Source organism: Phycodurus eques, chromosome 4, assembly GCF_024500275.1.
Source record: "Phycodurus eques isolate BA_2022a chromosome 4, UOR_Pequ_1.1, whole genome shotgun sequence".
Taxonomy (NCBI): domain Eukaryota; kingdom Metazoa; phylum Chordata; class Actinopteri; order Syngnathiformes; family Syngnathidae; genus Phycodurus; species Phycodurus eques.
The window spans coordinates 25,000,112-25,288,469 of NC_084528.1; the positions used below are offsets into that span (position 1 = coordinate 25,000,112).

At 40.4% G+C, this 288,358-nt stretch overlaps 11 protein-coding genes and 1 long non-coding RNA gene across 37 annotated transcripts in view; 6 read left to right on the forward strand and 6 right to left on the reverse strand.

Annotated features, from left to right (window-relative positions):
* Positions 1-2,412: 2,412 nt before the first annotated feature.
* nr1d2a (nuclear receptor subfamily 1, group D, member 2a) lies at positions 2,413-13,983 on the forward strand. The gene is made up of 8 exons (XM_061674774.1): positions 2,413-2,816; positions 6,627-6,875; positions 6,958-7,046; positions 8,070-8,214; positions 8,799-9,409; positions 11,672-11,857; positions 11,941-12,151; positions 12,997-13,983. Exons 1-8 carry the CDS (start codon positions 2,786-2,788, stop codon positions 13,194-13,196), a joined length of 1,722 nt encoding a protein of 573 aa, XP_061530758.1. The 5' UTR covers positions 2,413-2,785; the 3' UTR covers positions 13,197-13,983.
* Positions 13,984-17,768: 3,785 nt separating this feature from the next.
* On the forward strand, positions 17,769-28,773 carry LOC133401597 (retinoic acid receptor beta-like). Of its 3 annotated transcripts, XM_061674775.1 has the most exons (8): positions 17,769-18,151; positions 19,261-19,415; positions 20,844-20,985; positions 22,559-22,731; positions 23,154-23,330; positions 24,291-24,495; positions 25,667-25,825; positions 26,012-28,773. In XM_061674775.1, the coding sequence occupies exons 1-8, from the start codon at positions 17,995-17,997 to the stop codon at positions 26,149-26,151; spliced, it is 1,308 nt and encodes a 435-aa protein (XP_061530759.1). In that variant the 5' UTR covers positions 17,769-17,994; the 3' UTR covers positions 26,152-28,773. The 3 variants fall into 3 exon arrangements, with proteins under 3 accessions (XP_061530759.1, XP_061530760.1, XP_061530761.1); XM_061674776.1 differs by lacking the exon at positions 19,261-19,415 and having other exon boundaries at positions 20,844-20,918; XM_061674777.1 differs by lacking the exon at positions 19,261-19,415 and having other exon boundaries at positions 17,933-18,151.
* Positions 28,774-29,188: 415 nt separating this feature from the next.
* nek10 (NIMA-related kinase 10) lies at positions 29,189-35,717 on the reverse strand. The gene is given in 15 exon segments (XM_061675478.1): positions 29,189-29,260; positions 29,355-29,487; positions 29,587-29,659; positions 29,741-29,843; positions 30,084-30,205; positions 30,271-30,316; positions 31,116-31,372; positions 31,375-31,441; positions 31,517-31,588; positions 31,655-31,716; positions 32,541-32,680; positions 33,098-33,322; positions 33,381-33,467; positions 34,402-34,443; positions 35,623-35,717. Coding segments are annotated over 15 exon segments (1,596 nt in total).
* Positions 35,718-38,854: 3,137 nt separating this feature from the next.
* On the forward strand, positions 38,855-63,050 carry septin7b (septin 7b). 2 transcript variants are annotated; one of them, XM_061674778.1, is made up of 14 exons: positions 38,855-38,943; positions 45,255-45,357; positions 48,715-48,821; positions 50,850-50,950; positions 51,095-51,229; positions 54,595-54,712; positions 54,824-54,916; positions 55,629-55,725; positions 56,672-56,723; positions 56,821-56,949; positions 57,893-57,913; positions 59,713-59,848; positions 60,713-60,855; positions 61,863-63,050. In XM_061674778.1, exons 1-14 carry the CDS (start codon positions 38,911-38,913, stop codon positions 61,900-61,902), a joined length of 1,308 nt encoding a protein of 435 aa, XP_061530762.1. In that variant the 5' UTR covers positions 38,855-38,910; the 3' UTR covers positions 61,903-63,050. The 2 variants fall into 2 exon arrangements, with proteins under 2 accessions (XP_061530762.1, XP_061530763.1); XM_061674779.1 differs by lacking the exon at positions 57,893-57,913.
* Positions 63,051-66,748: 3,698 nt separating this feature from the next.
* si:dkey-256h2.1 (uncharacterized protein LOC337520 homolog) lies at positions 66,749-77,281 on the forward strand. 4 transcript variants are annotated; one of them, XM_061674781.1, is made up of 12 exons: positions 66,749-67,348; positions 68,290-68,429; positions 69,283-69,458; positions 70,963-71,123; positions 72,623-72,763; positions 73,271-73,392; positions 74,087-74,255; positions 75,389-75,534; positions 75,620-75,735; positions 75,791-75,917; positions 76,741-76,874; positions 77,046-77,281. In XM_061674781.1, exons 1-12 carry the CDS (start codon positions 66,891-66,893, stop codon positions 77,169-77,171), a joined length of 2,016 nt encoding a protein of 671 aa, XP_061530765.1. In that variant the 5' UTR covers positions 66,749-66,890; the 3' UTR covers positions 77,172-77,281. The 4 variants fall into 4 exon arrangements, with proteins under 4 accessions (XP_061530765.1, XP_061530766.1, XP_061530767.1 ...); XM_061674782.1 differs by lacking the exon at positions 69,283-69,458 and having other exon boundaries at positions 66,749-67,151; positions 67,282-67,348; XM_061674783.1 differs by lacking the exons at positions 76,741-76,874; positions 77,046-77,281 and having other exon boundaries at positions 75,598-75,735; positions 75,791-75,912.
* A 632-nt stretch (positions 77,282-77,913) lies between these two features.
* On the reverse strand, positions 77,914-97,008 carry col28a1b (collagen, type XXVIII, alpha 1b). 3 transcript variants are annotated; one of them, XM_061674787.1, is made up of 35 exons: positions 96,924-97,008; positions 96,528-96,661; positions 94,286-94,851; positions 93,754-93,774; positions 93,598-93,657; positions 92,926-92,979; positions 92,802-92,846; positions 92,705-92,731; positions 92,543-92,587; positions 92,422-92,466; positions 90,819-90,872; positions 89,654-89,722; positions 89,426-89,494; positions 88,053-88,121; positions 85,659-85,727; positions 85,201-85,269; positions 85,069-85,137; positions 84,260-84,328; positions 84,086-84,157; positions 83,927-83,995; positions 82,955-83,026; positions 82,806-82,874; positions 82,605-82,673; positions 82,467-82,535; positions 82,327-82,395; positions 82,197-82,265; positions 81,091-81,159; positions 80,948-81,016; positions 80,775-80,855; positions 80,466-80,501; positions 80,363-80,399; positions 79,735-80,289; positions 79,360-79,550; positions 78,628-78,847; positions 77,914-78,321 (listed from the first exon to the last, which is right to left on the reverse strand). In XM_061674787.1, the coding sequence occupies exons 2-35, from the start codon at positions 96,655-96,657 to the stop codon at positions 78,152-78,154; spliced, it is 3,516 nt and encodes a 1,171-aa protein (XP_061530771.1). In that variant the 5' UTR covers positions 96,658-96,661; positions 96,924-97,008; the 3' UTR covers positions 77,914-78,151. The 3 variants fall into 3 exon arrangements, with proteins under 3 accessions (XP_061530771.1, XP_061530769.1, XP_061530772.1); XM_061674785.1 differs by having other exon boundaries at positions 94,286-94,854; XM_061674788.1 differs by lacking the exons at positions 96,528-96,661; positions 96,924-97,008 and adding an exon at positions 95,967-96,118 and having other exon boundaries at positions 94,286-94,854.
* Positions 97,009-98,705: 1,697 nt separating this feature from the next.
* On the forward strand, positions 98,706-119,208 carry mios (missing oocyte, meiosis regulator, homolog (Drosophila)). Of its 7 annotated transcripts, none has more exons than XR_009768438.1 (13): positions 98,706-98,730; positions 100,193-101,937; positions 102,564-103,053; positions 104,130-104,228; positions 105,063-105,317; positions 108,837-109,006; positions 109,721-109,786; positions 109,887-110,045; positions 111,443-111,595; positions 113,579-113,783; positions 113,874-114,003; positions 114,120-114,379; positions 118,459-119,208. XR_009768438.1 is itself a non-coding variant. In XM_061674791.1 (13 exons), the coding sequence occupies exons 3-13, from the start codon at positions 101,119-101,121 to the stop codon at positions 114,208-114,210; spliced, it is 2,637 nt and encodes an 878-aa protein (XP_061530775.1). In that variant the 5' UTR covers positions 98,706-98,730; positions 100,193-100,918; positions 101,074-101,118; the 3' UTR covers positions 114,211-119,208. The 7 variants fall into 7 exon arrangements, 6 of the variants coding, with proteins under 6 accessions (XP_061530775.1, XP_061530777.1, XP_061530776.1 ...); XM_061674791.1 differs by having other exon boundaries at positions 100,193-100,918; positions 101,074-101,937; positions 114,120-119,208; XM_061674793.1 differs by having other exon boundaries at positions 100,193-100,318; positions 101,074-101,937; positions 114,120-119,208.
* Positions 119,209-119,982: 774 nt separating this feature from the next.
* On the forward strand, positions 119,983-149,583 carry LOC133401605 (glucocorticoid-induced transcript 1 protein). 3 transcript variants are annotated; one of them, XM_061674797.1, is made up of 9 exons: positions 119,983-120,156; positions 120,283-120,661; positions 128,207-128,355; positions 137,967-138,056; positions 139,242-139,358; positions 139,719-139,844; positions 140,615-140,816; positions 141,355-141,475; positions 141,792-149,583. In XM_061674797.1, the coding sequence occupies exons 2-9, from the start codon at positions 120,355-120,357 to the stop codon at positions 142,036-142,038; spliced, it is 1,359 nt and encodes a 452-aa protein (XP_061530781.1). In that variant the 5' UTR covers positions 119,983-120,156; positions 120,283-120,354; the 3' UTR covers positions 142,039-149,583. The 3 variants fall into 3 exon arrangements, with proteins under 3 accessions (XP_061530781.1, XP_061530780.1, XP_061530782.1); XM_061674796.1 differs by having other exon boundaries at positions 119,984-120,156; positions 120,280-120,661; XM_061674798.1 differs by having other exon boundaries at positions 119,984-120,156; positions 120,280-120,661; positions 128,210-128,355.
* Positions 147,478-157,633, reverse strand: ica1 (islet cell autoantigen 1). The gene is made up of 12 exons (XM_061674795.1): positions 156,036-157,633; positions 155,776-155,953; positions 155,117-155,189; positions 153,505-153,628; positions 153,232-153,430; positions 150,671-150,796; positions 150,526-150,609; positions 150,375-150,451; positions 150,251-150,297; positions 149,190-149,441; positions 149,059-149,130; positions 147,478-147,880 (listed from the first exon to the last, which is right to left on the reverse strand). Exons 1-12 carry the CDS (start codon positions 156,050-156,052, stop codon positions 147,756-147,758), a joined length of 1,374 nt encoding a protein of 457 aa, XP_061530779.1. The 5' UTR covers positions 156,053-157,633; the 3' UTR covers positions 147,478-147,755.
* Positions 157,634-160,781: 3,148 nt separating this feature from the next.
* LOC133401606 (uncharacterized) lies at positions 160,782-164,584 on the reverse strand. The gene is made up of 3 exons (XR_009768439.1): positions 164,365-164,584; positions 164,030-164,168; positions 160,782-161,791 (listed from the first exon to the last, which is right to left on the reverse strand). It is a non-coding gene; the product is annotated as an uncharacterized LOC133401606 (long non-coding RNA).
* Positions 164,585-179,894: 15,310 nt separating this feature from the next.
* Positions 179,895-196,324, reverse strand: LOC133401947 (neurexophilin-1). Its single transcript, XM_061675479.1, has 3 exons — positions 196,274-196,324; positions 181,604-181,982; positions 179,895-180,494 (listed from the first exon to the last, which is right to left on the reverse strand). Exons 1-3 carry the CDS (start codon positions 196,322-196,324, stop codon positions 180,073-180,075), a joined length of 852 nt encoding a protein of 283 aa, XP_061531463.1. The 3' UTR covers positions 179,895-180,072.
* Positions 196,325-202,070: 5,746 nt separating this feature from the next.
* Positions 202,071-288,358, reverse strand: part of thsd7ab (thrombospondin, type I, domain containing 7Ab) — a 114,438-nt gene continuing 28,150 nt past the window's right edge. The window contains exons 2-31 of one of the 10 annotated variants that reach the window (XR_009768441.1): positions 267,158-267,977; positions 263,184-263,432; positions 262,739-262,923; positions 260,910-260,978; positions 258,339-258,494; positions 256,709-256,912; positions 250,597-250,791; positions 249,621-249,659; positions 249,396-249,431; positions 247,785-248,025; positions 244,572-244,687; positions 242,524-242,659; positions 241,025-241,128; positions 236,616-236,810; positions 236,025-236,291; positions 229,604-229,783; positions 227,021-227,159; positions 226,241-226,394; positions 224,798-224,939; positions 222,513-222,628; positions 219,987-220,104; positions 218,511-218,656; positions 214,388-214,565; positions 209,291-209,464; positions 208,039-208,137; positions 206,729-206,811; positions 206,403-206,616; positions 205,590-205,677; positions 205,212-205,480; positions 202,792-202,879 (exon numbers count right to left, since the gene is read on the reverse strand). Coding sequence is in view for 4 of the 10 variants with exons in the window: in XM_061674800.1 (XP_061530784.1) it covers positions 202,786-202,879; positions 205,590-205,677; positions 206,403-206,616; positions 206,729-206,811; positions 208,039-208,137; positions 209,291-209,464; positions 214,388-214,565; positions 218,511-218,656; positions 219,987-220,104; positions 222,513-222,628; positions 224,798-224,939; positions 226,241-226,394; positions 227,021-227,159; positions 229,604-229,783; positions 236,025-236,291; positions 236,616-236,810; positions 241,025-241,128; positions 242,524-242,659; positions 244,572-244,687; positions 247,785-248,025; positions 249,396-249,431; positions 249,621-249,659; positions 250,597-250,791; positions 256,709-256,912; positions 258,339-258,494; positions 260,910-260,978; positions 262,739-262,923; positions 263,184-263,432; positions 267,158-267,977 (4,937 nt within the window). In the remaining 6 variants the exon portion in view is untranslated. Of the gene's footprint in view, positions 202,880-205,211; positions 205,486-205,589; positions 205,678-206,402; positions 206,617-206,728; positions 206,812-208,038; positions 208,138-209,290; positions 209,465-214,387; positions 214,600-218,510; positions 218,657-219,986; positions 220,105-222,512; positions 222,629-224,797; positions 224,940-226,240; positions 226,395-227,020; positions 227,160-229,603; positions 229,784-236,024; positions 236,292-236,615; positions 236,811-241,024; positions 241,129-242,523; positions 242,660-244,571; positions 244,688-247,784; positions 248,026-249,395; positions 249,432-249,620; positions 249,660-250,596; positions 250,792-256,708; positions 256,913-258,338; positions 258,495-260,909; positions 260,979-262,738; positions 262,924-263,183; positions 263,433-267,157; positions 267,978-288,358 lie in introns of those variants that run through there. The other 9 variants (XR_009768440.1, XM_061674800.1, XR_009768442.1 and 6 more) reach the window with 9 other exon arrangements.

Sequence of the window (288,358 nt, forward strand, 5' to 3'; positions counted from 1 at the left end):
ATTGGTGTGGAAGCTCCGCGATAAACCGGGGTTCACTGTACTGATTGCGTTTTGATGTTGACTGAATGTGCCCTAGTGTCAGTGTACAGTATTCCATGCAGTCACGTGCGCACGCTGTGTGTCTCAGCTGTTGTGTGTACACAATGTTCTTAAACGCTTGCAGGAAACACTCACTGGAAATCTCCGTGGGGGGGGGGGGGGATTCCTCACTAACCACTTTTGTGTTTAAATATAGTTTGTGTGTGTGCCAGCAGTTTTTTTTTTTTTTTTTTAAATGTGCAAAACATTAAGCAAGGACACATACCAGGCCTGGAACATTTTGGCGTCTTCCTGTTAAAAAATTGGAGATGGATGGTTTTAAAAATGTTAATTTTTAAAAATGTATTTTCTAGATTTAGATTGTTTTAAAATACATTTTGGCGATAGAGGATTTTAACTGTTGAAATATTTTGTCTTTTTTAAATGAATGGGGGAAAAATATTTTTGGGGAAAAAAATAAGAATGGGTGTTGTTTCTAAAAATATACAGTATATAATTTGTTTTATTATTAGTATTAATTTGGAGATACATGCTTTTGAAATTCCCCCACCCCACAATAAATTGTTGAAAAAAGGGGTGTTGTTTATGAATTCACTTTTACAAATTTCTATTATTTTTTATATTTAGAGATGTTCATTTTTTCATCTGATAAACAACAAAATACTTTGAATAAAATGATAGTGTCCATTTTGTTTTTCTTTTGTTGGAAATTCTAATTATTTTCGTCTTGTGTGATTTAGGTACAATATCAGATCATCACAAAGTCAATCTCGCTACGATCACACATGATTTCCAGCAGACAACATTATATTACAAGTTTTTTACAGTTTTGCGTGCGATTTCATGTTTTACAAATACAATATTTTTTTTAATATTGAGAGAAAAATAGTTGACTATAAATCTATATTTGGAAAAATAGTAGGTGCTTTTCAAATGTAATCATTTTCCTTTTTTAAAAAACAAATTCTTACATTTTCTACAATGCTTCCTTTTTTAAAATGTCAAAAAATATACAATATTTGCCACAAATTAAAGTCTCTCTGATTAATCCCAAATCAATTTCAGCTGTTCTCGTCGGCTTTTCCTGACATTTTTGTGGGTGATCACGTCTTCCAGCACAAGCCACGGTCCGCAGAGAGTTTCCACAGCATCACAGGGATCTGATTGTATCAGTCAGGAGAAGGGTACAAACAATTTCCCAAGACATTAAGGAACACAGTGAAGACAGTCATCATCAAGTGGAGAAAATACTGTATTAAATTGATGAAAAGATGAGAAGAAAACTAGTCAGGGAGGCTGCCAAGGGGTCTACAGCAACATTGGAGGAGCTGCAGGAATTTTTGGCAAGTCCTGGCTGTTTTCTATGTGTCCCAGCAATCTTCTTCATTTGTCGAGGCTAGGGTGGCAAGATGGAAGCCTTTTTTCTTACAAACAAAAAGATCCAAGCCTGGCTACAATTTCTTAAAACAGACTTGAAATCTGCATGTGAAGGGAATTATGAACAGTTCCAAATAGCGTTCAGTGTTCACACAAAACCTTGTCAGGAAAAGTCTACCGTAACAACGTAACTTAATTTGGGGATAATGAGGGGCACTTTAAATGACAGCGCTGACTACCATTTAACATGAGTTTGAATGTGATTGACTCATTCATTCACGTCCCCGGTTTGTAACTAAGTAACTGTAACTAAGTACCGACCGACCGGTAACTGTAATCAAGCGGCTGTCACTATGTATATGTAACTGTAATGAAGTAACTGTCACTGAGTAACTATAACTAAGTGACTGTAGCTAAGTAACTAAAGCAAAGTAAAGTAAGTAAGAAAGTCAGGAAAAGCTTACTAGAGCATCTGAACTTTATTTGGGGATTGTTAGAGGCGCTTTAAATGGTGCACGCTGACATCCATTTCACATAAATTTGAATGTGACTGGTTCATTCTGAACACATCCCCAGTTATAAGACGGTGTACACACTTGTGCAACCACTATCATTTGTTTTTTGTTTTCAATTACTTATAAATACCAGTCGAGGATGTGTTTTTAGGTTGGGCTTAAATAAACGTCTTCAAATTAGATAAAGCCCTTCTATTACGTTATTTTTGTTTCGTTTTAATGTGTCATGTCATGTTTAGAAAAGTAAAAATATGAGCATCAAAAATAAAGCGGTTGGGTGAGGCTGCTGCTGCTACTCCGAAAGCGAGCGTGTGCGCATGCGCGCCTTCCGGGTCGCGTCACGCAGCACGTTGTGTCTGCAACGTGACCGCCGCGTACGCCGCCTCGATTACGTCACTTACCTCACCAAGCTCCGCCCACGCCCGCTGCCCTGAAAGTATGTCACTGGGTTAAAGTGGCTGCAGCGGGGCCGGCCGGAGAGGCGTGGCCGGAGAGGCGTGGCCGGGGGGGGGGAGCGCTCGAGCTCGGTCACATGGCCACGACGGCCAGCCCATGAGCGGACGGACGTCAGCGGAGGAACATTCAGTACTTGTCGCAACTAAAGCCGGAGAAGAAGAAAGAGGAGGAGGAGGGGGGAGGTTCCTGTCTTTATGGTCCCTCCTCTCGTTCTGTATTTTTTTCCGATCCTCCCTCAAGCTCTCCTTACCTCTCATACACAAACCGTGAGTCACCGGAGCGGACCTGGGAAACGACCCGCTGAAACGCACCCGTGTCCCGGTCGTCTCTTCCCTCTGCTTCGGTCTCCAATTTAGCTTCAACTTGTTGTTTTTGTCGCACTTTTCCTCGCTGTCGACATGCCCGAGGACGTCGGATCAGCCAAACCTGGTAAGTAGACGAAAAACTAAAATAAAATGTCATGTAATTTTTTATATTATGTGTAAAAATGTCCGGCAGGTGCCTTGTTAAGTCCTGCGTTTATCAACTTCACCTTAAAACAAGCTTTTATTGTGTTTTATTCGAGAATTATTGAGGCTGTCAGCACAGCTCGAATAAATGTCGTGCTAGAAATGTGTTTTTAAAGCCGAGACGTTGAAAACAAAGCTTGAAATGGTTTCCAAATGTGTTCCTCTAGGGGTTGCACGATGTTAAAAGTCGAGTTTATTCACGTTTTGCGTGTTAAAAATTGGCCTTCGGACTTGACACAAGCTTGTTCCACTTCCTCGACCTAAAAACATTTTTTTTAAAGTCTTGACGTTTGCAAGAGGGCTTTAAATGGATATTATGTTATCCACCAGGGTGTTAAAAGTCGCTGAAATAAGCGTTTTGGGTGTTTAAATGTAGGTTAGGAGTGCCTGTGCGCTGTCGCTTCATTCAATTGCACTTGACAACAACAATCCACTTCCCTCGACCAAAAATAAATTTTTAAAGCCTCGCCCTTTAACAGGGGGCTTTAAAATGCTTCGTATGTGTGCCGGCAGGGCTTTCACGGTGATAAACATCGAGTCTACCCGCGTTTTCGGTGCCTAAAAGTGAGTTAGGAGCCCGTCGCTTCCTTCACTTTCCACTTGACACAACAACCGTGTTCCACTTCTCGGCCGGGCTCACATGGACACGGCAGCCTCGCCATGTGCCTCTGTGTACACGCGTTTGTGTAGCTGTACCCTGATTGGTCGGCGGTCGGACGGAGGGCGTGGCGTAGTTTCCACTCGTCTCGGCCGTCCTGCGCTCCCATTGGCTGGCGGCGGACCCGTGACGTGGCGCCCTGCATAATCTGGAATGTGGACACGAGTGCGAGGTACACGTGAGTCCGGATGACCCACATTCTCGGCGGCTCGGCGGACACCCGCAGCCGGGACGCGCGACACGTGTGCGTGGGACCAGAAACACGGCAGTCACGGTGCACGTTAGGTAATCACTTAGGCGGACTCCAACAAGAATGAAATACGCTCATTAGCACTTCATTTGAATCACTCACCGTCTCCAAGTGTGCAACCGCCTGGCATTTAAAAGGCTAATGGGCATTAAATGCATATTCTAAAATGACTGCTGGCCTTTTTAGTTTTTTGTTTTAATTTTTATTTCTTTATTCACAAAATTCTCCACCAAAATCATCAAAACGAATACTTAAACCATGTCATAAAGGTCCATTCAAATGTTGAGAAGATGCTTGAATCATGTCATAACAGAAAATTAAAAAATTCTATAAAAATAATAATTTAGCAATGTCTTAAGTGGTCGCTAAAAATGTTGACTCCATTGTTTCCATTAATAATTTTTTAAAAATTCTTAAATCATGCGAAAAAAGTCAGAAGTTGAAGTCAAAATTCACTACCAAATATAAAAATTAGGAATTGGCGAGTATCAATATCAGGCCGATACTGGCCTTATTTCAAGGTATCGGGTACTTCTGAAGGCTGCCGATAATAGCAACCGATGCTTTAGGCAAAACCACCTGACATCAAATAAGTTCAGCACGCTTTACAGAGCGCTACACTGGGGAGAGAAGGTCTCTGTTCACAATTATTTGTCAATATGTTCATTTTATTTTATGTATCAAAATTACTAGTGGTATCGGTACTCAGTCTCAGTGAGTACTCAATAGTGAATACTCACTCGTACGAGTATCAGTCTGAAAAATGTGGTATCGAACATCCCTAATAATAATGTAAATGTCATTAAAACTGTTGATGCAGTAATTTACAATTAAAGAAATGTTCTTTCGTCAAAGTAAGAATTTGATGTCAGAAAAATAATCATTTAATCATGTCATAAAAGGTCTTTAAAAATTCCTGCCATAATTTACACTTTAAAAAAAAAAGAGACTTTAATCACGTCATAACTCAGAATTTCATGTCAAAATTCACCACCAAATCTGGGTAAGGTATCCTTCAACACTGTCTCAAAAAGATTTTTTTGTTTATGCTACAATTTACAATCAAGAAAACCTTGAATCATGTCATATAAGCCATAAACTGTCGCACCAAAATTCACCACCACTTCCCGAAAAAGAATCCTTTAACCATGTCATTAAAAGTCATTCAAAATTCATCCCATAATTTAAATGGACTGCATTTATATAGCGCTTTAGCTGCACCATCACAGTGCCAAAAGCACTTTACAAAGCTTCACATACCAATGGGTGACTGCTGCCATGCAAGGCGCTGCCAGGCCTACTGGGAGCAAATTGGTTCATTGTCTTGCTCAAGGAGACGCGATTCGCACCAATGGTCACTGGACGACCCGCTCTACCTACTGAGCCACAGCTGCCAATTTACACCAAAATCCGCCAAAATAATATTTGAAAAAATTCACAAAAAAGTATGCCAGCATTCACAACAACAAACACATCTTAAATCATGCCATAAAAAGTCCTTTAAAAATGTCCCAAATTCCCCACCAAATCCACAGAAACAATTCTTGAGCCCTGTCATGGAAAAATAATCCAACAAAAATAACCACCCTCCATTTCTGTCTTCATCTTTGTTTGAATCATGCTCTAAAAATCATTTTTGGCTTTCCTGGTTGTTGCCAAACTCGTCCTTTGTGTGGGTGGGTGTGGGTGGGTGTTTATGCGGTGCGTGTGTCTGTGTGCTTTTTGACATCTTTAGCGATTGTGTTGCTTCACTGCTTTAGTGACCTGGTCTGAACATACTGCCAGCTTCCGTGCAATGCATTCATTCACATGGATACATGCACATGGCTTCTTATGTAACACTTGTTATCCAACCAGCAGGCTTGATGTGATAAAGCAGGTCACACACATACGCACACACACTTCCTATGAGACCCAAGCGCTTATCAAGACCTTTAAAAATAAAAGGTACCAGCAGGAAAAGCTAATGTATGAATTTGAATGGATGCTAAAAAGTCAAACAATTAAATTTGCAGCTTTTGCTGGCTTTGCACCAGGCTGTAGTAGATTCCAGTCGAAACAAAAATAATCTTTGATCTATGTTATAAAAAGTTACAAATATGTGATGTCAAAATTTAGGAACAACTCCGCTTGTTACCCAAACATCATCCTTCTAACATGCCATACAATTTTGATTCCAAAATTCACAATCAAATTGAAAGAGTCATTCGACCACTTACAAAGTCATAAAAAATATGCCAACATTTACAACAACATCCAAAATCCTCCCTCTACTGTGTCAACAATGCTATAATTCACAACCAAATCCTAAAAGCATACTGTACGAATGTCTTCATAGCTTGTGCAAAAACGTACAAACAAATAAAAAAACTTGGAAACAAGTCATGGAATGTCATCAAAATTTGATACAAAAAAAATTCACCACCCAAAAAAAATCCTGCTTCAAATATGCACAAAATCACAATTTAATCATTATTGAATAAGTCATTATAGTTTCTGATACCGACATTAATTACATTTTAAAAGGTCACCCTCCAACATGCCCAAAATATTGATGGCCAAAATTCACACCCAAACCTCCCCCCAAAATCACCTCATAAATTTGATCCTGAAATTTAAAGTCAAATCTAAAGGGAAATCTTGCCATTCAAGGTTTAATGCTGAAATTTACCAAAGGAATCTCCATTAAATCATGTCATAAAATGCTTGATGCCAAAATTCACCACCAAAGATCCCCCTGTAACCAGTCAAAAACATGCACCAGCCATATGATCCATATGTTTTCCACCTTTCAGTAACACCTCCCTATCTCCTCCCCTCAGGCGGAGTGATCGCCTACATCTCGTCGGGCGCCGCCTCCAGCCCCGAATCATGTATGAACACCAGTCCCAGCGGCAGAGTGGGGGGCAGCTTCCTTTCCACGTCGCCCACCCCTCCTCGCCCCTCGCTGCCCAGCCGGGCGGTGGGCATGGTGGTGGATATAGCGCCGCCTACCAAGAGCGGGCCCAGAGGGGGCAACGGCGTGGAGAAGGCCGGACGCTCGTCCACCTCCGCCAAGAGCAGCATTACCAGTAAGTCGAGTCTGGCCGAATGCCTTCGTAATATCTCGTATATTAATGTATCCTGTAACATTTACTTTATTTGTGTGCTTAGAAATCAATGGAATGGTGCTTCTGTGTAAAGTGTGCGGAGACGTCGCCTCAGGCTTCCATTACGGCGTTCACGCATGCGAAGGCTGCAAGGTGAGAAATTGAACCGACATTCACCTGGAACCATGTTAAAATCATGCCAAAATTCACAACAACTCTATTAAAAATCTTTTAAGCTTGTCGTAAAACAGCCTTCAATATTCTTGTGCCAAAATTAACAACAAGTCCCAAAAAATTATCTTGAGATGTCATGATTTTAGGGGGGGGGGTGACAAAATTCACAGTCAAGTAAAAAAAAAACAATTATTTTAAATCATGTCATAAAAAGTCATGAAAAAATATGTGCCAAAATTTGCAACTAAATTCAAAATAACATCATTCAACCATGTCATAGAAATGAACAACCAAATAAATAAATTAAAAAAACATCCTTCAACCATGCCATTAAAAAATAATGGCAATATTCAAAACCAATTAAAAAACATTCAATCGTGTCGTAATAAAAAAATCAAAACAAAATAAATAATTCTTCAATCATGTCATAAAAATTAAGCACAAATTCCCCCCCCCCCCAAAAAAAAATTTCACCTGCCGTATTTCACAAAAAATTACAACCATCCCTCCAAAAAAAATCATCCTTCAACATTCTCATCCAATTTTAAAAACATCCTCTATCTAGTTTTGATATAGAAAAGTTAAAGCCAAAACGTACAACTTATTCCCAAAAATTGTCCTTCTATTATGTGATGAAAAATCACAAGCATATGAAAAAAATCATTCTTGAATGATGCTATAAAAATAATGCAAACATTCATAACCTGTTAAAAAAGAACATTCAATTTAAATGAAAGTCAAAATTCACAACTTAACACCCCCCCCAAAAATCAGAATTCAATAATGACATTAAAATTATGCCAAAATTAAATGTAAAAATAATCGTTCTTCAACCTATCAAAATATTTTGATGCCAAAATTCTGAACCAAATTTATATTTAAAAAAAAAGAGAGAGAAATTACCCTTGAATCACACCTTACATTTTTGATCCCCAAAGAAAGAAAGTGAAGAAGTGATGTCACAAAAATGTTGACTTTGGTGTGGTGTTGTGCTTTGCGCAGGGCTTCTTCCGCAGGAGCATCCAGCAGAACATTCAGTACAAGAAGTGCCTCAAGATGGAGAACTGCACCATCATGAGGATCAACAGGAACCGATGCCAGCAGTGTCGCTTCAAGAAGTGCTTGGCCGTCGGGATGTCCAGAGATGGTCAGTAGCCCGCCCACACAGCTCCCACATCTTTTATATGCAAAATACACTCCATGGGTGAGTTAGGCAGCAGCAGGATTAAAACAAATAATAATAGCTGGGATAGGCTCCAGCACTCCCGCGACCCTTGTGAGGATAAGCGGCTCAGAAAATGGATGGTTGGATGGATGATGAGGTGGAAGACACTGTAGTAATGTAGCTTGGCCACTAGACAAAACCACAGTCGAACTTGAAAAATCTTCCTGGGGGGGAAAAAACATGATAAATAATGCACAATATGTACATTTAAAAAAGATAAAAACATGTAAAATAACTAAATTATTTTATACTGTTTTTGATATATGCATGTATAACATTTATTTATTTATTTTTAAGATGCATATTCATAATAAAGGGGAAAAGCGAAATTCTAATGCGTCATATAAGATTGTAGAACAGGAATGCGAAAAAGAATTCTAAATGTGTATGTTGTAAAAAATGATAGAAATGGATTATCATTTTATACATATAATATTTACATTTTAAGATGCATAATCAAACTAAAGAGAGAAAACTCTAACGATGTCATCATTGTACATCCTCAGCCGTGCGATTCGGCCGCATCCCCAAGCGTGAGAAGCAGCGGATGCTCCTTGAGATGCAGAACGCCATGAACAACATGATGAGCAACAACAGCCAGCTGCACAGTATGCTGCACGGCCACCAGAGCCCGCCACTGCCCAACGACACCAGCCCCTCGCCTTCGTCGTCCAACTCTTCCTCCTCTTCTTCGTCGTCTTCCTCCTCGGAGTCACCATCCTGCTCCAACCCCTCGTCCCCGCAGTGCCCCCTGCGGGACGCCGAGTCCGTGGTCTCCATGGACACCAACTCCAGCTCATCCTCGTCCTGCGGGTCCGACAGCGGCGAGGACGACGTGGCCGTCGTCAGGCAGGCGGAGACGGCGATGTCACAGTCGTCCGCCGCGTCGGCGGAAAGCGGCTCGGACGTCCGCGTGGAGGCGGCGCAGCGGAGCTGGAACCGCTGGAACGACAACGGCAGCGACGACAATGACGTGGCCGTTTCAGGATACCGGGACGCACCGCACACGTACGCGCACTTTAACCAGCACACGCAACAGCAGCAGCTCGGCGGCGCCACCGCTTGTCCGATGGACACGCAGCAGCCACGGGTCTACCCCAACAACAGAGCGCACCTGGTGAGTCCACCAACGTCAGACCACTTACAAATGATATATTTTTAGGAGTATTACGACAGCTATTTTTCACTCTCTCCTCCTTCCACATTTTTCCATCAATTTAAACCATTTCAACTTGAAACTCTTCAGCTCATTCAGAACATTTTTGGAACTATTGATCACGTTCCCTAAATTCCAACATTTTCACCATGAAATTCCCAAATTATGAGAGACTTTCCATTCTGACCTCCTCCTTCCACATTTCTCCACAAATAATATTCACCTAATTAAGAACGTCTTGGGAACCGTTTTCCTCATTCACAAAATTCTTACTTTTCCCCCCAATTCCACATTTTTCCATGTAAATGATTCCCATTGAAATGAATTGTGACGTGTTCCAAATTACCTCCTTCCGCATTTCTCAATCGATTCCAACCTTCATTGAAATTGTTCAACCCATTCAGGATATTTTTCAAACTACCGTATTTTCACGACCATAAAGCGCACTGAAAAGTCTTAAATTTTCTCCAAAATGGACGGCGCTCCTTATAATGTGGCACGCCTTATGTGTGCACCGAGTTCCAAAATCTGTAAATGTTGTTGTGACTTTGAGCGCTCCACTTGACTGACTGGGAGCATTTCCTGCCGTCACGCTGCTTATATAGAGGAAAGGCGGACGTGACTGAGGATAGCATGCGGACGTTAAAGGGGGAGGGTGCACGTGACAGAGGACGCAAAAGGCACGCCCCCAGTAGGTATATAGCGCCGGTATGTGCATTGTGCAAAACAACATCGGTTTGGCTAAGAACCCCCGAAAATGGCACCTACGTAGAGACACTCTTACGAAGCACAGTTTAAACTGCAAGCTATCAGTTACGTGGAGGAACATGGGAATCGAGCAGCCGCGAGAGAATTCAAGATCAACGAATCCATGGTTCGCAAGTGGAGGAAGCAGGAAAACGAGCTTCGCCAAGTCAAGAAGACGAAGCTGAGTTTCCGCAGAAACAAGGCGAGGTGGCCCGAGTTGGAAGACTGACTCGAGCAACGGATTAATGATCAAAGAACAGCCGGGAGAAGCGTCTCTACAGTCACCATTCGACTGAGTGCAATAACGCTTGCAGAAGAAATAAAAATCTAACATTTTGCTTTCGTTTTATGAAACGGCGCCATCTATCCATCTATCGCCGGGCGAGTTACGTCACCTTATGTGAATGGATTGTGGATGCCTGGGCTAAGGTATCTGCTTTGACTCTTGTCCGAGCTTTCGCGAAAGCCGGCATCATTGCTGAACAGCCCCCCGGCAACTAGACTGACTCCGACAATCACGAGAGGGAACCCGGCGTGCTTGATGGAGAACTTGCCCAGCTGTTCATTTCGGATACAGAAGATGAGGACTTTGATGGATTTGTGAATGAGGATTGATAAAAAAAATAACGAGAGTACATTGTTAAATACTTCAATAAAGTACAACCGAACTTGGTTTTGCTTGCGTATGTTTTAGCGTGCATGCATGCTACTGTATGTTTTAAGCTAGCGTATGTTTTACCATGCCTGCGCCCAATAATACGGTGCGCCTTATGTATGTGTTAAATACAGAAATAGACCCCGTAACTGAGACTTTTAATACGGTGCGCCTTATGGTCGTGAAAATACGGTACTTTTCATATTCCCCAAATGCCCACATTTTTCATTATTCCAAAATTTCTTTAGCAAAATTCACAAATCATAGCTGACATTTGACATATTGTCGTCGTCCTTCCACATTTGTCAACCACATTAATTCCCATTGAAATGGAGAGGTATTGCAAATGTTATCTCCTTCCACATACATTCATTCCAATTTGAAACTCTTCAGCTCATTGAGGAAATTTTGGGCCTGCAATTTTTCACGTTCCCCAAATCCCCACATTTTGCAATATTCAAAATGTTCACTAACCAAGATAATCAAATCAATGCAACGATTTTACATATTCACGTCCTACTCCTACATTTCTCAACCAATTAAAGCCATTCAAACCTTAAACAGTTTAGCTAATAATACAAAACTATCACATTCCCCAATTAAGTACCTTTTCCCTATAATATTCCCAAGCTAAGAGCTATGTTACATGTTGAGCTCCTCCTTCCACATTTCTCCGCCAATCCAAACCATTTCAACGTCCTGTCTGACATTCTGCATTTCAACAATTCAATTCATTGCACAGCATTTGAGCTCAGAGTCAGCATTCCTACCCAAATTGCACTGCGTAGTTGTTCAAGAAAATGTTGCTTCGTCCTGGCCAGGTGTGTCCCATGAACACGTCACCCTACGTGGACCCCAGCAAGCCCAGCCAGGAAATCTGGGAGGAATTCTCCATGAGCTTCACGCCCGCCGTGCGCGAGGTGGTGGAGTTCGCCAAGAGGATCCCGGGCTTCAAAGACCTCCCCGAGCACGACCAAGTGGGGCTGCTCAAGGCCGGGACGTTCGAGGTATGTGAACGTAATGACGTCAACGTCGTTGTGAAAAATGTCTGCGCGCCAGCCGTACTCACCGTGTGCGTTTGTGGCGTTAGGTGTTGATGGTGCGCTTCGCGTCGCTGTTCAACATGGCGGAGCGCACGGTGACCTTCCTGAGCGGCAAGCACTACAGCCTGGACACGCTGCGAGCGCTCGGGGCCGGAGAACTGCTGGCGTCCATGTGCGACTTCAGCGAGAAGCTCACCGCGCTCAGGCTCGACCGCGATGAGATGAGCCTCTTCACCGCTGTCGTCCTCGTCTCCGCCGGTAACGACAACGAAAATTATGCAAACACATCAACGCATTGCTACAACACTCGAAATTTCACCCCCCCAAATATGACCAAAAAAACAAAAACTTTGAGAGACAGAAAAATCACTAAATGCACTCAAACTGTAAACAAAATACAATCAGATGAGTCATGAATTTTTTTTATAATAGTCACATTTTAAAAATGGGGGAAAAAAGTAGTAACCTGATCAGAAAAGTCTCACTTTAGGGGGGGAAAAGCCATAGTATAAAAACTATGCGAAGAACAATGTCTTTTTTTTTTTTTTTTTTAATCCCCCAAAAATGTAATATGACAATCATATTTTTCTAGAAAAAAATGTAATCTAACAAGAATTGTCAGTCTATTATTGAGAAAAAAACCCTACGAAGATTAAGTTTAAAAAAAAAATAATATAAGAATATATATATTCTATATCTATCTAACTATAGCTTTTTTTTTTTTTTTTTTTTAACCAAAAAGTCATAGTTTTACAAGAATAGACACATTTTTCAAATAAAGAAAGTGTTAAAAAAAAAAAAAAAAAGTCATGTTCTAACAATAGTAATATATATTTAGAAAAGTTGTAATATTACAAGAATGTCATTTTTGGATATTTTTTTCCTCATTCTTTAGGAAAAAAAATCTAATTTTACAAAAATAAAGCCATATTTTTTGCAACTTTTTAGTAACATTATGTCTGTCAAATGACAACTTTTTGGGTGAAAACCTAGTCACATTTTGCTGTAAAATAGGGCCTTTTTAAGAGAAGGAAGTCAAATTGTTTTTTTTCCCCCATGAAAAGTAAGGAGTTGATTGATACCCCCCCCGGTTCTGTGTCTAGACCGTTCAGGCCTGCAGGACTTGCCGGCGGTGGAGGCGCTGCAGGATCAGCTGATCCGGGCGCTGCGCCAGCTGCTCATGCAGAAACACGGCGACGAGGCGGCCACCACCTTCACCAAACTGCTGCTCAAGCTGCCCGAGCTGCGATCGCTCAACAACATGCACTCGGAGGAGCTGCTCTCATTCAAGGTGCACCCCTGATCGTCATCGTCATGATGATGATGACGACGATAGACACGCACCCAGACAGACCAATCCTTATGTACTCAAAGACGAGAAGAAGTTGTACTGTATTTGTGGAGAGGATTGTTGCGAACCAACACGGAGGCACTTGAAAACTTGACCGGCTTTATGCAAATGATGCGATTTTTGTATTTGTTTCCTTTCGGAAGCCATTTTGATGCATGTTGATAGCGACAAAAAGCTAATGTGACCAATGTGCTGCTAATGCTAATGCATGGCTAAACGTGCTCGTGGCCACTTCCTCCTCCTCTCTGCAGACTGTATGTGTGTGTGTGTGTGTGTGTGTGTGTTTAGTATAAGTGTTCTTGTTCTTGTTGTGCTATTTTTATTTTATTTTTTAAGCCGCCTCCTCCCTTAAGCGCACCGCCTGAAGATTTCCGGAACATTCGCACACATTAGCCTGAATCTACCTGAACCTGCGCACGGTGCTGTGTGGTGCCAGCTGGAGGCCCAAATGTCATCATGTTTTTTTTTTTTTTTTTTTTTTTTTTTTTTTTTCTAACGTTCCACTTTTTTCTTTGTATGATTTTTTTTTTTTGTTTGTTTGTTTTTCAATCAAACGTGTTTCATGCACGGCACTGAACATGGAAAAAAAAAAAAAGTGTCGTCCATCTTTTTGTTTCTTGTACTTGGCAACACTGTCAATTGTAAATAACTATACATATAAATATATATAAATATATAAATATCTCTTGAACATAGACAAATATGTATAGTATAAATGAATAAATATGGGAGAAGAAAATGAGCTGTGTGTGTTGTTCATGAGACACATGAGGAGTCCACAAGATGGTGCCCATTGACCACATTTTAATTTAGTTCTCATGTTACAACTTTGTTTCCTCGGGGGACAAGATACATTCTTTATTTTAGAAAAAAAAAAAAAATTTCTTCATGAAAATAGGCATTTATTCTAGAATTTAAAAGAATCTAGAGGAAATACTTTTGTTCAAAAAGAAGAAAAAAAGGTTTTGTCCAAATCAATACTTTGGGGAGAACAACACAAATGTGCCTTTTTCTCATAGAGAAAAAATAAATAAAAATTTTTAAGTTTTTTTTTTTTTTAAGACTAATCTTGTAATATTTTATTTGGGGAAAACTACAATCTTTTTTCATCATAAACATATGCCTTTATCCTTATGAGAATATTTCCCTCCCTGAACAATACACAAAAACGTGATTTTGTTCTTGAAGAAATAAAAAAAAAAAAAACTTTATTGTGGCAATAAACTTTAGTAAAACAATACTTACAAATCTGACTTTACCCTTGGAAACAAGTTTAAAAAAAAAACAGATTACAGTATACTGTAATCCTTCTTTCCAGGGTGCCCCTAATACATGAAGGCATAAAATATATCTACTGTGTAATTAATATAATTGACCTTTAAGATGGGAAAGGAAATGTTTCCAGCAAGCCAAATCTAATTTAACTCATCTTCTCTGTCATGATGAAAAACCAGCATAAACGTCATAAAATCCACATTCAAAATAACGATTGAGATTGACACGGTCACAAATTAGTCATTTAATAATAATATTAAAGTGTTTATTACTATTCTGCTTCCAATATTTTGTCACGACAGAGGGAAAACAAGCATAAAAGTCAAGGTGGACTTTGGAGGAATGTTTGGGATGCAACTTTGGTCCTTTGGGGCCTGGAATGTTCTGGAATGGAAGAAGAGATGCAGGAATGTTTCACACGTTTGTCCTCTGGATGACCTAACACACACACTCAGACACACACACACACACACGCACAATGGGGTTGGACACACAGGGAGTACTTAGCCTCCTTAAAGTGGGAGTTTCACCAGCAGCATTGAGGAGGATCAACACCATTTTTGAAAATTCAGCCCCCGAAGCTGGGTTCTCCTTGGAAACGTGAAATCTCGTAGGCATGCCTGTCATGGGTAGACCCACAAAAAGTCTCCCAAAGGCAAGACCCAAAATCAACATGAAGTGGCCATTTTAGTGTCAATTTGGCCATTTCCAGGGGTCCTTCAAATTATTTGAAAATCCAGCTCCCAAAACCAGTTTTACTTAGCAGCATGAAATTTAGTCCGCATGTCTATTTTTAGTACACTCACAAAAAAGTCTCAAGATGCCATGCCTGAAAAGACACATGAAGGCTGCCATTTTGCTTAGGGTCACTTTGGCCATTTTCAGGGGTCCTTCAAATTGTTTGAAAATTCAGTCCATGAAGTCCCCCATTTTGGCTTGAAGCGACCATGTTAGTACCACTTTGTTCATTTCCAAGCGTAGAACACATTTAAAAAGATGAGCCACTTTAATTAAGTTGCATCAGATTTAAATTTGTCTCTGTCTCTGCTACCCTTGGGTCAAATTCTTCATAACTTTAATTTTGACTATCATAGCTATGCAGATGATACACAGTTATATCCAGCAGTGTCTCCAGGTGACTACAGTTCAACTGAGGTGTCTAAAACAGATAAATAACTGAGGTGTCTAAAACAGATAAATAACTGGATGAGCCCAAAAAAAAATTCAATTAAACCACAACAAAACTGAGATAATTGTGTTTGGCAATAAAGAAAAGAGGATTGCTGTTAGTAAATACCTGGAGTCACTCTCTTTAAAAACCAAAGACCAAGTCCGAAACCTTGGTGTTCTGATAGATTCCGACCTGACTTTCAACAGTCATATCATATCAATTACTAAAACTGCCTTCTACCATCTGAAGAACATATCCAGAGTGAAGGCTTGCATGTGTCAAGCAGACCAGGAGAAGATCATCAATGCTTGTATCTCAAGTAGACTTGACTATTGTAATGGTCTTCTGACTGGACTCCCCAAAAAGAGCATTCAACAGCTGCAGCTCATTTAGAATGCTGCAGCTCAGGGTCTGACTAGAACAAAGAGGTCGAAGCATATTACTCCAATTCTAAAGTCTTTACACTGGCTTCCAGTCAGCTTTAGAATATATTTTAAAGTTCTGCTACTGGTCTGGAAATCACGAAACGATTTAGGTCCTGAATACATGAAAGAAATGCTAATGGAATATAAAACCAGTAGGGCTCTGAGATCGACAGACTCGGGTCAAATAGTGGAGCACAAGAGTCCAAAGCAAACATGGTGAAGCAGCATTTAGCTATTATGCTGCACACAAATGGAATAAGTTGCCAACAGAAGTGACGTCAGCACCAAGTGTGCATGTTTTTAAGTGCAGGTTAAAAACTTTTCTTTTTCCCCATGCTTTTTAGAGCATTTCCACTTTTAAACGATATTTCTTGGTCTGTACGCTGTTTTAATTGTATTGTCATTTTTTTTTCTGTTTTAAATGGTTTTTCTTTGTTTTTAAATGCTTTTCATCATGTAAAGCACATTGAGTTACCTTTTTTTTATGAAATGCACAATATAAATACATTTGCTTTGCTTTGCTCATCACGAGTGCAAATATTTCTCAGTTAAAGTCAAAGCATGAGGAAAAAGGAGACATCGTGGATGAAGACCAACGAGGCGTGCTATTGGTCGTGTAAAAAGGCCACATGCTTTCCATCCTCCACTGGCCTTTGTGTGACAAAGATGTCCTCATTTTATTTTATTTCACATAATGATGATGGATTGAGGAATGATTCTTCACCGCATGTGGAAAGTTGTGATGTTTCATAAGCTCCAATCCAAAGGTGACCCCAGGTGCTCTTCCTGACTAACAACAAAATCATGACCTCAAATTTTGTTTTAAATCAGAGAAAAAAAGCATAACCTTATGAGAAGTAAGTCATATTTTTTTAAGAAAAAACAAATCTAAATTTATGAGACTAAAGTAATATTTTTTTGAGAATTATTTTTGTTGAATTTTACAACTAAAACTCATAACATTACAAGATTACACTTTGATGAAGAGGCTTTTTCATCGTAAGAATGGCATGAAATAAGTCTTTGTTTTATGAAAAAAGTCAACATTTTTACATAGTCACATAATTAGACTAAAACATTTAGTTAGAGAGTAGTCAAAATCTTCATAAAAATATGACTAAAAACTTTGGAAAAAACGAAAAAAATATTTGTTGCGAACAAAGTCTTATTTTTAGAAAATCGTTTTTTCATATCTTCATAGAGAAAAGGGCAATCTTGCGAGAATGGAGTCATTTTATGTTTCAAGAACAAGTCGTAATATAATGAAATAAAGTCCACGTTTATTTCATGAAACAAATCGTAAGACAACAGGCTAAAGTCATATTTTTCTGGGAAAAAGTATTTTTCCTTGAAAACTATTTTGTTAAAAAGTTTCCCCCCCCCCCAATAACCTCGCGCCTTTTTTCCTTATTTTAGTTTTAAATGTGTCCTCGTTTGTCGTAGTTGCTAAAGGTAACGTAACGTGATGTAAGGAAGAGTTTTAAAAAAAACAATTTGAAAAAAAACGAAAAAAGTAAAAAGAAAAGCTGCTGCTGTCTGTGACGTCACAGTGGGTCATTTGAAGGTCAGAACAGTGAGGCGGTTCAAGCAGAGTTCAGGATGACACTGAGTCCCTTTTCTCCTCCTCCTCCTCCTCCTCCTCCTCCTTCTTCTTTTTCTTCTTCTTCTTCTTCTTCTTCTTCTTCTTTCTTCTTCTTCTTCTTCTTCTTCTTCTTCGTCTTCTTCTTATTATTCTTATTCTTCTTCTTGTCCTCCTCAAGTGGACCCGCCCGTCCAAGTTTTTGATTCGGTCCAAAACAGGCTGTGCCGCTTGAGCTCCATGGCGAGCTGACACCAACAAGCAAACAACAACAACAATAAGAAGAGAAGAAGACGAAAAATGTTCGACTACGTGGACGTGCAGTTGTTCGGCACCGCGCAGCCGTCGAGCCCGGACTGCACGCAGCGCCGCCGGCAGAACCACTCGGAGCTCCGCCGGGGCCAGGGGCGGCGGAGCGCGGCTGACCTCCCGGAGCTCTTCCTCGGACACTGGCAGTGTGAGTGCACCGTGGAGGTTGACGTGCGTGGGTGTGGAACCGGATTGGTGTTCATTTATGGTGGAGCATAATAATAGTAATATATTACGTAATAATGTGAACCATGAAAATGCGCAAGTGCGCTGTTAGGTTGTATTTAAAAAATCAGTTTGTCACTTCAGATGCACTGAGATGTTTGAAACCTAAACATTGGCTTGAAACCCAAACACTGACTTGAAACCCTAACCCTGACTAGAAAGTTTCACTTTAAACCCTAATTTGAATCCCTAATTCAGATTTGAAACCTTAATTTGAAACCCAACCCTGATTTGAAAGCCTAATCCAGATTTGAAACCCTAACCCTGGATTGAAACCTAAATCAAAACCTTACACCTGGATTGAAACACTAATTTGAAACCCTAACAGCCTTGAAAGCCCAACCCTGACTTGAAACCCTAACACTGACTTGAAACCCTAATTTGAAACCCTAACACTGACTTGAAACCCTAATATGAAACCCTAACACTGGCTTGAAACTCTAATTTGAAACCCCAATCCTGACTTGAAACCATAATTTTAAACCCTAACACTGACTTGAAACCCTAATTTGAAACCCTAACACTGTCTTGAAACCCTAATATGAAACCCTAACCCTGACTTGAAACCCTAACTTGAAACACTAACCCAGATTTGATACCTGAATTTGAAACCCTAACCCTGATTTGAAACCCTAATTTGAAATCCTAATTTAACACTGGCTTGAAACCATAATTTGAAACCCTAACTCAGGTGTGCAACCTGAATTTGAAAACTTAACACTGGCTTGAAACCTAAATCGAAACCTTAAACCAGGATTGAAGCCCTAATTTTGTCTGCAAACCCTGTTTTAGGGTTAGGGTTACAGTTAGATTCTCAAATTTAAAACCCTAATTTGCAACACTAATCCTTGCTTGAAACTGTACCCCAGGTTTGAAACCATCACGTTTGCTTCTAACTTGAATTTGAAACCTTGTTTGAAAGCCGAAGCTCACATAATATGATGTCTCGCTTGTTCTTTGACTTTACTTCCCATTTTGGGCCGAATTGTTCCACTTTAATTGAAGGCAAACTAGGTTGTTGTTTTTGTCCAGCGGCGGTAAGCCACACCGGTTCATCCGGTTCCGATCACGCGTCCGGCCGCCGCCCCTGCTCGCCTCCGCCGCCGCGCCCCTACAAACCTTGCGTCATCTGCCAGGATAAATCTTCGGGTTACCATTACGGCGTCAGCGCCTGTGAGGGATGCAAGGTAACGCAACGCCACTCGCCTAGGAAGTCGAAGGCATTCTTGAGTAAAAGTATCTTCACAGAGCTTTGGTAAAAGTAAAAAAAATATTTAAGTACAATTATCACTTGAGTAAAACAATTAAAGTACCTTATCTATGCTTTACATAAGTATCAAAAGTCTTTTCCCAATATTAAATGGAGCTACCACATTAGAGGTTCTGAAAAATTTCTTCGGATTTTATTTTGTTTGTAGTAACGAGTAATGACGGTGATTAAGTCAAATGTATCAGAGTAAAGTTAAATTTTATTTTATTTTTTTAGGAAATGTGGAGGAAAACTGAAAGTTGGTAGAAATATAAATAACAAAGTAAAGTCCAGATATGTGAAAATTCTAATAAAGCACAGTAACTGAGTATTTGTACTCGGTTACGTTACAAGACTGCATAACACTATAAAGTGCTACCTTGGCACCTTACGAGTGTGCCAATTTGCCAGTTTTTCCAGTTACAAGTCGTTGTTTTGTCCATTTATTTTTTATTTTTTTGCGGGCTAAAACTTTAGTTACGAGTGAGCTTTACATACGCCGCCGCTTGAGTTAAGTGAAAAAAAACAAAGGAGCAATTAAGGTACTGTAATGCTGTAATGCCCTGTCCTGTGGGCAAGGAGAGCCACTGTCGCCCATGCATTTTCAGCCATTTCTTGAAAGGGGCAAACGGTCAAACACATAAATACAAAATGAGAACACTCACAAGGAGCTGATGTAGGTCCCCACTCCCGCCTATACGCTCACACGCAGACTAATTGGCCAACCAGACTGACTTCAGTTCCTTGCATCACTCACTGGGCCACACCCCTTAAAGGTACAAAGTAGTGCTTTGATGCCACTTTGTGGCACCTTGGTGCCAAGGATCTATGTTGGAGTGAGTTGAGCTTAATTTTGATAAAAGTAGTGTTTTGCCACAATCCGAGAACCTTCGTTGAAGTGAAGTGTGGAGCTTCATTTTGACAAAGTAGTGCTTCACTGCCATTTTGTGGCATTTTGGTGCCAAGGAACTATGTTGGGGTTAGTTGAGGAGCTTCATTTAGACAAAGTAGTGCTGCACTGCCATTTTGTGGCATCTTGGTGCCAAGGAACTATGTTGAGGTTAGTTAAGGAGCTTCATATAGCCAAAAGTATCTATATTAGTATCTAAAAGAAATTATAAACCTTTTAGGTATCAATTACTCACAGATTTTCACGAGTAGCAAATAGCTGTACTTTATATTGTCCTAGATTATATGTTGTTGCAGTTTTTCTTTATTAAAAATATGTAACAAAAATACAACCCAATACAGAACATGTATTTATTTGATTCTGTTATGAATAAATACAAGGTAGCGGTGTAGGTGCTGTGTTTGCGTTAGCAACGGGCTCGCCGTTTTCTAGCTAATGTTTTCCTCCCCTGGTCAGGGTTTCTTCCGCCGCAGCGTCCAGAAGAAAATGGCGTACACGTGCCGGCGAGACAGGAAGTGTGTCATCACCAAGGTGAGCAGGAACGTGTGTCAGGCCTGCAGACTACACAAGTGCTTGGCTGTGGGCATGTCCGCGCAATGTAAGTGCAAACATGAACACACTCTTCTATGCGTAGCATGAGCAACACTACCATAGACTCGGAAGACAAAGGGCTTCAAACTCTAATTTGAAAACCAATATTGAAACCCTAACTCAGACTTGAAACCCTAATATGACACCCTTTCCGGGCTTTGTAATACCAATTTTACACCGATAACCCAAGTTTGAAAAACAAATTGGAAAACCCTAAGCCTGACTTCAAACCTGAATTTGAAACGCTAACAATAGTTTGAACCCCTATTTTGAAACCATAACCCATGTTGCAAAGTGAAACCTTGGCTTCAAACCCTAATTTGAAAGTCTAACTATTGTTTTGAACCCTAACCCAAGCATGAAACCCTTGTTTGAATCCCTAACATTGGCTTGATACCCAAATTTAAAACCTCAACAGTTAGTTCAAACTGGAACCTCATCTTCAAACTATAATTTGAAACTAACCCAAGCTTGACACTCCAATTGAATTCATATATTTTCTCCAGCTCTCTTGTATGCGACCTCCTTAAATGTACAGTGCTCAAAAAAGTACTGTCGTGTCTGCTGAGTATATAATATTTCAAGTACTTTTCATTCATATCTGAAAGCGAGCCTCAGACCTTGTCAACATGAACTCGTCAGCCTCTCCCTGGGAGCTTTCCTCGAAATAAATGTGTAAGTGACCCACATAGCCCAGTGTGCGCATGTGTGTGTGTGTGTGTGTGTGTGTGAGAGTGTGTGTGAGAGCGCCATGTGACGCTGCTCTTATGTAATGTACCACAGCCTGGCCGCCTCCACGACATGTGGCCACAGCCTGGCCAATGGCAGAGCCCAGCTGCTACATAACACACACACACACACACACACACACAGACACGCACATGCAGGAAGACGGAATAAGGACGTAACACGAGCTCCTTACATTGGACTCTTTACGGACTCTGAGAGAAGAGGAACACGTAGAAGAAGTAGGGCAGCGTGGCCTGTTGCGTAATAGCATCCACACACATGTGCCCCAGTCAGTGGGACAACGTGGAGAAATGGGTTGGAGTTACAAACGTCATTGTGTTCTGTGTTTGAATTGCGAACGAGGGTCCAAAAAAAACATGTTGAAGTTACAAATGTGTTTGAGTTACAAACATGTTTTCGGGTTAAAAATATATTCGAGTTACAAACATGTTTGAGTTACGAATGTGTTTAGGTTACAAATATGTTTCAGTTACAAACATGCTCGAGATACAAGCGTGTTTGACTTAAAATTGTGTTTCAGTTTCATGCTTGAGGATTAAAACGTGTTTGAGTTACACATTGTTTGAGGGTTATAAATGTGTTTAAGAGGAATCAACCTATAAACCTTAATTCAGCATTCAAATTACAATTCAAATTTTACATTAAAATGTATCACCAAATTTACGATTAAAATTGTACATTAAAATTCATCATTAACATTGTGAATAAAAATAAGCATTCAATTGAAATTTACATATACCTTTTGCGTTAAAATTATACAAATGTAGGACTAAAATCACATGAGAATTTTCCTTAATATTTAGCATCATTTCTTTTCTTTTTTCTTTCAGCGGTGAGGAACGACAGAAAGAGTCACAAGGCCAAGGAGGGGGAAGAAGCTCCACAGATGACCATCGGCGACACGTACGAAATGTCGGCTGAGCTGGACGCCATCGTGGAGAAGATCTGCAGGGCGCACAGGGACACGTTCCCCTCCCTACACCAGCTCGGACAATACACCACAGTGAGTGTTGAGTAGTTGTGGGTTGACAATGAAAGTCTTGCTTTGGCGCCATTTTATCGCCAAGGAACTATGTTGAAGTGCATTGAGCAGCTTCATTTAGTCAAAAGTAGCGCTTTGCCACTATCCCGTGGCATCTTTAGAAAATATTTTTTTTTGAGGAGGAGCGTCAATTACTCGTGGATTTTTGTTATGTGGAGCAGGGCTCCGTCCCTATCCCCCTCAATTTCAGATTTCAGCTTCTATCTGTGTGTTGCCATGTCAGTCTAATCTGCCCAGTGCCCATGGAACATGAAACTATATTAGCAGTGGGACTGTTTCTTTCACCAATCACATTACAAATGTGTCCTCAATGATGTCAGCAATTTTCCGTCCTCTGATTGGTTGCTTACTTTGGCCACCTTTATGCCTTCCTCCCCATGCAGATGTCCAGCTCTGAGCAGAGGGTCCAGCTGGACTTGGGTCTGTGGGACAAGTTCAGCGACCTGGCCACCAGGTGTATCATCAAGGTGGTAGAGTTTGCCAAGAGAGTGCCCGGATTCACCGGCCTCAACATTGCCGACCAGATCACTCTGCTCAGGGCCGCCTGCTTAGACATGCTGGTGAGAAATCGCTTCCCACTTTTACCAAACGTCATAGAGAGTTGGAGGCAATTTGCTGTCTCAATCTGAATCTTGTTCCTTTTTGTCATGCTAAGACAAGTTGAAAAGTTGGATTCTGATGAAATTTGCTGTGTCAATATAAATCCTTCTGATTTTTTCAAATCAAGGGGATTCTTTCTATTAGTTATCCGATACAGAAATGACTTAATTTTTTATCATCAACCAGATCCAAATCCAAAGGGGATTGTTTTTGCACTACAGTCATCCCCCACCTATTTGCAATTTGATAGTCGCAAATTTACCGATTCACATTTTTTTTTAACCGATCGTCCATTGTCCACGATTATTTTTTTTGGTCTTTCTGAAAAACACCAAAAGATGGTGATAAAGACGTGTCTAATAGGAATTAAGTGCTTTGACGCCATCTTGTGGCATTTGGTGTCAAGGAACGTGTTTGGAGGGCTGTCAATTTCTCATGGATTTTCACTACTCACAGGGGGATTACATTGTGGGGACAAAGCACTGCAGCCAATAACGAACATCCATTAATAATGGATGCCCCTCCCCCTAGAAAGGTTTATAATTGGCTATAGATGTCACAAGATGGTAGCAAAGCACAACTTTTCTTTAGGACAGGGCTATGACCTGACCAAATGAAGCGCCTCATCTCACTTCAACATAGTTCCTGGTTACCAAGATGCCACAAGATGGTCCCAAATTACTACTTTTATACTACACAGGGCTATGACCTGACTAAATGAAGCTCCTCCCCTCACACAAAGAAAGTTCCTTGGCCAGCAAATACGTAAAGTTGTTAATAGCGACTGAGCGGGAGAACACTGTACTGTATGGTCAAGTCTAAAAATGTCAAATTGGCAAAAATGAAGGGTTTCAGTTTCACCTTTATTTTTTTGTGTTGTGTTGTATTGTATTTGCACTAATTGTTTCCTGGCTGTTGAGATTCTGAGGATCTGCGCTCGCTACACGCCGGACAAGGACACCATGACCTTCTCGGACGGTCTGACGCTGACTCGCACTCAGATCCACAACGCCGGATTTGGGCCGCTCACAGATCAAGTTTTCACCTTCGCTGGACAGATGCTGCCACTGCAGATGGACGACACGGAGAGCGGACTCCTCAGCGCCATCTGCCTCGTCTCCGGGGGTAACGCGTGCTCTTGTCAATACTGTCAACTTTCACCAATAGCAAAAAATTGCGAATAATGGACATCACCTTCCCTTCAAAATGTTTATAATTACTTATGAATAGTTGAAACCAATGTATACCAACTGAGGTTATTTATAGTTATCGGAATTAACAAAATAACGAGAATGAGAATTGAAAAAACATTTGCATGAACCGAAATAAGATTAAAAGGAGTAACTAACTGAAACTGCATTGAATTCACAAAACTAATTAAACTGAACTATAATTAAAGCAAAAACATCCTACCTTTTCGTCTTTGTCAATTTATTTCATACACCCGCTTTTGGGGTTTTATTTATCTTGGCTATGCCAGTTATTATATTTGTTTTGTGGATGTTTGTTAAACTGTTCAAACTGAATTTTCTTTTTTAAATGGTCTATATTATTTTTTTATGACACAGTACTTATTGTTACCTTCTTTAATCTTTCACCTGATAAATATACTGTAATATCCTTTAAATAGAAAAAAAAACCTAATGAAAATGTACTAAACTGAAGCATTTTTAAAAAAATTAAACAAATACAAACTAGCAAACCCACTGTAAAAATTCATGAAAACTAACATACTTTGAAAAAGTCAAAAACCAAAATAGAAAAACAAAACAAATAAGGCTATTAAACTAAAATAACATTGATCCCAACCTTTATTTAACCACGACACAGAGAGAGAGAAACCTCATGGCACACAACCAAACAAAAATGTCACATGTATGTAATGTACTGAAATAATCACGATCTTGTTTCAATTTGCTCACAAACTGAAATTATAGTAAAAATAAAAAATTCAAAGTAAAATATTACAGTGAACTTCCATTTATCATGGGATACGTTTCAAAACTGACCCATAAAACCAATGAAAATGTTACATTTAAACACCAAAATGTTCAACCAAAGCATATAATTTCATCTAACAAAAGTCCACTATCTTAATGATACATATAATCTCAAACACCGGAGACAGGCAAAGGGAAATTAGCATTGGTGTGACAGTAATTCTAAACTTTCAAACAACTGCTACTTGAACACATATGGAGCAGCAACACATACAAACAGAGCATACAACAATATTCACTGGCACAAATAAGATCCTTACTCACCCTTGTTGTCTTTTTTGGGGGCGGCGGGGCAGATCGGCAGGACCTGAAGGAGCCGTCCAAGGTGGAGTCGCTGCAGGAGCCTCTGCTGGAGGCTCTGAAGATCTACTCGCGCAAACGTCGGCCCAGCGTACCCCTTCTGTTCCCCAAGGCGCTCATGAAGATCACAGACCTGCGTAGCATCAGCGCTAAAGGTGCCAACAAAAAAAAAAAGCTTTTGGCTAAAACAGACTTCTCTAACTTTTTGGATCCAGGGACCCTTTACAAGGGGATACATTTTTCGCCAATTAAACATAACCACCATGTATAACCTTAAATGCCGCAGAACCCCAGTTTGAGAACCACTGCCGTAAAGAAAGTTTGTTATGTCCCCCAATCAGGAGCCGAGCGAGTGGTCACCCTGAAGATGGAAATCCCGGGCTCCCTGCCGCCCCTGATCCAGGAGATGCTGGATGAAGTTCTGGAAAAGAAAGACCAGAGCCAACTCTCGGAGAGTCGAGGGACGCGGTACTCAAGTTGACCATCTTGAGGAACAAAAACAAGATACTAACTTTTCTAAGATGTTCTGGACTGTATTTATATAGCTAAGTTATCTCATGGATCTGTTTGACCTCATGGAATATGGCAGGGGGACACACTAGGAATTAGTTACTCAACTAGCGGGGAACACTTTGTACCTTTTTCAGGTATAAAAAGGTCACCAAACCGTTGTCACGAATAGCAAAAAAAAAATATATATATATATATACATATATTTGAAGCCTTTTACATTTGCCTATGTTAATAGTTTAAACCGTAAATTCAGTGGTGCCTTGACTTGCGACTTTATTAAATTCATAGAAATGCCATGAATCTGTTCCAGCCTCCCCCCTAAAAATAAATGTTGCCAAAAACTAAAACCACTCTATACTATGGTGCTTTTTGAAAACATACAGTAATAACATAATCAAATAGCATGGAAAGAAATTAAACCATGTTTGCACATGTTTTTGCTTTAATTCATGGACATTGTGCTGCTCCTTCTGGTGTGTGCACCTTGGCCACTTGGGGGCAGTATAATACAGACAAGGATATACATGGAGACATCTCAGCTCCTAAGCAAGCACCAATAATATTAGTTGTCCTTGACAGAGGATAAACCATATGTTCGTGAGTATTGTTATATTAGCTGTCCAAGTGTTGCTCCACCGTTTACAGTGGACCACCCACATCCAGTCCAGTCCTCCGGTCCTTATCCCTCACGAATAGCAGGGGTCCACTGTATGTTGAAATATCCGTCGCTTAAAGGGTTACAACGCCGTTGTTAATCATTAGCCCGTCTGTGCTGTTTTGCATCGTATATTACCATTAAGCTACTTTTGTCAGGCGAAGCTATGTGGTTGATTTTAAACGCAAAATGTGTAATAATTGTATGTTTGTAGGTAAAAAGCAACTGGGAGTGGCAATAAACAGCTCGAAGCCTCTTTAAAAAAAATTGCTGTGAAGTGAGTTGAGTTCGCTGCCAACACACAGCGCTCGTATCTTACATTTTTGCTCGCAAGTCAACGCAAAACAAATCGAAGGAATGACGGCTCGTATCTTGAAAAACTATTGAGTCTGGTCACTCGTATGTCAAAGCAGTGGGCCCCACGATAGTTTAAACTGCTAATATACCACAGACTATGATCTTAAAACAGTTTAACATGATTTCCCATAACATGCATCCATCCATTTCCTGTACCACTTATCCTCACTAGGGTCGTGGGTGTGCTGGAGCCCAGCTGACTTTGGGCCAGAGGCGGGGTACACCCTGAACTGGTCGCCAACATTACCCTTGAAAAGAAATTGCTTATAGATGATTGGATTTCACTTTTTAATAGCCACTCAAGCGGCGAAGACTCGACATACTTTCCGCTTACAACCCAGCCTAAGCTTAGCTTCTCCATGACATACAGAAATGTTAGTATGTCAATCCTGATGTACAGCATCACTTCAACATACTTTCTTGACACAAATGGCTACTTTCCGATTAGCCTAGACTTTGCTGTCATCATCTTGTGGCGTTACAGAAAGAACTTCTTTTGCATACCTAAACGGGTACCAAAATAACTACCACTTTTTGGAACCCTTACATCGTGGTGGGAGGGTACCGTTACACAAGTTTCATATTCCCACTGACTAGTATTTTTGGAGACAATTTGTTTTGATTCCTCAACAGGAGCCAGAATAACTGTACCACTTTCTGGCACCCTCAAATTGAGGCGGTAGGGTACCTAGAGGGATGGGTCTAGATACTATGCTGTGTGTGAATTGGTGGACAAAGCCCAACAGTTCTATCCTAGTGGGTACTCAAGTCTAGTTTCCAGAGTAGTAAGTAGTTTAGGTAGATATTTTGTTTCACCAAAGTATCTGATATTTAACACTTTTTGGCACCCTCAAAAAGGGGCGGAGCTAGATACAGTGCTGTGTATTGATTGGTGGACTGAGAATGGTCACTTTCAAAAGGGCAAGAGAAAAAAAGAACAATGTTTACAATTGAATTTAATTCAAACCTACAAGTTACAAGAATGTACTTTATTGGGGGAAACGTTTACATTCCATTTTGAATGCTGTTCACTGGTTTTGTATGCCGTGCTATAGGAAAAACTGAATGGAGAGAGTGCAATTGGATTTTTCCCTCCCAAAAAAAGGGGGGGAAAATTCCGAGGTGAGTTCAAAATTGCCTTGCCACGTGGACCCGTGAGTACGCATGTGAGCGGAAACACGTGGAAACCACATGCTGTAACAATATGGAACGTGAACACTCAGCTATTTAGAGGTTCTCAAACCTTTTGGGTCCAGGTGAGAATCCACCCCGCCCACCCCCAAGAAAACTCTCATAGTCATAACGCCAATTAAACAAAACTACCATGATGTGTAACTGGTGCTCGTAAGTTTCTATTGAATTATGTTAGCGTTGTAATGTTACCCACGCAAGGTTTCTCCGGTTGTTTCATTCTGTCGAAACCAGCGTTGCCATGACAACTTCTAAAGGATAAAGCCTCATCTCATTGGTCTAACAATGATGTGTACCTTTTTGTTATTAAAATATTAAAGAGCCACTGACTCCTGCTGACTATATTAATTTAAAAAAATACTTATTAATATTGTACCTAAAGTAATATCCAACACAATCCTTTAAAAAAAATGTTTTTTATATTTTAATAATAATGCTCAGATTCACTTTAAAGGCATCGTAAAATAGTATTTCGTGCAAAAGTTACATTTTCCGTGTTGTTTAAAAGTGCAAACCTCAAGAAACAAAACAGTAATTCTTTACAATAGTCTATATAATTACAATGTATAGTATAGTTTTGCCTTTGGGAGGTGAACAAAACAAAGAGCAAAGCTTCCTTACCTTAATAACACGCCACAGTCACATGCTATTTGTGCAAATAAACTCAAGCTTATTAAATGAGTTCAAATGGTCGATGTGCGCTTGTCACTCAAGAGGATGAATACGGACGGCGCTCGCTTCTTTTCTTTGTGTCCCTAAAGTCAACACAAAACACACAAAATAATGATTGAACCAAGTTCATTCAAGAATGATGTGCATACAGCCTTTTAGAGTAAATTCCGTCTTCCAGTGGTTCATAAACGGCCTCAACAATCTACAAAAACACAACAATAAAACACAATAATGTGCATTCTCTCACACAAACAGGTGTGTGTGTGTGTGTGTGTGTGCGTGTGTGTTGAGACCACCTCGCTGGCCAAGGACAGCATGTTGTTACTGTAAAATGGAGGCTCCAAGGCGGCCATCTGATAGAGGACGCAGCCCAGAGCCCAAATGTCTGCCTTCTCACCGTACGGTTTGTTCTTCACCACCTCGGGACAGACACACAAACACACACACAGCAGACGCAGTTTTCTTTTTGAAAATCCCTGTTGTGATGATTTTTAAAAAAGTATAATGTGAGTTGTCTGTCCTCACCATGAGTACAATATGGTGCCCACCACTGAGGTTAGCTTGCTGTTCTCCTGCTTCTGCTTGGCCAGCCCAAAGTCGACTGCGGGCGAGAGGAAAGACCCCACGTTACACTTTGAGATGAAACAAGCGCGACGTTACTGATGAAAAAGATGAAAGTTACTGATGGTGACTTTCTCCTTTTCGCCCAGCGTGATGTTGTTGGGCGTCAGGTCGCGATGGACGATGCGTTTGTCCTGGTGGAGGTACCTCAGGGCCTGGCACATCTATGGAGGACATGATAATGACCATTGCGCACTTCATTCACACTATGTCATACACTCGGTCGGCGATACGGGAGCTGACCGCCAAAATGTCCGTACGCCATCCAATATTATATATTTCTTATGGTTAAACATAGAGCGGCGTTGACCTTCACCTTGACCTCTGCCTATTTTGTGTTCCATATGAACCAAGATATAAAGCAAATATAAACAGACATAATGTGTCTTCACAAAGCTAGTTACCTGGATGAAGATGTTCCAGATTCGCTCCTCAATGAAGCTCTGTTGCTTCTCCTTCAGGGAGTTGCAACGCTCCAGCAGAGGAACGCCCTCGATCAGCTCCATCACGATGTACAGCTTGTCATCTAGGGGGGAGCCAATCAACTCGTTCGCCATCTTCTTGTACGTGATAATCAGAAGAGAGCCTCACCTTGCAGGAAGGTCTTGTAGTACTTAACGATATTTGGGTGGGCCGTCTGAAGAATACAGTGATTTCCCGTTCATCGTGGGAGTTACAATCCAGACCAACCAGTGATAGGCTAACATAAAAGTAGTGCTTTGACAGCATTTTGTAGCATCTTTGTGCCAAGGAGGTATGTTGAAGTGAGGGTATAAGCTTCTATTAGACGTGCAGAATCCCTGGTTAATGTAAAAGTTGTGTTTTGGCGCCACCTTGTGGCAGCTTAGTGCTAAGGAACTATATTGTAGTTAGGGGAGGAGCTTCTGTTGGACTGGCCAAAGCCCTTGCTACTAGAATAGTACCTATTCGTGGCCACCTCTTGAGAGTGGACAGCATTATACCTCCAAACGGTAACTCTGAGAGGCAGTTCTTGCACAATAATTTGGACACTGAGTAAATTTGCATGAAAAAAAATTTATTTTGACAAAAATCCTGAATATGCAGGAGTTAAAATAATTATTGCTGATAAAAAATGTTTTACTTAATGTCAGGCTATTTAGGAAAATGAACAACAACAAAAAACATGCTTAAAATTTTGGAACAAAGTGTAAGGGGATTAAGTCACTGATGGTGTAGCGGTACACTCGCCTGACTTTGGTGCAGGCAGCGTGGGTCCAGTTCCCACTCAGTGACGGTGTGAATGTGAGTGTGAATGGTTGTCCGTGTCTGTATGTGCCCTGTGACTGACTGGCGACCAGTTCAGGGTGTAGTCCGCTTTTTGCCCAAAGTCAGCTGGGATAGGCTCCCGCGACCCTAACCAGGATAAGCGGTGTTGAAAATGGATGGATGTAAGGGGATTTTCCCCAAAAAAAGGCATGGTTTGGCGAATAATTTGGAACACAGAGTAAAAAGGCAACTGTGGAACGACACTGCTGACCAGGTTGTACCTCGAAGACGCTACCAAAGGCACCAGTGCCGAGGTGTTCCAGTACAGTGTAGCCGTTGATCAGTTTGAGCGTGGGCCGGTTCTGGTCCACAGCCATGATTCGCTCCTCATAAAGGTGGGAAAGAGCCTGCAAAGAGAAACAAACAAGCTACTTAACACCTCAAGTTAACTGGCATGATGTCATCAGTACCTCTTAAAGTGATGTCTGTTCCTCTCCACGCTGAAGAGGAAGCGCAGTGCCCGGAATGCGTAACACTGCCAACACATTGGCTCATGTTACTAAACAATGTATCTGTCATAGCTCATATCGCAATATACAAAAAGTTATACCTGTAAAGATGACACATTCGGTCCAGACTCTTGGGGTAAAATCAGTTTGGCGAAAATATACATCCCGTTTTCCTGAGAAAGAAACTCAACTTGGTTCAAATTGTTATGTTTTAGACTACTTCTTTGTTATAAGCTGACCTGCACGATGTGATGAGCACACGCGTCCTCCAGGCTGAGCTCAGTCAGAGCTGCGCAGCAAGCTGCACCAAAAAGAGAATCACGACAGGCATAATTATTTTATACCGACCGTGTAATATACTTGGTAGTAAGCCTTGCTAACACTATCGTCAGCGAGCGCTTGTTGAACCCGGGCAGACACCTGCTAGCTGGGACCTGCTAACTAGCTATCGCTCGTGAATATTCTCATTCATTTCATTCTCTGGGCACTGAAGCTACCACAACTGGACTGTTCTGGTTGTCTTAGAAGACGTTTTGCCTTTAATCCCAACAAGCTTCATCAGCTTGCTAGCCATTGCTAGCTTCAGTGTAACCACTTAACCTGAACACAATCCTAACCGACCGCTAACCCCAATCGCTAAACCTAACCCCAACCCTAACCTCCAACTGCAAATCCAACCTTAACCCCATTAACTTTTACCCAAACATAAAAATCCAACATTTTGGAACTGTGGATCATTTTGTTTAGAAAAGTCATACTGTACCTTACCCGCACTAACACGCCACACATTTTGTTCTTTGACTTTGAATTGGTTGAGCGACAGAGCAGCTAAAAAGTGCAGTTGAAAAAAGTGGATGAATGCTGATAAGATGTTTATTTTGAAACACATTTATCAAAAATAAATAAATATATAAAAATTAAAAAAAAAAAAAAAGCTCGTAGCGGCAGAAAGTCACGCCCTTTCAGGAAATTACGTGTTTACATTCTCAGCGTCTGATAAGACATCTCTGGGGAGCTTGGGGGTTGGCAGGCAACAAATCACTTAACTTGAACCACTGCAGGCTGACCTCTAACCTTAACAAAATGTTCTCTTGTCTGCGTTGTTGCTGTTGTGTGTTGCCTGACCCGACTGCAGGGCCACGATGTTGTCGGCGCCCGCGCGAGGTCCTCGCTCCTCCCTCGTACGACCTCGGCGGACTCGGCCGGCGGCCCTGGCGCTTGTCAGCTCCTCGATGGACAAGCGGTCGCAGACAAACTTTCTGTCGCTGTTAACGAATTGAGATTAAAAGATGAGAAGTAAACCTCCTGCCTCCTGTTCTATAAGGAAGATTATTTGTTGTTATGATTGATGATGATTTGTATAATCTCATGACGTTGGTATAGTCTTTAATTTTCATTTAAAATATGTAGAATATTTTATTTTTATGAATTTAATTATTAAAACACTATGAACAAATGGAGTCTATTAAGAAAAAACTTTACAAAAAAAAATAAAAAAAAAATGTGTGGCCTAAAAGTACTGGATGTTAAGAAAACTCTAAATATTGCCCCTTGACAAATTCTGCCCCCTAATGGCTTGGAGTACAAATTTAGCATTAGCTCCAAATTTACACATACTTTTCCGTATAGGCTCCACCCACTGGTCACAAGATTAGGTACCCCTATCTATTGCCAACGCTCACCTGCCGAGCAGCCTTAGAAGCGTGTGCACGCCCCCCCCCCCCCAGCTGAGCACTTCCGACCTGGTGTGGGCGTCCTGGCAGAGCTGCACCAGGACCCAGGCCACGCTCCACAGCAGCTTGAGGTGGGGCGCGTGCATCAGGCTGAGCAGCACCGGCACAGCATTCCTCAGTTCATCTCTGACGCGTGGCACCGGAGAGAGAAGCCTCAGCAGTTCGGCGGCCATGCTGGAGCAACACCGCATTCAATGATGTATAAATACTGCTACGATCAAGTTTGCCCAACCTCTTAGACACCAGGTCGTAGTCCTGTAGGATGAGGACAAGGTTCTCTACAACGGGAAGCTCTCCGATCTCGCCTCTACACTGTGAACTGCGGGAAATTAAACACTTTTACGACATAACAATAACGTTTAAATCTTTAGTCTATTCTGTCCATTTGGTAGCATTTCTCTTGGCTGCATTGCTTCTAATACTAGTAAGTGGATGTTAAGTTTTTTGTTTTTGTTTGTTTGTTTGTCTAATCGGATTTCAGCCTGTATTTATTGCCAAGTCAATCTAACCTGCCCAGAGCCTTCACAGTCAGTCGTGCTGGTCAATTAACTTCAACTATATTAACAATGGGACTGTTTCTTTGAAACAGATTTCAGATTAGTCCAACCAAGGCCAGCGAACTGGCCCTCCAGGACAAATTTGGATTCTGATTGGTTAAAGAAAAGGTCCCATTAGAAATAGTTTAAGAAGTAGATTAATAATTTAATAGAAGTTACTGTACATGGGCCAGCATTACTGATTGTGAAGGCCCTGGTCTCATTAGATTGACATGGTTACACAAAAAGGTTTAAATCTGAAGGCTGTGATAGCACACTATTTTTCTAAATTCATATTTAACATGTAACAAAAGTTGAATGTTACAAGATATACTTTTTATTTCTTTTTTTAATTAAAACAAGTTTAAATGAAAATTGGCCTCACAATTTTATTAAAATTAAAATTAGACACAGCCCACTTAAAAAGGTTACGAGAAAATGTTAAATTGTTTAAATTAGATAGCACACAATTTTTTTGATATTTAAAAATTCAAATAATTTTAAGAATTAAAATTAATCATTAGAATTAATCATTCAGATGTTGCACTTTTTATTTTACATTTTTTTATGTAAAAGATACAGTTAAATTACGTTTTTAATAAAAAAAAAATGTAACTTGAATAATACCAGATAGTTTTTTGAACATTTTCAAAAATGTGGAAAGAGTTTGGACATCTCTGGTTTAAGTCAATGGGATTTTTAAAACACATTTTTTACCTTGGCGAGTGAATGGACGCCTCTGAGATGATGAAAATTCTCCTGAAAAAGAAGACATTTAGCTGAACAGATACTGTATGTGGAGGTATTGATGACGTCCGCCAAGGAGTCAGTGTTTTCACCTGATGCTGAGGATCTCTGATGAGCAACTGGAGCAACTTTTGAGAGGGCAATAACTGAGGGTAATGCGGCTGCGCAAGCGTGCACAACCTCTTGTAACTGGATTGTGGCTGTGTTCAGATTAAACTAATTAACTCAAACTCATGTTAAATGCAGCAAATTCAGCACACACGTGCCATCATTTAAAGTGCATCTAATTATCCCCGCATAAAATGTCATTGTTTTAGTAGGCTATTCCTCACATTCATTTTTACTTTCTCGCAAAAGCCTGAAGGGTTTGCACGAACACTGACTGCTATTGGGAACTGTTCATAATTCCAACCGAAGAAAAATAATTTCGAGTTCGTCTGATTACCCCCAAATAAAGTTCAGTTGTTCTAGTAGACTTTTTCTGACATGTATTTTGCTTTCTAGCAAAGACCCTTGAGCTAACACTGACTTCTACTTCAAACTGTTCATAATTCCAGTTGGAAAAAAAACAGCCTCAAAGTATGATGTTGGCACGACCATGCTTAATTGCTACAATTTAGTTCATTGCTACTTAGTCTACTTCGTCTACTTGTCAGTGTCAGATGGAACTTGGGCCTTAGTCAAGGGGGAGGGAATTCTGAACAGTTCAAAAGTCAGTGTTATCACAAAAGTGTCACGCTTCAGCTAGAAAGCAAAATAAAAAATTTCACGAAAAGCCAACTAGAGCATCTGAACAGTCTACTTAGTCTACTTACTCTACTGCTTAGTCTACTTGTCAGTGTCAGTTGAAACTTGGTCCTTAGTCAAGGGAATTATGAACAGTTCTAAATAGCAGTCAGTGTTATCACAAAACAGCAGTTTGAATGCAATTGGTTAATTCTAAACACAGCAACATCCCAGTTTTAAGAGGGTTTGCACACTTGTGTAACCATATTATTTCAGTTGTTTGTTTTTGCTTCCCCTCACCTTTTTTTTTTAAAGTGAGTTGTACAGGTTATAAGTCACGTTAATGGTGGAAAAAGTTTCAAAACATTTATCTTGGTCTCATTTTTTAACATCACAAAAACCTGGCATTTGAAGGGGGTGGATAGAGTTTTCCTATTCACTGATGCAACACATATTGTGATTTACCTGCAGAGGCGGTTGTTGACCAGCAAGGTGAGAATGTCTGCAAAGAGCTTTTGTAACGGGTAGCTGCTAAAACATCTCAGCTCTCCGTACGTCATGCTGAAACAGGGACATTGGGTCTTTTTAATGAACACTCCTCCTTTAGCACTCTACCAAAAAAAGATTTAAAAAAAATATTTGAACACAAAGAAAAAAACAAATTGCAAGCAAAAAATGTATAGAAAATACCATATGTATTGTAGCGTCGACGACGTACATACATCTGCTTTTAAGAGGTGGGGCGTGGTGCCATGTGATGTCGGTGGGTCTGCATATGTGCCTGGACGTGAGCTGTGGCCGACAGCAGCACCTGTGTGAGCGTGCTCGTTGCTTTTATGAGTTTTACTGTTCTCCCAGCGTTCAAAAAATACTGTACCTGTATACAACGGTATTACACATCGGTGACTGAGGCTCTCCTTACCCACCTGGGGGCGCTATAGTACCTTAATTGCTCAATTTTATTCAGTTCACTTTTTGTTGGTAAAAAAAAATATTTTTGGTGGGTAAATAATGTATTTTTATTGGTTGTGGGGGAACTATTATTTTCTATTTGTAGTAGTTCAAAGTGCACTAACAACTTAAAGTACGTTTGGGATGAGTTTTAGGGATTACAGTGAATCACGGCATATTCGTGGTTCGGCATTCACAAATTTGCTAATTTGGGGATTTTTTGGGGTGAACCCATTCTCCAATTTCCGCTGAAAAACTCACCTACTCACTGCGTTTGTTCTCATGCGCCATCTAGTGGCAACTTGGTGCTCAATTACTCTCGGATTTCCGCTAATCGCAGCAGGCCACGGAAGTGTAACAAAAATCATTTTTTGATATTTAAAAACATTTTTTGTCAAGATTTTTAAACTGGATCCCAGCATAACAAGAGACTTCCATGGGCCCATGAATAGAATGTGAATTCCTTAACGTGCGGGAGGTTCATTGGCCATTTTGTGGAAATTTGAACCTGAATTTCTCTAGCTCGGTTGCTTCCCCGCAGCTGTCTTTGGGAGGGTGCGGGCTGTGGAATCCGCTGCTGCCTGCATTGTTGTGACTCAACACCTGCAACACACACATGGGCCAAACCACTTATTGTTGTTACACACACACACACACACACACACCTGAGGAAACATGAGCCTCTTTGTATCTTCATCAAAACGGCCTGCTTTGTTTTCTTCACCTCTTGCTTGGGGTTGCGTTTGGCAAGCAGGGCCTGAAGCCTTCTCAGATCACATGATGTCCTGGAAAAATATGTTTTTATTTTTTTTTAGTCAAAGCCACAGATTACCTTTCCTCCCTTGTGACAGAATAGGCACTGTTCATTCAACAACAAAAATTACATTAAAAATATGCCTCATTGTTAATACTCTGACCAAACAAGACGGCCTGGCCTTAGTGATAAAACGATACTTGTAGTGACAGACTTGGTTGCCATGGATACAATAACAGTACTAACGTAGACCCAATTTAGGGCCAAGATGGAATCAACATACATGTAAATATGACACTAAAAGTAAGGACATTTGCGTTTGGTAGATTATTTCTTTGTTTTAACAATGCTTCTTGGCAAATAAACTTACACCATTGGAAAGCCTGTTGATTTCCTTTTTAACACATTCACTGCCATTGACGGCTTTAGAAGTCAAATATCCATGTTAACTGGGAAGTGAATGAGATAAATGGTGCCACGTTTGTGAGGAACATGCATGTGTGGGATGAGCAGCAGAGCTGAGTACGTGGGTTGTGCCCACTAGAAATGTACCAAATCTTCTCTGCTAATGCCAAACATCGTACAGTAGCAAGAGGAGGAGGTGCCAGGCTGTTGAAGCTGTATATGGTTCTTCCACACGCTACTGAATTTATTATCTGCTGATACCTTACAAATGCGACCCCAGTGAGGAAAAGCGGTTTGGAAAATGGTAATAATAATAATAATTAAAAAGGTAATAAACATGCTTTCCAGTGGTGTAAAATGTATTGCCAAAAAGACATACAACATAGAAATAATCTACCAAACACAAAAAGTTCTTACTTTTTGTGTTATGCTTATTACACAGCACCAACAGAGAATCAAACAAGGGACCAACATAAGACCAGCACAGTACCAAACAGAGAGCCAACAGAGAAACAACATTAGGCAGCACAAAACATAGAACGAACACAGCAGCAAAAGGAAACCAACACAGAATGAACACAACACCAATAGAAAATAAATATAGGACCAACAAAGAAGAACATAATCATCATGTCCTGCTTTTTTTTTTTTTTTTTTTACATGATGTTATGCATATTAATTCTAAATGATGTCACAGACTCGATTAGACCACAGACAAGAGGAACCTCGGCTTACTTGCTGTTGATTCCCGTGGATGTCAGAGGTTGTTTGTCTCCTTTTTTGACTTGCTTGGACATTTTTTTAACTTGTTTGAGTTATCTGTGGAGGTAAACAAACAATACAGCTAGTTAGCTGCTAGCCTATGTTATGTTGGCTTTAATTTATATTAGCTACAAGCCAACTACGGTAGCCAGAAGTAATTTATTTATTGATTTATTTTATATTTTAGAAGTGAAATTAGTCAACCTCAAAGTCATGGCTTACCCTTCCTCCATTATGACAAAGAGGAACACAAAAAAATGTTTGGATTGAAAATGTGTCTTGGTGTTAACAGTCCGAGCAAAGAGAAAGACCTAAAATTAGTAATAAAACGACACTCGAGACTGGAGTAGCAGTGACAGTCTTGGTTGCCATGGATACAAGCGACGCCTCATATTTCCTGACGGAATGTGCTACCAACGGAAAATGGAGACCTAAAAGATGGACAATTGTGACAGTATATTAATTAGTATTATTCATAGCATTAAATACGTGCAACAATTGTCTTTTATAACTCGTTTTTGTTTTTGCTTTTGTTTTCAGATTTTAAAAATAATAGTCGTATACTTCTAAAAAAATTTGCTTCCTGGGGTGAAATGTCGCGAGACTACGCTGGGTCTGAAAAGAATTTAGCGTTGTCGCGACATTTCCCCGCTTGGACATTCTCGTAGACGTTGCGTCGAGTTTTCAGCGCAGCTACGACGAACACAGGTGGCGCTGCGTAATTTATAGTGCGTAACTCGCGCAAATGTGCTCAGACTGGGGGAATGTCGGCTCGTGAATGATCGGCGACTGAGGCGGCAGGGAGCGTCAACGCAATGGGTGAGAGTGCTCGCGTCTTCGGCTACCGTCTCAAAGATTGCTCGCCCACGCCGGTTGTAAAAATGCGACGGTTGTGTTCCGCGTTCGCGCGAGGTGTGATACATTTGACCGAGGTGGCTTTTTTTATTTTATTTTATAAAGCTTGTACAGTCGTCTGAGCAACCAACGCCCAGTCGTCCGCCTCCACTTGGATACGCTAGCTTAGCTATAGCCTCATTTTTTTGGCTAGCAGCTAGCGGGAGTGTCATTTCCTGTCGCTTGCTCTTTAGTCAACTAAAAAAATTCAAAGTTAACTGCAACACTATACTCGTTTTATAATCATGGTGACCCTTAAAACTTTTATATTAAGCTTTCGCTGCTAATAGTAACACACCAGGGTGATTTATTGGCTGTTCCGTAGTCGTTTTTATGCATTAAACAGCATTCGATAAACTTCCTGGTTTGTGGAAAAAAATATAAAAATCACGTATGTGATCTATTGTTGTATTTGTCATCAATTTAACGGGTTAAAAGGCACGACACACGCTATGCGGCCACTTAAACTGGCAGTTGTGCCCCACGAAGAAGAGCTCGGAGCCCCAAACGAGTGCGTGCCACATTACTCCCGCACGTGTGTGTTTTTAACAATCCTAATAATTATTCTAATAAACGTGAAAATATTCCCAGCATAAAACAAAACAAGGCAGCCTGCAGGATGTAACGTCAAGGTTTAAGCAAGGAGAAGAAGCCAGGTTGCTGCTCCTGCTTTCTAATCTGGATTAAAGTAGATCTTGTCTGTCACAGGGCATGTTTTGACTTCTAAAATCACTGGTCTCAGGCTATTGCAGTCTGAAGAGCGTATTAAGTGTCCTGCTGGTGATGTGATTCATTATAGATGGTCAGTTTATTGGCTTTTCATGAGAAAATGTTTATAACCTTGGCTCAGTGGTGTTCTCATAGTACTGGTTGTCACTGTGAAATCAAATGTATTATTAAATTGACTTTTTTTCTTTGACTTTTCCACTGAAATTTGAGATATGATTTCTGGTGGCATCGAACGCAACTCTCTTCACAACAAGCAGCAGTTAGGCATATAGTGACCAATTCTTCAAAAAGGGACTTGACGCTGTTTCCCTTTGATGTTTACTGTTAAAATGAAGTGAATTACACTTTGCACATTGAACCAAATCACATAATTTATGAACGTCTACTATCGTCACAGAAACCAGCGTCGATGTGGTATTAATTATAAACCTTTAATTTATATTTGAACACAAATGGTAGCAACACATGTTGACAAACAATGTAACAATCCTCACGTGAAAATATTCTTTATCCACTGTGAAAAACATCTAATATTTACTGAGTCACAGTATTTGTGAGACTCTTCTTCGTTTGTCTGTATTTCTGTATTATCCTGCCCCCCTGTGGCCAAAGCGCGCACACCAAAAGGAGGACAATGTGGGGATGGAATGAAATAATGACATTTCCATTCATTTCAATGGGGAATGATGATTTGAGATAGAAGTGTTTTGCGTTAAGAACGTGGTCATGGTAATCTTTGCCACAAATAGTGAACAAACCTGATTAATTGGCGCCCGGCTAAATTTTTTTAGAATTCAATCGTGTAAACAGTAAATATACCACAAACTTTGATCCTAAAACATTGTATTATAATTTCCAAGTCATTTTACATTACCCTTAAAAATAAATGGCTTACAGATTATTTGATCTTGAAAAAAATGCACCACAAAGCGTGCTTAGTTTTGGACGTGCCTACTCACTATGCCACTAGGGATCTATCGTTTAGATACTAAGGTTGTAGCGGTATGTGAAAATCACAGTTGGGTACATTCTGTAACTTGGTTTTTAATGTCACAGTTTGGTTCCTGTTCAGATCAAATTACAAAACTGCAGCTTTTGTTTAGTGGAAATAGGAATGGATTGAATGACATTTAAAAGGAAACAAAAAACAAAAACTGCTGACAAAAATGTGGATTCATTATAGTGTTGTACAGTATATGTTTATGATTGTTGGTCTGTTGTTGCCCTCAGAAGACCATTTGTCATTGTGAAGCCAATTGTAATGTGTAATCTCCTTGTCATGTTATTAAATTATTTTTTTACCACAATATAATGTGAGGACAAGGAAAAATAGTGAAACACAGAAAATAAGAAACGCGTAAAATATATAGACTGTAATATAGAGTTACAAGGGAAGAAAACCTGGCCAAATGAAGGAAGAAATGCTTGTCAATGAGCGAGGTGAAGTGTGGCGAAATCACAAACAAATTGACTGCAAAAATGCCGCGGTTTAGGATGCGGCATCTTTATCAATCAATCAGTTGAATTTTATTTATATAGCACTTTTCGTGCTTAAAAAAATGCAACCCCAATGTGCTTTACAGAGATAAAAAGGGGCAATTAAACTAGAAGAAAATATACAAAAACCTGCCGCTACCATCCCCACATAGCAATGCAAACGCACCTATATGAACACACACACCCGCACGTACACACAAAAACACCACACTATTACTTAATAGAGACATGGGAAGGCACTAAGGATCCTGGGTAAGGAACGACAACCTGTTGGAGCCATCTATACTAAGATGTGCTACAGGCCGCAATCACAGAGGATGCCACCACAGAGACCGTCGCGAATGGAGATTTAGAACCGGATTTAGATACTAGGAGGGTGGCGGTACGACAGAAATTGCTGTTTGGATTATACCTTGTTTTTTTTAACGTCACAGTTCAGTTCAAAATACAAAACATAAAACTGCTTTTCCTCTGTGTAAATGGGAACTGATTTAATTACATTTGTAATGTAACAAAAAATACTCGCAGTAAATTCAATTCATTATAGTTAGTCATTATATTGCATTTTCATGGCAATATGTTTATGATTGTGGGTCTGTGGTAGGCTCTCGTGTAATCTCGTTATTGTAATTTTTTTACAGAACAATGTAATCAGAAGGTATGGAAAAATAGTAAAACACACAAGCTTGCATGAGTCGGTGGTAACGTGGGGGTGCACCGTCTTGTTGAAAGAATAATCCATCATACCACACTATGCTCTCAGGATATTTGAATAAATGTGGTATCAAAATATTAATGCAAGTTTTTCTTTTCCTAATGTGTGTATATACATTTTTTTGGCTGACTGTGTATATACAGTGTTACTTTGACTTAGGAGTTTAATTCTTTCACTGACATGCTCGAGTCGTAACTCAAGTCACTCAAATCTTAAATCATCTTTCACCATTCAGATGAAATGTCAGTGCATTCCAGATCCTCTAAAAAATGTAACAGATATTTTAATAAGAAAAATAGAACTATACATATTGTTCTGTATGAAAACATGCAATAACAACATAATTAAATGGAACACTTTCAGCTCATACTTTTCATGCTTTAATTCAGTAGACACTGTGTTACTCTGTCTAGTGTGCTTGCCAAGGTCACCAGGTTGCAGTATAATACATGTGATACTTGTACATTTGATGGTGAAAGATTTAGAACATTAAGCTGCAGTAATATGGGTCTTTTTTTCACAAGATAAAGAATATATATATATATATGCCTGTGAGTATTGTTATATTGTCTGTCTGCATGTGTTGCTACCGTTTGTGTTCAAATCTAAGTTGTTTAAAGGTTTATAACTTCCGCAACATCGATGCTATCTCCGTTAGTCCATCTGCACGTTTTGCATTGTGTGCTAGCTTGAAGCGAGCAGACTTTCGTCAGGCAAAGTTATGTTGTGTTAAAGCCTTTATAAATCAAGGTACCACTGTATATAACAATCAATTAACAGGGACAATTGTGGTTTGGTAATAATGAGGTGACGTTACAATTACATAGTTTTCACAGTCATAACAGGTCCTCTGAGAGAAACCACAACTATCATGTGGCCCATGACAAAAATGAGTTTGACACATTTGTTGTACTGTAACCTACAACCTCAGTAATACACACATTAATTAGTATCACCCCTGAAAGCGTCAATCAAAATGGTGTGTACTGTTACAATGCTGCATCCCTTGGATCCTCCTTCCTCTAGCAGATGTGTCCAACCCAGTTAGTTTTGGGGGAAATAATGTGTGTGTGATGGGGGGGGGGGGGGGGGGGAGGGGGGGGGGGGGAGCGTTTATTAACGATCATTCCGCCGAGCGCACATGGCTGGCTGAGGGGACAGAGGAGATGCTCTCCTTCCCGCCTCGAATCCTGAGGCAAACACAGAAATAAATAGCCTTTTTTTCTCTTCATCGCATCAAGGGGTTGCATGTTGTGAAATACACAGCATGGGGGTCAAAGCTCTCCTGCTGCTGCAAGATTTACAGCATAGGACAGCAGTTGTGAGAGCGCGAGGTATGTTTGTTATGTGGTCTGATACTCATTTTGTTTTTTTGCTCTCTTTCCCTCTTTGCTTGCTGGTGCCGGGACGTTTCTCCCCACGCTGATCTGCATAAAACAGCTGTAAGTATTAAAAGCATCCTTATGTGGCTCATGAATTCGTGACAATGAATTACAATTGCAGAGCGGAGTAATATGGATGCCCTCAAGCACTCACTTTTCATTTAAAATCCTCCATCCATCCATTTTTTGCGCCGCTTATCCTCACTAGGGTTTTGGGTATCCTGGAGCCCATCCCAGCTAACTGCGGGTGAGAAGCGGGGTACACCCTGAACTAGTTGCCAGCCAATCAATCGCAGGGCACAAATAAACAAAGAATAATTCACACCTACGGGCAATTTAGAGTCTTCAATTATCCTACCACGCATGTTTTTGGGATGTGGGAGGAAACCGGTGTACCCGTAGAAAAACCACAGAGGCACGGGGAGAATATGTAAACTCCAAACTGGCGAGGCCGGATTTGAAACCGGGTCCTCAGAACTGTGAGGCGGATGTGCTAACCAGTCCTGCACCGTGCCGCCCACTTAAAATCAGTAAATACATTTTATTTTATTTTATTTTTTTTCTCAACAAAGGATACATTTATAATTTTAACAGATTCCCCCCTCCTCTGGCTCAAATTACAATATTATTCTTCAAAACGTCTAAGTACTTCAAAGAGGTGGCTATGAGTCAGCAGCCTGTTACAACAGCTGTTAATTTTCTCCTTTATTTGTTCTTTTCCACCCTTTATCATTTAGTGTTCCTTTTTGCCTCATACTAACCGTTTATGGACTATTTTCAGCGTTTTCGGCGTAACATTCTTTGGCAGAGAGAAGCAAAAGTAAACCATTAAACTCTTAAAACCTATTAAAAGACACTTTTTAAAGTATTCCCTTGTAACTGTTCTCACTCTAGCTGTCAAGAAATGTGAAACTATTGATATCGTATAACATCACTTTGCGGAGTTGGAAAGAAGACTCTCGCTTGCACAGTTCTCCAATTAGGGCCTTGTACACACAAAAGATAATCAGGCTGTTTCTGTCCCGATTTTGCCCCTTCCTGACCAAGGATGACAAATGTAAGATTTTATATTTTGTGAGGTTGTCCTATAAGAAGATCCTTTGGTCTGAGATGTGTTAAGATTTAATTTGTCCCGATAATAAGGTCGGAAACAGGTTGAGGCCGACAATCTTTGATCCTAAACGTGTTCAATATTTACAAACGATAATCTTAGTGTGGGGAAAGCCGACAACTTCTCATGACTCTGTAAACTGTGATGTGAAACGGAACGTAGCCAATCAAGAAGCGACGTGACTGAGGAACAAGGAAGCGGGCATACAAAAAAAAAATGTCTCTCTTTAATATTAAAACTAAAATATTTGTGTACTAGTTAAAGATTACAGTAAAACTGATACAAAACAAAAGAGAACTAAACATTCAAACCATATCATATTAAAAGTCCGCTAGTTTAATGCTAAAGTATAATTAAAAACCCCCTGGATGGGCTAATGGAAATTAGCGTAAATATTATGGCAATTATAAATCTTTAAACAGCTTCTACTTTAACAGACACGGAGCAGCAACACATATACACAGAGCATACAACAATACTCGCAGGCAGATATTCTCTCTGCTCTGTGGGAACGACAACTATTACTTGAGCTTAGTTGGGGACCATCTCTATTCGCTACCTCTTGTGCTTGCTGGTAATTGTGCTACGTCTCTTCCAGTAGACCTCAGTGCTGCCTGGTATGTTGTAGCACAACGTCGTACTACACTGAAGGGCCGCTACTAGAAATATGGACTCGTCTGTCTACTATAAAATTGCATGAAGCAATTGCTTATAAATCCTTGATGTTACAGGAGTGCAAATGATGAACCGTGAAATAGCCGAGGTTCACTATACTTCACTTCCAGTGTTAATATAGTAGCTTGAAGGAGGCCAATAAATGCTGATTTTGTACTTTCATGTCAAATATCTCGATTGATCGATGCCTGTGATTTCTCTTAACATTTGTTTGTCTTGCAGCAGCAAAAGAACCTGGAAGGATATGTCGGCTTCGCAAGCCTCCCCAACCAAGTGTACAGGAAGTCGGTCAAGAGGGGCTTTGAGTTCACCCTGATGGTTGTCGGTAAGAGCACAAGCTCCCTCCCTCGTTGTTGTTCTGTCAATTGTCTCATTGTGTTCCCAAAGGCGCTTGGAATTTCGATGTCTTGGTGGTTTGTTTTGTTGAGACAAGATTGTGCCTCTTTTTGTGTGCGTGTGTTTGTGTGTTTAGCTGTATTTATTCACTGCGGACCAGCCCCCTGCTTTGTCTATGCCAAGTGAAAAAGCTGCGGAGGCGGCGTGGAATAATCTGCGACATCATCTTGCAGAAACACTGCTGGAAAAAAATTCTGAGATTCTTCTCCGGCTCATCAATTTGGAGGGAAAGTGTTTGCTCGGGTCAGAAGCATTTCCTGTGCCGGGATCGAAAATTCGTAGACACACGTCTCTAAGAATAGCTTGTGCTCCTCACTCTGCACTTTTGCTCACCGCGCAGTTGGACACGGTCCAAATGTGTTAGCGAGAGCATCATTGACAAGAGATGAGACCTTTATTTTCTTTTTATAGCATTTTAGTAAAGGAGACATACATGCATTTCCCCCTCCCATTATTTATAAGAGGGCAGCACAGTGAACTAGTGGTTAGAAAATGTCCCTCATAGTTCTGGGAGTTCGGGGTTTGAATTTCCGCTCAGTCCTTCCAGTGTGGAGTTTGTATGTTTTGGAGAAAACCCGTTCTCGTGTGGGTTTTTGCCAGGTACTCCAGGTTCCTCCCACATTCCAAGACTAGCATACTGCAATGCTTTGTAAATGAGCCTAGCCTAGCATTGAGTGGTTGTTTTGGTGATTGATGCTGTTTAATTTACAATCTGTGGTTCTCAAACTCCACTCGAACATCATACACAATTTGAATATGAACACTTTGCTAGTCAAATACCAGGAAATAAAACGATGCTGTACTTATATAATGATTCACTTTGAATTTATTGCACATAAACTTGAAATAAACAATGCACCTAAATAAATGTTTAAAAAAACAGTTCTTAACTCATTCACTGCTGTGCACATTTATAGTTGAAACCACACTCTATTGAAGCCTCCATGCATGTTTTTTGGAATGTGGGAGGAATCCAGAAAAAAACCCACACAAGCACTGAGATAATATGCAAACTCCACACAGGAAGGCCGTAGCCGAGATTCAAACCCAGAACTTGAACTAACCACTAGGCGACCGACCTTGTTGCTGCTAAAAGTCAAATTTGCCATTATATAAAATATCCCCCAGTGTTTGGAACTAATTATCTCATTTTGGGCACGAATATGCAGAATATGAGCCGACGTGGAAAGGGTTTTTGAGGCTCAGTTTTAGCAAACAGCTTGTTTTCTTTGTGTTTCCACACACACACACAGACACACACACACACACACACGAGAGTGTTAAGCTTGTCTTGGCTGTGGTTTGCATAGAGCCCACATGGCCCCGCAGTGCAATACAGGACGTCACCAAGGGAGGAGCGGGTGTGTGCGAGGAAAGGACTGGTGCCAGCGTCCATCACAGCTTCCTATTCTCGCCCTGTAGTGAAGCGTTTTTGCTAAAAAACAAATTCCTCCACCCCCCACCCCCTTTCCGTTGAATGTCAGCCTGGCAGGACCAGTGTTCACGTGAGCTCATGATCCTTTGGACCGTGTCCACGTTGGAGCGCGACAAGGCTCCAGCGCAGCACAATGACATGCTCTGTTGGTTGTCCAATAACCATTAACATACAGGGATGCTTGTGTACTGCTTTGCTGCATTTGTTTGTATACACTCCGGAACCTCTGAAGTCCTAGTACATGATCCGTTCTAGGATGCTGGTCCTACAGGAAATACAGAGATACTGTGACTTAGGAGTGCTCCGTTTTTTGAGTGATGAGCCGCCATCTGGTCAATTTAGTTTTTCTTGTGTTCTGAGCCCAAATTTTAGTTACAAGCGAACTTCAGATACTTTATGTGGGGGGTGGGGGGTGGAATTGAGCAATTAAGGTGCTGTAATGTTCTCTCATGTAGGCAAGGAGAGCCACATGCACTTTTAGCTGTTTATTGACTGAAACGATCAAACACACAAATTCAAAATGACTACAGTCGCAACAGACTCTGACACTGTGTAATCGGCCAACTACAGCTCCTAACATCTTTCGAGAGTCTATGCCACTTAAAAGCACTCATCCAACACACGAATACTTAACTACGTACAGTAGTCACACTTTATAAACTAGTTTATTTTACACTCTTTATTTTTAGTACTTTTTTGTACAAGACTGCTATTTTCCCTTATTATAACGCAATATTTTTTGTGGGGGCTGGAACAGATTAATGACATTTCAGTGGGGAAAAGCTTTAAATTAAATTATTAGCTATACAAGTAAGTTGAGTTAGTCACTGACTGATAAATCAAGGTACCACTACAATTGCAAACCACTTTTAGTAACATTTTAGCATTCTCAATTGTTACAAAATAAGTTAATAAAATGTGTACTCGCCCGTAATTAGATTACAACAAGCCATACGGTACCTAGGAGCCGAGACTGAGACTTCTATCTCATATCTAAGTGCCGTTTCTGAATCCATGGTCGTCATCAGAGTTCCGGATCTATTGCGATGTTTATTTTATGTGCCATCACCAATACCCTCACCCTTGCGTGTCATCCCATTTCCGAAATCTATGTTCGCCGTTACCTTTCTGTGGTCACATCACAGAGAAGTCGGAGAAAAGCATTCTTTAAATGTCTCTGAGCTTAATTCTCACGAGATCTACTGAAATCTCGTGAGACAGCAGTCTTGTCCGATGACGGTTCGAAATGCGGGCTGTTTTGCAGCTTTACAGGTGCGTTTCTTCCTAAAGATTTGGTTAACTTCTAATTATTATACAATGTTCCCCCACAATATTGTGGTTTATCGTTCGCAGCCCAGGCGCTATATTGCTTTATTTATTTTATTTATTTATATTTTAGATCTAATACCCTCGCATGTGGGAAGGGAGAGCCACAGTTGCTGATTCACTTGTTCGTCATTTATCGAACGTTGGTAGAACAGTAAAACCCATAAACACAAAGAACATATTTGTCCAGAAACTGCTGTCGGCTACAGCTCATGCCCAGACACTCATGCATACTTGCTGATCATACTACAATATATACATTTTTCCATGCATTTTATGCTTGTATTTTTTTCGGTGTTTACACTGTTTTCAAAAAGTGTGTTTCAATAAGATTGAATATGTTAAACGTGTGCATTATTATTATTATTATTTTTTTTTTTTTAAATATGGGCCCTCGATATTGCAGATATTTTGCCTGTTTTGAGTGGTTTTGGAACCTCTCTCGTGAAAAATGGGGGTTCACTGTTTTGTCCTGTATTTCCTTTTTTATTTTTAAATTCTTTACCTGTGCTGCTCTTCCTCCAGGTGAGTCGGGGTTGGGCAAATCCACGTTGATCAACTCCCTCTTCCTCACCGACCTGTACTCATCAGAGTATCCCGGACCTTCGCATAGAATCAAGAAAACTGTCCAGGTACATTCTAGTCAAGACATAAACTGTACTGCTTGTTGCAAATGGCTTATGTCGACCAAATGTCATGGAGGATTTGTTATGTTTTTAGCATTTGAAGAATGTGTTTGCCAGATATTTTTCACTTTAGCCTTGACTGGCATTGAAGATAGCAACTATATCTCTATTTATTCCCGCTTGTGTTCGGTGTCAGCTAAATTTGACGTTAGTAATTACACAAATGCAACACTTTGTCTCACCAGTGACGACACCGATGTTTGTATGTTATACCACTACGTAAACATAGTTGGCTAATAGCACAGCGGGAGGGTGGCCTTTTCCGACACGCCGTCTGCCCTCGTACGTGTGTGTGTGCGCGCACGTGTGTGATGATAGCCGGCAGCGCTAATGAGTTTATAGAGGAACTTCCAAAGCCCAAACAATTGACCATTGAGATCAATTTGGAATCAATTGTTCTGTAGTCCAAAACGCTTAAGTAACTTTAGTAAGACAATGCTAAACATGGTAACACAACACTAACCTTCATAAAAGTATCAACAGAGGATAACCATTCTAATATCAATACTTTAATAGGATAAAAAGTTGCCTCGTCTTCTTTGATCATAACTGATCCATCACATTTAAAACCAACCATAATGGGGAACTAAACAGAAGTAGGTAACTTACCAAAATAAAACCAGAACCAACACTTCGCAGTAACATCTGTTGAACTGATTTAATTGAGCGACTAGCCCAATAAGTGAACGTAACAGTCTACATCTTCACAGAATATATCCACATCAAAGGCCTTTGTTCTTAAAACGCTTCTCAATTCCAGCTGCAGCTGACTAACGAGCCAATGGGAAACAAACAGGAAGTCGAACACTTGGCAGAATAAAACCATTGAGGTTCTACGTTACATCCATCTGGTTCCATATGGTTTTAGTGCCCTATCGTCTGCTGTGCTGAAATGACTCTTTTGGTTGAGCGGGTAGCACAAAGAGCTAATGTAGAAGTCTACGTCTTCACTCTTTCGTACAGAAAAGCTTTTCAATTCCGGCTGTGGCTAAGATTCGAGTCAATCAGAAACAAGAAGTTGACAACTTCAGCACTTCATGTAGGACTGCAGCTATCAAATATTTTTTTTTAAATTGATTGTTCTAACAATTATCCCATCGATTAATTGTGTAATCGGATAAAAATTTATTTTACATGATTAAAAACAATACCAATACAAAATATGCATATGAGGTGCAGGTATTGTCTGTATGGACTTGGGCTCGCTGCCATCACGTTGTACACTGTAGTATCTGTGACTTCGAATGCATGTGTAAAAGGCAGGGTCTGGCCTGGTGAGTGACGTGATTCAGCGAATGAGAGTGTAGTTGGTGGTTGTAAGCTCAGCTTTGCCAGTCCGTGTGTTGAGTCCCTGGGCGCCAGTTTTGGCCATTGTAGCTTGTGTATGAATGTGCTTATTAGGTGTATTTTGTTTTGCACTTGTGGAGGCTTGACAATACTTTCTAACTAGCGGTGGTAGGCTATACTGAACTAGGTAGTATCAATTCCTTGTGTTGGTAATCATAAACGTGCTATTGTGGTATGTTAGTTAGGTCTACTTTACAGTAGACACATTGAAACAAACTTTGGACATTGTCTATCTTTTATGCACTCCTTCCTCCTAGCTCGCTGCCATTGCTCCAACTTATCTGCACGAAGTGTTGCGTGAGTCTGCAGTAACTTTAGTCCGTGTTGGAAAATGTTGACTTCGAAGCATCGTGGCAGAGATTTTGCTTTGACATTTTTTATTTTATTTTTTTTATTCGAGTTCATTTCATTCCAAACTTCATAGTGTCTTCTGTTCTTACGTTTTCAAATAAAAGGTCTAGAGAGGTGCTCCGACGGCTTTCATTATGATTCAAGTTCAAAGCACATTCTCTTTCTTTTGCAGTGCTTAATTGATGATTTTTTTTGTTTTTGTTTTTTTTGCATTGAGCGACACAATTTACACCTGAAATTTCTGAAAGTCAACCTTTACCCCTCGCCCCGTGTCAGGTGGAACAGTCCAAAGTGCTCATAAAGGAAGGCGGCGTGCAGCTGTTGCTCACAATCGTTGACACCCCTGGCTTTGGAGATGCCGTCGACAACAGCAACTGGTAAGGATTTACGCCTCTTCTGCTTGACACTTTGAACACGGCTTCATCCATCACATGCCGTAACATCCTCCCGGGTCCAATACCCATAATCCACCCTGGCGGAGGTCTGTTTCTTGACGACGTTGCATGCGTCTGTGTGCACAGCTGGCAGCCAATCATCGACCACATCGACAGCAAATTCGAGGACTACTTGAACTCGGAATCGCGGGTGAACAGACGGCAGATGCCCGACAGCCGAATTCACTGTTGTCTCTACTTCATCGCGCCCTCGGGACACGGGTGAGTGGTGGAAACACATGTTGCTAGCGCAAGTACCTAACTTAAAATTATACATTGATTATCCTTGAAAAGGACACTTCATTTAATAATTATAATTGAAGTGGCCTTTAAGATAAGTCACACCTTCAGCTAATTATTTGATTCATATTCGTTCTCCCATCTATGGCATTTTGCATTGTTTGTTAGCATTAAGCTTATTAGCTGTTTCTAAGGCAAAACTCTTTGGTTGTTTTAAATGTACATGTAGTTTTCTTAGTTTGATGTTTAGTTTGACAGTAAACTACAACTGGAAGTGGCAATAAACAGCTCAAAGCCTCTCTTTTGAAGAATTGTTTATTATCTGCCAAACTGGTGCGTGTTGCGTAGTGAGTTAAGTTCATAGCCACGATGCAGCACTCGTATCTTACATTTTTGATCGCAATTCAAAATAAAAAGTTTGTTTCCAACGACAGCTCACATCTGAAAAAACTCAAATCGAGTCACTCGTATCGCAAGGCACCACTGTACCCTTATCTTGGAGACAACTTTTATTGAACCTTTTTAGCTTGTGCTAGTGTAGCGTAGCAAACAAAGCTCTTCTACCATTCTAGTGTGGCAGTTAAATATGCAGCTGGCTTCCTTCCTACGCCGTTGCTGTAAATGATAATGTGAGACTGAGTCAGCTGTCTTGTTTAAAAAAAGACTTTGCTATCAAAGAGACTAGACTATCAAAATGGAGGAAGCATTGACAAAATGTCCAGCTGATTCAGATCTTCAAATATTTTTTGACACAGTGTCTTGAAATGACACTAATAAGGAGGCCTCTGTCTTTTTTTTTTTTTTTTTTTTAATAAACGAGACGCCGTGTTTGCGCAAGGTGTGTCCTCAGTCTGCACTCTCACCCTCAAGCACATCGAGACTCATGAGGTTACACTACACTTTTTCTTTCTCTTTTTTTTGACAGACAATTTGGCTGTTAATCATCCCCAAATTCTTTCCATATAGCACAGCTACCGCACACATGTTTTCAATCAAACGCCTCAACGTGAAGCTGCAGATAAAATGGCAAACTTGATACTCAGTGGCTTTGCATTTCTGCTGAATGTACTGCAGAAAAAAGTACACGAAAGTCCATCAAACCAAATAATACACTGAAGAGGGAGCCCCGTTTGCATTTAAATTATAAGCATGCTGCTCATGTGCATATTTGTGGTTTGTCTTTATTCAATTGAAATGTGTTGCAACTTGTTTTTTTTCTTGTGGAAGGATTACTATCTTGGAGATGAATGCCCAGTGATGAGCTCAAATCTAGGTCGCACAGCATTTTACGTACTTGTCTTAGTTTACACCCAGATATTTTTAAAATGTGGAATTGCTATGACAACTGTGACTTGTATTGATATTTACTTATTTACTATATTGATATTTACGGATTAGTATTTAATACTTCCTTGTTACATTGTATAGTTTGTTATATTTTTCACATTTGTTTTAAGTAATGCATTTTAAGTACTTTTTATATTTCATCTATTTATATTATGTATACTTAATTATTGATTTTTTAATTCAAAGTTTGGTTTGATAAATCTATTTGCAATGTTTAAATCAGTCATTAAATGAATTTAGTTTAATGGGATATTTCAAATTGTATTTAAAATTGTAATTAAAGGATACTTTTTATTTCTGTTAAATGTTTGACTTTAAATGTAGATTATTTTAAATCGGTGGAACGGCGGACAACTGGTTAGCATATCTGCCTCACAGTTCTGAGGACTGGGGTTCAAATCCCAGCCCTGCCTGTGTGGCGTTCGCATGTTCTCCCGGTGCCTGGGTGGGTCCGGTTTCGTCCCACATCCTAAAAACATGCGTGGTAGGTTGATTGAAGACTCTAAATTGCCCATCGGTGTGAATCTGAGTGCGAATGGTTGTTTGTCTATATGTGCTCTGTGATTGGCTGGCGACCATTTCAGGGTGTACCCTGCCTCTTGCCCCAGGATAGCTGGGATAGACTCCAGCACGTCCGCAACCTTAGTAAGGATAAGCATTACAGAAAATGGATGATGGATAATTTTAAATCTAAAATCTATTTAATTTGAATTGTTTTCATTAAATTTTGTTACACCAAAAAACCTTTATGAATAACCAACACTAATTACTTTACGTCTGCTACGTTGGTTTAGTTAAAATTGTAATTACTGAAAATTTTAATAAATTAACATTTCAATGTATTTAAATATCTATCTAATTAGCGACACGGTGGTTGACTGGTTAGCACATCTGCCTCACAGTTCTGAGGACCTGGGTTCAAATCTGGCCTCGCCTGTGTGGCGTTTGCATGTTCTCCCCTGTGCCTGCATGGGTTTTCTCCGGGTACTCCGGTTTCCTCCCGCATCCCAAAAACATGCGTTGTAGGTTGATTGAAGATTCTAAATTGTCCGTAAGTGTGAATGTGAGTGCGAATGGTTGTTCGTTTATATGTGCCCTGCCATTGGCTGACGACCAGTTTAGCGTGTACCCCGCCTCTTGCCCGAAGATAGCTGGGATAGGCTCCAGCACGCCCGTGACCCTAGTGAGTATAAGCGGTACAGAAAATGGATGGATGCATCTTTATCTAATTAATTGGCTTTTTATGTGTATTTAATTTTGTCCCCCCATACAACCTCCATAAATCACCACTGCTAATTACTTGCATAAGAACATGACTGCTCCACTGTGTACAGTATTAGACATGTTCTGTGTGTGTGTGTTTTCGCATGGAGACGCGTTCTCTACATGTTGCCAGGTGATTCCTGATCTACCAGTATACTTTTATTCCGATAGGGAGCTACTTTGACTTGGTTGGTCCTGCATGGAGTCATTTATTTATTTTTTTAGGCATTAACCTTTTGCCAATTAAACTTTAAGCAAAACTAAAATTATATCTAAACATTCTGTGTGAGCCTGCCATAAATGCCGCGGGTTATTTATCCAGCTTGACGACGGGCCAAGAATAACTCTCTTGCTTTTCTCATGACTGCGAGGTCACTCCGACATGCAGAACATCCGTCTGCTGTCACAGATGCTTGTTTCTTTATTTGCTTTACTTCTAAGAATCCCAAAGGAAGGGCTGATCATGAACTGAGAGTAGCCGGAGAGAAGCCAAGCTGGACATTGGAGCAATCGTGATAATATTCCTCTCTAGTCCTGTAGGTGGTGATATTGCATATTACAAACTGCTACTGAAGGGGTGGGGGTTCTTGTTTGCCATCTTTCATGTAATATGAAATTAAAAGCAGCTTGTGTTAAATTATTAACCAATTAAAACTGAACATTTTTATAAAGACACTCTTTGTACAGATTTTGTTTTGGATGTCATTGATCATAAGTTTTTATTCACGTGGCCGCAGCCTGAAGCCCCTGGACATCGAGTTCATGAAGCGTCTGCACGAGAAAGTCAACGTCATCCCGCTGATCGCCAAAGCAGACACGCTCACGCCAGAGGAATGCCAGCAGTTCAAGAAGCAGGTCAGCAATTTCCATTGCCCCCACACACACTCCAAAAATGTCCCTCAAGGATCCCTCCTCCTTCCTCTTCCTGTCGTGGACATCCTAAGATGGCGTCTCTCTTGCCTGCAGATCATGCGGGAGATCCAGGAGCACAAGATCAAGATCTACGAGTTTCCTGAGACAGATGACGAAGAGGAGAACCGTCTAGTGAAGAAGATCAAGGTGGGACTCCTGCTCATATACTACTCACAAAAAGTTTGTGATATTGGGCTTTCAGGTGAAATTTCAGGATTAACCTAAAATCAACTGTAACCTTTATAAGTGAACTTAATTAGGTATTTGATCCATAATTGGACCAATACGTTTCCTGGTTCAACTAAAACTCATCATCATGCTGTTGACTAAAAGTATGACTTTACTGCCAGAATGTGGACCGGGGCTTCGGGCTGGCATGGCTACTTTAGAGCACCTCGTTGTCGCAACATAGAAAAGCTTTGGGACCACCTGGTGGGATATATTTCAGCCACCGGAGGCTTTAAGCTGGTATATTTTTACAGCTCAAACATGTACTTATCTGTACTGTAGACATAAGAAAGATGCTAGATGAAGTAGCATCCATTTTTCCAGGACTAGTAGCATTTGATTTACAGCTGAACGGGGCTTGGTTTCAGCACAGACAGCGAATAGGAAACTGTACTGCTTTTCTAAGGAAAAAAAACTTAAGAGAACAGCAAGTTGTACAAAAAGTCATGAAACATTGAACAATTGGACATGTGTTCTAAAGTTTACAGTACTGTAAAGGTTATAGTGCATTTTCGGGTCATCCTGAATTTCCACCCGAAACACCATTATCCCTAACTTTTTGTGAGTAGTGTACCCCTTGGGACATTAGCGTGACTCGACTCGTACTTACAGATGTAAATGTCGTTCCCAGGACAAGCTGCCGTTGGCTGTGGTGGGCAGCAACACCATCATTGAGGTGAACAGCAAGCGCGTCAGAGGACGACAGTACCCCTGGGGAGTTGCAGAAGGTTTGGACTAATTTTTTAATGACACTCAACACACATGAACACAGCACCGCTGACCCTACAACACATAAAATTGTCACAATTCATTTTTCTCTTAAGAATTGATATCAATAGAAACATTTCCAGAGGGTGACCTACTCATCCATCCATTTACTGAGCCGCTTCTCCTCACTAGGGTCGCGGGCGTGCTGGAGCCTATCCCAGCTGTCATCGGGCAGGAGGCGGGGTACACCCTGAACTGGTTGCCAGCCAATCACAGGGCACATAGAAACAAACAACCATTCGCACTCACAGTCATGCCTACGGGCAATTTAGAGTCTCCAATTAATGCATGTTTTTGGGATGTGGGAGGAAACCGGAGTGCCCACGCAGGCACGGGGAGAACATGCAAACCCCACACAGACGGGGACGGGGATTGAACCCCGCACCTCAGAACTGTGAGACTGACTCTCTAACCAGTCGTCCACCGTGCCGCCTGACCTTGTCATGATAAAACTTATATTTATCTGTTCAGGCAATGGTTTAAATAACGTCAACATTCTTATGTCATACAAGAGTAAAAATAAGGACTGTTAACAGTAAAACAGACACAATTAAGGTTGAAAGAGTGACAAATTGGGAAGTAAAGGAAGGAGGATCAAAGCTCATGCAACACACATTCTTGTGTGTACATTTTGTGAGTCACTTTGTGCTAACCAAGCCAGAAGATCGTGATACAAGCCGACGTTACCTACGGCTGCTACTTTGGTAGCTTGACTTTTTAGAAATGGAGTGTTACTATAAAACTAAATTTTATCGGATTTAAGTGTTTTGTTTTTGTTTTTTTAATGTATTATCAATTGACAATCCAAAGAGGTGATAAACATACCTGGTGAGCAGAAATGTTGCTAATTCCATGTCGCTTCTGAATCATCTCAGCTACTTGGTCTTACTTTGTTTTCCCTCCTAGTTGAGAACAGCGACCACTGTGACTTCACCATCCTCAGGGACATGCTCATCAGGTACTTCTCGATTACATTAATACGACATGCATATCAGACAGCTGTGCCTATCCTCTCGGCAAAACAGGTGAAAATGAAACCCTTGTTGTCCACGTAGGACTCACATGCAGGACTTGAAGGACGTGACAAACAATGTCCACTACGAGAACTACCGCAGCAGGAAACTGGCTGCCGTCACCTACAACGGGGTGGAGAACAACAGGGCCAAGGGGCAACTGTCCACCAAGTAAGCTGCACTCAGTTCTTATACAACATACACTACTCACAAAAACTTCATGATATTGGGCTTTGGGGTGAAATTTCAGGATGAATCTAAAATTCACTTTACAGGTGACCTTAATTTGATCGCTAAACTTTTTTGGAATGTCCAACTGTTCCTTTCAGTACTTTTTGCACTACTTGATGTTCTCCAACCAGCTGAACTACAAAATTCTTGACAGGTGTTTGAGTCGTGAAAATGTCCAAAGACCTCCACTTGTATACCTTTCTGTAACTCTTCCAGTCTCTCTGTATCTCTGTTGCAACCTGCCAATGACACCATACATTTCTTGACCGATTTTTGACCATTCCATCTTCAAACTTTTCAGCTCATTCCCATTCCTAAAAGTTCCACATTTTCTAAATAAAATCCTCAACTTAAAAGATTTAACATATATACGTTTAATGTATTCATTTCTAGATCAATTCAAACCATTTCAACTGTTCACTGTTCAGCTTCTTCCAATTCCCGAAATTCCTGAATTTTTAAAATAGAATTCCCAAATTAAGACCACTGAGTTTCCTGTTGTGAATATAGCTATTAAATTCCCTGCTACAGAACAGCGAGTTGTGCAAAATCTACAGAAACATTGAAAGGTTGGACATTGAAAAGTTTAGCGAAAGTCAAATTAGGTTGATCTGTTGAAGTTATAGTGGCTTTTAGGTTCATCCTGAAATTGACCCCAAAGCCCAATATTCTTAACTTTTTGTAAGTACAGTAGTGAATTTGTTTGTAGAATGTAGTGTTTAACATGACTCCATGTAGTGTTTCTGGTTTTAGCCCTCAGTGCTAACTACAGCTAAAATCACGACTCTGCTAACACGCAGCTCACAATGTGCCACACACCTTTTAGTGCATGGGCTCATCATTGCATGCTGTGTGTGTGTTTCTTTTGTGCCGTCTTTTTTAGACTTGACGCAGTCGATGGAATGTAAGTGGTCTTTTTTGTTGTTGTTGTTCTTACACTTTTTTTCCTCACCTCTTTCATTCCTGTTTCCTTTCGGCTTTGCCGCCTCGTTGCCGTCCTCCCTCCGATCAGCTGGCGGCTCCTGTTTCCAGGCTAGCCACCAAAGATTCACACGGCCTGTCCAATGGACAATTAAGCACCCATGGCACTTTTTGTAATCACTTTACTGTTTTTTGTGGGCTCCGGAAGAGAGACGTGTTGCAATCTAAAGCGGGTTACACACATTTGAGATTTTTTAAAAATTTGGTCTGATTTACTTGGTGATAGTGGTGTGCGGTATACACGGTAGACAGTATAAGTTTGGCCTACAGTATAGCTTTGAACTCTACTGGCCAAATGCAATAACCCTTGTAGATGATGACGTCATCGTATCTGACTCAGTGTAAAAATGGCTCTAAGCACGTCTGACCGCGGAGCTGCTGACACTATTTATTTTATTTTTTTCAACCAACTCTGAGCTGGTTAAAAAAAAAAAACGATACGCCCATGTTGAACAGCTGCTCGGCAACTACTGGCAGAATGCTAGGCTGATTTGCTCCACACGAGCTGTGGCTGACTAGCTACTACAGCTAAACACTGTCCTACCATGGCTCCTCTAATTCACCAATCCTCTCCTCCATGGCGGCAAATAAGCTACTCCTCTGAAAAGTATTGTAAAACAGGACGAGGAGTAGCTAGCTACATATGACACACCAAGCAAGAAGAGATAACAGGAGAAGCCATGCAAACCGCTAAGCTAACATGAAATGAAGAGCAACGAAACACCCAAGTAAGTGTTGAGGTGGTACGGTCCACATTTAACAGAAGTCTGAACCGCTTTATAGCGAAGTGTAACCAAATATGAACAGCGAATTAGCGGATATATTGTCTAGAGAGGAAATAATACAGCTGCTACACAGTGGGCACACACGACACGTACGAAGGTGTTGTTGAAAGAATGATTAGCAATGGTGTGTCATAAAAACACACTATGCATCGTTACGCTTTAGCATAAAATAAAACAAAAAGAAGTGCAATGTAACAAAAGTAACCATTCAGTCACATGCTTGTATTACTTGTTTGCGAGTCCCTGCCCCAGATAAAATAACAACAAGTCCATTGGCCACACAATACCGCTAAGTTTGTTTTTTCTCCTCTTTCAGACAAACTAAGCTAACCAGTTAGTAGGTCTGGCCTGTCCGACTGTACGTGTTTCCCGTAGGATTCACGCTCTTTAGTCATTACGGTAAAGTCGTACTCGTGTTGCCACACACCCATCCATCTAGAGGTAACCCACGTACCGCTAATGCACAGGTGTCAAACGAAAGGCCCGGGGCCAGATCCGGCCCGCCACATAATTCCACGTGGCCCGCGAAAGCAAATCATTAGCGTCTACCTCTGGTTCTTCTGGATCAACATTGCAAATTGGGGCGTATTACATGCATTGTTTTGAACACATCATGGAGGGTAAAATGACTTTTCATACACCTCAAAGCTCATGATCCCCTGTCAGGATCACCTTCAGTGACGTCACATGATTTGCCTTCGGTGGGTTTGTCAGGAAGTTTGGAATCTGGCTCAAAATGGAGTGGATTAACTTCATGTGCGTGTACCCCGCTTGGAAAGGGCATGCAATCCAGTCAGCATGTTTTCAGGTCCCACTGTTGAGTCTAAACTATTCCACTGCTCTCTTCCTATCATCTGTGTGCATGAACACATGAAGATTCCTCTGAAAAGTCCTGTTTTCCATGGGGACAACAGCTTGTTTGTGTGTGCTCGTCTAGGAGTCCCCTGGCCCAGATGGAGGAGGAGCGGCGGGAGCATGTGACCAAGATGAAGAAGATGGAGATGGAGATGGAGCAAGTGTTTGAAATGAAAGTCAAAGAGAAAGTGCAGAAGCTCAAGGACTCTGAAGCAGAGGTGACACCCATATAAACAAACTGGGGCTGTGCAAAATAATTTGGAATACATTTTTACCGTAAACCCCCGATTATTGCGGGGATATTTTCCAGACCCAACTCGCTGTAAATGAAAATCCATGATATAGAGACCATATTAAAAAATATATATATTTTTGCTTTTAGTCCTTGCACACGCTTTACACCCTTTTTAATCGCATTGTAACCATATTTGAATACACAACAAAAATTTGCAAGCATAAAACGTGTTTCAAATACTGTACATTATTGAAGGGCTGTGCTGTGAATAGCCCGAGATGGCAGAAAGGTGTGGAGTCCCACAGCTGGTTGTTCTGTTGAGTAGACACCCAACTTCTTGTCTTGCGTTCTCAATACAAAGGCTGCGTAATTCCGCTCTTCCTATAATATGCCCAGCAGTCTTATTTTATCTTCCTTCTCTACCAGAAACCAAAGAAGAAAGCAGCTTAAAACCAAATTAAAACCAAGCAGCTTAAAACCAAACTAAAAAGGGTTTTATTTTTGAGAATGCGTCATGTTACCAGCAGCAAATCGTCCCAAAATCCGACTGCTTAAATGTTCATTGTTGTATATACATATTGACTTTTGACTGCATTTAAATCAATAGTTAAATATTTTCAATACATTGTGTAGCAGGGGAAAAAAATGCGTTATAGCTTGGCGGTGAGCGCTGACCCATGATACAGTGAGAATTGACTGTATGTCGTTTAATTTACAAAAATTCCATACCTGAGTCAATATCACCATAATGTACCTAGGCCCTAAACAGTTTGAAAAGCCCTTATCCGTATTTGCCATTTTGTTTCCATCACTTGACATCACTTGTGCTCCGTTTTTGTGTGCGTAGCTTCAGCGACGCCACGAGCAGATGAAGAAAAACCTTGAGGCCCAGCACAAGGAGCTGGAGGAGAAGCGGCGCGTGTTTGAGGAGGAGCGATCCAACTGGGAGGCCATGCAGCGCCTGGAGCAGCAGAAACTGGAGGCCTCCAGGTTAGACATTGTTCAGCAGTACAGTGAACCCCCGTTAATGGTTATTTATTATGATTTAAAAATAAATACCAAAAGGATCATTCAGTGAATCCCATTAGTGGTTATTTATTATTTAATACTAAACACCAAAATTATCGTTCCTTCCAGCGAGCCTGCTAGCTTCATACTAACGTATAATGAGAAATGCCATAGAGAGGCAAACAGAAATTAGCATTGATGTGATGGTAGTAGTGATAGCATTTCAAGCAACTGCTAATTTAACACAAGTGACAACAGTGCATACAATGATACTCACTGGCATATATTCTCTCTGCTCTTTGGGAACAACTACAAACCCCTATTTCAATGAAATTGGGACATTGTATAAAATGTAAATAAATACAATAATGATTTGCAAATCCTTTCCAAACTGTATTCAATTGAATATACTACAAAGATAATGGTCAAACTGATATTTTGTTTTTCTGCAAATGTTCACTCATTTTGAATTTGATGTCTGCAACACATTCCAAAAAATGCTGGGAGGGGGGCATGTTTACCACTGTGTGACATCACTTTTCGTTTTAACAACACACAATAAGCCTTTTGGAACTGAGGACACTAATTGTTGAAGCTTTGTAGGTGGAATTCTTTTCCATTCTTGCTTAATGTACAACAGTCTGGTGTCTGTTGTCGTATTTAGAGCTTCTTAATGCGCCACACATTTTGAATGGGAGACAGGTCTGGACTGCTGGCAGGCCAGTCTAGTACTCACACTCTTTTACTACGATGTCACGCTGTTGTAACACATACAGAATGTGGCTCAGCATTGTCTTGTTGAAATAAGAAGGGACGTCCCCTGAAAAAGACATTGTTTGTAGGTACCTTTTAGCATTAATTGGGCCGATGTATTGGGCAGCTCTAGTATTAAAACATAAATGACCGCTCTAAAAATGATCTCACAAGTGCTTGAATTGGACTTTGTGTGTACAACATTTATGAATGATGATGTATCGTTTCTTTTCCAGAACTTTGGAGAAGAACAAAAAGAAAGGCAAGATCTTTTAAAGAGACAGTCGCCAAGGACCAGCCCGCGTCCCCTTAGTTCTGTTTGCCAACGTTTGCCGCTCAGGGCACCATCAGTGTGTGGCACTGACGACCCCCAACCTTACCCCCATCTTCCAATTCCTTACGCACCCAGTGTTTGTTCCTATATATACCTACACACGTGTCTGTGTGTGTGTGTGTGTGTGTGTGTGTCAAATCCATTTCGAAACACCCCTTAAGCGCGCACGCACACACACACACACACACACACACACACACTGCCTCGGGACTCATCATCATTGAAGAATGTGTTTACCTTAACAACAGTAAAGCGTCAAATTAGAAAAAGGTCAAACCCTTGTTATTATTTTAATTATTATTATTATTGGTGTTGTTCTTATTGTTGTAATACTGGCCTGGCCCCTTCCTGCTGCACTCCCTTTTCCTACCAAGCAAGGTTGCTTTTTATTGGATGTGGTGTTTTTTGGGTTGTTTTTTTTTGACGGTTGTACAATCGCATTTGTTTACAGGACACAAATAAGAATATACAGTACAATAAGGCGGACAGTCTTTCATGTTTTGACGCAGGTAGATTAATCTTTTTTTGTTCCTGAAGCTTTTTGCTCTCCCAGTGAAAAATGGAAAAAATACCAAGACCTGAATTTAAAAAAAAAATGCAATAAAAAGAAACTTGGGGATTTTTATAGACTAAAATCCAAGTTTAAGCTTCTTATTTCTGCAATATAAAGGCTTCTTTATTTTCTCTCTCCCCTTCCCTCTGTGTTTAGCCATCTACCGCTAGCATTGGACCACCCTTTATATAATGTTAAAAGTATTATATTTCACTTTATTTTTATTTTTATATATAAATATATACCGAGCCAGCTGAAGTAAGGCCTACTTTTGTACATGTAGAAGAAAATAAAAACGCAGATGTGTGAGCTGGATCCACTGTTTCTTTTCTAATAAACAGACACCACAAAATAGGAGATTAAGAAAATAATGACAAACCCTGACTATATTCCAGTCATACTGCGTTCATCTGCCAGTGGGAAATGAAGAGTCAACACCAATTTTTTGTTTTGTTTTTGGCTATGTACTCCTCTTGTATTTTTAATGTTATTTTTCATTTCTATTGTACAAAGTCACTTAATAAACCTGTGATCATATGACTGACTCAAGTGGCTTCATTGTGGAAACCAAGGGGGGTTAGGGCCACAAAAATGTGCGAATAAAGCCATAATTTTAGGAGAATAACATTGCTTTTTTTTTTATCCATCAATTTCCTATACCACTTATTCTCATTAGTGGATTATATCAGAAGCCTATCCTAGCTGACTTTAAGAAGCGGGTACACCCTGGACTGGTCGCCAGCCAATTGCAGGGCTACATTTTAGTAGATTTTTTTTTTTTTCTCCCAAGAAAGTCATAAAGATTAGTCATATTATTTTTTCTAAATTAAAAAGTCGCAGTCTTTCTAAAAAAGAATTTAGGGGAGAGTTTAAAAAAAAAAAAAAAAAAAAAAGGATAAAAAGTTTTTCCAGAGAAACAGGCTGAGTTTTACAAAATAATTTTCGCCCCACTTCTCAAATCCCGAGTCTGACCAAAGCCGCGCCCCTCACTGCCATGCACGAGCGTGATTCTCAAACAAGGCCGTAAATAATGGCACGCAATTAAGAGAGTGCGTTGTGATAAATGACGGCCATAGATAATGCTGTCCAGCTTCAACAGAATGGCAGCAAAAGCAAAACTAAGATAGCATTAGCAGTGTAAACACGAAAATGTGAACTATGGCTGCTTTATTGGTAGTATCACTCATTTGTAAAACTGTTACTAATGTGCTAAATTTATCTGAAGTTTTTTCTTTGGAATTTACAATCAATTGAAAATCAAAAAGAGGCGATAACGGGACCTGTCGGCGAAATGTTGCTCGTTCTGCGTTCTGAATCCTCAGCTACCTGAGGGTCCTGTCTCTGCTTCTGTTTGCAGTTTGCACAGTTGTTAGCAAATAAGGAAAGGAATGTTTTTTTTTTTCTCCAGAGGTGGCTTTTCCAAAATAGTCAGCAAAGCTCCGAAGGCCCAAACAAACAGCGAGAGTGCCGAGCAAATAATTGACACCTCATCAGTCATGCCTTCTGTCTCTGATAGGTTGTTCTTCCTTGGCCGAGATATGTTCTTAAGAAAAACTCCACTTTTAAATAAAATGTTTGTTTTTAGATATTTTGTAATCTAACCATCTATCCATCCATTTTCTGTACTGCTTATCCTCACTAGGGTTTCAGGCGTGCTGGAGCCTATCCCAGCTATCTTCAAACAAGAGGCGGGATACACCCTGAACTGGTCCCCAGCCAATCGCAGGGCACATATAGACAAACAACCATTCGCACTCACATTCATACCTATGGGCAATTTAGAGTCCTCAGAACTGTGAGGGAGCTGTGCTAACCAGTCGTCCGCCGTAATCTAACCAAAGTAACCAATTAAAAAAAATAACTTCATAATCATACGCGAATTTTGCATTTTTTTCCTCGACAAAAAGTAGTGATATTAAGCACATAATTATATTTTTGTGATGAAAAAGGTGTAACCTTGTGAGAATAGCGTAATTGTTCTTTAAAAGAATAGACTATCGAAAAAAGAATTCTTATAATGTAACCTTTTCAGTCTAGAGTGAGAATCAAGTTCTGATGCTTTTTTTTTGTTTTTTTATTTTTATTTTTTTAGATAAGAGTGGTACATTTTAGGGGGGATGTTTTTTTAGATTTTTTTTTTTTTATCTTAAGTAAAAGGTTTTATTTCTATATTCCAAAACTGATTATAATCAGGGGGAAAACAACACTTTATTCCCATAATATTACCACACGAATCGCCTTCTATACATACAGTATATAACAGTAAACAATTGGACGTCTTCTGATGCACATCTTCTTGCCACTGGAGGTCGCTCTCACCAACTATTATTCATAGCCTTTCCAGGAGAACGTTGAAATGACAACACAAGTAACAAACAACACACACACACACACACACACACATATATATATATATATATATATATATATATATATATATATTCTATAATGTTCAGAAAATAAATTTGAAAAACATGCTGAATAAATGCAGTTGGCACCCTCAGTTCCTTTTGCCCATCAGACCTACAAAGGTTTGAAACTTTTGTACTGGAAATTGAATAGGGAAAAAAATATATATATATATATAAATAAAAGGTAACTTTTTGTCTGCACACTTTAATCAAGTCTTTACTTACATTTGCGAGCTGCCCGACGTCTTGCAGCTTGAGTGGAAAGAAATGTGCGTCAAAAAAAAAAAAGATGTTTCCAAATGAATTAAGTACTTATATATTAATTTAAACGTAATGCTCACCAGTGTTTTTCTTCAAGTATTGTGTTGGTGGTGCAGGTTTTCTGGCTATCCTCGTCAAAATATCTTCAATTAAATTTGACTCTGCACATTTGATCTAATTAAAAAAAAAGTGCAATAGACAAATATGATTTTGTAATAAAAGAAAATATACATATTTCTTACCTGACTCGTGCGCTTGTCTCCATCCAGACAGAAGACATTAGTCAGCAATAGAAACAAAATAAGTTTAATCATCTCCATTGTCGTCCACTTTCTTCTGTAATGTAGAGGAGTGTTGCTGTGTTTTATAAATGTTGCTACTGTAGGTAGCGGGCAAACCTCTGATGATGATAATGATGAAGATGCACCACGGAAGGGTGTTTACCTCCACGCATAATTAATTACACACACACAAAACTCAATCTTCTCCACGCCTTGATCCATTAAATCAGCAATTTTCACTTTCCTCAAGAGACGTTTATGAATAGTGACAGCAGCTCTAAGTCACTCACACCCAATTAAATCCTCATACGCTATTCTGTACTGTAATTATTTTTTAAATACTCAACAGTCCTTGGTAGTATTGGATTATATATATTATTTCCATAAATAATATCGTTTTAATCTCATGAAATAAATGCTTTCTAATAAATATATATAGTTTTCAAATTGTAAATAATAACCAACCCCTTTTTGTTGTGCTAGGTTTTTTAATTTTTTTCTTAAATTGTGGTTTCTGCTGTGTTTTGGATCAAAATAAATGTTTGAGGTAACATTGTGTCACAATAATATAAATAATAAACAACACATTGAATTTTATGATAAAATCATGTTCTAATAAATATAAATTACTGTATATTTTTTACATTTTGTGAAGAAAATATACATTTTGTGTTGGATAAAAAAAATGAAAAGAAATTCAGTTATATATATATATTTTTTATATATATATTTTTCATGATCATTATTTGTTTTCCTAATATATGTAAAACATTTTTGATTTCATATGCTTTTAAATCTGTTTTGTATTTACAAAGTGGGAAAACAAAAACGTTTCCCCAAAAAGTTTTTAAAAATATCTGTGTTATTAGTTATTTTCAAAACACGTTTTGGATAAAACATGTTAATATATATGGTCAGAAATTTGGAGACACTTTCTCGTGCTTTTAGATGAGAAACTGCCCAAACCTTTCAATGGTAGTGCATATGCCCACAAATTCACAATGATGATTCATTCAAATAAGAATAACTATTTTGTATGGCTATAATGTAGAAGTCATTGAATTGAAGTGAACATTTGGACGAAGACGCAGAGAACAGATTTTCGATTTTTCTAATCAAACACAACATCTTTAAAACTGTTTTCCTTCGTGATTTCATGTTAGTACATCGAAATTATGATTACTATCCAATGAGGAAGGCTACGAACAAAGTCACTTCCTACGTGTACAAAAAGGCAAAGTCGTATTTGCGTGCTTTTCGACCCACTGCAGCCGCCGTCGTCGTCTTCACTCTGACGCGCCTCTAAACACGATGAGACGATTACCCAGCCGCCACATTTCACAAGAAATCCGTCAACAGTTCCAAGAATCAACATCAAATGACATAAACACTCTTACGTTTGCCGTTCGAGCCGAACCGCCCGAATGTTGCGTTCAGTGTCTCCTGTGCTCTACTTCCTGCTTGTAGTCAGCGCTCACGTGACGGTCGCCGCGAAGGGCATACCGAGGCGGCGGCTGAAGCTGGCCGACGATGAGGCGAGCCGAGCGGCATCGGAGTCCCGCGACAACTCGGTGGAGTGGAGACAGTCCGGAGGTCTGGAGCCGGGAGAGCCGGCTGCTGCGTTCACGGTGCCGACTCTCAGCGGGGAGTTTGTGTATCTCCCGGGAGCAGCGGCTTCGGCGGAGGTCTCGGTGCTCATTCACGCGTTCACCAACAAGTCGGCCTTCCTCGAGTGTCTGTGGAGCTCCTCGGCGTCCTTGGCCAGCCTCGTCGAGGAGCTGCCGGCCAGCGCTCAGGTGCTCTTTCTCTCCCTAGACGACTCTGCCGCCACAGACGCGCTCTGGATGCGGGAAAGGCTGCACGTCGCCGCCAAAAAACACGGGTGACTCACTCACTGCTGTACAACACTAACGAGATAACTAATCCACTGTTCCTATCTAAAATCAAATCAACTAAGTTACTTTCTTTTGTACTGTTCAAACATCTGCAGAAAAAAAAAAAGTAGAGGTGGACCGATACCAATTATCAGTCGGCAAGGGTGCCGATAACCGAGATGTGGAGCCGATATTTATTTGCAGTAAAATGGAAAGTATTGCCGTCAAAATTGTAATAATAAAAACTCCTACATTTAATTTTGTTTTAATGCCTTTAAGCATACGTTTATTCAACAGCTTTTTTTCCCCCATCTTACATCTTTGTTTGAAATATTCTAACAAAAAGTACAGCCAGCTCAGCAGCATGCCTTATGAAGTTACATGAAAACTAACATAAATAAATAGCACCCTAAAGTTTTCTACTGTACAGTAAATCCATTTCTCAAAAGTCTCAGTGGAACTGAAATGTTAAGCTCTCACTTATCTATGTTTTAAATTCAAACAAAAAAGAAAAGTGCAGGGAGTTTCCAGGGTCAGCAGCATCTCTTATAAAGGTAACTGACATTTCACATAAATAAATAGTTTTCCCAGTTTTAAATGGATCTCTTATCGACCGTTGGATTAAAAGAAAAGTCAAAATGCCAAATATCGGTGCCGAAAATACTCTTACAAATTTATAATTTAAATAAAAATGATCGTGAAAATGTATTTTAATCGCTACTATACATTAGAGTTGGCCAATACAGACGTGTTTAAGACGTAGAAAACATAGACTACAGTGGCCACTTTGTGTCAAAAAACAAATTGTTACGGCAATGTACCACAAATACACATCAATGGCGTTAAAACATTTTTGTCAGTAAAAGCAGACTACAAGACAGACGGTTTGTTTTCAAACTTTTACACATCCAAAACCTTAAGTGCAATTTGTGTGTGTGTGTTATGTTAGTCAAGAGGAGGTTCTGTCCAGGCTTCACGTGTCGCCGGTGCCGGTGTTTGCTGTCGGCAACTGGATCGCCGGCGTCTTGTACTCCTGGGCCTGCGCGGGGCACAATTGCGGCCTGGCCCAGGCCGTCTTTACGTCACAGGGTAATCGAGCCTCGCTTTCTTGTATGGCTGAGCGATGTTGGCCTTCAAATGAAATCTCTTGATTTATTTTCACGAAAATCCAATTTCCGGTTTTAATCGTTTTCAATGTTTAACGATTCGAAACCGGTTTTGGTTTGGGGTTGTTTACCTACAGAGATTTGCTTCTCCCGATAGCAAATGTGCTTTGAAACACCTTTTATGTCCTAGGATTAACTTTCATCGACTTCCATAGAAATAATACAAATATTTTTGATGATGTGAAGTAAGTGCTTCCTCTTGGGAAAAATGTCCCTTAAACAAGGTATTAAAACATGCATCAGTAATAAAAGACCCTATTTAAATGTACTTCTTTGTTTCTGTTTTCCGTCTCTTGCTGTCAAGAAATGGGAGACTATCGTACAAAATCAATTTTGAGGAAACAAAAAGACTCGCTTGCACCGTTAACCAAATAAGAGGCAAAGTGTGCTTGCTTCAAGCTGTTTATTTGTCACTGCCACTTGACGTTTACTGTAAAACCGACATATAAAACAAAACAGAATTAAGCGTCCTTTCTTTAATCTCCAAAATGATACCAATAAATGTGTCTAATCGAAGTCCGCGAGCTTAATGCTAGCATACAATACCACACGCCACGCCACAGATGAGCTAACAGCAATTGGCACAGATGTTAGAGTAATTGTGAACTTTTAAACAGCTGCTACTTTAACACGCACAGAGCAGCGACACATACAAACAGAGGATTCAAAAAAGAAATACTCTGCAAATTGGTGCTGTAAAAATGATGATTACATGCAAAAATCCGCGGTGTAACTCAACCTGCAAACTTTTCTTATCGTGCTTTCCACGCACGCAGGATGGGACGTGCCCGTGATTGTCAAGCGCCTGGACGCCAGATACGATTGGCTGACGGGGCGCTGGGCCACGACGCGTTACGAGCTGAGGGACGCGGGGGACGGCTGCGAGCCGTCGCCGTCTGTGGACGGTGCTGTGGCCTGGCTGTCGGAGGGAAACTGTAGCTTCTTCGCCAAGGTCACATCAAAATCACAAATATTAACAACATGAAAACACGACAGGAGCCATATGTGACACATTAGGAAGAATGTGAACGTGTGTGTAGTTACACAATATTTCTACAATATTGTTTTCAACGTGATTATAATTAAAATGTTTTACAGGATTGTAATGAAAACACAATGTGTGAAAACAGAAACATCCACATTTTGTAGTGTTTTTAAAGTATACTGCGTCATAATACAATATGACATTGTTATTAGCGGTTTGATTATTTATAATATAATTATTCCACATGAATATAATAAAAACATTATGTGCAAAATCTGGAAAATTCAGTGAAAGAAAAGAAATGCCTAAAAAACTTTACTGTTTAGAAAATATATATTAGAATTAGTTTGTTATGAAAAGTATGATTACTATTATTATTATGACTATAATATATATAATAATCATATCATTATTATTATATAATTCTACTACTGGAATATAATAAATAAAAGGGAAATCAGGAAAATTCAGGCCTGTACAAATGTTTTGTAAAATTATGTTTTATTTTTGTTAGTCGTATAATTCCGTATTATTATATAATTATAAAACCAGAATATAACAATAAAAACAATCTCCAAACTTTAGTTTTTTTATGTAGGAAAATTCAGGGAGAAATAAAATCAAAAAATTAGATGCATTTTTTATTATGTCATTTTAAAAAGTATTACTTGCATAATTCCTAACTATTGTATAATTATATAATGGAATGTATTTTTTTTAAAAAGAAATAAAAATATCAGAGCATTGTACAGTGTTTTTCAAAATCTGGAATATTTTAGGATGTCAACATTTTATAGCTTTCTTTAAATTCTAATGTACTAATTTCTATTGTTGGTGGTATAATTCTTTACTGTTGTATAGTATAATGCCATAATTTAATAAAGCAAATACATCAGAACATTCTAGTGTTTTTAAAATCAAGAAAATTCAGGGCGACAGATATCTATACATCTTAGAGGGTTTTTTTAATTATACACAATGTTTATTAGTAATTAATAGTATAATTCCTTATATTATAATTACAATACTGGAATAGAATTGTTTTTAAAAATAAAGAAAAAATGCAATAGAAGAACATTTAAAGTGTTTTTATTTAGTGTTTTTTTAAATTAGGAAAAAATGAGGGGAAAAAAAAGTCTTAAAGTTGTACAGTGTTAATGTATTCTTATTATTATGTTCCCTTCCTACACACTAATTGTATAACTTTTTAATTACTTAAGTTTTTATAATACCGAACTATGATAAAAACACAATGTGTAAAATATGGAAAATTCTATTAAGATATCTGTAATTATTTATGATATAAATAAACTTATTATATAATTTTACTATAAAAAAATGTAAGCACCATTTGTGAACATTTGCAGGAGAAACTAAAAAAACAAACACGAAAACATTTTACATGGTGTTTGATGCTCTCCAATGTCCAGCATGCGCTTGACAGGAAGTGAGCGGTGTTATCTCGCCACAGGTCCAAAACATGGCGAAGTCCAACGCGTCTGGCGTGCTGGTCTCCGCCCTCCCGGGAAACGCCATCCGGGACATGAACTGCGTGGGCGCCGAGTGCTTCGCGCCGCTCAGCCTGCCCGCAGCCATGGTGCACCTCCAGCCGGCCGTCACCCATGCGCTCAGGTTACCTAATCCACCACCACGAAGATGACATTTTAACGCTGTTATTAAAACCCTCGATAGCACCGAGAACAGACAAGGTCATTTGGTTTAATGCTGATGCTGTAAAAAGGTTATACGTTTATGCCCTATGCCTCAAAAGTCAAACAATAAGTACCAAAAAGTAATCGTAAATTTCATTATACAGTGGTGTCTTGACTTACAAGTTTCATTCGTTGCGTGACCAGGCTCATAACATAAAACACTCGTATCTCGAATCATCTTTCCTCAAAGAAATGAATGGAAATGCCATTAATCTGTTCCAGGCCCACAAAGAAACACCAACAATAGGATTTTGTAAAAATAGCACTCTATAGTATTATACTTTATAAAAATAAACAGTAATGACATAATTCAATTGAATATAAAGAATTAGGCAGTTTGTGCGTCATCAGAATTCAATGGGCATTGTGCTGCTCATTCTGGTGTGAACACCTTATCCACCAGGAGTCAGTGTATTACATGGAGAAATACTACACGTAGGTTTGAGGATGAAACGTAGACGACCGGATAAAATCGTCATCAGAGATCAAAAGTAGTATTTTTTTTCAAGATAAAATATTTTCTTGAAAAAACATCTTACTATTTTGTGAGATTAAAAAGTCATACAAAATGGATTCATCTGTCGATTATTTTTTTTAGGTTACACGATGAATCGGATAAAAAACCAAAATAATTTCCATCCCTATATTCAGAAACAGGGCATTATTTCAAATTGGCAGTGGAGCAAATGCACAAACATAAATTGATTATGATTCTGTTACTAGTTTGGTGCATAACGTCAGAAAATTGGCAAAAACGTTGCTCGTTGTATTCCAAAGTAAAAACCATCCATCCATCCATCCATCCGTCTTCTACCGCTTATCCGAGGTCCGTTCGCGGGGCCAGTAGCTTTAGCAGGGACGCCCAGACTTCTCTTTCCCCAGCCACTTCATCCATCTCTTCCGGGGGGCGTTCCCAGCCCAGCCGAAGGATGTAGTCTCAAAGTAAAAACATGTTTGCAAATGTCTTATTTTCATTCAACACAACGATAAACGGTCTGCTTTCGTGGAAGACTACAGAAATCTGTTGTTGAGATGCTAATGTTCTAAAGATTTGCACAATTTCAAATTAAACAATGTCTCCCAAAGATTAATCGATTACGAAAATAGTTGTTGATTAAGTTGTTAATCGATTAGTTGTCGATTAATCGATTAATTGTTGCAACTCAAGTCATACTTTTTCTAGATGTATTTATTTTTCTCACTAGAAAAAGTCCAAATCTTGAGTACAGATTAATTACTTCTTGTGGGACTTTTTTTTTGTTTTCTTTTCTTTTTATTATTATTTTTTTTAATAATTGTTAAGTGTCTCACTTTGGACATTCATTATAACCATAATAATGTATAAAGTAGTCGTTCTTAATTCCACTTTTTTAAAATGTCAATCTGCTGTTTTTGTGCAGTTGATATTTTGTTGAACAGATCTGGTGTGGACGTGAACGTGTCTTTCCAGACCACCCCCTCCCCCAACTTCTTCATCGCCATCGACCAGCAGGGGGCGCTGGCCGAGATGGGCTGGTTCCTCTACCCCTCGTTCAGCTTCATCAACTGGCAAGCGCAGTGGTGAGTGTGTGAGAGAACTTGGCGGGCGGGACAGCAATATGAAATGCGTCACTTCTGACGTCCATAGTGTTGTGTTGTTGCTAAAGAGGCACAAAGAATGTCAGTACTTGTCACTGACCAGCAGAGGGCGCAGTTCGTTCAGGCCCGCTGTCTAGACAGGCAGGTAGGAAATGAAACTTGAAAAAAAATATAAACAGAATGCTCATTTACAAAAAAGTGTCAACAAAATGTACCTTAAACAATCTGTGGTCAAATATTAATGTCTTTGGTGAAGCAGCATGTCGCTCATTACCCAAGGTTATTTTGGCATGTCCTGTTCAGAGTTAAACAATTGAATGTTTGTCACCACGTTTAGTGTAAGTACGACAGCAGAAGAAGACAAAAAAATAAAATAACATGAAAAAATACAGCTATGGCTATTTCCAGTATTTTATTACAATAAATCAAATCAAAATGTATTTGATTGTACATTCCTGTGATAATGTCAGTGCATATTTTTGTGATCAGGTTTGACTTCTCGGCAGCCTTGCAACTGAAACTGGAATCTCCCGCCACCGTGCTGCCTGTCTTTGACAAAGTGCAAATGCAAAGCGACAAAGGGGCTGTGGCTGATGTCAACATTCCGCCAGGTGGCGCTCTTTGGCCTTCATTTATTTAAAGAAAATCAAAACAAAAAGTCCTTAGTTAACCCTATTTAACTGCCCAGTCTTATTTGTTTATTATTTTTAAAAATGTCTTTAGTTAATCCTATTCAAATTCTTTTTTAAAAATATTTGTAATTTATTTTAGAAGGAAAATATGATTATTAACTATATTTAACAGTTCCTTATCATTCGCCTTTTTCTAATATTAATTCAATTTAATTGCGCTTTGAAAAAATTAAGAAAAACATTGTAAAAATCACTAATAAAAAACTAAAAATCAGTAATTTGTTAACCCTATTTAACATGTTCTTTTCAGGCGACACAATTTAACAAAAACTATACAATTATTCACTACATTTAACTGCCCCCTTATCATTTGTCAATTTTATTTTAAAATTAATTAACTCAATTGAATAGCTCTTTTAAAAAAAAAAAATCACTCGTAACTCTATTCATAATTTCTCAATTATTCAAAACATTCAATTATGTCCTGAGTTAACTAATTATTTTTTTCCCTCTATCCAATACTGTTGACTATTCTTGCTGTTGCTTATGTCCGCTTGTACTTATATCTACATTTGCCAGTGACATGTTCATGCAAATATAGCGCGTTACCTTAACTTCATGGAGCTTGGAACTCTTTTGTGTTGATTGCACTCCCCTGCTTGTGTGCGAGCAGACTTGTCCGCTTTTGACACGCTGATGTTGGACGCGTCGCTGTCGTGCCCTGGCAGCAGAGACGCGTCATGTCCCCGGTGGGATCACACCGTTCGGCTTTTTGTCTGCTGCGATCGCCTCGGACCTTACTGCCACGTCGAGCTGGGACGTTGGATCACCGCTTTCCGAAGGTGGGTGGGTTTTAACCAACCAAAATACAATGGACCCCCGCATATTTGACGTGGCAAATCCACTGTATTGGATTATTGTCCGATTTTTCTTGAAAAGATAGTTTTCATCTTGAAAAATGCTTGTTATCAAAAAAAGTCTCAAATTAAGCACCATTATCTTGTAAAATACTACTTTTTATCTTGAAAAATACTTTTTTATTGCTTTTCTGCTAAAAAGCGTTGGTTTTGTCTAAGAAAATGCTGACTTCATATCAAAAATATGAATTTATGGCTTAAAGATTTCTTGTTTTTATCTCACATAAATGACAGACTACAAAATTTTATCTACAAAAAATTACATTTTATTTTACAAAATAGAACTTTATATCTTGAAAAATGCGATAAAATGTGATAAAATATTCCTTTTTGTCTTAAAAATAGTATATTTCGTAAAATATTACTTTTTATCTTACAAAACACATTTTTATCTCACAAAATACTAAGTTTTCTTTCAATATGGTTTCTTGAAAAAAAATCTGAATTTTTTTTAAATACATTTTTTTCTGGGAATAGCTTTTGTTTTTTTCATACAAAATGTATTTTTTTATATGCAACTCAAGAATAACTGTTTTGAAAATATGACTTCATTTTGAGAAATGGCCTTTCTCACACAATGTATTTTATCTCACAAAATCTGAAAGAAAAGAGAGAAAATAATTTCTCGAAAAATACCACGATCTCAAACAGTCAATGTGATTTTTTTTTGGTCTCGCAAAATACATATATTTTTACTTGAAAAATAATTATTGAAAAAAATATTTTTTTTGTCTTGAAATAATGAGATTTAATGAATTTTTTTCTAAACTTTTTTTTCTGAAAACAATAACTTAAATATAATTGGATATAAAAATAATCAATACAAAACTAAAAAATGGCTTATCTCGCAAAATATTTTCCTTGAAATATATAACTATGTTCTCATAAACATGTGAGTTTATTCTCCTATTATTATTTTTTATTTTAAGTGTGACCTTAAAACACCTCCGAACAGTCCAGTTGTCGAAAAAATATAAATACCAGAATGATATTGTATTGTTGGTTACTCCGTCAACCTTGTGTTCTTATCGTGTGTGTGTGTGTGTGTGTGTGTGTAGAGGGATTGGTCGCTGGCAGACGGATGTGTCTCCTCTCCTTCCTGTGCTGGACGCCGGTGTTTGCCGCTTCACTATGAAGACGGCACCGTGGGCCATGCCCTGGGTGGTTTCCCTCAACCTGAGGTTCAGCGTGGCCAACCTCACAGGTAGGACTGGGCTCGGTGAAGCAGCATTTGGCTCAAGACAGCTTTTATATAGTGGTTACTTAGTAGGGAATGATTTGGAACACAGGAGAGAAGCTCCGCCCCTTCCGAGTGATGTCACTGTACGACGGCGGGACCTTCGACAAGACGTACAACCGGCGCTACCCGCCGATCGAGTTCCCCGTGCCCGCCTCTACCAAAAAGGTAAGACGCTTCACGTACAAGATGGCCGACGGTCCTGACGGCGTGTGGCCCGCAGGTGGAGCTCTACGCCGTTATCACGGGACACGGCAGCGATGACAACGGATGCGCAGAGTTCTGCGTCACCTCGCACCACTTCCTGGTCAACGGCGTTCACAACAACACGCGATCCTTCGACTCTGCGGGTGAGCGGCGCTGTTGTTTAATGCTCAATTCATTATACTCACTTGACATTTAAAAAACAAACAACAAAAAAAAGGTTCTAATTGATAGAACAGAGGCAACAAATCTTAATTTGTAAAGTCATATTCTTTATTAATTTATTACAATATTAAATCTGAATCTACCAAAAAATACATTATCTAATGACTACATAGTAGCAATATTACGAGAAAAGTTGCCATTCTTACAATTACGCAATAGTAATTTAACGGGAAAGGTCGTCGTTCTTCTACAAGAAGTATTTTTTATAAAGTTGTCATTTTTCATGAATTCATTTGTCATTTTACAACAAAAAGGTATGATTTTAGGTTAAAATCATGATGAATATAAAGGCGTATTTCAATTGTAATTTTAAAACAAAAAATAATTTGATGCAGTCGTAATTTAATGTGGAAATTCATAAATTTAAAATTTTCAAAAATATAAAAAGAGGAAAATGCGGAATTTTATGATTCAGATTGATGATGATAAATTTGTAATATTTAGAGAAAAGTTATCATTTCATGAGGGGAAAAAAATCCAAATTTACAAGTTGTCATTTTAGGAATATAAGATTGTTAAGCAACGTGAAAAGTCGCAATTTTACAGCCAAAAAAGTCACAAAAATAAATACTGTATATACCTCAGAGAATAAGGTCGTATAAGTGCAAGAATACATTATTAAGTGAAAAAGTTTCAATTTTGTGAGAAATGGTGAATTCCACAGATTTTGTGAAAAAACAAATATGATTGCCAAATTTGATTTTGGCTTATTTTGTTGAAGTCGGTCTTTGTGGGTTTGAGCAGGCTCAGCGCTGGGCTGCGCCGAGCACGCGAAGGAGGGTGCCGTGCCCAACGAGCACGGTACCTGGCTCTACGGCCGTGGAGGCTGGTGCGACGGACTGCAGGTGGACCCCTGGAGGCTCGATGTCACCACACAGGTACAAGTCACAAATACACTATTTGGAAAGTAGGGGTGTCTGCAAGGCCATGGAGGTATCTGAATGTGATTGGATGAACGAGTTGGTGGGTGGGGCCTGCGGAAGCGAGTGAGCGAGCAGGCTTGTGTTAATAATGAATTAATATTTGTCTAATGTTTTGCACTTTTGCAGTTGGAGGTTAGCGGGCAGGCGTCCAACACGATCCGATACTTGGGCCTGTTCAACGGGAAAGACCCAGACCCGACTCAACAGCCGGGTTACATCGTCATGTCTTCTTTCCTCGTCTTCTTCAAATGAACACCGCAAACTTCCTCTCGGCACTCCTTAAAAATTAAACATTCATATTAAACTATCCAAAAATGTTATATTTATTTTTTAATAAAAAGTACAAAAATAATTGAGCAGAACTCCTGTCCATAATGACTTTGTTTATTCTATACGTTTTCATTTTTAAAAATCAAAATAATGATTGAGCCTATATCTAAAATGACTGTTTTAATATTTTAATAAACATTTTAAAAATTAATTGAATGCCTGTCAACCACTTAATTTATTTGATATTTTAAAATAAATATAATTAATGGATTTTCCATTCCAGTGACTTACATTTATATTCTAACGTTAGATTTTATGTGTATGCGCGTGTGTGTATAGAAGTTTAAAAGAATTATTCTTCCCTTGTACACAGTGTTTGGTGCCATAGTGACTATCATTTAAAAAAAATAAAATAAAAATTGTCCATCATGAATTTACTATAGTTAAATGTTTGAATTAAAATTGACAATATATTATCTCTTATTAATGATTAATAAGAGGGTTAATTTATCATTTAATTGGATATAATGCCATAATAAAATAAATATCATCAATGTGAATGTAAATTCTCTTTAGGCTATAGATTATTTAAAATGTCAATCATAAGCTGGAATCCTTCACCCACCTTATTTATTAATTAAAAAAAGTATACCAGTAATTATTATTTACTTTTTTTTATCACACTGTGACAACAGTGATTCAAAAATAAGTTTTATTTATGGCATTACACAGATTTAAAGAAACATTACAAAAATATAACGTATAAAAAGTTAAGTGTTTAAAAGTATTCAAGTACGTTAAGTAACATCACAGACATAACTTTTCTCCTCTTTGGTAATAATTCAAATGTTATTTACGTCATGCTTTTTATACACAAAAGCACCTTTACAATGAAGATTATTATTGTCATTCTAATGATGATGATGGTGGTGATGACATATAGAGTCTGTATTACGTTGAGGTTAGACCCGGACGCAGGTTTGTTTGCATCTCTTCTCGCTGTCAAACTGGTTGGCATTACCGCGGCAACCTCCGAACCAGAACTGAGCGCATGCGTTGGCCTCGGAGTCGTAGTACCAGCGCACCACATAGTCTCGGCACGGGCCAGGGTCCAATGGCGCGTTGCACAGCTCTGTTTGGACAAAACACCTTCACTCGACACACACTTCAACAAAATGACTTACTTACTTTGTGTGTGTCATTAAATGAGCAATACATTCATAAATATCGGAGGGAAAAAAGGCGTAATAATATAAGAAAATAAATCTAAGCCATGAATTCTGAAATTTGAGGAAAAAGTAGAAGTTGAAAAAAAAAAAGCATAATTCTATGACAGCAAAGTCATAGTGTTACGAAATTGTATGTTATCGAGAAATTCATAATTTTATGAAAGTTTGTATTTTATTTTCAATAAAAGTGTAAAACCTCTATTACTTACCGGGGGTGACCTGTGGCGCTGAAAGCGGCGTCTTGACGGTGGGAGCAGTGGGCCCGTTGACTCCCGTCCTGGCCGAGTGTCGGGTGGGGGTCTTGCCGTCCGGTCTCAAAAGCGTTCTCTCAAAGAACGGAAGCCTCTGCGTTTCCGACGAGCTCCGGTCGTCCACTTTCGGTCTCGGAGTGGTCGCTTGTCTATCGGGATGAGATTCTCGTGGACGGGGCTGTCCAAGAGAAAACATATTTACATTCAAACGATGCTAAGCTAACTTAGCATACCAAAAGCTAACCACGATGACGACGACAAAATCAAGGATAGCGCCCCCTGGAATTGTTTCAAAAATTCAGCCCCCGAAGCTCTTTTGACGAAACATGAAATTTGACAGGTATGTCTATCATGAGTAGACCCAGAAAAAAGTCTCTAGAAGCCGTGCCTAAAGATTCTCACGAAGCCATTTTGGCTTGCAGGACCACTTCCAGGGGTCCTTCAAAGACAAACTCATCCTAGAGATGTTGTCCAATTGCTACCAAATATGAAGGATATATACTATACATATGGATTACATTAGATTTAAAAAAACAATTTTTAGTTCTCATCATTGCATGTGAGCGGAGTATGGTGGTAAATTTTGGTGACTCGCTATAAAAGCTAAAATTCTAGTACCAGTAATATAAAGTACCGGTAGCTCATTATTGCGTTGATGCGGTGGAAATAGGGTCCAATAGTTGTCCTCACCGTCATCTGAACCCGGCGGAAGTCTCCCATGAATGTGGGCGTGTCCATGTTGGTTCTGGTCCAGGGAGGCTGCCGGACGTCACTACCTGCGCCCTCGGGGCGTCCCAGAGGAAGTCTGCCATTCGGGAGCGAGCTGAAAAGAACGCTACTGCTGTCCTCGCAAATGTTGCTCAGGAGTTTGTGCTCCAGGGCTGAAATGGAGAGAAATGGTGGAAAAATCATTGATAAGAGCTAGAGAGGTGGAAGCTAAATGAGCAGTTTAGTCTGGTGAGAAAATTCTAACCCTGAACCTCAGAACTTTGAGACGGACATGTTAACCACGTTCAACCGTGCTGCCAAGCAACAACCTTCAACCACAAATAACACCACAATCACCTGGCAGCGTTTTGAAGTCGTTGATGAGGTACACGTGGTCTGCGTCGGGTTCCGAGGCCATGACATCCAGCTCCTTCTTGAACTCTCCAAAAAGTGGATCGCTGGTGTTCACAACCCCGATCACGAACATCTCGATCTCAGCCGCCCGGGTCTCCCTCACTGCACTCTCCAGACTGACCGAATCCCTCTTATCGGCCTGTCCGTCAGTAATGACCACGGCCACCTTCCTGACACCCCGCCGGGCCGCCCGGAACAACCTGCTGGCCTGGTGGACCGCACTGCCCGTGAAGGTGCCCTCGCCCAGGTAGGTCATGGAGCGCACCGCCGCCTTCACCTGGTCTCGCGATGCATCCTGGCTGAGGCTGACCACAACTACATTGATGTGACTGTAGAGCACCAAGCCCACCCGGGTGGTGTCCTGGCCAACCGACGCCCGGTCCACCAAGGCGCTCACGAAGTCCTTGACCACTTCAAAGTTGTCGGGTCCCACACTTTCTGAGCTGTCGATGACGAAGACTAACTCCAGGGGGCTCTGGCGGCACGTCACCCCGCAATCTGGGACGGAAGGCTTTAGGGTAAATACAAGCCAGGCAAACGGAGGAACTGCTTCACAACATTTTTTACTTACTGCAGATGGATCGCACAATTTTGATGATTTCTTCCCTCTGCAAAAGGGGAAAATATGAGTTTTTGTCAGCGCATGGCAGGAAAGTTTGAGGATTTGGACTTACCGTAAGTCCAGGTTCTCCTTTTTGTCCGACTCTACCCTGTAATTTAAAAAGAGTGTATGTTAGCATACATTGTTTGGCAAAGGAAATTTGCCCTCCTTGGTGAGGTGTACTGGGCAACCGGGAGGAGACCTTGGGGGCAAGCCTATTAGACCCACTGTAACGATATGGTACATCCCAGGCCGGGATCTGCTGGTTCTGAGAGGCAAAACCTTCCATTCTCATCTTCAGAATAGCTCCCAAAGAAAACAATTAAATATGTTGCCTCAATAACCATCCAATCATAACTGGTCTAACAACAAAATCAGATACCAAAGGTCCGGTAACTCCTGGTTCTCCAGCCGTCCCTCTATCTCCCTTTTTCCCTTTCTCACCAGCAAATCCTCGGTCACCCTGCAAGAGGAATGTAGCATCTATCTTGTCAGTCTTTCACCACAAATCCGCAAACAGAAGGTAACTTGAATGTGTCCGCAGGACAGCGCTACCTTATCACCCGGTAGTCCGACTCCAGCAGGTCCCCTTGGGCCGGGGATCCCCTGAAATCCAGACTCCCCCTGGAAAGAGGTCATGATGTTTACACTTTGGCAATGATTGGACAAAAAGTGGAGTCAGCGGTTTCCAGTTGTACCTTTTGTCCTTGGATGCCCTCTCCTGGGGGACCCTGTGGACCCGGAGGTCCGATCACGCCAATGGAACCCTGCAGGGATAAAGCAAAGATTCAGGTTTCAGATAATTCGTGCAAAGGTGGGGACTCGAGTCACATGACTTGACCCGAGTCTCACTCACTTTTAGGATCGACCCCCTGGACTTTGACCTGGTATTCATGAGATGATTCGTGAGATGATTTTTATAACGCAGCTCATTGGTTTACGTTTCATTTTTGTAATGTAAAATTACATACAGGTTTTTAAACATGGTCACCACACATATGAAACTAACCTGTACTCTATTAACAAAGATTACAATTGTAATTTTTTTCACTGCAAACAAGACTCTGTGGCTCTAAATGAGCCACTCGAATGTACTACTGAATTAAAGAGGACAAAGGAAGAATGCAGATAGTTCGCATTTTTCACCATAACTACATTTGTAAGGGTGGCTGTCATGCATATTGCATACTGTGCAACTTAATTCTCCATTAACCAGGTTAATTACACATCCAATTAAATTTCACCAGCAGAAAGCAAACAAGTGGCAGCACGGTGACCGACTGGTTAGCACATCTGCCTCAGAGTTCTGAGGACCGGGGGTTCAAATCCCGGGCCTCGCCTGCGTGGAGTTTGCATGTTCTCCCCGTGCCTGTGTGGGTTTTCTCCTTGTACTCTGGTTTCCTCCCACATCCCAAAAACATGCATGGTAGGTTGACTGAGGACTCTATATTGTCCATAGGTGTGAATGTGAGTGTGAATGGTTGTTTGTTTGTGTGCCCTGCGATTGGCTGGCAACCAGTTCAGGGTGTACTCTGCCTCTCGCCCGAAGATAGCTGGGATAGGCTCCAGCACTCCCGAGACCCTAGTGCGGATAAGCGGTACAGAAAATGGATGGATGGAAAACAAACAAGTGCATACTTTTTGTAAAAACAAGTCAGTATTCTCCGATCACTCAGATATATGTGACTGAGCAAGAGTGTTTGATTTGACTTATGACTTGCTTCACCCAAGTAATGACTCAACTTGGGTGAGTTACTCCCACCTCCAGACTCAAGCGTACAAAAAATATTCTGGCACTGACTACCTTTCGCCCTTGGAGTACAATTCCTGGTGGTCCTGCAGCTCCAGAAGGTCCAGGTAGGCCTCTTTCTCCCTGGATTAAACAAGATAAAGTGATCTTCTTGTTACCATTTTTCACTATACTTCACATTTACCTTTGCTCCAGGTAGGCCTACACCATCTGCTCCAGTCTCTCCCGTCAAGCCAAGACGTCCCGGAGGACCCTTTAGGCCAAGAGTTAGGCATCATGAGGTCGTGCAAAGACTCGATTCCAATGTCGGACTTTGATACTCACCGGAGGGCCTGGAAAGCCTTCACCTTTACCCCCAGGTAACCCAGAAGACCCCGGTGGGCCTCTGTCACCCTTCAAAACAAACCACAGTGTCAGCTCTGTGGCTCACGATGGCGTTAAGTATCTCATCTAGTATCTTACCTTGGGTCCAGTGATACCATGCCCTGGCTCGCCTACAGCTCCAGCGAGACCTTGTGGGCCTGGATCTCCCTGAACGAGGGGAGGGGGGGTATTCAATGGGTAAAGTTGATTTGGGATACAGGTGAGTAACAAGCTTGGTACCAGAATGAATTAACCTCATAAGTCAAGGTACTACTTTACTTGGGTGTCCTGCGGTCTTACCTTGGCACCCGGTAACCCCCTCCCTGGTTGTCCAGGTGCACCAGGTGACCCGATAAATCCTGGATCCCCCTAAATACAAAAATAAAAAAACTCTGGAAGTCAGAGTCCATACTGAAAGTACCCATGATGACTGCTTTGAAAGTCCTTACCTTTGCCCCTGCTGGCCCCACGGGACCAACAGCGCCTGGCTGGCCCCTGGTACCTCGGTCCCCTCTGGCTCCCTGGCGAAAAACCATGTGAACTTTGTTGATATGACTACAAACAATGATCATAAAAATCACTTTATATAGACCTTTTCATCATGCCGTCAAACGTACTTCCAGGTGCATTCTACAATGGCACCACTAGTAAATAAACCCTTCTGTGTCGTTTGATAAATGTAGTGTATTTCGTAACCTTGAGTTGGGGTAGCCACTTTTAAAGGGACAGACTGGGAACCTAACCTATAAAATTTTTGGAAGGCCTTTTCCAACAAGTATAAATAAAAGTTTGGTTGGGTTGTCGTTTTTTTGAGAAATTTACCAAAACATAATGGCTAGCCTGCTAGCTAACATCAGCTCTAGTTTAGGTAGTGCTAATGCTAGCTAGTGTTTGCCCAGATGTAAAACAAATAAGTTTCGATGAATGTCTAGGCCCAGGATAACAAACAGCAGTTTCCATTGTAAAAAAATACTGCATCAGTTACATCATCACGGCGAGTTAAGTTTGACTGAATGTGAACATTTGTGCCATTAATCCAGGGAAGAGAAAAGTCAATTAATTAGCCAATCCCGCAATGATCATGCTAACTACAGTGCCATGAAAAAGTATTGGCTCCGTTTTAAAATTCTTTTTTATTTTTTTTGTATAGTTTCCCCACTTTAATGATTAAGATATATATGTAAATATGTAAATTTCATACAACGATAACCCAAGTAATGATTTTATAGACACATTCAAACTAAAAAGGCTAAAAACACAATTGAAGCCATTTTTCCTGTTTACTCAATCGCTCTGCCCTGGTCATATGACATAGTAGCGTTTGTTTACTAGAGGTGCCATCTGAGGTTTAGCCACCTGGAAGTACGTGACATCATGGTGAAAAGATCTATAAAAGAAGACTTCTTCGTAAGAAGCTTCACCTTCTCTCCAGGGGCCCCTTTACCAGGACTGCCATCTGGTCCCCTGGGCCCCGGAAACCCGATGTCACCCTGACATTGAAAAATGACAACACATTACTTTTTTTTGTTTTTGTATAAAATGTTACTATATTGCCGTATGAACAGGGTCATTGGTGGTACCTTTTGCCCAGGGGTCCCGTCCTCTCCCGGCTGACCTGGTATGCCTGGTAGGCCCTCGGCTCCCACGTCTCCCTGAGGAATAAACTCAATGTTAGTGGTGGTTAAATGCAAAATTTTTCTTGATCTTTTTAACATTATTGATGACATTTAGAGGTGAACGTTGTTTATATTTACTTTTGGACCTGGCACTCCCACACCTCTCTCACCGGGTGGTCCCGGTACTCCAGAGAATCCCTGATTTCCCTGCATTTTCACACAAAACATTTTTGTTATTGCTTTTTTCCACGACTAAAAATATGTATTATGCCTTCTAAAATAATTTTTTTTACCTTTATTAATGTTCCAAACACTGGAAAACAATTTCTTGCATTTGTTTTCTTTGCCACGAATAGCGAAAATCTGCGAGTAATTGACGCTTCTAAAAAGGTTCATAATCGAATTTGAATTGAATTGAATTAGACAAGCCTGACAAAATGAAGCTCCTGCCCTTACTTCAACATAGTTTCCTCAGCACTACAATGCTTCAAGATGATGCATGGTAGGCACAACTAGCAAGATTTTTACATTAGATATGGCTTGATTTATATCTATTTTTTTTTAACAAATAAACAATATGTTCTCTCAAAAATATGCAAAAATGCTAATTTGCGAATAAAGAATGGAAAACATGAGGGGGAACACTATACAAGGCCGTAACTACTGTCACAATTCTACTAAACAGTGAGCCGCCTTGTGATGACATTCACAGTTCATATTTGCGTATGACTAACTTTGGATAATGAGCCACATGCTGCTTTACAATTTAATTAATAACCCGGCCAGTCTGACTGGTTTGATTGACAGGACTGTCTGCATCATTTGCATATTTATGTGCGAACATATGCGAAAGCAATTACGATGCAATCAAAATGTTAAACAGCTGAAATGTCCATCAGAATTAGCATTAGCATCATAGCGATAACAAACGCCTACACCTGCTATACCTTAGGTCCCGTTATTCCCACACCTGGACCTCCTCTGGGGCCTACGGGTCCAGGCGGGCCTTGATCACCCTGAAAGAAAGAAAAGAAATGCTGTTAGTTGGCAACGTCAAGGTTTACAGTATTTTTTTATACCTTTTCTCCTTGGATTCCGACACCGGAAGCGCCGACTGGACCTGGCAACCCAGGTGGGCCGAGGCTCCCCTGAGAACAAAAATGAGCGCTGAATGTTTTTGTTTTTTTCCTAATATAAAATTTTCAATGAATGCAAAAGTATAGTGAACCCCAGTTCATTGGGGGGATATGTTCCAGACCCACACACAATAGGTGAAAATCCACGACACAAAGAAATAATATAAAAAGGATTTTATTTTTAGTTTTACCCCTCCCACACGCTTTAAACAGGTTTATTTACTTATTAAAACACTTATTAAAACATACTTATTAAAACATACTTATTAAAACATACTTGTATTAGTGCCTGTTACTAGTCTAAATATGCTATGTAGCAGAGAGCGAACGATGAACTGCGATATAGCGGGGAACACAATGTATCACGAGAGCATAAAATTTTGTTGATGTTGTTTTTTTACCTTGTCGCCTTTGAACCCGATGCCAGGTAGCCCACGATTCCCCCGGGGTCCTTCGAATCCTCGATCCCCCTGTAAAATGTCGATGCAGTAATAAATAGTATTATATGCCATCGTTTTCAATTAAAATGTATTGGATATAAAAGTTCAATATTGGCGGCACGGTGGACGACTGGTTAGAGCATCAGCCTCACAGTTCTGAGGACCGGGGTTCAATCCACGGCCCCGTCTGTGTGGAGTTTGCATGTTCTCCCCGTGCCTGCGTTGGTTTTCTCCGGGCACTCCGGTTTCCGCCCACATCCCAAAAACATGCATTAATTGGAGGCTCTAAATTGCCCGTAAGTGTGAATGTGGGTGAGAATGGCTGTTTGATTGTATGTGCCCTGCGATTGGCTGGCAACCAGTTCAGGGTGTACCCCGCCTCCTGCCCGATGACAGCTGGGATAGGCTCCAGCACGCCCGCGACCCTACTGAGGAGAAGCGGCTCAGAAAATGGATGGATGGATGGAAGTTCAATATTCTTTTTTTACCCCCAAAAAACATTTAAAACCAAACGGTTAAAGATTACATGCACATTTGTTGTACTTCAATGTTAAAACCGAACTGTACTTAAGAAATGCACTGTACTGTATTATACAACCCCAATTCCAATGAAGTTGTGTTAAACATAAATAAAAACAAAATACAATGATTTGCAAATCATGTTTGACCTATATTTAATTGAATACACTACAAAGACAAGATATTTCATGTTCAAACTGATAAACTTGATTGTTTTTAGCAAATAATCATTAACTTAGAATTTTATGGCTGCATCATGTTCCATAAAAGCTGGGACAGGGTCATGTTTTCCACTGTGTTACATCACCTTTTCTTTTAACAATATTCAATAAACGTTTGGCAACTGAGGACACAAATTGTTGAAGCTTTGTAGGTGGAATTCTTTCCCATTCTTGCTTGATGTACACCTTCAGATGTTCAACAGTCCGGAGTCTCTGTTGTCATATTTTATGCTTCATTATGCGCCACACATTTTCAATGGGAGACAGGTCTGCACTGCAAGCAGGCCAGTCTCGTACCCGCACTCTTTTAGTACGAAACCACGCTGTTGTAACACGTGCAGAATGTGGTTTGGCATTGTCTTACTGAAATAAGCAGGGGCGTCCATGAAAAAGACGTTGCTTGGATGGCAGCATATGTTTTTCCAAAACCTGTATGTACCTTTCAGCATTAATGGTGCCTTTGTAGATGTGTAAGTTACCCATGCCATTGGCACTAACACAGCCCCTTACCATCACAGATGCTGGCTTTTGAACTTTGCGTCCATTAACAATCCAGATGGTTCTTTTCCTCTTTGGCCCGGAGGACACGACGTCCGCAATTTCCAAAAACAATTTGAAATGTGGACTCGTTGGACCACAGAGCACTTTTCCACTTTCCATCGGTCTATCTTAGATGAGCTCAGGCCCAGAGAAGCCGGTGGTGTTTCTGGGTGTTGTTGATAAATGGCTTTTGCTTTGCATAGTAGAGTTTCAAGTTGCACTTACGGATGTAGCGCCAAACTGTATTTACTGACATTGGTTTTCTGAAGTGTTCCTGAGCCCATGTGGTGATATCCTTTACACATTGATGTCGGTTTTTGATGCAGTGCCGCCTAAGGGATCGAAGGTCACGGGCATTCAATGTTGGTTTTTGGCCTTGCCGCTTACATGGAGTGATTTCTCCAGATTCTCTGAAACTTTTGATATTATGGACCGCAGATGATGAAATCCCTAAATTACGTACGTTGAGGAACATTGTCCTAAAACTGTTTGACTATTTTCTCACACACTTGTTCACAAAGAGGTGAACCTCACCCCATCTTTGCTTGTGAATGACTGAGCAATTCAGGGAAGCTCCTTTTATACCCAATCATGGCACCCACCTGTTCCCAATTAGCCCGTTCACCTGTGGGATGTTCCAAACTGGTGTTTGATGAGCATTCCTCAACTTTCTCAGACTTTTTTGCCACCTGTCCCAGCTTTTTTGGAACGTGTTCCAGCCATAAAATTCCAAGTTAATGATTTTTTGCTAAAAATAATAAAGTTTATCAGTTTGAACATGAAATATCTTGTCTTTGTAGTGTATTCAATTAAATATAGGTTGAACATGATTTGCAAATCATTGTATTCTGTTTTCATTTATGTTTAACACAACGTCCCAACTTCATTGGAATTGGGGTTGTAAAATGTTTTTTTATCTCTGTAACATTATGCACAATTTGAGCCTTTAATTATCTGATTCCTTTGCATACCAAGAGAGGAAAACCACATACCACCAGTGGTACTAGTACCACACTTTGACAATCCTTGTTTTACATGATGTGTATTCTGTTATTTACATGGCAACAAGTCCCACCTTGGGTCCTGGCTGTCCCTCTCCGGGCGATCCCGGGTTTCCTTGAGTTCCAGGTGGTCCAAGAGGACCCTGAAACAAGGGAGCAAATGGTAAGTAAGTAAAGTGTGTAAGAAAATGTAAATATGTATTATATTGTCTCCTATGGGCCACACAGCAGAAGTGTGCATGTAACACAAAACATTGTGTCCTATTTTCTTTTCGTGCTTGGCCTGCAATCAGTGTTTCTTCCCTCACTGCTCTTTTTCCAATTTTGACTAAATGTATTTACCTGACAAAGCCTGCAACAAACATTAAACATTTTACGAACGCAGTACACACTGTACTGACTGGGATACAATAGAATTATTATTGATAAACAATATGCTGCAGTGGAAGTAGAAATAAATAAATAAATAAATAAATGTGGGAAAAAAAAGTCATAAAATGTTTGTCATAAAATAGAATGGGCATTTAAAAAAAAACATCAAGTAAATCAAATTCTCAAAAAAAAATGAAAAGACCATTAAATAAAAAGTCAAGTAAGTAAAATTGTCATTGAAAGAATACGAACATTTTAAAAAATTAATAAAAATGAAAAGACAATAAATACGAAAAATAAATGATCATTAAATAAAAAGACAAGTTAATCAAAAACCCATTAAAGAAATTTTAAATACTAGTCAAGAAAGACTGCTAAATAACATTTTCCTAAATAATAAAAAAAGATATTCAATAAATAAAAAGTCAAGTAAATAAAATTGTCATTGAATAAATACAAAGCCATTAAATAAATGAAAAAAGAAGTGAATCAACTTGTCATTAAATTGACATAAGGCCATTAAACGAATTAAAAATAAAAAAAAACCATCAAACATCACAAATATCATAAAAAGGCAATTTAATTAATACAATGGTAACTAAATAACGTAAACAGTCCAAATAACAAATACAGTGGCCATTAAATAAATAAGAAGGCAAGTGAATCAAAATGTCAATAAATTCATAAAAACAGGCCAGTAAATAAATTAAAAATACTGGTACTAGTAAAAAAAAAAAAGACTAGTGAATGAAATTATCAGAAAATAGATCTAAAGACTAATAAATAAATACAAAGTTAAGTAAATCAAATCAAAATTTCAAGTATTAATATTATAAAATACTTTTATTCTTAAATTATAATTCTTTATTATATTTATTTAATTTTGGCACGCACAAAAAAATTAATCCCTAGAGCTTACGTGATAAATTTTTTATTGATTTTTTAAAATCTGTACAATTAACTGATCACTGACTACATTTGTAAACAATCACCAATCATCATAATTAATGGCAAACCACAAACATTGAATACAAAACAACATATTTTAATACATTAACATTGTGTTGATACTGACTGGTAGTCCTGGTTCTCCGATACCAACTGGACCAGTTGGTCCTGGTCTTCCCTGGTTGCCTTTTTCCCCCTGAAAACATTTTATGTTATTATTCTTATGTATGTGTGTGTGTGTGTGTGTGTGTGTGTGTGTATATGTATGTATATGTGTATATATATATATATATATATATATATTATATATATATATATATATATATATATATATAAATTAAGGTAAATGAGTCACCTTGGCTCCTGGGAATCCAATCCCAAAGTCCCCTGGTGGTCCAGTATTACCGCTTGGTCCTCTGTCACCCTGTCATCAATGACAACACATTAGAAAATGACAAATTATTACAAAACCATACTTCCGACTATGATTGGCCAAATAGTCCATAGTTGCAACTTTTTTTGTGGCAATTTAGCGCTAAAGAGAAGACTGTGAATACTTCTTTGTGATATCTTCTCTGAATTCATGTCTAAAATTGTCCCATGTGCTATAAATCAATTCGTATCACCCGTCCATAAAGACATCTTTGTCCATAAAGTTACGGGTCAGCCTGAGGGCTGGTTCGTTAAAGGTCGTACACTGTATGCGTGTGATTGTGTGACACACAATGCAACGACACCAACAAAGGCCATTTATGGGAAAATAACTTTCAAAATATGCAATCATGATGCTGTTTTTTGCTTGTCATTTTGAAACTTCCTCATGATCTCCTGTGACAAACAGTTTAGCGATAAGCAATGGGGGTTTTAAGAAGCCGTGGCCTGGACATAGGCAAAATAACCCTAAATTGGGTGACTTGAATCAAAATGTCAGACGTCTTGTGTTTTTTTTTTGGGCCATGGCTTTTTCTTCTTCACTTTTTTTTGTGGGTCGACTTATGATGGACATGCCTACCAAATTTCATGGTGCTAATTGAAACTGGCTGTGGGGTCTGAATTTTAAAAACATTCAGGTGGTGGTACAGAGCCCAAATAACCACTTCAAACCAAAATGGCAGACTTCCTGCGTCTTTTCAGTCATAGCTTCTCGAGACTTTTCTGTTGATCTACTCATGATAGACATTCCTACCACATTTCATGTTGTTAAGTCCTTGTGGTGCTCAAGTTAGGGGAAAAAAAAAACATCTTGGGGGCGCAACTGAGCTCAAATGTCCCGTAAAGTGGCAGACTTCTTGTGGCATTTCCAGCAAAGCTTCTAAAGACTGTTTTTGCGGGTCTACTCATGATAGACATGCCTACAAAATGTCATGTTACTATGTGAGACTGACTTTGGGGGCTGGACTTTCTAAAAATTCTGGGCGGTTCTACCAAGCCAATTTATGGCCTTGCCAGGTTTAAATGCCTGCAAATTTTGTCTGATGGCTCTTCAGTTCAAAGATTTTTTCTTTTAAGTTTCAAATTACTTTTTGTCCTGTTGGTCCCTCGGGGCCAATGTCTCCAGGTGGTCCAATTTCACCCTGTGAAATACATTTAATATTTGAATCAAACAGACATGATCTGTAATTAATAATGTCAGTTATATGTGTTCATTTTCTAACCCCTGGTAGAAACAGAACAAAAGTAGATAAAAGTCAGAATCCCTGGCTTTCATGTTCTATAGCTTCGCACAAGAAAACACATTTTATTCGGACAAGCGAGTGTCCAGGTCGCTGCGCTAATCTCGTCACACAATGTCCAAGAAAAATATCCTGCGAGCCTGGATTCCCCGCTTTTAGGATGAGGATTAGCCGGAAGCCAATATTCACATTCCATGAGTGCAGAGGTGAATAAAGACAAATTTTGCTTCCAGTCGTGTCATATGGTACGCTTTGATGTAGACGTTTTGTAGCAAAAAGAAAGGCTGGGAGAATGTGTTGCCATTTTTGTTCATATTAGCATAATAATACAAAGAAGAATGAGGAAAAAAACAGTCATAAAGATAAGAGCACCGAGTTGAAAGGGTACCCAATGAAAATTATGACAGTATTATGTGGAAAAAAGAGTCAAAAAGTCAAAATGATTAAAAAAAGAGATATAATCAAAAAAATCATTAAGAGACAAGGATTTTTAAATAATCATTAAGAGACAAGGATTAACTTGTAATTTTACAAGAAAAAATACAATTCTGACAAAAAAATAGATCTAAAGATATGACAATAAACTCAAAAGTTACAAGAATAAACAGGAATAAAGTTGTCATATTACGATAAGGTGCTTTTAAAAAAATCATTAAAACAGGAGGATTAAGTCATAAATTTACAACAAAATGAAAAGAATGACGGCAAAAAATAGACTTAAAGCGATGACAGTCGAAAAGTTCCTAGAATAAAGTTGGAATGTTAGAAGAAAACAGTGGTCATGTTACGATAACTAATTTTTATTTGGGGGGGGGGGGGGGGGGGTAAGAAATCATACAAATACAAGGCTTGAGTCATAATTTTGTAAGCAATACAAATCATAACATACCGACGAAAAACAAGCCTAAAGAGAATAAAGTCAAAAAGTTAAGAGAGAAGTTTTTTTTTTCTTTTTTCTTTTTTTCAAAAAACTAGCCCGAAGGGTATGAAAACTAATTCAGAATATGTATTTTTTTCTATTTAAAAAATGATAAAGAGTGATAAATAAATTCTTTTCCCATAATTTTACAGCTTCATTCTTATAGAATTAAACATTTGCCCGCTAGCACTGACATTTTTAGAAAATTATTTCAAAAGAATTTACATTAACATTACAACTTTAGTTGTAAATTCAACACAATTTTTCTCCCAAAAGTTCTGACCTAATTCTTGTAAAATTCTGACTTTATTCTCACTGACTTAAGATTTGTTTTTGTAATACTTCATTAAAACTTAATTCCAGTGAAATGCTCCCATTTTTCACGTGATACTATGACTTTATTGTATAATTTTTTTTATGTGTGGTAACACAAAATATACTGTATAAACAACTCAGTGTAAATTGAATTTAATTACATTAAATTAAAATCATTTGATGAGATTTGTGAAAATTTAACTGCAAATATTATACCTGTTTTCCCTTTGGTCCTTGTGGTCCGAGAGGCCCCTGAAAACCCTAATAGATGACACCTGATTGATTATTGTGAACACTAATTCAGGGCTTTCGTTTGAAATAATAGTCAGGCACATACCGGGTCACCTTTTCCCCCAGGAGGCCCACAGTCTCCTCTCTCCCCCTAAAAAAACAAAACAAAAAAAACAAACCCCCAAAAAACCCCAATGTATGTATCATGTACTATCTGCATTTTAATTAATTTATTATGTATTAAATAAGGACTAAATAGGGCACCCACCTTGCTGCCCTTGAAACCCGAACGTCCCTGCAAGACAACCCTTCACAATTTAAAAGGCTCACCTCAAATAAACGCCACGAGATAAGACGAGGTTTACCTCACGGCCGTCGCTTCCTGGTCGGCCGTCCACGCCGGTCTCCCCCTTGAGTGGGGACACCGACATAGAAACATCCATTAATTGGATTTTTAAGCAATTAAATATTCATTTGTGGTGACCTTACCCTGGTTCCTTTGGGACCAGGCGGCCCTCTGAAACCCGGATCTCCTTTTCGCCCCTGAATTGAGACATTTTCATGGTAAAAATCACCCGCAATAACTGCAGTGGGGTTCCGTCAAGCAGAGGTGGCAAAAAGTACTCACACTGTGTCACACTTATGTAGAAGTAGAGAGAGAGTCAAAAAAAAAAACATTCAACAAATGTATAAAGAACATTTACTGTTATAGTAACACTCCATTACGAATAACTCATGCTACCAAAGTAGTAGCTGTGGCTAACGTCTTGTTTACAGTACTAATGCTAGCTTAGTATTGCTAGTGCTGCCATTTTGTTGAAACTGAATATACATGCGTTCTCTGTGATTATATCCCCGTTTTTGATGCCTCCTAAATCCCCATCATGGTTGACTTGCCCTCTCACAATTTGCATCTTTTTTTTTCAATGTTGCGTCGTCATCCGCGCAAATTAAATAAACAAGTGTATTTTGATAAAGTAAGGATTAGACAGTACAGATATCTGTTTTCAAGTGTTCGCAGTAAAACAAACAAACAAACAAAAAACTGTCAGAAAAATAAATACGTAAAGATACCTGAAAAATCTACTTATGTACAATAATTAAGTATTTGTTACTTTTGTTACTTCCCACCACTGTCAGAAAGTGTAGTAAAAAGCTCACCTGAGCTCCTGGTGGGCCTGGCTCTCCTCTTTCACACAAACACACCTGAGCTTCCGGACACTAATAAAAAGATCATAAAAGATAATAAGTCAGAATGATTGTCCGTGCTGTTAAAGTTGAAATAAAATAATGAGAACACAAAACAAAAACACTTACCTCTTGTAATACTACTGCGCCCTGGAAGCAAAATAACACACAAGAAGGTCAGTACAGTTTGAGAAGACTTGAAGGCAGCGTGAAAACGGAGCACTGCAGCAAGTTGGAGATTGTGGAGTAAAAACACTCCAGCTCCCATGCGTCGATAACCACAGACAAGTATTCTTTGATGAACGTAATGTACACCGTACAATAAATATCAAAGACAAGTAGAGTCCTCGATGAACCTAACCTACTGTACATGCTTTTGTAAACATCAAAGACAGGTGTAGTCTTCGATTAACCTTAATTTACACATTTTCCTAAATCTCAAAAGAAAATTTGATGAAAATTATTTGAAGAATTTAACATGTTTTTGTAAACATCAATAAGACAAGTGGAGTTTTGGATTAACCAAACCTACACGGAATCCTAAAGCTCAAAGACAAGTCATTGATTAACCTAATGTATGTATTTTGCTAAAGCTCAAAATGTTGTCCTTGATGAACCAAATGTAAATTTTTGTCAACATGAAAGAAACGCGTGCCCTCACCATCTCTTTGAGCAGCTTCTGTTCTAGCTGGGGGTCTTGGAGGCTATGCACAAACTGCTGAGCGGGCGCGCTGGCAATGGCCCTCAGTTTGGCGCTGTTGGCCCCCCGCTGGGCGATGTCGGACAGCCCCACCGTGAACATTATCACGCCGTGGTTCCTGGCCTGGGCGGCGGCCGCTATCACGTCGGGGTTCCGCGGGTGGTCCACGCCGTCCGTCATCAACACGGCCACGCGAACGCCGTCCTCCGGGGTCTCGTTCACCAGGAGCTCGGTGGCGTTTCCGATGGCGTATGTGGTGTACGTGCCGTGGCCGATGTAGCTCATGACGCTGACTCGGCCGTGGAAGGCGTCCAGGTTCGTCCACGCCGAGAAGCGCTGCTCCACGGACACTGAGCTGCTGTACTGCAGGGCGGCCATTTGCACGCTCAGCGTCCAGCCGGCGACCTGCAGCATGGACAGACGTGTACTGAAGCCCAGCACGAACGCCTTCTGCTTCTCAAACAGGAAGATTTTGGCACTCTCGGAGCTGTCCAGGATGAAGGCCACCTCCAGGGAGCACGGGCGAGCTGCTGCACACAAATACGATCAGATTCAACATCTGACATACATTTTTCTGCATCAAAGACAGCTTTGTGTCTTTGATAAACCTAACAAAAGTGTATTGTAAACAATTCAACGGATATTTTTGGTAACATCCCAACCCAACAAGTAAACATCGATGTTTGTCTTTGATAATCTTGATGTGCTTTTTTTGTGCAAATCCCAACCTGACATGTTTTTTTTTTCGTCAACATCAAAGACAACTTTGTGTTTTTTATAAATCAAAGCACTCTTTTCGCAAACATACCAACACAAGATGTACCGTATTCCTGATCAACGACAATCCCAACCTAACATGTTTTTCTTCAACATCAAAGACAAACTTTTGCCTTTGTCAACCTAACTTTACTTTCTGTAAAGTTCTACTCACACAAATTATAAAATGAAAATGTCGCTTTGGAGTGAAATTTCAGGATTAATCTAATTGTACTAGAACCATCAAAGACAATTTTGAGTCTTGGATTAACCTCACTTTTGTACTAACTAACTGACCTTCCCAATACCACCCAACCACTGACTGACTAACCTAATGCACCCACCTACTCACTCACGAACCAACCAACCAACTCACTCATTAACCAACTTTCTAACTGACTGGCCGGCCGGGTGGCTGACCGACTAACTAACTAACTAACTAACTAACTAACTAACCAACCCCAAGTATTTCAAGTCATCCACCCTTGCTATCTCTTCTCCCTGTAGCCTCACTCTTCCCCCACCACCCGTCTCATTCATGCACATATATTCTGTTTTGCTTCGGCTAATCTTCATTCCTCTGCTTTCCAGTGCATGCCTCCATCTTTCTAACCTCCGCCTGCTCCCTGCTTTCACTGCAGATCACAATGTCATCTGCAAACATCATGGTCCATGGGGATTCAGTCTAACCTCATTTGTTAGCCTATCCATCACCACTGCAAACAGGAAGGTGCATTCCCACCTCCACCTTAAATTCGTCTGTCACACCTACAGCACACCTCACCACTGTTCTGCTGCCCTCGTACATGTCCTGTATTATTCTAACATACTTCTCTGCCACTCCAGACAAAAACTCCACAGCCACCTCTCCTAGATGCTTCCATACCTCCACAGGAATGTCATCAGGACCAACTGCCTTTCCATTTTTCATCCTCTTTAATGCCTTTCTAACTTTCTCCTTACTAATCATTGCGTCTCGGATTAACCTTACTTTCCAACCGACCAGCCCACTCACCAACCAACCAACCAACCAACCAACCAAACATCCATCCATTTTCTGAGCATGCTTATCCTCACAAGGGACGCGGGCGTGCTGGAGCCTATCCCAGCTATCATCGCGCAGGAGGCGGGGTACACCCTGAACTGGTTGCCAGCCAATCGCAGGGCACATAGAAACAAACAACCATTCGCACTCACATTCACACCTACGGGCAATTTAGAGTATTCAAATAACCTACCCTGCATGTCTTTGGGATGTGGGAGGAAACCGGAGTGCCCGGAGAAAACCCACGCAGGGACGGGGAGAACATGCAAACTCCACACAGGCGGGGCCGGGGATTGAACACTGGTCCTCAGAACTGTTACAACAATCCACCCACCACACTCACTCACTCATTCACTCACTCACTCACTCACTCACTCACCAAGCAGCCATTCTTAACCTTACCATTTGATCCATCTTCGTACAACTTGTAGTTGTTCCTGCGTCCGTTGCGCCTCTGGGCAGTTGTCCTGTGCGGTAGAGCCCACAGCAGGAGGAGGATCCACACGAGTTCACTCAACTTGCACGCCTCCATCCTCCTAACCCGTGCGGGGCACAATTCAAACTCATTCACAAGATGTGCAGAATTGATTAAACTACCAACTAACCACGCCTGAACAATACGCTTCACATTTCAGTATACACTACTTCCTGATATTATGCCATGCTTTACATGCATAAATGCATCTTGTAAAAAATGCAAAGATATGAATCGTTTTGAAATGTTTTTACATGTTAAATTGCACATAACATACACAAAAACCTACAACAAAAACTTGCACATATGTTTAAAAAAATTACCCTGAATGTCATTGGGCCGAGGCCACTTGTTGCGGTCTTGTCACTTGGGGTCCTATCGGGGGCATCCCGCCTTGTAAAACCAGACTCAGACTGACTGTGGGTAAAGCTGATATGCGCTTGTTGTGTGCGTGCGTGTGTGCGTGTGTGTGTGTGCGTGCCAGGGAGGGCGGGGCCATCACTGATTTACAGTTTAGTTCCATAATAAAAAAACATGGATCCCAATAGTACTCCAAGTAGCACATTTTCCACTAGCTTAAGTGTTTTTTTCCCCTCCCTCCTCCAATGTTTTCAGCTGTTGCATATTGGATGTTCTACTGTACATGAACAAAAAAAGCAAACAACAAGCCAATAAGATTTCCACTCTCGCCCCCTAATGTGGAAAACAGATAAGCTGTTGTATGATTCCCATTCTGTACATGTACACATATTAAGCTTATTTCAAGCTAGAGCTGCTTCTAATGCTGAAAGGTAATGTCAGTTGTTGACTACGTGAGAATACAAACAAAACAAACAAATATATAAATAAATAACTAAATCCTGCTAATTCTGATATACAGTATAATAATCATCATGATAATAATCATTGTCGATAATCGATTATCACATTGAAATCGGTATAATGATAATAATCATAATAATAAATGATTGAAAATACTATAATTACTATAAGGATTCAAATTATGGTGATAATAATAATAGAGATAAACAAGTATTATTGTCATTGTCAACGTTATAATAATAATAATAATAATAGTTATAATAATAATATAATAATCATAATCATAATAATAAATGATCTTAGTTACTATTTCGTTACTATTATATTATAGAAGTGACTATTATTATTATTAATAAGAATAATCATCATCATAATTCATTAATAATGAAGATAAAATATTACCATTATTAATTACTGCGAAAAATGTGGAATATTTGAAATGTAGGAATTCTTGGAAAATGGAGAATAGTTCCCAAGAAGTTCTGAATTAGTTGAACACTTTAAATTTGAAATGGAAAAGGTGGGGAATCTTTTTGTTGAACGTCTCATTTAGTTTTTTTTTTTTTTTTTTTTTTTTTAGGGTGATGGAAGTGTGGAATTCGAGTAGAAATTGGAATGTAAAAACAATAACATCTTTTTTTAGGTGTAGAATAACATGTGTAAATGATCTTCAGCCTTCTCAGTTAATTACATAAAATAATATTACCTTTAAATAGAGCTTTAAAAAAAAATGTTACGTCACTGATGGTGTAGTGGTACACTCGCCTGACTTTGGTGCAGGCAGCGTGGGTTCAGTTCCCACTCAGTGACGGTATGAATGTGAAAGGTTGTCCGTGTCGATATGTGCCCTGCGACTGACTGGCGACCAGTTCAGGGTGTAGTCCGCCTTTCGCCGGAGGTCAGCTGGGATAGGCTCCAGCGTCCCGCGACCCTAACCAGGATAAGCGGTGTTGAAAATGGATGGATGGATGAAAAATTGTAACATCCTCAAAATCGGCGTCTGTAAACGACATAATTAGACAACAGCGGCCTCTGGTGGCTAAATCTCCCCAGACTGCCGTCGGATGTGTTTTTGTGTTGCACACAGCAAGAATATATTAATTACATTTATAATATTTTTAATATATTATTGTTTTTGCATATTATTCATATTAATAAGGTCTAATAGGGTTTTAATAATTGAAAAATTGTGTCGTCCCTTTCATCGAGGTGTTAAATTTCCTTATCCCAAACGGAACAACTTACTGAGTATTATTTCTCGACGGTTCTATTTTTGTGTTGTACACAACAAACATAGTGAAGCCTCAAGTAAGTTTTAGCCGCCCAGCATGTGTATGTTAAGTTTTAGATACTCACTTAATTAGTATAACATTGGAGTATAAAAGTAAATTGGGCTAATAAATACAGCATGCAGAAATTGACCTGGTGCACTGCTAGCTATACGGGACCGACGAAAAAGCTCATGTTCTTAACTCGTCCTTGACTCGCTTGTTTTTTTTTTTTTCTTCTTTTTTTAGCATTAGCTTTAGGGAGTTAGCATGTTACCAGAAGTCTAAATTGTAAGTATTTTTACACGTTTGCGTTGGCAAATTCGCCTCAAAAAGTTACGTGTTGGGGTTGGCTCATTGTTTTTTTGAAGCGTCTGTGTTAACGCTTAAATTAAATTTGACCCTTGGGTGTCACATGCTTTGAGCATTCTCAACGTACACTCACTTTCACAAGATAAGATACAAATAAATCATCGTGATTAACTTAAATTATATAGTAGTATTAGATTAATCTTCTGGGCTCTGTGCTGGCCATTTTTGTGGTCCTCGCTTCCTTTTTTAGAAAATATTTTTATTATTATAATTTTTTTATTTTTATTTTAGCTGTTTTAAGAGAAATGTCATAAAACATCCCACCCAGCAGCTGATGTCAGAACGGTATTCTTTTACAGCAGCTAGGCTTCAAGGGTCCTCTGATCTCAGTGGCAGGTATACAGTATCTGTGTATCCTGTCTGCATAGCAGTGAAAGGAGACTTTGTGGCTCTTGATTAATAGCATATATCATCCATCCATCCATCCATCCATCCATCCATTTTCTGAGCCGCTTCTCCTCACTAGGGTCGCGGGGGTGCTGGAGCCTATCCCAGCTATCATCGGGCAGGAGGCGGGGTACACCCTGAACTGGTTGCCAGCCAATCCAGGGCACATATAAACAAACAACCATTTGCACTCACATTCACACCTACGGGCAATTTACAGTTATCAATTAACCTACCATGCATGTTTTTGGGATGTGGGAGGAAACCGGAGTTCCCGGAGAAAACCCACGCAAGCACGGGGAGAACATGCAAACTCCACACAGGCGGGGCCGGGGATTGAACCCCGGTCCTCAGAACTGTGAGGCAGACGCTCTAACCAGTCGTCACCGTGCCTAATAGCATATAAATAGATAAAAAAATCCGACCTCAAACTGAATACAGCAGTGCCTTGAGATACGAGTTTAATTCGTTCCATGAAAACGTTCGTAATGGATAAGTGGAAGTAAATGAATTAATGGAAATACTATCAATCCGTTCCAGCCTGCAAAAGCAACAACAATTATTGTAATGTATTTTTTTTTACTAGTTATAAAACCATCACGTAGACTCGTTCACCGTTGTGTATGGCATTTCCCATTATGTGTATATAAGTATTAAGCTACTATTACTACTATTAAGCTAGCGGAGGCTATGTGGTTGTTTTAAATGCACAAGGTGTAATTCACTCTTTGTTGTATGTTTAGTTTCCCAGTAAACTTCACCTGGTAGTGACAATAAACAGCTTGAAGTCTCTTTTTTGAAGAATGGGCCTCACGCGGAACGTCACGTGACCAAACCGGAAAACAAGGTTGGCGGACTTCCTTTGTGTGGTTAGTGATAACTATGATAACAACTGTACAGGGTGATGACATGATGCAGTTTACAAACTGCTGTGATGAGATAAGATTGTAGTTGGCTCGTACAAATATAACGTTAGAGGTTTAAATTTATAGCTACCAGTTAAGATTACCTTCTTATTGTTAGCTAACTACAGACATACAACATTCACACTATTTACTACTTTTAGGTCACCGTATCTTGTATTTTATTATAAATAAAAGTCACTAAGATAACGTTACCAAACAGACAGATTACAGACCTTTGTAGTCTCACATATATATGATTAAGCATCCAGCATAAAACCTTTGTCCATTTTCGTGGCTGGAGTTTCAGATGTTGCCCTGCAAATGCGATGGAGATCGGATATTGTCATGTTTGGAAGCTCTTGAGGACATCTTGTGTAAAACAACAGACAATGTTGACATTTAATATTTCTCCTGGTGCTTTGTCTCAGTGTCCTGCCACAAGGCTCTGCCAGTGACCTGAACTGGAAGGAAGTGCTTCGTTCTGTTTTGCCCAATGCGGAAGTTGGTTGTGCATAACTGCTATTGTTTTCTAATCCTACCTGCCAAACTGCTGCTTGTTGGGAAGTGAGTTGAGTCAGTCTTTGCTTTAAAGTCAAAGCAAAAAAAAAAAAATAATCCGAACGTCGGCTAGTATCTCGAAAAACCCTTAACTCGGGTCACTTTTATCTCAAGGCGCCACTGTATATAAATTCTGTCATACTTGTGCGGGTGGGGTTTAGTGCGTGAAGTGGATCCCCTCGAGGATCTTCTACCTCCTGGTAATCATGAGTGGCTCCAAGCCGGACATCCTCTGGTCTCCCCACCACCCGGACCGCTACGTCATCTGCGACTCGGAACTGGGCCTGTACCGCATCGGTCCGGTGGGAGGCGCTGAGCTCAAGGCCGGTACCCTGCCCCTCTCTGGAGAGACGGCCGCCACTTTGCTGGCCATCAACTCAGACACGCCCTACATGAAGTGCGTGGCCTGGTACCCCAAGCAGGAGCCCGAGTGCCTGCTCGCCGTGGGCCAGGCCAACGGCAGGGTGGTGCTCACCAGCCTGGGTCAGAGCCACAACTCGGCATGCAAGGAGCTGGTGGGCAAAGAGTTTGTGCCCAAGCACGCCCGCCAGTGCAACACCCTGGCATGGAACCCGGTGGACAGCAACCTGCTGGCGGCCGGCTTGGATAAACACCGGGCCGACTTCTCGGTTCTCATCTGGGACATCAGTTGCAAGTTCTCCCCAGAGGCCAGCGTCTCCGCCGAGAAGATTCGCCTCTCCTCCTCCGACTTGGACCCGAGCTCAGTGGTGACCAAGCCGCTGTACGACCTGGGTCAGAACGACGCTTGTTTGTCCCTCTGCTGGCTCCTCCGGGATTCGAAGCTCCTCTTGGCCGGCATGCACCGCAACCTGGCCATTTTTGACCTGAGGAACACCAGCCAGAAGACCTTCGTCAACACCAAAGCCATCCAGGGGGTCACGGTGGACCCCCACTTTCCTGACCGCGTTGCCTCCTTCTTTGAGGGCCAGGTGGCCATCTGGGACCTGAGGAAGTTCGAGAAGCCCGTGCTCACCCTTACAGAGCAGCCCAAGCCTCTAACCAAGGTAAGAAAAATAAGTAAATAATAACCAAGGTGCAACGTCGTGAGGGCTTCAACAAACTTAGCTGACTTGTTTTTGTAAACATCAAAGACAAGTTAGTATTTCAAGTCAACAATCCCAATGTAAGTGTTTGGGCAAACATGAAGATAATTCAGATCTTCAGCTAATTTAACATATGCAATTTTGTGAACGTCAAAGGAAATTGTGTCTTCAGTGAACCTAACATCTGCCTTTTTTTTTTTTTTTAACATCAATAACAATCTAGTGTATGGGATTTTTTTTTATTAGATTGTTTAATGAAGCTAATCTATGATTTTTTTAAATGGCAAAAAATATTGTGTTCTTGACACACTAAAGATTTTTCCTAAACAAAGACAAATAAGCGATAAAGAATCCGGTCATTCACCTGCCTGGTGGCAAAATGGCTCCTTGGTGGTCACTTTTCCGATAGAATTAGACAATCTTTTGGGTAGAGACGTCAGGACATTGTTGTGAGGAGACGGCAAGTGATGGCGTAAACCTCAACCATCTGTTTAGAGAAGGCCCAGTTTCTTCGAGTCCGGTTGCCCCGATTCAACTTTTGTAGATTTGATAAAACCTAACATTGGTCTTTTGATGAACCTTGTCAGGTAGCATGGTGCCCAACCCGGACGGGCCTGCTGGCTACCCTGACGCGCGACAGCAACATCATCCGTCTGTACGACATGCAGCACACGCCCACGCCCATCGGAGACGAGACGGAGCCCACCATCATCGAGCGCAGCGTACAGCCTTGCGACGGCCTGATCGGCACCTTCGCCTGGCACCCGTCCAGGCAGAACCGCATGGTGGTGGTGTCGGCCGCCAACCGCGCCATGACCGACTTCACCGTCTTCGAGCGCATCTCGCTGGCGTGGAGCTCCACCACTTCACTCATGTGGGCCTGCGGACGCCACCTGTACGAATGCACTGAGGACGGCCCTGACGGTGCCCAGGGGCTCTTGGAGAAGGACATCGCCACCAAGATGAGGCAGAGGGCTCTGTCCAGGTACGGACACGACACCGTCCAGGTGTGGAGGAACCACCTGCTGGCTGGGGCCAACGATTCCCAGCTCAAGTCTCTGTGGTTCGACCTCTTCTATATCCTTTTTTGTATTGTGTTATATAAAAAGTCTACCCACCTCTGTTAAAATGGCAGGTTTTTGTGATATAAAATAATGAGACCATGATAAAACATTTCAAAACGTTTTCCACCATTAATGTAACGGAGTATATAACCTGTATAACTCAATTGAAAACGCTTTGCAAGAGGGGCAGTAAAAATAAACAACAGAGATAAGGTTGTTGCACAAGTGTGCACACTCGTAACTGGGGATGTAGCTGGTCGGAATTAACCAATTGCATTCATATTGAGAGTGCTAATGGGAGTTAGCACATACCTGCCACTGTTTAAAACTCATTCACTGGGAGCTCTCTCACTTAACATGGATATTTGACTTTTGAATCCAAAGTGCCTCTGATTTAATCCCAAATAAAGTTCAGATGTTCTGGTAGGCTTTTCCTGGAATTTTTGTAGTCACATTTTATTGCACAAGCACAACCCAATCCCCAGTTATAAGACGCTGTGCACACTTGTGCAACCACATTATCTCAGTTGTTTATTTTTTACTTCCCCTCCCCCAAACATTTATTTTTATTTAATTGAGTTGTACAGTATATAGGTCACTGTAATGGGAATCAATTTAAAAGGAATTAGCTTGGTCTCATTTGTTATAAAAAGTTAAATTATTGTTATAGAATAAAACAAATGTGTCCATTTTACTCTAATGTACATACCTATAAATAGCAAAAGCAGAGAAACTAATCATTTTGCAGTGGTGTTAATTTCTTCCAGAGCTATGCATTTATCCATCCAATTTTGTTTCTTTAAATAAAATCTCCATTTAAAAACTGCATTTTATGTTGGTTTATCTTTGATTGATATTCATATTTGTTGATGGTGTTAAACATTGAACAGAGGAAACTATGCAAAAAAAAAAAATCAGAATAGGATAAATACTTTTTCATGGGATTGTATGTTTTTCAAAAACAAGTTAGAATTTTTGATCAGCGTAATGTACGTAATTTGTGAGTTCCTTCCTGTGGTCCAGTCTGAAGTTGTGGTACCTGTAGACCCAAACTGCAGTATGAGATAATGATTCCTATGTAAGGCTCACATATGAAGCAGTGTGCTGAGGACACGGAGCTGAAGCTGCAGGGGAACAAACAGGCCGTCGTCTACTCGGGTATCAAGAACATCGTCAAGACCAGCTCAGGTAAGAAACTGACCATTTAAATCTGAGTACAGTAGTGCCTTGAGATACGTTAGCATTAAGATAGCAGTTCATTTTGCGTGTTGTGGAGAACTACATGCAAATAGATTAATTTATCTTCGTGATGTGATTAATCAAGCCTGAGGCGAATTGCGCTGGGTGAGTTTTCATCTTTAGAAAGCGCAAAAGACAGGTGCAAACCAGCATGCAAAGCAGTGCCAGAATAGGGCAGTCAAAATTTGAGGAGGCGAGAAGAACTTTTCCGCTCGTGTAAACCTTTTTGAAATGTCGCAAAGAAAAATCGTGACATAACATAAAGACATAGAGATCGCATTCTCAATAGATCATGCGCAACATGCCCACCAACACCACACACAATCTGTTAAGAGTGAGCACGCAATTTAGTGCCTGCTTTTTGGGATCTTAGTATGTGAGCCCCTATATGGTAGCATTAAGATAGCGGACTTTCGTTACATGAAATTATATGCTTGGGTTGAACATTTTGCCGTTGAAATATACAATGTTTAATACTCATTTGTTGAATGTATCAGTTTTAAAATAATGTTTAACAGGGAGGGGCAAAAAGCAGATTGAAGCAAGCACGCTTTGCATCTTATTTGGTGAACTGTGTGAGGGAGAGTGAAAGCAAGTGCTAAGGAATACTTTAAAACAAGCGTAAATGTGTTTAAAGCATCTAGGAGTGGTACAACTCGAGAAGAATTATATGGGCTCTCTATATCGCAGCATTTCACTAGTCACGGATAGGTCTGAATGTATCCCCATTGATGGCCTGGGTTTACTGTGGATGATCATTATGGGGTCTCTTGGTACCACCAGGCACTACAGAGAGCCGCAAGTGCTGGAGCGGCTCGGAGCGTCAGACGGAGGCAACCCGCTACCACAGTGAGGAGCGGGGCCTGGCGCTGCGCCTCTGTGGCTGGATGGGGCGGGCGTCTGACGCGGACGTGGAGCCCTTCCTGCGCTCGCTCGAAGTGGAGCGCGAGTGGGAGCGAGCCGCAGCCGTGGCGCTCTTCAACTTGGACATCCGCAGAGCCATACAGATCCTCAACAGGGGAGCCATGGCTGAGAAGGGTGAGGAAGCCCTTATGCATTAGCCTTTACGCTTTCAGCTAAGTGCAATTTACTTTATGTTGACGTCTGCCACCCTGGTAAATAGCATAATATTACTTATTTGATCCCATTCAAATGCTCCTTTATTCTCTTAATATTAAACATTTTCTCAGCTCAAACAAGTCGAACTTTATTCTGACTTATCTCCTGAAAAATTAAACTTTATTCTCATAGAAAAATGACTTTATTCCTGTTGTACAGTGGAACCTCAATTTAACTGACGAATAGGGGGAGATCTCATCCATTAAAGTCATCTGTTTGTTAATTTAAGCACTTTTTTGTGGCCTAAAAAGACCCGGTACAGTCCCAATTTTTTGTAAGTAAGTAAGTTGTAAGTAAGTTGAAGTAAGTAAGCTGTTTGAAAAGTTTTAAAGTTGACCTAAACTGACCTTTAAACAGTGCTGTGATAGTCTAATACTGCCATGATAGTGCTGTGATCGCTTGTGCTTAGGAGGAGTGATAATGGCTTACTTAATTACAAGGGGTGGGAATCTCTGGCATGAGGGCGATTTGATACATATCTAGATATACAGGTAGCGATTCGATTAAAAAAAGATATCTTTACAGGTGGAACGATTCAATATGATTCTATACAGTGTGGGAGCGAAGCGTTTCTCAATTCGATTCAGTGCAGAAATAATGCGATAGTTAACATTTGCATATGTAGATACGAATTATAAAGAACCTTTTTTTCCCCTCTAAAAAGAAAAAAAACTTTTAATCGCAGAAAATATGTCTTTATTGTTGTGATATTAAAATATTTTCTTTGAAAAAATGAGATTTTAGTCTTACACCTTTTTTTCCCCGCTCAAAGTATAAATGTATTCTTGTGATATTCTGACCTGGCTTCAAAAACGAATACGACTATGTCCTGTCATCGAATTTTTTTTTCTTAAAAAATAGGCCTTTTTTCCCAACATGTTACTTATTTTCTCTAGAACCTAGGACTTTATTCCTTTAATATTGTGACTTTTCTACTTTTCTATAAAAATCTGTCTTAATTCATGTATTGTCACGAGTGTATTTCCTCTAAATATTACATAATAAATAATATATATATAATATTGTTATGTTTCTAGTTGCTCACGTGACTGATAGGTGTTTCTACTTGCTCAGGTGTTTCCTTTTAGATTATCTAATGTTTAACATTAAATAGTGCTTGTTTTTGGCTTTGGGTTTCACCTGTAAAAACTGCATTTGCTGTTAAGCAAACATGAAGACCAGATAGCTGTCTATGGGAGAAAAGGAAACTATTTTGAAGCGGAGAGAAGAGGGAAAATCGATCAGAGCTATTGCACAAAACATTGGGCATAGCCAATACAACAGCCAATACAACAATTTGGAATGTCCTGTAAAAGAAAGAAATTACTGGTGTACTGAGCATCAGACATCTAACAGGTCGACCAAGGGTATCAACAGCAGTTGATGACAGAAACATTGTGAGAGCTTGTGAGAGCTGTGAAGAAACCCCCAAAGACAACAGTCAGTGACATCACTGCCAACCTCCACAGGGCAGGGGTGAAGGTAGCACAATCCACTGTTCGTTTGAGAGAAGAAATATACAGGCCATACCACAAGATGCAAACCACTCATCAGCAAAAAGAAGCAAAAGTCCAGATTGGATTTTGCAAAGAAGTACAGAGATGAGCCACCAAAGTTTTGGAACAAAGTTTTATGGATTGATGAGACTAAGAATAACCTCTACCAAAGTGATGGAAAGACCAAAGTATGGAGAAAGAAATGATCTGCTTATGATCCAAAACAGCCAAGCTCATCTGTGAAGCATGGGGAAGATAATGTCATGGATTGGGCTTGCATGGCTGCTTCTGGAACAGGCTCACTAGTCTGTATTGATGGTGTAACTCATGGTGGTACCAGCAGAATTAATTATGAAGTCTACAAAACCATTTTGTCTGGCAATTTACAGAAAAATGCATCCAAACTAATCAGGAGAAGCTTCATCTTGCAACTAAACAATGACCCAAAACACACTGCCAACACAACAAAGGACTTCATCAGGGGGAAAAACTGGAAGGTCTTTGACTGGCCAAGTCAGTCACTGGACCTTAACACAAAAGAGCATGCATTTTACCTCCTGAAGAGAAGACTGAAGGGAGAAACCGCCAGAAACAAACAAGAACTGAAAGAGGCTGCAGTAAAGGCCTGGAAAAGCATTTCAAATGCAACTGTCTGGTGAAGTCAATGGGTCGCAGGCTTGATGCAGTTATTGCAAGGAAGGGTTATGCCACCAAATAGTAAATGTTATTCATCTTAAGTTAACTGCGGTTGGCTGGCAACCAGTTCAGGGTGTACCCCGCCTGCTGCCCGAAGATAGCTGGGGTAGGCTCCAGCACTCCCACGACCCTTGTGAGGATAAGCGGCTCAGAAGATGGATGGATTTTAAGTTAATTTGTCTGTTCCAATACTTTTGCTCACTTGAAAAGTGGGTGGCTTCAGACAAAAGGTGCTCAATCCTGAGTTGTTTAATACATCTAGATGTAAATACCATGAAATAAAAGCGGAAATTCTGAACTTTTGTCTCATATTCACCTTCTGATCGGAAACCCAAATGTCTGCAGTATAAATAAAAAATTTACCTTGCTGTTCCAATACTTTTGGAGGGGACTGTAAGTACTGTTTCCATAAGTTGTCTGTCTTTGTGGCTGCATTTGAAACCAGTGTCTATAAATAAATGCACTTTTTATGCGCGAACGTGAAGCAATTGTATTGCAATATCCTGCTGTTTTAAAAGGAAATTGGGAAATTGGGTTTCTTCCCCCCACCATCTCCTCTCCATGTTGATGTCGATGCAGGAATGTGAAGTGGATTGGCTCGGGGATGCGCTGCCATAAATAACCCTAAATGTTCAAAATCCAATGAAATGAAGTGCCGAGGAATGTGTCAAACGTAGCAACATAACAACAGCTCCTCCCGGCCGCATGCTAAGCTCTAATGAAAAATGTGCGCTTGCTGTCGCTGCTCTTGACTCACAAACATTCTGTCCATGTAGGTCAGATATTTTTCTGCTGCGTGCACTAATGAGTGTTTCCTGAGCACGGCCAGCAGCCTGCTTCGTTAGATAAGACCTGTTAACGGTCGCTCTTAAATGCACCATTCTTACATAGCTGGAGAACATACAGTGTGTCAAAGTGTTCTCACTATGACGCTATATCAAAGTGGAACATTTAGGGGATAATTCAGCTTCCAAAGCTGGTTTCACTTAAAAACATGAAATTTGGTCAGCATATCTATCTGGAGTACATCCACAGAAAAGTCTCAAGAAGCCACGCCTGAAAAGACAAAGAAAGTGCCATTTTGTCCATTTTAAAGTCCATTTCCAAGGGTCATTCAAAGATGAACTCGTCGTCGAGATTTTGTCTGATTGCTAAACTGAGAAAATCATGAGTTTTGGTTGTTCCGAGTAGTAATAGTAGCAATTAGGAGACATTTTCCAGGTGTAATCTCCCTCCCCCATCTCAGGTGACCTGAATCTCAACGTGGTGGCCATGGCGCTCTCGGGATACACGGACGAGAAGGCCTCGCTGTGGCGGGAGATGTGCAGCTCGCTGAGGCTGCAGCTCAACAACCCCTACCTCTGCGTCATGTTCGCTTTCCTCACCAGCGAACCCGGAGCCTACGACGGCGTGCTGGTATACAAATCGAATAATAATTTATAACTATATTGTAAGTTGGTAGGAAAGGAATGTCTTTGTTTAATTTGTGCAGTTATTTTTTTGTGCTACATCAGTAAGTGCATAGAGTTCAAATGAATGTCAGTGGCAGACGGAAAGTTTCTGCTCCAGCTGCTGTTCAATTTGTTTAGCTGTCTCGATCGGTTCAAACAAGATTATGTCGCCACAGAACATCTAATCTGAACTTTTCTTTACCGGATATGGCTTAAAAGTTTATCGGGGCTCCTGATAAACTTTAAACAAGGAGACTTGAACATAAGCGCAAAGGCTCTTCAGGAGTTGGTTGTCGCATGGAGGACACAGCAACTACTTTCCTGAAATTTCTGCGGCTCCTTTAGTGTTGCCGTTGGGCTCTTGTGTCTTGAAATCCTACCCCATAGCCCAGACATGAAGAATACGGGAGCCAGTACTTGCCAAGAATTTCTTCTGTCTTTGCACCTTACCCAATAGTCCAGACGTGATGAATATGGGAGATATTTGTGCCATGCAGGACACAGCAGGTACTAAACAGAAATCCTGCAGCATCTATAATATTTATGTAGCTGTTGGCCATTTCCGTCGTGCCAGCGAATCTCATAACCAGGACATGACTTAAGATTAAGGGACATTGTTGTCACATGTATCACAGGCAGGAAGTAAAACTGATGAATGATTTGATGTTTTCCCTTTCAGTATGAAAGCAGCGTCGCGGTACGTGACCGAGTCGCCTTTGCCTCCATGTTCCTCAACGATGCTCAGGTAACATTCAGCAACGCCAAAGTTCACATTGTTATGTTACACTGTGCTTTTATTCAATTTTTCAAGTGTTGTTGGGGGGCTTTTTTCGGGCGGGTTGCAGCTTCCTCGCTACGTGGACAAGCTGACCAACGAGATGAAGGAGGCCGGAAACCTGGAGGGCATCCTGCTGACGGGCCTGACCAAGGATGGCGTGGACCTGATGGAGAGCTACGTGGACCGAACCGGAGACGTCCAGACGGCTAGCTTCTGCATGCTCAAGGTACTACAGTACTCAAACAAACCTTCAAATGAATGAAAAGTAGACTAACAGTGAACTTCTGTTAATTACAGTTCTACTATTAGGGCTGCAAAGTTCCGGGAATTTAAAAAATTGGAATTTATGTGAATTAACCATGAATTTACAAGCTTGAAGGTTGTCTCTTAATTGGGAACTTAAATATAGTTGAGTAAACTATATTTTAGCATAATCTTGACTAAAACAACTGCATTTTATGAAAGTGAAGTTGTCCCTTGTCTTCGGAGGGCCCCAATTTACCCGTTTTTTTATTTTTTTGACTGACAGGCAGTTGCTTGGTGCACTTTTTGCTTTGTGTTGTGAGGACAAATTTCAGAGATGAGCTAACTTCAGCTACCAAACTGCTCGAGTGAAATGGGGAAAATGGAGCAATTAAGGTTATATGTGCAAGGAGAGCCATCTATTTTATACAGATGTCTGCTTATTATTTCCATGTCTGAATGGCGATGACGTATTTGAATGTGTTGTCAGTGCACGAAGGTCACACAAGCACACACACACATTCCACCCGTGGGATGGGTGCACAAGTTAAAAAAAGAATGTTTTGTTCAAGTACACCGTGTGTGTTACAGGTACAGAAGTGTTGGGACACTGCTGTGGAGTCGGTCTGTGAGATTTTTAATTTTTTTTTTTAGGTCACGGATGCATGAATAATATATTCACGTCTGTGGCAAAATATAATGTTTCTGTGGTCTAATATTCCCTTTTAGTGACCAAATATAGTGTTTAGATGGCAAAATATAAAATTTTAAGGTTAAAGATGAGGCTTTTTGTGCCCTGATATAACATTTCCTGAAATTTTTTTGGGTCATTTTTGTGCACAAAAGTTTCATTGCTTTTGATGTCAGACAACACAGATGTTGGTAATGGCAAACTATTAAAATTTGAGACAGAATATACTTTATAGTTGTGTAGCCTTTTTGTTAACAAATATATATACTGTATATGTACTGTAAATTAGTTTGAACTTTTTAAATCTATCAGTGGCAAAGTGTAGCTTTTTAAGACTAAATCTAGTGTTGTTTTTTTGTGGCCTAATATAGCCTTCTCCAACACAAATAATATTTTAGAGACAAAACATTGTTGTCATGAGCTAATTTAACCTCTTTGTGACCAAATGTAATGTTTAAATGATAAAATGTCACAACTGTTTAAGAAAAAACTAACAGTGGCAAAATATAGCCTTAACATTGTGCTTTTTGCCCTCATGTATCCTTTTTCTGAACAAATTGTGTTTTACTGGCAAAATAATGTTTTCAATGTAAACATTTGTTTGTTTGTTTTTTTTGCCTTATTTTCATAGCATAAAATGACATTTTTCTGACCAATATTGCATTAATGGCACAATGTTGTCTTTGCAGGGTTCCCCAGGTGAGGTACTGAAGGACCCCAGAGTTCAGTGTTGGATCGAGAACTACCGCAACCTGCTGGACGCGTGGAGATTCTGGCACAAGCGGGCAGAGTTTGACATCCATCGAGGCAAATTAGACCCCAGCTCCAAACCTCTGGCCCAGGTAAAAGCTCCAAAGTGGAACACCATCCTTTTTGTGACGCTGGTTGACCTCCAAGTTGTTCTAATTCTAAAATTCCCATACGAGATAAGGTTGCGGCTCGAATTGTAGCCATCATAAAACCTTTATTGACTACAGGGCATGTCTGAACTTGCAGTAACAATAAGTGCAATGACATCTGTAGGAATTTTTAAATTCACTTCTTAAAATATTTTTCCCTTGTTAGCTTTCGACTTCAATATCATAATATTATGATTTTATTTCAAGAAAAAAAAATCACATCTATTGTTGTGATATAATTTTTTTCTCAAAAGATAAAAAATCGTTATTTTGTGGTTAGAATTTTTTTTTAAATCCACTTTATTTTTTATAATATTCTGACTTTTACCTGGAAAATTTTTTTTTCAAGAGAAATTAGCGTTGTTCTGTTATGATTTTTTTTTTAACAAAACAATATTATTATATTGGTAATATTCTAATCTGATGTATATTATTTTTTTCTCATAAAATGTCACTTCTCAGAAGAAAAACTTTTTTTCCTGATGATTCTTTTCTAAAAATATACAACTTTATTCTAGTAATACTCCAACTTGAAATTTTAAAAAATGTTATTCTTGTGAAATTATGACTTGTTTTAAGTGAAAATATATAATATCGCTATATAATATCTCTGAACAAAATCCAACTTGATTCCCATAGTTCTATAAAATTTTTCTTAAAATAAATGCCTTTATTCTTGTAATACAACTTATTTAGCAAAACAATACAGCTATATTCTTTTAGTATTATGATTTGTCCACCCGAATAAAATCCCACTTTATCTTGTAATATTATGACTTTTAGTCTCTTAAAAACACTACTTTATTCTTGTAAAATTGGCTTTTTTCTTGAAAAGAAAATCCAACTGTAGGACTTACTTTTCTCCCCCCCAAAAAAAATTTTTTTTTTTAATTCTGACAAAATGTGTTTTTCTCATAATGATTGATAATGATTGATAATGATCATAATGATTTTTTTATCCTTGAAATTTTATGAAATTTTAGAAATGGCCTTTCTGACATTTTATGATCATAATATTCCGACTTCTTTTCTCTCTCTCTCGAAGAAATAAGATTTTTTTCCCCCCTTTGGAAAAAAAAACTAACAAAAAATGAATTTATTCTGTAAGAAATCTGCGTTTTTGTCTTGACAAATATGATACCCCTGAGTTCATTGAAAAATAAGACCAAGAACAATATTACATCTTTTTTCCCCCAAAAAATATGACTTTATTCTCATAAGATTACCATTTATTTGGCAAGTACAACATATTGTCGTTGTATCACGATTTATTTTACACCAAAAAAAAAATCCTACTTTTTTGTTAATATTACAAATATGTTTTTGGGTGGTATCAACTTTTTTTCTCATAATATTATGACTTTATGAGACTGACTTTTTTCTTGAAAGAAAGTCAGTTTTTCTTCCCAACTTTTTGTTGAACACGACTTTTTATCCTGTAAAAATATGACTTTATTCTCGCAATGTCATAACGTTTTTCTTGAAAACATTACCTTATTCCTCAAAGAACATCTGACTATCCTTAATATTACTTTTCTGATAAAGTTGGGATGTAAACAAAAAATGATTATGGCTTTAATCTCGCAATATTATAATTTTATATATATATAGTATATACTTTGAAACAAATTACCTTTGAAAGAAATCTACCTTTTTGTCTTGATAAATATGACATTCTCTGATTTAATCAGTTATCAAATGCACACGAAACATGACAAGCTTTCATGGCTATGATAGCTTTTATGGGAAACCACATTGTTGCCCGTCATAACATCGCTATACGGCAATCACAGTATGTAGCAGTTGGGATTATTGCTTTATTATCTCCTCCTTATCTGCCCTTGGAGCAAAACCCTCGCCAGCTGGCCCGCATCGCCGCATTTCCACCTTTCACCTTACCAAGACGACCTTTATGCCCCTCCACAGGTGTTCGTTAGCTGCAACTTCTGCGGCAAGTCCATCTCGTACAGCTGCTCCGCCATGCCCCACCAGGGCCGCGGCTTCAGCCAGTACGGCGTGAGCGGCTCGCCCACCAAGTCCAAGGTGACCAGCTGCCCGGGGTGCCGCAAACCGCTGCCGCGTTGCGCCCTGTGCCTCATGAACATGGGGACGCCCGTGTCCAGCTGCGCCGGTGACGACCACGGAGAAACCTCAGCGGCCCCGGTTACAGCCACGTCGTCGTTGTTGACTCTGTTGCGTGTGTGTTTGTTTTTTTTGGCAGGAACAGGGAAGTCTGACGACAAGGTCGACCTGACAAGGGAGAATAAACTGGCTCAGTTCAACAACTGGTTCACCTGGTGTCACAACTGTCGCCATGGCGGCCACGCTGGACACATGCTGAGCTGGTTCAGGTAAGTCGACAATACGCTATACCATTGGTCCCCAACCACCAGCCCACGGACCGGTACCATTTGGGGAGCGCCGGGCCGCTGTGTTTTTCCACTATACCACTCTTCACCTGTTGCAGGGACCACACGGAGTGCCCCGTGTCGGCGTGCACGTGTAAATGCATGCAGCTGGACACTACGGGCAACCTGGCGCCTTCGGACAGCAGCTAAAACTCAACCGGCCCATCGGACCCGCACATCCACTACTAAAAAGGGAAACTTAGTAAAATTGCTGGCAAGGTCAACCTCTCAGGAGAGTCAACAAGCAAGTGGAATGAAATGGGCGTCTCACAAGCCCAAGATGATTCAGGCTCCAGTAAAGAAGTGAAAAAATTTGATCGTAGGTGCCAAACGTATTATTATTATTATTTTTTTTTCCAACATTCTATTTAATCAAAGGATATTCAAGTCGTCATACCTCATGAGAGCATTGTTTGGATGGAATGCAAGGAAGTTGAGGAAAGCAGTTTGAACGCTTATTCAATATCCTGGATATCCATCTTAAGGTCCATGTACTAGATCACTCTTTGTCCTCACTAGTAGGACAATTCAGCGAACTAGTAGAACGACTATCTTACAAGTAATGTTTTTCCACCACTACATGTGCCATTTTTGGCCAACTACTATGTAATTAGACCTAGTACTAGTAAACTGTGGCAAGCGGTTTGAGCATTTATTCGATATCCTTAATATCCAGTTTAAGGTCCATGTACTAGTTCGCTCTTTGTCCTCACTAGTTGGACAATTCAGAGGTCAAGTAGAACGACTAGGGCACACTCTTAGAACAACTCTTACTAGTAAAATTTTCCAAATACTAGTACACATTAAAACCTTACTAGTAATCTATAGAAAACTGTTTCAGCATTTATTCGATATCCTCGATATCCATCTTAGGGTCCATGTAGTAGTTCACCCTTTGTCCTCACTAGTAGGACAATTTAGCTCACTTGTAAAATGACTGTGTCTTCCTAGTATTTTTGTTTTCCTCTACTAGTGCCACTTTTGGCCAACTAGTCCACAGTTAAACTTTACTGGTAAACTATGGATAGCCTTTTGAGCATTTATTCGATATGTTTCATATCTAAATGAATGTTTTCCAATTATTAGGCTAGTGCTTTCCTACCTAGCCTTGTTGCATGAACTGATGAAGCCTGCTCGGATGAGAGGCGAAACGTCTTCTAAGACAACCAGACCAGTCCATTTGTGATCGATTCAATGTCCTGAGAATGAAATGACCTGGATGAATGAGAATATTTACAGGCAAGGCAACTACGTTACCAGTGTAGCAAAACTACTAGTGGGCATTTGGTGCTGATACTAGTAGAGTCCAGGAGGGTGCTCATGTTTGACACATGCCTGCTAGCTAGGCCTACTAGTGTTACTAGTGCCGCACAGTAGTTTACTAGTAAGGTTTAATTGCAAACTTTTTTTCTGGTAGCTAGTAATCGAATGCATTAATATTTCCTGGCCTGTAATCAGGTTAAAATTATTATCCAAGTCACTGTGTGTTAACGTTGTTGTCATTTTCCTTAGTAAAACCATACACAGTTTTTGCTTTCTTCTCTTGTCTTGGGCATCAAAGTGGAGAGAAAATTGGAATTGATATTTTATTAGCTATGTCAGTTTTAAAAACTGTCATAAATATTAAGATAATACAAATTCTGTGAAAGTTCATTAATAAGGACTCAGACTACCTGCACCCAACTTTCAAAAATGCAAAATGGTTTATTCCACGGCTTGTTAGAGCGTCTGCCTCACAGTTCTGAGGACCGGGGTTCAATCCCCGGCCCCGCCTGTGTGGAGTTTGCATGTTCTCCCCGTGCCTGCGTGGGTTTTCTCCGGGCACTCTGGTTTCCTCCCACATCCCAAAAACATGCGTGGTAGGTTGATTGAAGACTCTAAATTGCCCGTAGGTGTGAATGTGAGTGCGAATGGTTGTTTGTTTCTATGTGACTGCAATTGGCTGGCAACCAGTTCAGGGTGTGCCTTCCCTCCTGCCCGAAGATAGCTGGGATAGGCTCCAGCACTCCCGCGACCCTAGTGAGGATAAGCGGCTCAGAAAATGGATGGATGGATGGGTTTATTCCACTTGGTAAGACTCACGACTAAAAACTAAGCATCTCATTCGTAGCTACACAGACATGGAGGTACAAAGAGGGCTGCCACAAGAGAAAGGAGAAACAGGAGTGAAAGGAAGCTTAGACAGCCACGTGATAACTAGGTTTTTTAAATAATTGATGAAATACCATGGTTTTAATCATACCTCAAGTTTCATGAAAATTTGGTGTGTGTGTGTGTGTGTGCGCGCGCCGAGGAGCAGCTAACATTAGCCTCTGCTGCTGTTTACTGTTTTAAAGAGCTTTGTCACACAATAAACTAGGTGACAGCTACACTCGTTATGTTACTGTAAGTGCTATATATATATATATATATATATATATATATATATATAAAATGAATTAGAATACTTACATTTTATCCACAAATAGTGGTTATTTGAATTGCAGTAATTGAATTTAAATAAGAAAATTTTCATTTTTCCTGGTCAAAAAAATGAATGAGCAGAAGTTAAAAGAAAGAGCAAGATAAAATCACTACAAACAAGATAAAGACTATAATAGATACAAGAAAGAGAAGCGTTAGAGAGAAGCCATTTTCTCACCTTCTTAGATTGGCTGTGGTTGACCAATAATCAGCTCCCCACAATCAATTGCCTTATTAGGGTGAAGGCTAAATATATATATATTTACGTCCGATAAAGTATTGGCAAAACCGGTTGTCATTTTTATGTTGAAGCAGTGTTGTCTGCAGCTGCTGAATGTAACTTAATAAAGTAACTTATCTACCTTGATTACGTTCAAAACCAAGTAATCAGTCAATTAACTCAGTCACTTTTTCAAGTTAACTGGCAACACTCGCCATAAGTGGCACTAGTAGTGTAGAAAGTTACTAGTAAGACAGTTATTCTCCGAGTGCGCCCTAGTAGTTCTAAGACTGCACTGAATTGTATTACTAGTGAGCCCAAAGAGCGTACAAGTACATGGACTACTGGTGAAGCACTAGTAGAATTCTATAATGCCACTAGTAGCAGTTTTCCCTCATGGGTATCATGTTGTTGTCCTACTATGCCAAAGTTGTTCTACTCATGAGGACATAGACCAACTTGTACATGGACCTTAAGCGGGATATCAAGCAGCTTTCCGTAAAAGCTTGTTTGAGCGTTTGTCATATTTGATAGGTCGTAGGTGGCACTAGTATGGTTAAAAAAAAACTTTTTAGTAAGACAGTCATTGTCTGCTGAATTAATTGTCTTACGAGTTTTGCTCCTTAAGTCTTTGAGGGTTTGTTTTCAGCTAGTTGTGAGATATAATATTTTGTCATTAGAACACCATACTGGATTTGATCACAAAAAGGCTATAGACCTGTTACCTTTTGCCACAAAAACAGAGGTTATTTGGGAATAGGCTATATTGAGCCTAAAAACCTTTTTTAACCTTAAAGGGCTATATTTTGCCACTTAAGTATATTAATGGATAATAAATAAATTTTAAACTGGTTATGAGATGTGATATTTTGCCATTGGAACACCATATTTAATCACAAAAAGACTATATTAGGCTAAGGAATTATGTTTTGCCTCTAAAACTATTTGTTTCTGGAAAAGGGTGTAGTAAGCCATGAAGAAATATATATATATTTGGCCTTAAAACTCTATATTTGGCCACTAAACAGTTTAAAGCCATTGTAAAAGTTCCCATTAAAACATGGTATTTGATCACAAAAATGCTACATTAAACGATTGAAATGTTTTGTTTTGCCACAAAAACGCTTTGTTCGGGAAAAGTATATAATAGGTCACAGAGAGGTATTTTATTTTTTTTTTAATTATTTTTTTTAGCAGTAGAAGGCTCTATTTTGTCACGAAAATTATACATTTTCATTCAAACTGCTTGTGAAATGTGATATTTTAAAATGGAACACCATATGTGATCACAAAAAGCCAGTTGTATATTCATATTAACACATAGTAGGCCACAACTTTAGGTACACCTGCACAATCTGCTTTCATGAGCAACTTTCTCCACAAACCTTTTTTTCTCCCTGAATGTGAGCATTGTTGGCACTGAAGGACGGTACCCCAGGTGAAGCGCATTTTTACTTCTTTTGGCATTTTGAACATTTTCAAGGGAGGGATGTGTGTGTGTGTGTGGGGGGGGGGGGTGCCCGCATTGAGCGACCCACTCCAGGGCTCGCGCTCCATGAAAAGAATCTCGCCGGAAAACAGCAGCTGCTCGGCACTCTGACAAGAAGATTGCCCCCTTCTTGCTTCCCCCCTCCGCCTCTTAATACAGGAGCTCAGCTGCCCATTGAGTGAAAAACACAACCTTACACCCTCTCTTTCTTTCACACTCCCTCCAGTGCCCACATTGCCCCCCGAAACTATGCATCATCAGTCAGAGGACGGACGCCGTCTGCTCGGGCATTGTGGCCATATTTTTTTTCCTTCCCTTTTTCTTTTCTCCGATACCAACCCCAAGCAGGCCAGAACTGGATAAATCACTTTAGTCATGGCCCTGCAGATCTCTGAGGTTTTATATGCCCGTGTGGCCTTTGCCGAGCATTTTGGACTGACAAATTGGCGAATGCCCGATTCGAATGTCACAGCCTTCGTTTATTAGGCTTCTTCTTTGCCTTTGAAATAAATTCAAACACGTGATGTGTGAGCGTTTTATCTTCGATCAAATATTGTGAAACATGTTTGCATGCGAGGGCTTTGACACGTGGTACAGCTAAAGACCAAAGAAAAAGCAAATGCGCGACGTGATTGGGGATAGAAACTGTAAAAATTAAGACTTGAATGAAATGAAGAATAAAACTGGACTATTATAACTAATAAAGGGGGGGGGGGGGGAGATAGATTTTTGCTTACAGTTCTAACTAGTTTCCCATGTACAATAAATGCCATGTTTTTTCCCATTAAACAAGTTGCGTAAAAATACAATGGTTGATCACAAAAGTTGTATTTGTCACAAAATAGCAATACTTTTCCCCATATTTTGTCACAAGTGATGAACTGGGCTAGCAGAGTGACTGATTCCTATGGAAATGCAACATTTTTCCAAAGACTGATCACAAAAAGGTTGTAGTATGCCTCATGAAACATCATATTTTGCCTCTAAAATTATAGATTTTTGTTTAAAGAGTTCAAACAATAGTTTTCCATGTACATGTTTTTCCATTAAAACGTATTGTGCACACAAAAAAAATCAGTATGATAAGTTTAGCCACACAAGTGTAAAATGTGTGCTCTAAAATGCAATAGTTGACCACACAAAGTGGTATTTTGTGACAAAAATGCTATACTTTGCCCCGGATACATGTATTGTCACAAAAGTGATATTTATTTGTATACGTGGTTGGTTCTTATGGAAATAAATGCAATATGTATATTCAAAAGACTATATTTGATGACAAAATGAAATGCCATTTTGTCACAAAATTTTTAGATTTCATTTAAATGCTTCAAACTGTAGTTTGTCATGTACAGTAGATGCGGTATTTTCCCATTTCAACGTATTTGTGACTCAAAATGCAATGCAATGCAATGCACAAATAGTTGTATTTTGTCACAAAAGTCATCAATTTAGCCAGAAAAGTGTTATATGAACGGTCTTTGTGTTTTTAGCCTCACACGCCTCCGTTATCGAAGCCAGAGACTTGGGTGGACGTGCTGAACTTATTTTAATAAAAACTAGTTTTCCGTTTTCCACCGTCGCCATCGAGAACAACAACACAAATCCCTCCACGATTACAACTCGAGTCTTGCTTGGAACGCCATTGGCTACAATGGCGATCGATATATAAGCTCTGACCAATTGGCGGTCTTACTGTACATCGCCGCTGTTCAATCACAAGCCGGCGAGCGGCCACTTGTGCCCGCCCCTACTAGACGTCAGCTAGTAGTCAAGCCGAAACAAGTCACTTAGTAGAGTGGACGAGATGGGCAACACGTAGCTCGAGTGACCCCAGTTAAGCTTTTGAATAAGTGATAAATATAACTCAGATCTTGTTATGTTATGATTAAAGTTCCAGTGCGCATTTATACGTAACTTAAAGGTAAGTTTTACGTCAAAAAACGCCTCTTCGTTACTGTTTTTCTTTGAGTGCAAGAGTGGAATAGAAAAAAAGAAAAAGAAAAGAGGAAGCTAATGTGTTGTGCTAACTGTCCCTCAACTGTAGCAGCTGCTGCTGGCGGCCACACTTTTCCCTCACCACCCACGTTTTCGCTGTGCAAAGTTGGCCTTTTTGGGAAGGATGTCAGTCCCCGGCAACTCGCTCCAGCAGCCCCGGGTGAGGCGCAGTAACGCGGGCTCCCCGGGTGCGTTCGGCAACGGCGGCTGCCGGCTGCACCCGCTGCGCGCCACCGTTCCCTACCAGCTGCTGCGCGGCGGCCAGGGCAGCCCGACGCGGCCGCCGCACAGCGTCCACGGCGGGGCCCCCGCGGGCAGCCGAGGCTCCAGCCCCCCCTCTAGCCCGACCCTCCTCCTCCCAGGAAGTAAGCAGAGGCTGTCGCCCGAAAATAAGGACGCCTCCTGCGCCCCGGACTCGCCCGTTTCCAGAGGTAAACGCACGAAAGTACGTCATGCCACGTTGTAGGTCACAGTTTAAAGACGAAACTTAAGTGTCGAAAAACTTGAAGTTCAACCGTTTTTTTTTCACAACAAAAAAAATGTTTAGCATTAAAGTTTATTGCAAAATCATCTATTTTCCAATTGCTGTTTATCAACTGATTATTGTTGTTTGTGTGCTATTGTTTTGTTAAACAAAACAGAATAAACACCAATTAAGCAATGTTACATGCGAGGGAGCGATGTACTCACCAACCATTTTGAAACTAAGAGTTAATAGTTGGTTACTGATTAAAGCAAAGAGCTACTAGTTGGATGCACACTTCTGAGGCTACTTCAGGTTCAACAAATTACAAAAATGAAAACCAATCTGTCTCAAACTTGGAGAACAAACCATCAAAGATCATTTTGAGTTTGTTTTTTGTGTAACTTTCAAATGATCATTAAAGAAAAAAGTGTTATGATGACCCCAAAAGTCGAAAAAATTAGAGTGCATCCAGAATTTTTGTAAAAACGTGCCTCAAAACCTGATACTAAAACCAAAGACAAATGTGAAATGATAACAATAAAACTCCCAAAGTTGCTATAGTTTGGATTTCAACCAGAAATTCCTCCAACAATATCCCTCCAAACTTGGTCGACTATTGTGTAGTAAAACCACGCAAAACATCAAAGTGAAAACTGCAATGACAACAATAGAGGGCATGCAAGGTCAAAACAGTTTGGACTTCAACCAGCATTTTCTGGAAAAAAAAATCCCTCAAAACTTCACAAGCCAAAACGTGAACTTGCAATCAGGTTGAAGTCCAAAATGTCCACTTAAAACAATATTTTTCTGGAAATATGTGCCTCAAAACTTGTTCAAACCAGAGACGTTTTGTGATAACAGAGGAACATTTTAAATTCAAACCAAAGAAAAAACATGCAACGCAAACCATTGTACCTTGAAACTTTTTTTTCCCTTTTATACCATGCCTTTGAGTAAATCTATTAGACAGCTGTGTAGGGTTGTTGGCAGTGTAGTGGTTCACATAGCTGACTCATTCCGTCTGGGTCGGCCTATTTCCACAGCAGGATTTGTAGGCACAATACCGATTGCAGTGTGACATATTTTTACCGGACATCTCTTTGGCACCCGTGTAGGGCTATTGGCAGTGTAGTGGTTCACATACAGTGGGACAATAAAGTATTTAGTTCCCCACAAATTGTGCAAGTTCTCCCACTTAAAACGATGAGAGAGGCCTGTAATTTTCATCATAGGTGTACCTCACCTATGAGAGACAAAATGAAAAAAAAATCCAGAAAATCACATTGTCTGATTTTTAAAGAATTTATTCGTAAATTATGGTGGAAAATAAGTATTTGGTCTCCTACAAACAAGCAAGATTTCTGGCTCTCACAGACCTGTAACTTCTTCTGTCAAAGGACACCAGAAACAAAATTGTAGACCTGCACCACGCTGGGAAGACTGAATCTGCAACAGGTAAGCAGCTTGCTGTGAAGAAATCAACTATGGGAGCAATTATTAGAAAATGGAAGACACACAAGACCATTGATAATCTCCCTCGATCTGGGGCTCCTCGCAAGATCTCAACCTGTGGGGTCAAAATGATCAAAAGAACGGTGAGCAAAAATCCCAGAAAAACACGGGGGGACCTAGTGAATGACCTGCAGAGCGCTGGGACCAAAGTAACAAAGGCTAACATCAGTAACACACTACGCTGCCAGGGACTCAAATCCTGCAGTGCCAGACATGTCCCCCTGGTTAAGCTGGTAAATGCCCAGGCCCGTCAGAAGTTTGCTAGAGAGCATTTGGATGATCCCGAAGAGGATAGGGAGAATGTCATAGGGTCAGATGAAACCAAAATAGAAGTTTTTGGTAAAAACTCAACTTGTCGTGTTTGGAGGAGAAAGAATGCTGAGTTGCATCCAAAGAACACCATACCGACTGTGAAGCATGGGGGTGGCAATATGCTTTGAGGCTGTTTTTGTGCAAAGGAATCAGAAAGACTGATCATCGTAAAGGAAAGAATGAATGGGGCCATGTATCGTGAGATTTTGAGTGAAAACCTCCTTCCATCAGCAAGGGCATTGAAGATGAAACATGGCTTTCAGCATGACAATGATCCCAAACACACCGCCCTGGCTACGAAAGAGTGGCTTCGTAAGTAGCATTTCAAGGTCCTGGAGTGGCCTAGCCAGTCTCCAGATCTCAACGCCATAGAAAATGTTTGGAGGGAGTTGAAAGTCTGTGTTGCCCAGCGACAGCCCCAAAACATCACTCCTCTCGAGGAGATCTGCATGGAGCAATGGGCTAAAATAGCAGCAACAGTGTGTGAAGACTTACAGAAAACGTTTGACCTCTGTCATTGCCAACAAATGGTATATAACAAACTATTGATATTAACTTTTGTTATTGACCAAATACTTATTTTCCACCATAATTTGCTAATAAATTATTTAAAAATCAGACAATGTGATATTCTGGATTTTTGTTGTTGTTGTCATTTTCTCTCATAGGTGAGGTATATCTATGATGAAAATTAAAGGCCTTTCTCAAATGTTTTAAGTGGGAGAACTTGCACAATTGGTGGCTGACTAAATACATTTTTGCCCCACTGTACATGTAGCTGTCTCCATCCTCTCTTAATGCCTGTTCTGGCTTGTGTTTGCACTGCAGGATTTAGAGGCAGAATCATTATAAAATCGCGACGCTCTTTTACCTGCCAACTGTTACACACCCGTGCAGGGCTATAAGCAGTGTAGTGGTTCACATAGCTGACATTAGTGTATGTGTTGTACTGGGAACGATTTGTTTCACTGGTGAGCAGTCTCAGGGTGTAGTGTGCTAGCCAAGAACAGGATAGATAGAAAAGGGCTGTTATGCTGGCCCCACGGAGTGTTGTGGTTAACATAGGTGCCTCACAGTCAGGAGATCTGGGTTCCACTCACCTGCCCGCAGTCTCCTCTAAAATATGTGGGTTTTGCAGTTACCCGCAACTACAAGCACATGCTACCATAAGTTTACCCTCTTGCTATTTCTTAGCCCTGGATGCTGCAGACATATACTCCACAGTCTCCACTTTGCTTTAGCTGCCCTTAGTGTTCTCTAAAAAATTGTTTTTTTGTAGATTGCCCTGACAACGAACAACCAAGGTATTTTTAGCTTACCCTGTTGCTATGGCTTAGTCCTGGGCGCTGCAGTGTTATACTCTACAGTCACCACTGTGCTGCAGCTGCCCTCAGTCTAAAAAAAATTGTGATTTTTGCCGTTTCTCTTGAATGCAAACACACAGGCTACCTTTAGCTTACCCTGTTGTGATGTCTTAGACCTGGACGCTGCAGTGTTGTACTCCACAGTCTCCACTTTGCAGGAGTTGCCTGCAGTCTTCTCTAAAATTTCAAGTTTTTGGAGTCTGCCTTTACTACAAACACACATGCTATTGTTAGCCTACCCTTTTGCTATTTATTAGCCCTGGGCACCGCAGACTTATACTCCACAGTCTCCGCTTTATTGCAGCTGCTCTTAGTCTCCTCCAAAATTAGTGTTTTTTGCAGATTCTCCCCTGACTACGAACATACATGCTATCGTTAGCTTACACTTTTGCTATGTCTTAGCCCTGGACTCTGCAGTTTTATACTCCATTGTCTCCACTTTGCTGCAGCTGCCCTCAAGCTCCCCTACAATTTGTGTTTTTGGCAGTTTCCTGTGGCTGACAACACAAATGCTACTGTTAGCTTAACCCTTTTGCTGTAGCGTAGCCCTGGATGCTGCAGCGTTATACTCCACAGTGTCTACTTTGCTGCAGCTGCCCTCTGCCCTAAAATTAACGGCTTGACATCACTCTCCCGGCACACTTTCCTCACCCAACAAAGAGCGTCGACAAAGTGCCAGCTGTGCTGAAAAGCACCCGTTTCATTGTGGCCCGGCTCAAACTGCAGAGTCGGATCGAATGTAAAAAGCGGCGCCCAAATGGTCTGTCCGCTAAAAGGGCCGGAGGGTTTTTGTCGCCTTCGTTGGCACACCTTTGTTTCTTCTTGCAGTGACTCGTCTGTGCTTGCTTGTTTTGTTGGAGTGGAACTCGCACAAGTGATGCTAACATTGTTAGCGGGCTGTTTCCTGACCAGCTGAGGGACACATGCTGAAGATTTCTCTCAAGATCACAGGCAACATTTTGGCCCTTGTGTTTCTTCGTGGTTGGAACATGGTTTAGATTTAGGAACAGTGTTAAAAGTGACCTACTGTATCTTCATGCTCAAACTTGAACGAAAGCCCAAGCAATAATGCACAAAAATATTTCACAGGCTCTATAAAAATTAGACAAAAAATATATTGTTTGCTGCCGCCATCTTGCGCTAGAATTTACTCGCAAGGCGGCAAAAAAAAAAAAATCATACGAATGGCATCTTGTACCTCGAAAAACTTGTAAATTGGGTTACCCCTAAGTCAGGGTACTACTGTATTAAGAAAAAAAATGCTTTAAATTTAGGGGGACAAAAATATTAGAAAAAAAGAAATACTCAAATATTACGACACATATATTACAAACATATTTAAAAACAATTAAATGAAAAATAGGCAATGTTGGAAAAAATACCAAAACATAACTTTTTTTGCTGTCCAACTTAAAAGAAAGAGAAATACATGTGTATTTAAAACGACCACAGTGCATTGCCTTATGACAGACAGTCCATTTTGCTAAATGCTAACAAATAATGCGAAGCGCCATAGATGGGCCATCTAATAGCATCAGGGTCGTAGTGTTAGATCCCTTTTAGCAACAGATATTTGAACACAAACATTGGAGCAACACACATAGACAGACATAATACTCAAAAGCATATTTTTTTTTATCCTTTGTAAAAAATGAATATTATTATTGCAATGTCCTTTGAATTGAAGAAAAAAAATATGGCAAACCGGTGGAATTTTTTTATATTATGTTTTATTGTCATAACTATGTTTTTATAAAATACAATATTATATAGTGCTATTATTCTTACAAAAAAATGTTTTTTGGGGGAGGCTTGAATGGATTAATGGCATTTACAGCCATATCAGTTTGGAAAGATGATTTCAGATATAAGTGTTTTAAGTTAGGGAACAAAATAAACTTGTACCTCAATGCATCATTGTACATGTCTGGATTTCCCTGTGAGCCTGCCTGAAAACTTCTTCGCTGTGCTTTTACCGATTGACACCACGTTTGTTTTCACCTTTCGCCCCAGTTTTTTTCCCTCGCTCCAGTTAATATAACACTCACTTCTATCTGGAAATGCAGGCACTCTTCCCCCACTATGCCCACTAAAGGGAAAGTTTTTATTACATCTCCAGCCTGAAAACAATCACGCGTCATCCTCGAAAATCGGAACGCTTTGATCGTCTTGGCTGAGCTCATCGGGGGAGATTATTCTGGTCTGGCAAGTGCGGAGACGGTGGAAAATAACCGCAATCCCCTGCTCCGAGAGGCCTGGCCGGCCCTGTATCAATATTGATGGAAATGTAGCCCGCCGTCTTTGTTAGGGGAATTGTACTGTAGCCCAGTGAGCTTACTTAGGCCATACCTTTGGCTGGATGGGCCTGTATGTTCTACCAACAATGGCCACTGTGTGTAGGAGACAGAGAAGAGGGGTGCCTCACGTTTAGTGTGTTTGTGTGTGTGTGTGTGTGTGTGTGTGTGTATAGAGCAGGAACAGAATGTGCAGTAGCATCTTTAATGGGCATTATATACAGCTCTTGAAAGGGCCTAATAGTTCCAACCAGACAACCTTAACACACTTCTTGTTGTCCAGCTAATGTCTTTATGTTCATTCACTATTTATGTGCAATGTGCATGAGATGTAATAAGTATAAGCGAGACAAAGCAGTAATAGAAAAAATATTAGACAAAATACAGCAATATGCATCTTTCTCTCTGCATCTTTTCGCACAGTTGTCAAAAAAAAATAAAAAATTACCGGCATTACCAGATAACTAGCACCCCTTTATTGCTCAGTGACTGTTTTTTGTCAGTCTTTATGTCTCAAAAGCGTTCTCTGTCAATTGACTGTCTGTTGTCGTACTAGAGCGGCTCCAACTACCGGAGGCAAATTCCTTGTTTTTTTGGACATACTTGGCAAATAAAGATGATTCTGATGAGCAAAAAATACACAGCCATCCATTCTCTGTACGGCTTTGGTCATGGGTGTGCTGGAGCTTCCTATCCCAGCTGACTTTTTGTGTGTGAGGCGGGGTACACTCTAGTTGGTTGTCGGCCGATTGCAGGAAAAAACAAAAAAACAAAAACACAATTATTACCATTTTAGAAAATAATTCCAAAATCTTAAAATAATACCAACATATTAGATGAAAAATACAAACATATTAGAAAATAGCAAAAGATTAGACAAAAATACACAAATATTAGAAAAGTATTTAATTAAAAAAATACAAAGAAGTAAAGCCTTTTCACACCGCATTTAGCAATGCGCAATCATTGTGCATGTGCTGAAGAGGCTGGACCACAAAATATTGTGTTGCGGTGAAGCAAATGCAGAGGGTGGCTGACGTGATGCGACGCGCGCTTGAATAGAAAAATTTCCTATTGTGCAGCGGTGACATCACAAAGCATCTCCAATGGGATAGGAGTTGGCGGAGGCATTCCTGAGTGCTATTTTGGCATACTTGTACTGTAAACAGGAAGGGGGAAATGGAGAAATTCTTAATAAATGCAATGTCCCACTATCCAGAGCTTTGAGACAATAGTAAAATTATACTTCGAGACGTCTCTGCAGGAGGCTTTTAAACTGCTCCCTGCTCAGGCGGAAACCTCAAAGCGTTCTCCGTGGAACTACAGCTCACAAAGGAGTTTATAAACTCGGAGATCCTGCCGGAAAATTTGTATGGGATGCACATGTTTCCATTTCTTTTAGCTGATTCATCATCTCCTCCTCCTTAAAATAAGCAAAGGCAGGGCTTTCTTTTGCGACAATAACAAATACATATTGCTGAGTTGCGGTCTACTGAGTGGGGAAAGCCTCCTGACTTCCTTGTAGGTTCCTATGTCGGCACTTCCAAAATTGGGCATGGTTCGCATCGGCCACACTGTGGTGTCGTCGTCCTGGTGCTCTGCCATGCAGAGCTTTCACACTGAGCAAGTGTGGTGTAAAAAGTCCTTTATACATTTTTTTTATATATATTAGGATGAACAAAAATAGAAGCATTTGACATGTTTTTTGAAAATAATAATTTAGGGTCCCTGAAGATGTGAAAAATGACCTATGAAAACTTGAAAAGTATGTGGACTTTCTGACTGACCGCTTTCGTCCATGGTACCAAAAGAAGACTTGTGCTTTCATTAACAAAATCATCTTCAAGCATGACAATGCACAATCTAAAAAAAAAAAAAAAAAAAAATCTATATAAAATATATTCTGATGGTTGACAGGCCAACCTGATAATGAATAGTTAGAAACGTGCAATTCAAAGGTTTTTAAAATGTCAGAGATCGATGAGTAAAGTTTTGGTCTCTCCTCTGTACGTTGTGTATTTTTTTTAGCAGAAAGGTCCAAGTTGCAGATGCGAAGCTCCAGTGCCATCCGGCGGACTTCTTCCTTGGATGCCATCACAGGGCCGTACCTCACCGGACAGTGGCCCCGAGATGTTCACGGCCCTTACCCCTCCTGTATGAAAGACAAGGCCACTCAGGTACACAGAAGCGGTAGAAAATGGATGGATGGTTGTTGTATATCAGGTGTGAACATGTTTTACGCCAGATACTACGTTTTATAACTGATGTGAACATGCCTTATATGAGGTGTGGTCTGGTGTGATCTTTTTGTTCTCGCAAGTGAATGAGTTTCATACCAGGTGCGAACGCGTTTTGTACTAGATACCTTCGGTACATATATTTATTAGGCTTTATTTAGGCAGGATTTTTGGCACCGATCAGCGAGTTTAAAAATACTATAATCGATCACTTATCCAATCACAAGATCTAGGAATGTGTCTATTTAAATGACCTGTTCATTTACTGTATATACTTGTGTACTTAATTGCTCAAAAAATTATATTTACAATAAATAATGTATCTTTGTTCCCCTATTTATGCCAGTGTGGCATAGTGACAGACAGAACAAATGAATGGGATTCTATTAGATGACAGGAAGTAAATACAGTAATTAATGTATCCACTTTTTGTGACATTTTTGTTTGTTGGTGTGCCGTGAGATTTTTCAATTATAAAATATGTTCCTTGGCTCCATAAAGTTTGGAAATCACTGCTCTAGTCAGCTCGTGTATTCTAATCAGTCAAGTCAAACCAGATAGAAATAATGGATTCTAACTTTCTGTAATTAAATTATTTTGAATTAAATGACTTCACCCACACCGAAACCTTAGAGCATGATTCGACAGAACGACGGCATGTTTACGTACAACCGTTCGTGCTACCGCTAGCTTGCTAGGCTACATAAGATTTTATTGCCTGCTTGTGAGCCGTATCATATTAAAAGTACGCGAACATACTTCAAGCAAGCCTTAAACGAACGTCCTCTCCTGTCCTGAGCACCGGTGACCACCAACACGTTTTTCCCCATTTTGTTCTTACAAACACGGCCGCGATCCACTCTTGTTGTGGTCGCCACGGTAACGAGTGTATCCGGTCGCATTTGAGTTGACAAGATATAAAGCCCAATGATCGTAAAAAACGGGATGCGGTGGTATAAGATTTTATTGCAGTGGTCTGAAAGTACAATTATGAAAGAGCAAATTTGTCTTGTAGTCTGATCCGGGCATTACGTGTTGCCCGTCTCCGACGTGTTGTCTGTCCCGCACCGCCGACGTTATTATTTTTTTTAAGTAACTTCTTTGGCCGTCAGATATTTACAGTACTACGTCAAAAGACACGCGACAAGGCTAAAAATAAACTAGCTTTTGGATTCAAATATACTGTGCACGCGGCGACGCAGAGTTAATGTCTTTTGCGGATCGGATCAGCGAACTATGACATTAAAGCCGATCAGCATAAAATGCTAAATCATGGCTGATACCAATCAGCCCGATCAAATCAGTGTAAAGTCTAAAATTTATACCAGGGTGAAAGTGTTACACATTCTGTGCACCAGGTGTCTACATGTTTTATATCAGGTGTTAAAGTGGTTTATAACTTTTGTGAGGGTGTTTTGTACCAGATGTTTTTAAATAGACGTGAACATGTTATGCCAAATGTGAGTATGTTTTACACCAGATGGGAAAAGGATGTACATGGATGTACAAAACTGGTAGAAAAGTGTTTTCTGTTTTGCAAACTTGATTTTTATCAGATGTGAACTTTTTTGTGTTGTGTAGCTGTGTCATGTGTGAATGTGTTATTAGGTGGGAAACTGTTTAGATATCAGGCGTGAACGGATTTCATACCAAGTGTCAACACATATTATACTCTGTTACTTTAATGTACTTTTTTCCTATGCCATGTGTGAGCATGTTTCAATTCTGTAAATGGTGGCGTGAATCAGAATCATCTTTATTTGCCAAGTATGTCCAAAACACACAAGGAATTTGTCTCCGGTAGTTGGAGCCACTCCAGTACAACAGACAGTCAATTTACAGAACACTTTGGGGACATAAAGACATTGGGTTTTCTATCAAGCGTGAGCAAGATGTACATAGTTTTATATATAAACGTTAGAAAATGAAGGTGCGTCATAAAACATGTTTTGCGGATTGATTTAATGCCTTGACTGAAACAGCTGGCCCACTTTTGGCCTGGCATACAGTATTTGTCGTGTGAACTTTAAAAAAAAAAAAAAAAAAAAAAGCCCCATTCCAGTTTTTACTGCCGTGTAAGTGTACGTTATTGTGTAATGACAGGCGATTATCAAAACAATGTGATCACTGAGTGAAGCGCCAGTCCACACATTTGCTGCTGAAATGTGAACTCTCAGTGAAGAGAGAGCAATCCACTCGACAATCCTTGAGCAAATAAGTGTATAAACTTCCTCTTAACGACTGGGCAAAGACCACTTCCTGCTAACAGCGCACAAAAGGACCGCGGCCCCCCCCCCCTAGAGCTATGCTGGTGGTTTGCACCTGTCCCTTAGGGTAAAGACAAATCCCGCTGCTCACCACCTGGCCCTCGTGGCCCTGTGGAACGCCTTCCCTTTGTGGAACAGAGGGCCCATAGACATGCTAATGTCGACGGGGCCCAACGCACTGCGTCTTTATGAACATTAGGGAACCACCGCACAAAGGCAGACTCATCAAAGAGCCCGTCCGATTGATACATTGCACTCTAATAGCAAAGCCATATCACTGTGAATCTTTGCTCTGCTGTTCTGCCTTGTTTAGGAACTCACAGGTTTAAGAGATACAAGTGGGATCTCAGCACAAGCTCCCAGCACATTCCTCAAATATGAAGGCACCACCAGGCACAAAGACATTTGGACCTGGTCAACCTGCCTACTTGAAACAAAAGGAAAATCTCTGCTATAAAACACACAACTAATATAAAACATCTGGTATGAAACACATTTACACTTAATATTAAATACCTGGACTAAAACACATTCATGTCCAACACCTAGAAAAATACATTTACACAAAGTTCACACCTAATATTAAAACTCGTTCCCACCTGGTATAAAAACTTGTTCTCATATAAAACACGTTCACACCACATTCATACCTAATATGGAACACATTCACACGTGCTATAAAGTACACTGTATGTTTACACCTGCTATACACATTCACATCTGGAATGGAACACATTCACACCTGATGTAAAACATGTTCACTCCTGGAATGGAACACATTTCCACCTGGTTACACACGTTTGCTATGATATAAACCATGTTCACACTTGATATAAGACACGTCATCTCCTGGAATGGAACATTTACACCTGGTTATACATGTTTGGACATGATATAAAACACGTTCGCACCTGATATGAACGCACATTTGAACCTGGAGTGAAACATGTTCGAATCTGATATAAAAACACATTCGCACCTGGAATGAAACATGTTTGAACCTGATATAAAACAAGTTAGCACTTGATATAAAACACGTTCGCCTCTGATATACGACATGTTCACACCTGGAATGAAATGTGCTCGCACCTGATTATAAAACATGATCACACCTGGAATAAAACACAGTCACACACCATCCATGCATCCATTTTCCACCGCTTATCCGAGGTCGGGTCGCAGGGGCAGTAGCTTTAGCAGGGACGCCCAGACTTCCCTCTCCCCAGCCACTTCCTCCAGCTCTTCCGAGGGGACCCAGAGGCGTTCCCAGGCCAGCCGAGAGATGTAGTCTCTCCAGCGTGTCCTGGGTCGTCCCCGGGGTCTCCTCCCGGTGGGACGTGCCCGGAACACCTCACCAGGGAGGCGTCCGGGAGGCATGTGAATCAGATGTCCCAGCCACCTCATCTGACTCCTCTTGATGTGGAGGAGCAGCGGCTCTACTCTGAGATCCTCCCGGATGACCGAGCTTCTCACCCTATCTCTAAGGGAGACCCCGGACACCCTGCGGAGGAAACTCATTTTGGCCCCTTGTATCCGGGCTCTTGTTCTTTCGGTCACGACCCACAGCTCGTGACCATAGGTGAGGGTAGGAACGTAGCTCGAGCGGTAAATCGAGAGCTTCGCCTTTCGGCTTAGCTCCTTCTTTACCACAACGGACCGATACAAAGTCTGCATCACTGCATCCGCTCCACCGATCCGCCTGTCGATCTCCCGTTCCATTCTTCCCTCACTCGTGCACAAGACCCCAAGATACTTGAACTCCTCCACTTGGGGCAGGATCTCATCCCCGACCCGGAGAGGGCACGCCACCCTTTTCCGACTGAGGACCATGGTCTCAGATTTGGAGGTGCTGATTCTCATCCCAGCAGCTTCACACTCTGCTGCGAAGCGCTCCAGTGAGAATTGGCTTACGGCTTGATGAAGCGAACAGAACCACATCATCTGCAAAAAGCAGAGATGCAATACTGAGGCCACCAAACCGGACCCCCTCTATGCCTCTGCTGCGCCTAGAAATTCTGTCCATAAAAGTTATGAAGAGAATCAGTGATGAAGGGCAGCCTTGGCGCAGTCCAACCCTCAACGAGTCTGACTTACTGCCGACCGAACAGCCCGTATCGGGGTTCGGTACCACATACTCCCGAAGCCTCCTGCACAGGACTCCCCGAGGGACACGGTCGAACGCCTTCTCAAAGTCCACAAAACACATGTAGACTGGTTGGGCGAATTCCCATGCACCCTCGAGGACACTGCCGAGGGTGTAGAGCTGGTCCACTTTTCCACGGCTACGATGAAAACCACACTGCTCCTCCTGACTCTGAGATTCGACTTCCCGACGGACCCTCCTCTCCAGCACTCCTGAATAGACCTTCCCAGGGAGGCTGAGGAGTGTGATCCCCTTGTAGTTGGAACACACCCTCCAGTTCCCCTTCTTAAAAAGGGGGACCACGACCCCAGTCTGCCAATCCAGAGGCACTGTCCCCGATGTCCACGCGATGTTGCAGAGGCGTGTCAACCAGGACAGCCCCAAAACATCCAGAGCCTTTAGGAGCTCTGGGCGAATCTCCTCCACCCCCGGGGCCTTGCCACCAAGGAGCTTTTTAACCACCTTGGTGACCTCAACCCCAGAGATAAGAGAGCCCGCCTCAGAGAACCCAGACTCTGCTTCCTCATTGGAAGGCGTGTCGGTGGAGTTGAGGAGGTCTTCGAAGTATTCTCCCCACCGACTCACAACGTCCCGAGTCGAGGTCAGCAGCGCCCCATCCCCACTATACACAGTGTTGGTGGTGCACTGCTTTCCCCACCTGAGACGGCCGGATGGTGGACCAGAATTTCCTTGAAGCCGTCCGGAAGTCTTTTTCCATGCCCTCACCGAACTCCTCCCATGCCCGAGTTTTTGCCTCAGCGGCCACCAAAGCTGCATTCCGCTTGGCCAGCCGGTACCCATCAGCTGCCTCAGGAATCCCACAGGCCAAAAAGGCCCGATAGGACTCCTTCTTCAGCTTGACGGCATCCCTCACCGTTGGTGTCCACCAATGGGTTCAGGGATTGCCGTCATGACAGGCAACGACCACCTTACAGCCACAGCTCCGATCGGCCGCCTCAGCAACTGAACATGGTCCACTCGGACTCAATTTTCCCCGCCTCCCCCGGAACATGACCAAAGTTCTGTCGGAGGTGGGAGTTGAAATTCCTTCTGACGGGATTCTGCCAGACGTTCCCAGCAGAGCTTCACAATACGTTTGGGCCTGCCAGGTCGGACCGGCATATTCCCCCACCATCGGAGCCATCTCATCATCCAGGTGGTGATCAGTTGACAGCTCTGCCCCTCTCTTTACCCGAGTGTCCAAGACGTGCGGCCGCAAGTCCGATGACACGACCACAAGGTCGATCATCGAACTGCGACCTAGGGTGTCCTGGTGCCAAGTGCACGTGTGGACACCCTTATGCTTGAACATGGTGTTTGTTATGGACAATCCGTGATGAGCACAGAAATCCAATAACAGAACACCGCTCGGGTTCTGATCGGGGAGGCCGTTCCTCCCAATCACGCCCTTCCAGGTCTCCCTGTCATTGCCTACATGAGGATTGAAGTCCCCCAGCAGAACGATGGAGTCCCCAGCGGGAGAACTCTCCAGCACCCCTTTCAAGGACTCCAAAAAGGGTGGGTATTCTGAACTGCTGTTTGGTGCATAGGCACAAACAACAGTCAGGACCCATCACCCCACCCAAAGGCTGGAGGGAGGCTACCCCAACATACAGGCGCCGAGTCGGCGGGGGGCAATAAGTATACCCACACCTGCTCAGCGCCTCTCACCGTGGGCAACTCCAGAGTGGAAGAGAGTCCAACCCCTCTCGAGAGGACTGGTACCAGAGCCCAAGCTGTGTGTGGAGGCGAGCCCGACTATATCTAGTCGGAACTTCTCGACCTCACACACCAGCTCGGGCTCCTTCCCTGCCAGAGAGGTGACATTCCACGTACCTAGAGCCAGCCAGTCACACACAATAATATACAACATGTTCACACCTGGTTATACACATTCATACCTGGTATAAAACATGTTTGCACTTAATATTTAAAAGCTCTTTCACACCTGGTATAAAAAATATTGGCACTTAATATTAAAAACCTGGTACAAAGCACTTGACACTCAACATAATTAAAAAAATTTTTTTTTTTTTTACACCTGGTTAAAAAAAGACATTCACAAGATATTGTCAGCTAATGCTAAATGTTCTATAGCGTTCCCATTACAGTGTAAAATGCATGCTAGGCCAGAAGTTGGTGCTGGTGATCACAACACCTTTATATAAAACTCATTTATACCTGATATAAGACATGCTCAAACCACACTGACACCTTTTTTTTTTTTTTTTTTTTTTTAATAAAAAAATTCACACCTGATATGAAACGTTCACACATGGATACAAGGGTTAACTTCTAAAATAAACCACATTCACTCTTCAAGAATGTTCACATCATATTCACACCTACTATAAAACTGGATGCTTTTTATTTTAATTTTTTATTCCCACCCACCCCCGGCCAACAAAAAAGTGACATATGCATGCCAGACGTGAACATATGAAGTTAGTACTGGGGAGCGCACTTTGAGAAACACTTCTGGTCTTATTGTTTATGTTGAATGTGTACACTTATTCCTGATTTAAAATGAGACCTCACGCACACAAACCAAGTGGACCTTGTTATTGACCCGCATCATATGGTAGATACGCTCGTTGACTTTCAGACATAAGCAAAGGAGTCCGCCTCCACCACCAACAAACCTTAGCGGTATGCGTGTCCCGGCATGCAATCTAAACAATCCAAATTCCACGGAAGCGGTGGCGGTGCTGATTTCCTGCTTTGGATTCTTGAGGATGTCACCTGCGTGCTGCTTTTTGGGTGGGATAGGTCGCCGGAAACCTTTTATCTGCATGTAGGTTCGCTATCTGGGTTCACACTTGCTTCTCCAGGCTAGAGGAGCACACCACAGAGACGCCAAGCACTGGTGTTATTACTGTAATTTCATAAAAATGTAATGATGTAACTAAAGTAAAATTTAAAGAATTAACATTTTTTGCCACTTATTTTGTTTCAATTCATCGAGCATTGTGTTGCTCCTTCTGGTGTATGTGCCTTGGGCAGCTCTGTGGCCACTGTAATACAGACATATATATACTGTACATGGAGATGGTCGCAAGCTACATCTCAGTAAGCAGCAGTAATATTAGTCGTTCTTCCCAGAGGATAAAGAATGGATGCCTGTAAGTATTCTTATATTATCTGTCAATATGTGTTGCTTCACTTTTTGTTCAAATAATCGTTGCCTAAAAGTTTAACACACCATGGCCATAGACCAGCTAATGGATAGCATCTGGTAGCTGGTCTATGGCGTTTTGCATTGTTTGCAAGCATTAAGCTAAATTTTTACTTGATCACTACTGACCACAAATTGTTTATGACTGCTTTTTTACGACTGCTGATTGTTGGGAAGTGAGTTGAGATCGCTGCTACCATACAGTGCTCATATTTCAAGCTTTTTCCTCGCAAGCCGAAGCGAAAAGAAATCACACGAACGACAGCTCATATCTCAAAACCCGGAAGTCGGGTCACTCGTATCTCAAGGCACCACTGTATTCCAACAATGTAAAGTAACGGTGGAGTTTTGTTATGTGGCGGGTTCAATTTTGGGGGAAATACGACTGAACTTATTTTGATGGCCTTTTTTCTTTTGTGAAAACAATTTAAAAGAGACATGCATTTTGTTCACAATTTAAAACAGTGTTCAGGTGTTAAACCCTCAGGTTCATTGTGTTTTACGATCCTTTCGGATTGTTCGCCATTTTTAAACTTTTTTTTTTTTTTTTTTTGCTGCTTTTTTTTTTACCAACATTTATTGCCATTAGTAAAAAAATCATTCATTTTTATGTTTTGACTCTTCAAATTCAATTTTGTTTTTGAATGTGAAGACCAAACACTCGCACACAAAGGAACCAAGGAGGTTCATGACATCACTCACTAAGCCACGCCCTTAAAAGGCACATTAGTTGTGACTTTCGGCTCATCCCAACGTACTGTAATTAACACTTTATAAAACCAGTTTCTTTATTCTCAGGATCAAAGGCATTTCAATTAATTTCAATGGGGAAAATCACAACAAAAATGGATCCTCCTGATTGAGGATCAATAATGTGGCTTTTAGTGTTTTTAATTTACTTTTTCAAATTTTTGTTTTCAAAAGAAGACACTGTTTTGGGTCAGTTTGGTCTGGCCCAAATTGGTGATCCTTCTAGCGACAAGACAGTTTGAATGGCATCAGTGTTTCCAGTAGCATACAAGGAAATGGAGGAATTATGAAAATATATGCAAAAAGCAGCAGCATACTTGCCCCTTATTATGCCCGCCAGACAAACGTGTCAAACATCACACTATTTATGCCCGTATGAAATGTCGGCGACTAGCATGGCCGCATTTGACCGCCTGATCATTTTATGGCGAGCATACAATCGTTACGCTGTTGTACTTGATATCGCAGCACAGACGTTCCCGCTGACTTGTTTGGTACAGTGCTAACTTGACTTTTAGGGGTTTATTTCATTATTTGACCATATACGCACATTTCAAATACATTTTCCCCCGTTAAAAGTCCTATATTTTGGCTATTTAGACTTCCATAGAGTGACTCTCTTACATGGACTTAGTATAAAAGTGTCAATTTCATTTTGAAAAACACCTTGGTTTTGTCATGCGAGTGTCCAGAAAAGGTCCATCTGACAACCACTTTGGTTTGACCCAGTTTTGTATCCACTTCGTCCATATTTGGCTAAGACCGCCTGCCTCCATGGAGAAGACCCACTTGTGAGAGCACGCGTGTTTGTCACGTTGACAACGCCGGCTCGGGAGCGGAGAGGTAGGCGGAGATCTTCGCTAGTGACTAGATAAGCTTGAGAAATCCCAGTGACCTTATTGCAGACCTCTTGGCAGAAAAATGCCTGGAACTCAGGAGCGCGCGGATGATTTAAATTCATATTTCACAAGTTTACTGATGCACAATCGAGCCAATATTACATCCCAAATACTAGAAAACGTTGGTTTGGTAAAATATGGCACCTCTTAAAATGAATTGAAATGCCATGACTACACAAATAAAGAATGTAAAGAAATAAAGCGTAAAAGTAAATCACTTTTCTGCCACGTGGAAGTATCTTATTGTCTACAAACATTGTAAAATATATATTTTTTAAAATGACTGCATGGCTAATGATGATGTATTTTTCTGTCAGACTCCAGGTCTGTGGATGGACGAGGGGGTTGACCAAGGAAGTCCTCACCAGAGGTCAGCCTCGTGGGGAAGCGCAGACCACCTCAAGGAGGTAGCGACGCACACACACACACCTCTCACTCACTCATAAACTCACTCTCTCGGGCTCTTACATTCTTACACTTTTTCACTCACTCACTTTCACCCTTCCACTCTCAGCTCCTCTCACACTCTCGTTCGCGCTCACGGTCTCACAATGAAGCTGGCAGCTGCTGCGACACGTGTTTTTGTCATTTTTGTGTTGGTTTTCCTCACGTGCCTGCTTCCTCGCGGTCAGCCTTAACATGACTTTTCCTTTTCCAATCCGACCACTATCCGCAATTAGGCGTCCAGTTCTAAATTTAACATCTCTCCCTTCCACAACTGCACCACTGCCTCCATTTTGACTGATCCTTGAATGTGTGCCGCATTCAAAGTGTGCCACGGCATATGTGGGAGTGTGCAAAGAGAGGCGTCTTTGTGGTGGCAAGCGGTGAAGACCACACCTTTTGTCTGCATGGCACAAGTCCGTCTCTCAGGCCCATAAAGGGCATCCTGTTTTCGACTGATACAGAAGACCCCCCGCCTCACCCTGCTCAGTTAACTCAGTTCATCATCAGATGTCAATGGTGGACTGAGTGCATCATGCCCTGTGTTGTTACTGACTCGTTACGGGTTCAAACAGTGCATCTTGATTTGGCAAGCGGTGGAGTTTAGTGACCTTTATACACAAAAACAATTTTTGGGGTCATTGCCTCATCACATGTGGTCATACTGACATAATAGCTAGCAAAGTTGGAAAGTTCACATAATTGCCATCATAGTAGGGAGTATTGATGACATAGTAACAGATCTGGAAAGCTTTTGGCTCTGACTCAGTGTGGTTTGCTGCAAATACATTTTTGATCATGTTACGCGTGAAAAATAGTCCAAAGCATCAATTGTTTTTGTTTGACATTGTTGTAAACTTGACTAATTAACCTTAGAACTTAACAATGACAATTAACAAACGGAGGAAATAAGTGATTTCCTGCTGATTTGTGAGTTTACTAAGTGGAGGAGAGGGGATAAATGTGTTTTTTTGGGCCTTTATGTCATCATATTAGGTCATTATTGATAACATCGTAACAGCTCAGGAAAGCCTACATCATTACCTTTAATTTGACATATGACTCGATGTGTTTTGTCACAACTTGATTATTTTGCCTTGTTAACCATGCCATGCGACTGAATCTATGCCATCATGTTCTTCCTCCAGCAAATTGCCAAGCTGAGGCTCCAGCGCAGCAAACAAGGAAGTCGGCAGAGCAAAGAACGAGACGTCTCGTCGGGGACGCCACACGCCCAACATGCTCCCACCGCCTGTCCCTCACAGGTTAGTTACATCCACTCGCAAAAAAAAACAATGTTCAGTGGAATTTTTCTAAGCTTGCTAGCTTAATGCTAACATTTAATGCGATATGCCATTGTGGGGGCTAACTGGAATGAGCATAGATGTTACTTTAATTATACAGTTATCTTTAAACAACTGCTACTTTATCCCACACGGAGCTGCAACACATAAAAACAGATCATACAACAATATTTACAGGCGTGCATTCTCTCTGCGCTGTGGGAGCAAGGGCTATCCCTGGAGGTTACGTTACGGTACGGTCGTAGTCTGATCCCACACTTTTGTGGTTGTGCTCCATTCTCAGAAGTTTTTTTTTTTTTTTTTTTTTTTTTTCCCTTTCAGCATAAGGGATCTTCTTGTTCTCTGTCCACCAAGTCGCTGATCTGCAGAGTACCCAGCAGCGTGGAGGCCATCAACCACGAGCTGGAAAACGTCTTCATCAGAAATGACTGGGAGCACGGCATACAGGTAACATTATTAGCATTATTATATACTCCTCTTTTTTTATACACACTACAAGTAATCTCAATAAATTACATTGTGGTAGAAAAGTGCATTTATTTTGGTACTCATACATTATAAAGATTCATGAAGCACTTGGGAAAATAGTTTTTTCAGACGGCAAATCCCAGCCAAATTTCTACATTAAAAATCATTTTCATTGTTTCTTTATCGTTTGTTATGTAATATTCTAGTTTCATTAGATGGTGAATTTGGGGGTTTCATGTGCTGTAAGTTATAATCATCAAGAATTATACATATATATTAAAAAAATAAATCGTGGAATATTTCACTCTGTAGTGCATCACTATAAAATGAGGTTCACTTTTTGAATTGAACTACCGAAATAATTTAAACTTTTGACACTATTCTAATTTATTGACCTGTACACTTAAGTGTTATCTGCTGAAAATGTATTTTTGAAAAATAAGTAACTATTGTAAAATTGTTACTTTTGTCTTGAATTCATAATTATTACTCGAAAAATACAGCTTTAATATGGTAAGATTGTTGTTGCGGTTTTTTTTTTCAGGGAAAAAATAGGACTTATTTCTTAAAAGAGTTAAGACTAAAAAGTAAAAAAGAGGCGGCATGGTGGACGACTGGTTAGGGCGTCAGCCTCACAGTTCTGAAGACCCGGGTTCAATCCCTGGCCCCGCCTGTGTGGATTTAAATAGATGTGTAACACGCACACACAAACCATTTATTGGAGTGTTTGCCTTTTGGCTGTGCAACAGGCCACGGACGCGGCAGACGGCCGTCGGGCTCCTTTCCCACTGCATCGCTACAGCAAATTCGGGGAGACGCGGGACACGGACACCCAGGCCCCCTCCAGCGGAGAGTCCAGTCCGTCACCCCGACGGCGCAGCCCCCTAAGTCCCCAACACCTGCACTCCCCAGACGGAAGCCCCTCGTCCTCTGCGGATGATGTGGAGAAAGGTAGGAGAAAGGCTCTGCTCGACTCGATTGTACTCCCTATCGTAGGGGAGATTCATTCCAGACCACTCCGCAAATCCGTGTTATAGAGAGACCATGTAATTAAAAAAAACAAAAAACAGGCAAAACCCTAACATCAAAATTAGTGAATTGTTTATTATTGCATTGTAATTCGAGTGAAACTTATCATATCGTAATTTGGACGTATCATAATTGGAGTGAATCCTTTCATATTGTAATTGAAGCAAATTGTATCATTATCGTAAATTTGGTGGAATCGTATTGTATCTTGGATGAATCAATTGTATTGTATCGTTATTTGCATATTGTAATTGGAGCAAGTTTTAGCATATCGCAATGTGGATGAATCTTATTGTAAACTGGACGCATCATATCGCAGTTGGAGGAAACTGTCAGAATCCATTTAAAAGTCATCGCTTTCAAATCTACTGTATGATATAGTGGGGCAACACTGTATTGCATTGTATATAAATGTATGGAATTGTATTGTATTGTATTGTGTTTTTAATTTTATTTATAGAGGGTACGTGCGGCTCCCCGCTGCCGAAGTTTGCCACGTCTCCCAAACCCAACAACAGCTACATGTTCAAACGAGAGCCACCGGAAGGTTGCGAGAGGGTCAAAGTCTTTGACGAGATGCTGTAAGTTTGCATGTATTACTTCATATTATATTAAAAAATACAATCTTTCTCAAAAAACATTTTTAACTGTACATGTAATGTTTTAACTAAAATTTTCAACTGTCATGTAAGTTAAACAATGAATAGTGAATCTTTAAAACACTAAAACACTCAGTTTGGACTTTAAAAATTAATCCTCATACAAGTTTGAAAGCAAGTTAACAGTGTAAAATATTAAGAATCAAGCAATATTGCATACCAAAAGAAGAAGCAGAGAACTGTTGAAATTGGTATCTTAATCAAGAAGGTTCACATTATATTTTTTGTTTGTTTGCAGGTGTGGCCAATCCAAAGGCTTCCCGCTCTTCTCATGTCCCGACAAAAACAAGGTGAACTTCATCCCTCGAGGTTCCGCTTTCTGCCCGGTCAAGTTGCTCTGCTCGTCCCTCTTCTCGCCCGTGTTGTGCGCCAGCGACGACGACGACACCGCCGCCGGTCTCCACGGTAATGACGCCCAGTCTCAGGATGCGCCCGACAGGCAGGAAGCGGAGGCGGTCATTGGCGGTTTGTCGCCAGGAATATAAGAGACACTGCCACATTATAAAAACAACAACAACAACAACAAAAAGCTTCACACTCCGTTAATCCCAAATTAAGAACATGTCCACACGGTCACTGATATTTAAAAAAAAAAAAAAAAAAATTTTACGTGCTCCACACTCAAAACAAAGCAAAGCAAATTTAGTTAGTGGGTACAGAAAGTTTTCAGACCCCCATAAATTGTTCACTCTTTATTATATTGTAGCCATTTGTAAAAATGATTAAAGTTAATTTTTTTCCTCGTTAATGTACACACAGCACCCCACGTTGAGGGAAAAAATTTTATTGTTGAAATTTTTGCTGATTTATTAAAAAAGAAAAACTGACATATCATACAGCCATAAGTATTCAGACCCTTTGCTGTGACACACACATTTAACTCGGGTGCTGTCCATTTCTTCTGATCATCCTTGACATGGTTCTACACCTTCATTGGAGTCCAGCTGTTTGATTATACTGATTGGACTTGATTAGGAAAGCCACACCCCTGTCTATAAAAGACCTTACAGCTCACAGAGCAAATGAGAATCATGAGGTCAAAGGAACTGCCTGAAGAGCTCAGAGACAGAATTGTGGCAAGGCACAGATCTGGCCAAGGTTACAAAAAAAAGTCTGCTGCACTTAAGGTTCCTAAAAGCACAGCGGCCTCCATAATCCTGAAATGGAAAACGTTTGGGACGACCAGAACCCTTCCTAGAGCTGGCCGTCTAGCCAAACTGAGCAATCGGGAGAGAAGAGCCTTTGTGAGAGAGGTAAAGAAGAACCCAAAGATCACTGTGGCTGAGCTCCAGAGATGCAGTCGGGAGATGGTAGAAAGTTCTACAAAGTCAACCATCACTGCAGCCCTTCACCAGTCGGGGCTTTATGGCAGAGTGGCCCGACGGAAGCCTCTCCTCAGTGCAAGACACATGAAAGCCCACATGGAGTTTGCTAAAAAAAACACCTGAAGGGGTCTGATGAGACCAAGATAGGACATTTTGACCTTAAATTCTAAGCGGTGTGTGTGGAGAGAACCAGACACTGCTCATCACCTGTCCAGTACAGTCCCAACAGGGAAGCATGGTGGTGGCAGCATCATGCTGTGGGGGTGTTTTTCAGCTGCAGGGACAGGACGACTAGTTGCAATCGAAGAAAAGATGAATGCGGCCAAGTAGCGGGATATGCTGGACGAAAACCTCCGGTGATTCACCTTCCAACAAGACAAGGACCCTAAGCACACGGCTAAAGTGGCTAGAGTGGCTTCAGAACAACTCCGTGACTGTTCTTGAATGGCCCTGCCAGAGCCCTGACTTAAAACCCAACTGAGCATCTCTGGAAAGACCTGAAAAATGGCTGCCCACCAACGTTCACCATCCAACCTGACAGAACTGGAGAGGATCCGCAAGGAAGAATGGCAGAGGATCCCCAAATCCAGGTGTGAAAAACTTGTTGTATCATTCCCCAAAAGACTCATGGCTGTATTAGCTCAAAAGGGTGCTTCTAATAAATACTGAGCAAAGGGTCTCAATACTTATGGCTCTGTGATGTTTTAGTTTTTCTGTTTCAATAAATCTGTAAAAATTTTAACAATTCTGTTTTTTTTCTGTCAATATGGGGTGCTGTGTGTACATTAATGTGGAAAAAAGGAACTTAAATGGCTGCAATATAAAAAAGAGTGAAAAATGTTAGGGGGTCTGAAAACTTTCCGTACCCACTGTATATAGTGCATTTCCTACACAAGGTAACTCAATGTGCTTTACATGATTACTTGAATTGGAAAGACTAGAAGAGAAAAGTCATACAAGAGTCCCTGTATTAACCTAATCTGTTACCCTAATAATTTTTCAATCTATTTAGATGTGCTGAAAATTTTGACCCTTTGGAGAAACTTTGGGATCAGTGGCAAAAACACGACACGATGATCCCTACACAATTCAAACTTCGTTGTGAGGACAAACGGATATACAACTGAGACTGTCACTTAATGAGCTGAATAGTTGACATATTGGCTTACTGAAGCTAAAACAGCACTTACTTTTCCAAACCTTAGCCTCAAGACTAGATAGCGATTAGCATGGTGGGAGTCAGCTGCCAGTCCGCTCATCAAAGAGTCATAAATTTCTTAGTGTATGTTGAGTACTACACGGTTCTCAGTCTTTGTACGTTTTCAGCAATTATCATCCAACGTAATAACCTAACACCAAATAATGACGTCTCTGAATTCACTTCAGAGGGTCTGCAAGTATGACAAATGTTAAGATATACATTCCCCCCCCCCCCACAAAAAAATAAAAAAATAATTCTATTTTGCCCAAAAATACACTGTTGAAGATTCCGACATTTCACTCTTGAAAGTGATGACGTTATTCTTGTAAATTGCTTTTGTTTTTCTTTTTTTTTTTTTTTTTATTGGAAGAAAAATACAGCTTAATATCACTCTCTTATATCTGAGACGAAATGAGAGTTTGTTCGCATTTGATGACAACTTAATTATTGACAAAAAAAACTTTGTACCTAAAAAATATACACGAGACCCACAGGAGAGCGATAATGTTTGAGATTATGAAATTTTTTCCTTACGAATATGACAAAACAATACATTTACAACTTCTGTTTAGATCGTGTCAAAGAAAATACCACCTCACTGTTTTAAGATTGACATTTTCTTGAAAACAATGACTTTAATCATCTAAAATTACGTTAACGTTACCTAAAAATGAAATGACTATACTTGTACGTTTACAATTTTATTGTTCGGGGTTTAGGAAAGTTAAAAAATTCTGGCGATTCTTGTAAGATTACTACTACTAAAACAAACAAACAAACAATCAATCAACAAATACCATTATCCCAAGAAAAAAAAAAAATATAAATCTCAACAATATTTTTTACGGTATTCTGGAACAATGCATTTTGGCCAATCAGAATGTTGACCAAAAGGCCTAGTAAATGTCTGAAAATATTTGTTTGTGTGGACATGTCCTTAGCGAGGCTTCTTCTTGCTGTTTTTTTCCCCGCTGCTGTTGGAACGTGAGTCTGATCAAGGGTTACACTGGTAACAAAGCTTTGTTTCGGCCAATCAGCTTTCTAGTAGGCAACAATACTGCTGCTCTCGTTCTACGTGATGGGACAGCAGTGGACACGTGTGTAATTTTTTTTTTAGGATCTTTTTATCTGCAATTTGGCTGGCAACCAGTTCAGGGTGTACCCACCTCCTGCCCGGTGATAGCTGGGATAGGCTCCAGCACCCCCGCGACCCTTGTGAGGATAAGCGGCTCAGAAAATGGATGGATGTTTTTATCTGCTCTTTTTTTCAACTACATGACACAATTTGACTTGGTTTTATCCCCCCCCCCTTTTTTTTTTTTGTTTTTCTTTAAGCGAGTGACCAAAAGTGCAAGTGCCTCCTTGCTGTTAGTTACACGAAATCTTCTTTTGAAAACTTTGAACTTTCTAGCGCATTCCTCAGAGGTCCTGCTGCATCGTGGGTAAGCGCGGATACTGGTCTCGCCCTCTTAAAGTGACAGATGTTATTAAACGGACCAAAGCAAAATGTGACAAAACAATTGGATTACGAGTGGACGGTCAGTACCTGTGTGTGAAGAAAAGGTGTTTTTGTTGGGTTTTGGATGAAAGAAATCTAAACTTATCCAGCCACGGTACGAAAGGAGTATTAGCGCCTCATGCAAAACAATTAATGGAATTGTACAATGAGAATAAAGTCTCAAGAAAACGTCATCTTACACGAAGGAAAAGTTTGTTTTCAAAGAAAAAAAATTATGGAAAAGTTGTCAAGTAAAACACTATGCATTTTTTAAATTGTAACCTTAGTTGAATAAATTGTATTTTAACAAGTTTTTCTCAGAAATTTTTTTTTTTTTACAAAATCCACATTTTTTTCTTTGAAGCTATTAAAAAAATCTGATTATTTTTGTGTTTGAACTTCAGAGATGACGTACTGGTAATAAATAATTTTCCCAGGGGAAAAAGAAAATTATTAAAATCAAAATTTTGAACTTTGCCAATAGAAGGGTTAAGTATAGAGGTCCCCCCCCCTCCAAAAAAAATATAAAATCACATTTTTATGAGGAAAAAAAACACTGAAAATAAATTTTTAAGGATAATGTAATTTAGATTTTTTTTTCTTTTGGAGGAGGGGGTCAAGAAAATTTTTTTTTTTTTAAAATGTTTGTAATTTTATTTTTGATCTGTTAAAAAGGCCATGAGACCCGTTTTTAAGAAAATACTTTTTAGAAAGACAATAAACCTGAGGAAGAAAAATACAACTTTCTCAAAAATATACGGCTTCTCATAAGATGACTACTTTATTCTCGCATTTGAGTTTTCTTTGTGCGGTGGCCGGCAAAAAGAAAACTCTTTCTGCCATTAAAAAGTGTGTGTATCATGATGTTTGCTTTGTGAATCGCTAAACCACATGTAAGCACTTACTTGATCCTGATCTTTTTTTCCTCCTAAAAATTGAGACCAATTTTCAGTTGAAAAGAATGAAAAAGTGGAGCGTGTAATTGATGTTTCATTGACGACGTGACGATTGGTGTGGTGTTTGTGTGGCACCGTGCGCACAACCACAGCTCTGAGCAACATAAGCAATGCATTCCACCAGCCAAATGCATATTTAACATTCACATGTAGTGTGCATTTGGACATCACCAGGCTTCTCCTGTCCTGTGTGTGACTTTGCTTTCTTTTCCAATAAAGACAACAGAAGTGCACGCTGTCAGCCCTTCGTTCCTAAAATTGATGTGACTTTCGGCTTGTCCCATCAGGGTCGTACACCCTATGAATAGCACATCATCCAGCACGTGTCATTTTTGCTCAAAATTGTTTTGTATTTTTTTTTTTTAAATCTTTGTTTTACAAAACATTTTTAGTGTTTCTGTCATGTTCTGGAAAAAAACTAAATGACATTTTTTGAGGAAGAAAAAATATTTTTACAAAAAAAACCTTTTTGGCTTGGGCGGGGAAAGCTCTAAGAGAGAGATTTTTCTTTTTGAAATACAATTTTCAGACTACAGCCTATAATCAGGCCCTCGCAGCACGGTCCCGTCAGGGTACTGGCACCATAAAAATGTATTGCACATAAAAAAAATAAAGTCAACTCTCGTTTCGTTTCGTTTCCTCATTTCCCCGTTTCCTTCCTTCCTCGTTCCCTTGTTTCCTCATTTCCTTGTTTCATTTTGGGGCAAAAAAGTATTTTAGTAATCAATAAAATGGATTTCTGAAATCAAAGATGTTCATTCTAGAAAAAAAGTTTTTTTTATATATTAGTCATTTGTCAAAGAGAAAAAGATAAAAAAAAATTGTAGATCGTATTTTGCGACGATTGCTATTTTTTTCCTTTTAAGAATAAGGTTGGATTCTTTGTCAAGGGTGAGGACACATTTTCAGTTTCTTCTTCCAAAATCATCATAAGGCAGAAACATTGATGAAATTCAACGTATTGTCATGATATGTTTTTATTATTTCCACCACGCCAGCGTTTACGTTAGTGTTTTGTCATCTTTGGGTTAGCATAAAATTATAATCTTCCCACTGAAATGCAGTCCAAAGTTATTCCTTGAGACTTCCTGTCTACACCCACCTTAAGTTAACATTTTTGTACTGACAGGAAGCTCAGAGAGGGCACCTTTAATGTCGCGTTCAAGGGAGGATCGCTTCGGAGAAAAGCTGTCTGGCAAGCGTCGATGGCTACGAACAGTCGCTAAGCGTTGTGAAGTTGTTGCTCGGCGATGCTTTTGCCGAGCGCGTCCGGGTTGGCCAGTGGGTCCAAGTCCGCAAATAGGTTGAACCACGCAGACAGGTCCTTGGATGGTCCGGAACAACTTGCTACGGGGAAAGGGGGGAAGCAATATTCATACTCTGGGAAGAAAGTCAGAATTTTTCCAGAAGAAAACTTGTGAGGAATAAGTTTTATTGGGAGGAAAAGTTGGATCTTTGGTCCTTTGAGAGGAAAGTAGTCATTTTACGAGAAAAGTCAGATTTTAACGGAAATAAAATGTAAGATTTTGAGGGGATTTTTTTCAAATATAGTAGTAATCTTGTATCGGGAAGTAAAGTGACAATGTTCTGGGATTTTTTACGAGAATTGTAATTGTCAGATTTTTATCGGGAAGAAACATTTTTGTGGGATTTTGCTTTAGAATAAAGTAGTAATTTTACAGATAGTAAAGTCAGATTTGATCACAATTGTGTCTTTTTAAAAAAAAAAAAAAAAAAAAAGAACTAAGTAGTAATATGTAAAATAAAGTCGTATATTATCAGGAAGTAAAACTTTTCTGAGATTGTTTAAAAAAATAAAGTAGTACTCGTAAAAGAAGTCCGATTTTGTTGTGGGGAAAAAACAATGAGATTTTTTTCAAGAATAAAGTAGCAATTCTATGATGAAGTTGGACTGTATTGGCAACAAAAGTTGTCTTTCAAAAATATTGTAGTAATCTTAAAAAAAATAAAATCAGAAAGATCAATAGGATTTTTGAGGGTTCTTTGTAATAAAGTAGTAATCTTACGAGGAATAAACTTGGATTTTATCTGAAAGAAAAATTTGATTTATTTTTAGATTAAAGTAAGAAAAATTTGATTTATTTTTAGATTAAAGTCGTACTCCTATGAGAAATAAATTTTATGGGGAAGAAAAGTTGGATTTCTTTTTCACCCCAGAATAAAGTAATCGTTTTAGAAATATTTCTCATTATGTGTTAGCGTTAAGCTAACAGAATTTCGGAAGACAGTTAATTGGTTTGTTCTGAATCCACGTATAACTGTTTGCTTTGTTTACAGTAAACTTTAAATTTGCTGTAGCATTGAACACCTTGAAACAAGCACCTCTTTTTCGAAGTATTGTTTGCTATCTACCAAATTACTCGCTCATGAAGGACAGAAAAGACATCAGTTAGAAAAAAACTAAAAAATGTTCCTTGCAACAAAGCAAAAAAATATACATACAAAAACAAAGTGCAATAAAATAGAATAAAACCAACACCATTAAGAGTTTTAAGGTTGTGTACCTTTCAGTCCACTGGCTCCTTGGGTGTGCTCTGTTGCCGTGGCGACAGGCTGCGAGCCGGTCCCAGCCCCCTCTGAAAGAGTCCAACAATTGACCACTGATCTCCTTGCAGTTTCACTTTCTTGTGTTTACCTGAGAGCTGAGCAGCAGCAGACTGCAGCGTGTTCAAGTTGTGGTCCAGGAGCTGCGACGGCAGAAAAAGCGAGCGGAGGTCCGCGGCAGCTGCAGCGCCGTCCCCGGCGTCTCCGAACACCGGACTCCACTGCGGGGGCGCGGGGACGAGGTCGTGAAGCGACACGCCTCCCAAGATCTCCTCCAGCAAGGCCGAGCCGTCCTTGTCCTCATCCGTGAGCTCCCACCGTGAGACGCACGCTTCTCCGGTAACTGCAAACGCAGGATAGTAGTAAAATAGTACAAGCAGTTATCTAAGGATACGACACAAGCTGAGTAATATCGGAAAAAAAAACTGGACCGAGAACAAAAGCTGCATCATTCAGTGGCACGCTGGTCGCTGTTGCATTGGCTTGTGACACTCACGAATATTTTGAGCAAAATTCTTCGCCTACGACACCAAAAATACTCACTATCCAAAGTTAGTAAATTAGCATATGGTCGCCATCACGTGCTGAAATTGGGATCATCCAGTGACTTTGAGTTCGTAATGGAACTAATATCAAAACACACAACAGCCTTCCTCGTTTGGCGGGACCAAATACACATTTACATGAACGATCTGCTGTTATTACATAGTTTAAAAAAAAAAACTAACATTTGTACCCGTTTATTATTTGAATATCTTAGTCTGAATTGCAGGTACAGTAAATTTATACATGACATCTCATTGTACTTGTTTTGTGTAAAAAGGCATCTTATTATTGAACCAGTTTAATATAAAACGCAATTATATATAATATACATAAGGGGGTCCTTGCTCCAACGTTCTATCAGTTTGGGGGTCCTTGGCCTGAAAATCATTGAAGACCCTTGATAAGAACCTTAAAACTATAATATTGGTGATTGGTTTGGAGAAGCAGCAAGTTATTGGTATCCATAGGAAAAAACACAGTTATCGTGCATCTCTAATTAGAATTAAAAAAAAAAAACATTTTAAATTCAACAGACATTTTTTTTTTAATATTATGGCTCCTTCTCAGCAATTTTGTCATTTCTATTATGCTCTATTCCATTTGTACCTTCTTGTGGTGTACTGCTACTGTTTTCATTCCCCAGCGAGACCAATCTAGAAAACAGAAATATACACAATACATTTTATTTTATCAAAAAAATAAAAAGTCTGTTTTTTTGCGATGAACATACTCTTCATGTGTGGACTTGTCTCCTTCTTTTGGCTCCGCTTTATTTTTTTTCCTCTTCTTCTTGCGCCTTGAAGGCTCCTGTCAATTTATCATCGGATGGAATAGTAACGCGAAATATTAAATATTTGACATTCACGTGATGTTGACCGGACCTCGTAGCGCGGGCAGCCTCGGAGGTTCTCGTGGATGGCGGCCATGGTGTGAGACGTCTTCTCCCAGAAGTGCAGCAGGGTGGTCTGGAGGGACGCGAGCCAAGCATGTGGGACCGCCAGCGAGTTGTGAGTGCGTTCGTTGTACCTGGTAGGTGGCGAGCATGTGGGACAGCAGGTTGCAGCGACTGGCTCCCAGCAGGTCCACCTTCTGACACACGTCCGTCTTCAGCTGGTCAAAGATGTGCTTAGTGGAGCGGACCTCTGCCTGGACCTGATGCGCACCCACGAAACGTCAATCAAGTGTTATTTAATCACATCTTCTGATCGGGAAGGCTACCCTCTAGTGGACATTTTGTAAAATCCCCTGTGGAAAGGGTGCATTATACATGTAGGTTCACTCATTTGACAACATAGGCCTTTTCATTTTTTTTTTGGTTCATAAGCTAACAAACCAATATCTTTCAAACAAACTTCACTATCTGTTTAATTTGGTTGATTGGTCTGCTGTACTGGCTAATTTATTTATTTATAGTTATTATAATTACTGATCATTTAACATCTATACATATACACATGTACATATATACACACACACACAGTGGGTACGGAAAGTTTTCAGACCCTCTTAACATTTTCACACTTTGTTATATTGCAGCCATTTGTTAAAATCATTTAAGTTCATTTTTTCCTCAATGTATACACAGCACCCCATATTGACAGGAAAAAAAACAACATAATTGTTGACATTTTTGCTTATTTATTAAAAAAGAAAAACTGAAATATCACACAACCATAAGTATTCAGACCCTTTGCTGTGACGCTCCTATATTTAACTCAGGTGCTGTCCATTTCTTCTGATCATCCTTAAGATGGTTCTACACCTTCATTGGAGTCCAGCTGTGTTTGATTATACTGATTGGACTTGATTAGGAAAGGAACCTGTCTGTATAAGACCTTACAGCTCACAGTCCATGTCAGAGCAAATGAGAATCATGAGGTCAAAGGAAATGCCCGAAGAGCTCAGAGACAGAATTGTGGCAAAGTACAGATCTGGCCATGGTTACAAAAAAAAAATTCTACTGCACTTAAGGTTCCTAAAAGCACAGCGGCCTTCATAATCCTGAAATGGAAAACGTTTGGGACGACCAGAACCCTTCCTAGAGCTGGCCGTCCAGCCAAACAGAGCGATTGGGGGAGAAGAGCTTTGGTGAGAGAGGTAAAGAAGAACCCAAAGATCACTGGCTGAGCTACAGAGATGCAGTCGGAAGATGGGAGAAAGGTCAACCATCACTGCTGCCGTCCACCAGTCGGGGCTTTATGGCAGAGTGGCCCGACGGAAGCCTCTCCTCAGTGCAAGACACATGAAAGCCTGTATGGAGTTTGCAAAAAAAAATAAAAATAAAAAACACCTGAAGGACTCCAAGATGGTGAGAAATAAGATTATCTGGTCTGATGACACCAAGATAGAAATTGTTGGCCTTAATTCTAAGTGGCATGTGTGGAGAAAACCAGGCACTGCTCATCACCTGTCCAATACAGTCCAAACAGTGAAGCGTGGTGGCAGCATCATGCTGTGGGTGTGTTTTTCAGCTGCAGGGACAGGGACACTGGTTGCAATCGAAGAAAAGATGAATGCAACCAAGTACAGGGATATCCTGGACGAAAACCTTCTCCAGAGTGCTCAGAACCTCAGACTGGGCCGAAGGTTCACCTTCAAAAAAGACAACGACCCTAAGCATACAGCTAAAATACCGAAGGAGTGGCTTCAGAACAACTCTGTGACTGTTTTTGAATGGCCCAGCCAGAGCCCTGATTTAAACCCAATTGAGCATCTCTGGAAAGACCTGAAAAATGGCTGCCCACCAACGTTCACCATCCAACCTGACAAAACTGGAGAGGATCTGCAAGGAGGAATGGCAGAGGATCCCCAAATCCAGGTGTGAAAAACTTGTTGCATTATTCCCCAAAAGACTCATGGCTGTATTAGCTCAAAAGGGTGCTTCTAATGAATACTGAGCAAAGGGTCTGAATACTTATGACTGTGTGATATTTCAGTTTTTTTTTTTTTATAAATCTCCCAAAATTTCAAAAAATCAGTTTTTTTCCTTTCAATATGGGGTGCTGTGTGTACATTAATGTGCAAAAAAATTAACTTAAAAATGATTTTAGCAAATGGCTGCAATATAACAGAGAGTGAAACATGTTAGGGGGTCTGAATACTTTCTGTACCAACTGTATATATAACATAATTTATGACCTAATTTATACTTCTCTGCTTTGCGAGACAAACCCCCGATTGAAACCCTAATTTCAAACCATAACCCAGGCCTAAAACATCAACCTAAGTTTGAAACCCTACTTTAAAATCTTGGTTTGAAACCACGACCCTGATTTGAAGCACAACTTTGTGACACTAACTGAGCCTTGAAACTCTAACCATGATTGAAACCCTGACTGTAGGCTTCAAATCCTGCTTGAAAATCACAACTCTGGCTAAATTGAAACCCTAACCCTGGCTTGAAAATCTACTTTGAAACCCTAATCATACCTTGAAACCCGAGTTCCATTGCCTAAGCATTGTTTGAACCCTGACCCTGGCTTGATTTTTTTGTTTAAAATCCTAACCCTGGACCCAGATTTCAAACTCTCATCCTGACTTGAAGCCCTACTTGGCGCACAACACAAACCTCCTCCTCCTCCTCTGACCTTGCGAAACTTGTCCATCTGCTTGCGCGTGTCCGGGTCCAGCTCGGCCGAGACGTCCTTCATCCACAGCAGAGCTCCCCTGTACTCTGTGCGGCTCTTCTCCATGCGCTTGACCGTCAGCCACGTGTCCGAGATGGCTCGGAAGCGGAACGTCTCCACTTCCTGGTACAGGCGGCACAGAGGCTTCCTCAGCGCCGCTCTACCGGGGTTAGGTTGCGACCAGGATTAGGATTGGGATGATTATTAGCGTGGCGGTGGGGATGCGAGGCTGACCTCTGCTGGGAGGAGAAGCAGAGAGCTTTGCCGGTGGCCTGCATGATCTTTCCCGCCCGGCTTTTGTCCTGAGAGCCCCGAGAGCGCAGGAAGCGACCAAGCTCGTTCTCCTCCTGGGAAAGGACTGTACCAAAAAAAAGTGACAACTGCAACCTCGGTTTTCCGATGACCTAGTTTTCATACAATTCCATTATCGATACATTTTTTCTCTCTAAATTTTGTCACAAGTTTTCATCGATCTGCTTGGTTTTCGTACAACAAATGTGTGGCTCAGCTATTCATATTGTGGATTTTTATTCAGCAGAGTTTTTAGTGACAACAGTGGAACCTCATTTTTTGTAGGCCCAAGTTTCGCGACTGTTTTCTTCTAAATTTTGTCCCAGTGTTTGTACATCTGATCGGTTTTCATAATAAAAAAAAAAAAAAAAAAAAAAAAAAAAACACAACTAAGCCAATCATATCGTCTTATTTTTATTTAGTCGACTTTTTAGTGACAACAGAGGAACTTTGTTTGTCGTAAGCGCATGTTTTCCTACGATTCAGTTAGCGACAAATGTTTTCGTTTAAACGTCAGTTTTCGTACATCTGCTCGGTTTTCGTACAAAAAAAATGCATGACTGAGACGTTCATATAGTCTGATTTTTATTTAATAGACTTTTTAGTGACAACATTGAAACCTCGTTTTCCGTAGGTCCAAGTTTTCGTACGATTCAGTTGGCAACAAATGTTTGTCTAAATATTGTCAGTTTTCGTACATCTGCTCGGTTTTTGTACCAAAAAACGCATGACTCAGACATTAATATTGTCTTATTTTTATTTCGTACACTTTTTAGTGACAACAGCGGAAGCTTGTTTTTCATAGGCCCAGGATTTCGTACGATTCAGATAGTGACAATTTTTTCTCTCTAAATTTTGTCACAGTTTTTGTACAAAAAAAAAAATTTGACTCAGCCATTCATTTTCAATTTAGTACACTTTATAGTGACAAAAGTGGAACCTGGTTTTTCGTCCACCCTCGTTTTTGAATGATTCGGTTTTCAACAAACCTTTTCGTCTAAACTCGTCCAAATTTTAGTACATCTGATACGTTTGCGTACCAAACACATATGACTCAGCCATTCATTTATTGGATTTCTGCCGCCTGTTGAACCCTTAGAATTCAAGAATTTAAGAAAGAACTCATAGCAAAGTACAAAAAAGGCTACTTTCTCTCCCTTCCTCGCAGTCTTCCATACCATCAAGACTCCTCAATAAAAGGTTCATTTATCCACTTCACTGGTCATTTGCATTTATTTTTACACTGTAATATGTATGTAAAACCGTAGTTATTCTCTACAAAGCGTATTTTTGTTAATGCTTTGGTTGTCTGGAGTGGATTAATTAGGTTAACATTATTTCCTATGGGAAATAGTACTTTGGTTTTTGTACGATTCGGATTTAGTCAAAGTTTCTGGAACGGATTCATCACGAAAACTGAGGTTCTAATACTATATTGTAATTGATGCTATGTTAAAATGAATTTGATTACTCCCAAATTACTTCACATCAACTTTTGCATCGTGGACTTTTTTTTTTTAGTAAGAGGTAATGATGATGATGTGGTGGCACCTACAGCAGATCCTCCTCTGGTACTGCTCGATCACCTTTAGTAGCTCCATGCACGTCCTCTGTATGGAGTGAAACACCTGTTTAAAAAAAAAAAAAAAAAAAAAAAAAGACAAGTATGAAAATAATCATGCATTCAACGACATGTTAAAATTATGTTTAGAAGACACAAGTTGTCACTTTTCAATATCAAATCTGTCCCATGCTAACCCTGGTTTGAAACCCTACTTTGAAACCCTAATCCAGGCTTGAAATACAAATTTCAAACTAACAATGGTTTGAAAACCTAATTTGAAACCCCAATCCAGGTTTTAAACCCTACTTTGAAACCCTAACCCTTGTTTAAAACCCTAATCTTGCTTGAGACCCTAACCCTGTCCTCAAACCATACTTTAAAAACCTAACCATTCTTTAAAGAGGGGCATTTTATGGAGTTTTAGACTTCAGATTCAACTGCATCCATTTACCACGATTTTGCCTTTAACATCCACTTTGTAATCCGCTTGTTTATTACGTGAGCCAAGTGCAAAATTTTGAGTCTTCAATGAAGTTATGTTGTTAGAATGTGGGAGGAAGGTGAAGTACCCGGAGAAAACCCACGCCAAGCACAGAAGCCCGTGCTAGGCGTGGGTTTTCTCCGGGCACTCCGGCACGGGAGCAGTCGACCTCCAGTTTGGCGTCCAAGTCGGCGTCTGAGGCCACCACGTGCTGGTCCTCCTTCTTGCCGCTTGCCCTGATGAGCGTCTGCTTGGTTTTCCAGTAGCCCTGCTGGAAGCGGCTCACCACCGACCTAGAGTCCTGTTGGCCCGGGAGCGCAAGCTCCACGGGGTTGCCCGGGGAACCGCTACACACACACACACACACACAATGGAATCAGGAATAGCTAAATGTTACTACATACTACGCTGATGATGACATGTACTCACAAGTTCCCACCTTCCATCTTTTATGATGATCTGTAGGGAGATTAAATCATTGTTGTTAACATACTAATTCTTTTCAATAAGACTACAATTAAATAAAACTATTAACCAAGGCTTTTACTTTTAAACCTTAACCCAAACTTCAAATCCTACTTTCAAAACACAACCCTGTATTTTGAAACCTTAATTTAGGCTTCAAACCCTACGTTGAAATCCTAAACCACTTAAAACCAAAAGAAAAAAAACTTAAATATAAAATCCTTGCCCCAGTTTGAGACCCCACTTTGAAACTTTAACAAAGTCGCTTAAACCTAATTCTAAATTCTGTCTTGAAACCCCAATCCTGGCTTCAAACTGTATTTTCAAAATAGTATTTTGAAACATTACCTCTGACCTGAAAGCCTAAAACGGGCTTTAAACGCTACTTTAAAACATTAGAAAACTCCATACTGTACCTACTTGAAGCTGCACTTTCTTCACAGATGTCACGTCGGTCGTAAAATGGAATTTTGGCATAAAACCTCAAACAACCACTCAAAGTCAAAGTCGACGCGCATATTGCTAGATGATGTAAAAACGTTTGTTAAAAATGAACAACAAACTATGAATCCAGCTCACCGGGTCGCGACGGAACAGACGACAACGAACATCGACTGTAGCAACTTGTCGTCTGCATGTGAACCTAATGTGAGACGTAAAACAACAAATACAAGACTTGCGAAGATTCTAGCCTGACGAAACTCCACATTGTAAACAAATTAAATTCTCATAACAAGCTAATGAAGCTAAACCTAAACATTCTTTGTTGATCGTTAAAGCGTCACTTTTTGGCTTGCTATCGCTCCCTACGGTTCCGGAGAGCCACTAAACGGCTATAAATGTTGGATTTGGGAGGAATTACTAATACATTTCAGAGTTAAGCACATCACATGGGCTCATTATATCGCATTCGCGAATAAACCTACATATTTATAATTCACGTGTGTTTGAATTTTAGAGTTTATCTTGTATTAGTGAGGGGTCGGTTAATTGCTCTTCTTCGTCGGTTAATGGGTGACTTATTAATACACGAGCGCCCCCTTACTGTTCAGGAGGACCACCGAAATGTCCACTTTGCGGCGGTAACAGAAACATTACATTTAGAAAAAAATAGCTGTTTAAATTTGAGTTTATTGTAGAGGGATTATCATTGTATTCAATTGGAGAAGGATCAATATATTTATGATTATATTGGCGCAGCACGCTGGTCGTCACGACTCCTAATTGATCGTGCACGCGCTTCGCACGGCGATGACAACACACCACAAGCATTATTTTTATTTATGTATTTATTTTTGTATTAGTTCACATTAAATTACACGTAAATAGTTCTAAAATCAAGTGACGGGTGTGGTATGTACGGCACGAACATCCAGAGCCTCGCGCTATTCACGCCACCATACTTTATTCGCACACATAAATAATGGTTTGTCATATAATATGGATATTCATAAATATCCATAAGTAATTCGTATAAATATAAATAAAATACCTCGCTGCGTTGTCCTTAAATTGTCACGATCATCTGCCTCCACCTCCTCATCACCAGCATCTTCATCAAAACCGCATCCCTTTTTTGCGCCGATTACGTCATACAAGCAACACCCCTCCCTCGCCTTCCTCTCCTCTGATTGGTTGTTGCAACCCACTGTTTGTCTTGCGCAAACAAGACATAAGAATAATCATAATAAGCTATTTGTGTCTGTGTTGGGAAAACTGGTTGGACTGCGTGCAGGTGATCAACAGTGATGGATGACGTCATCATATATCGTATATATATATATATATATATATATATATATATATATATATATATATATCTCACTGCATTATTAAAATTTATATACAAAAAAACAAAACAAAAAAACAACATCCTCCAGCCACCATCCAAAGCTCAAAAGGATGAACAGTGACAAACCAAATCGTTTTCCTTTACATTTCCTCAATTTGTGGTGTTTTTTTCTGTGTAGATGTCATCACAGAAGGGTGTGATGATAACCATACAACAGGTTATTGACCATATGCGACATATGGATCAGTCAGTTCATCATAAGCAATACAATTGAATATTATGACACTCGCTCTTTAAGTTCGCCAGGTCGATGCTAACACAGCAGGTAACACAAAAGCAGTGAGTAGTTTTACTGTACGCTTTAGTTTTATTGTACGCTTTTCCCCCCCATTGAAATTATTTGGATTTCACACAATTTATGTGAATTATACATTTGCAACAAATTGTGTGCATATTAATATACTATATATACCATTATTTGGTTCACATTTATTATTTATTTATTTAGTTTGAATGGACCACACAAACATAAGTTTCAAATGAGGGATTCAAGCTAGTGTTAGAGTTTAAATCCAGTTTTGGGGTTTCAAGCCTTGGTTAGGACTTCATATTTGCCTATTCACAGATTTTTTGGGGGCAACCTATCCTCCATTATTTTCTGAAAATCTCAACTATTCAATGTTTTCGTACTCAAAGCCATGTGTAATATAAAAATGCTGCTTTGGCGCCATCTTGTGTCATTTTGGTGCCAAGCAATTATGTTGAAGTGAGGGGAGAAGCTCTGTTTAGTCAGAGGCCCATAGCCTGACCTCATACAAAAAAAAAAAGGACTTTTCCACCATCTCGTGGCTTTTATCGACAATTACAAACCTTTTGGTTGGGTGTCAATTTTTTTACAAACCCCCGACTCACTCATCCAATCACAAATCTCAGACACCTTCATGGTCTCACAGAGAGTCGTATCTTATAAAACGTTATACAAGTGCAGGTTTGCTACGATACATATTGCAAAGCATTCCCTCCTTCAGTAATTGTATAGCATGCTATTATTATATACTGTAGCCAGTAGCAAACCTGCACCCAACTATTATAACTATACCGTTGATAACAAAATGCATTGCTTTGCCGTCGTCTTGGGCCGTCTTGGTGCTAAGGAGTTGAAGTGAGTTGAGGAGCTTCATTTAGACAAAAGTCGTGCTTCGCCGCCATCTTGTGGCATCTATAAGCAATTACAAACCCTTAAAGAGAAGTGGCAGTAGAGGGTTCAACTCTATCAATCGTATCTAAAATCTTTTTACCCATTGAATGGAAATGCCATTAATTCATTCCAGCCTCCCACCAAAAAATAGTATTTTCTAATGCGAATTGTGTAGCACTCTGTAAAATTGCACTTTCTAAAACCATACAGTAGCGACACAATCAAATAGAATCTGAAGAATTAAGCAGTTTTTGTCACACTTTTTTGCTTCAATTGAATAAATATTGTTCGGCTCCTTCTAATGTGTGCGCCTTGGCCACCTGGGGGCAGTGTAATACAGACATGCGGTTACATATGGAGACAGATGTCACAACTCCTCCGCAGTAATATTAGTCAGTCTCCGCAGAGGATAAAGCATATATGTCTGTGAATATTGTTATAGTATCTGTCTATATGTGGTGCTTCACATAAACATTGCTACAAGTGTTGCAACACCAACATATAGATGCTATTAGTTAGTCCGTGTCTATGGCGTTTCCCATTATGTGTTAGCATTAAGCTAGCAGAGGCTATCTGGTTGTTTTAAATACACTCTTTGTTTCATGTTAAATTTGACAGTAAACTTCAACTGGGAGTGGCAATAAACAGCTTGAAGCCTCTTTTTTGAAGAATTGTTTTATCTATCAAACTGTTGTGAAGTGAGCTGAGTACCTGTGCTCGCATCTCAAGTCGCATCTAAAAATAAAATCATCCGTGCGATGGCTCGTATCTCGAAAAATGTGTAAGTGGGGTCACTGGTATCTTAAGGCACCACTGTATGTGTATATTTTTGTGTTTTTGGAGAAGTTTGACTGGCCAGCTATCCCCCAAGGTGCAGTTCCTATTTGATCCGAAGGGTGGCAGTAAAACACAATGCAAGTGCCTCCACTTTAATAGACAATCCCTCCCTTCCTCCCCATCACTTGGACCCCCACCTACACCCACCTTGTGGGGGCCCCGAGCTTTATTCCATCCGCCGTAGTGCAAGTGATCTAATTGCGTGCAGGTTTTGTTGTCACCTGAAGGTACTTTGTTGTCACACCGTAAATGGATGTACCTGTTTGGAGAGTTCACACAATTTTACACCTCAGCACACCACCGCATTCCATGTGTGTGTGTGTGTGTTTTCTAAATTGATTATGTCGGTGGGTGCGTGGAGCCTCTTGATCCGCGAGCCCGCTCCAGGTCGCCCTTCGCTGTTAGCGTGTCGTAAATTAGCGAGTCGCTTTGCATCTCGGCCTTAAACGCGAACCCTGAACCTCTCGCTTCGTTTTTGATGGTCTCAATCTTCAAGAGTCTCCGCCAAGGCCGACGTCCTTCACCCCCATTTCCAGGTCCGTCTTGACGCTATCTGCAGACGTCGGGACTTCCCATACACGACACCGGGAGACGATCGTTAACGAACTTCCCGATTGATGTTAATTGCGTTAACGATACAGATCAGAGATGTGTGTGTCACTGCTGCTTTGTTCTGACATTGTGTACTTCTTGTTTGGGCTCTTTCAGTGAAATTTCCCCACTGTGGGATCAATAAAGTCTTCTACTTCTACAACTAATGCTTTATTTATAATACTAATACTGTGGTGCCATGAAATAACAAGCAGAAGTTTGGCAGATATTGTGAACTTATTTCGTGAATTTATTTAAAAACAAAACAGGCCCAGTTGAAGTTTACTGCCAAACTAAACATCAAACAAAGAGAATTACACATTGAGTATTTCAAACAATCACATAACCACAGTGCACAAAACATTTTGGTCAGGTTTTCAAAGGAGCACAAGAGGTTGTTGCACTTAAAGACTTAAGGTTTCTTTATACTTGCGCGGACGGCGACCGCGCTGACGTCACTGCGGCTATCCTGCACGCAGTTTGCCTTTATACTCGAGCGCAACCCACGTGCGCTGTTTTGAAAGTGTGCTGCAGTTCTCCTCCGGGTGTCCCTACAGCTGGTATTTGGTAGGGCGCCACAGTGAAGTTTCCTCTGCATTGTGTAGCCATTTCCGGGAGCCGTCTTTTCTTTTCTTTCCTTTCCTTTCCTTTCCTTTCCTTTCCTTTCCTTTCCTTTCCTTTCCTTTCCTTTCCTTTCCTTTCCTTTCCTTTCCAAGGAACAAAGCAACAACAATGGCGACCGTGGAACAGTCTGCTAGAACAAGTGGACCTGGATGACCAGATGATACGTTTAATTATGGTGCAAAATTGATCGAGAAGGCGGCGGCGTAGGTGCTATGCGGAACGCTGATTACATCATCACAGCATGTGACTAAAACAGACCTATCACGAGAGATGATCTCCGCGGCATTCTACGCGCAGCAACAATTTTTGCCGTGTGCGCGTCAAGCTACGCAGAGGTGCCGCGCGGGCCAATTCGTCGGTCACATGATGCAATGCGGGCGGCCACGCGACTGCGGGAGTATAAAGAGGCCTTTACTGTATGGGATCGTGTGATCAGCTGATTTGGCGCAGTTCTTTAGGGCAGAGGTCCCCAACTTTTTTGCATCATGGACCGGTTTCACATAAAAACATACTTTGACGGACCGTCATAGCCGCTGCTCAGCGAGACTGAGACGGACACGAAGCCTGCCGACGAGACGGCGGCTCCTCTGCGCTCAGCCACTGTCGCTGTTCAACATGCGGAGCCGTTTGTGGGGGAGTTTCTTGTGTGGAACACTGTGGCAGCTGAGCTCAACTGAACTGAGAAATGAACAAAACAGTTAATAAAGTGATTCTATTCACGCAAAAGATTTGTTTGTTCAAACGAGTCATTTGTGAATTTAACAGCACTACTTGAGCCCCCTCTACTGCTCTGCCCCCCACCAAAAAAAATAATGTACTTTTTTATACTATTTTTATAAAGTACAATATTACAGGATTATTTTTCTTCTTAAAATACACATTTCTATTGTGATTAATGGCATTTCCATTCATTTTATTGGGGAAAAGAGGATTTGAGACGTTTTGAATTAAGAGCTTGTTCACAGAAAAAAATTAAACTCATATCTCAAGGGACCACCGCACTTGGCATTGGATCAATATCGGGCAATGCAGTATCGAACACTACTTTTGGGAATCTCTGGTGTAGCCTATTTGTTGTCTGTGTTTTCACCACAACTCAGTAACAGTAAATAGCTGTTGGACTTAACGTAAAAAGTGTTTCGGTGGTGTGTGGCCGACTTCACCGGTTGCTGCTTCCTGACCCTGTCATGCTGGAAGACTCCGTTATGATCCGACTGTGTGCATCTGCTCCATTTGCACACTGATTGAGTATCTGTAACATTTGCACAACCAACATTGTCCCAGATGATCGCACTACTCGTCACTTTAAACCGCATACACTCCTTGAAGTCTCGGCGCCCTTTGCCCAATGGTCATTGCACCGGACTATTGCAATATTAGTCGTTCGAACTGCTCTTAGTGCTAGAGGACTCTGCATCTATTTGCACAATGGTTTTTTGTCAATGTCTTCATGTCCCCAAAGTGTTCTGTAAATTGACTGTCTGTTGTACTAGAGCGGCTCCAACTACCGGAGACAAATTCCTTGTGTGTTTTGGACATACTTGGCAAATAAAGGTGATTCTGATTCTGATTCTGATTCTGTGTCGAGTATTTCGAGGCTCCTACAAAGTAAGTGTCTGAGGTTTCAGGGATGAGCACTACTTGCTGAGTCCACACATGAACTAGAAAAGATTACAGGGACCACAAGAAGAACCTGCGGGCGTTTAGTGAACTGAGGACACCCTTTCTGGGACATGATGCTCATTGCCTAACCCCAAAAAACACTTGCTTACTTCTTACGGCCGTAATTTTAGGGGATAAGTGTTATGTCGGGTTTGGGGGTTACGGTAAGACGAAGAATCAGCTTTCATTGTTTATTACGCATCTTCACTACCTTTGTCGTTCACAATTTTTGGCACAATGAAAAAAAAAAAAAAACCTGTCACAAAATAGTTTGACACTTTTATTAAATTACAGTGATCATACTGACCAGGGTTCAATCCCCGGTCCCGCCTGTGTGGAGTTTGCATGTTCTCCCCGTGCCAGCGTGGGTTTTCTCCGGGCACTCCGGTTTCCGCCCACATTCCAAAAACATGCATGAATTGGAGACTCTAAATTGCCCGTAGGTGTGAATGTGAGTGCGAATGGTTGTTTGTTTGTATGTGCCCTGCGATTGGCTGGCAACCAGTTCAGGGTGTACCCCGCCTCCTGTCCGATGATAGCTGGGATAGGCTCCAGCATGCCCGCGACCCTTGTGAGGGGAAGCGGCTCAGAAAATGGATGGATGGATGGATGGATGATCATACTGAGTAGAAGAAAAAGCTAGGTAGCATTGACTCAGACTTTTATGCTATGAAAACAATGTGTTTATACTTACTAATGCTGTGAATTGACTAATAACAAAAATGCTATGACAACATTTGTTTTTCTGATTAGATGGAGAAATTGTCTTTTTTTGCCAAAAGCTGGTGGTTTTTAGATTGGCACAAGACTAAAGTCGCCATTCTTGAAAGCAGATGAGGTCAAATAATTCTCTCTAGTAAGGCAATGGATGGGTACAACAGTGGCGCCTTGAGTTGCGAGTAACCAACGTACAGGTTTTTCAAGCTACGAGCCGTTTTTTGGATGATTTTTTTACTTTGGCTTGCAGGCAAAAATGTAAGATACGAGCGCTATACGGTGGCAGTGAACTCAACTCATGCAGCAGTGAACAATTCTTTATTGCCTCACCCAGTTGAAGTCAAACTAACACAAAACAGAGAATTACACGCTGTGTATTAAAAACAACCACAGTTGCCTTAAGAGAGCTAATAATGCAAAACGCCATAGACGTGCGTGCGAATAGTGTCAGTGTCGCTGTTTTATAACCCTTTAAGCAACGGATATTTGAACGCAAAAGGGGGAACAACACATTTTGACAGATATAATAGTACTCACAGGCCTGTAGTGTTTATCTTCTGTGAAGAACGACTAATATTACTGCTGCAGAGTGGTGACGTCTCATCCTTCTCCATGTACAGCCGTATGTTTGTTGGTGGCCATTGCATGCATTGCAGAAGGAGCAGCGCAATCTCTACTGAATTGAGGGAGAAAATGTGGCAAAAACTGTTAAATTTTTTACACAGGAGAAACATCGTAGAAAATACATTATTTTTCAAATGTAGGCAGTAAACAGGAATCAGAAAAATAAAGACACAAGTAAAGTACAGATACTTGAAAAATTTGTACATGGTTACTTCCCACCACTGTCAGTCCCTGACCCCAAAACCCACCTGGATTGATTTCCACTGCAATGTGAATGCCTGACATTTACGTCCACGTGATTCCTGGCAAACAGGTCGCTGGATCAGAAGCAGTCGATCCGTTGGGCCACCAAGATGTCCCCTCCCCTCACCATCCACCCCCTCCTCCTTCAGCTTCCTTTTCACTTCTATCGCCAGTAAACTCGGCGGAACACATTTAGATCCCGCGCAACTCCTGGGTGCCCACTCATCACTCTGCGCTGCGTTTGAAGATTACGCCGCTCAGAGACATCCTCGCTAGGCACCCGGGCGGCTTAGAGGGCCGCAATCCGTAATCCCTTACCCTTCACGGGGAATTCTCCACGCGCTGAAATACGGCGGCCTCTCACGGTTCGCGGGAACTATCGGCGCCCCCGGCCGAGATAGATGGACGACGCGTCGCGATGAATGCGGGAGGAAAGTGGAGGCCGTTAAATTTGAAAGTAACTTCCACACGGCTCAGCAATCCTGTTGGCGAGCAGGCGCTGATGTGAGAGGGCCTCACTTACACGCCAACAATGTTTAGGATGATGGAGCGCGGAAGAGGATGTACTCTTGTCCTTAAAAACACCAAAACTGTCAAACATTCACAGCACGTTTTAATATTGTAATATATTATAGTCTAATATAGTCTCCTTGAGTTAAGTCACACTCCGGAAATTCAAACTGGCCAAACACAGAGCAGTACCCAATAAATTCAATGATACATTTTTGTTTTCTTTTTCCTTTTGGGAAATTGTTGGTCATGTTACACCATAAATATTAATATGAGTGGCAGAGTTGCGTGCTGTTATATTGCATTTTTGTATAGTGTTGATGTTTTCTATAACTGTGATATGACGGTATTAAGAGGTGGTTTAAGTCAGGTAAGTCCACGCTGAAGGCCAAGGTTGCTAAGGGTAAGAATAGAACCCTATCACAGTACACCAGACCACAGTAATGGTTAGTAATGACTCTCAGTGTCCGATTTGACAGTTCTAGAGAAAAATAGGCGAGTTAAGTAATACAGTTCAATTACAAGTGGAGACCAAGAGTCTCTGGAGACCTGGGAAAGGTTCCGGGGCCTGGACATGTACAGTAATGTTCGGCAATACACTGGTAGCACAACAGGAAAACTCACATTGCGACGTTGTTGCATCAGCCACACGGACAGGTCGACAGAAAGCAGGAAGGGCCTAGGCAGAACTCGTAGTCGGGGCCAAAAGGCTGAGGTGATTACCAGGAAAATGACAAGGCAGGAAGGGCACAGGCAAGACAGAGTCGACAACACGAGATCAATCCGAAAAGTGCTGGAGAATCTTTCATGATAGCGAGAGAACAATCTGGCAAAAAGTGAGTCAATGAGCAGAAGAGGCTTAAATGGTTAAATAGATGATTAAATTGTGACAACGGTATCAAATGCACAGTCTGCCACTGCGTTTTAACAATGCTTAGTAGCAAAAACAAGTCACCTTTCACAAAAACCCAATCCTCATAGCATGACATTAATTAGGAACAGTGTAGCATGACATAGTTGCATGACATTGTAGCCAACATAATCGAGTGACATTGTAGCACAACATTGTAGTGCAACATTGTTGTTTAATATTGTAGCGTATGGAGCGTGACATCATAGCATAACATTGTAGCATACCATTGTAGCATAGTGTAACATTAGCCTGTACCAGCATAGCATAACACTGTAGCGTATCATCATAGTGTCAAATTGTGGCGTCGTAGTGTAACATCGTTGTGTAGCATTTTTGTGTAACATCATAGCATGTCATTGTAGTATAAGATCATACCATAAAATCTTAGCGTTACATCATAGCATAACATCGCAAAATAACATTGTGGCGTGACATCGCAGGGTGACATCATACCATAATATCATAGCGTTACAACGTAACATTGCATCATAGCATACTGTCGTCGCATTTAGCATACCATCGTAGCATAACATTGGAGTGTAACATCGTAGAGTGACATCCTAGCGTGACATCATAATGTAGCGAACGGGTGTGACTCAATGTAAGAATTTAAACTATTATTTTAGGCAGTTGTAAACATTTATAGGCAGGGGGGGGGTCAGACATTACTTGCAAATTAATTCATTCATCTTCCGTACCGCTTATCCTCACTAGGATCGCGGGCGTGCTAGAGCCTACCCCAGCTATCGTCGGGCAAGAGGCGGGGTACACCCTGAACTGGTCGCCAGCCAATCGCAGTACTTGCGAATTTTCACCATTAATGTCACGGCTTGAACCTGAACAAACATGGAGAATTCACTGTATAACAAGCTCAAATTAAAGACGCCGTTGCCTTTGATGAATTACATGCACAGGACTGAAGGTGAGTAGAGCTGACAGAGATGGACGACTATCGGCTCACTGACAAGTGAGAGAAGGATGATGCCATGTTTTTTTTTGTTGGTGTAAAAAATGCATGGACGAGTGACCTTGAGGCCGACGCCAGCGCGACGACACGCTCTGCCCGCCATGCCACCACGCATGCCAAACAGCCAGGGGCTAACTCGAAAACTGCTGGGTGGAGGGCCAAATCCTTACTGGTCAAGGACACACATGGCAGGAGATCAACACGTAAAGCTCACGTATGGACTCGCTAAGATGGTCTCGCGCTGTCCTTGGAAAGCACAAGATTGTTCGAAAACTTTCAAGTCGGTAAATGGCACCATGTTATAGCTTGACATTGTATTGTAACATTGTAGCGTGACATTTTAGTGTGACATTGTAGCGTGACGCCGGCACTGGTTAGCACATATGCCTCACAGTTCTGGGGACCGGGGTTTAAATCCCGGTCCCGCCTGTGTGGAGTTTGTATGTTCTCCCTGTGCCTGGGTGGGTTTTCTCCGGGAACTCCGGTTTCCTCCCACATCCCAAAAACATGTGTGGTAGGTTGATTGAAGACTCTAAATTGCCCGTAGGTGGGAACGTGAGTGCGAATAGTTGTTTGTTTCTATGTGCCCTGAGATTGGCTGGCGACCGGTTCAGGGTGTACCCCGCCCCCTGCCCCAAGATAGCTGGGATAGGCTCCAGCAGCCCATGACCCTAGTGAGGACCTTTTGAATTATAGCTCAAATCCTCCATAATCCTCATATATTAGCACTACGGTCAATCGTTACATACCGTTACACACACAACATGACGACTGCTAAACATGACGAGTTAAAGAAATCAATCAATATACATATTTGTTTTTTTAAAATGGAGAGCGTAATGTGTGTCGAGCCAATACAACAGGGTACTGTCTTACTTGTGATCACATACACACGCGCACACACTTTACAGAGATGGCTGTGCTGTGTCAGCTGAGAGGGGGATTAGCGTTAGCTTAGCGTCGACAGTACACAAATAGCCGGCGGGCGGACAAGTCGACAGCGCGCGTATCAAAACGCTTCAGAACGCCACATTTGAAATGTCAGCGCTAAAAAATTATTTACACTGTTTTTTAAGCCTTTCGGTGCTATGCTAATACTGTTAGCGACTCAGCGTTAGCTTCAGCTCCCGTCATTCATTCAGCCCCCCCCCCCCAAAGGAAAAGTTAGTTTCGCAGCTTGTTGGGCAATGGTAAAGTTTAAACTTTTTTGCCTACCCTGAAACTAATTTCTGTTTTTGCCTATGCTATCTAATGTGAGCGAAGCATGGTGTCAAAATTTGACAATGATTTCCAGTATTAATCTAGGGAAGTTAAAGAAAATTCATCGATAGTCACAAAATTCTGTGGACTTTTCTATCATGACAAGACAAACGAAAAAGTCCCAAGGAGCCATCGCAGGAATTGAACAGAAGTCAGTCATTTTGGTTTGATTCAGCCATTTTGGGCAAATTCCGGGCCTCTGTCTACAAAAAAAAACAAATTCATCCCCGGACATAAGTTTCACCGATCAACAAAAAATTGGGTAAACGTGTCTATTGTAACAGGACGCATGAAAAAGTCTCAAGGACCCATGGCTGAATTTGATCAGGAGGTTGGCTATTTTGGTTTGCATCAGTAGTTTCGGTCAAATTCCAGCATGCGTACTTGCTGGAATTTGCGTACTACGTTATGAAAAGTTACATGAAAAAAATCAGCCCTGGACACCAGTTTCACCGACCAACACAAAATTGGGTGGACGTGTCTGTCATAACAGGATGCACGAAAAAGTCTCAAAGGCCTATGCCAGAAATTGAATAGGAAGTCGGCCATTTTAGTTTGAAGCAGTCACTTTGTCTGAATTCCGGGGCCTGTACTTTGACGAACTTCTACTAGGGAATTTGCTCAAACGAGACCCAATCGAAAGGAGCTATATTGGACAGATGGGAGACCCTAAATTGTGAAGTCTTTTTCACCACTGCTTCGTAACGTGGACAGAGCATGACATCAAAGTTTGATGATCATTTCACAGAAAAAGGCGGCATGAGGTCCCATTCATCATTGCTTCCAGCTGAATTGTTATGATGAAAAAAAAAAGAACACTTTATTTAGTATGAGAACATCATTCGCTGTCTGATTTCTGTTTTGATTTCGCAGCAGTTTCGCAGTCAATAACTGCAACTGGCAACGACTGATACATTTATGTGCTAGTTGTTGTTGTAAGTGACATTGAAAAGCTTCGCTAAGCGTCCAGTCTGACTGCCGCTCTTCTGTTGTCCTGAAAAATAATCAGCTCATTCACTGATAAAGAAAATTCCCGTCGCCTCCCGTCGCGATTGAATTATTATTATTATTATTATTTTTTAACAACCACACAAAACTCATTATTGTTGCGGCTGCTTTATGGTGACAACAACTATGACAACAACACAGACAAGGAAAATAGTGAAGGGGAATAAGCATTCTTCTTCTCAACATGCGAACAAGGTGCGAAAGAATGCTTGTCAGCCTGATAAAAAAAAAAGTAAGATGACATGTTGGAATTTCTGCCATTTATTTAATCAAGAAAAGCAAAGTACTTACTCTCTGGACTGAAACAGAAGTACAGATACTGTACTTGCGTGGAAAAAGTACTAATTCTTAAGTAAAACTTTACTGTCAATTATTTACAATACCTGTTTTGATAATAGAATAAAATATGTAACAAGAAATTGTTACATACAATGACTTTTTGAAGAATAAAGTAGGAGGTAATTTTTTTCTAACAGTAGATTAAGTAAAGTACAGATACCTGAACAATCGACTTAAGTACAATAACAAAGTATTTGTACTTCCCACCACTGAATGCATAAAAGTGAAGTTGTGGATGTTCACGAAGAGACTTGTTTCCCTAGTAGAACATTTGACGCTTTAACGATGTTAAAACACGTCTTTCCACTTTAATAAGATGCTTCATTTGTGTGTGTGTGTGTGTGTGTGTGTGCGCGCGTCTGCTGTTTTCATCTCACAGCGGGATGCCCCTGAAGAAATTAAGATGACAAAGGTTAATGAATTCCCCAGTTTTACCTGATGAGTGGAGGATGGCAATTAGTTCAACTAATTAAAAAAAACAAAAAACAAACAACAACAAAAAACACCAGCAGCAAGTACGCACAGGACGATTCATTAGGTAGTCATGCTAGGATGAGAGCACTATAACAAAAACAATCACAAATCAGCTCAAATGAACCCGTGTTGCACAAACCTTTGGGCTCGAGGGCCACGTTTGATTTTGAAAACGGACAGATGGGCCAGCTCATTCAGAAATGGGTTAAAAAAAAGGGTAAGATTAAAATGTGTATGTAAAATACTTGTAACAAAAAATAATTATTTTTCAATTGTGTTATTATTATTGTATTGCCTGTGTGCAGTTTGCATGTTCTCCCCGTGCCCGGGTGGGTTTTCTCCGGGAACTCCAGTTTCCTCCCACATCCCAAAAATATGCATGGTAGGTTGATTGAGGACTCTAAATTGCCCGTAGGTGTGAGTGTGAGTGCGAAAGGTTGTTTGTTTCTATGTGCCCTGCGATTGGCTGGCGACCGGTTCACGGTGTACCCCGGCTCCCGCCTGAAGATAGCTGGGATAGGCTCCAGCAGCCCGTGACCCAAGTGAGGATAAGCGGTACAGAGAATGGATGGATGAATTAAAAGTCATTAAATGCATTTTCAGGGGGAAAGAAACCCAAATTAATACAATAAATATTACAGCACTTTTGATCATGTTACTGCTCGCTGGGCCATATTAAAAAAGGGCACATGTGGTCCCTAGTAGAAAACAAAATATTGACTTTTGGTTGTTTAATTTCACACTTGATGGGCGGGGCAGGCACTCCAGGCGCATGACTACAGTGGTACCTTGACTTATGAGTTTAATTCGGTCCATGACCAAGCTCATAACCTAATTTACTTGTATATCAGTAAATTGTCAAATCAGTCATCAGTCTTAACTTTGACAGGGTTTTTTTGTTTGTTACCAAATACGGTTCCTCATGTATCGCTTATGCTAACTGCTGAGGCGCGGCTTGCACAGTTGCTTGGAGGTCACAGCGAAGACTGGAGCCTATCCCAGCTGTCATCGGGCAGGAGGCGGGGTACACCCTGAACTGGTTGCCAGCCAATCGCAGGGCACATAGAAACAGACAACCATTCGCACTCACATGCACACCTACGGGCAATTTAGAGTCTCCAATTCATGCATGTTTTTGGGATGTGGGAGGAAACCGGAGTGCCCGGAGAAAACCCACGCAGGCACAGGGGAGAACATGCAAACTCCACATAGTCGGGGCCGGGGATTGAACCCGGGTCCTCAGAACTGTGAGGCTGACGCTCTAACCAGTCGTCCACCGTTCCGCCGAACTTTTTGTAATCCCGCTAAATGTCAAGATGCACCCACCTTCCCTCCACGTGCGGCTGCCAAAAGGCCAGTACTAAGTCGTCTGTTTACTCCTGCAGCTGCCACCTGTCACCGAGGACTCCCGTGATGCTCTCTGCTATTTCTGACACCTCCCGCTTACGGTACATTAATCAGGCAGTGAGCGCCAGTCCAGCCGGGGGACGGCATCACGGACCTCGGATAACTGAACACGTACAGTCTGGCTTTGAAGTCGGAAGCCTCACAAAAGTTGGACAATGACTGACTGACTGCTAACGCCACTGACTGAAAACTAACACGACTGACTGACCACACTTACTAACCACTAACACAACTGAACGCCAACACTACAAGACAGACCACTAACACTGACTGACAGCTAACACAACTAACCGCTTGCATGACTGACTGACTGACCACCAACTCGACTGACTAACCACTAATACCACTGACCACTAACAAGACTGACCGATGACTAACATCACTGACTAACACCACTCACCGCTAACACGACCATCTGACAAAAAGCAGTATAGACTGATATCGCGACTGAATGCCAACACGATTGACTAACCTCTAGGACAACGGATTGACCAGTAACTCGACTGAATCTTACACGCCTAACTTACCATGAGAACCACGGACCACTAACATGACAGACTGATATCGCGACTGACTGCTAACTTGACTGACCACTAACTCGACTGACTGCTGACATGACTGATCACTAGCATGATTGAATGTCAACACGACTGACTGACAGCTAACACTGACCCCTTACAAGATGTGACTAACCACTAACTCGACTGACTGACCACTAATTCGACTGAGTGACCACTAAAATTACCGACGGCTAACTCGACTGCTTAACCACTAATGCGACTGACCACTAACACAAGACGATTAACCGCTAACATGACTGACCACTTCCATGACTAACTAATCACTAACACGAACCATTTATAGAACTGTCCCCTTACATGCCTAACTTACCATTAGTACCACTGACCACTATCATGAGTGACTGACCACTAACTCGACTGACCACTGCTATGACTGTGCACTTAGTAGAATACATGCTAACATGGCTAACTGACTGCTAAAACAACTGACAGCTTACACAACTGACTGAGCACTAACACGAATGACTAACCTCTAATAAATTGTACCGGTTGCATGACTGATTAACCATTAATGAAACTGACCACTAACACAACTCGCTGACGACTAAACAATTGACCGACTGATCACTGACACCACTGATGAACCACTAACAGGATAAACTGATCAATTACGACTGACTGCTAACACGACTGACTTACCACGAACATAAATAACTAACCACTAACTTCATTGACCATGACTGACCACTGACACAACTGACTTACCACTAACATGACTAATCACTAATACAGCCGACCGCTAACACGACTGATTAACCATAAATGCAACTGACCGCTAACATGATTGACTGCTAACATGATTGACCACTTACATGAAAAATGAAACACTAACACGACTGACCAATCTCTAACACAACTCATCCATCCATCCGTTTTCTTTACCGCTTATCCTCACGAGGGTCGCAGGCTGCTGCAGCCCATCCCAGCTATCTTCGGGCGGGAGGCGGGGTACACCCTGAACCGGTCGCCAGATAATCGCAGGGCACATAGAAACAAACAACCATTCGCACTCACATTCACACCTACGGGCAATTTCGAGGCGTCAATCAACCTACCACACATGTTTTTGGGATGTGGGAGGAAACCGGAGTGCCCAGAGAAAACCTACCAGGCACGGGGAGAACACGCAAACACAGGCGGGGCCGGGATTTGAACCCCGGTACCCAGAACTGTGAGACAGACGTGCTAACCAGTAGCACACCGTGCCGGCAACACAGCTCATACACAACTCATATAACCACTAATAAGACCGACCTATAACATGACTGATTAACTACTAAAATCGACTCCGAATTATTAATTTTTGAAATTTCAGCCCCCAAATACAGTTCGACTTATAAACATGAAATTTGATAGGCATGTCTATCAAGAAGAAACTCACAAAAAATTCTCAAGAGGCCATGCCCAAACATACACAGGAAGGCAGCCAGTTTGATTTGAAATGGACATTTGAGGGTCAATTTGTCCTTTTCCTGTGGCCCTTCGAAGACAAACTCGTGTTTGAGATTCTACCAAATTTGAAGCATATATGTGTCATTTTCATGTAATTTGATCAGTAACAGAAAAGACATACCACACTGAATTTCAGTTTGCAAGTCAATTAATTCTACTCATATGAGTAGTGGAATCATTGGCAGTTGATATCACTCAAAAGGTAATAATTGGTTTAAGAATTTGCTTTTCTAAAGTGATATTTTTTTCTCTTTTAATGCCAAAATATCTGTTATGTTCAAATCATTACTCAATAACATTTTGAAAATGGGACTTCAAGCAGAGCTGTTTCAGTATGGGAGACACTTACCCATATAAAAGCAAAGCGGCATAAAACATTGCTAAATTCGATTTTATTTTTTTTCCCCAACTGTCTTTACTGTTATAAATTAAATTATATAAAAATGACCCACATGCCAAACAGATGCTAAATTGTGAAAACGTTTCCTTTTTGTCAGAGCGTGGATGTAACATGACGCCGAAGTTTGACCAAACTGTAATCACTCTGGCTTTAATTGGATTTACCATTGAAGTGAACTTCAAAGCACAACAACATAAAAATAAATAGCAAGGCCAATGATTGACAGTTGTAATCAAAGCATCGAGTGAAAGTTGTGCTAATTGATTTTAGCGTGAAGAAAAACCCTTACAGTCAACACAGACTCATTAACATGAAACCTTATTTAAGCAGCAGACTCGGGGCAAAGCGACGCTACATTTTATCGCTCTGACCTTTTTTTCCCTGTCATTTGCACAAGTTGGTCGGACTAAAGTTTGAAGAGTTTGCAGACTTAAAAAGCAAGAAAGAAAAATGTGGTGCAACGAAGGTGATAATTGTCTCCCGAAGGTGCCGTCAGTCAGCGAGGTCCTTTGTCTTATTTATTGTGATATTTACTATCCCGCGTGGACCATTTGGACCTTTTCATCACTCCCAAGCAGGAAATCCGCACAATGCTTAGTAGGAAATCATACCCAAAAGTTCACATTTATCATTTAAGTTGCAGTTGGATTATTTTTTAAAAGATAAAAAATAAAGGAAAAGAACATGCTAAAACTTTAGCAACAAAAAGGCTGTTTATAGAATTTTTTCTTGCTCTTTTACTTTTTCTCTCCATTTTTGCTGTTTCCCCAACCAGGTGTTGTTTTTGTCCTATGTTACTGATTTTTGCTCTCTATTGTCAGCAGGCTCTCCAAACAGGTTCCGACAGGTGTTGTTGTCTTTTGTTATTGGTTTTTGATGTCTATTGTCACCAGGTTCTCCAACCGGGTTCCAGTACATGTTGTCTTTTATTGCTTTTTGCTCTCCTTTCTCTCAGTGTTCATCGCCATGTTCCACCAACCAGCTTCCAATAGGTGATGTTGTCTGTTGTTATTGTTTTTTTTCTCTCTCGCTGCTCTCTGTTTATTGCCAGGTTGCCCAACCAGATGCCATCAGGTGTGATTGTCTCCTGTTATTGTTTGTTTGCTCTCTTTATTCTCTTTTCATCACAGAGTATATAACCAGGTTTCAACAGGTGTTATTGTTTTTTTTTTGTTTTTTTTCTCTCTTTTTCTCTCTGCCTCACCCCCAAGTTCTCCAGCCAGGTTCCAGCCAACACAATTTTATTTTTGTTATTTTTGCTCTCTCTTCTCTCTGTGTTTGTCACCAGGTTCCCAACCAGGTGTTGCTTTTGTCTAATGTTATACATTTTTCCTCTTTTTTTCTGTCCTTGTTTATCAGCAAGTTGGTTCTACAACTAGGCTCCAATATGTTTTGTCGTCTTTTCTCTCCTTTTATCTGCAGGTTCTCCAACTAGGTTCCAACCGATGTTGTTCTTGTTGTCTTTTGCTAGTTTATCTCTCTTTTTTCTCTCTGTCTATCCTCTCTTAAACTGTGTTCTACTGCTGGCATTTCCAATAAGTCAATAAAATCATTTGACTAAACAATAAACTAGGGCAGGTTGAATAAGAGTCTCAAAAACCTTTGCAAATGAAGCTGCGCAAATAATTTAGTAACGCAACGAGCGTCACGTGGGTTCAATAACGGCGTTAACGAGGCTCCGCTGAGAGGACGGAAGCGGCGAAAATAAAAGTCGGCGGACATTCGTCATCCCGTCTCTGTCGCTGAGGGGAGAGAAAAAAATGCTGGCAATTTATGAGCAGGCCGCTTCAAGCTTTGTTCCTCGGTGTCGTAAATTGTTTCTTTGTGTTGCCTCGTCCTTCAGGAGCCGCCCGGCGTCACACGAATGGAAAAGGCGAGACGAGGCCACGTTTGTTTTTTAGTTCATGTTCTCAAGCTAATTTCATTCCAGCCAAGCATTAGCGTAATAACCGAGCTGTAATAGCCATTACGCTTAATAGGCAGTCAATCACACGCTGACTCCAGCCAACGTTCACAAGTTGTCATCAGCGCCCCCTGCTGGTTCTTCGCACTGTTCACACCGCATTCGTTCTGCGTACAACCGCTCAAATTTTGTTTCATCACAAAATGCACTTCAGGTCTTTCTTTTATTCTACAGCGTAAAATCAATTATCTAGCTATACGCGGCTAGTTTGCGGTTGCTCATTTTTGGATTGCATTGTCACATTTTGATTGTGAAGTCTTTTTTTTCAGGGAAAGGGCATATTTTTTTGAACGTCTTTCTAGAAAGAGATCTATTTTTCAAGAAAAAGTCTTACATTTTGAGAAAAGGTAAAATAGAATAGAATTGAAAACCTATACTGCCATTGTACGGTGCAGCTCCAACAAAATTGCGGCACAACTCCAAGTTCGTCTTGTCAAGAATAATAAATAGAATAGAAAAATAGAATATATAAAAGCTACATTGAGCCCCAAAAACTACACAAAAATACTTTTTTTTGATAAAAAGGCAAATTATTCTTATTATTTAGAATAAATGAGTAATTATACAAGAGTAATTGTATTTTACCTATAAAAGGGCTTTTTTTTTTTTAAAAAAAGAAAAACTAACAGTTGTTCAAGAAAAATTGTGGAATACTTCTTAAGAAAGAAGTATTCATTTTTTAATTTGTAGAAAAAAAGAACGTTATTTTAAAATAAATATTTTCGTATTTTTAATTGTCCCATATGCACAAATAGAAAAAGTGACTGCTGTTGAATGTTTGAAAACAATTCAACTTTACCTTTGATGTGTATCACTTTGGACCATAGTTCATGCTTTCATGCTTCTTTGTCTTGAAACCTTCGTGAAATGATAAACACACAAAAAAGGAGAAGAAAATGCAAAATAATACATACAGGGAGTTGAGAGGATGTCATCTTGGTTCAATTTCGTTGCAATTCTTGACTCTTTTTTCCCTTTTTCCGTGTTGTTCCACCGCAGAAGGAAGATTGTGGAGGTTAAGCTTTAGCCTTACAATCTTAGGACAAAAACAGCAGGAAATAATCTGCGTCTCTTATTTGTTTGTGTACGTTTTATTCATTCACCGGATGTGATTGGTGGCACCCCATAGTTTAGGGGAGCCTTTAAAACACATGACACACAATAAACACATTTTTAGATGTGACAGCTTGCAACATAGAATAAGTACAGTGAACCGCTGAAAATCTGCATGTAACTGACACCCCCTCAAATGTTCATGATTGCCTATATTAATAGTTTAAACCTTCATTATAACCCAAACTATAACCCCAAAACACTTTAAAATCCTTACTGCAACATTAGCCCTAAAAAAATAAATGTCTTACAGATGACTTGATTCAGCAAATATGGTGTCACCTTTGCAACCTGTAAAAATACAGATTACTACTTTCCTATTAGCCAGCACTTTCGCAGCATCTTAGTTACAGAAAGAGCACAAAAATGTGCATGTTAGTATTGTTGTATGATCTGTTTGTATGGGTCGCAGCTCCGTATGTGTTAAGCAGCACTTTGTTAGCCTAATAGCATACTTGCCTTGAGATATGAGTTGAATTCGTTCAGTGACCGCCCTTGTATATCAAACCACTCGTATTTTAAATCATATTTCCCCATTGAAATGAATGGAAACGTCATTACGCTGTTTCAGCAACCTCCCCAAAACACCCAAAATGAGCTTTTTAACAGTTTTTTTTTTTTTCATAAGAAAAATTGCACTCGACAGTATTGTACTGTACTCCTCACATAACCTGCAAACATAGAAAATGTGGGCACAAACTATAACTGTACCGAATGTATTGTCTAACTTTGTTCTTGTGTGAGGTCTATTGGCTGTTGGCAAACCAGCTTAACAATGCAGTAGCGCCACCAACTGATATTGGAAACCAATGCGAAGTGATAGTGGCTGGATCTTATGAAGTTGGCTAGCGCCATCTAGCGGTGGGAATCTGAAGCACACGTATAATTGAACCTGGGTTTTCGTATACCCTAGTTTTTGTATGATTTGGTTTTCGATGATTTGGGCCATTCATTTCCCGAAATCTAAGTGTCGTCATCCGAAGAGTTTTGTAAGTTGTGTAAAAAGAGTTCAATAGACGCCAAGGTGTATTGACATGTTAGGGCAACGTCGCTGTTTCACTCACGCAGACAAATTCACTGGTCCATATTTATCTCTAAAATATTCACTGGCAAGACCCCGCCCTATTGTCGCTCTCTATTCACCATGCATACCACCACCCGCACTCTCTATTCCAGCAGTTTTGTTAACCACTTCGTTCCCAAAGACAGCACTACTTTCGGTCAATCTTCCTAATTTTTTTTTGCTCCAAACGACTGCAACACTACAACAAATAATCAAACTCACCTCATTCATCCCAATATCATCATTCAAAAATGTAGTGAGGCCTACTGTACATGATCGCTGCACCTGTTTTCAGTATCTTATGAACCTTTTATTCATCTTATGCTATGATGTAAAGTAATGTTTTATGTAAATATGGAACTATCTCGCATTGCAGTTATCTGTGTACCGGTATGTATTTATTTGTTATTATTGTATTTGCTTTTATTTTGCTTTGTTTTATTGTATTGTCTGCAGCCAGATTGCCATTGCAAAAGAGAATCTGTTCTCATTTGCATAAATGAAGCTTCAATAAGCTTAAATAAATAAATATGAATAAAAAAAACTGTTACTATACTGGCATGCTTTTGAAGGGCTGACTTTTGACAGGATGTTGCGCCGATATTGCCCCGAGTGTTGCTGGACACACTGGGAGGGTTGCTATTGCTTTGAGTTGTGAATAAAAGTGTGCATTGCGGAAAACACCCTGCCTTTTGTTTAACTAGGACAGAAAGTTCTGAGTGCCACTCATTTGATAAAGAAGGCGAGAAACACGATAGATTTCAAGAAAGAACTTAAAAAATAGCTGTCTCTCAATGCCTACTGTCTTCCAGTACCCATCAGGAGTCTTCAATAAAGGTAAAAGTGATGTTAAATGTTAATTTATCTACTTCATTATTCATTCATATTCAAGTCAATTTTTTGGGAAATGTAAAGCTATAGTTATTCTCAATAAAATCATTTTTTTGTTAATATTTTTGAGTGTTTGGAATGAATTCATTGGATTTACATTATTTCCTGTGGAAATATTGCTTTGGATTTTGTATGATTTGGTTTTAGTCAGACTTTCTGGAATGGATTAATCATGAAAACCGAGGTCCAACTGTATGTCAAGTTTTTGCTTGTATCTCAAGACAAACAGCAGCGAAGTATCTCGAAAAACTCGCAACTCGAGGCACTCGTATCTCAAGGCACCACTGTACACTGATATTGTTTTATTGATTTGGTAAAAATACATTAAAAACGACAACAGCAATTATGCTATTAGGCTAATGTGTTGTTTGAAGGTTTACACGTATTGTAACATCTATGCTAATGTCTATAGCATTTCACATTCTATGCATGAAACTAGTGGCCTTTCATCAGATGAAATTATATGGCTTGATTGAACATTTTGGTGTTTAAATAGATCCATCCATGCATCCATTTTCTGAGCCGCTTATCCTCACAAGGGTCGCGGGAGCGCTGGAGCCAATCCCAGCTAACATCGCGCAGGAGGCGGGGTACACCCTGAACTGGTTGCCAGCCAATCGCAGGGCACACATAAACAAACAACCATTCGCACTCACATTCACACCTACGGGTAATTTAGAGTCTTCAATCAACCTACCAAGCATGTTTTTGGGATGTGGGAGGAAACCAGAGTGCCTGGAGAAAACCCACGCAGGCACGGGGAGGACATGCAAACTCCACACAGGCGGGGCCGGGGATTGAACCCTAGTCCTCAGAACTGTGAGCCGTGCCGCTGTTTAAATACAATGTTTAATTATTTTTTGTTTTACGGGTCAAATTGATAGTTTAACAGGGAGTGATGAATAAAAAACTTGAAGCAAGCACGCTTGACATCTTATTTGGAAAATTGTGCGAGTGAGAGTCTTCTTTGCATTTCCTCAAAGTGACAATCGTCTCCCTTTTTTTTTTAGTATGAGAGTGAGAACAGGCGCAAACGTTTTTTTCATTTGGTCTCTCTATAGCGCAGATTTTCAATAATCACTGGCAGGTCTGGAACGTAAATCCCGTGATGGACAGGGGATTACAGTGAATAATAAAAAAAAATAAAAATTCCCATCTTCGACTGATTGTTGACATCTGATTGGCGTCTGTGATTGAGCCGGAAAAAGCCCCCGATGACGAACAAAACGAAAGATGAACGCTGTCTGAGTGGCATCTGCATATTTACATGATTCACTTTGAGGGAGTTGACCAAGCTTCCCTGAATGCACCGTCACCAGCCTCCAGGCTGAGGACCGGGATGAGTCCGCTTTTTCTTCCTCCTTCGTCCCAGTCAACCGGTGGGCGTGTAGGGCGTGTCGCTGTGGTAGTTGTAGTCGGGACATACCTTCTGCACCAGCTTGTAGTCGGTGCTGTGGAAGGTGATGAAGATGCAGATGACTTTGAAGGGCTTGGAGCACAACCAGGACACGTGGCTCTGGGTCTGGTCCTGAGGGCAACTCTGCGACGGGTCGTGGGCGCACAGCGAGTTCCGGGTGCCGCGTTCAACCTTCTCGTACTCCACCCGGCAGTTGAACAGCTTGCTCTCCTTGCTCTCAACTGCCGTCTGCTGCTGGACCCGGAGCTCGTGCTGGTGGTGGTTCTGCTGCTGGTGATGGTGGACCTGGAACTCCACGGCCTTGGTGGGCGGTACGAGTCCCACCGACACGTTACCCTGCCCGGTGGAGTTGTGTCGGAAGTAGACGCTGAAGGTACCTGGAAATGACATATACTCTTACGTTCTTTTGCTTCAGTTCAATGGAGATTGTGCTGCTGCTTCTGTTGTGTGTGCTTTGGCCACCTGGGGGGCAGTATAATGCAGACTTGAATATACAGTACATGGAGACGGTCCCAGGTCCTCAGTAAGGCGCAGTAATATTAGCGGTTCTTCGCAGAGGATAAATAATATATGCCTGTGAGTATTGTTATATCAGTATACGTGTTGCTGTACCATTGCTTAAAGGTTGCGACAACCACAATAGCAATGTTATCTATTAGCCTGTCTGTGGCGTTTTGCATTGTTTGTTAGCATTAAGTTAAGCCGACGATCATAAGGCTAAGCTTTGTGGTGGTTTAAATACACAACGTGTAATTCTCTTTGTTTTATGTTTGGTTTGACAGTTATCTTCAACTGGGAGTGGCAATAAACAGCTTGAAGCCTCTTTTTTGAAGAATTGTTCATTATCTGTCAAACTGTTGCTTGTTGTGAAGTTAGTTAAATTGAGTTCAATGCCACCATGAAGTAAATGGGGCTCACAAGTGAAAGCACAAAAATTGGCTGAACAAAGTTTCATACCTCGAAGAACTTGTAAATAGGTCAGTCGACTCCCAAGGCACCAATATATCTGTACTTTCTACTCCTAACTTTGTCAAAATAAACTTGTTACTTTTTTGTACCCCCGTGGATGACGACACAATGTACAAAAGATGTAACCAGAGAGAGGGAAAGTCAACCACAGTCGAGTTTGTATGTGATTCATTGACTGACATCTTGGGGACTTTTAAGCTGCAAAAACAGCAGAATCCTTCCATTCCTTTAGGATTCTGTAATAATATTTAATAATACACTACTACTTACTTTATTAAAAATGTAAGAATAAAATAGTGTTTTTTTTGGGAGGGGGGGGGGCTGGAATGGATTGATGGCATTTCAATTAATTTTTTAGGGGATTTAATTTTTTTTTGCTATACTGTTATTGAGTTATAAGATTGGTCACGGAACAAATTAAACTGCACACATCTGAAGGTACCAAGCTGCAACTAAAGTGAAGGACCCGTGTGAAACCGTTCGGCCTGTTCATCGAGCCAAAGGACAGCTACAGTACCGTTGCCGTGGTCTACGATCTTGCCGGTGATGAGCAGGTTGAGCTTGACCGTCTTGATGTTGGAGTGGAAGTCTCCCCAGCCGAACATCTTCTTGAACTTGCCCGTCTTCACGATGGGCCTCCTCTTGGCCCGGGAGCGCCCCCCCGTGGCCGAAGATGTGGACGAGTTGTAGAGCCAGGTCCACCGCTTGGAGTCTGATTCCAAGTCTTCCTCCATGTGGAAGTCCAGTTCCACCGAGGTGAAGTTGTCCTTGCCGTCCAGCGTGTGGGCCAGAAGGCGGCTGACTGACAGAGTCTGAGCTGCCTTGCTGCTGGCAGACCAGTAGGACTTGATTTTGGACTTGTCGCCATTTGCTGATCTCAAGTCAGCTCCGAGCACCTAGATGACAAAGATGAACATCACCTTTCAACATTTTTTTTCCAAGTGTCCACAATTTAATGTGAATATCAACATGGAAGACATTAAGCTGTTTTTTTTAATATCCTGTTCCAAGTAACTTTCAATTATTGTGTTTGTCATCACTTTTAACAGGAATCTCAATTTGTAAGACATTACATAATATTGTCATGAAACTATGGAAAATGTGGCTCATTACCAAGTTAATTTTGTATTTGTTGCTCCAAGTAATTTTAAGTAATTGGATGTTTATGATCAGTTAACAGGATTTGCAACATACTGTAGAAGACACTACATTACATTGTAATAAAACAATGGAAAATTATGGCTTATTACCAAAGGGTATTTTATTTTTGTAAGTCTTGTTTTAAGGTATTGTCAACAATTGTATGTTTGTTATCACTTTAACAGGGTTACATAATAAACAAAGCAAACAAAAGAAAGTACATTTTGAACAAGATGTGCAAGTAACTGTCAAGAATTGTACGTTTGTCATCATTTTTAACAGGAATTTCAACATGGAAGACACAACATAGTAATGGACAAATGGCAAATTTGGCTCATCGCGTAAAGCCCTTTTTGTATTTCTTCATCAACAATGGTATGTTTGTCATCACTTTTAACGGAAATCTGAAATCAAGGACATGACGTCACATTGTAATGGAACAATGGAAAATGTGACTCGTTACCAAAGGTTATTTTTACGTCTTGTTCCTCGTAAATGTTAACAATTGTATGTTTTGATCACACAACGGGGTGAAGTGCCACTTGGCTTATCCAGGGTTATTTTTGCACGCCTTGCCCTGTTCCATGTCAACACATGCTCCCACCTTCTACCATCACCCAGAGAGCGCTGATCAGAATCAGAATCAGAATCAGAATCATCTTTATTTGCCAAGTATGTCCAAAAAACACACAAGGAATTTGTCTCCTGTAGTTGGAGCCGCTCTAGTACGACAACAGACAAGTCAATTTACAGAACACATTGGAGACAGAAAGACATTGACCAAAAAAAACAGTCACCGAGCAGTAAAGGGTTGCTCGTTATCTGGTAATGCCGGTACATTTTTTTTTTTTTGACAATTGTGCAAAAAGATGCAGAGTCCTCTAGCACTTAGAGCAGTTCGAACGACTAATATTGCAATAGTCCGGTGCAATGACCATTGTGGAAAGGGCGCCGAGACTTCAAGGAGTGTATGCGGTTTAAAGTAACGAGTAGTGCGATCACCTGGGACAATGTTGGTTGTGCAAATGTTACAGATACTCCTCAATCAGTGTGCAAATGGAGCAGATGCTACTCTGGCATGAGTGGCCAGTATATGCAAATAGTGCAGCATGGCGAGACAACTACAGTGAGTGCACGAGTCATACATAATTGGCCCCACAGAAATGTGACAACGAACTCAAGTCAAAAAATTGCCAGCATGTTGTAATGGAATTGTAGGTCAGGTGTTTAAGAAGTTGATCGCAAGAGGGAAGAAGCTGTTGGAATGTCTACTAGTTCTCGTTTGCATTGATCGGTAGCGCCTACCTGAGGGAAGGAGCTGGAAGAGCTGGTGACCGGGGTGCGGAGGGTCCGAGAGGATTTTGCACGCCCACGTCTTAGTTCTGGCAGAACTAGTTCTAGTTCTGTCCTCAATGGTGGGTAGGAGGGTACCGACAACCCTTTCAGCAGTTTTGATTGTCCGTTGCAGTCGGAGTTTGTCCTTTTTTGTAGCAGCACCAAACCAGACTGTGATGGAAGAACACAGGACCGATTCGATGACCGCTGTGTAGAACTGTCTCAGCAGCTCCGGTGGCAGGCCGTGCTTTCTCAGAAGCCGCAGGAAGTACATCCTCTGCTGGGCCTTTTTGAGGACGGAGTTGATGTTAGTCGCCAGGACCTGAAGTGGACGATCATACAGGGCCCTGTCCCCGCTAGCTCGATCATACAGGGCCCTGTCCCCGCTCTGATATGCGTCCTCCTTAGCTTGGCGAAGCTGCTTAAGGTTAGCAGTGAACCACAGCTTGTTGTTGTTGAATGTGCGAAATGATTTTGTTGGAACACACAGATCTTCACAGAAACTGATGTAGGATGTAACAGTGTCCGTATATTCATCCAGGCTGCCAGCTGAATTTTCAAAGACACTCCAGTCTGTGCAGTCTAAACAGCTTTGAAGTTCCATCTTGGCTTCATTGGTCCACTTTTTCACTGTAGGCTTCGTGCATTTAAGTTCTTGCCTGTACGTCGGTATTAAGTGAATTAAGCAGTGATCAGACGAGCCCAGGGCTGCACGAGGTATAGCACGGTATGCGTTTTTTTACCGTAGCGTAGCAGTGGTCTAAAGTATTATTTATTATTATTATGATGTTCTGCCCTGCGATTGGCTGGCAACCAGTTCAGGGTGTAGCCCGCCTCCTGCCCGATGACAGCTGGGATAGGCTCCAGCATGCCCGCGACCCCGCGTGAGGAGAAGCGGCTCAGAATATGGATGGATTATTATGATGTTTGACACCAATGCTTACCAGCAATTGTATGTTTGTTATCATATTTAATAATAATCAAAAAGTTGTTGCATTACTCGTCACCCAAGGTTATTTTTGCACCCTCTGTTCCACTTTGCTGTACACAATTGTATGTTTGTGGTCAGGTGGCGGCTGCGTGTTTAGCACAAATGCGACGGCAGTTTGACTTTGGAGCTTCCTCTGTCGGTACACGTTCACGCCGTCCATCACCACCCGTTCGCTACTGACGCTTACGGAGCGCCAAACGTCTTTGGCGTGCCGTCTAAATCAAGACGGAGGGTCTTCTCGCTCCCTGGCTCGCCCGCTGAATGAGCCGCCGCCCCCGATGATGGATGAGTCATCCCCAACAATCCCGCAGATGACAGCGCCAACTACACGACGAGACCCTCGCCGCTACATGACAGCAGATCCATCTGGGCGCAGACCTTCGCCGTTTTTTGTCTTTGCCGGGCCGATCAATAGAGTGAAAATAAGGTCTTCTTTCACGCGACTGAGGTGCGTTGTGGGAGGCCATGAGTGATCTTTCCCCGTGAAGGACTTTGTGCACGCGGACTTTTGGAGAAAGATACCCTCCGGTTGTTTTTGAAGAGAACGGCGTGATGGACGAGCCGATTGCCGTGGCAGAAACGTGCATAGATCTTTTATTTATTTATTTTTAAAGGAATTCACCGCAGGACTTTTTAAGAGTAAAATATTTGCACTGACAAGGTGAGATGAGGTATGAATTGGAATGTTTTGTGGCTCAGCGGCGCAGTTAAACGGCGTTAATGAAGCGCGGCTTTTGTCTAACACGCGTTCCCGCTATGATGTATTATCAGAAGATAAATTCAGCAGCCGGCGTCAGCCGCGACTTCCCGCTCGGGATTTATGGTCGCCATTACGCGCTGACGTAAAGCTCCTTAAGGATGGACAAGTTCAACGAAGTGGTGTCTTACAAAGTGCCGAGCAAGCAGCTGGAAAGTGGACTCTCCTTCATTTTTACATTAAAGGGAAGACTCGTGTTTTCATACACACGCCCCGTGGTGCCTGACAATCTCAACGTGTTCATTTGTACTACAACAACCAAGGCATGACCCCTCTTAATTAAACAGAGAAAAGACATTTGAACTTCAATGTATAGCGGCACAGCACTAACTACATATATAATATTTGATGTAAAATATTTTTACTAATACAAATGTATTTATTATACAATTAATATTTTTGAATACATTATTAGAATATGCATGATATTAAAAGCTAATATTTCGGAAAGCTAATATTTACAATTAAGACAGCTGACCTTCTGAGGTGCATTTAAAATTTGAGCGAGAGCCCCATTGCAAAACAGTTTATGGTACATGGGCCGACACTCCTGATTGTGAAAGCCCTGGGCAGATGAGATTGACATGACAACACATAGAGGCTAAAATCTGATTGGACAAAAATTCTGAGCTCCGTATGCATGCACTGGAAGCAGTTCAGCCAAGAGAAATGAAGAGAGTAGATCGTTGGGGATGGATGAATTCATTTTCATGGAACAAATATTAGAATTAGATTAGTTTGTAGCAGATAAAACCTTGTAGGCCCTGACCATCCGTCACTGGTGAAAAGTTGTACTTCAAATGGAGTTTGGTGTAATTTTCTATTCTGAGTCATGAAAGTGATTCTGGAAGCTTTTCAGCTAAGTGGGTTAAGTCTCAACAGAGGCGCCGCCATCACATGAAGGGATGTCGGGAAGCTGCTTTTCACATGAACTCATACACACACTGTCACACATCTACACACAAAATGGCTGCCAAAAGGACACAGAAATTGCACGGGAGAATGTCCCGGAAAAAATAGGGATGGGATTTCTCCCGATACGCTGTCACACCTGCGAGTGCTTCTTCCTGTGTGTCTGGGCGACACGTAATTAGCTAGTGTGTAGAAGCACACCTGACAGGATTAGCAGCACAATTGTGTGGTGGATTAGAGCGCCAACCTGTAATCCCAACTGGGAGATTACAATATACCACCAGTATGTGTGTGTGTGTGTGTGTGTGTTTGCACCTCAAGGTGATCGTGTGGTTCTGTTTAAAGGTCAGTAGTCACACCGAGATGACTTTGCCAGGCCAGGGGAGATAACGACCGCTTTGGTTTAATGATGCCGCGACGATTCTTCCTGGCCAGCGGGGGCAGTAAACAAAAGCAGGATCTGTTTATTGTACACAGGGGTCGAAGGTACAGTGTTTCCCCGTTTTGTCACATATTTTCATATTCTTTTCTATGAGTTTTTACAGTAAACAAGAAAGTCTAAATTTTGAGTTGCGTGCTTTTAGTGTAGTACCACAATGGCAGCACTGAGTTCAATTGGATAAGACGCAGCGTAATTAACAGCAAGAAGAAGAGGCAGAGAATGTCTCCAGCTAAACTTCAATAATAGTCATTGTTCCCACAGATCAGAGAGATATTTAGCTGTGAGAATTGTTCTCTGGTCTCTCTTGTTTGAAGGTTTACTTAGAATTACAGTAACATTGATGCTAATTTCCATTACTCGGGCTAGCAATAAAATTTGAGGAATTTCATTAGAACATAACCCACATGATAAAAGGAGCTTCACTTTATTATTCAGATGTTGTTGTTTTTTAAAACTATGTTTCTACTGTAAAGTAGCACAAAATTGTTAATATTAAAGCAGTCTGCCTTTGGTTTATTTTTGGGAACACCTTTTACAAATTTCAAATTTAGCCAAATATTAAATCTATATCTATGTATGTATACATATATCATGTAACGTAGTATTTGTAATCCGTTCCAGCAACCCAAAAACACCCCCAAAAATGTGTTACATGTTTTAATTTTGGTTTATCTTATTTTCGGATTGTACAAAAACATAAAATACAAGAGAATGTAAAGAAATAAACAGGTTTTATGAAGTGTAATTACTGCCGTACTTGTGTGTTGGAAGTGTGCCTTTAAGGGGCGTGGCCTAGAGAGTGATGCCAGGTTGGCCGGTCCTTGACTGTATGTGAGCATCTGGGCGTGGGTTGTGGCCAACAGCAGCTCCTTACAAGTGTTTTCATTTTGCATTTGTGTGTTTGACTGCTTGTCCTGTTCAATAAACGGTCTAAGGTTTTAGAACCTCTTCTGTTTTTCTAATGTTTTTTTGTATTTTTTTGGGCGGGGGGGGGCTTCCATTAGGTTCCCCCAATAAATGTTTTCTGATTTCTACTAACTCTTTTTAAGCTTGTACGACCATTAAAAATTATTCTGTCAATTACATTCAAGTTAACTATTGTTCTATTGTTTCTACTAAGTGGTGTACTTATTTTTATTTAAAATGTTTAACAATGGAGAAAGTCTGGCTGTGGAACGGATCATTTGTAAAAATTTTGTGGATTCCGTAGAAAAAGTCAGCAAGCATCTTGTGAGCCGTTGTGAGTCGTGAGGGTGTACATGAAGGCTAGAAAAAGTTGTTTTATGTGAGAAAAGCGACAGAGACGAGCGGCAGAAATAATATTGATGGTGACAGCGGGAAACATCATCAGTTATCCGCCAGGAGACGAACAAATGATCATCTGTCACGCAAACGACCTCAAAGAAAAACACCACGTGGCAGGCATTCATGATGCTGATGCACACATTTTCCATGCGACAAAAAGGAGTATTTTGTGTTTGTGTGTGTGTGTGTGTTTGTATGCATATACTATATATATATATGTATATATATATATTATTATTATTATTATTATATTATATATACATAACACACACACACACTCATGCTTGACACCAAAGTGCGTCAGTGGCTGTTGTTTTAGCTATGCCCTAAAAATCTGGAACTCTGAAATGGTGAAAGAAGTTGAACGTTATACAGTAGATCTCCACAATTGAGTACTACATAGTTGGCGGTCTTTGTGCATGTTTTCAGCAATTATCAAACATGTATTTGAAAACAAATCTCTTAATTCAATTTATAGGGTTTTTAAACAGCTGATTAGTGCAACGACGTGCCTTAGTTTTAAACTAAATGATTTTGCATTGAAAATTATGAATGGACAAATATTTGGCATAGTTTCTTTACTTGTGTTGACCAACAGAGTCAGTGTAAACTTTACATACAAAATCTTTAATTGATGCAAATATTTGACACGAGTGTTTTATTTGTGTAAACCAACGCAGTCATGTAAATTTATTTTGCCTCTTAAATCTGAAATTAATGCAAATATTTAACATTTTGTTATGCTATTCAAATTGCTAAATTTATACAATATTACTTTTAATTTACACGTAGCGTGCATTTAAAATCTTAAATGTATGTAAATATTGTAAATCATCTTGTTATCTTGCGGGTCGAATTGACCCATATAAAAAAAATTATAAATATATATATTCAATGCCAGAAGAATATAATTTATATATATATATATATATATATATATATATATATATATATATCTATATATCTATATATATATATATATATATATATATATACACACACATTTATTTTTCCTTATCTTCAAAAGAAATAAACATTTGCATTGCATTTTTTTAACTTAATGATTTCTCATTGAAAATTCTGAATGTACACAAATATTTGGCTTTTTTTTCTTTTACTTACGGTAACCAACTGGGTCAGTGTAAATTTTGCATTTAAAATCTTAAATTGATGCCAATATTTCACATAATTTTGTCGTTGTCATGTAAATTTGGTTTCCTCTGAAATCTCAAAATATTTTACACCTTGTTCTTAATTCTGTAAACCAACTCAGTCATGTAAATATGGACTTTATAAATGTTTAGTATTTTACACGAATTTTACTTTACTTTCCACCTAAATTTTGCATTGAAAATTTAAATTTATGTAAATATTTGACATCATCCCGTTATGTTGCGTGCCGAATTGACTTGTTTGAAAAAATTGGAGAAAAAAAATGAATAACATATTTTACTGGCCTTATTTTTTAATAAAAAAAAATAGAGTTTGCATTGTGTTATTATATTTTCGATAATTAAACAGAGCGGGTCACATTGACCTATCAATAAACAGTGCTTCAAACAGCGGATGAGTGCAATGATATCCATTAGTTTTATCGTAAACCATTCTGTGTTTAGCTTTGCTTTTAAGTCCTCCCTCTTTTTTTTGTTTAATTGCATTTCTCACACGCTATTAAAAAAAAAAAAAAAAGTCAATGTCCCTTCCAATAAAAAGTGTCATTATCGCTGCAATGGAACATTTTATTGCTCAAGGCTTGGACACTTCATTTGCATTTACATTTAATGCACCACCTCTTTACCACCAGAAAGTCTATTTAAGGGTGTGTTAATATGATTCCAGGTTTTTCAGTGATGTGGCAGCATCCCGGGCGGGTGGGACAAGAACAGATTACACACACACACACACGTCCTAGTAGCTTGTTGGACAAACTCAACGCTATCTACACGCTGCTGAGCAGGAAGATAACACACATACGCTCCCGCGGTTTCAAGATAAACAAGTGCTGCCACACTCCATACGGACCCCCAACACACACACACACACACACACACGCACACACAGTACAGCCTGAATACAAGTACTGGGATGCACAAAACGGCGGGAAAGACAGAGTGTGTGTGTCACTTTTCATTGGCCTCAATGCCGCAGTGCGAGTGCGTGAGACCATTCAAAATGTGTGTGAATGGAGCACAGATAGAAGGCAATCTCAATTGGATGTTGCAATATATATATATATATATATATATATATCCATCCATCCATTTTCTGAGCCGCTTATCCTCACAAGGGTCGCGGGAGTGCTGGAGCCTATCCCAGCTATCATCGGGCAGGCGGGGGGTACACCCTAAACTGGTTGCCAGCCAATCGCAGGGCACATACAAACAAACAACCGTTCGCACTCACATTCACACCTACGGGCAATTTAGAGTCTCCAATTAACCTACCGTGCATGTTTTTGGGATGTGGGAGGAAAGCGGAGTGCCCGGAGAAAACCCATGCAGGCACGGGGAGAACATGCAAACTCCACACAGGTGGGGCCGGGGATTGAACCCCGGTCCTCAGAACTGTGAGGCAGACGCTCTAACCAGTCGTCAACCGTGCTGCCATATATATATATATATATATATATATATATATATATATATATATATATATATATATATATATATATATATATATATATATATATATATATATATATATATATATATATATATATATATATATATATATATATATATATATATATATATATATATATATACACACACACACACACACACACACACACACACACACACACACACACACACACACACACATATATATATATACATATATATATATACACACATACACACACACACACACACACACACATAATTAGTGTGTATACATTACATCTGGAAAACATTTGACTTGATTTAAGATTGGGCCCTCAATGTGTGTTTTTTCAAATCAAAAGATATATCTACCAGTGAATTACATATTAAATTAAAATGACATACCCACACTAAATTGCTGATTTTCGGTGATGGATTTTTATTTTTATTTTTTTTAAGAGGTCCAAATTAGAGTTGTGCACCTTGAGTGGATCACCATATTGTGCCACAGCATAGCGGGCAGCACTGAACTCTACTGGATGACAATTAACAGCAAGAAGCAGAGCCAGGGTTTGTCCCCAATGAAAAGTCCAGTGATAACTTTGACGTTGTTCCCATAGAGCAGAGAGAATATAAGTATTGTTATATGCTCTGTTTGTGTGTGTTGCTGCTCCCTATGTGTTAAAGTTGCAACTGTTTGAAGGTTTAGAATTAGTTAGGTTTTAGGACACCTACTAAGGCTTTGGGGAGTTCCAGAAAGGTTTTAGGGGCTTCCATAAAGGGTTTAGGGCTCCTAGTAAGGTTTTAGGGAGCTCTGCAATAGTTTTAGGACTTATGCTAAGGCTTTGGGGAGTTCCATGATGGTTTTAGAACTCCTAATAATGTTTTAGGACTCAACTATTTGGAAACTTCATAAAATTTGAGGGGCTTCCATAAAGTGTTTAAATCCCCTTGCTAAGGTCTTAAGGACTTTCATTTAGGGTTTTCTCCCCTGCTAAGGTTTTAGAACTCCTCCTAAGGTTTTATGAGATCTACTAAGGCTTTGGGGAATTCCCAAAAGGTTTTAGAGGCTTCCATTAAGGATTTAGGTCCCCTTGCTAAGGATTTAGGACTTTTATTAAAATTTTTGGACATCTACTAAGGTTTTAGAGCGTTCCAATAAGGTTTCCAGGCCCCCCCACTAAGTGTTTGGATGTAGCTGTTGTATCAAAGTGCTACCTGAGGGCATCAGAGATGATGACAAATCAGAGTGTGTCAGAAATTCACAGGTGGACGCGGCTAATCTCCAGAGAAGTCGGGGGCACAATTACCAGCGTGACCTCACACTCGTGATAAGTGAGGGGAACCGGTTTGAGGCGAAGACCAAGAAACTAGCCTGCACTTTTTAAGGTAGCCACAGGAGAAAACGCATAATCACACTTTTTCCACACTGGGTTCAAAGAAGTTGGGAGGTTCCCGTGGGGGAAAAGTGATGGTCAGGAGAAAATGTGATGTACATGAGTTATGATCTATGCTCTTCGCAGTGGCGGGCAGTGCATTTGGTACGTTGGATTTACCCGACTGAATCCGCTACTTAATACCACCTCTATCAGTGGCAATTACAGAAAACATCAATATTATATAAAAACTGGAGCAGTTCACAATGAATATTTATCTAATAATACGACAAATACATAAAACATTTTAAACGAAACAAAATACTCACCAGAGACGCTGATTACTAAATATATTCCTGTGTGGAGATCGCTACAGATGTGTTTTGCTCGTCAAAGTTGGCTATAACAAGTTTCGCTTTGACAAACCAATCAGAGGATGAAAAAATGCCTAAAATACGTCATGGAGGGCCAGTTCGCTGGCTCTGTGAGGACAAATTTGGAATCTGATTGGCTAAAGCAGTTCCACTGTGAATACAATGACCTCCCCCACATATTTTAGTTCGCCATTCGGGAATTTGCCTAGTCGCAAATATTTTTTGGCAACCTCAAGGAACTACGTTGAAGAGAGGGGAGGAGCTTCATTTAGTCATGCCATAGCTTGTCGAATAGAAAAATGTGCTATGCTGCCATCTTGTGGCATTTATATGCAATTACTTGTGTAATTTCGCTATTCGCGGCAGGGCTCGGTCCTTATCCATGCAGGAGAAAACTCTATAGTTAGAGTTACTGTACATGGGCCAGCACTATTGATTCTGAAGGCTCTGGGCACATTACATTGACATGGCAACACATACAAGCTGAAATCTGATTGGACAAAAAAAAAAAAAAAAATTGAACATGCACACACAGGTATTGGTCGCAATGGAGCTAAGAGAACAGCTGCAAAATGAACAGAAAAGACTATTGGGAATAAATTAAAACAACTTTCTGGAACAAATATTAGAATTTAGGTTGTAAATGTAGGTTAGTCCTTCTGATAGTGTTCAGGCCACCAGAGAAGGTCTGGCTGGCCTTGACTTCCCACCACTTGTTCTTCAGGAATTTAGGATGTGGCAATCAATGAGTTTCTTAGCGGCGGTGTGTAGCGTTAAAGGGGGTGGCGGCATGTACGGACGGTTGGGGGGTAAATGATTAGCGAGCTTAGCCAGCTGTGAAATTGAGTTTATGCTTTTCAAGACGGCAAATTCAATTGGGTAATGGGAATGAAGTTGTAGAGAATAATTAATAGTAATTGACTTCTTTCCATCACTATGCAAATTAAACACTGATAACGCTGCGGGAGCTTTTTAAGTGAAGTTTTTATGCGGATTACGGCCGCTGTTCTCCACCGATTGCTTTGTTGACACATTCATCAGCGCAGGCGGGACGGCGGGGCGGTGGGGTTGTCGGCGCACGCGGGATTAAAGCAATTTGCTTGTCACACACCGTCATGGCGGACACTTTTTTTTTTCTTTTTTTACATTTTCCTCCCGCTGCTGTTTTTTTTTTTTTTTTTATGGAGAGGTCCAAAAGCAAACATACCATAGCTTGTGTTATTGTTTCATCACTGCGACAACCAATCACAATCGTTTTCGTAACAACGTTGAACATTTTCGATGATACTGACGGAAAATGTATACAATCATCCATTCATTTCTGTACACTGTTGTGATAACTGTAACTTGCTTAATACTGACTGATTTGAGTATGTGTATGGCTGGGGGATCATCTCTGATTAAATGAGAAGATGACCATGTCAGACAAGACCATCTTCCTCAGATAAGAGAAAACTATGACCAAAGGTTGTAGGTTCCCTCTAAAGTTTGGTACTGCCGCCATGGTTTTAGTACCACCACTGAGGTTTTAGGGACTCCCATTAAAGAGTTTAGGATCCTCCATTAGCATATTTACTTCTGTTTATATTCATCTCCTGTAATCTAGTCGTTTACCGCCACCAACGTATTGTATATATTTGTAAAGTACGTGTTTCAACGAGTAGTCGTGGAAGAGGGTCTCGCCGAGCTTGTCTATAAAATCCAGGTTCGAGATTAGCACAGGTTCTTATGAGCACAAAGATAAGGTGGTGAATCTCAGCTTGTCACGTCGCTTATGTGGAAGAGAAGTCGTCGGACAAGTTTAGGCACCTGACACTCGAACGGAGTATGTATCACGGTAGGTAGCAGCAAGTGTGTGTCGCGACGCAGTTCACGGAGTGAATGACAAACGGCATGTAAAAAAGACACTGACGTTCAACTCAAGCCCTGTTATGAGTCAGTGACGCGCACTGCGCATTTCTTCGTTGTAGAGCTGGAAATATATTATTATTTTGCCATCCAAAGCCACATCTCATTTTCTTTGTAGTTGTTTTATAGTTTGAGATGTCACAAAGGCAAAAAACATTAGCATCAAATCTGCTAGACACATTTCACAAAAAGTTGTTTTTCTCCCCATTTTCATTAGAAACCGGTGTTTTGGGTGAAACCAACCCATGTTAAATTGCTTTTTTTTTTTTTCTAGTGAAAGAATTGAATCTAGTCTTTCTTTTGCTAGGTCCGGTGCTTAGATTGTCACGGAACACAATATTCTGTGGGTCTTGTAAGATGAGCCGAAATGCTCTGAAACGCTTGGCAGTGAATGAGTTAAGGTTTCCGGTCTTCCAGTGAGTGTTTTGGGTGCACCAGTCCTGAAAATCTATCAACTGTATATCATCATATCTGTGTCTAAAGGGTTTAGAAATTCCACTCAGGTCTTAGGTCCCCCACGGAGGTTTTCAGTCGTCCAAGGATTTAAAATTGACTGAAGGTTTAGGTCCCTTGCTAAGATTTTTAGGACTTTCACCAAGTGCCTTCTCGCAAAGGTTGAATTCAATATGTGAGGTGTCGTTTGACTCTCTTAACATGACGAGCACCTAAAACACGTTACAAGCAAAGCTATCTTAGCATTAGCTACCGGAGAACTACACATTGTAGCTGCTGCAATGCTGTCCAAAACATCATCATTTGAAGTTTAATTTGTCATTCTTCAATTAAAAGCAAAGTTTATCAGAGCTATCTTAGCATTAGCCTGGGGAAAAAAAATATAAAAAAATTACACGCTAGCATTAGCCTAGGAAAAACAACAACGCACTGGACCTGTAATGATGTCAAAGAACTTGATTAATTAAAGTCAAAGTCATTTTTCCTCAATTAAAATAAAAGTTTGCAGCTAGATTTGCATTCACTTCAGAAAAACTACACATTGGACCTTTAATGATGTCCGAAATGTGATTATTTGAAGTCCAATTGATTTTTCTTCAATTAAAATCAAAATGATTAGAAATAGCTCAGATTTAGTCATAGAAAACTACACATTAGGCCTTTAAATGTGTCCAAAACGCGATCGTTTCAAGTTTCATCTGTTTTTCTTCATTTAAAATCAAAGCTATCACAGCTAGCTTAGCATTAGCTACACGAAAACCTTTACTGATGTCCACGTGATTATTTCAAGTCTAATTTGTTTGTCTCCAATTAAAATAAAACTTTATCACAGATAACTTAGCATAAGCCTTGGGAAAAATACACTTTGGGGCTCTAATGTCCAAAACATCACAGCAAGCTTCGCAATAGCTTTGGAAAACTATACACTGGACCTTTTCAATGCTGTCAGAAACTCGAGTATTCATTATTATTATTATTTTTTTGTGTGTGTTTTTCTTCAATTTAAATCAAATTAACACAACAAGCTATGAAAAAACTCTAAGTTGGACCTTTTTAATAGCGTCAGAAACTTAATTATGTACATTTCTAATGTATTTTCTTCTTGAATTTAAAAACATTTATCACAGCTATGGAAAAACTATACTAAATTGGACATTTTAATGGTCTCAGAAAGTCAATTATTTACATACTTACGTGTTTCTTGAATTTGAATCAAATTTATAACAGCTAGCTTCGGGAAAACTGCACACTGGACCTTTTTAATGGTGTCAAAAACTCGATTACTTACAGTATATTTCAATGTTTTTGTCTTTAAATCAAATTTATTACTGCTAGCTTTTGGGGGAAAACAACTATATATTGGACCTTTTGAATGGTGTCAGAAACTCAATATATTTGCATTTAAATCACATTTATCACAGCTAGCTTTGGGAAAAGTACACTGACTGAACCAGAACACATTGATTATTTCAAGTCTAATCTGGCTTCTTTCAACATAAAAGGACCGTTTGAGGAAAAATGTTGCGAAAAGATGACAACGACTGAGGCCAAATCGGAGTTAATATGCGATAATATGTGTTAACTTGCTCACCGGAGAGATGATTGACAGCAGGAGCGCCCAGCAGCACCATGTGGTCGGCATGTTGGGACCACCGAGCGTCTCGCCTGGTTTCAGCCCAGCCGTCGTCCTCTGATTCGGGGAAGACAAAAAAGCCCCCTCCCCAACAAAAACGTCCTGCTGACCCAACTTGAAATAAAGTGCAGGGTCGAAGTGAGGGGGGCGTCCCGAGGTAGAATGATGACGATGATGATGAGGGTTTCCTTGGTTGAGGGGGGCAATGGGTGTTGCGTTCAGGGTCGACGCTGCGCTGTTTGTACTTGAGAGCGTCAAGTGTGGAGGGGATGCTTTTATACCCGCACGCAGGGATGCAGGATAGGAGTTGGGGAGGGGTTTAAAAAGGGGGGCTAGTCAAGCACTTCGGAGAATTTAGGGTGTCGTCACGCTGCCCTCAAGCGGCCCCCCGCTGCACTGCAACTGATTTCGGTACGAGAAACAAGAAAATGCTTGACTTGCTTCCATTCGATGAAATAAATACCAACATTTACCCCCCCCCCCCCAAAAAAAAAAAATGGTCAAAGTAAAATTAATGCATAAAGTGTTAAAAAAAGGGAGAATAAAAATAGAATAATTAATTAATTAAAATCAAAATAATTATAATAATAACTATATATATAACAAATCGTGCCAAATAATGTTCAAATACACTAATAAAAGGGTATACAAACATAATTATAAATATCAATCTAAAAATAGAATACGATAACAGATTTACAAATGTAAAATGAATAAAATAGAATATCATTCATTTTAATATAAAATATTAAAAATACAACAATATTATGTATGTGCGAACATATAATAATTTACCAAAAACGCATGTAAGATGAAAAGAACTAATAAGGTAAATGCTCAGACAGTATAAACATTTATAGAAAAAACATATAATATCAAAGATAAAACGTTTTAAAAATATTGAATATAAATGAAGAATCAGTATAAATACAATTTCAAAAAAATAATCAATCGAAATAAAAATATAAAAATACAAAAAATATATTGCGTGTGGGTATAAATATATTTAAATTTTTTTAAATCAAAAATTAAATAAAATTACAATTTCAAAAAAATAATAAATCGAAAATAAAAATCTAAAAATACAAAAAATATATTGCGTGTGGGTATAAATATATTTCAATTTTGTTTTTAAATAAAAAAATAAATAAAATTAGAAAACGATTCAACATAAATCTAAAATACAAAGATACAAATTAAATACACTGACATAAATGTGCAATTTACATTTTTGCTCCACCATTTTTTGTTATTATAATATTCGATGCTCATACATATGTATTCATACATGCATTTTCTTCACTATACATGTATATTGTATCACTATATTGTATTTTCACCTCTCTGTTTTCAATGTAAACTGTTTCAACCAACACGCTCATGACCTTTTTTGTCCTTCTATGATGCTGCACTGACACGTAAATCAATAATGTCTTATCTTGTCTCCAATCTTATCTAAAAAAAAAAAAAAACATCCATCATGAAAAAGCCAAATTAATATACCGGTAGCACAACGCAAACACAATCTTTGTTTCAGGTAATAATAACAAACTTGCTAACACTTGTATAATAAAATAATGTTCAATGGACATTTTAAAGCATTGCTATCTTTTGTTCAATTTGTCTTTCAGGTTGCGAGACAAAACCTTTGAGATAAAAAAAAAACAAAAAAAAAACAAGTGCGCTAAGAGCAAAGATAAGAGAAAAGGTCAAAATCAATCTCGTAAATGGAAGCACGTCACACTCCAATGCAGCGCGATTAGCATCTCTGCTAAGCTAAAGGAAGCATTCGGCTGCATAAAAAAAAAAAGAAATGTTGCAACTCAATTAGTGTCACATCACTGCAAGAGTACGCTTAACCTTTTTTAATAGCATCAAAGAACAAATCAGGAGCAAAGATGACACAAAAATAATCACACAAAACAGCTTTAAAAGTATCACATGAACATTCTGTTACATTACAGCCTGATTTCAAAATGGTTAAAATATTTCCCCCTCTCAAAATCCCACACAAAGTAAGATATCATGGCTAAGTGAAAATTGCGCTTTGAATTTTTTTGTAAATGTATTTAAAAATGCAAATACAGTGGTGCCTTAAGATACAAATTCCTTCCATGACTCCGCTCGTAACTAAAATCCACTTGTATCTCAATTCATCTTTCCCCATTGAAATTAATGAAAATTCCATTAATCTGTTCCACACAGCCCCCCCCCCCCCCCAAAAAAAAAAATGTGTAAGGAAAATAGCCCTCTAAAATTGTACTTTGTAAAAACAAACAGTAATGACTGAAATTAAATAGAATGTAAGGAATAATTTTTTTTTTTGCTTGAATTCAATGGACATTGTGCTGCTCTTTTTAGTGCGTGTGCCTCGGCTGACTGACTGATCTGCCGCTCAAGGAAACCACCCGACTGAACTATGGCGTAGTACGTGTGGTTAGACAACTGTTTCCTTCCCGATTGGTCGGCCACTGGTTTTGACGCGATTCAAAATTAGAATCTCCGTTGCACGGCGTCTTCACGTCCCTTTTTACATTCAACCAAAATACACAGAAGTGTTCCCCTACGCACGGTGAAAATACATTTCCGAGTTTGTGCCCGCGTCGCCTCGGCTCAAGCCGTAAATAGTACGTAAAGCATTGTTTAACATCAATGCTAAACTATATTCATAATGTATAATGTGCCAGTCGATGAAAAAGCATAGCTTGTGACCAGAATGTATGCAAAGTAGATCCCTCGCTCGGTACGTTCAAATGAATGGAGCCGGCAGCTTCCTTGCATATATCCACACTTTCCCATTAATTCTCGCCGGCATCCTCTCACTTTTAACAACCTCCTTCTTCCTTAACTCTTAATCTATCTTTTTATGGTTTAAGAAATGCGATCAAGTACAATATATTGTATATACAGCATCAAACGCCTATGCAGGCTCGGTGTTCAGGGCCCCAATCTCCCAAGGCGCCCATATATACAATCGGTATTTGGGATGGACATGTCGTCCCATCTGCGTAGCCTACCCTTCCCCCGACGCAGGAGGCAATCACGTTGAAGCGGGGCGGGTCTTGCCGAGAAAGGGCATGGGATTTCTAAGAATGTCTGTGAACTGGGACGTTCCCTTTCCGGGGGTTTCGTCTTTTGTTAAAGTGTTTCGGCTTTTGTTCATTCGTTTCCTGAAATGTAAAAGTGTTTTGTCTTTTGTTTATTTGTTTTCTGAAATGTAAAAGTGTTTCACAATTTGTTATACTGTTTTGCACTTCCAGGCCACCGTACTTTTGTACAAGAGCTATAACATAACAATAGTGAAGGGGTATTAAAGACTTTCCAAATGTTTTGCATTACATCTGAGATTTTTCCATCCTGCATAAAAGACAGAAAGGACAAATTTTTTTGAGTGTTGTCACCGTGTCCTTGTTTATTATCGCGTTTTCGTCCCGCACACACAAACAACCTGTACAAAACAGACAAGCTTTTCTCTTTTTTCTTCTTCGTGCTCATTTGTTGTTGTTGTTTTTATGTTTTTTTTTGCACCACACTTGCATCAGGACAGCAAAAAATATTATACAGCCACTTTTGCAATATTGAAACTAAACATTTTCTGTGTAATACAAAATAAATGTACACGTACCTTAAATGTGTTTTTCCCCTTCACGGAAAACAAGAAAATAAAAAAGTTGCTCTTTTTTTAATTTTAACAAATTCACCAGAGTAAACAGTTTCCCAGACCAACCTTATTTTTGTTATTTTCCACCTCATGAAAAAAAAAAAAAAAAAAACCACGAGTTCATTAGTCATTATTTTTTTCGTGGCTGCATGTTAGTTGGATCCTTTTGAGTAGAAAAACTGCAAGTAATCGTCAGTAAGGCAGATAAAAGAAAAGTCAGGAGAAGAGCGTCGGGAGTGGGGAGTTAATGCATTTGCATAATGTCTGCCAGTAGGGGGCGCTCAATGAATCCCTTAAGGGCATTTTGGGATTTTATGGTGAGTCATCAAACTTCGCAGCTATGCTTCGCCCACACGCAACGGCAAAAACCAACAATTTCGAGTCATCCGTCTATCTAGTATAAATGCAACACATTTGGTAGCAATCAGACAAAAGCTAAGAAGGAGCTTGCCTTTAAATTACGCTTGCAAATGGGAAAAATGGACCTGAAATGGCCGCTTCAACCCAACTGGCAGACTTCCCGTGTTTTTTCTGATATTGGTTCTTGAGACTTTTTTTCTTGGTCTACTCATGGTAGACATGCCTACAAACCGTCATATTGCTAAGTGAAATTGGCGTTGGGGCTGAATTTTCAAAACATTGTTAAAGTACTGAAAATGGCCAAATTGACCCTAAAATGGTCACTTCAAACCAAAGTGGCAAACTTCCTGTGTCTTTTCAGACATTGGTTCTTGAGACTTTTTTATGGGTCTACCCATGATAGACAAGTCTACCAAATTTCATGTTGCTAAGTGAAACTGGTTTCAAGGGCTGAATTTTCAAAAAGCCAAATTGACACTAAAATAGTCACTTGAACCCAAAATTGCCGATTTTTCTCTCTTTTGGGACATTGGTTTGAGATACCTTTTTGTCGGTCTACTCATGATAGACAATCCTACCGATTTTCATCTTCCCAAGTTATACTGGCTTTGGGAGCTGAATTTTCAAAACGTTTTTGGAGTACTCCTGGAAATGGCCAAATTGACCCTAAAATGGTAACTTCAAAACAAAGTAGCAGACTTTTTGTGACTTTTATGTGGGTTTACTCATGATAAAATGATACTACCAAATTTCATGTTGCTACATGAAACTGGCTTCGGGAGCTGGGTCATGAGTTGTCTGTTTTTATGGCGAGTTAGCAAACCTTTTCCACCATGCTACACCCACAGAAATGATTAAAACAAAAACTTGTCAGAATTCTTGTATACATGGTTCAAATTTGGTAGGAATCGGGCAAACGGAGCAGTTCATCTATGAAGGCGCACCCTTGGAAATGAACAACATGACCCCGAAATGGCTGCTTCAAATAAAAATGTCCTACTTCCTGTGTTTTGAAAGATGATGTGTTAGAGCTTTGAGTTTCATTTGGGCAGAAAGAAACGTGATCATACCAGAGGACCTCTACAAACCATAAAAGTAACTTTTTTTTAAATCAATAATTTAAAAAAATCTGTACATTATTTTATTACCATCTACAAAGGAGTATTAGGGCCACACCGAAAAGAAAAAAAATATAGCTTATGTATTGTAAGCTTATGAGAAAGTTGCATGTTTTCAGGAGAGAAGTCATCTTTTTTGGGAGAAGCAAAGTCGTATATTTTTGTAGACAAATAGTTGCATGATGAGAATAAAGTTGCATATTTTCCAAGCTAAAAATGTCACAAAAGTCATATTTTCTATTTCTAAAGATAATTAGTTGCATTTTCAGAAAAAAACAAGTCAGAAAATCGTTTTTTTGTTTGAAGAAATTAGGTATTATTATTAGTATTAAAAAAAAATTATTAGTATTAAAAAAAAAGAAATTAGGTATTATTATTAGTATAAAGTATTATTTTAGGGGGAAAAATACTTTTTTTAACTGAGAGAAGAAAAAAAAAGTCATGATATATTCAGAATTAAGTCCTATCTTTTCCCCTAAGAAGTATTTGTGTGTGTGTAAAAATGATCTTACGTAAACAATAATAATAATAATAACGTCCCATTTTTTTAAAGATTAAAAAGTGACATGATTAGAGAAAATGTCACCTTGGTTATTTTCTTGAAAAATTACAACTGGGGTCTGATTTTATTATCATAGCAATTTAAAGTTTTTTTTTTTAATTCCAGCGTGGCCCTAAAATTCCTTTGAAAGTGATCCCCGCGTGTTTGTGTTGACCCTTCTTGTTTGCTGGTATCTTCCTCTTTTATGGCATCACCAGTCATGTGCCGCACTAATATAGTGCACGTTAGCGCCTGAAACACAGCCAGGGTGGAGGCGAGAGAGACAGAAATCGAGAGAGGCGCAGTTTCCATGCCAACGGCCGCCCCAATCCAACAACAACCACAAAAGAGCAAGAGAGAGAGAGAGCGGCGTCCCTCTTTTGTCCAGTGCGAGGATTCGGGCGGAGGAAGGAATTCTCAAACCCTTTATGGAGATTTTCTTCCCCTTCATCCCTCATCCTCCTCTTCTTTTTTTCCTCATCTTTTTTTGGCAACAGAGGATGCGACGTATCCTGTAAAGCCTCCAGCGGAGACGGCTCAGCGGGGAAGGAAAAAAAAAAGTCTTGGTTGGGTGGGATGACAGGAGAAAAAAAAACCATTTCACTCAACACACTGCAGAGGTCATGAAGGCGATAAAAAAAAAAAAATAAGTGTGCATGGGGAGAGCACTTTTTGAAACAAAGAGATGTGCTCTAAGAGGATTTTTCTGTCTCGCCTTCTTGCTGTAAAAAAAGAAATGAAAAACAAAAACCGGCAAAAGAAAAAGCATCCAGCACGCATCTGTGTGTGACTACATGTCCGTGTCGCCGTCGTAGGCCAGCGTCAGAGGCTTCAGACGGTTGTTCTGCTGCTGCCGTGCTCGCTCCGGTCGCTTTGGCTTCTTGCTGCCGTTTGCACACACGAAAGGAAACACAGCTTAGTAGGATTGGGCACGTATAATCACTGGACACATAATTAGTTACGCCTGCACAGCGGTATGTCCAATTGGCATTTGAGCTTTTGGACCACCAGTAGTCTACCAAAATCTTCAAACCCAAAATGGCAGATTTCCTGTATTTTTGTAATATTTTTGTATTCTTTTGTAGTTGAAGAAATATTTTGGTATTTTTCTGTCTAACATTTGGTATTTAATTGTGCTTTATTTCAAGCATGTTTTAAATTGTGTTTCTACAACCATTGTTGAAATTGTGTTTGTAATGTCTAATATATATCTATTTACATATATATCTATTTCTAATTATCTCATTTCTATTTTTTTCAATTATATACTTTTTTTGAGTCTTTTTTGGTATTTATCAATATTATTATTGATTATTATTATTATTATTATTATTATATGTGCCCTGCGATTGGCTGGCGACCAGTTCAGGGTGTTCCCTGCCTATATATTATTTATCATGCTTTTGTATTTTTTTGTCACCTTCTTTTTTCCATTATTTTGATGAATTTTGTCTCACATTAAAATTTGTATTTATGTGTGCCTTTTTACATCTATTTCCGTATTTTGTATCAAATATATTTATTTTATTTAGTATTATTTGTATTAAAATTAGTGTTATTATTTTATGATTCCATTATTTTTTTGGGGTCATTTTTAAAATTGATTCCCCGATATTTGTCTCCATTTTTGTTTTTTTGTTTTTTGGTCACTCTGTCTGTTTTTGTAATTTTTTGGTATTTTTTGTCTAATCTTTGATATATATTATTTATTATTATGATGGTGGTGATGATGATTATTATATATGGTATTTTTCTTTCTTATATCTGATATTTATTAGTGCTTAGACTTTCGTATTTTGTCATTAGCTTCTTTTTCGAAGTTGCTAATTTTTTAAAAATGTATTTTTAACATAGATGGGGGGGAAGCACATGCCCCCCGTCTATGTTTGTATTTTATACCTAACATATTTACAATATTTTGTTTTTTTAAATGTATTATCATTAAATAAACAAATAGTCCAATAGTTTTTAGTTATTTCTTTGTATTTTGTATATCTGTTTTAATTTTTTCCTATTTTTCAAACACCAAATTTGGTTTTTGTATTTTATTTCGACTATATATAATTTCCGATATTTGTATATTGTTGCTGGTTTTAGTGTAAAACAGATGCACTGGTGGTGGATGCAAGTATTTTCTCAGTCTCCAAACATGTCAGTCAAAAGTGAACGTCATTAAGGCAGTCATTTTGGACGCCATGAATGAGATTGTACAGGTGCACCTTCTGAAGTGGCCAATGAGGAGTGTTTGTAGCTTTTTGCAGATTGAAGCCACAAATGGGAAAATGGTGCCCCCTGCTGGACAATGGAATCAACGTAGACGATGAAGAGGAAGAAGCTGAGGGCAATGGCATGACTCGGCCACATGAGGGCAGCAAGGCAACATCTATCCATCTATCTAGCCATATGTCTAGCTATATGTCTGTCTGTCGCTTCCAGCTATCTAAAGCATTAAACCTTCACTACACATTGCCAGTGTATAAAAAAAATGAGTAAAGTTCATTGCTTCTGTGTTGTATGGAGTCCGCCATCTTGTGGCACCTGCAATTCCAGCCCGGAACTATTGGACTGTACATGTTGGTCAAGATAGCATTTAAATTACTGAACAAACGTGTATTAATAAGCACAGTTTCTGATAATAGCTTGACATTTGTGTTGCATGGATTCCACCAATCTGGTATCCATAAAAATGAAGTGCTGTTTCTGACAACTATTTATAGAATTGAGTATTCACCCGATTATCCCATTGATTAATCGAGCGATTGGGTGAATGTTTGTTTTTGCATTATTAAACACAATAAACGCGCATATGAGCGGCACAACTAATTTTTTTGTACACTTGGGTTCACCATGCTCACGTTCGACTGCAGTATTTGTCACTTTGAGCGTGCCTGGCTTTAAAAGGCGGGGTCTGGCCTGGTGAGTCAAGTCGGCATCAGCAAATGAGAGTTGGCTGGCTGTGAACCGCCTAACCCGTCCAAATGTGCTTAAAACGTGTGTTTTTTTTCCTTACAGTTTGTTCAATCATCCCTGTGATGATCGCTGTGAATCAGATTTTGTGTCCACCTTTTTGTAATCAGATTATTCAGGTTATTCGATTAATCGTTTCAGCCTTAGTGCTGACTATACAGCCAAATATTGACTAAATGAGGTGATAAGAAGGATTTTGAGCTTTTCTCACTTTTCCACATTGGTCTACAGGCGTTTAAAGGTCCTCACCTGCTCCAACGAGCTGACTTCGCTATCAGGCGGGCGATGTGAGGGGAGGGGCGGCAGGCACTTGAGGAAGGCATGCTGGGCAAGGGGCTTTCATTGGGGGAGAAGGGGAGTTTTCTTTTCATTAGCTGCTGCTGCTCTGAGCCAGCTCCTGGCAGTTGGGACAGGTGTACGCCAGCCCTTGAGGGTTCTCCTGTCCCGTCCACACGGCCGCCCCGTTGGCATGGCGCTCCTGCGAGGCCAGAGAGCGATGCACCCTGGCGCAGTAGCTGCTGCCCTTGGCGTGAGGAGGATGACGGGCGAGTGGAGAGGGAGGTGACCATGATGATGATGATGATGATGATTAGGAGTATGAGGATGATGTTAGGGAGGAAGACTCACCAAGCCAGGTAGGTCATAGACACAATGAAGATGAACAGCACGAAAGCTCCCGCAGCCACGCCGTACACCCAAATCTTCAATTTGCCATCTATGGAGGAAGAGGAGTAATTACTTTGCTTTTTATTTAGTCTAAATTTTTTTTTAAAGAAAATCAATGAATGGCCAAATCACATTGTATATTGTTATTCATTCATTTTAAATTGGGAAAAAATTAAATCAATTTTACTATTTAGTTTTATTAAAAAAAATAAAAATACAAAAATAAAAAAAGCACCTTTTCTATTTATATCTGATGAGTAAAATCACAATTTTACCTCATTATTTATTTTTAGTTATTTTTAATGGGATTGTTTGTTGTTATCATGCATTTATTTCATGAGCATTTTAATATTATTTGATATATGTTTTATATGTTTTTATTAAGTACCAAAAAATAAAATGTATTATTATTAAATATTTTGTTAATTTATTTGTTTCTCACAGAAGAAAAATCCCAATTTTATTTTGGCATTCATCATTACTTATTTATTTTTGCAGAAATAAACCACATTTGATATCTTAATTAAATGATTCTTTAAAATTTTTTATTCTTCTTTTGTTAACATTTTTAGTGTTTCTTTTTATAGGTTATTATTTGTATTTGTATTTGCGATGACAAAAAGGACAGAAAAAAAAATACAAAAAAAGCTTGTCAAGATTCATTCTTTTTAAAATAAGCATTAGCTAACTCCTAACCAGGAGCTCTCCACGCATCTAGCTTTGTTAGTCTGGTCCGCACGTTAGTCGCGCAACATAAATAAAGAGGATTGAGACCTGGTCCGTAGGGCTGCAGGTACCAGGTGCGTCCAGAGCGTCCTGGCTGTGTGGTGGCGGTCAGCGTGGGGTTGACGGCGCGGCTGGTCTTGACGTCTCCTTTCTTGTCTCCCGCTGTGGGGATCTCCAGGACCGGGATGGGAGCGCACTGGTCCAGCAGCCCGCCCGCGGACAGCACCTCCGTATAGCCTTCCTCGCACATGCACAAGCCAGCCTGTGAGGGGCAGCACAGTACTGATGGATTTATTTTTTGCTGTTTTGTGTTTCTAACTTGTACACTAAACTTTTAGTTCCTGCCTCATACGCTTTGCTTCCTGTTGACTGACCTCGCTGCAGTAGGACGTCGGCGGGACACATGGCGGGTCGCAGCCGCTGTCGTCCATCACGGGGGTGACGGGAAGGCAGCCCCCTAAAGGGACAAAACAACACAGCAACATCCAATAAAGCACCTTCCTGAGACTTTTTTGTGGCTCTACTTGTGATAGACATGTCTATGATTTTTTGTGTTCCTCATTGAAATTAGCTTTGGGGGCTGAATTTTTAAAAACGTGAACCAAGCTCTGACATTGGGACGTAGGACAGTTTCCTGTTATTTGGCAAGTCGTCAAACTTCGCTGCCATTCTTTGGCCACACGTAATGACGAAAATTAAAATAATTCAAAATCAAGCGTTGTCAGTCTGTCTTGTCTATGTAGTTACAATTTGGAAGCAATGGGACAAAATCTTGTCTTTGAAGGACTCCTGGAAATTGCCAAATTGACCCTAAGATGGCTGCCTCAAAACAAAATGTCAGACTGTACGTTTTCGGGCATGGCTTCTTCAGACTTTTTTTTTCTGGGTCTACTCATGATAAACATGCCAACCAAATTTCATGTTATTAAGTGAAACTGACTTTCGGGGCTGACTTTTCAAAAAGTTGAACTAGCTCTAGCATTGGGAGTTATTAAGAGTTACCATTTTTTTTGTGTGGCAAGTCATCAAACATTCCTGCCATGCTTTGGCCTCACGTAATGACCAAAACTCCAATTTCGCCTTGTACATCTGTCTCAAATATGTGCTTCCGATTTGATAGCATCCATCCATTTTCTGAGCCGCTTCTCCTCACTCGGGTCGCGGGCGTGCTGGAGCCTGTTCCAGCTGTCATCGGGCAGGAGGCGGGGTACACCCTGAACTGGTTGCCAGCCAATCGCAGGGCACATACAGACAAACAACCATCGCACTCACAGTCACACCTACGGGCAATTTTAGAGTCTCCAATGAATGCATGTTTTTGGGATGTGGGAGGAAACCGGAGTGCCCGGAGAAAACCCACGCAGGCACGGGGAGAACATGCAAACTCCACACAGGTCGGGGCCGGGGATTGAACGCGGGTCCTCAGAACTGTGAGGCTGACGCTCTAACCAGTCTTCCACCGTGCCGCCTGATTTGATAGCAATGGGACAAAATCCCTTGATCGAGTTTGTCTTTGAAGGAGCACCCTGGAAATGGCATTTGGCTTCGTAATATTGTGATGACTAAGTCGTGAGTTCTTAAGTTGAAAAGTGCCGCCGTGATGCAAACGTTATGACCGGGGGGCTTTAAAAGTTGAATTTCTTAATACTTTGTGTTTATTGGAGAGTGACTTTAATGTTCTTACCGCTGACGTTGAGTCCGTCAGAGCGCTGACACCAGAAGAGCGGTCGCGAGGAGTTGGGCCGAAAACTGCTGAGCCACTTGTACTGGAAACATTCGCCTCCTGAAATGAAGATGAAAAACATTCATGTGAAGACGAATGATCACAAAGCAGTTGTGAAGTCGTGGACGTGTAATGGTCGTAAATGTCAAAAGAGTGCAGCGGAGTGCTTTAATGTTCACTGAGAGCCTTGGCTTAATGAGCGTCTATCAGTGGATGCTGAGAGATGATATCAGCATCAGCGTCTCTGCAGACTCAGCCAGAGGAAATGAACAATTTAACCTTGAACAAAGAAAAGACGTGCTCCCCTATCTCTGCTCGTCATCTAGAGGCTCTCGTTCATCTGAAGGAACTCATGCCACTTCAGTCTCTCTCAGCATCACATGCTGGTGGAAATGGAGTCTGGTAGGGCTCGATAATAACACCGCCGTTTTGGGAAAATTCAGCCCTAAAAGCTAGTTTGACTTAGCAACATGACATCTGGTAGGCATGTCTATCATGAGTAGACCCACAAAAAAAGTATCAAGAAGCCATGGCTGAAAATGCACAGGTGGTCATTTTTGTTTGAATTTGCTATCTTAAGGTCATGTTGGCCATTTCCAAGGGGGCTTCAAAGGTGAACTTGTCCTAGAGATTTATTTTCAAGTTACTTCCAAATTTGAACCCCAAATGCCCGACAAATAAATATCCATCCATCTTCAACACCGCTTATCCTGGTTAGGGTCAAGGGGTGCTGGAGCCCATCCCAGCTGACTTCGGGCAAAAGGCGAACTACACCCCGAACTGGTCGCCAGTCAGTCGCAGGGCACGTATAGACACGGACAACCATTCGCACTCACATTCACACCGGCACTGAGTGGGAACTGAAGCCACGCTGCCCGCACCAAAGTCAGGCGAGTGTACCACTACACCATCAGTGACCAATGCGATACCATTTATTTCAATTATGAAACAAAAGCATTCTTACTGATTATGATACAAGTGTACCACTACACCATCAGTGACTGACAAATAAATAAATAAGGCTAAATTGTGAGAAATTAGTATTTGTCATTGTGTGAGGATTGAGCACGGGGGCCTAGCTTGATGATCCAGTTTGGGTTAAAATAATTTTCCATACTGGACATGAACTCAAAAATGTCTCAGGAAGCCATGAACACACACAAGCAGTCTGCCATTCTGGTTTGAAGCAGACATTATTGGGTCATTGATGTACCTGTGCAGGGTTGCGACTCCCAGGCCTGATCGGGACACAGCTGCAGGTTCTCAGGCTCTTGGGCCAACACGGCTCGTGAGCGCACCCGAACCGAACCGAAGTCCACGCCGGCCTCCTTGACGCAGATGCTGATGCAAGCGCTCCAGTCGGACCACTCCATGAGGTAGCACTCACCTGACAAGAAAAACACCAAACACCCAGATAAAAAAAAACACCAAACACCCAGATAATTGTTTGACTTAAAATCATCTGGGATTTCAACACTTCAGTGGGCATGCGCCCTCCAACATATCCATCCATTCATTTTCTTTACCACTTATCCACACGCGGGTCGCAGGCTGCTGGAGCCTATCCCAGCTATCTTCGGGCAGGAGGCGGGGTACACCCAGCCAATCGCAGGGCACATAGAAAGAAACAACCATTCGCACTCACATTCACACCTACGGGCAATTTAGAGTCTTCAATCAACCTACCACGCATGTTTTTGGGATGTGGGAGTAAACCGGAGTGCCTGGAGAAAACCTACCCAGGCACGGAGAACATGCAAACTCCACACAGGCGGGGCCGGGATTTGAACCCGGTCCCCAGAACTGTGAGGCAGATGTGCTAACCAGTCGTACACCGTGCCCCCTCCAACATATCTGCAGGTTTAATGAAGCCACATTTAGGACGCTGGTCAAATTTAATACCTCTAATTTTTAAAATTATTGACTACTAGGAGTGTGATATGGGCTCAGTAATATTATATATTTGACATTTTTAAGAAATTTAGCAATTAGATTTTTATGTACAGTAAAAAAATTCTTGTGACGTGAATTATTTTGCAATGCAAATTTTTATCATGTATGCATTTTTGCAATGATTTGTTTAATTAATTTTTTTCACTCACTATTTGTAATATCATTGGCCAGTGTAAGGAGCAGCAAGGATTCGAAATGTAGCTATGGTATTTTTCATACATTTTTTTAAATTTTAATATTTTTTTTACAATTATGTGTTTAGTTCTATTATTTTTTATTTTATTAAATGCTTTTAGTCACTGTTCATGCAATCACTGGATGGTATACTATTCACGTTAATCATTATACACATCAAAGGACTAAAAGTTTTATAATTTTATTATTTATGTAGTATTTCTTTTTACCAGTTCATCTTTTCACAACAATTTAAGTTTTGGATTTCTTTATTTTTATTTCCTTTTTCAGTCACAATTTGTGCAGTCATTGGGCCGCCTATGCGTTCGTCACCCCATGCTGCAGCAGTGATTATCCTCATCACAGAAGTTCATATCATCATTATTATTATGATTCTTATTTTTGTTAGGGACGAACATTGAACGGAAAGATGAATATTAAAGGATGATGAGTTATTGTTTGATTAAATGAAAGGCCAAAAGTCTAAGGGAAAGTATGCCAGTTACGACTGTTACCACTTTTGAACTGTTGTTTTGGCATTGTTATCTTTATCTCAAAATTTTCCACCCACTGCAAGGCAAACATCATTGCTCCATGATTACTTGTTCTAACAGGCTACATTTTTTTTCTTCACACCCTCTTAACTGCTTTGAAGGTTAATTATTGTTTCATTTCCTGGCGGCTTTAACTTGCTGCTCGCAAAAAGACCGGGCAGAATCAATTAGCTCTAATCTATGGCAGATAATTGACGATGACCGTAGCGTTGTGTGCACGGCCTCCAGCCACATCCCCGCACTTCTATTCATTTCCTCTACGCCGTCACTGTGCTAACAGTCAGAGGTGAGCTGCGTGGGAAACGGATGAATGAGGCGAGACGTGTTTGGAATCTTTGGATTTTCATTTGAGCAGCAGGAGGAGGAGGTAGAAAGGATTCTGGATGCAGCGTAGGTCGGATTGGACGACATTTGACAATTGCAGCTCGTCAAATAACGAACAGGGGGAAAAGAAAGTGGAGCACGGGTCCAGAGTGCACGAACGTGTGTGTGTGTGTGTGTGCCAGAATTCCCATCCAACTGTATTTCCTCTCAAATGTCTCGCCGTCTCCCCAACCAGCAGACACACTCGTCTCACCTAAAACTCAAGGAAACTAAAAGGTTCCTGTAGTGATGCTCCAGCTGGTCTCAAATGCTGCTCGAGTGGTGACTAGAACTAGGAAAAGAGTCAGCAATTGTTTTGTGTAAGCATTACTATAAAAGACAGCAATCTTTAGTTCATGGTACTTTTTTTAAGGAGCTCCAGCTGGTCACAAATGCTGCATGAGTGCCGACTAGAACTAGGAGATGAGTCAGTAATTGTCTCGTATAAGTGATAATGTAAAAGACAGTGAGCGCCATTTAGTTAATGGTACTTTTTTTCCCCTATGCTCCAGCTGGTCTAAAATGCTGCTTGAGTGCTGACTAGAACTAGGAGAAGAGTCCGTAGTTGTTTTGCATAAGCATTCATGTAAAAGACAGCAACATTTAGTTCACAGTACCCTTTTAGATGTTCCAGCTAGTCTTGAATGCTGCCTGGGTGCTGACTAGAATTAAGACAAGAGTCCATAACTGTCTGGTAGTAGCGTTACTTTAAAAGACAGTAACATTTAGTTCATGTTACTTGTTTTCTGTAAAGATGCTTCAGTTGGTGGAGAATGCATCTTAAGTGTTGACGAGAGCCAAGACAAGAGACTTTCACGTAGAGTATTAGCTTCTCTATAAAAGACAGCAGATTTTAGTTAAAGGAAATTTTTCAAGGACCTTAAAGATTTTTGTCAAGATGCTGCAGCTGTACTGTAATGCCTGCATGAGTGCTAAGATGAATGAAGAGAAGAGTCTACTGTTGTGTTGAATTAGCTTTAGGTGGCTCGAGTGCAGACTAGAATTAGGAGAAGAGATTTTCCTGGATTAGTTTTGCCGCAAAAGACAGCAACTTTTAGTTCATGGTGCTTTGTCAAGGACCGAAAAGGTTCCTGCACAGATGCTCCAGCTCGTTTTCAATGGCGCTCGAGTGCTGACTAGAACGAGGAGAAGAGATTTTCATGTTTTAGATTGATTTTACTTCTTTATTATTTTAGCAGCCGATGTTGTCGTTTATATTGTTCATTGTTACTTTTTTCTCTATTTTTACCACTCTCTTCTCTTTGTCTGTCCCCTCTTAAAAAAATGCTATCGCGCTGTTCCGACCCCGGAATGCTCAACAATCTGCGACGAGTTAAAATAGACTTTGGAAACAAAGTAGTAGTTTCGTGCTTGCTCTTTTTGGCAGAGCGAGCTAGCACTAATTTCCCTTCAGGGAGTCCTGACACTGACGAAAAAGAGAGAACAACACTGACTTAAATGTAAGCTGCACTGTGATAACATTCACCTCGCTTATCAGGCACAGTGCTAAATTGGGTCTTTGGTCTACCATCTCTAACTGAGACAATGTAAAGCTCAAAACAAATTTGAAGAGTGCGCCTGTGTTCGCTCCGGCTTTTAGGAGCAAAGATCCCTCTAAAGCCGACACATGACAGGCGCCTGTCGTTAAGATGACAGCAGCTCTCCAGGAGAAAATCCCAATACTGTCAACCCACCGCTATGCAGCGCTGGAAAAAAATAAGAAGCTACGGCGAAATTATCCGTTTTGCTGATTTTGCTATTTATAGCTACAGTGGTGCTTTGAGATCATCAAATCAAATCATCTTTTCCCAATGAAATGATTGGAACGACTATTGATCTGTTCCAGCCCCCCCCCCCAAAAAACCAACACAAATGTTTGTAATGTGTTTTTTTAATCACAAAACTAGCACGCTACAATACCGCGGCAACCTGGGGGCAGTACAGTATAGAAAGAGACATTTGAAGAAGAGTTTCACAACTGACTCAGCTGCAGTAATATTCGTCATTTTTCGCAAAGGACATAGAATATATGCCTCTGAGTATTGTTATATTCTCTGTCTTCATTTGTTGCTCGACCGTTGGTGTTCAAATATCTGTCGCATAAAGGGTTATAACACTACGACAATGATGCTATTCGTTAGCCCACCTATGGCGTTTTGTGTTATATGCTAGCATTAAGCTGCAGTATCAGACCTTCGTTAGAAAAACATACATGGTTTGGTTAAAAAACTTCAACTGGGAGTGACAAATAAACAACTACAAGCAAGTACGCTTTGCCAGAGATGCTCCAGCTGGTCTGGAAAGCAGCTTGAGTGCTGACTACAACTAATAGAAGAGGCTTTTTTTTCTGTTTGTATCTTTTTAGTTCACGGTACTTTCCATTTCTTTGAAGCAATGTCTTTTTTATTGAAATTGGAGGACTTTCAGCATGATATTTTAGTTTGAAAAAGTTTGATCTCACTATAAACCTTGCAGGTTTTTTTCTCATCTCTCCCACACAGGCTATTGATCGCAGCACCTTTTTCACAGTTATGACATCTCACTGTACACAATTGAAATAAAGTGATCTCTAAGGCTAATAGCGTTCCACGATTCTCCTGCAACATTAGCTCCTTGCTGGATCGTCTTTGTATCCCTTACAAACGGTTCATTTTCCGTGTACACATTGCATGTACCGGGTCAATTCTGATCCGGGCTAAGAATATCCTCGTAATGATTGTCTGTATCAAATTATGAGCTATAGATCACTTTAAAATGTGTAAGAGCCTGTCTGACATTAATAAATGAAAAATGGAAAAAATAAATGATTAAACCTTAGTCAACCTCTCAGAGAAAAGGGAAAGTGTATTTTTTAGAATTGTGTATATGTGGTGGAAACCTCTGTGAATTGTTTCAACCTCTCCCATGAAGACTATCCTCACTCCCATTAAAAATACACACATACATTACTTGGACTCTTTTATTGTTTCAAGATACCCCCACGAGCCTTTCAAGTCCAACAGGTGCATGTTTCTGCAGGAAGATGTGCAAATGTGGTGGGAACAGGCAGTTCTGGGGAATGTTTCAAACTCTCTCTTGAACACCGTTACCACTGTCCCCCAAAAAATAGAATAAATAAATACTGTACACACATTCAGGGCATGTACAGATTCACAGTTTCAAGATACCCACCACGACCACCATTCTCTTTGATTGAACACATGCTGGTAAATCTAAAATCCATTTTAGACAACCCGGAGGGGTTAAATGTTTAATGAAATCCTCACCAGGGCAGGGGAGCGTGCATGCCTCCTTCAGCCGGATGCGCTTGTCTCCATTCACGGACAACTCCAGACCACCGCACAGCTCCTCGTCCACTTGGCCGCCGTTGTCCTGCTCGCCGCCGCCGTCTGACACGACGCAAGTGAGGTTCCGGTAGCGCGTGCCGTGACCGCACACCACGCTCTGAAAGACCACCAAGACCAGGAGTGCCCAGCAGCTGTCAGCATATTGTAGTTACAGTCAATGTAAACACACAGGAAGTCTGCCATTTTCATTCAAATCAGCCACTTTAGGGTCATGTTGGCCATTTTCAGGGGTCCTTTGAAGATGAACTTGTTTTTCGTTTTTTGTCATTGCGTGTGGGTAGAGCATTGTGGCAAAATGTTATGATTTGCCATTAAAAAAAAGCCAAACTTTAAAAACTCAGCTCCTGAAACCAGATTTTCACTTAGCAACATCAAATTTGGGAGCCTTCTCTCTCAAAAATACAGTCATAAAAAAGTCTCAAGCAGCCATGCTCGAAAAGGCACAGGAATTCTGCCATTTTAGGCACAATTTGACAATTTGCAGCAGTCCTTTATACAGAAACTTGTACCAAATGTGAACCCTGTAAACGAGACAGACGAATGAAGCTACATAGCCAAGAATTGTACAACCCCAATTCCAATGAAGTTGGGACGTTGTGTTAAACATAAATCAAAACAGAATACAATGATTTGCAAATCATGTTCAATCTATATTTAATTAAATACACTACAAAGACAAGATATTTCATGTTCAAACTGATAAACTTGATTGTTTTTAGCAAATAATCATTAACTTAGAATTTTATGGCTGCATCATGTTCCATAAAAGCTGGGACAGGGTCATGTTTTCCACTGTGTTACATCACCTTTTCTTTTAACAATATTCAATAAACGTTTGGGAACTGAGGACATATTGTTGAAGCTTTGTAGGTGGAATTCTTTCCCATTCTTGCTTGATGTACAGCTTCAGCTGTTCAACAGTCCGGGGTCTCCGTTGTCGTATTTTACGCTTCATAATGCGCCACACATTTTCAATGGGAGACAGGTCTGCACTGCAGGCAGGCCAGTCTAGTACCTGCACTCTTTTACTACGAAGCCACACTGTTTTAACATGCAGAATGTGGTTTGGCATTGTCTTGCTGAAATAAGCAGGGGCGTCCATGAAAAAGACGTTGCTTGGATGGCAGCCAAGACCTGTATGTACCTTTCAGCATTTATGGTGCCTTCACAGATGTGTAAGTTAGCCATGCCAATGGCACTAATACAGCCCCATAACAGTCAAGATGGTTCTTTTCCTCTTTGGCCCGGAGGACACGACGTCCACAATTTCCAAAAACAATTTGAAATGTAGACTCGTCGGACCACGGAACACTTTTCCACTTTGCATCAGTCCATCTTAGGTGAGCTCGGGCCCAGAGAAGTCGGTGGCGTTTGTGGGTGTTGTTGATAAATGGCTTTTGCTTTGCATAGTAGAGTTTCATTTTGGACTTACGGATGTAGCGCCAAACTGTATTTACTGACATTGGTTTTCCGAAGTGTTCCTGAGCCCATGTGGCGATATCCACTACACATTGATGCCGGTTTTTGATGCAGTGCCGTCTGAGGGTTCGAAGGTCACGGGCATTCAATGTTGGTTTTCGGCCTTGCCGCTTACATACAGTGATTTCTCCAGATTCTCTGAAACGTTTGATGATATTATGGACCGTAGATGATGAAATCCCTAAATTCCTTGCAATTGTACGTTGAGGAACATTGTCCTGTTCGACTATTTTCTCACGCACTTGTTCACAAAGAGGTGAACCTCGCCCCATCTTTGCTTGTGAATGACTGAGCAATTCAGGGAAGCTCCTTTTATACCCAATCATGTCACCCACCTGTTCCCAATTAGCCTGTTCACCTGTAGCATGTTCCAAACAGGTGTTTGATGAGCCTTCCTCAACTTTCTCAGTCTTTTTTGCCACCTGTCCCAGCTTTTTTGGAACGTGTTGCAGCCATAAAAAAAAAAGTTAATGATTATTTGCTAAAAACAATAAAGTTAATCAGTTTGAACATTAAATATCTTGTCTTTGTAGTGTATTCAATTAAATATAGGTTGAACATGATTTTCAAATCATTGTATTCTGTTTTTATTTATGTTAAACACAACGACCCGACTTTATTGGGGTTGTAGTTTCATCATTGTGTGGGGGCACAGCATGGCAGCCAAGGTTGATGATCCAGTTTGACTTCTCTTAATATTCCATACTGGACATGAACTGTTAATTTCTTCCTCTGGTGTGTGGTTTGAAGAAAGGTTGGATAATTGAACATGCCATAAAGTTAATTTAGAGGAACAACTCAGTTAAATGGGCCATTGAGCTCATGTTCCTGTCTGCTCAACATTTTGCTTTATGGTACCAATGTATTGATTAACAGCCGGAAATCAAGCTTTCATGGTGAGATTTGGTAATCCGTGTATCATTCGTTCTTTTTCAGTTTTCCATTGCCAATTGAAAAACCTGAAAGTGACTCGTTTTGTTATTTTTTCTTGTAATCTAACACCCACACAATCACACAAAAAACACATTTTTCACGGTTCAATTTTTGGGTCATATCAAAAATACAAAATTGAAAAAAACGGGCCATGAGCCAGAGTTTGATTTTAATATATAATTGGTCATGTTTACATAACCCAGGAGTTTGATAACTAGTATGACTAAATCTACGGTAGCTTATTAGCCGTTACAATTAGTCAGAAGTTGAACCACAGCCATCATCTATCAAATGATCCGTCAGTCATATAATATCAAGGACAAACTCCCAGATCACCCGACAAATTTAATATAAAAATCTAACTCACTCCTGTATGGAACCCTTCAGGGGACATGGAAAAACAACTTTTGCGAGCTAACACAGTTATTAATCATTCATGTTAATAATGTACTTTTGGGTCAGTCCACCCCATTGACCAGACTGTAAACAAACACAACAACGATGAAACAAATTCACCCATGGGGAGAGGGTAATGGAGTTTTACTTGGAGATTGGCCTAAATATAAAGACATCAAATCAGTGCTTGCCAGCAAACAGGATTTGCTACAGAGTCCCTAAGCGGGAAACGGGAAAAACACTTTTATGATAGATTTCGTAAAACAGTTGCGCTGCTGTTTGGCAAATGGCAAACAGAGGAGGGAGTCAAAGAGAAAGAGGGCCCTTAAATTGAGATTATGCAAATAAAAAAAGACAAGGTGGGGAGATAATTCATCCAGTAAAATAACATTGCATTTTCAATTTCGTTTCTTGTTAAACCTTTATTTTTTTATTCCCATGTCCCTTTAGGGCAGGTGCGTCAAACTCGTGGCGCCATCATTGTTGTGGTTTTCCCTGTTATGAGCGCTGTTATGATTGAAAATCAGATATAGGAAATGTATAATCACCTCAAATTCGTTATTACATACTGTATTGTCACTGTCAGGCGGAAACCTTGTATGTCCAAAAATGGCCAATTTCACATTTTTTCACCAATACTATATTGGTCTGTTCCCTTGTTGTCTGTTATTTTTACATATTATTAACCAATTTATAGTGTTGAAAATAGGTTGAGAACCAATCTATTAATGCTCTTGAACACTCAACTGTCTGTAAAATCTGCCTCTTCCCTCTCTCTGCGGGAGCTGTGCGGCATTATGTCACCTCAAGATGAAAGTCTGGATGTTGTTTAGACAAGAACGAATGGAAATAGTTAGGTGAGATACATTTTAGTAAGCCTGTTTTGTTAAAATGGATTGCTCTAATGTTTTGGTGCGGAAGGAAGTGGTCTGCCAAAAAGGTTCTGCCTCCTCGTTTTAACATCCTCTCATCCCGTCTTCTCCTCGGAAATTATATGAGTTTACCACATTTAAAAAATGTGCAACTGATGTAGATGTTCAATTTATGTAAATTCAAAGAGTTTTTCAGTGTAATATCTGTAAAAAGTGAAGAAAATGGCAATTTTGGTACAGATATTTTCCATGTTCCATTTAAAAACAAATAAAATAATGAGATACTTTTGCAAATGTCGATTGAAAATGGAAAGAAGGAATGATACTTCGATTTTGGTTCAAATGCATCCATTTGTACAGACCTCCACGCGGCACTCTGACCAGGCACTGTACTGCCATCGGTAGCACGGCCGCACCGGACACGGCTTCCACTGCTCCATCGGAGACGAACACGGACGACCGTCACCCTGCGAGGCCTGAACCACAGACCTCTGACGCCACATCTTGCCTGCATAAAGAAAAATTACATCATCAGTCCGTCACATTGAGCCGCATTTCTACCTAAAAGCCTGGGGAAGATTTACCTCTTGGTGCAATGAACCTCTGTTTATTGCGGGGGTTCCAAAGCCACATGCAATCGGTGAAAAAATAGAGAGACAACATTCATCCATTTTCTTTACCGCTTATCCTCACTAGGGTCACAGGCTGCTGGAGCCTATCCCAACTATCTTTGGGCGGGAGGCGGGGTACACCCTGAACCGGTCGCCAGCCAATCGCAGGGCACAAAGAAACAAACAACCATTCGCACCCACATTCACACCCAAGGGCAATCTCGAGTCTTCAATCATCCTACCACGCATGTGTTTGGGTTGTAAGAGGAAACCGGAGTGCCTGTAGAAAACCCACTCAGGCACGGGGAGAACATGCAAACTCCACACACGCGGGGCGGGGACGAGAGACAACATATAAACTCTTTTTTCCAAAGAGTTTTATTCCTCCCACGCTTTTAACACATTTAAATTTCAGAAAATAACCTTTCTAAAAAGTTTCCTTTTGTACTGTCAACATGTTTTATTATTTTATTGATTTTTTAATTGCCTGAGCTCCTGCCATCCGTTGCTCTTTTAATTTGACTTCATCAATCAGCCAACTTTTTCTTAACGAGCAAATCCAGAGCATTGATCACAGGACAGACGAGAGCAGGTCTAAAAATAGAACTCATTACGTAACAGTGCACGTTTGAAAGCAACCCCGTTTCCATCACGTGCACGCACCTTGACAATCGGCAGAACCTTTCATCCCACGCATACACTTGTATCCAGAGAAGCACGCACGCACGCACGCACGCACGCATACCTCTATCAAGGTTTTGCGGCCAAGCTGATCAATCGTGCCAACAGCAATGAGGGGGTGGGGCACAATCATTTTGATCCTTTATTTTTGTAGGTTCTACCTCCTGTTGTTTTTTTTTCATTGGCCTGATGGTTTAACTGACCAACTTTTTGTGAACAAAGAACAGGAATTTGGATGTTTTATTTGGGTAGGTTTCTACTTCATGTTTGCTTCACTTATTGCCGTTGACTTGATTGGACAACTTTTTGTGGACGTGGGCTTTGACTCAGGTCTTTTATTTTATTTTGTGAGGCTTCTACTTCCTGTTTGTTTTCCCATGGCCGTTGGCTTAATTAATGCAGAGTGAAAATGTAGACTGCTTCGTTAGCTTGCTTGCTAGCCTGTGAGCAAAAGTGTGAGGTAAATACATGTGTGTGTTACTTGTTAGTGTTTTACATGACAATAGTGCGACTTTTTAGTGCATCAAAGTGTCACGCATCACTTACCATCTAGACCGCAGGTCTGCGAGCACTCAGACCAGCTCGACCACTCGGACAGCTGGCAGTTGACGGGACACTCCACCACGCAGGAGATGTTCATCTGCCACTTCTTCTCCAGGTTCAGCTGCACACATGCACGTGAAGTATAATAACATAGCGTAATAACGCAGTAGTGTAATGCGGTAGCGTAACGCCGTAACGTTGCTGCGTAACGTCACAGGATAACATTCTCGCATAACTTCTTAGTGTAACATCGTCTCCTAACATTGTAGCGTAACAGCATAAGGTGACATCATGGTGAGCGTCACATCCTAGCCTCAGATCCTAGCATGACATCATGGCACGACATGATGTTATATATATTTGCACAGCTGCCAACCTAGAAAAATTCACTTCCAGAACAATTTCTCCAAATATGTCTCAACTTTTTATTACATCACCCTTGTAATGGTGGACGCAGTTGCAGCCTCAATCAAAGCACCAGTATATGAGATTTCGACGTTCCATCATCAAAAATATCCTTCTCTCTGGCTTAATTCACCTTTGCCAATTCTGTTTGCAACCCTGGTAACAAAAAAAACACAAGTCTGTTCAAGCAAATTAATCAAATCGCAAAGGTCAAAATTAAAACTTAGCACTCTATTTTGCAAACAAACAACATTGCTGATAGACTGAATTGGATAGTTTAGGTATGGACAATAGTTTTGGTTTGTATTTTGCGCAATGTACTTCTTGTACGTGAACAGAAAGCAGATGTAAGAAGAAGAAATGTAATTATGTCTCCTCTTCCATGCTATTTGTATTACATAATTATATTTCCCATATTCACAATTGCTGCTGAAACGATGCAAATGTCCCCATTGTGGGACTAATAAAGGTTATCTTAGCTTATATTACAAATATTTATTAATAATAATAATAATAATAATATACTTTTAAACTGCCCATGTCACAGTGGACGACTGGTTAGAGCGTCTGCCTCGCAGTTCTGAGGACCGGGGTTCAATCCCCGGCCCCGCCTGTGTGGAGTTTGCTTGTTCTCTCCGTGCCTGTGTGAGTTATCTCCGGGCACTCCGGTTTCCTCCCACATCCCAAAAACATGCATGTTAGGTTAATTGACAACTCTAAATTGCCCGTAGGTGTGTATGTGAGTGTGAATGGTTGTTTGTTTGTATGTGCCCTGCGATTGGCTGGCAACCAGTTCAGGGTGTACCCCGCCTCCTGACCGATGACAGCTGGGATGGGCTCCAGCACGCCCGCGACCCTCGTGAGGAGAAGCGGCTCAGAAAATGGATGGATGGAACCTGCCCATGTTCTGAAGTGATGTGTGCAGTGATGTACGAATTCATTTCCGGTTCAGACGTGGCATCCTGTGTGGACGTGTATTATTTTATATTCATATCGCTAAAAACATATTAATTGGCCTGTTATTTTGTTGTTCAAAGTTAGTTACTCTCCGTGAAAATGCGGTTCCAGCCATTCCCCAGCGTTTTTTCCACCCCAATATGCGGAACATGATGTATTTCTTTTTTACCTAAAATGGTAATCGGTAGCACGCTAATGCTAATCGTGAAAGCTAACCGTTTAACAAAGGCTGATTTTGTTGTTTCAAATTCTGTACAGAGTTTATATCATACACTCAGTACCAACATATGCAGTTTAAGGACAGAAGTCCAGTCCTCATATATGATAACAAAATGCATGTTAGTAAAAAAAAAAAAAAAAACATTTTTGAAATTTTTTTTTGGGGGGGGGGGAGTAGTGATTACTCGAGTACTCAATGAAATATCTATAGGATAATCGATTTGAGAGTGATAGCTCTAGTTATTAGGCTATGTTATTACAACCTGTTTTATGCTGTTATGGTACGACATCACACTACGATGGCTACTATGTTTTTACGCTACAATATTATGCACCAATGTCACACTACGATGTGAAGCTGTGATGTCACACTTCGTACGACACTATTTTATTACGCTAAATTACGCTACGGTGTCATGATGTTATGAAATAATGTTTAGTCTTGCATGTCAAGCTGTGATATCACGCTATGATTACACTATGACGTGATCGTACGATGTGATTCTGAGATGTGATGCTACAATGTGATGCTACGATGTTATGCTACGACATTACGCTATGATGTTACGCTACAACGTTACACCACGCCTTACGCCACGACATTGTTCTGCTGTGCCGTTATGCTATGACATTACGCTATGACATTATGCTACGATGTTACCTCTACAATGTTATGCTACAATGTCACAGTTTGGTGTCTCGCCACGATGTCACTGCACGGTGGCACTACGACTCCCATTAGCCTTTGGAACTACTTCATGATGTGCAGCAGAGTAAAATCACAAGCTTTGTAAGACAAATGTCGCTGCGGGCTACAATTACAGGAACCGGAGACTCGTTATGAATGATTACAATTCCCCGGCCCGCAGCGACAACATCCGCATGGGAATTGCACAATATTTCACACCGTCATTATGAAAATGAGGAAGAAGGACAAAGGTGACACACCTCCTCACAGAACTTGATGTCCACTGATTTGCCGTCGCTGCGAACACAGTCCAGCATGCGTGTCTTGATTCCCTGCCCGCACACGGCATTTGGACTCAGCTGACACGTGCTCCAGTCTGAACCAAATATAAATACAAAGAAAAAATAGGCATTAAGGATAGATGGTTTCAGACTTCACGCTGGACCATCATTGCATTGAAAAATGTAAATTAACTTATTCACTGCCAGCCATTTTCAACGCAGTTCTCCTTAATCTCAGCCGTTTTAGAGCATTTAGAGTGATCTTTCCACACCCACACAACATTGTGTTCTGAGATAATCTAAGATTCGAACCTACCAAAAGAAAGTCTTCTTTCATCAACAAAATTTTTTCGAGCAGTAGAAATTGATTGGTTTCACCGAAAACACTGATTTCTAACCAAAAAGCGAAAAAATTTGCTTTTTGTAAAAAAAAAAAGAAAAAAAAAGAAAGGAAACATCAAGCAGAACAGCGACTTACACACTAGCATTTGTTGCTTTTGTGACACCTCAAACTATAAAAAAACAAACAAACAAAGAAAAAGACAGAGAAAGGGCTTTTTATGGCAAAATGATAATTTATCAACAGATATACGACTAAGAAATGCGGAGGCAGTGACGTTGAATCATCGCATGAACGTCAGTGACATTATTTAAATGGCGTTCGTCAGCTACTCCATGAATTGGGTCATCTTTTCTCACAATTGCAACACAAACTTTCTCCTCCCTATGGCAACACATATGCTCTGTTTATACGATACATATACATACTTTGTTCAACTGTCAGGTGCCTAAACTTGTCTGACTTCCAACGTGTTGATACTGTATTTCTTTCTCTCATAATTGACGTGACAAGCTGAGATTTACCGCCTAATGTTTATCTTCTACTCAAAAGCTGTGCTGATCTCAAATCCAAAGCGATGCAAAACCGCCATGCACAGGGATCTATCGGTCAAACCTGAATTTCACAGACAAGCTGGGTGAGACCCTCTTCCAGGCCTACCCGTTGAAAAACGTACCACGAATGTATACGTCGGTGCAGGAAACAGTTTGATTCTAGTTGACAAACGTCCACGGCAGTAGATGAATTACAGTAAAGAAGTCTGACTGTTTTTTTTTAAATAATCATTTCCTTAGTGTAATCAAATTGGTGTTCTTTTTGTATATATTTGTATATGCTTATGTATTTGTATACAGTTAAAACGGAGTAAATTGCAAAGCTGACGTGGTCCAACCAGCTCACAATTCTTAGTTTTTAGAGTAATTTTTATTTGTGTGAACAAATGGCGTCGATTTTCGATACCTATTTCAATATGTATTTTATATTTGACACAGATTGAATTTCAAAATTAATGTTAATAGAGTGAATTGCACAATAGCTATTTTATATATAATACAGATTACATTACAAAATTAATGCAGATCTGTCTCAATCTTTTAGTGCTGTTTCCGGAGTTATATGTTTACTGAGTATAGATTCCCCCCATTTTTCTCTCTGCATTATGTATATTGATCTGCATTATGTGCGTTTATATTTAAATATGGGGAGGTATAAAAATCTATTTGACACCTCGGGGCCAGAAAGTCCATTTACTGCAGGTCACAACGTTGACTGTCTGACCTCTTTGCAAAGACAGTTTTGTCTTCAAAGATTTATTTCAGGCATTGTCCATATCAGAACGACAGCCCACCACTAATAGAATTGGTGAAACAAAAACAAAAAAATAAAAATAAAAACTGAAACAAACCAATGCGGCTGCTATTCAAGGCACAGTGTATCGGCTGCTTTGTACAAAAATCAATTTAAAAAAATGACATTGGGGAGGCCACCACTGACTCCAAGCTGACAAGAACAACTAAGTCTGTTTTTAGCTACAGCCGGTTTGTTTAGGAACAACAAAACAACAACACAGGCAGTGTGTGTGTGTGTGTGTGTGTGTGTGCTCTTCCTGGGAGGTGTGGTGCACTACTCTGGGACTGAAAGGGATAAGAACACGAGATGAGAAGGTGCAACTTGGATGCTTTCCACCGTGACTTTGATTCAATGACGCGCTTGGCTGGAATAAACCCTTGCATGGTGAAGGTTGGTTTGTGTGTGTTTTGTGTGTGTGTGTGTGGGGGGGGGGGGGTCCAAGTCACACTTCAGCTGGCATTGAAGGCAACACCACAATTGCAAAACACCATGTAATTTTTTTTTTTTTTTTTTTTTTTTTTTAGACAATTGACAAGCTGGAATAAAGCTATGTTATGGTACAGGCGAGGCCTACCTGTGATGTTGTAGAAGTAGTTGAAGCAGTTGAGGTTGAGGCCGCAGGGTTCTTCTTCGGTGGTGTCGGGACAAAGTCTTCCCGCGCTAGGCGAGCGCAGCGTGTACGCCGCACGAATGCGACCGTTGCTTCTGGTGCACGGCTGAAATCAGACAAAAAGCGAAGAGTAAAATTGTACTTTTTATCGTTAACGTACTCGTGGTCAGATGGTCTTGAAACTCAATAGGGGTTTTTCACAAACACTGTGAAATATAGCAAGAAACTGTCAAAAACTGTCAAAGCTCTTTTCCCACATTCTCACCTTACTTATCCTCCTCTTGACTTTTTGTCCTTTTGACAACGAACCCACCCGTTGACACACACTTACACAGAGGTTTTTGTTCCTACTCTTCCAGAAACATCAAGGCTGTCACATCATTACTAATCTTTTTCTTTAAAAAAAGAAAAAAAGACATTTTGGTGGTTCTGTTGTCACTTGCTGGATGCTTGATAGCTGTAAAGGACCGGAAACCGAAAATGATGGGAGTACGTCACCGCTGCTATGTCACTTGAGAAAATGAGCCAATCATTTAAAATTACATGAATATAATACATATGGAGAGAACAAGAGAACCTTTATTAGTCCCACAATGGGGAAATTTGCATCATTTCAGCAGCAATAGTGCATACAGGAAATATAAAAATAGCATGCAAGAGAAGACATTTGGCTGCAAATGCATCAGCCATTACAAGGTTGATGCAAGAAATACTTTCAAATAAATATTGAAGCCATAATTTATTAACGATTACGGTTACAGAGTATTGATCATGTCGTGAAATTGAAGCGTAAGCAGATTTTTTATTTATTTATCCTATTACATAATATACTGCAATAACTGTCTCACGGTTAGGTAATGTTCTTGACGTAATTATACAAATATGGAAATTAAGACAAATTTTTCTGGAAGCAAATTTCGAAAGGTTGGTAGTTCTGCTGTCATAGCCATACATGCAATTTTACTAATATTTGGCATAGTTTTATAATTGATTAATCGGCAGGTTTGATTTATTTTTAATGACGGTAAAGCACTTTGTGTTGCATTTTTATTGTATAGAAAGTGCTTACAAATAAAGCTTGATTGATAATTCCAAGAATTTTCATTTCGGTGCATCACGAGCAGATGACACCTTGTACTCAGAGACGTTGTCATTATAAATGCGGCTACATTACCACAACAATGTGGATTTGTGTATAGTGTGTGTGTGTCGTGTCGATTGTGGTGTGAGTCATCAATCACCTCGCTTCCCAGATGAATACACCATTACGCGCGTGCATGTGTGTGTGTGTGATCAATCAAGTCCTTTCCACGTCTTTTCCCAAAAAAGAAAGGTCCCTCTTGACAAACACAACACAGCCTCCCAGTAAATATTTGTGACATTACGAGAGCTTTTGTGTGCTCTCACCAAACGGCAGCGGCTCCAGGGGCCCCAGTCGTTGAGGACGCAGTCTTCGGGGCAGGGCAGTCGGCTCTCGCGGGCCCCCAGGGGCATCTCCTCGGGGTCGCACAGGTAGTCCTCCACTGCCTCCGATGGCCCGTCGATGGTGTTGAGCATACACCTGTCCACGACGAGAACTCAATTAGTAGACTACCCAGATAGTTAGGTTGACTAATTGGTTGTTGGTTGGTTGTTTAGCTAGTTGCTCGATTAGTCAGTTAGTCAGTTAGGCTCTTTAGCTAGTTGTTTCATTAGTTAGGTAGTTAGTTGGTCAGTGGGTTCGTTGGTTAGTTTATTAGTTGATTGGTGAGTTGGTCAGACCTTGTAAAGTCATCTCAGAGTTTTGGTTCTAAATACATTTATTATGTTTGAAGAAAATGATGAAAACGCGCAAAGACAGAACAATTTCAGTCCTGAATTGTTGAGATGTAAACACTAAAAACTCTTTTTCACCATTTCAGTTTTCTGGATTTTTGAGGGGTGCCTAAAATCAAGCCCAAAACCTTTAATTTCTTGGTCACGTTTGGTTGTTTGTTAGTTAGTCACTTTGACCTGCAGCTTGACAGCAGAGTTAAACTGATCAATTACTATTTCAAGGCTGTCCAGTGAATGCAAACAGACAAAATTACGTACAGACAGAAATGTAATTGTAATTTATGGCAAAAGCCAAATCTGAACGCGTGCGTAGACATTCACTTTTATAACTACTGTAAATATTAGTTCTCCGGTACAGTATGAGATTCCTACCGGACTTTTCTGGTTTGGACGCCTTCTCCACAGTTCTCCTTCAGGTCCACGTTGCTGACCTTCCACACACTCCAGGGCTCGGCCACCCACACGTACTGATTACAGTCGCTCTGGCACGGCACTACCTCGTACACCTGAGGACCACATCCATACGTTAATCTATACCTTTTTTGATTGACGCTGTCATGGAGATGTATTAAAATACACTATTATGGTAGAAAAGAAAGACGGAGAAACAGTAGTTGTTACCTGAGCCTGCAGTGGCCGGCATCGTCCAGAAGTCCGGTGGAGGGAGGACGGGAATAAAAGGAGACATGAGGATTAATAAGCAAAGCAAAGCATACACACATAAACATATATATAGTTGCACATATAAATGCGGATAAATTTTCTCTCTATATTACACACAAACACACAGGACACACACACACACACACACACACACACACAAAGTATGCAGAGTACATTTGGACAGGAATTTGTGGTGCTATGTTGCAGGCGGGTGTAAGTGTGACACTGTGGGCTTTTAACAATAACATTAGCATTGACATTAAGAGTGTGAAAAGTGGACACTTTTTGCGCAGTTGCGGCTCAGCAAAAAAATGTGCAGGAGCTGCAATAACCACAGCAAGCTTCCGCTGCTAACTCATTAATAATCAACTCCACTCTCTGCACCATTGGCATCATTACACTGTCATAAAAAGCACTCCGCTGCTCATTGGGGTGAGGCATGTATTTGGCGGAAGGCTTTTATTCTTGGAATCATTTAGTGGGGAGGGGGGGATTTACTGCAATACCCCATATATCTCAAGGGAAACTGGAGTCTAAATACGGGCACAACCAAAGGTGGATAAAGTAGCCAAATATTGTACTCAAGTAAGAATACTGTTACTTTAGAATAATATAACTCGAGTAAGAGTAATATAGTCCAACAAATATTTACTTGAGTAAGAGTAAGAAAGTACTAAATGAAAAAACTACACTACTAACTAAGAGTAAAAAAATCAGCATGAACGTCAAATAAAATTAAAATTAAAAAGATATGGGAGTCCACACAGACCTGCCGCCATTTAAATTTTGAACTGCCCAAAAACCAACAACACATGCATTGGGCCCTACAGAAACATGATCATGATCAAGAAACAAATGACTGAATGAAGAAGCTGTTTGCTGAGCAGACTTATTGATAGAGTGTGTGTGTGTGTGTGTGTGTGTGTGCGTGCGAGGGAGCGAGCAAGAGAGATTAAAATTACAGCATGGCACGCATCCCCAAAGAAGTATATTTTACAGTGAGTTTTTTTATGACTAAAAAATAGGGCTAATGTTGCCAGATGCACTGCCAAAACAACAATAGAAACATCTGCAACTTACTTGCAAGGTGTTTTCTCAAGTTAGAAGTGGGCTGAAATTTCCACGTTTTGGCAGACACAAGACTACACCGCATCATAAAGATATTGTTTTCCAGAGCCTGCAAAGTAAACACTTACGGGGCTGTTTTCCCCCCCCCACCAAAATGAGTCAATTTGATTGGCCCGTGAAGGCTTGGTGTGCGGTCATGTGACTGCCTTATGCCATCTGAATGGTGAATTGGAGTCAAATGACACTAGTGATCACATTGGATTGGTGCAACAGCGCCCTATTAGGTAGTCGAAGATGAAGTCTAAGAATAGATCGCGCGTGCAATAATGGATAAATAAAAGTAGCGAGCGGCATGTCGATCATTGTAACAGAGTAAAACTATTGAGTCTTCTTAACATAAATACTCAAGTAAAAATAAAAAGTGCAATGAAACTCCTATGACAAGTGCAATGTATCCAAAGTGTTACTTCAGTAAATGTAGCATGTTACTACCCACCTCTGGGCACAACAACATGCGCAAACACTGTAATTCACCTGAAAGACTGTTAACGTTCCTTCATATGTGCTTCTGTTTTGGTTAGTAACAAGCTCTGCTCTGTTTGAATGTGTTGATGTTCCATGTGTGTCAAAGAGTAGTTGTTTAAAGGTTTGGAATTATCGTAACAGCCATGCTAATCTCTATTAGACCGTCTATGCATTGTATTTTAGCATTAAGCTAGCAGACTTTTGTTAGAACACTATTTTATGGTATGGTGTGCTTGAACATTTTTGGTGTTTAATTCTCTTTTTTTTTAAGGCTGAGTTTTATAGTAGTGTTCCCCGCGTTTTTAGCGGGGAACACTACTCAACAAGAAAGCACGTCACCTCCACGATAAACAGAGGTTCATTTTAGTCTTCACCCCCTAGTCCCTAATTCCGCTCGTCAAAGAGTGAGTACTGAGTGAGTATTTTTTGGGGACCCTCTGTATTAAGAGGGACACTAGTAGCCCCTCGCGGGGGTTATGTTCCAGAATCCCCCGTGACAAACGAAAATCTGTAAATTTATATATATTTTATAGCTTCATGCACAAAATCTCACGATATAGCAAAAAGTCTGAAATATAAAATTAGATATGTATAATTTAAAAATCTGCAATACAGTGAGATGGCGAAAAGTGAATCACAATATGCCGAGGGATGACTGCATTAGTACGGGTCTCCCGGCCCTCTTAAGTGGGTTTCGTACCTGGTTGACGTGGTCCAGCTTGGGACAGGGTCTTCCCCCGTTGTAAGGTTTCTCCCTCAGCCACTTGGAGCGCACTTTGACGCCGCTGCCGCACGATTTACTGCAGCGCGACCAGTTGGACCACTCGCTCAGCTTGCAGTCAGAAGGACAGGGAATGATGCACGCCTCCTCAATGTAACCTACCGGGACAAAAACTTCAATTCATTACTCCTGATTATTATTATTTTGTCTGGGCCGGTCCAGACTCTGTGTTGGCTACTCATTAGGAGAGTGAGTTATTAAGAGACCCAGGCCCTGAGCTGCATAATCAACTGTCACTACAGTTGAACATTAATTCACACAAATCAGCTACAGGCTCCAAAGGTTGCAGTACCACTTGAATCCATTTCAGGAAGGGCGGATAGCAATGAAAAAGATTCACCATAGACTCGTCTTTGGTGTGTTACACATCCTCGCAGATCACAGCGGATAGCAGGAATAGCAATGAAAAAGATTCACCGTGGATGTGTCTTTAATGTGGTAAACGTACTCACAGATCATCACAGATAGCAATGAAAAAGATTCACCGTGGATGTGTATTTGATGTGATTAACGTCACATCAAATACACATTAACGTCTTCAAACCCCATAACAGAGAGCAAGAAAAAAGATTCACCACAGATGTGTGTCTTCGATGTGGTAAATGTGCTCACAAATCACCACTGCAATGAAAAAGATTCAACATGGGTGTGTCTTTGACATGTTTAAGATCCTCACATATCACCGCAGATACCCAATGGAAATGATTCACCACTGATGTGTCCTTTATGCATTTAATGTCTTCATAGATCACATTGGATAGCAATGAAAAAGACTCAACCATGGATGTGTCTTTGATGTGTTTAACATCCTTACAGATGGCCACAGATATCAATGAAAAACATCTTCCTCGCAGATCACAGCGGATGGCAATGAAAAAGATTCACCGCAGACGTGTCTTTGATGCGCTTAATCTGCTGATTGTGCTCATAGATTACTGCGGATAGCAACAAAAATAAAGTGATAAAAGTAATAAATAAAAAAAAATACTGAAAATCCACAGCTGGAAATTAGGTGTTTCTTTATTACTTACATTATTTAAAAAAAAAAAAAATTCAACTCACTCACTATATTTTACTAGCAAATTTATCTCCAAAATTCCTTGATCATCTTGACAATTCCTCGGACCCCTGCACTGCAAATCACAGGCGGGTTACAACGTATCCCCCTCAATAAGCGGTGGTTCACTGTATGCCCAGAACTCGGACCTATATTGTGATTTCCTGTGAATAAACTCGTCAGGGGGCTGATTGGAGCGGAACGTGAGGATGTACCTGGAAACATGGATATGTGTTCTCAGCGGGGGGGTTGTAGGCAGGCGGCGGTGCTTTTCTGGAGCATCCTGCTTTCATTTTCACGCCAATGCTGCCTCTTTCTTCTTCTTATGTATGCCAACCCCACAAGCCCAGCAGAGTGTTCGTTTGTGAAGGAAGGCGTGCGCCATCATAAATCAGAAGTCTCATCTGCATACCGTATATAGTCTCCAGGGCCAACCACCTGTTGGGTGCATTAAATCGCCTGTGTCACGGTGACTCATCTCTACTCAAGGGCACAGAGGAAGACTCATGGCACAGCGCGATAAGAGAATAAGTCACATTTTATTGCCATATCAGCTGAGAAATTGTGAATCTTTGTTTTTGTTTTTAGAATTCCTCATTCGTGTTTGAAATGGTCAAATGGGAGAGAGTCTGCCTTAAAGGATTCTGAGACAAATAGACAGTGGTGAATAGGTGGGTGAAGAAATTAAATTACAGACCCTGGAAAGTGAATTCAGACATTTGTTTCTATATCCATTATACATGATCATCGCTGAAAATATGCAAAGACTGAACTATTTAGTAATCAAATGTGAAGCGATAGCAATAAACTATTTTGTACCATTTATTTTTCGACTTTTTTTTGGGCGTGGCTAAAATAGGATTAGTTGCCCCGCCGCCTCCTTTCAAGAACTTGTGTGCCTTCGTTAGCATTAGCTGTTGTGTGTCGCAGTTGTGACGCCCAGTATACCTACACCCAGAAAGTTTTCCCTTCGCATAGTCAAGTGGCATGGCCGCTTTAGAGTGCCTCGTCGTCAGCCTTAATAAATGCCCGAACGACAAGGTCAAAAAGGCAAAAAGCATTAAGAGAGGGCAATTCTTTTTTAAAAGTCTGATGTGACAGCCAGCATGTGGACCTGGCTTTTCGGCCTAGCGTTGCGACCTGAGAGGGCCTCGTTGTCGGCTGTGAGTCACGGAAAGAAAGGCAGAAAGGTGGGGGGAATTAAGTAAGAAAAAATGTCTGACTTGACAGCTAGTTGCTTTGCGTGCAGATTAAGTTCTGCCTATCAGACAGCCTCGTCAGTTCACCGTGTTATTTTTTTTGTATTGCATCAACCTGCGGCACGGTGGACATCTGCCTCACAGTTCTGAGGACTGGGGTTCAAATCGTGGCCCCGCCAGTGTGGAGTTTGCATGTTCTCCCCGTGCCTGCGTGGGTTTTCTCCCACATCCCAAAAACATGCACGGTAGGTTAATTGAACATTCTAAATTGCCCTTAGCTGTGAATGTGAGTGTGAATGGTTGTTTGTTTATATGTGCCCTGCGATTGGCTGGCGACCTGTTCAGTTCAGGGGTGTACCCCGTCTCCTGCCCGAAGATAGCTGGGATAGGCTCCAGCACGCCCGCAACCCTAGTGAGGATATATATTGCATCATTCATGGCTCTAAGAACTTGGAAAAAAAGTTTGAGAAGATGACGGTGTTGTGTCCGTAACACTCTAATGAATGACAGTGTAATAAATTATCGATTTTTTTGTTTTGTTCATGCAAACTAAATTAGCGATTGAACATGATTTTCGGGAAGTGTTGTGTTGATGTTGGTGTGCAACAGTATATGACAGCAATGTAAGGTATGATAAAAACTTTGGTAACTCAAGCAATATGCTGTTTTTTGATTTCCTGAAAAGTAGTGGTTCTGGAGATGCGAGTGTTACTACAGTGATTCCAAGTCCCTGAGAGAAATTCCTTGTGTTTGCAGAATGCTGATTTGGATGTTCTGAAAGTAAAATTACAGGAATGACAGGGTTTGTGTTTTCAGGTGAAGGCGGTAAAGTGACACTTGCGTATGTAACGGATGTTTGTGAGGGAGACGCTCCATTCTGCTGCCTCATCAACTCATTGATTTTACTAATCGAAGGCGGAACACAACAACACATTGTACTCCCCTGGGTCTGAAAAACAACAGGGTCTTAAAAGCCTGTGTGTGTGCTGGCTAAAACTGAAGAGAAATGTAATAACAAAGCTTCGCAGCCACTGCACATTTCTCTTTTCTACAAGAACAACAAAGTGGCCTCGACAATCACGATGTTTTTCAGTGAGAATCACACACCTTAGTCTTCAACAAACTGAACGTGAGTATTTTCTTAAATAACGTCAAAGACGATGGAGCCCTCAATTAATTGTTTTTGTAAACATCAGACAAATTGACTAACTAACTTACTATCTTGACTGTTTTTTTTTAAATATTAAAGATAATTTAGAGTCCAAAGAACGAGGACACATTCGTCCTCAACAATGTGTCCTCGATGTGATTAGTGATTTAGTGATTAGTGATTTTTGTCTTTGATGTTTTCGTAAACATCAAAGACAAACTAATCCTCAAAATGTTTACATACATGCTTCCTTAACCTTCGTAACAGTTTTTGTCAACATCAAAGACAATTTTGAGTCCCAAAAACCTGACATGTTTTTGTAAACATCACAGACAAATTTGAGTGCTCCGCTAACCTAATGAGGTGTTTTTCTACACATTCCTAATGGTGTGGACTTTTTCCGATGGAGTTGTAAAAATGAGTAACTCAATGGCACGTTTGGCAATGCTTTCTTCTTCTATCGAGGGCTACGTAAGAAAAACAACGATATTCGGCTGCAGGCATCGTGTCAACAAAGAGGAAAGGCCACGTCCAACAAGAGCAACGTTCACAACGATGAAGTGACAGAAATTCAACAGATTGTGTTTTCATAAACATCAAAGACAAACAAGTTCTCACCGGGACGTCTGTTTGTAAACATCAATGACACCTTAGTCTGCAACTACCATGTTTTCAGAAACAGCCAAGACAAATTAGCCCTCAACAAATTTAACTTTCATATTTTCGAAAACTTCTGTCATCCTCGATGAACACAACGTATGTTTTTCCATGAAAATTAAACACCTTAGTCTTCAATGAACTGAAAACTGTTTTCTTAAAAAACAAAGACAGTAGATTCCTCAATGACTTGAACGTACATTTGCGTTAACATAGAAGACAATTTAGTCTTCAATGGCCCTAATATAAATGTTTTTGTAAAACTGACAGAACTTCAACAAATCTAATGTGTGCTTTTGTAAACTTCAAAGACAAACGAGCCCCTAATGCACGGGATGTTTGTTTTGTAAACATCAAAGACACTCTAGTTCGCAACGAACGTTTTCCTATACAACAAAGACAAATTAGACCTCAATAAAGTGAAAAAATTCAAAGACAAACAAGTCCTTGATGATCACAATGTACGTTTTCTTAAAAAACATCTGACAATTGAGTCCTCAATCAATTGAACATACGTTTTCGTAAACACGGAAGGCAATTTGAAGTCTTTATTGAACGTAACGTATATGTTTTTGTAAACATCAAAGACAAATTTGTCCTCAATGGACTGAAACTGTTTTTTGTCAACATCAAAGAAAATTTTGAGATCAATAGACCCAACGTAATTGTTTTCTAAATATTAAAGCCAAAACTGAGTGTTCCACTAACCTAATGTGTTTTTCTCAACATCTCTGACAGTGTTGACTTTTCTGATGGAACGGTAAAACTGAGTGCCTCAATGGCACCTTTTTGTGATACCTTATTTTCAACTGAGGGCTAAACAAAAAAATATATACAACAGCAAGACAGAGGATATCCTGGCTGCAGGCATCATGTCAAAGAAAAAAAGTTCACGTCCAACAAAAACAATGTTGGCGAGGACGAAGAATAAAGTGGAAGACATTCAACAAATCCACCTCTTGTAAACGTCTTTGTTTTTGTTGCGCTCATCCGATTCGAACGTCTGACATGTTCTGTTTGGTGGCAATTTCATAACCAGCCTCCGGAATTCTCCGCTTGCAGTGTTTCCGATCCCAGATAAGAGCTGACAAGTTGGATGCGAAGGACGGCGACAGAGTGAGGTGGAAAAGGAGGGCTGCGAAATTGTCAAACAAAAGCCATTCGCCTCAGATAAGCTTTTCACAAAACGCAGGTTTTTGTGCCAGTAGCAGCAATAAGATGCAGGCAAGGTAAAAACATTAGGTACACTGGATTAAGTAACTAAAATAAAAAATATGTGGTTATCCACCAAGCGGGCACTTTCAACATCAGAGCAGATGAATGCATGCTGACTTAAGTCACAAAATTCCACCTTCAAGGAAGTTGTTGTTTGAAGGTAAATAACTCAATTTAAAAAGCCAGACTGATGCTTTTTGTGGGCTCCAAAAAGCTGATGCATAGCATTCTTTTAACAACGCAAAAACAAGTTTTGCGACAAACACAAGATCTAAGATTGTGGGTGCAGTAAGTGTGCCAGTGCGGCTGATTCAATTTGTGTGCAATAAGTGCCAGAGACAACAACACAATCCGAGAAACACACAACAATTCAATTAATTACAATGTCTACGATATTAATAAAGATTGTCTGATTTCTACGATATTTCAGATGTCTATGTTTATAATACTAAATCTATGATGTCCAAAATGTGTCTAACATCTATGATGTAATTTCCATCATGTCAAAATCTCTATGTCTTATCATGTCTATGAAGTCTATAAATACAGTATTGTCTACAATGTGTCTGCCTGTGGTATCTATAATTTCCAGAATATCGAAGCATGTTTACAATGTCTACGTCTACAATCTCTATATCTTAAATGTCAAAAAGGGTCTCGTACGTCTATGTCTATGAAATCTTTGAATGCTGTCTATGATGTCTGTGTCTATTATATGTATAATGTCCAGGATATATATGTCTGCAATGTCTAGAAATGTCTATATCTATTTATTTGATGTCTTTATGTCGATTCGATGTCTTCGATGTCCTTGTCTATGATGTGTATAAACTCCAAGATATACTGTACATGTCTTGGATGTCAAAATGTCTACAATTTCCATGTGTATATGTATAATGTCTAGGATATCTTTGCTGTCTGAGGGGTCTAGAAATGTCTAGAAATGTCATTGAAGTCTATTTATATCTTTGAAATCCTTGTATAAATGTGTATAATTTTCAAGATATGTATAATTTGTGATGTATTTGTATATGTATACTTTGATGTATTTGATGTCTCACCGTGACTGTTGCATCGAGCTGTCTCCACCAGGCGCCCGTCCTGGTCGTAGCAGACCATGGCCTGGTACCGGTAGCCCTGCCCGCACTCCTTGACGTCACCCGTCACCTTCAGCCCCAGGGTGCTCTCGGCGCGGCCCCCCTCGGGCAAGATGCAGTCGGACCAGTTGCCCACCGGCTGGGCGTTGTACTTGTCGCACGGGCAGTACTGCGTCTCGCTCAGAGGGTACATCTGCGTGTTCTTGCACTTGTCCTTCTTCTTGCTCCTCCCTAACATAAACAAGTTAAATGTTTAAATTAATTTAGTTAATTCTTAATGTTTGTTAACCAAAGCTCTTGCACATTTTTACAAAGTTTTAAGACCAGACCAGCCTATACAGTGGTGCGAAGGGGGCCGAGCAGAAGCAAATGGCCCGGTGATTGGGGGCCTAGATGATATGTCTAATAGAAGCTCCTCCCCTCACCTCAGCATAGTTCTTTGTTACAAGATGGCACCAAAGTACTACTTTTATACGAGACAGGTGGTTTGGCTCTATTTAGTGGGATCTTATGGTGTTTCAGAAAGCCCCATAATAGGATGACGAAGGAGCTTACCGATTAACGCTCTCTTCCGGGTGCGCACCCCCACGCAGTCGGCCGAGCAGGACGAGAACTTGGACCAGTTGGTGAGCTGGCAGTCGTCCTGGCAGGGCAGCTGGCAGCGCTGGGTGAGGGCGGGTATGCTGCGGGCCAGCTGCAGACACTCGGCCACGTCCACCTGCGTTCCATCCAGCTGCCGACACGACAGGGCTGGACGCACCATAGGACACAAGTCAGAGGAAGTCAAAGGGGGCGCTCGGCAAGACATCCATGTTGTCAGGGAACAATTAGGTTGAAAGGTTTCAGTTCAAGAACATACATTTTCAGAAAAACACAGCTAAATAAGTATAACTAAATATTTATAGCCCTCAAAACGTAAAAAGGTTTCATGAACATCGTCTTACATAGTCTTCAATGAACCCAGCATATGTTTTCGTAAACACCAAAGACAATTCAGTCTTCAGCAAATGTAATTTACCTTTTGACGTAAACAAAGACAATTTAGAGTTCTCAATAAATCTAGAATACATTTTTCGTGACCATCAGACAATTTAAGTCCTTAATGAACCAAGCATACGTGCTTTTACAAACATCAAATCCAACTTGTCCCAGATGTATGTTTTCAGAAACAGCAAAAACAATTTAGTGCTCAAGAAACCCAGCGTTTGCATTTGTATGAACATCAAAGACAATTTGGTATTCAACGAAACTGACGTACGTTTTTTAAACATCAAAGGCTATTTTTAGTCTTCATTGAACAAAAGTTACTTTTCTGTAAGCTTCAAACACAGAACCTAATGACTGTATTTTCATAAACATGAACGGCAGCTAACCTAACATACTTGATTTAATTAATACCAAAGAGAATTTGCAGGTTTGAATGGACCTAACATAGCTGTTTTCGTAAACATCAAAGACAATCTAGAGTATTCAATAAATACAACATATGTTTTTGGATGCATCAAAAACAATATAGGCTGCATAACAAACCTAACGTATGTGTTTTCGACATTTTGGTTTGTTCAACGTAACTAACCGTGTGTGTTTTCGTAAATAAAGGCAATTTAGTGTTTAATGAAGCTCACATATAGTATATGTTTTCTTAAACATCAAAGACGATTCCGTTTTCAACCGACCTAACTTAAGTGTACGTGTTTTCGCAAACAACTCAAATTTAGTCTCTAATGAACCTAACTGATGTGTTTTCCTGAACATCAAAGTGTTCACCGAGCTCAATTAACCAAACGTACATTTTCTTCTCTAGTTATTACTTGTATTTCACTTTCTGGTAGCCACGTTTAAACATAATTAGGTGCTTTATTTTTCGGAACCTTACAGAGTTTTGAAACCATTCAATGCGTGTGAGCTCAGTTGTTCCGATATAAAGAGAAAAAAAAACACCGAAGCATGTTCCCAGCCTACGCAGCCGTGGCGAGGGTGGCGAGGCCAGCAGCGTGGGATCTCGGACGACTTTGGAGTAGAAAGTTCTGGAAGGTGAGCAAGTGGATCGAATGCCTTGGCGGCCGCAGGACTCGCGCTCGAGTGGACGTCGCCGTACCCGAGAGAGCCTTTGAATGTCTTCTGCCTCTCACAGAAGTCACAGAGGGCAACTTAAAACTTAATGAAAATAGAGCGCTCGCCATTCAAAATGCCCTCAAGTGCCAGGGTGCGTTCAATAAAGGCCGCGACTCGTGTTACAGGGATATTTTGTTGAGAGATCGATCTTTAAGCCCATTGGCTCTGTGCACGTCTTCTCGAGGTCGGCTTTTATCTGCTCAGCTCCGGAGAGTTTTGTCTCCTGTCCGTTCCAAGGTAACAAGCGCTGCAGTCTGTGGGAAGGGGTGCCGCGGCGCTGTCAGATAACTCAAAAGATGTACGACAGAGAATCCTGCAAAGTGCTGGTTCACATAACATAGCGTGAATGAAACGGTCGCCGTGATAAAATCTTTATTGACCGTCCAGGTGATGTTTTAAGTCAAATTTTCACACTCTTAACTGTCAGACACTTACAAAATATATACGAGTTAACCACTAAATAAAACAAATGGCTTCTGTAAACATCAAAGACAATTCAGAGTTGTCAATGAAACCAAAGTGAAACAATTTGTAAACAACACCGACAATTTAGAAGGCTCAATACATTAAAAATAATGTTTTGTTAAAATCAAAGACCATTTAGAGTTTTCAACACAGCAAACTTACTTTTCATGTTTTTTTTAAACATCAATGACAATTTCAAATCTTCAACAAATCTAACATCAAAGACAATTTAGTGTCTTCACCACAACAGACGTACTATGTGTTTTCATAAACATTTACAAAAGAAAATTTAGAGTCGTCACCAAACCAAACTTACGAGACCTTTTCAATAACATCAGAGACAATTTTGAGTCTTCAACGAACCTATCGTACAGTACGTGCTTTTGTCAAACATCAAAGACAATTTGTACTCTTCATTAAACAAAACCTACTGTGCGTTTTTCGTATACATCAGACAATTTTGAGCCACCAACCAACAAAGTGTTTTTGTAAACATCAAAGACAATTTACAATGTGTGTGTTTTTATAAAAATTAAAAGACAACTGAGTCTTAAATGACTCAAGTATTTTTTTTCCCCATAAACTCAAAAACAATTTAGTCTTTAAACATACTAAACATGATTTTGTACCCATCGATCTGTAGTCTGCAGTGTACCTAATGGGTTTATGTAAATAAAGACAATTTGGGGTTTTACAAAACTTAAGCGTTTTCATAAACAAAGACAATTTTGAGTCTCCAGTGAGCCTAACAGATCTGTTTTAGAAACAACATCAACAAAAACGTACAAAATGTGTATTTGTTTTGAGCCTTAAACTAACTTAATGTACATGTTTTGGTAAACATTTCAATTTAAACTTCAATAAACTTAATAGATGTGTTTTTGTAAACATCAAAGACAATTTTGAGGGTTAAATTAACCTAACATACACATGATTACAGTCTTAAACTAACCTTACGTAGGTTTTTGTAAACATCAAGGACAATTTCAATTCAGTGCAAAAGTGAGGACTCTAAATTAGTAGTAAAATATTTTAGAAATATCAAAAACAATGTAGGGTTCAGTGAACCAAACTTAATGTACAGTACATGATTTTGTAACTATTTGTAACTAGACAATTTGGAGGTTCCAATTAACCTAATGTAGAGGTTTTTCAACAAACCTAATGGATGTGGAGACAATTTCAAACCTACCATACACAATTTTTAGTGTAACCATACGCAGGTTTTTGTAAACATCGGAGACTGTTGTGATGCTCCAATTAACCTACCATACCTGATTTCGTAAACGATTTGTGTGGATATCAAAGACTGTCTAGATTTGTGATTTAGCTTATGTTTTTGTAAACATCAAAGACAATTTAGAATCTTCAACAAGCCTTCGATTTTTGTAACATAAAAGACCATTTATGATGATTTGGAGTCTTCACTGAAGCTAATGTCTGTGATTTTGTAACCTTAAAAGACATTTAAGTCTAATGTGTTTCTGATGTGTTTTTCATAGGTTCCACTGTCACATTCATTTTAAGGGTGAATGTCTTCTTGTCACACTACTGAAATGTGGCAGAGGAAAGACTGGAATATAATATAAATACTCCTAGTGGTCCTCTATAGGAGCGGTAACATAATGAAATTGATCATTGGGCGTGACACCTCAAATTGAGTTTTTATAAAAGCCATCATCATGCATTGTAAAGAAACAAGAGGATGTTCATGTGCCACGCTTGCTCCCAAACATCAAGCACACACCTTCAATTAAAAATGCATGACAGGGGTTTGAGGTGACGGAAACAACGGGAGCCAAACAATCCAGACTATCAAACTAAGCCTCCAGAAGGGCATTTGTCCAGGCAGGAATGCAAGGATTTGAGATGATGTCCTGTGTTTTTCAGTGACCAGCTCAAACCACTACCAGAAGCACTGAGCTACATGTACAAGATAAATATTTGTTCCATGAAATTGTGTTAATTTATTCCCAACAATGTATTATTTTTCATTTGGTAGCATTTCTCTTGGCTGGATGTTTTGGTCCAATCAGAATTCAGCCTTTATGTGTTGCCATGTCAAACTAATGTGCCCAAGGCCCTCACATTAGTAATGCTAGCCCATGTACAGAAACTTCAACTGCTGCAGTTCATGTACGTGGCCCATTGCGTTGTTATTTTGCGTTTATGCATTGTATTGATCACTTTTTTTGACAGTTACATTATAGTGGTGGTACTCATTCACTGCCAACCCTCCCAGTTAACATGGATATTTGACTTCTAAAGCTGTCAATGGCAGTGAATGTGAGGTGGATTAAGTCAAGTAAGCCCCACTGAAGGCCCACATACCAAATGCACCGCCCACCACTGGTGATACTGAGGAAGGCTCTCGGCGTATGTACCTCGCGTTTGAAGTCCTGGCCCGCAGTTCTCCTGAGCGCCGGGTCGGTCCTGCCTAAGGAACCATGGAACCAGCTGGCACTTTCTCCACTTGTGGGTCTTCCACCTGGAAGGGATCCCGACACGAGATATACAGTCAACCCCTGCGTATTCGCAGTCACCAGTAACAAATTCGCAGATTCATGTTGTTTTTTCTTATTCTGTGGAACCTATTTTCAGTCATTTGCTGAAACTCACCTACGGTGAACGCTCACTATATTGCAGTTTGCGCCCCCAAGGATTTATCAGTGATTATTTTTCAGGGGTATTTTCGTTACACAGGTACAGGCAAGTTCGACTTTAGTTCAGTGAAGTATCACATTATGCCACAGTATACTGAGCAGCACTGCACTCTGCTGAAAGTGCAGGCTCGTTAACAGAAAGAAGAAGAGGCAGAATGGTCAAATAAAATTTTTTTTTAATAGTATCTGTATCATGTTCACACGACAATGCCTTGCTATGATGTTACGTAGCTTATCTTGCCTACACCTCAGGATTGAGGCTTCTTAACAATGTACCGCAGTGAACTGAAAGGAAACATGACCATGTTATCACTTGATTGTGAGGTCATCAAAGACAAGCCCTTTCCATGTTTATCAGCGACGTCTTGGAGCGAGTGAACAAACAGACAAACAAGCAAGCAGGTGGGCAGGCAGGCCTCATCAAAGGTGCTCGCTGCAGGAACGTAACTTAATTAGTCATCTCGACACACGTCCCTTTGCACACGTCACTTTTTATTACACCTGACAACACGCAGCCAAACAAGGTGCCATGGTTCTATTAATACACACACACACACACACACACATACTCACGCTCACACACACTAGATATTTTCAGAGGTGTTAGGCGACAAACATATTTCCATCTTTTTATGAATTGCAGACAAAAATCACAAGTAAAGCTAAGATTACTTGCGTGAAACCCTAACATTTTCTTGAAACCCTAATTTGAAACCCCAAATTTTGTTTACAACCCAAATTTAAGATTAAAACCCTAATTTGAAACCCTAACCCTGGCTTTAAATCCTAACATTGGCTTGAAACCCTAACTCAGGTTTAACAACAACCTCTTGAAACTCAAATTTGAAACCCTAAACATGTCTTGAACGCCTCATTTGAAACCTTAATCATTGCTTGAAACACTCAGTGATACCATAAATCTGTCGAAAAATCCTCATTTAAAACCCTAAAATGTTCTCAAAACCCTTATTTGAAACCCAAACCTTGGCTCTAAACCCTAATTTGAAACCCTCACAGAGGCTTGTAACCGTCATTTGAAATCCTGACTTGAAACAATAATTTGAAAGCCTCAACCTTGTTTGAAAACTTCACCCCGACTTGAAATCCTTAACTTGGTTTGAAACCCTAATTTGAAACCTTAACCCTTGTTTGCAACCCTAACCCAGGCTTGATACCCGCCACCATGTTGAAAAATCTGAATTAAAGTAGGCGGTGTTTACCTAAACCCTGGACACGTTTGTGGTGGCTGGCATTCTCTCTCCTCCTCGAGCACCTCAGGACAATCCTGGCCTCCGTTGGAAGGCGCCTGGATGACTAGACGCTTCCTGTATTGTTTGATCTTCACGGCGTTGCCAGCTGAGGAGACGGTCGTTCAATTAGACGTGAGGAGAAGGATGTCGAACTGACTAAACTCCAGTTTTTATACAATTGATAGCTTTTGTAAACATCGAGGTCATCAATGAACCTAACAAATGCCACACTATAGACAATTTAGAAGCTTCCATGACCGTAATGTAACTGTTTTGGTAATAACAAAGACAATTCAGTCCTCAAAGAATGTAATATGTGTGGAGGCGAGTGCGACTATATCGAGTCGGAACGTCTCGACCTCACACACCAACTCGGGCTCCTTCCCTGCCAGAGAGGTGATATTCCACGTCCCTAGAGCCAGCTTCTGTACCTGGGGATCGATTCGCCAAGGTCCCCACCTTCGGCCACCACCCAGCTCGCACTGCACCCGACCCCTACGGCCCCTCCCACAGTTGGTGAGCCCATGGGAAGGGGGACCCACGTTACCCTTTCGGGCTTTGACTGGCCGGGCCCCATGGGTGCAGGCCCGGCCACCAGCCACCTGCAGGGCTGGCTCCAGAGGGGGGCCCCGGTGACCCGCGTCCGGGCAAGGGAAGCCTAGATCCATTAATAGTTTTCATCATCGGGGTTTTTTAGCCATGCTTTGTCTGATCCCTCACCTAGGACCTGTTTGCCATGGGTGACCCTACCAGGGGCGTGAGGCCCCAGACAACTTAGCTCCTAGGATCATTGAGACACACAAACCCCTCCACCGCGATAAGGTGACGGCTTCCAGGAGGGGCTGACTCATGCACCCCAATAAAAAAACAAAACAAAACATTATTATCTTTGTAAGAGCATAATGCTATGTGTGACTATTCGATCTTAAAATGCATTCAGGTGTACCTAATAAATTGTCAGGTTGGTCTACATTTATCGTCGCTCTCAAGCATGACCAAGATGAAGCGACGTCCAATTAAAATGCAATGTTATTGATGATGAAGTCGTCAATATGGACGATAACGAGTCTTTGTGTGACCTCAACCTGAGCCTGTTTTGCTTGGGTAGCACGTTAGCATCAACGGTCTTGGCTGAGACGCAGCGGGAAAAACAAGTTCATCCAGAGGTCATCAATCTGTCAAATTAATTACACGTAAGAAGGTATAGGAGCGCAGGGTTGGCTAGCTAATGAGCCTGTTTCAGTCCGCAAAGAAAAAAAATGTCCTCATCATAAGGAAAAATAAAACTAAAATATACTGTGTACATACGTATATTAAAAGAAACTTTTCCTAAAACATAAATGTTTTTGTCTTCAATGTACCTAACGTACACTATTTGATAAACGTCAAAGACACAAGATTTTTTTATTGAACTTTGCTAAACACCAGAAAAGACTTTAATTAACTTCATATACTTTTTCCTAAAACCTAAATTTCTGTCTTCAATTATCCTAATGTACATTTTGGAAAATATCAGAGGCAATTTAGTAGAATATAATGTATGTATTTTTGTAAAAAAAAAAGAAAAGAAATGTGAACTATTCAATGAATGTACTGTTTGTTTTCATAAACATCAAAGACCATTTTGAATCGTCCATGAACACGTTTTCGCAAACGTCAAAGACAATTTAGGATCCGCCAATAAGCATGTATGTTTTCATAAAATAATTTAAGACAATCTTCAAGAAATTTACTCTGTTTTGATAAACATCTGACAATTCAGTCTTCAATGAACCTAACAAATACTCGCGACCCTAGTGAGGATAACCGGCTCAGAAAATGGATGGATGGACGGAAGTCCGTCTAAAAAGTACATGAAATTAATGCACTATGTCCTGGAATGGAACAAAACATGAAGATTTAAAAATAGAAGAAAAAGAATCAATGCTGTCTGTTTTTTTCAGCCATGCGAATGAGTCATCATCAGCGAGGTAATTCCAGCTCAGGAGCAATTTCTTTTTTTGTTTTGTTTGCCGTACCTGCGTCACAAGCAACAGGGCAGGACGTCCACTCGCTGAAAGGGGTCATGATGCAATCTTTCTTGCAGGGCAGCTGACACGGACGCACCGTGCTAGGCCGAGGACCGTCTGGACACCTGCGCATAGACACGGACCAAAAAAACGTCAAAAACAAGCATCATCGCCTTAGGAAAACTTTCACACACACACACGGATCATATTCACATTAAACACCAGGAAATAAAACTACGCTAAGGCAACACATCAATTACCAAAATGTGTTTTTATAAAATCAAAGACAAATCCCAGTCCTCAATTAGCCCAACACATTTGTTTGAAACAATTAAAGACAATTTAGAGTATTTTGTGATTTGTATGTGTGTGTGCGCGCTCGCACATCTGCAAAAACAAGTTGCCAGCAGTAGCCACGTTTGTTTGCTGAGCCACCCACCAGCTGCATTGTGCCACATGAAGACATACGGTGGCAAACGCACACAAAAATAACAACAGTAGACGTTTTACAACCTTTTAGACGGCAGATGGCTCAGTGCCTGCTGAGGCGGACCTCCAAGGCTTTCACTTTTGTCAACAAATAAGCAAACCAGGAAGTGTTCAGCCTCATTAGAGAGTGAAAAAGTAATGCTGTATCATGAGTAGATCATCTGGGATTTATCGTTTATTATCAATGGTGGTTAGCGTCGTTTTACACTGAAATAACATCAAGGACAAGTCTTCAATTAACTAAGTTTGTGTTCTGGTGAACATCAAAGACAGCTCAGAGTCTTCTTTGTACCTTACGCGTTTTTGTAAACATCAGAAAATTTGGTTGAATTAATTGAACTTGCACATTCATTTACATCAAAGACAGTCTTCAGTCTTTTTCAGTCTGCAATCTGATTTTCGTGTTTTCTAAAACAAAGACAATTCAGTCTTCACTGAACCTAACGTGTTTTTGTAAACATCAAAAACTATTTAGTTATCAATGAACCTAAGGATTTTTGTAAACATCAAAGAAAATTTAGAGTCCTCAATAAACCTAATGTATGTTTTATGTTTCATAAACCTCAAACAAAAATGTGCACATTTTCCGAAGAATCACTTTTATCAAAGACACAAAAACCTTTCGTAAGTGAATTGCATGGAAGCCACACAGAGCAAAATAGCAAAGTTGTTGACATAAATGAATGACTGCGGTTTGACGAAGAAAGTACTGGCAATTATCACAGTGCCACAAACATGCTACTTAATTATGTATTACTAAAAAACCCTACCAATAATAATAGTAAACCTAACAAGTAGGAAATATTGTTTCAGTAAACATGCACTTTTTCAATATAGAGCTATCATCATATCATCAGTCCATATGCACAAATAAGTGATATTGTGCAATTTTTATTACAATTTCCAAGAGGAAATAAACCTTATTTAAGTTTACATGCGCTTCAACATTTTCAGGGTTTATAACCTCATGTTTTTTTTAGTCCATATACACAAATACATTATGTGCAAATGTTCTTTTTCAAATGTTATTCCTTAAATAAATGTAACGTGACATAAGGCATATTTTTTATATGGAATCAAAAATAAATACATAAAAATTGTCCAAATGTACTCTTATTTGTGGATTTCTACTTCTTACTGAATCGAAATTAGAGCGTTTAAATCAATATCGAATTGAATCGACCTGCAACCTAAGGAATCGAAATCGAATCGTGAGTTTCTTACCAATCAAAACCCAGCCCTAGTTTAAAGGATGGGGTAGCGTTATAAAAAAGTACTGCAACAATTTTTTTTTACATGTTCTCTCTAAATCACAGATTCGGCAATCCCATACTCAGGCATTCAGTTATTTAGTCATTTAGTCCTTGAAGCAAAAGCAGAAATATTTATTAGCATCTGGCTGCTGATTAAATTGCCTTTAAGTATCAATGCCACTTAATTACTGTCATTATCAACGATGACAAAGTGGCAGCAGTTAATTAAACTTCCCGGAAAGCGCACATTTCCTTTTTTATTTATCCGAGCATGGCTGCAAAGGGAAGATACCACTCGGGAGAAGTAACTCTGTCATCATCTTTGTTTGATTTCCTCATCTGTCTCTCAGCAACACACTCGCCTTCTTCGTTTGGTCATCTCAGTGTTGCCCCAATATACACATGGTGTCCTCTCACTTTTTCCTTTTGTAGATGCCGCAGATAGCACTACCTTTGCCACATTCAAAGCATGCAGTAAAAATGTAGTCTCTTTTAGTGTCCTCTACAAGGGAGCCTCGCTACTGAAATGATAAGTGTGTTTGGATAAGGGTGTGTATGTAATAGGACACCAGGTGTGTGTGGTTATTTATATTGCGCAAGATGGTGGGTATTAAGAATGACTGCCAAGAGGAGCGAAACATATTTTAAGAAAAGCAAAAAAACATCACATAATAATCCATCCATCCATCCATTTTCTGAGCCGCTTCCCCTCACAAGGGTCGCGGGAGCGCTGGAGCCTATCCCAGCTATCATCGGGCAGGAGGCGGGGTACACCCTGAACTGGTTGCCAGCCAATCGCAGGGCACATACAAACAAACAACCATTCGCACTCACATTCACACCTACGGGCAATTTAGAGTCTCCAATTGATGCATGTTTTTTGGGATGTGGGAGGAAACCGGAGTGCCCGGACAAAACCCACGCAACCACGGGGAGAACATGCAAACTCCACACAGGCGGGGCCGGGGATTGAATCCCGGTTCTCAGAACTGTGAGGCTGACGCTTTAACCAGTCGGCCACCGTGCCGCCTCATAGAGACTGCAACCTGAATGCAGCGCGTTGGACCGCTCAGCCATCCTGACACTATATATATATATATATATATATATATATATATATATATATATAGTGAGTATTTTTCTTGTAATATTTGCATATTTGTTTAAATATATTTTTTGTATTTTGAAAAATGTGTTGTATTTATACAAATAAACTTTTGTGTTTTGTCCTCCAATATTTGTGTACATTTTTCCCTCATATTTTGTATTATTTTCTAATATTTTCAAATATATTTTCTAATATTTGTATTGTATTTTTTACTATTAATTCTATGTACTGTATGTGTCATATTATTCAATATTAGTGATCGCTCATTCTGTTGTCTTTTTTTACTTTTTGGATTATTTTTGGTGGTTATGTAACAAGTTGCCCTTAAAAAAAACGCTCAGTTTAAATGGAGTAGAAGCAAAGAGCACTTACTTTTTGGGCGGCACCTGTCCCACGTTGACGCGCACACACATGACCTTCCTGGTCTGGACCCCCTTGTAGCAGCTCCCGAAACCCACCACCGCCCCGGTCGAATTGCTGTTGAGGGGCGCGGACGAGGGGTCTTCAGTGCAGGGCCCCCAGGGGCCCGTCTGCCAGTGGTACACGGTGCAGGCGTGCTCGTTGCAGTTGCGGACCTCCTGCAGGGAGCTGCTGTTGGGGCACATGGCGCCACCTTGAGACGAGACACAAGTTAGTATGTCGTGCGAAACGAACCGAAGCAGGCTGCAATACAGTGCACGCCAGGGCATATGTTCCAGACCCACCGACGATTGGTGACAATCCACGATATAGAGACCATTTAGAGAAAAAAAAAGAAAAAGTTTTTACTCCTCCCACATGCTTTAAACACATTTGAACTTATTAAAACAAACTTTTAAAAGTATTACTTAGGGAATCTTCTCGCTCTCTCGCTGTCAAGAAATGAAAGACTACCATAAAACATCACTTTGAAACGATTAGAAGACTAAGACTCTCTGGCTCGCACAATTCACCAAATAAGAGGCAAAACTTGTTTGCTCCAAACTGTTTATTTGTTCCAGTTACAGTTTACTGCAATACTGAGACACAAAACAAAAGAACATTGAGCATTGTTTATATAAACACTTATACGTTCAACCAAACCATAGAATTTCATCTAATGTAAGTCTATTAGCTTAATGCTAACATCTAATTAAAAATGCCATTAACAGGTAACAAATTTGCACAAATGTTACAGTAACTCCAACAACTTCTACTTGAACACACACGTAGCAGCAATTCGTTCACTGAGTGCCGTTTTCAAAGCAGAGTCATTACAGCGGTTTACAACCGATTTTCACAGACAAGCTGGACGAGAACCTCTTCCACACGTATTGTTGACAAATTTACTTGACGAATATATTCGTCGGTGGTCGTAAACAGTTGGATTCCAGCCGGCAAATATAAATGATCATGGCAGTGAATAAATGAATTACACTTCATGTCTTCCAGTAGAGCTCAGTGCTGCCCAGCGTCTTGTGGCAAAATGTGGTATGACACAGAAGACGTGCAACTCTAAATTGGGACTTGCCTCGATACGGATAATATCCATAAAAAAATCAGTTGCTTTAAAATCGGCAATACATCAAGAGTCGGCTGTGTATGATGAACCACAATATACCAAGGATTCACTGTATGTGATCAGATGGGGATGAATCACTATGTTGCTCATTACCCAAAGTCATTTCCTGACTCCCTTTTAACAGTTGATTAAAGCATGTGAGGGGCTACCAAAAAGTCAAACTAAATCTAGGGATGATCTATTCTACAGGGAGTAGATGTGTTGGAAAATAACAGTTTACTTTCAACACTTGGAATTCAAACCTACGTAATCCATTTGAGGACCTTTTGATTTGTTGGAAATAGGGCCACCATTTAGCTTGTCGAACTAGAGACTGCATATGTTCATCTTGCTTTTGATCTAGATTTGAAAGTTTTGGATGGAGTTCCAAGTGCCCACAACTCCTAAACCATTCTAAAACACCCACAGCGGTAATTATTCATCTATTTACGGCAAAGATTTACCCAAAAGTTCCGGAAACTTGGGTACCCGTGAAAGACCTTTGAGCAAGGAAACAGCGTTAACCAAATAAGTCAGTCAATCCAGTAACAAACTACAAGCCTGAAGCACTAACCTGAACTACAACGAGCCAACTAAATGTTTGTAAGACGTGAGACTGACGAATAGAAGTGCTAACACGCTAAGCACGAAAGCTAACTAGTGGTTTCAAACTTGTCTGCTTCCGTTACCCTCCATGACTGTGATCCAGGCCACGACCATGGCAGTGACTGTGAGTGAGGACACACAAGATAAGCGTACACTTATAACCAGTGAGGACAGACAGGAAGCATGTCATAAACAGCTCACAAAACCTTTGGGATACTGGGCTTTACTGGGGGGAAAAAAATCATGATGAAACTAGAATGCACTTTAACCTTTAGAGGTGATCTCATTTTGGCCTTGTCTATTTAACCCATCGACATTTCCAAGGATGTCCACTTGTATGGCTTTCTGTGACTCTTCCAGTCTCTCTGTTGCAAACTGCTGATGATATTCCGATGACATAAAATTGGTCAAATCAAAACGAACTTCCTTAGGTAATTTTCTTCCAATTTTAGGGTGATTATTAATGTCTTTTTGTCATGGCAAAAATATACAATGATTTGAAATATTTATAATAATAATAAATATCACAGATCAAATGTAATTTTAGGAGATTAAATTGCACCATCCAGAAATGTTCAAATCATTTCCCTCCAATTCCGTTTTTAATGGGATTATGCTTTTTCATGGCAATAGACTTTAAGATTTGTTTAACGATTATATGGCACAAGATGGTCAATATTGCTGAGTTGTAAGGTAATTTTAAGGGATTAAATTGGCGAGGTTTCAAACGGGATGTTCAGACTGGGACGTGACCTCTCATTTTAGAGTGTCACAGAGTGTCATCAGCAGTTTGAAACAGAGAGAAAGGAGGTGTCACAGAAAGGCAAAGAAGATGACGTGTTCATGGATCAAAGACCTGTTGTGAATTTTGCCATTCAGCTTCTTGTTAGAGAACAGCAAGTTGTGCAAAAAGCACTGAAACGTTCAACAATTGGACATTCAAAACTTTTGAAAATGTCAAATTAAGTCCACCAGCAAAGCTTATTTTAGGTTCATCCAAGTCCAATATCCCAAATTAAAAAGTACAAAGTGTGTATGAGTTGCTACCCCAAATCTCACCCTCGCCGGCGTTGTAAGCCAGAATGGATCGTGTTCTCATCTGCTTTCCCTCCACGGTCTTGCTGGAGCAGGTCTGCGAGCAGATGGACCACACCGTCCAGTCGCTCAGCACGCAGTCCCGCGAGCAAGGCACCTGGCAGGCCACGGGATCCGGAGGAGGCGCGGACGAGCACAGGCTCTCATCCACCGGTTCTCCTGAACACAAACACGACATGGTTCGTGGCAGGTTCCCGCAATGGTCGGAAGTAATGAAGTACAAAAACAAATAGTGGGGCCTTGAGATGTGAGTGCCTTGACTTACGAGTCTCTTAGATATAAGTCGTCGCTTGGCTGATTTATTTTGTCTTGAGATACAAGGAACAATTTTAAATAGAGAGCGGACAATATCAGTTGGTGGCGGTAATGTGCGTTAAGATGGTTTGCCAACTCCCACTGTTTTACAAATTTAAAAAATAGTCATTGCCCGCTAAAATACAAATAATATTTTGTATTTTGCTTCTTATATTGATGTATTATTTTTATCAGTATTTTTTTCATCTAATACATTAATTAGTCTTGTCTTCTATTTGCTGCATTTGTTTATTTTTTCCCCAATATATTTTCAAATATGTTTTTGTATTTCTCACCTGATATTTGTGACTATACGTATAGATGTTTTTAATGGACTGTATTTATATTTTCCTCATTTCTTTGTATTTTCTTTAAAAGCTTTGTTTTTTGTATTTTTCATTTAATATTTTGTCCAATATTTTGAATTTCTGTCAAATAAATTAGCATTTAATTAATTTGCCTATTTGTTAATTGTTTTCTAAAATATATATACACACACACACACACACACACACAAGGTGATTGAAAAGTAACTCCCTATTTTAAAATACTTATAATTTATTCATATGTTGTAATATTTTTCATATTTGTTTTCTCTATGTTCCATGATTAAAGGAGCAAATCTATTCTACCAAACCAACGACTTTGGAAGGACTTGAAGGGCGAATACGAGAACTTATGTCTTCCATCCCGCAAGAGTTCCTTGTGAAATCAGTTAATGCGGTTCCCAGGTGGCTTGAGAAAGTGATGGCTAATGCTGGTGCCCATATCGAATTTTAAATAAAACTCCATGCAATACACTTTATTCTCATGTTCATTTCTTGTAAGAACTATAGTTCAGAAATAAATTACAAGTACTTAAAAATAGGAAGTTACTTTTCAATCACCCTATATATATATATATATATATATATATATAATGTTGTAATAGCTCGTATTGTTTTTAATCATTTTTATTGATAGTATATTTTTTTAAATATATATATATATATATATATATATATATATATATATATTCTTTTTATTCTTACTTTTTATATAATTGTATTTTTTTCGCTTATTTGGGGAGTATTTTTCCTTTAATATTTTCTTCCTGATATTTGTTTATGTTATCTCTTTATTCTATTTCTTTTCAATGTTGGCCTATTTTTCATGTAAATATTTTTCGCTGTTCATGACCAGTTGAGAGGGGACCAGAAACCTTAAATGAATAAAAGTATCTCCACTAAGTAATATAAGCAGTAACGACTCCATGTAGTGGACCTCCCTGCAGTAATAATTCAAAAGACTTCACATGCGTGGCACATATTGTCATGAGAGGTTATTTGGACCCCATTTATGGATAACGTTTTTATATGGATGCACCCTCCATTACATGAGTGGCACCGTATATAGAATAAAATAAAAAAAGGTAAAGCCACGTGGGATTTATACTGCAGAGCATATGAATTATTAATAAAGCTGATAACCGTGATATAACCGTGCAGCCACCATGTGAGGATGCTGTGGAATTCTATTCATTGATTTTTTTTTATTTTTTATAATCAGTTCAAGCTCAAATTCTTTGCAAATGCTATACGGTATATACTGTAACTACATTGTTTTCGTAAAGACTTGAACAAAACTTCAATGAACATAAACGTCAAAGACAATATACTATGCAGTCTTCAGTGAACTTAATGTACTCATAAACTTTAAAGACAATTTAGGGTATTCATTGAACTTACAACTCCAATTCCAATGAAGCTGGGACGTTGTGTTAAACATAAAAACAGAATACAATGTTTTGCAAATCATGTTCAACCTATATATAACTGAATACACTGCAAAGACAAGATATTTAATGTTCAAACTGATAAACTTTATTGTTCTTAGCAAATAATCATTAACTTAGAATTTTATGGCTGCAACACATTCCAAAAAAGCTGGGACAGGTGGCAAAAAAGACTGAGAAAGTTGAGGAATGCTCATCAAACACTGTTTGAATTGGGAACAGGTGGGTGCCATGATTGGGTATAAAAGGACCTTCCCTAAATTGATGGGGCGAGGTTCACCTCTTTGTGAACAAGTGCGTGAGAAAATAGTCGAACAGTTTAAGGACCTCAACGTACAATTGCAAGGAATTTAGGGATTTTGTCATCTACAGTCCATAATATCATCAAAAGTTTCAGATAATCTGGAGAAATCACTGCATGTAAGCGGCAAGGCCGAAAACTAACATTGAATGCCCATGGCCTTTGATCCCTCAGGCGCCACTGCATCAAAAACCGGCATCAATGTGTAAAGGATATCACCACATGGGCTCAGGAACACTTCGGAACACAACCAATGTCAGTAAATACAGTTCGGCGCCACATCCGTAGGTGCAACTTGAAACGCCGCCGGCTTCTCTAGGCCCGAGCTCATCTATGCTGGTCTGATGCAAAGTGGAAAAGTGTTCTGTGGTCCGAGGAGTCCACATTTGAAAATTGTTTTGGGAAATTGTGGACGTCGTGTCCGCGGTCCGGGCCAAGGAGGAAAAGAACCATCCAGACTGTTATGGACGCAAAGTTCAATAGCCAGCATCTGTGATGGTATGGGGCTGTGTTAGTGCCAATGGTATGGGTAACTTACACATCTCTGAAGGCACCATTAATGCTGAAAGGTACATACAGGTTTTGGAGAAACATATGCTGCTACTGCCCCCGCGACCCGACCTCGGATAAGTGGTAGAAAAATGGATAGATTGATGGATATGCTGCCATCCAAGCAACGTCTTTTTCATGGACGCCCCTGCTTATTTCAGCAAGACAATGCCAAACCATATTCTGCACGTGTTACAACAGCGTGGCTTCGTAGTAAAAGAGTACTAGACTGGCCTGCCTGCAGTCCAGACCTGTCTCCCATTGAAAATGTGTGGCGCATTATGAAGCGTAAAATACGACAACGGAGACCCCGGATGGTTGAACAGCTGAAGCTGTACATCAAGCAAGACTGGGAAAGAATTCCACCTACAAAGCTTCCACAATTAGTGTCCTCAGTTCCCAAACGTTTATTGAATGTTGTTAAAAGAAAAGGTGATGTAACACAGTGGTAAACATGACCCTGTCCCAGCTTTTTGGGAACGTGTTGCAGCCATAAAATTCTAAATTAATGATTATTTGCTAAAAACAATAGATTTGATCAGTTTGAACATTAAGTATCTTGTCTTTGCCGTGTATTCAATTAAATATAGGTTGAACATGATTTGCAAATCATTGTATTCTGTTTTTATTTATGTTTAACACAACGTCCCAACTTCATTGGAATTGGGGTTGTAATATCAATAAACGAACATAAAAGACAATTAAGTCTTTCGTGAAATTCTCAAAAACACTTCCAACTTTTTCAACTTACTGCCAATAAACCTAAACATCAAGACAATTTCATATCTTCAGGACAATTATTGTACATGTTTTCATAACTGTCAGACAATGTCAAGTCTTGACTATGCCAAAACATCAAAGACAATTTTGGGTTTTTGGTGAAATTTGTATCAATAAGCCTAAATATTAACGACAGACAATCTACTCTGCCAAATACCTAAAAAAAAAAAAAAGTCCAGTGAATCTACCAAATTATTTGTCATAAATATATGTATGTATGTATAATTTTTAATATTCCACGAGGAAGCATTTTATAAATGTAACAAAGACAATGTCAAATTTGAATCCTTGGAAATCTCAAGCAGATGCGGCGCACTCAAGCTTCAAAATTCCGAACGAGACAACCATCTCTATTTTTAATGAACAACCTTCACTTGTTTCCCGTGTGACATTCTCCCTGTCCGAGGAGGAAAAAAAAAACAAAAAATCCAAAGGAGAATGAAATCCATTTTCATTAGACAGACGAGGGACCGGAGGAGGGAAGATCAATCATTGTGGTTTATTTCTATGCGGAAACCATGAAGAACCAATCAATTCACGTGCTAGGTGTGCATATCTATACGTGAACGACACGTGAAATACTTTAATGAGGTGAAATAAAACAAAATGCTCACTAAATGATATAAAATTAAAAAAGTAGCGTTAAAAGTCTCGAAGGCAGGAGATACGCTCAGAGGATGATTTGATTTAGTGAGGAAGTAAAGTTAATTGCTGGTTGACGGGAGGCGAGCCAGTTTTATGGCGGGTGGCGAGTCGAGGAAAATGTTGTGACACGCATAAAATTTTTCAAAAAAGAGAAGAGTTTTTCAAGGAAAGAAGTGCAGTGCTTATTTTTTATTGCCCGTTCAGGGTCGTGGAAGAAAGCTGGAGTCTAATCCCAGAGTGATCACCTGTCACTCACGGGACTGAAACATTCACTCACACGGACAACCATTTTGAACCGTCAGTGTGAGTATTATTGTAAACATCAAGGTCAATTTAGAGCCTTTGATTAGCCTAACCTAAGGTACACAGTTTTACAAACATTAAGGACAATTGAGATACTTGGAACTAAGGTAAACATTTTTGTAAACATCAAGGACAATACAAAGAGACTTGAACCTATGGTACACATATTTGGAAACATTAATGACATTTTAGAATTCAATTAACCAGAGCTACACATTTTCATAAACATCAAAGACAACTGACAAAACAACTAACCATTTTTGATGAAAATAAGATGCAATTTGGGAAGCATCAAAGACAATTTAGAGACGTCAATAAACATAACATACCGATTTTGTAAACATCAGACAATTTAGATTCTTGATAAATATAACAAAATGTATCCAATTTCTCAAACATTTCGGCGCATCAATGAAACTTTGTAAAAATCAAAGACAACACGGAGGGCTCTATTTTCATAGACCTGCATCTGCAGTGTTTCAATTTTGGTGAATTTGATTGGGGCACAGGCAGACAGATACTGAGGGTACCAGCTCACATTGTCTGTTGCTACACGGCCAAGAGCAATGCTCCACTCACCTATGGATTGCTGCAATTACGCATTGTCCTTTTGCACACAAGGGCCGTCACTATTGAATCTTTTTAGAATCGAATATCCTATAGATATTTCGACCGAGTACTTGTAAGTTTTTTTTAAATTACTAAGATGCATTTTCGTCCTCATTTATGAGGGCTGGACTTCTATCCTTAAACTGCATATGTTGGTACTGAGTGTATGGTATAAATTCAACAACATAATCAGTCTTTGCTAGATGGTTTGGATTTGCTTGTAGCATTAGCGTGCTAGCGATTACCATTTAAGGTAAAAAAAGAAAAGAAACGCTAACTACCATTCAGCTCACTCATACATGTTAAATGTACATTACACATCTAGTAGTGTCTTAAAAATGACGTATAGATGCTCCTCTGTCATTTTTGAAATTGTTTCTCACTTGTCCAACAGTGCATCCATCTGCAGCAAATGTCTGTGCAGTAAACATGGACAGTGGCCATTTTGTTCCAGGTGGCGCAAATTGGTTCCGGGCGGCACAAATATGCTTTATTGAATATTTTTTATTGCCTCAAGGCAGAACTTTTTGCGTCGCACAATTCTTGTGTTTGACTTTTTGCTGTTTTTCTTTTTTTCCACAGCCCTATCCCACACAGAGAGGTCTCAGTTAAGACTGTCATTGTGCCACATTTAAAGGGAATGAGTGGAGCCGCTTTGGTTGGTGGCGAACGAAGTCGGCTATAATGAAATTACCAACTCTAACCTGACTCTGGTGCCAGGGGTGTAGCAAAAAAATGTGGGGACATCAATGTTGAATTCAAGCTTTCGTTGAACCTAAATATCAAAGACAATGTAGCGTAGTGTAATCTGGTGATCTTACCGTTGCTGTTAACGCACTGGACCCGAACGAGCTGCGTTCCGGGACCGCACGGCGTTTGATCTGCGGTCGCGCATCGGTCAAGGCCGACTTGCCGCCAGCCGTAGCAACTGGGCTGGTCGCAAGGCAGCGCCTCTACCAGGTGCGGGCAGTTGGCGGGACCCCCCGTTGGCTCGTTGGTGATTTTTCGTCTCCTCAGTTTGAAACCTGCAACACAGACACCGCGTCTTTAGGAGAATACAGTTAGAGGTAAGATATGCGTTTTTGTAAACATCAAGGATAAATCTGAGCCTGCGATGAAATTAATCGACATGATTTTCTAAATATCAAAGACAAAAAAACAGGTCCATTTAGACTGAGTGAACCTAATTTATGCATTTTTATAAACATCTTGAGACAACTTTCAACTTAATACACGTGTTTTTGTAAACATCGTCAATCTTGAGCCTTTGGTCAACTTAATGTACGTGTTTTCTTAAATATCAAAGAAAACTTTCCATAATCCTCACATTTGCATTTTTAGGAACATTGTAGTCTTAAGGGCACTTATATTTCTATCAACACCAAAGACAACCTAAAGTATCATTTTGTAAACATCAAAGACAATTTAGACATTGATGTACTTAATATATGCAATTCCATCAACATCAAATACACTTTGCAGTGAACTTAATTTGTGTTTTTGTAAAACTCAGACATCTTTCATTGAACCTCACGGGTTTTCGTAAACATCAAAGACAACTTTCAGTGAGCTTCATGTACGTGCTTTTGTAAAGATCAAAGACATCTTTCAGTGAACCTAATGTATTTTCATATATATCAACGTCAATTTTCTGCCTTTGATAAACCTGACCTACGTGTTTTCATTAACATTGAGGTCAACTGGAGTCCAGTAAACCTAAAGTACATGTTTTTATAAATATATCTTCAGTGACGCTAAACGTCAAAGACAATGTCATTTAATCTAGTACACATTTTCCTAAACCTTAAAGACAATGGCGAGTTTTCAATTACCCATACACTTTCGTAACCATTAAAGGAAACTCTCAGTGAACTATGTGTTGTATATAAATATATAAATCTGTGTTTTTGGTATCATTTAGGTCAACTTTGAGTCTTGAGTGAACTTCATGCACATGTTTTGATAAACATGGACATTTGGACAAGTCCCAGCAATGGGTATACTTTTCATGTATTTTTTAATGACATTACCATCATCAGCTACGCAGTGCACTCTGAATCCATATGTTCATTTTACATCACGACTAGGATTGAAATTACATGACACTGCACTGTACATTTGCATTTTTGTGTGATTCTTAGACATTTTCTCAGACCATTTTAGCCATATATGGCTACAAATCATCCGTGTTATAGAGATTGCATGTTCATTTTCAATATATTTTATGACAGTGCAATAAGTCAAGTGCGGGAAGCCTTTTAGTACATTGTAAAAAATGAACAATAAATCTTTTACAAGCGGTGATTCTCTGAACTACTACTGTATATCTTCTTGAATGAAGAGGGATTGTATAGAGCAGACATGTTATGCAGCATACAAGGTATTCAGTTTATTAATGAGCCATATGCTGCTTCACCAAGCGTAGCCCCGTCTCCGGTGAATTTGCGTTACCTTTCTTGGCCGACTGGTCGTTGCAGCTCTCGAACGTGCACGGCCCCCAGGCGCCCCAAGGTGACACCTGGCACTCGACCGGACAGGCCACCTGGCACAGCTGCGACCGGTTGGGAACGGGACCCCCGCACAGACGGTTCTCCACTGGACGCGTCGCTATTGGGTATAAAAAAGACGGAGTCAAAGAAGTCAAAAGGGTTTTGTTTGAAGTGGATAAAAAATTGTTTTTTTTGTGCTCATTTAAAGTTACAGGTGAGATGGACAGTTGCTCTACAGATAGAAAGGACGCGAAAAGGCAAGCAAGGACAGAAGAACAAAATGATGGTGAAAAGAAGGAAAAGTCAGAAGAATGTAAAGAAGGAAATTAGAAATGAATGCATAGGAAGAAGTGCAGGAGGAAGAGGAAGAAGAGGAGGAGGAAGAAGGGGGAGTGTAGAAGGAAGAGAGGGAAGAGAAGGAAGCGGAGGGGAAAGAGTATGAGTAGTAGTAGAAGGATAAGAAGAGGAGGAAGAGGAGGGAAAAAGAAAACGTAGGAGGCTGAGTGTAGGAGGATGAGAAAAAGAGTTGGAAGACGTGTAAAATGAGGAAGAGAGGAAGAGGAGGAGGAAGGAGGAGCGTGTAGACGGGAGAAAAGAAGATGAGGAGGAGAGAGTATGAAGAAGATAAGGGGAGGAGGAAAAAGGGAGAGGAGAAGGAAGAGTGTAGGAGGAGGAGAGGAAGAAGAGAAAAAGAGCAAGAGTCAGAGGATGATGAGGATAAGAGAAGGAAGATGAAAAGGAAGAGAAGAAGGAAGAAAGAAGAAATTAGGGAAAGGGGGAGTAGCAGGATGATTAGGAAGAATAGAAAAATGATCACAAATAAATGTTTAAATGTACTTTTAAAAAAGTGCAAAACTTCTTTTAACCATTTCTAAAATGACAGTTAATAATATTAAAATATGAGATTATTTCCATCTCCATGATTTGTTATGTTAAAAAAAATAATAATAATAATAATCAGCCTGGTATTGCAAAACGCCTTGTGTTGGACTTTAAGAGCTTCTGCTGTTCTTGGAAAGTGAACTTTTTCTTTAGCTGATCTCCATTTCACATAGCGTCTTAATATTCCCACAATTTGGCCCAAAATAAATATATAAAAAAAACATGACTCGTGCTGCTGCAGAAGCTTAAACCCGGAAAAAGCGCAAAGGAGAAGAGCTGAATCATAAATCCTCACCGCAGAAGTCAAGTGGGGGCTTTTGAAATGCAAAGAGGCCAATTGCACTGATAAATAATTCCTCTGGTAAACACGCACACACGCGTGCACACGCATGTTAAACGGCGGCTTGTGGAGCCCCCCGTTAATCCACGCCTCGTTAGGAAAAAAAGCACCTAACGAGTGCCCGCTTTCTTTCTTCTTGTTGACTGACAGCTCTGAATGCTCATTTGCATACGTGCTTTGCTCGCGGTGGGCGGTGCATTTGGTACGCGGGCCTTCGCTGAGCACTTACCCGACTTAATCCACCTCTTAATACCACCACTATCACGTCAACGCAATTATGCAAACCGTCAATATGGATACAAAAACACAATATAACAGCACACAACTGTGAAGTGTACATAATCTGGAGCAATACTTGTCTAATAACATGGCAACAAAATCTAACATTTCAATAAAATACAGTGGTGCCTTGAGATACAAGTGACATGATTTACAATTTTTTCGCGGACGATTTTTTTGTTAACTGGAAGAGAAAAAGGAAGTGGAGGACAGGGGGAAAAGTGGAGAGAACAAGGACAGAGGACAATGGGAAGAGAAAGAGGAAGATGAGGAATATGTGCTGGAGAGAAAAAGAAGAGTAGGGAAAGGAGAGGAAGAAGAGGACGAGGAAGCAGAGGAAAGTAGGAGAAAGGCGTAAAATTGAAAGATTGAGGATGAGGAAGAAGTGGAGGACAGGAAAATTAGGAAGGAGAGGTAGAGGAAGAGGGCAGGGAGAGGAGAAAGACAAGGAAGAGGAAAATGAGGATCGGGTGGAAAAGGGGGACATAGGAGAAAGGAGGAGAATAGAGGAGGAGAGGATGAGGCAGAGGGGGATAAGGAAAAGGAAGGAGGAAGTGGGGCAAGTAGAAGGAAAATGATGAAGATGAGGAGAGGAAGGCAACTACACAGACAGAAGCAAAGGAGAGGGAAATGAGGAAGAGGAGGAGAGAAGAGGGAGAGGCGGATGAGGAAAAAGGAAAAAGGAAGAAGTGGGAAAAGTAGGAGGAAGGAGGAAGGATGAGGAGAGGAGGGTGAAGAGAGAAAAAAGTGGAGGAAAGGAAAAGGAGGAAGACGGGAGGAGGTTGAAGAGTAGGTGAGGAAGAGAGGGAAGTGGAGTTAAGGGGAATAAGTACGAGGAAGGAGGAAGTGAGGGGAAGGGGAAGAAGAGGAGAAAAGGACGAGGAAGAGGAAAAGGAGCTGTAGGAGGAAGGCGGAAAAGTAGGAGGACAGAGAAAAAGGAGGAAGAGAAAGATGAAGTGGAGGAGAGGAAGAGTAGGAAGAGGACAAGGAGTAGAGGAGTATGAAGAGGAGTATTTAAGGCAGACTGCCTACCTGTAATGTGGAAGGAGACCGAGAGGAGCGGGGGCACACTAGGCTTCGGCTGTCTTTGGGTCTGACCCGCTGCGATAACAGGGAGGACACATAGCGCTAATTAACTACTAGCTAGGCTAACGACACAAGCCACTAGCTATTAGCCATTAGCCACACAAAGGCAGGAGAGGGCACAAGCGCGGTGGGACATTACGGACAAGTCAATCAAGGATTTTACTGGAATTCCACTTTACGCACAAGTCAGGTACGCCACCATTTCGCCAAGATCTGATCTGAGGTCAATCACAGTGTGTGTTTTGCATATGCTGATGTACTTTGGCATGAGGCAGGATTTTGAGATGGAAGACCTCACTGAGGGATTATAAACCCTCCTGCCCGCTCAAGAACAACCCCCAGTCGAGGGAGAGCTCCTGTTCCTCAGAGATAACCACTCTACTCATCAAGGTGTGTGTGTGTGTGTGTGTGTGTGTGTATGTGTGTCTACGTGTTTAAATGCCACACAAGCACCACACAATAACATGTTTCCAACTGGCATACTAAACTGTAACTGTAATCGTATCGTTTTCGTATCGTATCGATAAACAAGCGTCACATCTCAACGTTGCCTTTTCTGTCACTATACAGTATTAACAAACAAGTGATTCTATGATGTATCACACTGTTTCCGGTTACAATTTCTGTAGAGGCTACAGTATCTAGAAAAGATGTTGTGATGTACGAAAATGTAAAATGTTTTGCTATGATTCAGTATCTGGACATGAGTGTCAAATATCCGAGTGTTGGATAGCAAATGTTACATGTGCCACATACGTTTCTGTTGACTATTGCTGGTGGCATGTACCGTATGTGTTTCAGTTATCACTATATGAGTGTCAAATATTGATTCGCCATGTATTATATGTTTTTTGTTACAATGCAATATTGATACGAGAGTTTCAAGTCTCGATTTCATTATGCACTCTTTCCTGTTACGATACAGCATGGATACAAAAGCATCAAACATCAATTTTGTGACGTATGATTGTTTTTTTTTTGTCAATTCTGTAATGTATCGTATCCTTTTTTATTAACATACAGTATTGAAACGCAAGCATCACATATCAATTTTGTGATTAATCACTGCCGTTGATGGCTTTAGAAGTCAAATATCCATGTTAACTGGGAAGGCTGGCAGTGAATAAGTTAATCCTATTGTTATATATGACAATATAGTATTAACACTTGGACGTCAAGTTTGTGGGTCAAATATCGATTCAGTGAAGTATCGCATAATTTTCTGTAACAATGCACAATACAGTATAGATACGCCAGCATCCAATATCGCTTTAGTTATGTATCATATCAGTTTTAGTTACGATACAGTATCACTATTCGAGTGTCAAATATCGATTTTGTGAAGCATACCATTATCTATTACAATACAGTATCGATGCGTGAGTGTTAAATATTGATTTTGAGTTTCTCATATTTTTTCTGTTACGATGAAGTATTGATACACAAGTGTCAAATAACGATTCAGTGCGGTGTCATATCATTTTCTGTAAAAATTCTGTACCAATGTTCAAGTGTTGAATATCGTTGTAATCATGTATCCTTCTATGTTAAGATAAAGAACCAATGTACAAATGTTGAATATTGATTTTGTGAATACTCATTTTCTGTTACAATACATTATAACTATGTGAGCATCAAATATCAATTTTGTGATGCTGCGTATTCTTTTCTAAATCTCCACACTTGAATTCGTATGTATCTGTGCGTCTGTAGGTATTGCTGTTTGGATTAACAGCAGAGTTCCAAAACAAGATGAGCAGATTTAATGTGGTTACCTTTGTCTTTCTCCTGGAAGTCGCTGAGGTACTTGAGGAGCTCGGCGTTTGCTTGGACGCAGTAGACCTCTCTAGTCTGTAGACCCCCACCACAGAGTCCAGTCAGGTTGGTGCGACGGCGGTCCTGCTGACCCAGCAGCAAGTCCACCCGGCAGTCAGACCATTCGGTGGTCCTCCAGGCGTAGCTAGGAGGAGGCAGGAACAAGCAAGTCACGCCCTATTTCACAAACATCTGATCTGACGTCAGATTTCTTTAAATTAGATTCAGATTAGTCATGCAAATAAAGTCTATCACTCTGTGAGGTCAGTCAGTGTTACTTGTCTAAATTCACCTCAAGAGTGAGTCTCATGTACAACAAGTTAGGCACTGTTTCATTTAGATCTGATCTGAGGTCATTTAGAGCTGCGAGTGAAAATCCAGGATGGAGCTGGTCCGTCCACTTACACGGCGCAGGGCATCACGGCGTCCCCCTGCAGCTCGCAGGGCTCCCGCTCTTCCAGTATCGGGCACTCGGCCCCTTCACCCGTAGGGCACTGCAGCACTCGTCTGCGGCGCTCTCGTCGGCCCCCGGGCGAGTCGGAGTCCGAGCAAGCTTTGGAGCAGGACGACCAGTCGCTCCAATCGCTCAGTTGACAGTCTCTGGGCAACACGCACGACTGGATGGTCAGTGGTGTCTCCCTTGGCGTGCACAAGCTGTGGGCACACCGATGAATCACAAATTTGCTTTTTCTTTGGCTTTTTGCCACTTTTCTTTTTTTTTTTGAAGGACAAAGCTATTTTCAGTGCGCTACAATCAGAGCTCGTGCTTAGATGAAAGACCTAAATACAGATAAAAATGGAAGAAAAACTTCACTTTTAGACAACAACAAAAAATGCTAAACTCAACTATCACAAAGGCACGGTGGCCCGACTGGTTAGCACATCTCCCTCACAGTTCTGAGGACCGGGGTTCAAATCATGTTCATGTTCTCCCCGTGCCTGTGTGGGTTTTTCCTCATTTACTCCGGTTTCCTACCACATCCCAAAAACATGCATGGTAGGTTGACTGAAGTCTCTAGATTGCCCGTAGGTGTGAATGTGCATGTGTTTATCTGTGCCCTGCGATTGGCTGGCGACCGGTTCAGGGTGTACCCCACCTCTCGCCCGAAGATAGCTGGGATAGGCGCCAGCACGCCCGCAATCCTAGTGAGGATAAGCGGTACAGAAAATGGATGGATGTATAAACTATCACAGGAAAATTGGCAATATAAAAGTAACTGTGAAAGTGCATCAATTGATGTACGCTGGCGTATTCTCTTCTACCGTGACATCATAGCATACCATCGTCACCTAACAACGTATCTTAATATCGTAACATAACAGCATACAGCAGCATCGTAGCATAACACGGTACCGAATATTGTGCCGAGGCATCATAATGTAATTTCGTAACATAACCTCATAGTGTGATATTATAGCATGACACCCTATCTTAACATCGTATCTTAACATCGTACCACAGCACTCTAGCTTGACATCGTAGTTCGACCTCCAAGCACTACATGGTAGTTCCACATCATACCACAACATCGTAGCATGACATCATAGTGTGACATCGTGGTACAGCATCATAGCACGGTATCGTAGTCTAAAATCGTAGCCTAACATCGTAGCCTAAAATCACACCCTAAATTGTAGCCCAATACCATCGAGCAAAATCGAAGCGCGATGAAAAAGCACGGCATCGAAGCTCAACATTGTAATGCAACATTGTAGCGAAACATCATAGCCTAACATCCTAGTTTAATAACATAACGTAGCATAACGTGTGTTATAGTGTGACGAGTATCAATTAATCACTGCTCTAAGGCTGCTTAATTCCCTCCTCTTAGCTTAGCAAAACATGAATGCTCATATTTCATCTTCAAAAATTAATGAAGCACGCAGGAAATGCCTCAGCTCACTGTGTTAAATGGGAGCTAACAAAAGGCTTTGTGCTTCACCCATTTATATTTGAACACAACGGCGAGAGCTCGGTCCGACTGTTCAATGAAAACATTGTCATCTGCCATTGTGTGCTACATACACGCATGCATGCACACCTACACACAAATCCTCACACACATACTCACACATTGACACACACACAGACAATGTAGCATTGTAGGGTGACATAGTAGCATTATATCATGACATAACATCGTAGCGTAGCATAAAGCATAGCACTGTAGCAGAGCATCATAGCATATCATCATTTTCTTTAAATAGCACAGCATTGTAGTTTAGCGTGAAATAACTGTGACAAAGAATGCAGCGTTGTATTGTAATTTCAATAAGGATTTTGAAAAAATCATAGCATGAGAGTGAGCTAAAACCAGAGCTCAGGAAAAGGCTAAATTTGGAGATAAATTCGTTTTTGAAAAATACAAAAAAATCCATGCTTTTAGACAATAATAAGAGAAAAGTTAACACAAGCAAGTTTGCAAGTACAAAAGTAAATGGGGAAAGTGTATCAATTGATATATGGCAGCATATTCTGTTATAACGTGAATTTGTAAACTAGAAATGTAGCATAACATTATAGAGTAACATTCAAGCATAATATTATAGCGTACTATTTTAGCATTGTAGCATAACATTATAGTATATTATAGTAGAGTAACATAGCAGCATAACATTGTAGCATGACATCGAAATGTGACATCATAGTGTTACTCTGTAGCATCTGAGATTGTAGTGACATCATAGCATCTCATTGTAGTGTAATATTTTAGCGTAGCATTGTAGAATAACATCATAGAATAACATAATAGCATAAAATCGTAGCATAACTTCATAGCATAAGACCTTAACATAACATCATACCATTAACATTGTAGCATAATGTAAATTGCCACACACACACGTCACGCATGTGCACACACACACACACACACACACACACACATGCACACACAGGTGTTTTTAAAATAACGTGTATTTTGTGCCTGAGGTGAGGCTTCTAAATGAGAGCTTTCCAAATGAAGCAGCGGTGGAATTAGCACTAATAGCTCGTCAGCTGTGCAGCCTCCAGGTGGAGTGAACTCTGAGCTGAGAAATCGTTGGCTTTAGTTTAGAACAATTCTAATGACTCTTTGTGTACCCTGGAGGACGAAAGGAGGAGGGGTGTGGGGGCTTTTTGAAAATGCAGTTTAGACCCTCAAAAGATGTTGATGTGAGTTGCACAGGCGGAGTCACAATCGATGCTAATGAGGCTCGCTAGTCACCATGTGGCGGACACTAGCACGCTACTGGTAGCGTCATGGAGTGCTGGGAGATATGGCCTTCAAATAAAAGCATACGACAAGAATAAGTTCGGTGCAAGATAATCACTTACGATGAATTGTATACAGTAGCTGAACATTATCAAAGACATCAAGAGCCTAACGTCACTAACGTCTTTTATTTGTCACTCCCAGTTGAAATCTACTGTAAAACTGACATACATACCAAAAGTGAATTAAACATCATATTTAAACACCAAAATGTTCAACCAAACAATATACAACCAAACATAACGTGTGATACGAAACGCCATAGACTGGCTAACAGAAAATAGCATTAATGTGCCTGGCATGTTGCAGCACAATGTGGTACTACACTGAAGGTACGCAACTCTAAATTAGGACTTTCTGGCATACTGCCGTCAGTGTGGCTGCTAGTGTGAAGTTTTCTGCGGTGTTTGCCAAAGTTGTGGTAAAAACAAGTGTGCATATTTCAGCGTGAGGAATCAATAAGGCCAGCCGAGGATGGATGAATATTCATGGACGTGGGGGGGGGGGGGGGGGGGGGGGGGGGCATGCAAGCGCTTGTTTTTTGAAACTTGTGATGGGCGTCGCCGGCAAGAAACATGAATGAGCTCGTTTAGTGCATAATACATCACTTCACATATTCCACCACCGGGATGCGTGAATGAACTCTCACGAGAACGAAGGTTCGCCAGCAAAGCTTTCTTGGAGATTAAAGAGCAGAGAAGACAGTGCTGGAAAACAGCAGCAGACACTGTGGAAATTCTATTGAGAAGGAAGAAGAAACAGAAAGAGCTCCTTCTCATCAGCTATGACCACCTTACACTGCTTAGACTAAGCAATGCTCAACTTTCATCAAAGCGTTACATCGTAGTGTAAAACAGTCGTAGCGCAACATAGTAGCGTAACATGGTAGCATAACATAGTATTGTAACATTGTAGCATAACACAACATAACATAGTAGCGTCACATAAATCTCATAATAACCAAACGGTTTCCCTTCCAAGTCCAACTAAGGACTCTAGTACAACCTCTGGCTAATTCATGAACCAGTTCAACGCTGGGTACAAATACTTTTGTCTATGTTGTACAGTATGTTCCAGTTTTGATGACTTATTCAGAGTGAAATAAGGTGAAAAAGTGAAACTCACTTCCGTGGCACTCCGCTGCTGTTCCTGTGAACACAGGTGACGTCTCGGGTCTGGTATCCCACCTGTACGTCCCAGGAGGAACTCTCCTGCCGGTTCAGGCGGTTCCTGGTTCGTTTCTTCTGGATCAGCTCCCTGGTCTCGGGATCTTTGGCACCTCCCTGGCCTTTCCCCTTGCGCCGCTTGGCCTGGCGCGTCGTCCGGGTCTGTGGCAGGACGCAGGGTGTCCAGGCGCCCACCCTGAGGCTGTACATGCCCTCCGGCCCCGTGCAGGGCCCCGGTTTGCAAGACTGGAACTCGGTCAGATTGGGGCAGATGGATCCTCCGAAAAGTGGCGGGACCAGGACGCTTCGGACACGGTTGCGGAGGCCCGTCCCGCAGGTTTTGGAGCAGGATGTCCACGGGGAGTAGTCTGAAACAACGCAGTCCTGAGGGCACGGGATCAGGCAGGCTTGCTCCAGGCGGGGCTGGGGTTCAAAGTACTCGCAGATGGCGTTCTCGGCAGGAGAGCTCTCCGACTTGAGGGTGCAGCCCACCTCCCGTGTCTGGATGCCCTCCTCGCCCCCGCTGCAGGTAAAGGGTTGCGGGGCACCCGACACCCTGGAGGACACGGACACGCATGTGTTCCAGGGGCCCAGGCGCCAGTCGTACAGGTCCTTGTGCCAGTCGCACACGCGGAAGCAGTTCCTCTGGTTGGAGGGACGCAGAGACTGGTCGCAGTTGGTGTGAAGCGTGGTCCAGCCTTCCACGTGGGCGCACCACACCGCCCGGCTCTGGCTTCCTCCCGGGCCGCAGTCGCTGCCCATGCACCTCCCCCAAGGACCTGACAACGACAAACAACTATTATAACTACTAGAAAAACTCTCTTACAACATATCTTAAATTAACCAAGTAACAGAAGACAAACAAGGCTTAGGCTTTCAAGTTAGGGTTTCAAATTTTCATCTCAAGACAGGGTTACAGGTTCTACTTATAGTAAATTTAATACTTGAATTAGTGTTTAAAACAAGGGTAGTGGTTTAAATTTTAGGTTAGGGGTTCAATTGAGTGTTTCATGACAGGGTTAGATGTCTAAGTTAGGGTTTCAAATTAGAGTTTGAAGCATGGGTTGGGGTTTTAAATTTTAAAAATTCTGTGACTTTATTTTCGTACACAGCGCATCTGTGACGGGGGTGCAAATGCCGGCGGATTCAGATTTTTGTGCAAGCATAAGGCTTGCTGCATGGTTGCCGATTTGGCAGACCGGTCTGCACCAAGCCAGGCGTAAGGCATTGGCGCAGTAAGGCTGTGTCCTTGGAGAGATGCCAGACTGAGTGAAAATTTGGTGGCAGAAAGTCAGTCTAAACCTAGGCTACTTAGACCACGTCTAACCGCCGGCACAGTTAGCAGCTAACACGAATTTGGTCATCTCGATCGAGACACAGGCAGACAGATACCGAGGTCTGCAGACATATTTAAGTCACCAGTGGTTATCGCCAGCCCACATCGTCTGTTGCCGCAGTGACAATGCTCCACTCATGCACGATCATGGCAATTACGCATCGTCCTCTTCCGCATGGAGATGTCTCCATCGAGACTATCATTGCGCCACATTTAAAGGGAACGAGAGGAGCGGCTTTGATTGGCGGTGAATGAAGTCGGCTGTAAACACGTCCACAGCTGCTCTGTGCCCCGCACCGGATTTACGCCGGTCACGCAAATAGGGCCCATGGTTTCGAAGGAGTGTCTCAAAGACAGGGTTAGGAGTTCAAGATAGATATTTAAAGTCGGAATAAAAGCATGATTACTGTTTTAAACAAGGGTTAGGATTTCAAATTAGGGTTTCAAGCCAACGTTGGTGCTTTTTGTTCTCTTTTCTCTTTGTTTGTTCCTTCTAAAACACGGTACAGTTCGGTTGCATTTTAAATAAAGAAATGAAAAAAAAATCCCAATTAAGAAGAGAGGACAGGATTATTTTGAATCTTTTTTTATATGTTTATAAATTTTGTTATGCATATTTATTATGATCTGTTGTATTCCTTGGCGTCAAGTCTTTGCCTGACTTGATGAAAAGGCTGCCGGTGCAAATAAAAAAGTGACGCTGTGTACTCAGGAAGATTAACAGGGGAAGCGTTCAAGACTATTGATGTGACAAGAGGGGGGGGGGAAAATGAAGCTCATTCGGCCTCTCTTCTCAGAGCTTTTCAGAAACTGAGCTTTTGACCACTCATCCATGCAAAACACTATATATTGTTGTAAATGAGAGGAATATAGAAATAAGGATTACTGTGGAAAAAACACGAGTGAACTTTCACCTGCGCTGGGATTTGCTTCATTGTGATGACCCGCATGAAGGATTAACTGATGGGATTGTTATTATATGTTATTTATGGATGCAAAGGACATTTTGCTTTTACAGTGTGTAAGGAATTGTTGCAGAATATTATTTTGAATTCCCAATGGTTTATTCAAATTTACCAGTATCATTATTGAAGTAAATGTAGTACTTAATATACTATAGGGATATTATTCAAGTTAAATAATATCAAATATATGAATATTATATTTTATTTAAATCATGGTATACGTATATTTATACATCTAATAATATTAAGTACATGCGAATACCTTATTGAAATAAAATAATGTTAAATGTGAATATTATTTAAATAAAATAATATGTAATATAATCTACATATAATATAATGAAAGCCTGTTTAATATAAGTATATTAGTGAAATTAAACACTATTCAATACATCTTAGCAATAGTATATATTAGTCAAATTAAAACATTAAATAAAATAACATTTATTACATGTATATTGTTGAAATTAAATCATATTTAGTATATGTATTTTATTAAAGTAAAATAATATTTAATATAAGTGGATATAATTGAAATAAAATATTATTAAATTAAATTATATATTATAAAACAAAGTAATAAATATATATTATTGAAATAAAAAAATAATATTTAAATTCAATAATATTAAGTATAGTATATTGTTATACATTGTTATATATTATTAAAATTAATTCATATTAAATATATGTTTATAACCAATAAAATCTTCAATGTATACATTATTAAAGTAAAACAATACTAAATGTCAATATTATAGAAACAAAGTAATAAATATGTATATTATTTAAATAAATAATATTTAACATATTTATATTAAATAGTATTTTGTACACTGTATGTATGTTAGTGAAATGAAATATATATATATATATATATATATATATAGTATTTACATTAAAGTATTAACTAAAATGTATATTATTGAAATTAAATCAGATGTAATATATGTATTTAATTGAATAAATAAAAAAATAAAAAATAAAAAAAATAATTATATATATATATATTACTTAAATAAAATAATATTATATTATGAAATGTGTATGCTATATAAATAAAATGTTAAATATGTATATTAATAAAATAGAATATCTGTATTTTATTGAAATTATTTATATACACATATATATTTGGCGTCACGGTGGACGACTGGTTAGAGCGTCTGCCTCAAAGTTCTGAGGACCGGGGTTCAATCCCTGGACCCGCCTGTGTGGAGTTTGCATGTTCTCCCCGTGCCTGCGTGGGTTTTCTCCGGGCACTCCGGTTTCCTCCCACATCCCAAAAACATGCATGGTAGTTTAATTGACAACTCTAAATTGCCCGTAGGTGTGAATGTGAGTGCGGATGGTTGTTTGTTTGTTTGTATGTGCCCTGCAATTAGCTGGCAACCAGTTCAGGGTGTACCCCGTCCGCGACCCTAGTGAGGAGAAGCGGCTCAGAAAATGGTTAGATGGATGGATATATATTTGAATACAAATATATTGTATTGAAATAAAATCAATAGAAAACACAAATGCAAAAAATAGAAACATTTGAAAGATGATTTAATAAGAATAAAATTTTAATTTCAAACAGGCTCACGGGTCTGTGAAGTCAGATGATTACACTAATCCCTTTTTTTTCTGACGGGGTCTATTTGAGGGAGGCATTTAATGGTCTTAAATGTGTGACGCACTCGGCGACTAATTAGCCCACCTGGCATGAACCCTGCTGTCCCGTCACTGAGGCATTGCGGGACTTTTTTTTTTAGACACACACACTCACGCGACACCATTGGGGGGTGAATGTGACACCACCGCGCTGAAGCTGAGCCCGCAGGAACAAGAATGGCGGTCATTAAAAAAAACACCGGCGGCTCGGCGACAGTTCAGCAGAGTTAATCCTTTGACAATGGCTGAAATAAAGTCTACGGAGGTGATCCTCGTCCTTCCACCACCGTTACAGCATGACGTCAGCTGTGACCAACATTCTGGTCAAACACTTAATTGTAATTTTTTTTTTTACAGTTTTACCCCTTTGTACATATTTTTAAAATGTCTAAACTTATTAAAATACACTTTTTTAAATATTCCATAGTTCCTGTTCACTCTCTCGCTGCCAAGAAATGGAAGACTATCATATATCATATCACTTTGAGGAAATGTAAAGAAGACTCGCTTGCACAGTCTCCAAAATAAGTGGCAAAGCAACCTTGCTTCAAGCTGTTTTTTTTTTTTTTTTTTTTTTTTTTTTTTTTTTTTTGGGCACTCCTCGTTTAAGTTTACTGTAAAACCAACACTGAACAGAATTAAACATTCTACATTTGAACACCATAATGTTAACCAAACCATTTCATTTCGTGTAACCAAAGCCTGATACCTTAATGCAAACATATATGGTGGTACCTTGAGATGTGCTTTTCAAGAAGTAAAATAGTACACTGTAATAATAACTATAGTAATAACATAATTCGAACAAATCATAATATATTCATTGCGACTTCTTTTGGTGTGCCCAATTTGGCCACCGTGGATAGCATGATACAGACATACACAAAGAAGAGTTTGACAACTAACTCAGTCACTCAGTAAACTGCAGTAATATTAGTTTTTCACAGAAGATGAAGAAAATATGCCTGTGACTATTGTTACATTGTCAACATATGTCATGCACTATTTCTGTTGAAACATCCATCATTTAAACCGCCACCTGGATGCTATTTGTTAGCCTTTTAGGGCGTTTTGCATTTTTTGTTAGCATAAAGCTAAGCGGACTTTTCTAAGGCAACTCTATGTGGTGGTTTTAAATGCACGTCTAATTTTAGGGAAGTTTCAAAGCAAAATATAGCTCGAACAATGGCCCGTATCTTGAAAAAGTTTGGGTTATTCGGGTTACTGATATCTCAAGGCACCCCTGTAATCTGAAATGCCATAAACGATTTTAAACGTGCCTCTCGAACAGTAGATTTGCCACCGTTCCACTGACAAACAAAAATAATGAACCGCCATGGAGCTTGAACTCTCCCTGGGGGAGATAATCAACGTCAACTCTTCCTCAAAACGCCAACAGTCGAGAGCCGGCGTCCCGGCGCGGCACCGATACGTCTGCTTTGACTCAAACGTGAGCCGACAGGCCCGAACGTGACCTCCCCCAACTGCGACGTTCAGCAGGAGGACAAGGCTGAAGGAAGTTGGGGGGTGCAATAGTGACGGACCCGAGCTGAGAGAGAACAGAGCTCACAAGAAGCCGTTAGGCAAACAACGCAGTAGTAGTTTTGATTCTTCTTTGGCTTTTTCCTCAAGCAGCCGCTTGTCAAGGGTACATTTCAACCAGTTAGGAGTGTAACCAACGTGAAAATCAGAGTACCAATGGTAAGCAGAGCTGCATTGAGTTCTGCTGGATGCACAGATTAGCTTTAGCTTCTGATAAGCGGCACATACGGTACTTGATGCGTGGCCATGTGCTATATACACACACAATGTTGTGTATGAAGTGCTGCCTTCACAAGTGAAAATCCTGTTAATGTCTTTAGAGGAGTTCACACTGAAATAACAGACCATCCCGAATGACTCCAGATCCTGACATTCACTTACTAAGCCACGCCCCTTAAAGGCACAAATATAATACTACAGTTGTTGTAGTGACTTTTGTCTTACACTTATTAAAACTGTTTTCTATTTCAATTCATTTCACTGGGGAAAATTCTGTACAAATAAATTAAATTAGGAGCTTGGTCGTGTAAATCAACAAACTGATGGATGGATAGATAATATTATTGACAGTGATATATAATGATACAGTGATGAATTAGAATCCACCCAATTTGATATTAAAACGCCTGAGGAATGTCTTAAATTATGAATAAAAAATGCACAACCCTGTATGTCTTTGAACGTCACTTAGCATGTAGCTTCAGGCTTGTGTGCTTTCCATAACATTTATTGTGCTAACACAGTGCATTTAAGAGCCCTTATAATGTGCGTCTACATTTTTTTCATCTGAGGCTCCAAAGCCGCTCCTGACGGCAATATCCCTCACCGTGCATGTCGTTCCGCGCTAATCTCTTTGTATTCTGCGGATTAAAGCGTGTGGATTTTCTTTACAATCTGTGAATTAGTTTTATACAGCATGAGAAAAAAAGTGTCAAATCCAGGTTGTTGTTTGTATGTGTGTGTGTGTGTGTGTGTGTGAGAGAGAGAGAGGGGGGGAGGGAGAGATAGAGAGAGAGAGAGAGAGGGAGACTCCAGAGGGAGAGAGGTGATGCTGGTGATGATGTCGCTGTCGCTTTATTAAGACAAATTGTCCAATCACGTGACGGGATGCGCCGCCCTCAGCGTCAGGATTAGATTACCGTCTCCCACAATGCATCCACTTTTACATCCCTATCCAATAAAGGATGGCGGGAGAGCGGGTGTGTGTGTGTGTGGGTGGGGTGAGGTGGGGTGTGGTGTAGATTGTGTTAAAGGCGTGACGACACAGCAGTGGTGGCAATGAGGAGTGTAAAATTAGCCCGAGGAGTGTGGCCTAAATCAAACAACACTACACAGTTGTTGTTTTTTTTTTTTAATGCTATGCTGTTGTTATCTCAAAATGCTAATGTTACAAACACAACTGTAAAACAAACCCAGATAAATGCAGGCTCTGAATAAAGCTATGCGGTTGACTGCATAGTCATTTGACTATCCCTAAAAACCTTTCTACCCCAAGGTAGGAAATGTTTTTGTTGTTTTGTAAAATAATGTTATGCTACTGTCAGCTCAAAATGATAACATCCAGATAAACGCAGGCTCTGGATGAAGCTATGCGACTGCCTGCATAGTCGTTTCAATCCCTCAAACATCAACAGAAACAGTTTACAAACATTAGCCCTAAAAAGAAATAATGCTATGCTTGTTAGCTCAAAATGCTAATGTTACACTACGAACTGTGAAATGTTTTTCTTTCTGTTTCCGAAACCATCAATCCATCCATTTTCTGAGCCGCTTCTCCTCACTAGGGTCGCGGGCGTGCTGGAGCCTATCCCAGCTATCATCGGGCAGGAGGCGGGGTACACCCTGAACTGGTTGCCAGCCAATCACAGGGCACATACAAACAAACAACCATTCGCACTCACAGTCACACCTACGGGCAATTTAGAGTTGTCAATTAACCTACCACGCATGTTTTTGGGAGGAAACCGGAGTGCCCGGAGAAAAGCCATTCAGGCACGCGGAGAACATGCAAACTCCACACAGGCGGGGCCGGGGATTGAACCCCGGTCCTCAGAACTGTGAGGCAGACGCTCTAATGTTTCCGAAACCCTAAAACTAAAAAGCAAAGTTATAGCTACGGGGTCCGTGGACTTTGCGGCCATTCGTTTTTCCTTCTGTTGTAGGAAAACATGAAATGGGAAACGACCCTATTAACAAACCAATTAAGTCGAACTTATTTGGAATTCAAATGAAATTTTCAGAAAAAAAATACAGGATTTCCCGAAAGTTCAAAATCAATCATGCGTTACAGTGTGCTGCCAGAACTGCTGCGAATGGCGAAATCCTCAAATAATTGAAACCCCTCCAAAATGTTTTGTCTACTTGTCTATAGATGCCGCAAGATGGCGAAAAATGAATACTTTCATCTGAGTGAAGTTACTTAAATCACTTCTGCAGAGTTCCTCAGTCGCAAGATGCCAAAGGATGGTGGCAAAGCACTACGTTTGTCTAAATGAAGCACCTCAACTCACTGCAACATGGTTACTTGGCACAAAAATGCCAAAAGATGGCAGCAGAGCACTACTTTTGTCTAGATGAAGCTCTTCAACTCACTGCAACATAGTTACTTGGCACCAAGATGCCAAAAGATGGCATGATAGAGCAATACGTTTGTATGTACTACATATGAATAGGCTTGTTTTTCCGTGAATAAAGGAGAGTAGGGTCCTCAAAAAAATCTGTGAGTCACGAATATGCGGGGAATATGCAATGTACATTGTTTTTATTATTTGCAGTGGTTAATTTCTTTTTACACTTGTAACACAGTTAAGAATGCTACTTTTAACCCTTCAGCGTTAGCAGTTGCCATTCATCACACGTGTATATATATATATATATATATATATATATATATATATATATATATATATATATTTATATATTTATATAACCATTCCATTGAGTACAAACGTGTGCTTCAATAAGGATTAATATGTTTATTATTAATCTCTTCCTACCAAATACCAGGACCTACTCATGGATGCTGAGTAGGTCCTGTTCAGTAGAGTGAACAGGACCTACTCTTTTTTAGCGTAAAACTACATACTCGAATAAAGTGCAGCAGATGTCATCTAGTGTTGGTGTTCCTTTGGTTTGCTTTCGACTGTTAGCATGCTATTCCATGGACATGAATGCTCCCACTTTCAAGGAGGGATGGGGGCCATTTTTAGAGCGGCCTTGGGGGAGGGCGTCAACAGTTGGCAGGTAGGAGGTGTTGGCCGTGAACGTACGTCTTGGTGAACACACGCACACAAGCACACACGTGTCAAGAATATCCTCATAATGATTGTCGACATCAAATTATGATACGATGGTACAGTAAGATTGATTTCAATTGTCATACAAAACACAAAAGTCCAATTACAATTCAATACAATACTATTCACTGCATTTGCGATACCGTACGATTCATAGCAATTATAATGTGATAAGCTAACACTGAGTCCAATAACAATACCATTCAATTCACTCCAAGTACGAGATGATATAATATGTTCTACTATAATTATGATACCATAATATGCATTCCATCTATGTTACAATACGATTCAGTGAAATTGTGATACGACACGAATGACTCCAATTACAATACGATATAATTCGGTCCAATTATGATACGATAAATGTCATTCCAATTACGATACAAAATGATTAATTCCAATTGCTATATGATCCAATACATTGAGATTACAGTATGATTTGATTCATTCTGATCATGATACGATACAATTCCTTTCAATGTGATACAATACAAGTTTATGACAAATATAAATTCACTCAAATTATAATGCGATACCATCCATCCATCCATCCATTTTCAACACCGCTTATCCTGTTTAGGGTCACGGGGAGCTGGAGCCTATCCCAGCTGACTTCGGACGAAAGGCAGAATACACCCCGAACTGGTCGCCAGTCAGTCGCAGGGCACATAGACACATGGACAACCATTCGCACTCGCATTCACACCGTCACTGAGTGGGAACTGAAGCCACGCTGCCCGCACCAAAGTCAGGCGAGTCTACCACTACACTATCAGTGACCAATGCGATATTATTTATTATTTAATGCAAAAAAGCATTATTATGATTCAATTCCCTCAAATTATTATACGATACGATTCACTCCAATTGCAAGACGATAAAATTACTTCAGATCACAATGCAATGAAATACAATTCATCCCATTTATAATAAGAATTTGACTGATGCACTTTAATTACAAAGTGATATGATCAAACTCTCGATGATTGTTCTTAATTGTGTATTTTATGGTGATTTTATCTGGAACTATTGTGCTGCTGTTTTGGCCAGGACTCCGTGCAAAAGAGATTCCGAATCCAAGTGGGACTATTCCTGGTTAAATAAAGTTTATATAAATAAATAAATAAGAAAAATGATGATAACAATTTTGTACACAATTTTTTTCCAAGGCTCACAAGGTATTTAATATTAATAAAGTGGTGCGTCACGATTCTACCTCAAATGATTTCTGTGACACACTTCCAAAACTGGGCCATCACATTTAAAAAAATTGACTTGAATTCCTGATGAGTTAAATCATCTGTGAGTAATACAGTGAGCCTCATTAGTTGAAATTCAAACACACTTCAGTAATCTCACATTTCATTTATGAAAACTGAAGCACGGTGCCACGGTGGCCGACTGGTTAGAGCGTCTGCCTCACAGTTCTGTGGACTGGGGTTCAATCCCCGGCCCCGCCTGTCTGGAGTGTGCATGTTCTCCCCGTGCCTGCGTGGGTTTTCTCCGGGCACTCCGGTTTCCTCCCACATCCCAAAAACATGCATGGTAGGTTAATTGACAACTCTAAATTGCCCGTAGGTGTGCATGTGAGTGCGAATGGTTGTTTGTTTATATGTGCCCTGCGATTGGCTGGCAACCAGTTCAGGGTGAACCCCGCCTCCTGCCCGATGATAGCTGGGATCGGCTCCAGCACGTCCGCGACCCTTGTGAGGAGAAGCGGCTCAGAAAATGGATGGATGGATGGAAGACTGAAGCACAGCGAAAGAGAAGCAAAAGTACCACAGTGTCATTTATTCAAGGGGGAGACTGAGGGCAGGTGGAGGTACCTGCTCATCCTTCTCACTTATTCCTTCCTAATGACTTTTTCCTTCTTTGGAGAAGAGATCCCTGGCAGAGTAATGAGACATTTTCTTCGGGCATGGTGGCGGCCACGCTGACAGCATCACTTGGGAGCTCTTGTTAGCGTGTCCGGCTATCATTGCACAAGATGTTGTCAGGGGGGAACACAGAGGCAAAAGGCCAAGGAGTCCACACTCCTCAGGTTTATTCCACACATATTCCAAAATGTAATATATTATACACATGTCAGTGATGTATCTGAATTATAATGTGTCGTACTACTTCTGTGCTACTTTCATCAAAACAACGGAGGAGTTCAACAGTATGCCGCTCGGATTTAGACAACAAAGCCAAAAGAAAACAACAATGCCAAAAGAAAACTTTAAAAAAAAAAAAAAAAAAGATCATTGTTTTAACTCATGCACTGTCAGGCGTTTTCAAAGCAGCCGTTTTTGAGAATTTTGACTGATCTTTCGCTGTCCTTTCAGGACCTACAGAATATTATTGTGTTCTGCGACAATTTAAGCACAGGACCTACCAAAAGAAAGAGCAGACTCTCCTCTTCCACCAGAAAAAAAGGTTGTTCTCACTTTTTACATTGTCTAGTTATTAGCAGTTGGGTTGGTTTCACCAAAAACATCGGTTTCCCACCGAAAAGCGGAGAAAGCAAGTTTTTTGTGAAAAAATAAACAACATTTCAACCAGAACAGTGACTGTAATGCTAATATGTATTTGCTTTTGTGAAACAAACTAGAAAACGACAAAAACAAGACCGGGAAGGGGCTTTTTATGGCAAAATAATCATTCATTCATAGCCTCTTGCCATTAACTTCTTAAACAGTTAACTTACTTGGATAACTTACAAATCCATTGTAACATGCCGCCAATTTCGTCTCGAGATTGTTGCCACTTCTCTGTCGGGCCACTTCTACATTATTTGTGCACTCACTGTAGTAGTCTCGCCACTCTGCACTATTTGCATATCTCTTGTTGACCAATATTGGCCACTCATGTGCTTGGGAAGTCTCTGCACCATTTGCACAATTGTCACGGTTCCAGATAATCACACTACGAGTCACTTTAAACTGCTTACATTTCTTTAAGTCTCTGCACCATTTGCACAATTGCCACTGTACCAGATTATCACTCTATTTGACATTTCAAACTGCTCTAAATTCCTAGCGGACTCTGCATTGTTTGCACAATTCATCCATCCATTTTCTGAGCCGCTTCTCCTCACTCGGGTCGCGGGCGTGCTGGAGCCAATCCCTGCTATCATCGGGCAGGAGGCGGGGTACACCCTGAACCGGTTGCCAGCCAATCGCAGGGCACATACAAAAAAACAACCAGTCGCACTCCCATTCACACCTACGGGCAATTTAGAGTCACCAATTCATGCATGTTTTTGGGATGTGGGAGGAAACCGGAGTGCCTGGAGAAAACCCACACAGGCACGTGGAGAACATGCAAACTCCACACAGGCGGGGCCGGGGATTGAAACCCGCACCTCAGACCTGTGAGGCTGACGCTCTAACCAGTCGGCCACCGTGCCGCCTGTTTGCACAATTGTTAAAAAAAATAAAAAAATGCTATCAGCATTACCACATTATCGGTAACCTTTCATTGTTCAGTGACTCTCTGTACTGTGTTTTATGTTTTTATGTCTCAAAAGTATTTTTTTGTCAAATGGCTGTCTGTGATCGTACTAGAGCACCTTCAACTACCGGAGACAAGTTCCGTGTGTGTTTTTGACATACTATAAAGAATAAAGATGATTCAAATTCCTATAAACAACTCAAGTGCTCTGTGAGCAACACTGATGGAAGAACGATGGCTGGTCAGATGGATGACACTAAATTGCAAAAGATTTGAGTTTTTGTCAATGTGTTGAGCAGAGCATAGCAGTTAAGTTTGCTGACTCGCCATGAAACATGACTTCGATTTGAAGCTGCCATTTCAGTCAATTTGGCCATTTCCAGGTGTCCTTCAAACACAATTTAGCTCTCGAGATTTTGTCCGATTGCTACCAAATTTTAACCACATATACAAGACAGAGCAAAATGGCGAAAACGTGCGATTGTTACTGTATGTCAATATTTACATTTACAATGATTCCATTCAATCCACAGAGGAGGCAAAAACAATTCCAGGATAGCATCAGATAACAGCTTCCCCTTATTTCCCTCGTCGTCGCTCTTATCAAATGGCGAGAGCGCCGAGGGACAGATGATTGATTACTATTAAAGCTGTCAGCGGCGACCCCTCATCGGTCCGCTTGCGCGACGGCTGCCGCTCGCCGAGAATAGATGTGACGAACGACAACTCGCTGCTCCTCCCGCGGGACGCTGCTCGCTTGCTCGCTCGGACTAATTTGGGCGCTCACACACCAAAAGCACAAGCATCCGCTCAGAGGCGAGAGGCGGGAACGTGTCACACGGAGGCTCGGGCCACGTTTGTCGCAACAGGTCAGTCAGACACCAATTGAAAGAACAGCATCACAATATTGGGGTATACAGTTTTATCCCATTTTTCGCAGCTTATTATTCACGCCCCTGCTCCATTGCATACATTGTTTTTTACAGTGCACAGGCAAGTCTGAATTTAGACTTATGTGCCTTCAGCGTTCTACTGGAACAAACAGAAAAAGGTAGAAAACCTTTTTTTCTGGTGAACGAAGAGAGTCCACTCCTTTTGGTAGGTCTGGTGCTCATATTGTCACAGACCACAATATTCTGTAGGGGTTGAAAGCTCAGTGAAAATGCTGTAAAACAGCTGGCAATATGAGAAACTCTGCTACAAAAACAGCTGGCAGTGAATGTTAAGTAGAGCAACGAAAGTATTTGTACCTTGTTAGGTTAGGTTGATTTGTTTATTTGTCAGGGACCATGTACAGAAAACGTTAAAATTTGAGAATAGAAAAGCTCTGTGTCAGATTATAGTTTTGGAGCTAATTTCCATCTGGAGTCCCTGTGGCAGGTAAAACAGAAAATTTAAAAAAGAGTAGAAAAAATTAAATGAAAAGAGATGAGGAGCGACAAACCGTATCGCATATATACATACACAAATTACATTATCCGCAACTGTACAGTGGTAAAGTGCATTTTGTTCAGACGATACCCACGTAAATTGCATTTCTTTCTCACTCACATCTAGCACACTGGAAAAATATATTTAAAAGAAGTCACTGCCTTTATGGATTTATATGAGAATGCTGATTGTCCAAAGGCAATTTTAGGAAATAGCATTGCTACATTGCAATCTAGAAGGCCATCCTCGTTGTTATTTGTAGTCAATTCTCACCACCGGCGTGGGGTTTCAGGGGATAGACTCAATTATGCGGACACGGCAAGTGAGTCGTAAATTCTCCAGCAGGATTTCGGGAGTAGGTTAAAAAAAAAGTGAGACGCCATCAACTTGCCGTCAGTGATGCAGGCAGGAAGAAAAGCTGTGAATGATTCATGGCGGGGATGATATACAAAGCGCAGAGGGGGAGATGTTACGCTCTGCTTTCCACTCGGGGGGCCGTGAAGTACGGAGGAGGCCTTGATGAGCTTTGTTTGATCCGTTGTCAATCACTAGCCTAAAGGTCTGTTTTCCTTAACTGACCCTAATTGAGGGCACCATGATCCACAGGCTCACCGTTCAAGGAACTGGGCTTTTTGATTGGCTGTGATGTTAATGCTTGCATCCTATATCCTCATGGACGTTTTGGAAGAATTCAGCCCCAGCAGCCGATTTTGCCTCGCAACATGAAATCTGGTAGTGGTTTTAATCACCAGTAGACCCACAAAAGAAGTCTCAAGAAGCCATACCCAAAAATACACAGGAAGTAAGCCATTTTGCTTTGAAGCCATTTTAAGGTCATTTTGGCCATTTCCGGGGGTACTTGAAAGACAAACTTGTAGATTTCTTTCCAATCGCTCACAAATTTGATCAACAATACATGAGACCGATTGGTAACACTAAATTGCAAAGAATTTGAGTCTTTGTCGTTGCCTGAGCAGCGCGGTGAGGTGTGATGAGTGGCCGAAAACAGGAAAAACAGGAAATATCTTCTGTTGTGTACTGTGGGATTTTCTTTTTTTTTTTTTTTTTTTTTTTTATGATTCAGCCCCCAAAAGCTGTTCTCAATCATCAACATGAAATTTGGTAGGCGTGCCTATCATGAGCAGACCCATAAAAAGTCTCAAGAATGGTTAGGGTTATAAAAAAAAAAAAAAAAAAAAAAAAAAAAGGCCAAAAACAAATGGGAAATATGGCATTTTGGTTCGAAGCAGCCATTTTAGGTCAATTGGGCCATTTCCAAGGGTCCTCCTCGGGACGTCCGATTGCTACCAAATTTCATCCAGGATACTGGATAGACGACAATAAACTGCAAATAATTTTTTCGTTGCGTGTGGTAGAAGTATGGCAGCAAGTTTGATGTCTTGCCCAAAGAAAGAAAAAACAGGAAATATCTTTTTTAGCACACCACATTTTTTTTGTGGCATTAAATTCTTAAAGTTTAGTTGATGATCATTGCATGTGTGTGAAGCATGGCAATGAAGTTTAACGACTTGCCATTAAACACAAAATCATATAATATCCGTTGCTCACCATGGAATTCTGGAAAATTCAGCCCCCGAGATGGTTTTGCCTAGCAACACAAAATTTGGAGGAGTGTCTTTCACCAGCAGAAACACAAAAAAAGTCCAAAGAAGACATGACACAATGAAGTCAGTTACTTGGGTTTGAATTGTCCATTTTTGACCCTTTGTAAGTATCCTTCAAAGGCAAACTTGTCCTGGAGATTTTGTCCAACTGCTACCAAATTTGAACCATGTATACTAGACACACAGATGCTGCTAAAGTTTTTCATCATCACCTGACGTCGGAGCATGTCAGCCAGGTTTGATGACTCACTATAAAACAGGAAATCATATGCTGTATCCTTGCGCATCCTGTATCGACAAAAGCGCGGGTGCTACCTGGGCCACTGTGGGAAAAGCCAGGGTGCCAAGTGGAAACGAGGAAGCCGCCACCTCCATCTGGAACGTCTCAAACGACAACCTCCCCACCTCCTCCCGAGCCTGTTAATTGGCTGAATACGGCACAGGTTAACAAGCCCCGGGTGACTGCTGTTAGGATATCCATACACGGCCGTCTCGGGAACTTTGTCTTTGCTCCGAAAGTCAATTTGTCTGCAAGCGCTGTAAATGATGCGCCTTTAAAGAGACCATCTTGAGACAAACCTCCCCAAAGACATCATCATGCCGAGGGCCCGCTCGATAATTCCGGGGAGGGAAAATCAATAAAAGCGAGCGAGTGTTTTTTGCACACACATTTGGAAGGGCGCGAATAAACCGGGCGGGCTGCCACGGCCTCCATATGGCGACATGTGAAGGCCTTCGTATGTTTGTGTGCCAACTGTGAGCGACCAGTCAAGCGGAGTGCGGTTTGCTGATTCAGCAGCTGAGATTGCCGCCAAGGCGTATTACTGTCACAACACTGGCTCATTAAAAAAGTGAAGCTTTTAAAAGAGGTATTTGATGTAAAATTGACTTTTTAATTGCTTGTACAGTGAACCTCAGTTTATCGCGGGGGATACATTCCAGACCCACCCACGATCGACTGATTGACTGACATTTTGTAATTATGAGGCCATTACTGCTGTGTTTATCAGAGTTTTGAGGAATGAAACAAGGGGATATGTTTTGGTCGGTTCAGACTGTCACAGAACACAATATTATTCTGTGGGTCTTGAAGCATCAGTCAAAATGCTCTAAATTTGGCACTCCTATACAGCCAAAGTCTTCTGCTTTAAACAATTGCAGTGCACTTTTTTTTTATAGAATGCTTACCTTACCAAAAGAAAACACGCATCACTTAATCTTCTCTGTCATCATTCTTTCACATTTGTGTCTTTCAACGTTAACATTAGCATTCAAAAGTCAGCGATGCTAAAAGTGTCACTGATGAGCCGTCGGCGTCACAGAGCGTTCCGCCAACAAAAGGAACCGAAAGCCAGCTATTTTCCGCTTTCTGCACATTGTAGTGCTCTGTCACTGGCATTAAATTTTGTTTTGGGGGGGGGGGGGGGGGGGGGGGGAGAAATGAAGCATTTTTCTGGGAAAATTATGAAATGTGTCAAAACACCACTTGAAGCCAATCAGCTGCTGTTGCTTTTCAGAGCTTTTCGAGGTCAGCGGCGTCAAATGAAACATTCATGAACGACTTTATTTACGTTATGTCTTATTTATAGCGCTCCTATTAATAAAAATATGAATAGTAAGAATATTAAAACAGCAGCTGGCTGGCGCCCGCTGTGATGCATCCACCAACAGAGACAACATGGAGGGGGAAAAAAACACTGCATAATAACAACAGATGATTTTTACTTCCCGCTCAATAACAACATCAATCCAGCACCAGGACGAGTCACACGCCTCAAAAAGGCGACTGATTTGCCTCATTGGGTGCGTTTCCATGGAGATTTATATCGGATATGAACATGATGAAGCCCAGACTTCCCAAAGGCAAAAAAAAAAGCGTAACGGTGGAAAGAGCTAAACCTACCAAATGGCTGGTATGGCGGCACGGTGGCCGACTGGTTAGAGCGTCTGCCTCACAGTTCTGGGGACCGGGTTTCGATCCCCGGCCCCGCCTGTGTGGAGTTTGCATGTTCTCCCCGTGCCTGCGTGGGTTTTCGCCGGGCCCTCCGGTTTCCTCCCACATCCCAAAAACATGCAAGGTAGGTTGATTGAAGTCTCTAAATAGGCCCTAAGTGTGAATGTGAGTGCGAATGGTTGTTTGTTTATGTGTGCCAAGCAATTGGTTGGCAACCAGTTCAGGGTGTACCCCAACTCCTGCCCGAAGATAGCTGGGTTAGGCTCCAGCACGCCCGTGACCCTTGTGAGGATAAGCGGCTTGGAAAATGGATGGATGGATGGCTGGTATGCTAATACGCTGGCTCTCGTTGACAAATGTCAACAAGTCGGCAATGAGATTGTGTTGATGGAGAGGTATTGATGCGCTAATTTCGCAATTCTTGGAACCGCACTCCATGGAGATCTATAGTTCGATAAGGACATAAAGGCTGAGGACAAGACTTTGGCATTTTGCCTAAAGTTCTCTCTGCATTGTTAAACAAAGCGTAACAATGCGAAAGAAGGACTGAACAAACACCTGAGGCTCAGAGCTAACAAGCTCACATTCAAACGCCTGGTTGTCATAGAAAAATGTGTTTGCCCGTTCCCCGCTGTGAGAGTGCTGTGACGCGCAACAACCATCGCTGGCAACAATGAATACAAGTTTCGCTATTTCATCCACCAGAGTTATATTCAAAATTACATATATAGTTAAGTATTGTTGTAAAATACAACATATGTATAATTTCTAAAGTACATTTTTATGGCCCTGCAGGGGCTGAGACTTGGTCTCTGGAAACCCGCAAAAGCCGTGTTCCCGTTCAGCTGAGTTGGAGTGGGCGGCTAACAGCCACCATGTGGTCGGGTATAATACTGTATATGAATATAATTACCTAAACTACGTCATACGATCAGCGATTTCAAATCCTGTCGTTTGCTCGCAGTTTTGGCGTTCAAAGGCTTTTGCATTCAAATGACAAACCGCAAAGATGTCAACTTTAAACCATGTCACAGCACATGTTGACCAATGCTTTGCATAAATCAGTAGGAAAAAAATGGATTCTGATGGAAGGGGACCTTTAAAATAGTGTCAAAACATACAAACATTTTCATTTACCTTCCGTTCCGCTTATCCTCACTACGGTCGCAGGGGTGCTGGAGCCCATCCCAGCTATCTTCGGGCGAATGGCGGAGTACACCCAGAACTGGTTGCCAGCCAATCACAGGGCACATTGAAACAAACAACCATTCGCACACACATTCACACCTTCCGGTAATTTTAGGGTCTTCAATTAATGCATGTTTTTGGGATGTGGGAGGAAACCGGAGTGCTCAGAGAAAACCCAGGCCGGCACGGGGCCGGGATTTGAACCCCGGTCCTCAGAACTGTGAGGCAGATGTGCTAACCAGTCGTCCACCATGCCGCAACATACAAACCTTTCTCATAATATTTCATTCTGATAAAATGATCGTATTATTTTTAAAAATCTCCGAAATTCAGTGTATTGTACAATTAGGTTTCTTTTCATCTCCTTTTATCCTCATGAAGTAGTTTTTCTTGTAATACCATAAAATTAAATTCTTGAAATAATACAATTCTCATAAAGTTTGAATTGTATTTTAATAAAACGATTACATTTATCTACTACTATTGTACACATTTTTCTCATGCAGTTAAAATTTTATTCTCATGAAATTATACATTTTTCTCATATTATTAAAAAAAAATCTCATAACATATCAGTTTCTATTTTCATAAAATTAACAATGGAAAGACTGAAAGGTTATCCAGAAGCACCTGACGCTCAGAGCTAACGCTAACAAGGTGAAGTAACTGCAGAATAATGAATCTCGCTGTCAACAACAATCTTGTGATCTGCAAAGGTAACGCCACCACGCTAATTTATTGACATGCTAACTTCACAATTATAAAGACAGGAACCCAATTTTCTTCATCAAATGCTTTGTATGCTTTGTCGGCGCACATTAAATGTACATCAATGCGCGACGAGTACAGCGCACACTTTTCTTCCTCAGTGAAGTATCACAAGGAATGTCATCATCCACAAATGAGTAGAACCACACAGGGAACAAAAGCTTTCATGGAATGCAGATACGGAGCGCAGTTCACACGGAGACGCCTGGAGAAACGTCACTAAGATACACGCGCACCGGAGGGCCACGGCAGATACACACACGCACGCACACACACAAAAACACTCCAAACATAGCAGGGGGTGACCGCGTGAGAGATAACAAGCGGCGTCCTCCATGACAATCGCACAAACATCTAGACAAAGTCAAGCAGCTTTTTGTCTCGTAATGTTGTTGCTGTTCCGTCATTTGTTTGGCATAGTTTTCTATCATCGTCTTATTACTCTCCTCATTTATTATGTTAAAACAATGATAATGTTTAGCATTTTCTCTAGTAATATAATGACTTTACTCTCAAGAACTACCTTTTTTTTTTTCTTGCTCAGCTGACTTTGTTGTAAAATGTATTTTATTGTCAGACAAATATTGTTTTTCTCTTTGTATGAGACATTTTTTCCCATAAAATCCTGGCTTTATTCTTGTAACACATCCCCCTTTTTCATAGAATGAAAGAAAACATGATCATAATATTGTCTTTATTTTCATAAAATTATTAGCTTTTTGGAGTAAAATAACTTTTTTACATTTTTACGTTATCTAAATTTGTCTACTAAAATTACATTGTTACTTTTTTTTTTAAATTGTGATGTTATCCTCATGAAATTGGTTTCCATTAAAGAACTATCCATTTTTTGTCTATAAAATTGCAATGTTTTTCTCATAACATTACACCTTTATTCTTATAACAAATATATAAAATGATGATTTTTGTCATTATATTCTAAAGTAATTCCCTTTAAATTAAATAAAGCATTATCGTAATATTAGGACTTTATTTTCATCAATTTATTACCCTTTTGATGTAATATTACTGACTTATTAAATAACTCTCACAGAAATTAGCATAGGTGTTATGGTAATGAAAAACCTTCAACCAACTGCTAGTTGAACACGGAACAGCAACGCATACAAACTGAGCATACAACAACAGTCTATATCCTCCGGTATTTACAGGAAATCTCGTCTATTTGCTTTTTTTGTACAACCCCAATTCCAATTAAGTTGGGACGTTGTGTTAAACATAAATAAAAAAACAGAATACAATGATTTGCAAATCATGTTCAACCTACATTTAATTAAGTACACTACAAAGACAAGATATTTAATGTTCAAACTGATCAACTTTATTGTTTTTTTTTTAGAAAATAATCATTAATTTAGAATTTTATGGCTGAAACACGTTCCAAAAAAGCTGGGACAGGGTCATGTTTACCACTGTGTTACGTCACCTTTTCTTTTAACAGCATTCAATAAACGTTTGGGAACAGAGGACACTAATTGTTGAAGCTTTGTAGGTGGAATTCCTTCCCATTCTTGCTCCATGTACAGCTTCAGATGTTCAACAGTCCGGGGTCTCCGTTGTCGTATTTTACGCTTCATAATGCGCCACACATTTTCAATGGGAGACAGGTCTGGAGTGCAGGCAGGCCAGTCCAGTACCCGGACTGTGGTTTGGCATTGTCTTGCTGAAATAAGCAGGGGCGTCCATGAAAAAGATGTTGCTTGGATGGCAGCATATGTTTCTCCAAAACCTGTATGTACCTTTCAGCATGAATGGTGCCTTCACAGATGTGTAAGTTACCCATGCCATGTTTTTTTTTTTTCCTCTTTGGCCCGGAGGACACGACGTCCCCAATTTCCAAAAACAATTTGAAATGTGGACTCGACGGACCACAGAACACTTTTCCACTTTGCATCAGTCCACCTTAGATGAGCTCGGGCCCAGAGAAGCCGGCGGCGTTTTTG

What these genes read in the sequence shown, in the direction of transcription:
- nr1d2a (XM_061674774.1), top strand. Translation starts at nt 2,786, where the DNA reads ATGCCCGAGGACGTCGGATCAGCCAAACCTG. An exon ending in CGTCGGGATGTCCAGAGATG is followed by an intron (nt 8,215 to 8,798) that starts GTCAGTAGCCCG and finishes GTACATCCTCAG; the next exon opens with CCGTGCGATTCGGCCGCATC. An exon ending in TCAAGGCCGGGACGTTCGAG is followed by an intron (nt 11,858 to 11,940) that starts GTATGTGAACGT and finishes TTGTGGCGTTAG; the next exon opens with GTGTTGATGGTGCGCTTCGC.
- LOC133401597 (XM_061674775.1), top strand. Translation starts at nt 17,995, where the DNA reads ATGTTCGACTACGTGGACGTGCAGTTGTTCGGCACCGCGCAGCCGTCG. An exon ending in AGCTCGGACAATACACCACA is followed by an intron (nt 22,732 to 23,153) that starts GTGAGTGTTGAG and finishes CTCCCCATGCAG; the next exon opens with ATGTCCAGCTCTGAGCAGAG. An exon ending in CCGCCTGCTTAGACATGCTG is followed by an intron (nt 23,331 to 24,290) that starts GTGAGAAATCGC and finishes CTGGCTGTTGAG; the next exon opens with ATTCTGAGGATCTGCGCTCG.
- septin7b (XM_061674778.1), top strand. Translation starts at nt 38,911, where the DNA reads ATGCGACGGTTGTGTTCCGCGTTCGCGCGAGGT. An exon ending in CTTGACGCAGTCGATGGAAT is followed by an intron (nt 57,914 to 59,712) that starts GTAAGTGGTCTT and finishes GTGCTCGTCTAG; the next exon opens with GAGTCCCCTGGCCCAGATGG. An exon ending in TCAAGGACTCTGAAGCAGAG is followed by an intron (nt 59,849 to 60,712) that starts GTGACACCCATA and finishes TTGTGTGCGTAG; the next exon opens with CTTCAGCGACGCCACGAGCA.
- si:dkey-256h2.1 (XM_061674781.1), top strand. Translation starts at nt 66,891, where the DNA reads ATGTTGCGTTCAGTGTCTCCTGTGCTCTACTTCCTGCTTGTAGTCAGC. An exon ending in TGATGTCAACATTCCGCCAG is followed by an intron (nt 73,393 to 74,086) that starts GTGGCGCTCTTT and finishes GTGTGCGAGCAG; the next exon opens with ACTTGTCCGCTTTTGACACG. An exon ending in TGCCCGCCTCTACCAAAAAG is followed by an intron (nt 75,736 to 75,790) that starts GTAAGACGCTTC and finishes TGTGGCCCGCAG; the next exon opens with GTGGAGCTCTACGCCGTTAT.
- col28a1b (XM_061674785.1), bottom strand. Translation starts at nt 96,657, where the DNA reads ATGGAGGCGTGCAAGTTGAGTGAACTCGTGTGGATCCTCCTCCTGCTG. An exon ending in CAGGAAGCGACGGCCGTGAG is followed by an intron (nt 92,732 to 92,801) that starts GTAAACCTCGTC and finishes GTTGTCTTGCAG; the next exon opens with GGACGTTCGGGTTTCAAGGG. An exon ending in AAGGACCAAAGGGAAAACAG is followed by an intron (nt 90,873 to 92,421) that starts GTATAATATTTG and finishes TGTATTTCACAG; the next exon opens with GGTGAAATTGGACCACCTGG.
- mios (XM_061674791.1), top strand. Translation starts at nt 101,119, where the DNA reads ATGAGTGGCTCCAAGCCGGACATCCTCTGGTCTCCCCACCACCCGGAC. An exon ending in CATCGTCAAGACCAGCTCAG is followed by an intron (nt 104,229 to 105,062) that starts GTAAGAAACTGA and finishes TGGTACCACCAG; the next exon opens with GCACTACAGAGAGCCGCAAG. An exon ending in GGGAGCCATGGCTGAGAAGG is followed by an intron (nt 105,318 to 108,836) that starts GTGAGGAAGCCC and finishes CCCCCATCTCAG; the next exon opens with GTGACCTGAATCTCAACGTG.
- LOC133401605 (XM_061674797.1), top strand. Translation starts at nt 120,355, where the DNA reads ATGTCAGTCCCCGGCAACTCGCTCCAGCAGCCCCGGGTGAGGCGCAGT. An exon ending in CCACCGCCTGTCCCTCACAG is followed by an intron (nt 139,359 to 139,718) that starts GTTAGTTACATC and finishes TTTCCCTTTCAG; the next exon opens with CATAAGGGATCTTCTTGTTC. An exon ending in AAAGTCTTTGACGAGATGCT is followed by an intron (nt 141,476 to 141,791) that starts GTAAGTTTGCAT and finishes GTTTGTTTGCAG; the next exon opens with GTGTGGCCAATCCAAAGGCT.
- ica1 (XM_061674795.1), bottom strand. An exon ending in AGATGGACAAGTTTCGCAAG is followed by an intron (nt 150,797 to 153,231) that starts GTCAGAGGAGGA and finishes GGTGCGCATCAG; the next exon opens with GTCCAGGCAGAGGTCCGCTC. An exon ending in AGGAGCCAGTGGACTGAAAG is followed by an intron (nt 147,881 to 149,058) that starts GTACACAACCTT and finishes CTTTCCCCGTAG; the next exon opens with CAAGTTGTTCCGGACCATCC.
- LOC133401947 (XM_061675479.1), bottom strand. Translation starts at nt 196,324, where the DNA reads ATGCCGACCACATGGTGCTGCTGGGCGCTCCTGCTGTCAATCATCTCT. An exon ending in TGCTGTCAATCATCTCTCCG is followed by an intron (nt 181,983 to 196,273) that starts GTGAGCAAGTTA and finishes TTTGTCATCTAG; the next exon opens with GTGCTCGGAGCTGACTTGAG. An exon ending in GATCGTAGACCACGGCAACG is followed by an intron (nt 180,495 to 181,603) that starts GTACTGTAGCTG and finishes TGTCATTTCCAG; the next exon opens with GTACCTTCAGCGTCTACTTC.